At 37.8% G+C, this 268,575-nt stretch overlaps 1 protein-coding gene and 1 long non-coding RNA gene across 12 annotated transcripts; both read right to left on the bottom strand.

The window, feature by feature from the left end:
* Positions 1-38,822: 38,822 nt before the first annotated feature.
* On the bottom strand, positions 38,823-44,494 carry LOC125169747 (uncharacterized). The gene is made up of 3 exons (XR_007153800.1): positions 44,360-44,494; positions 42,445-42,494; positions 38,823-38,921 (listed from the first exon to the last, which is right to left on the bottom strand). It is a non-coding gene; the product is annotated as an uncharacterized LOC125169747 (long non-coding RNA).
* A 46,654-nt stretch (positions 44,495-91,148) lies between these two features.
* MEF2C (myocyte enhancer factor 2C) lies at positions 91,149-242,250 on the bottom strand. 11 transcript variants are annotated; one of them, XM_047864717.1, is made up of 11 exons: positions 241,896-242,250; positions 186,128-186,323; positions 166,753-166,956; positions 132,816-132,959; positions 132,619-132,756; positions 123,408-123,594; positions 121,290-121,337; positions 104,734-104,906; positions 102,140-102,269; positions 101,410-101,545; positions 91,149-95,889 (listed from the first exon to the last, which is right to left on the bottom strand). In XM_047864717.1, exons 2-11 carry the CDS (start codon positions 186,179-186,181, stop codon positions 95,568-95,570), a joined length of 1,536 nt encoding a protein of 511 aa, XP_047720673.1. In that variant the 5' UTR covers positions 186,182-186,323; positions 241,896-242,250; the 3' UTR covers positions 91,149-95,567. The 11 variants fall into 11 exon arrangements, with proteins under 11 accessions (XP_047720673.1, XP_047720626.1, XP_047720672.1 ...); XM_047864670.1 differs by lacking the exon at positions 132,619-132,756 and having other exon boundaries at positions 186,128-186,320; XM_047864716.1 differs by lacking the exon at positions 132,816-132,959 and having other exon boundaries at positions 91,149-95,793.
* Between the last annotated feature and the right edge of the window lie 26,325 nt (positions 242,251-268,575).

Genomic DNA, 268,575 nt, shown 5'->3' on the forward strand with positions numbered 1-268,575 from the left:
AGAAGCTGGAATTTCTGAAAAAAAAAAAAAAGAATGATGACAAAGGGAAAGATTTTTTTCACCCAGTTCCTAGAGGTTAAAACACTGTATTGGAATTATTCCAATTCTAATAGTTCAGGAAAGATTCTGTGTGGTATCTCTTATATTGGGTAGTAGTAACACTACTAAAAATACTTCAGAGAGTAAAGATACTATAGTAGGTGCAAACAGAGTACACAAATGCGAACTATAGGGAGCAAACCTTTAGAATCAAGTTTACTTGCTCGTTGCAGAAATACTTCTATTTCTATAAAAAAAATCTGAATGCAGGAGCAAGCAGACAACAACCTGAGGCATTGACTGATAATAAAGTTAATAAAAGTAAAAGTTTATTAGTTCTGAGTTTGATTAAATGATTTTAGAAATCGAATGCAATTTTTCTAAAAATTGTTGTTTTATATTAAAATCCTATTGTTTTCATTCTTCATTGTATAAGCATACCATGTTCAAGTATGCTCACATACATTCAGTGTTCATTGTAATGGTAATGTAAGCACAACCATTTTGTAGGACAATTTTGCTGAGTCTCTCAAGTTTCCTAATGCACTTTTTGTAACTTTTCATAAATAGTTTGTACACTTGCATGAATGATAAGTGTGCAAAGATGTTATTCATTGGAACATTGTTTATAACACTGAAGATGTAGAAATAACATATATTCCCATCAGTACACATTTTGCTAAATGAATGATGGAGCAGTGAGCTATGGACACAGGTGTTCACTGTTTTTTTATTCTCTATTCTTATCTGGATGTTGACTACTTTGTAATATATACCATCTTAAAAAGCAAAAATTAATAATACATTATGAGATACCTATTCTATAGACTTCTATGCCATTCTAAAAGAGTAGTATAAATCTATGTGTATTAACTTGAAAATATATTGGTAATAGGCTACTAAGTGGGTCACAGAACATGTAGAGTATGATTCACATATACAGAAAACTAAGCAAAGCCTGTGGGTGGAGAAGGAGGGGTAGTTGTAGAAAAAGATCTTGAGGATACACACTGAGCTATTCCTGGTGACCCTCTGTGGTTTGGGATTGGAGGGGAGAAAGGGTAGCTTATCAGGATTTTGACTTTTTATAAATGTCTGTAATATTTTTTTCTTTATAATGGAAATATATTACTTTTGGTATTTTATAATAAAAAGGAGAAAAAATAAGGGGCTCTAGTACTGTATCAACCCACATTTGTTCTAAAACTGGTCAGTTTTAGAAATTCAGATGAAAATTTAGAATGATTACAGTCAGATACAGAAAAAAACATATATACCATTGCAAGGGATAGGATATGTGGAAACAGTATGAAGATGTGGGTTAAAAATTCTACATTACTACCTTATTCTGTTAAGCTTACAGCATAGATGTAGTAATTGTTAATATAAATTGAACACAATCTTTCAGGTGTTGTTAATAAAACTAATAAATGACTAGTTAATAAGCACACATAGTTTATAATTTAGTTTGCTTAAATTTTTTTTTTAATTTTTTTTCAACGTTTATTTATTTTTGGGACAGAGAGAGACAGAGCATGAACAGGGGAGGGGCAGAGAGAGAGGGAGACACAGAATCGGAAACAGGCTCCAGGCTCTGAGCCATCAGCCCAGAGCCCGACGCGGGGCTCGAACTCACGGACCGCGAGATGGTGACCTGGATGAAGTCGGACACTTAACCGACTGCGCCACCCAGGCGCCCCTAAATTTATTTTTTTAATGATTATTTATTTTGAGAAAGAGGAGAGCGAGTGTGTGTGCGAGTGGGGGAGGGGCAGAGAGAGCGGGACAGAGAGAATCCTAAGCAGGCTACGTGCTGTCAGTACAGAGCCCCATGTGGGGCTCCATCTCACAAACCGTGAGATCATGACCTGAGCCAAAATTAAGTCAGATGCTTAACTGACTGAGCCACCCAGGCACCTCTACTTTGCTGAAATTTAAACTTGATTTCAAACACAATGGACACTGGAGAAGAAAGGCTAGTTGTAATTAAGAAGATACTCAAGTGAAGTTTCAGACACAAGGATAACTTTTGAGCTTGGTTGATTTTTCACATATTTGACTGATAGGTAATAGTTTTAACCTGCATTTTACCTCTCAGGAACTTCCTTAATGTCAGGATTATGTCTTATTCATACACCTACTTCTACCTAGCTCAGAGTGTGATACATAGAAGTGCTCAATACTTCATTAAATGGATTTTTCCCTGCAACTTTAAGTTGAATTTTATATCTCCTTCTCACATGAGTTCTTTTAAAGGGATATTTGATCCAAAATCTTATATTTTAAGTGAACACTGATCTTGACCTAAAAGTTTTAAATTCTGAATCCTGAAGTTACATCATTATAGCCAAATTATGAATTCGATTAATCGAGGATAAAAGACTTCACCTCATACTAATGATGCTGCCACCTTGCACCCTATTCGCAGGCACACTCATCTTCCTCCTGTTGCCTGCACACACCAAGCTCATTACCACAGTGGGGCCATTTCACCTGTTTCCCTGGATTCCAGATCTCCACAAGGCTAGGCTCTTCATATCATTCAAGGCTAAACACAAACTTCATTGCCTCAGTAAAGATCAACCAATTAAAAGTAGCTCTCATCAGTCCCAGCCCAACTCTGCCTTTACCAGTTCTTCTTTGTACATCACCCTGTCTCACTATCTTCAAAGCACTACCCATTATCTGAAATTACCTTGTTCATTTACCTGTTTCATTTTGTACTGACTCTCTTGCCTTCTCCCTGATTAGATGTAAATTCTCTAAAAGCAAGAGACTTGCCTGTGTAGTTCTCTCTTGAATCCTCCGTGCCTAGAATAGTGATCTACTCTTAGAAGGCATTCAAAATTCCAAAATTTTGCTATTGGAAATTCAAAATTGAGGATGAATTATAGTAAATATGAAATAGCAAACACATATCTGCACTGAGCCCTTCCTAGTTTCCTTGCATTATTCCTGTTACAGTTGATGTTTGACATTTCCAAAGAATACACCTCAGTCCTCCTGGAATCATTATGAATTTACAATCAGACCAGAGCATACAATTTTATCAGTTTCCTCATCTATAAGACTGGCATATTAATATGCACCGACTTCAGAAGGTTATAATAAAAATTAAATTAGAACCACAAATCCATGCTGATACATGGATTCAGGAGGCTTAGTTTTCTCACTCACTAGCAAACTACATGATTTAAATGTATACCACAAAAAGGCATCAACTATTATTTCAAACTACATACATTTGGGGGTGGCTAGTAGAGTCAAAACTGTGCTAGGCCCTAAGAAGCATAAGGCAAAATAAGTAGTAAGCTTTCTTTAACACCTGATCTCTTGAATACACATCTGGCTTAGTGAGCAGCATAGGCTTTAAGAAAAGCTGGGGACCTCCTCACTCAGGAAAACAGAAGTGGTTCATAAAGGATAAGACTGAAGGTACACCAAAATTACGTCAGTAATTCTACTTGCAACTGTGAAAGCACATTACCTACGTTATAGACTAAGTTTCTACCAACAGAAGAAACAGTGAATACTGAGCCAATTCAAGATGATTTACTACGTTTGAAAAAACTAATTTTCTGGATAATTCAAATAAAAGGATGATAAGACAAGATATTATTTTATTTACATTATGTAGGCAAATCTGTAACTTCATAGCTGAAAACTGTATAAATCAGAAAAACATTTTGATTTTGTCAATGTCAAATGTGCCATCAAACCCAACTGGCCATTGGGAATGGTATTTAGAGGAAAATGGCAGACCAAGTTAAAGAGGTGATTTGGTACCATATGCTCTGGACAAGATGAATGTCAAAATAGTGTATCCTGGTAGTGTCCAACAGAAAAAAATTAATGCCCATGCGCTGAAGACGCCACAGCCAAAATGGAATAGTCCATTTTAATTTTCAGAGGAATTTGGTGAACAAATGACTAGATATCCACCAAACCTTAGTACTAATGAAAAATACAGTGCATTCTGAGAAAATCAATATATAGTTTGCCTGAAGGTATCCCAAAGGAAACATTCAGTTATTGAGGTTTAAACTACGTTAGCCCCAGAATAATAAAATTCTTGAATTGCAGGCGTTTGCAAGAACAGCAAAGGGGTTAAAGACATTTTATATTTTATCAAAGCTCTAAAACTGCTGTGCAGAGTTTTTATGCATTTCATATTTTTTCCTTGCTGCTTCTTCATGCAAAAGCCTTCACCAATTCCTCAGAGCACTGCTTCACTGTTTAGACCTACTTAATTTGCTCTTCAAATAAAATATCCTTGGTCCCACTCCTACCTGGCCTCCACAGGTTCACACAGCCACTGAAGATTGGGTTGGGGGAAATGGGAGCATATCTTGAGGAACAGGTATTGTCACAACGTCTCAGCACTATAGATAGTTACCAAACTGTTGGAGTCGTTTGTTCATTTCTGTTTCATTTTTGGAAAAATAAGCCCTTTTTTAGCCACACCATATGTGGTTTTAATTTTAATTACGAATTTCATTTTGTTAATGACATACACAAAATGGAGAATTCTCTATTTTTAAAAATGCAATTAAAATGTCAAGATACAAATAAAAAGGGCTATGACAGACTCTGCAGGAAAAAACTGAACTATGGGTTGGAAAATCAGCAATTCAATTTGGAATCAATCATGAGGTTAATTCAGATAATAATCAATTTGGACCCTAGAAGTCCACATTTATTAGATAATTCCTCAGTATTTGTTAAATAGTCATGAACTGAAGTCTTTCCTAGCAAAAGAAAAAAAAAGAAAAAAAACCGAGTATTTTGGAAATAAATCTGACAAGAGAGTTCAGTACGTGCAATATTTGCATTCTTTTACCAAGTTGTAAAACTACCCAGGGTCAAAGGGATGATTGAAGACAAGCATTCATGAAAAAACTAATTTTTTAGGAGCAATACTAAATACACCACTGAAATATTTAAAAATAGTATCAGTTTGGGGCGCCTGGGTGGCGCAGTCGGTTAAGCGTCCGACTTCAGCCAGGTCACGATCTCGCGGTCCGTGAGTTCGAGCCCCGCGTCAGGCTCTGGGCTGATGACTCAGAGCCTGGAGCCTGTTTCCGATTCTGTGTCTCCCTCTCTCTCTGCCCCTCCCCCGTTCATGCTCTGTCTCTCTCTGTCCCAAAAATAAATAAACGTTGAAAAAAAAAATTAAAAAAAAAATAGTATCAGTTTAGCAAAATAATTTTTCTTCTAATCAAAAAAAGTATTTGAGCATACTAACATTTTTTTTCTTCTCCTACAAGTACAATTATACTTGCTCTAGTACTAGCCATGAGAAAGACCTTGTAAAAAAGCATCTATAAAGTTAGCTTATAATCACCTTTTAGTAATCATTTACACAGTCTTAGGATCTACTGAGTCACAAACAGAAACAGAATTGTCACATTTGGAACCAATCACTAGGAAACAATTCATCACAATTTTTGTTGTCAGCGTAACTCTAAGCTACTTATTCCAATCTCCTATGTTTGAATTCTTTAAAATGTCCTAGTTAGAATGTATTACAAAAATTTCTTACAATTTCCAAACAAACTTTTAGTTCATATTAAGAAAAAACAAACAAACAAACATATGGCACATTTAGTCATGGACTGTGACCACAGAGATAGAATGTTTTAACTCTAAACAGAAAGAATGCAACTATTCCAAGTATTGCTTGCACCATTTCCAATTAGACAGATGATGAGTTCTGAATGTCATTTCTTTGTGTTGGTCATTTAGCTTTGACCCAAAGTATTGAAAACACATCTAATGATCTGTTCATCAAACTTCACTCAAAATGAAATGCCTCTCCACCTTGGTCCCATCATTAAGACACAGTTAAAGTAAACTAATCTATCCCGCAAGATGTCCATTACTACAAACATCCTCAGAGATTACAAAAACTTTTTTTATATACCACAAATTCTCAGTAGAATGTCCTGCAGCTGAGTAGAAATAGTCAATCGCAGCAAGTGTTCTAAACCCAAGGAGTGGGAAATCATTTTCTATCCCCTGGTGGGTTTGATCAGTACATCACATTTAGATAATATAAAGAGTAAAGTACTAAGACATACATCCCTGATGTGAAACTTGTGCTGCTCTATAGAAACTATGACAGTAAAAAATAACACAAAGTTCCCGGTTTTTTAAATCATTACAATTCCTTTGAAAATCATACTCGATATTGAATCCATCCACTGACTTAGTTTATTAGTGAGTAAAATATAAAATACGCCCAATTCTTTGGCATTTTCAAAAGAACTTTACTAAATGCTAAAGAGAATAAAAAGTTAATTAATAAGAGACTATAATTACCATCATCAAAACATGCAAGTTTTAACAGACTACCCACTTTCTGAATGATTTCTTTATTGCACAAGAACTTGTAATTTTACGTAGTCATTTGGGCTATATTAATCTATTTTATTCCAGAAAAGTATATGACAAATTGAAGCTCATCAATATTATAAAATATCAGCAATTAAAATTATAAAAATGAAAACCAAGGGGCGCCTGGGTGGCGCAGTCGGTTAAGCGACCGACTTCAGCCAGGTCACGATCTCGCGGTCTGTGAGTTCGAGCCCCGCGTCAGGCTCTGGGCTGATGGCTCAGAGCCTGGAGCCTGTTTCCGATTCTGTGTCTCCCTCTCTCTCTGCTCCTCCCCCGTTCATGCTCTGTCTCTCTGTCCCCAAAATAAATAAACGTTGAAAAAAAAATTTAAAAAAAAAAACCCAAAATAAACTTTACGACAGAACTTTGAACTTAAAAATATCTACTGCTACTATATTTAAAAACATGGCATGAAATCTACAGTTTTTATAGAATATCTGAAAGTCAGTACCAAAGATATATAACTTTTCATGAGTATTTAATACATTCCACAGTATTAGATGGATGCCATTTGGTTATAAAGTTGTTGCTTCCCATCAAATTAATGAATGAATATTACCTGGTATATATTTAAAGAGGAACTACTTGTAGCAGAGAGAAAGCAGGCTTTGAGAGTAAATACCTCAGTACTGGATGTCACACTTTCTGGCTGTATAATAACAGGTAAATTGTTTTATTCCTATGAGGTTGTGAGGATTAAACGAGATAATGAGTGCAAAACATGAGGTTCGGAGTTGGTTTTTAGTAATCAATAGTGCCTCTCATTTTTCTAATTCTCTTTCCTTAAGCTGTAATAGGTATTTGTTCCATTTTTTAGATATTCACAACCGACCAACATAGTTGGTGACATTGGTAGCTACCTAGTTTTTAGAAAACTATCCTGAGTTCCTCAATGAACATCACAATCCATACATATACCTGGCCATATCTATCAAAGATAAACATTTTTCTTCAGAGCATGTATGGTTTATTCACCAGACAAATACAAAGATATGAAGACATATTGCTAGTAGTTTTTGGAATGAATGCTTTGACTTCCGTCATCTTAATTTTTTCCAAACTGTTAACTGATTTTTAAAACACTATAAACAAAATTCAAGGAGAAAAACAATAAAATATTGTGATTTTAATAATTTATAGAAAATATCTTCATATAATTTAATATTTTCAGGCTGTTATGAAAAAATAAAATGTATTGTAAAAACTCAGTAGTCTAAATTAAAATCATTTTAGAATTCAATGTTTGACTTCAAATTCAAATATAAATAATACTATTATAGAAATATAGGTAATGTTTTGAGTAAACCAATCTAAAAGAAGGTAACACTCAGATCCAAAAATACAGTGAACTCTAGGTCAGTCTTATTTATTTACTACAAAAGTCCTTGTCTAGAACACTGAATTCAGAATAACTCTGTAGATGAAGTTCTCAGTGCCTGCTTATTTAAAAAAAAAATGATAGATTTCTTCTGATCTTTCAGAGCCCCAATCATTTTTGCCCCAGCTATATTTTTCTAGTCTTCAAAATACTCTGTGGAATATAAAATAAGGTTAAAGGCAGCATTCTGTCTTTGAGGGCTTCCTTGGGCAAAAGAAGAAATATAAAAATGTTAGTTTTATATATTATGGCCTGAAGAAAGCCTAACAGCCAAAACATCACCTTTAACATGGTTGCTTTTTCTGAGTAGTTTATCAACCAACCCCTCCTTTATTCTTTGGTCTAAAAATTGGTATGAGATTCTCTCTCAATATTTTAAATGTATTCTGGCTCTTTGGGCCTCATTAGAAAGTCACTGAATATTACTAACGTTTTTTTCTACTCATTTTATGACAGCAAGCAAATGCTTAGTCAAGTTGAAGAAACAGCACAATTGGCTATTTTATATATGTTTAAAATTTAAGAATTACTTTTAGGGTACGTGTATTTTCAAACCATTAGCTTAGAGAGTAGTCTTTCTCATTAAATAATAGGCTTGGTCATAACTATATAGATACTCATTAATTCACAATATGCCCTAAACCTGGGATTGTTGTAAAAGAGAATGCACAGGCTGCAGGTAGATTCAAAGTACAAACTTTATGCTTTATGATCTCCACATTCTGCTTCCTACCAAGATCTTAAATAAAATCTGGGTCAAGATTCTAATGACAAGGAACTTCACACTCTCATGGGACTCCATGAGGAATTGTTAAGTCTTCACTTTTATCATTATTTTATCTATATAATGGCCTAAAAATAGTTGAAAAGAAAAATAAAATGAGTGATTAGGTCACCATGAAAGTACAAAACATTTCATTTTGGACACGGCTTGCTTCACTGATTCCATTGTTTTGATTTTGGATTTATTTGTTGGTTGGTTGGTTGGTTGGTTGGTTGGTTGGTTGATTTCATCCAACCCAAATTATCCATCCATTCAGTCCAAATATCCAGGGGTATTTGGATATATTGCTGTATTTTTATAAATGTTTATTTTTGAGAGAGAGAGAGAAAGAGAGAGCAAGGGAGGGGCAGAAAGAGAGGGAGACAGAGAATCCAAAGCATTCATAGCACAGAGCCTGATGCAGGGCTCGAACTCACCAATTGTGAGATGATGACTTGAGCCAAAGTTGGATGCTTAATCAACTGAGCCACTGAGGCATCCCTAGCTGTATTTTTTTTTTAAGTGTATTGAGAGAGAGAGAGAGAGTGAGCAAATATGAGCGGGAGGGTTGGGGGGGGGGGTGGGGATGTGGGCAGAGAGAGAGAGAGGAAGAGAGAAATCCCCAGCAGGCTCCATGCTGTCAGCACAGAACCTGAGGTGGGGCTCAATCTCATGAACTGTGAGATCACGACCTGAGCTGAAATCAAGAGATGGACACTTAACCAACTGAACCCTACCCAGAGACATTTCTAAGAAAAACAAAGTGGGAGTCATTTATTTTCAATACTTAAGTACTGTATTAACACTTAACACCCACCCCAATCCAAACTCTTGGATGTACTCAGACTCTAATGTTTAACTGTGGGAGTATTAACTGAGAAAACTAAAATATTTTATTACTAGGTATTGGTAACCAGAACTTTTAACTTATTTACAACAAAATTAATATAATTACCTACATGTCTGTCTTGAGGATTCCATTTGAACACTATTTATGCATCAGGCTGTAACAACCTAGATTAAAATGTTAACTAAAGTTCTTTAGAAATCCAGATGACAAGTGCTCGCTTTGGCAGCACATATACTAGAAATCCAGATGACAATTCAAGAGATAGCCAGGTTGTGTCAGAGTCCAGTCAGGAAACACAAACCACATTAGTTATAGGAAAAGAGAAAATCTCATATGAAGAACTGTTAACTATCAACACGTGGTCCTGATACTATTAGGTATCCATAGGCAAAAAAAAAAAAAACAAAAACAAAAACAAAACAAAACAAAAAACCCCCCTTTGATTCTTGCTTTATACCATATATAAATATTAAAAGAAAAATGGATCATGGACCTAAATATAAAACTAAAAATTCTAGAAATAACACAAGAGAAAATGTTTGTGTCATTGGGTTAGGCAAAGATTTCTCAGATACAAAAACATGATCCATAGAAGAAAAAACTGATAAAGTGGACCTCCTTAAAGTTAGACTTTTACTCTCCAAAAGATACATTAAGATACTTTTACTCTCTAATGCAAATAAAAGCCACAAAGTCGGAGAAATATTTGTAAATTATATATTTGATAAAGGACTTGTATCCAGAGTACACAAGTCAAAAATCAAAACTCATTAACAATAAAAACCAACCATCTAATTAAACAAATGGGCAAAAGATCTAAATAATCACCTTTGCTGAAGAAGACAGATGAATGGCAAACAAGCACATGCTTAGCACATGCTTAGCACATGCTCATTATGTTGATTGTGATGATGGTTTCACCAACAGTTAGGAAAATGCAAATGGAGACCACAATGATAGTACTACATACCTATTACAATGTCTGAAGTTTAAAAAATTGGCCATATGAAGTGTTCTTGAGGATGGGGACCTAGAACTCTCATAAACACGTGGTGGAAATAAATAATGATACAACTTTCTATTTTTTTTAAAGGTTTGCAAGTTTCTTAAGAAGTTAAACACACAACTACCATTGATCCACGTACTCCACTCTTACACGTTTACCGAAGAGAAATTAAAGCATATGTCCATACAAGAATTGATACAAATCTGTTCATAGTGGCTTTATTTTCATTATCAAAAGTGAAAAATAATCCAAATATCCATCAATAAGCGAATGAACAAATTGTGACATATCCATATACTGTAACACTACTTAGGAATAAAAAGGACTGATGTACTGATGCACTCAACATGGGTAAATCCTAGATGATCATGCTGAGTTGAAGAAGTCAACCCCTACCCACAAAAGAGTATATACTGTGTGATCAAGTTTATATAAAATTCAAAATAACCTTTGTTACGTGAGGCTATGTGAGGGTGCAGACAGGAGGGAGAAGAGGGAGAAATTAGAATGGAATATAAGGATACAGATATGTTCATTTTCTTGATTGTAATTACAGTGACACTACCCAACAGGGTTAGGAGACCATGTCTGAATTCAGGGGATTCTCTAAGCACTTCTTAGGACTTTCATGTTCAATAGTAAAAGTTAATTAAAAACTACAACAAAACAAACAAACAAAGAGGACACAAACCCATCACAGATGAAAGTTTGGGGTCACTTTGACAGGTAATGAATGGACTTTTGACTAGCTACGTTCCTGGGTGAGGAAAGGCAAAGGAAAGAGGGATTGGGTATTGGAAGAAAGAATTTATATATATAAAAGACCAGTTATAGAAATTAAGACACTACCAGTTCTACAAATTTCCTTCCTTTCTTTGTGCTTGTGCGCACACGTACCTACCTCCAAGGGATAATTGTACTCATTGGTAATTTCAAATTAATTACTCTGCCCTTTTGGTTCAATGGAATGAGAAACCCAGAATATCCAGGTGAAATTCTAATTCAATGAACCATGTGGATCTCTAGGTGGAAATATTCTTTCCTTGGAGAGCAAGAATGACTGATGCCCTTACAGGAAGAGATTAGGACAAAGATATATACAAAGGAAAGACCATGTGAAGACAGGGAGAAGACAGGTATTTACAAGCCAAAGAAAAAGACTTCAGAAGAAACCAAAGCTGCCCATGCCTTGATCTTGAACTCTAGCCTCCAGAACTGAAAGGAAATACATTTCTGGGATTTAAGCCATCCAATCTGTGGTATGTTAGGACAGTCCTAGTAAACTAGTACAATGTACTCCTACCTGTATCTCAAATCAAGCAAACTGACAAACTGAAAGTCTGCCCACTGGGAGGACTACCCTTGTTGAATATCCCGGTAGATCAAAACATATTAATTGCCACTATGTCTCTGGTACCCATTACAGTAAATGTGCCCAACTTGTTTTTGGAAATTAAGTGCTATTTCGTCTACAAAAAACAGTCACCACAGAGCTATTTAAGAACGCCAATACTCCCCACCCTAATGTATTCTCCAAGGCTTTGTAAAGTGATTATCTTCTGGGCTGTCTCAAGAGATGTAGTTAGGAATGTCTATACTGATATGCATGGTAAATACATTCCAACATTCCTATTTCCATTAGCCTTTGGCTTTTACTATTCCAAGGAATTTCTGGCATCTCTTCTCATTATATATAGGCCACCATTGAGTCTCACTTTCAGTAAACAAAAAGTAAACTGTTAGAGTCACTTCCAGCTACATGAGCTAATGCACTGAATTCAATATCTTTAGTAAGTGCACCCATATCCATAAATGTTACCCAACCCAATATTCTATTCCATCCTTTTTGGTCCAGACCCTCAGAATTTGTTCCCTCATGAACTCCCCAAATTTCTGCATGTACAAATTAGCAAAACGTGGCAATTTTCTTGGTATGTAAGCTATTTCTTCTTGGGTGAGACTTTGTATTTTAGAACACACTAAGATATGACCCTATTAATGAGTCTACAAAGAATGGTTCAGGTAAGTCTTTAGGAGATGGGACATCCTCTTTAAGGTAGTTGCCTTGGGTAAGGTTATTACGGGTAAGCATGGGAAGGCTAGTCTTACCGCAAGGAAGCGGCCTCCATTTGCAATGCATTCCTTCCAGGTTTCAGAGTCCCATATCTTCCAACTGCTCCAACTTTTACAATTTTGTGACACTGTGAATTCAACTTATGTTATAATTTTGTAATCCTTACAATTAATTTTTTTTAATCTTCAGCAATATTGATATTGTTGCTACAAGAGACAAGAAATTATTTGAAGCTCTCCGGCTCTCTGACCATGCCTTAAACTAAGAATTAAAAACCTGTGCTTCTCAATTTTTTCATGTAAATGTTCCAGTTCATTCAGATGAATCCATCGCATACCAACGTTCTTTTAGAATACAGCCATGGTGATAAAATATGGTATGATAACCAGTGAAGTACTTCCCAAGGTACTTCTTTCCAAAGGTATTTTATCACAATCAACTAATAGTTGATAGTTTGCTTAACTGTAATGCCACCACATACCATGGATTACCAGCATTTCATATTCTAGTGGCACAAATCTCAGCATTTCATTTGAGTCCAAGGACATGCCACAAATCCCATCTTTGTAAAGTATCCAAGCAATCATTCTACTTTATTCAAACCTTATTTAGTATGTATCCAAGTTATTTTCTAATCCATAAAATGTAATTGGTACCAATAATTGTGTAGGAAAAGATGACCAATCACAAATTGTAAAAATATTTTGAAATATGAGGGACTCATGTGACTCACTGAAAAAGTATCTTCCTTACAGTGTAGTAAATCTATTATAGTGATTGAAAACATTTAGGTAATAAATCTAATGCTTACTCAGACCAAAAATTGCATGGTGCATCTCAAGGAATTTGTATATGGTGAAGCTACAGACCTACTCAGTTGTGATTTTAGATGTATTAAGGCACATCATAGACACTGAACTAAATTCCCTAGCAAAAAGGGAATGTTTTCATTTCAATTGTGATTTTGCATGAATTCTTTTGAATGCCCTAAATTTATAGGTATTTGTGAGAAAATAAAAGGGCCTATAATCTTTTCCCTAGTTATCACATTATAGCAACTAGTTTTTATTTTTATTTTCCTTCACCATAATTCCTCATGGTAGGTGGGGAGATGAAAATGAATTATCTAGAACTCAATTTTCATTAAATATTAAGTTTTCAAGCATCAACACAGCAAAAACTAGTTCCAGAACTACATCTCTTGAGCACAAAGTGAGGTTTCAAGACAGATGACTGCCTTTCTTTAATTTAAACAATGTTCATAAGGAAGGCTAAACTCTAAACAACGTGTACAGCTTATCGCGTGACCTCTATATCACCTCTATATAGTGGGGAGGTTCAGTTGCCTAAGGGTTATTAATGTCACAGCATCAACAAAATGTTTCACAGAATATGACTTAACCATTTAAATGAGTAATGATAAGTTGAGTAGTGATATTGCTGCACAATATTTTGGTCTGACTCAATTCTACCATTATAGGGTATTGGTAGAGAATTACTGTTTTAGGCCGTCTGTATTGACTTTAGTCAAAATGTTGTTCTATTTCTTCGAAGACTTTTTTGAGAAATTGCCAGTTGAGAAATAAAATGGCAACTGGAATCACTACATAAATTATAAGTTTCAGAGTGGATAAATTTGCTATCAGTCAATTTATCATATAAGATTTGAGAAACTTAAACAATGATGGCAATTAAAATTGAGATTTGATACTTCTCAGTTAAAATCAATCTACTGTTGGGGTGCCTGGGTGGCTCAGTCAGTTAACCATTTGACTTTTGGTTTCAGCTCAGGTCATGACGTCACAGTTCATGGGTTCGAGCCCCACCTCGGCCTCTGCACTGACAATGCTGAGCCTTCTTGGGATTCTCTCACTCCCCCCGCCTCTCTGCACCTCCCCTGCTCATTTGCTCTCTCTCTCTCAAAATAAACGTTTTTAAAAACTAAAAAAATAAAATCAATATACTGTTGTTAGTACTTTTTCCTCTTTGTTGATTTCACTGTTTACATAGTATTTCTAGGTGATTCTTCCATATATTCTCAAGTTAGGCAGAAATTCAATTAAATGAGTATTGTGTGAATTATAATCCTTTAATTCTTTCCCGTATTTAGAAGGGGCTTTTAGAGATTCCTGACAGAGTATTATTATTCAGTAGTTAAAACAACAATGTATTACACATTTAAATATCGTCACACATGAAACAGGGATAAATAACTAAAGTGACAATTTATGATATCCTTAAAACATGTTTATACCTCTGTATAGCACTGTTACAAAAAAAAAAGAATATAATTCATTCTCATCCTTATAAAGAAGGGCTCCTCTAAGAAGTGTGTTTTTAAAAACTGAAAGCAACTATTGTTTATGGATAATTCATTTTAAAATTGGGATTATAAGAAGATACTCCAAAAGCCAAAAAATAAACTTCTTAACATTTTTAAACATTAGATATAAAAGGTCTGTGACATTACATGTAACAAAAAATTAACTTATGTCTCAAATATAACAACAGTAAAATTTCAGTTAGCAAATCTCTATATAACTTTTTAAACTGAAATGTGAACATATCCACCTGAAGTATGAGTCAACAAAACCCCTGTCACGAGGGTCCGACCGAATGCAATCATTGGCCCTGTCATCACTGCCCCACAGAGAACAAGACTGACCATAAGATTTGTGCTTGATCTGCATTGGTTCATGATCACTATCATGGGAGTAACAAATGAGGCTGGCCATACAAAAAGAATTTCATTTCATGAAATGATTTCAAAGATAAAAGCATCAACTGCTTCCCAAGCTTTCTCTTACTGACCACCTGACATTCCAGAATCAAAAACCTACCTAAGAGGCGACTATGAGAATTAAACAAGTTAACGTTTATGAAACACACAGAACAGTGAAAGAATGTTTGTTTAATAAAACAATTTTTATTCCTTTGATCTACACTGTGTTTTAAGAAATAAGACATTAAACCCTATCAGTCATTTTCATCTCAGGAATTCATTTCTTCCAATCTTGTCCCCAGAGTAAAAATTAATAGGATGAAGTTGGAGAAGACATGAAAGAATTGGCCATCTTTCTTTAAGAAAGAATGAGGGTGTGGAAAGAGAAAACAACGTGAAGAGAAAAGGCTCAGAACAAAGACGATCTGTTACTAAAATATAAGGTACAAACGTCCCTTACTTTACAATGTTTTTCGTCCGGTATCAACTTGCCTTCCATGCAGTTTGGCAATATCAAACCGCAGCAATACAGCCTGTTCAATTCTTCTGTAGAGCGTGCAGAACAATTCATCTGTTGTTTAAATTCAGAGGCTTAGAGGGGAAAAATGTTAGTATATATTTGATTCAAGCAATGCTTGAGTGACAAATGTGGGTTATGTTAATTTTGACTTTCTTCTGATCATCAAAGACACCTCTCCTCACACACTTAGATATAAAGCAAAGCAAAATTGTCACTTATTTAACACTACAGTTATTATGTTTATAGTTATAATATCATATATGATAAATATAATCCCAATGCATATTTTCTTTCCATGAAATTAAAGATAAAATCTCACACATACTCAGGCAACAAAAGCAAAACTAAGCAAGAGGGACTACATCAGACTACAAAGCATCTGTATTGGTAATGACCAATAAAATGAAAGGTAATGTACACAATGGGAGAAAATATTTGCAAACCATATATCTGATAAGGGGCTAATATCCAAACTACATAAGGAACTCATACAGCTCAATAGCAAAAAAACTAATAACACAATTTTTAAAAAGACAAAGGTCCTAAACAGACATTTTCCCAAAGAACACATATATACGGCCAACAGGTACATGGAAAGGTACTCAAAATCATTAATCATCAAGGAAATGCAGAGAAAAACTACAAAAGCTATCACTTCACACCTTTTAGGATGGTTATTATTAAAAAGACAAGAGATAAGTTTGGGCACAGATGTGGAGAAAAGGGAATCCTTGCACACTGTTCCTGGGAATGTAAATTGGTACAGTCGCTATGGAAAACAGTATGGAGGATCCTCAAAAAATTAAAAATAGAACTACAAGGCACCTTGGTGGCTCAGTTGAGAGTCATACTTTGGCTCAGGTCATCATCTCATAGTTGAGTTTGAGCCCCGCATGAGGCAATCTGCTCTCAGCACAGAGCCCACTTAGGATCCTCTGTCCTCCCTCTCTGCCCCTCCCCCACTCACGCACGTTTTCTCTCTCTCTCTCTCAAAAATAAATAACATTAAAAAAATAAAAATTGAACTACAATATGATCCCGCAATTCCACTTCTGTATACATCCAAAGGAAATAAAATCAGGATCTTGAAGAGATACATACACTCCCAAGTTCACTGCAGCATTATTTACAAAAACCAAGGTATGAAATAACCTAAGTGTCTGTTGACAGATAAATGGATAAAGAAAATGTAATATACATATTCAATGGAGTATTCTTCAGCATAAAAAAAGAAGAAAAGCCTACCAATTATGCCAATATGGATAAATCTCGAGGGGATTATGCTAAATCAAATAAGCCAGATACAGAAAAGACAAATACTGTATGATTTTGTGGAATCTAAAAAAGTTGAATTCAATTGAGCCAAAGGGTAGAACAGTGATTGCCAGGGACTTGGGGTCTAGAAAACCAGGATGTGTGTCAAAGGATAGAAACTTTCAGGTTAAGATGAAGAAGTTCCTGGAATCTAATGCATGCCATGGTGAGTATAGTTAATAATACTATACTATATATTCGGAAGTTTGCTAAGAGAGTAGATCTTAACTTCTTACCACAAAGATGCAAAAAAAATGCAATCGCTTCAGGGGCACCTGGGTGGCTCAGTCGGTTAAGCGTCTGACTCCGGCTCAGGTCATGATCTCACGGTCCGTGAGTTCGAGCCCTGCGTCGGGCTCTGTGGTGACAGCTCAGAGACTGGAGCCTGTTTCAGATCCTGTGTCTCCCTCTCTCTGCCCCTCCCCTGTTCATGCTCTGTCTCTCTCTGTCTCAAAAATAAATAAACGTTAAAAAAAAGATGTAATCACTTCACAGTGTATATGTATATTAAACCTTCATGTTGTACACATTAGATATACACAATTTTTATTTGTCTATTATATCTCAATAAAGCTGGAAATTTTTTCACACATAAAAATGGATAGTTTTTGTTAATAAATACAAGTGCTAAAATAATCATATAGATTTAATTTCTAAATATGTAAAATTTATATAATTTATAAATTATACCTACATGATACCATAGCAACTGAACACAAAATGAAACATTCAATTCATTTGGTAGATATGAGGTTTTTCCCATCACATGGGCTGTTTCTTTCCCTTAAATTACCTGATAATTTATGAAATCAAAAGGCTAAGTTTTCACTAACATGAGGCTTTTCTTAACTCTTAAGATGGATAAATAAATCATTAAATTCTCTAACAAGTTTTTGTTTGTTTAAATATAAATATACCTTAACCCTCATTCTGCACCTGTTCATTCTTCCTTTTGTCCCTTCCTTTCTTTACCTGCTTTAAGTAACCTCCCAAGCCTCAGTTTCTGGCTCTGAAAAATGAGGCTAATATAAACTACAAAGTTTTCAGGAAGATTAAATAAGACAATGTATGTAAAGTACCCAGCACAGTGTCAAATACAATAAGGTTTCTTTTCTTCCCACCACTCTTTCCTTGTCAGTTCTAGAAGAGTCAGAATAATTGTAATGGATGAGAAAGAAATGTTTGCTTACATCCTTGGTTTGCTCCCCAATTTAGGCACTGGTTAACAATATATTCGATGTTCAAAGTTTTCTTTATAATATGCTATCGAGAAAACCAAAGACATTTATTTATTCACCTAACTACATAATGCTGCATCTCCTTTCAACCAGGGAATGCTTTGTGCTAACACTGCTGTAAAATTTCCCTTTGGCAGCCACAGTGGCTCTAAGACGAATGATCTGAACTGAAGGGCCCGTTTTAGGACTACAGAGACAGAATATCTGAATATAACTTAAACTCTGATTAAGTTATTAAGGGCAAACAGAATTCAGGAGATTTCGGCAGAACAGACACATCAACTACTAATCTGCTAATGAAAGGAGTGACTGACTAGACATCAGGCCGCTGCTGTTACTGTTCTTGTGGTTGCAGGAGGCCATTGGACAGAGGTTAGGGATCAAGCAGCGTATTCTTCTGATTCCAGGAGACCACCCCATCCTGAAATTTTTAACTGATTCATAAGGGTGTCAAAGTTGACAACAAAGTTACTGATGATGGTTTAAGCTAAAGTCTAGAGATTAGCTAATTTGAAGTGAGTAGAGAATCACTAATTATCTTAGCATTTTGAAAGTTGGTCAAGTATATGAGGTTGTGAGGGAAAGAGTTTATAAATTAAACCATAATTGTGAACTCCCTGTGTTCACAACAGTCAGTGTTCACGAGTTCCCTTCAGGCATAAATAAATACCTTTCGGAGGGAGGCTGCCCATAACTTTCCTTTAAGCCTCTGAAATATAAATTTTAAAAAGAGTAAACAATATGAACTCACTGAAGCCTAGCTTTCACCAAAGATAACCTCAACAAATGAGACCCTTAATGATTTATGTTTAAATCCAACCTTTGCATACACTTGACATTATATTTGAGAGAAAGTTGTGAAACAGTAGACATATATCTCCAAAGTCCAATATAACTATAATTTGAGGAACTTTCACATAAGCAAAGTGATGTCATTTTTAATTTTACAACAGTTTCCAAACCTCGAGAAACTGCTCATTATCTCTGGGTAGTGAAACTCAGGGAACTGGGAGCCTAGTTTTTACCATCGATCTCTGTGCAACTTTTAACTTTTTATTTATTTTTTAATATATATTTTTGAAGTATAATTAACACAGTGGTATATTAGTTTCAGGAGTGATTCAACAATTCTCTCCATTACTCAGTGCTTTCTATAAATTTAGTCACCATCTGTCTCCAAACCACATTATTACATTATTGACTATATTCCCTATGCTCTACTTTTCCTCTCTGTGACTTATTTTATATAATTCAAAGTTTGTATCTCTTAATCCCCCTTTTCACCTATTTCCTTACCTTCCTCGCCTCTGGCAACCACCAATTCATTCTCTGCATTTAAGAGTCTGTTTTTTTCTTTGTTTATTCATTTGTCTTGTTTCTTTAGACTCCACATATAAGTGAAATCATGTGGTATTATTTATATTTCTCTGACTTATTTCACTTAGCATAATACCATCTAAATCCATCCTTGTTGTGGCAAATGGCAGGCTCTTGCCATTTTTATGGCTGAGTAATATTCCACTGTACATATACCATATCATCTTTATTCATCCATCTATTGATGGACTTTTGGGTTTTTTTCATATCTTAGCTATTGTAAACAATGCTGCAATAAACAAAGAGGTGTATGTATCGTTTCGAATTAGAGTTTTTATTTTCTTTGGGTAAATACTCAGTAGTGGAATTGCTGGATCATACGATTTTTCTATTTTTAATCTTTTGAGGCAGAGGGCCTGAATAGACATTTTTTCAAAGACACACAGATGGCCAACAGACACATAAAAACATGCTCAACATCACTAATCATCAGGGAAATGCAAATCAAAAATACAATGAGATGTCACCTTACACCTGTGAAAATGGCTAGAACTTTCATCTTTTTAAAAGCATGTATATGTGTGCCTATTTTCAAAAATTGATTAAAATTAATAAACAATAAACTCAAATCTGAACGTGAATTTCCAAAAGTACATTAAGGACACATAATTAGAAAACAATATGTCTCAAAACTATGATGTAGACAATTAAGAATGTCTTGAAAAGAAAAATTATACTTGATAACGTCAACAACTTAAAAACTTCGTAATACATTGAAATAGGAAAAGATCTTAATCTTTTTCTGGATCCCAAAAGAGATTATGTCAAAGTCTCTGTTGCTATTAAACCCAAATAGGTTCATTAATCTCATGTACACAGAGATAAGTATATGCACCTCTTTATAGACTTCAGTGCAGTATTATGCTTTCATGTGCCATTCTGAACATCACTTGTTGCTCAAGCAAGCCTCAGCTGACTACCCAATCTAAAGTAAGCTTCCATTGCTCTGTTTTATTTATCATAGCACTTATGGCTATCTCATATTTTCTTTTATTTACTTGTTTATTGACTATCTCATCTCTTTAAAATGTAAATTCCAGGGGCACCTGGCTGGCTCAATTGGTAGAGCATGCGACCCTTGATCTCAAGAGTTGTGAGCTTAAGTCCCTTGTTGGGCATAGAGGTTACTTTAAAAACTAAACTAAACTAATAAATAAAATGTAACTTCCATAATCAGACATAAAATCAGTAGGAGCAAGAACAATACAAAGCATGTAAGCTCTCAATAAATATTTGCTGAATGAAAGAATAAGCTAACATTTTTCTAAAACAAATGTCTATGAACTTGAACATATACTGGATTACTTGGTAATCTTTAATTAAATATTTATGAAGCATTCCTTAAATTCCAATTACTTCTAAAATTATTTGAACACTTTCCAACTAGTCTCTCCTCCCTTTCTCTACTTCAATGCAACATATTTTTTTTATTTTTTAAATTATTTTAAGTTTATTCATTTATTTTTGAAGAGACAGTGAGAGAACAAGCGGGGGAGAGGCAGAGAGGAAGAGAGAAATTCCCAAGCAGACTGCACCGCCAGCACAGAGCCTGCTGAGGGGCTCAAACTCACGAACCATGAGATGATAACCTGAGCTGAAATCAAGAGTAGGACGCTCATCCAACCGAGCCACCCAGGCACCCTTAAGATAACATATTTTTAAATGTGGCAAATTGCAGGCATCTGGGGGAGGATTCTACTTATTTCAATAATGGCACACACACTAAATAGTAAAACCTAAGTTGCCTTCAAACGGGTATTACTGAGCATGACTGTGTTTCCAGACATAAGCTATCCTATCCACGGGTGATACATGCTTATTTCTTCCACCCACGTCAGAAATCAGTGCCTTGGCTTGCTATTCTCTACTCTATATTCTGTCTTTGGCAAACTTGACATACTTTATGACTTTAATCCAAACACAAATCTCTACTGATGCCTTCCCAAATAGAAGCATACTCCTACATCTGCCTATATAGCCATCTAATATCACAAACTCAATACTTTCCTCCCTGTCTAACTTCCTTTTTCTAGCGACCAAAGCCACTAAAATCACTAAGACTTAAACTTTTTGAGTCAAAAAATTTATATGTTGCTCTATAAGAATGTCCCTAAATACATTCTCCATTCTCAGTTTCAGGTTTCATCACCTTCGCAGATTACTGCAACAGTCTCCAAGTGGCTTCCCTATATCCATACTAGGCCCACTTGGGCCCGCATGAATGTTGATGACAGTGAACCATTTTGTAAAAACCACTTTCTGGGCCCCTGGGTGGCTCAGTTGGTTGAGGTTTCCACTTCCGCTCAGATCATGATCTCGCGGTTTATGAGTTTGAGACCCGCGTCAGGCTCTGTGCTGACAGCTCGGAGCCTGGAGCCTGCTTCGGATTCTGTGTCTCCTCCTCTCTGCCTCTCCCCTGCTCATGCTCTGTCCCACTCTCTCTCAATAATACATTAACATTACAAAAAAAATTTAAAAACCACTTTATTCGTTTTGTTTATCTGGCCAATTTTGCCTCATAAACACCTCTTTAATCTATTTGTCTCCCTCCAGTTTCACTACAACCACCCTAGTCTAAACCATCAACATCTTTTAACTCAACTATTACTTCAGCTTCATAACTAGTTTCCCTCACTTACCCTTGCCTTCCTCTCCAATCCATACTGTAGTCAGAATCATCTTTTAAAAATGTAAATCCAAACATGCCACTCTCTTGCTTAAAATCAATCAGTAGCTTTTCACCACACTTAGTTCAAAACCAAAACCCTACAAGGTCAGCATAATTTGGTCCTCCTACCTCTCTAACCTCATCTTAGACTGTTCTGTCTTATTTTCTGTGTATTTCTGTAGTCTAGTCACGCTGATCTTGAAGTTCTTCAAACATGGCAGTCTTCCTCCTATCGACCTTGTCATGTATTGTCTCTTCTGACTATCAAACTCTGTGTGTATTTCTTCCCCTTTGCTCAGTCATCTCTACTACTTAATTCAATTCAAACAATACTTAAGGCAAGCTTCCCAAAACCACCCCCCGTTTCAGACTAGTGACACTCTCACGATACTCTATTACTCTGTTGTAGAACTAATTATAGCCGTAATTAAATAGTCAACTGTATATTTTGTTATTTAAAGTCTAGCACTCCTGCTAGAATACAATTTCATGATGTTGGGCAAAAATTGGATTTGGTTCACCACTGTTCTCCCAGTGCTTGACCAGTACTTTGCACATAGTAGATGTTCAATAAATATTTGTCGAACATATCAAAGAAGAAACCCAGAATAATTCCACAATTTTCATCATCATGTCTCTCTCTAATGACCAAGTTTCGAGAATATAAATAATTTGGCCTTATCATACCTACCCACAAATATTAATCACCATTACTGAGTATAAAGATCTTCTCCTTTCTCACTCTCAAAAACATGCTTTGTTCATTGATGTGTTCACATCATCATAAATCATTTTGATTTTTTGGGCCAGAATCCTTTCCCTTCTATCTGTCTTAATTCTACAACTCTTTCAAATCTCCAATACAAAGCTGCAAATATTACTTTCTTTACTAATCTTCCCTTAGCTATTCACAATGATTTATCTTTACTGTATATTCCTACAATATTATTAATGGGTATCCCAGAATTCAACAGTCTTACATTATTCACTAATATTTCATATTTATTAATCTAATCTTCAACCAGATGTTAGGTTTCTCAAAATTAGCATCATTTCTTACACTTTTCCTAAGTCCTCTTCCAAAGTTTTCCATCTCTACATCTCCCAACCCTACCCTCCCAAACATATAATTAGCCCTTAGCACTGTATACTCTGATAAAGTACTCAATAAATACTTTCTGGTTAATAGACTTTCTATTGGCCCAGAAATTCTTAATTGATTTCCTCACATTAGGGTCTACCTTTAGTATGGCCACTTACACAGTGGACACTTCTTTTCTAATTAAAAGTCAGAAGCATGAAAATGACCCAGACAAAATATATACTTTGAATTCTCTGCTTTGCTTTCTGATAAAGTCTGTTGACAACATCATTTTGGATGCAGATGTTGCCAGATTCCACAGTCATGATGTTCAAGACAAATGATTTGAGAAGTCTGTTATATCTCCCAAGGGATCATTTGGTTCCTTTTGCACTAACATGACATCTACTTTAGCTTCCAAAAATGCATTCAAAGACTAAAACAATACCTTAATAATGTGAAAAAGTTAATGAAGTTAATCAAAAGCCTAACCCAACTCCCAAACCAAGAACATTTTTTCTTGGCAGTGTGCCCATGGATCTTTCTCTTGCTTCAACAATGTTTGCACAGAACAGCCCCAGGGGTGCCCTTTACTCCAGCCTCCAGTCACCCTCCAACCTCTTTTCCAGCTCCAACTTTGGGATCCATCTTCTCAGCTATCCCCTGCCCCCGGGACCAACCAACACAATTTTTTAAGCTATGCTCCTTATTGCCAATCAACCACAAGCAGCTTCCAGACTTGACCCAATTATTCCAAGGAGGCGGAGGCTGCCGTCAACTGCCTGGTCAACATGCATGTGCAGGCCTCCTATACCTAACTTTCTCTGGGCTTCTATTTCGACCACGACGATGTGGCTCCCGAGGCTTCTCTGGAGTTGTCTGAGGAGTAGCGTGACGGCCCAAGAGTCTCATAAAGACGTAAAGCCAGCGTGCTCGCCTCTGCTGCGGCACCCTCTTCCAGGTCGCACAGAGGCTTTCCCAAGATGAGTGGGGTAAAACCCTGTATACCACGGAGGCCGAGGTGGTTCTGCAGAGGAACCTGAACCAGGTTCCTTGGGATCTTCGTGCCTTTGGTTCTGCCGGCACAGACGTCCTTCCCTGTGACTTCCCAAAGAACCACTTCCTAGGTCAGGAGATGAACCTCGTCAAAAACTCGGCGACCACCTGGCTAGCCCCCCAGACAGGCAAGCCTACAGGCTGGGCCGGGCCAGTAGGTCTTCGAAAGCCTCGCTCTCAAGCTCTCAGCATGACTAGGAGCCTTGGGAGCCCAGCAGCCTTTGAGGAGCCCCTCCGGCAACCCGCTGATACCAGGGCTTCTCTGCCTGAGCCTCTCTCCCTAGGCAGCTTTTTAACCACCCTGGAGCCCTTGCCACTAGGCAGCTTTTTAACCACCCAGGAGTCTTTGCCCAAACTGCGGACCAAATGGAAACAATAAAGCTTTTTGTAGGGAGGGAAGGGGGGTGGGGGGAAGAACATTCTTTCTCAATGGTACATAAATAGAAAAGGGCTGTGCTTTTTCAATGACTCACTTTTCTAACTACCTGGTCTTATGAATATATCTACTTGTTGCTTAACAATTTATTCTTGGTTATTTTCTAAGAATGGTAGAACATTATTGGTGGGAACATTAGAGCCCAATAAACATTTCATTGATTTCATTGCATTTGTTATTGTGAACCCATATTGTGTGAAAACGTGAAAAGACAAATTTTCACTGATTATACCAAATGATATATTTCAATTTCTGCTCAAAATTATAATCAATGATTTAAATTCGCCATGTAACTGTTGGATTGCAGTTTTGACACTCAAGAGAGGTTAATTTTTAAATCCTAGGAGCACTGTTTAGTAACAAACTATATCTTTATTCATAATTCCCTATTCTAAGGAAATGAATGGAGCTTTCAAAAATGGTCCTAACGTAGTCAAGAAGAAGGTCAGGCCCCAGGGAGACATTGAATCACATCTATTTCTTCTATCATTAAAACTATAAGCATTTCAGGCTATTTACAAACAGCATGTTTTTATGAATTAGGTATTTTAATCAAAGTAAAATAAAAATATTAAAATACCCTGTAAAATATTTGTTTGTAATATGTTTTCAGTAATTCTGTGTTCTAGGTTTCAGTTCCCATGTGTCCAGTTAACTTGGTCCTATTCTTTAAAATGCTTGGTATTTCCCATATTAAAGATAAGATCTCAAATATATGTGCAGTTCTCCTACAAATGTACTTTGAAATCTAGCTTGCAAGTTGCTTCCAGTCATCACTTACCCCAAAACCAAACAATGGTCTTACTCTATCCGGGAAGGATAATGTCATCATAGCTGGGCAGCTTCAACAGGGCTTCCACGTTGGGAGAAGCAGTCTATCCAAATCAATTCCTTAGATCCATAGGGCAACAGCTATCTCAGAAAGATCAATGTTGTATTTAAATCTATTCATTCTTTTATCAGCAAACAATCATTGAGCATCTACTATGGGTCCAACACTATTCTAGGTGCTGGATCTTCAGCAATGAACAAGATAAGTAGGTTTTCTGCTTACAAACCTCAAGTTCTGAGTGCCTCAGCAGGAGGGAAGTAGTGTGAGTATAATAAACAAATAGAGAAGAATACTGGTTATGAGGAGGATAAAATAAACTTAAGTAAAAAAAAAATTTAAATTAAAGAAACATGCCATACAAAAGGCACATCAGGAACACACTTTTTGTACACAGTGAACTATGCACATATACTACATTATGTGAATAAACCACACAGGTATAGATTCATATCTACATATTTAATCCACACAATCTTTCTAAGACCAAACATCTCATGGTATTCACTGGTCCACAGTGAACAAAGGAAACAGTATCACATTTTCAAAATAATAGATTACTCATAAAATTAAAATTTTATATGCTTAATAGGCAATTTTTATTATAGATGCTTTATAAGCCAATTACTAAAGATAATTAACAAACAGAATCAGTAAAATGTTCTAAATGAGTTCTTCAAATATTTGTTCAATTTCACTTGGAATATATATATATGCATATATATATATGTATATGTATATATGTATATCTGCCCTGAATTTTATGCCAGTTCCAACTAAATTCCCTGTATAAATACATATAAAGTAAAATACTACAATGAATATAATTACTTATGATAAACAGCAAATTTTACATAACTGACCCATTCCAATTTTCTATATGGTTTGTGCACTTTCCTAAATCTATTTAGAATCACCTGTTTTTTGGCTAATTGTCTACTCACACAAATGTGGTAGGTAATATAAACTTCTAAAAAATAATTTTTACTGTTATATGAAATATCAGTTCACATTCCAAAAAAGAATGTTACATTTCAAAATGCACTACTAAAGTCCACTTTTATTGTTAATTAATCCATACACATTTGTATACATGGCTTCCTAAATACACCAGTGTATTCAAAAAAATACCCTCTCAAAGACATTTAAATTGGCAGAAATGCTTTTTAAGAAGCATACAATTAATTTGTAATCATGACAGATATGTGTAGACTAGAGAATTAATGAAAAGCAAAGCATCTTAAACTAACATGTTTTTAATGTTATCAATTTGATTTTTCAAAAAATACATGTCATTTATTTTCAAAATGAAATGATAGCAATACTTTCTACAACCTATCAATTGTATGTAGAATAAGATACTCATAACTTTCAAACACTGCTTTTACTAGCCATCACTTGTCATTAAATGTAACTGTATATTCGAGAGCTTTCTAATAATAGCCTTTAATTAAACCAAGGACTGTTAGAGGGTTTCCGTTGCCCTTTGAAGTTCTTAATTATTACTTGTATCCAGCCTTTTATGGTACACTTAAGGTTAAATTAAATAATTTAAATATACCTTGAAGAGAAATATGAAGACTTTTGCCTGTTTTAATTAAATCTCTGAATTTCAGGATTTGAAAATAATAACATATGTTTTGATTTTTTTCATGGCCGATGGTAAAATGCTCGCTATATTAAACAACAAAAAAAATGGTAGCTTTTTATGGGACTAATCGCTAAGCAGATGCATGTAAATGAGCTATTTTCTATGCATGGTTTCCAAAAGTGCTAATTAAATAGTTGGTATTCAAGGCTATGCTCGCTCATTGTTTAGTGACACACAAATCCAGCGATGTGTGCCAGCAGACATTTTAAGTTGAATGTTTTCTCCTCTACGGCCTTTGTCATGAAATGGTGGCACCATGATGAGAACACTAGTGTAAGCAAAACATTGAAATATGCTTTAATAATGTTTTAACCATGTAGTGACACTAGTCTAGTTTTCTAATGAATTTTTAATTTCTTTTTTCTTATAAGGGTGGTATGAGTTATCGCTGATGCATATTAAATCATATACATGAGTCATTTTCTCTAAATTTGCATAAAATGGCTAAATGCTAATGCACCAAATGGAGCTTACTATATGTGGTACAGCAAATATTCCCTTGAAGATTTTCTGCAATCAATCTCCTGTATTTCATTAGCAACCAGATAAGGTGTGGTCTGCAGAATAAAAAAGAAAAGTGTGTAGCTCATGAACTTATGAGGCTTCAGATGATTTCTACATGGTGATTAGAGTGGATTCTGCAATTAGAATTTATGTAAGTAAAACACACACGCCCGCGCGCGCGCGCACACACACACACACACACACACACACTCACACACGCTTCTTTAAAGGCACAGTACAAGAGTTCTGAATACAGCCTTGCAATGTTAAACAATGAAAAGGCATCATTTGATCATTGTGATTTTCTGTAGCTATAATTAAATGAAGGAATGCCATACTTTAAATGTAGTGTCATTTGACTGTATAACCCTTACTCAAATTTTGTAACCTAAGATTACAATTTCCCTACTATGATTATAAAAGAACCTTAAAAAATACCCATCGGTGACATATTTTTTTTTTTGGCTAACTTTTCTCTTTTTCCTTGTCAAGTAATGGTAAGGAATTTTCTACACTGATGTTTAACATTTAAATATGATTTCCTCTGTCACCAACTGGCATTAAGATTACATGCCATAAAAATTACATCAGGGTGATAGAATTATTGGCCAAACTAGAGATGTTTCCTTGAGGAATAAACTTGTTTACTCTACTCACCAACCTTTTTCTCATCTGTCCATATTTTCACCATCTGGAATATTTTTTAACCTGATGGAGAAAAAAAATTGGGGAAGGGGATGGCTATTTAAAAATAAATGTATGCTTTACCCTACAGTTATTTTGAATTAGTCTTGATAAATAATTAAGGAATGCATAATATATTATTTAGATGCCATGGTCTTAAGAATTTGAGTGGTATTTCAAGTACAATTATAGTCATTTATTTATCAGTAGAAAATTTACATAATCACACTTCAAAATCCAGTGGACTGGAGAGATATCAGAAAGACACCCATGAATGTGGTAATGACTCTGAGCATTAGATTAAGTTAATAATATATTGATGCACATGATATTCTAATATCTAGCACTGCAGTATTTGATCACTTAAAATGATAAAAGCATAAATATTTTTCTCTTTTTAAACTGCATTTTATATAGGAGCGCTCCTTATAGTATAAAAAGCAACTTGAAAAATAAAAATTAAATTAGACAATCTCTGATAAAATGGAGCTAGTTAAGCTGAACTTAAATAAAGCCAAATTTCTATGTCTTTTGGCCAAGAAAATAATTATGTCTTAATAATAATTATTGGTTAACATAAATTTCTGTTCATTTTATTTTGAATTGACACTATAGACCTTAAGGCTGAAGTCCAGAAAAGTGACAGAAATTCAAGTCCTCTCTCTTGTCAGTGAACACAGCTCGCAAATGGAGGGATTACCTATCGGAAAGGTAACACACTTTCTGTTAGCTCAGTCATGCTATGGATTCTTCCTTAGCAGCTAGTCCATCTGAGACAAATTTGGCAGAAATATATGCAGTATTTGTACTATGCTGTTCGAATCACTAGAGTCCCATGTCATATCTGCAAACTCAGATTTTAGACTATAATTGAGCATGATTCTTGAGTGTGAAAGTCTAAGCTACTCAGCAATTTCTAACTTTATTTGGGGACAACTAAACTTATTACTTGTATTAATCTTGGTACCTACAAATTGTCATAGAGTTACTTTATAAAACAATGCAAATATAAATCCATCAGTTAATCCCCATTTCCTGGATATCTAGATATTTTCACTACCAGAATAACTCAAGAGGCACATACTACAGACCCTAAAGATGAAGACCTATCAAATTAATTTTCTTCCTTTCTTTTCAAAGTCACTTCTCATGAATTTGTCATGGTGATAACTTCATATTTAAAGCTACTAAACAGTTTTCAAACTATTCCAGACTGTTCAACACCCTCAACTTCAGATTCCTGTTAGCCAATGCTAACTTAACTTTGTATATAGATCATATATTTCAAGGTTAATTCAATACATTACAATGCTATCTATTGAGCAGCTACTATGTACAAACTAAACTATGTGCTTTTTAAAAGTAAGGCCTGAAATCCATTATTTGAGCTCCTCTCAGAGACTGTTAAACTCATATGACAATTTCAGGTAACTTCCTAATTCTCACTGATTTAAAAATAAGGACTAAGTACACTTTTATTATTACTATACAAGAGATCTAGTCCTGACAGGACTAAGTGGATAGATCCTGAACTTCAATGATAGTAAATCTTATATTGTCATCACAGAAGCATTACCTCCAAATAAATTATGGTAAGGTTTTTTTTCATTAGACCAGGGTTGATAAATGCATAAATTAATTATAATTGAGATATTTATCAGGGAAAATATTTCTTTATCATACTTGTTAGAAATCCTTCAACTCCAGTAAATTTCACTTATATTTATACATGCATGTGAATGGTTATATAGGTAGATTATATTTTTCCCCTAAAAGCACAAAGACAAAAATTTGAAATATATCCTGGGTAATATTCTGTAAATCATTTTTGTGGACTGATTCAGAAAAAGTGTTGTTGTTGTTGATGATGATGATGATGATGATGATTTTGCACATTACTTTTCCCAAGTGGTTCATTTGCAAGTTTTCACCAATTATTACCGTGATTAGCATCTGTAGTTACTTCCAGTCTCCCACTAGCAGTTATATAAGACATAAACATTTTAACCTTGTCAAATTTGAATTCAAAACTAAAATAAATAAATAAATAATAAAAAATAAATCACCTTTAAGAGCCAGATTGCAGTTAAACAAGCTCCAGATAGCTTCCCAGGCAGGGCCAGTGACTATTAAAAGAAACTCTGAGAACACAAGATATCCCTCCCACAGCTACTTAGTGACAGAACCAAATGAATATTGTTAGGTGAGTGTTTTAATAACGCAGCATTTTCGAAGCATTTTCCCAAGATTATTTCTAATTGGCCCTGTCATAAAGTAGTCGAAAACTGCCTTAAAACAGTAATCAGTTTGAAACCAGTTGAGCAAGGCTATGACAGGAAGTTATTAATAATATGCTTCGAAATTTACCTGTGAAATACTGAGCTTGACTACTTTTGTAAGAGAACTGAAAGTAAACGGCCTTTGTAATGCAAATCGATCAGTAGCAAAACGCCACCGCCTCTGGAATCCCACATTCTCACCTGAGCTTGCTACAGACCTTGGTGCAACCCTTTGGTGAATGGAATCAAACCTGCTTAACATGTAGGTAAGTGTCCTTTAGTGTCACTAAAGCACACCCCGTGGGCTGTGGCACGTACTTGTACACCAGGAAGCCTGTGCTCTCCTCCGGGTGCTCGTGCCCACCTAGCAGCAGGACCGCCCGCCACCTCCCAGTACGAGTGACCATCACCTGAAGCGAGGACAGGAGTGGCTCCTCCCGTTTCGCTCTCCTTGTTTTCTTCTAAGACCCTCCTCTTTCCCTTCCTCACCCGAGGCCACAGAGCTGGACCTGCGCCTGGCGAGGTGGATTTAGCCCGGTTAGAGTTAAGATGGTATCATTAGCTGCGCACAGCGTGACTTCCCACTAATCCTCTCTGCAACTTACAACAAGTTTAAATGTCCATGCATGATGTTATTAACTGGCTTTAGTAAGTGCTTAAGACCCAGATCTCTTTTTAAAGTAATCTCTGAACAAGTTCTACTGTATCCACCCAACAGGGAGATTAATATTTCCTGCAAATCTGATAGGGGGAAGATGCGCGCTGAGTCCCGAAAAGGCAATGGGACAGAAGTGGAAGTTGATCCAGGGAAGGGCCCAGAGCGGAGGAAGCTCACCAACCCTGGTTCCCAATTCAGAAAACTTCCTTCTCCAAGAGCTCTCCGGTATGTGTGGGGGAAGGTGGGTGCTCTTTCCGTTAGCTTTCACCGAGATAAAAAATGAGGGGAGGAGTACATAATATCTTTATCAGTGATATTGATCATATCCAGGAAAGATGCCTGGGCATAACTAGAGAAACCGCCAGCAGTATAGAAAGCCCCTTAATCACAAGTTGTCTGCTAGCTTGAGGAAGGGACCCCGGGGATGGGGTAGCCGCAGCCAGATGCCTGCTTTCAAACGACGTGTTGGAGTGACTAAACCCCGACGCCACCCCCATCCACAAGCCCTAAGAGATTCCTAAGAAACCGCATTCCGGAGCTGGGGCAGAAACAGGTCCGAGGTCGCTGGTGAGGGGCCGGAGGGCGGGCAAATAAAAAAAAAAAAAAAAAATAACAGCCCTAGCGGATGCAACTCAACATGCCAGTCAGAGGAATGCTGCCGGCCCCCCTCTAAGGTTCTCAAATCTTGGAGGGAGGGCGCTGAAACTTGAGCTCGCGTGAACTTGGGAGGCCTCCCAGCCCGCTACCTGGGCCGCAGCGCGCCCCCCGCCGCCCTGCCGCGCGCCAGCCAGGAGCGCGCGCCAGCGCCGGGAGCGCGCGCGCCGGCGCACCAGCTCCAGTAGCTCTGGCCGCTCTGGCAGCCCGTCTCCCGGGAAACACCAATCAGACGCCCGCTTCTGGAAAGGGCCGTAAGCAGCCGCAGCTGCAGGAGGACTCTGGCTGTTGGCGGTCACCGGGAGGCGTCGTGCTGCCCGGCGGCAAGCCGGCCGCCTTCGCTGCTGCCACTGCCTAGCCCAGCCAGTTCCGCAGCCAGTCACAGAGTCGGCTGTCTCCTCTGTGCACCGCCCACGCCAAGCACCTTGCAATGCGGCTGCTAAGCCTGGCTATTTTTAGATCTCAAGAATGCGTTAAGCCCGAGCTCAGCTAAACCCCAGTCAAAAACCACCAAACACAGTGATGTGCTTCTCTTTGAACAAATATGGCTCTGAACTCCATATTTCCCTGAATAAAGTCAATTATCTTCACTTTTTAAAGTCCTACCCCCTGTGGTCTGGCAGTTGGCTGCAAAGCGGAAAGCCACATGCTCCCATCTCAAAGATGGTCATCACCTTTCAAAGGAAGTGTACTAACTCTCGCGGCCCTGATTGAGGGCAAACATTCTTTAGCAGCAAATATAACTATATACTTTTCATTTCCATTCACCATCTTTAGAGTTAATTCCACAATAAAGTCAAACGATTCCCAAAAGGGGTGAAATGGGTTCTCCAAGTAGATGAGTAGATGAGAATGGAGGTTCCTGCTGATTTCTGTACTAGGTTTAACTTGTGCTAAGAAACCGATGAACACATAAACAGGGAAACAAAGCCATCCGTTAAAATCTGGAGACACTGAAGAACTAGCTTACATGCCCCATCACTGTAGGACCTGTATAACTGTCTCGAAGTACTAACGTTAAAACAATCGGCCCAGTATTATAGATGTCTTTTTACTCATTAACTCCTAAAGAACACCTTGTCGCTGTTCCCCATCTCACTACCTCTCCACCAGAGCATCCATCCAAATGCAGCAATATATAGTATATGTTTTACTTACCCTAAATTATTAAGGGAAAGCTAAATCATAGCAAGACAGAGTGGAAAAAGGGTATCAATATTCTTAAGCCACAAGGGTATTTCCAGAGGTACAGATCCATAGAGAAAACTGGGTATACAGGTATACACTGTTTTCATACATATTCTAGCCACATAAGAAAATAAAACCTTTGGCTCTATCTCCTCATTTCTAAAAATTGAAAATTCTTAAAATGCCAAACTGCCTTGAACTATGTATATGTAATCTATAAATAGGAAGAACTTCTATGAACGTGAAATGTACTTATCCTTATCTCTTATTCTAGTGGTTTCTTAATTTTCATCAAAGACTACACAACATCAAATTAGAATTCACATTTTTCCAAATAAGAAAATCATTTTAATTTAAAAATTAAACAGAATACTAGTAGAAATGTATTGTTTAAGAAGACTTAAAGGCCACTTTGAAAACATAATTCATTTTGAATGTAAATGTTTTTATCTCATTACTATGCACATTAATAGCAACTTCACTAGGGGGCTGATACTGGTGGATGTATCCACTCACAGCTTGCAAGGATATTGCAGTTTTCCTTTATATCTTTTTTACCTCCACCCAATTTCCACTTTTGTTGTTGTTTGGATTTTTCTGAATGACTGTGTTTTTATGTTATATCCTTTATAATTCTATTATTAAGTGACCTTTTATTGTTAATTTTCTAGTATAAAGTAGGGCAAGGAAAATCAGTTGGCTATATCCTTATATTTCCTTTTACAGGTGTCATTCTATTGGCCAATTTTTTTAAGTATTTCATGAAAAGATTCTAGATGTCAAAACCTGCAGTTAACGCTCCTGTTTAGAAATACACAAAATAATACCTTTGACGTTGGCAACTCAGATGTATTATTCAGCAAAACAGCAATTACTCATTGTTTTGCACTTACATGTTAAGAACTATGCGACACTTGGTGACACAATAACAAAATTGCAAAGTCAATTATATTTAAAAGAGACAACCTAATAAAACATACGCAACCAACTCCTTTTACTCTTTTTGAACTGTTTTCCTTCTTTTTCTGACTGTTTACAGTTAGATTATGTGAATGTTAAATCTAAGTATAATAACTGATTCACACACATCATGAGAAAAGAAAAGTTAGAAAATGGGGAGGAGGTGTAACACAAAGGGAGGTGTATTCCTGAGGGTACCAGAATCCACCTAGGGAGGTGCCAGAGTGTTGTGTATTTTTGGAAATTTACATCTATGATGTTCTTTTGCAATGTCAATCATAGTGGCAAACTCTGAAAGAGCAGTGTCTGCCAAAACTTAAAGCAAAATTTAGGTTAGATTCACAGTAATAATTCTAAGCAGAGCTAAAGCCAATAAAACCTGAGTAAAGGCTCCTTATATCTAGGAAGGGAGGGTTTCAGGTGGGAGTAGTTGTTTGTTTTATTCTATTTTAATTGCACAAGAAGCATTTTTGTAACTTGAACTTCCCAGTAAGGAATTCCGCTTCTCAACCCAGCCTGCAGCCTGAATTGAAGTTCCCATCAGAAAATTAAAATGTTTGTCTGGATAAAATAACTTCTAAATGAACTCTCTATTTCTTTTCGTTTCTTTTTGTATTTTCTGCAATGTAGCCCCTCGCAATGATATTAGTTCTAGTGTGGGAAAATATTATAATTGAGATCTGGTAAGTTATTTGCAGACTTCAAGTTTTTCTTTACACTGTGCTGACATTTAGTACAGCCCTGGTGAGGAAAACAATACTACCATTCATAGCTCTAGACGTAGATTTCAATCGACTTAAGCGGGCACAATGAAACTTGGTCATTCACTGGTTACCCATATTGTGTTCTCAAATTTTCTCTCAGCAAAAGTATAATGACTCAGTATTGTATGGTTGCATAGACAAGGGCTCGGAACAAGAGACACTAGTTTTGTCTGACGGTGTGAGAAAGTCGTGAAGGGATCTTTTCTTCCAGATGGTGTTAAATTCAGCTGCCTTTTTAACATTGGCCTTGCACAGCAATCTGCTGCTCCCCTTTCACAAAGACTGAGCTTGGTTCCCACTAGTTAACATGCATACTCACGCAACCTGCAACTTCACTCCAACTGTTTTACAATGCAGTGGTATGCTAAATAAACTTGATCCGGTTTCTGCCAATGTTAAAACTAGCTTTCAAAGAACTACTTAACTGATATTTACACTTCCTTTGACTTATATGTACATGCCTTTGGAATATTTCAGATTTCAAAGAAATATCACCTTATTATAAGGTCATTGTAGAGATTACCTTGGACATCCTTCAGACCCATGCTCAGATACAGTACCTCTCTTCAACACACACAAATAAAACAAAATGTCAGAAATTTGATGTGCAATAGAAAAAAGAAAAATTGGGACATGTTGCATCAAGAATAGTGGAACAGCAAAAAATAAAATGAAAATAATAACATTGAAATGTATTTTTATTGATTGATAAGTCATGTAACATTAGTATGGTACAAAGCAAGTTTGATATGACAATGGCAAACACATAATTATAATATTGTTTATTTTCCTTAGATGTTATATTTAACACATTTACATAAAAGACCAAGATGTAAGCAAAAGCTTCAGTAATTTGGCTCCATTGAGTGCTTTCAGTAAACAATAGGTTTCCCTAGCAAACATCTTATTGCCTTAATTGAACCTCCTTGAGAAAGAAAACCACACACTTTGTAATGTAAATGTTAATTGTAGTAGACAATGGTTCTAGGTAAATAGCACCCCTGGACATGAAGTAAATGAAAGGAATACAGGCACTTAACAATGAAAGGTTGTTTGCACAAACAGTGCTTCAAATGTAAATAAACAAGGGTCTTCTCAACGGTCACTACTGTAGTAAAACTTTGGCACGTGTTCAGCAGCCATAATGAGAATTTACGTTAATAAAGTCTCTCAGAGTTTCTAACTGAAACTAGCAGTAGTTTTACACGCTTTTCCAGTCTGAAGTCTTATAAGGTGCTGAAGCTACAAAGAAAAATGTAATGCTTTTCAAGAAAAACTGTATATATTTGGGATTTGGGATTGTCAGTAATCTAGGCCACATGGAAGATAACAGGCCATGTTAGGCATTTTCTTATTGCAATGTTTGTATTTATGTTTAATGCCCATACAAATGTTTGCTTGTTGACACGTGGAACAATGTAAGAACTTTTATGAAAATATTACAGTGGGGACCTCCAAAGTCCCAAAGTTTCTGCTAAGTATAGTCATTTTTAGAGTAAATAAAAATGGCTGTTTAGAATGCATCTCACTGGAACTATATCAAAACAACATTTTATCATATTATTATTGTAATTAACTTTCTATAGGCTGATGATTTTATAGTTTTACTTCCACTGTGTCTACTGGCATAATTAGGCCAAGTTCCTACATAGATCATGTCAAGGGGTAAACAGCCTGATGAAGCAATAATAATGTCTGTTATATAAAGTTGCATTTTTAAATATAATCCACCCCAAACAAGTCAAAAGGCAGTCACAAGGCCAAAAGTACAGACTGAGAATTTGACACGAAGGGCAGACGGAAACTTTTTGGAACTGCTTTCTACTAGCTTTCCTTAAATATTGAAAATCTTAACTAAAGAAGAAACTTGAACTTAATTATGGCCAAATTAAACAGTGGTTACAGAATTAACAGAAACAGACAGCATGTATGCAGCAGCTACAGACCAGTTGGTGCTACCATTTGGGAGGCTGCAGATGGCTGTGGGTGGGAAATGCCTCTACTTTCTTAAGCGATGGAGATGAGTATGGTGTGTGCGCTTGATGTTTTTTTCATACCCCCACCCCCCAACAGGGCTGTCTGTCATAGGCTGCCGGCCCGCTTTACCACTTGCCCCCGAGCGTGGGAATCGGAGCGTCCTGCCGTTCACATCTCCTGCATTCCGTTTATCGGAATCAATTAGGCAAGACAGACCCTCAGATTCCCCACCCCCTTTCCATTTTTGTCAGGTCTATATACGTCCTAATTATTTCAGTTTGGGATGCCAGAGCTGTTTCCTGGATAGACCTGATCATCCTTAAACAAAAAGAGAGGAGGCGCACACGTGGGTTGTGGCGTAAATGTCACTTTCATTTCCAATGCTAGGCGCAGAGTAAGACAGAACATTTTTTTAACACTTTGACAAGAGGGGAGGCGATCTCGTCTCCATCATGTCTTTCTGCTTCAGTAGCTTCCTCAAGGAAACCCTCTTGGAACAGAGAAGCATCTGTCCTTGTATTTTGAATAGAAGAATAAAAAATCAGCCTTTGCTGTGTGTGTGTGTGTGTGTGTGTGTGTGTGTTTTGCATTTTCTCTGCTAGCTGTATGTCCTCAGTAGTTACAAATTATTAACCTTCCATTATAAACTTTTCTGAAAGTCTAATTTAATATAATTTGATATACAACCCCAGTACATGTAGTTTCCAAACACAGTCTTCAAATTTTTCAGGGGAGGGAGACCTCAGAAGTAAATAGCCTAAGTCTATGTATTATGAAATCATTCTTAAACTAGATACCAGACGTCTCTACAACAGCTTTCTAAGGGGGGGGGGGGCTCGTATAAACTTTGGCCTTAAAAACTATACATGCATCTTTACTGATTAGCACTATACAATTCTCCTCGGCAGCTGTAACAACACCTCTCAAAGTAGCTGGCACCTTTCTATTTTGGCATCTGTGTGTCACTTAATTTCTTCTAATCCCACCTCTAACATAAGGAAAAAGAACAAAAACAAAAACAAAAGCAAAGTTAGATTCAATAAGTATTCCTGACCTTTCTGGTTTTTACTGTCTCTTGGTTGTAGTCTTTCATTCTCACTCGCTCCCCGGCGATCTTGAAGGAGTTTTTACTTTCGGTTATCTAGCTTTATGAAGACCAATACACTCATACAGCTAGATAACCAAAGATAACAACTCGCTTCCCTCACACGCCTCTGTCTTCCTCTGGCCAGATTCCAGATCCCGCTCTCTCTGGCAGTACCGAAGAGCAGTCCTCCAGGACACTTGCCGTGCACAAGATTCCTTCTTGTATGTGAATATGACCTGGTTTCTGTTTGTGTGTGCGGCTAAAACATCCAAACGAGATCTGTTGCTTTCAAAGTTTATTCCGAACTTTTTTTTTTCCTTTCAGCAAGTAATCTCCGGCAGCGTTAGCCAACAATTCATCTATTAATATCAGAAAATAAAACCAGCTATTAAGATGCAGCGGGCGGTTAGGAGTGTGCAGCAGCATCCGTCCCTCCACAGGCCTCTATTTGCATTGTAAATTGCTTCATTCTCACGCAAGACTCTTTAGCCTCCCTCTATAGAGATGTATAAAGCCAACGGCAATTTCCAGCGCAGGTTAAGGAGGAAGGAAAAAAAACATCCCATTCTATAGAAGAGGTGACAGCTGATTCAGGGATCTGCTCCTGATCCTTTTGGGTTAGGCACCATGAGCTTTTTACCAAGCGGTGGCAGCTTGATTGCACATATCTTGTGTGTGTGTGTTTTAGGGGGAAGATCCTCGATTTCACAGGGCTTCTAGGCTGGGGAAGAGAAGATGCCGTCTTGCTGGTGTGCTGCTGCCCCCGGTCTGAAAGAAGGAGAAAAGGGCCATCATTGGAGGGGCTTTCACAGCCAAAACGTGGACCAGCCCGGCAAGGTCAAAGGTTCGAGACCGCGGGAGACCAAGGTAATGATGATGTCATGAGAAATCTCAAGTACATGGTTATTGATATGCATCAGTGATCAGCCAACTGCCCCACGCCTCCTGCCCGAGCAGCGGCAGCGGCAGCAGCAGCAGCGGCAGCATCACTACAAGCCCTATTTTCTCAATCAACATCTCTTCCGCTAGCACTACCGACTGCTCCAGGAAAAGCAACCCGCGGCCTTTTACCTCTTCGGTGCTACTGTAGATCGCTCTAATATCCAAAGACTGGAAGAAATCTCTCTCTAAGGACAGATAAAAGCATTTCAGATCTGGGGAACGTCTTTGCCTGCGTTTCTCTTCTGGCAGATTGCATGGGCAGACAGATGGAAGGCACTTTGCTATTGCTTAAAGCAGGGCCTTGCTTTCTGGGGCTGGGAATCAGATCTGTATTACGCAGTGAGTCGATGTGTGATTACATTGACAATTTGCTCTGGTGGTGTGTTTTTAATGGCTTCACAGCTCAGTCATGTTTTGTATCTATGTACCATGGCGATAGGGCAGCACATTTTGCTCTGTAAGTTCAAACGGAATGCTCTAAGCAGGCCGACTTCATCCTGTTTTGTTTGTCTGTTTGTTTGGTTTGTTTGTTTTAATGACTGTATAGGGTGTGTGCCTTAGAATCTGGCACAGGTAAGCACTGCAGCATTAGTTTCTACTGTTGTACACAACTCTGCTGTAATAAAAATGCTGAGCCTTTGTTTATAGTTTCAAACATCAATGTTCGTACAGAAGGACAAAATACACTAGTATTCCTTATGAAATTATGAAAAAAGTATTGTTACCTCATGAAAAAGACAAAACACCTGGGTGGTAAGAGCATAACTCCACCCCTCCTTCCCCTTCCCCACCCCCACCTTTCTTCTATCTAGAGGGGACTATTGTTTTATTAATTAATTAGCCTCCTTCCTCTCTTAGGACTTTTCAAAGTGTAAATATGGTCACTTAAAAAAGCTCTTTTCTTCTCCTCCTTCGTAATGGGTAATCTATGTTTAATGCATCTATAATATGTACAGCTCTAAGAGTCAGATGCCCCACAACAGAATATCTAAGGTGCAGCCCACATAAGGTGCATATCCACCCTGGGTGAACTTTACTGATTGTTTTCCAAAATTAGGAGTCCTGTTTGGTGGTGTTACTGTTCTTTAAAATATATGCTACAAGCGAATGTTATAAACCTTCATATTCATTTCACACATCACTAGTTTATCACAATACTCTCATTTCTTTAGGTTGACTATTTTCCCCAATGACTAAAACACTTTCAGCATTAATATATACTCTTCCATTAATTCAGAAATTTATTTATGTTAAGACATGAGTGTGAATATGCTTACCAAATTACATACAGAGCACACATATATAAATCCAGAGAAAATACTGACAAGTAAAGAAAACCAAAATTGCTAAGCCCCAATCTAGAGTTCAAACAATAATATTACACCAATTAAAGATACAATTTAGAAACATGGATGCCAATTTCCCTTAGATTTTATTTACTTTTTTTTTTTGGTGAGCATTCATGTTCTTATTATCTAGAAAAGTCTAAGTTGGGGAAAGAGTATATGTATCTTTCTTATCAGATCTTGGTACAAGAAGTATGATCAGAAATGGCTGCATTGGGTTACATATAAAATGTACATGCAAACTACAAAGTAATTCAGAGAAACACTCCCATAGAGTTACTGCTCCTTCTTGAACTACGAGGTCACAACATAAACTAATGGATAGAATTGAACACATCACTGAGGCACATGCCACTTTGACATTATGTAAAACCATAATGAGCTTTGCTGCCTTGGAAGATTGAGAGTATTTTGGCTTTGCTTTCCAAGACCTCGAAGCAGAATCATTAGTGATTTGGCATGTACTACATAAAGCAAGCATATGATCAGATGAATTCAATTCTTTAAGTCAAAACCCTAAGGAATGCCAGATATTTTTAGAATATCTTTTTGCTTTACATATGTCTGGGTGAGGGGTGGTGAAAGTAGAGATGTGATACATGTATGTCTCTGTGTGTCAGTCCATATTTGTGTGAATTCACAAATTAGTGTGGCTACATTTCTACATTTAAAAATTAAATGCATTTTTGAACCCAAGTAACTATCATGAAAGCCAAGACACTGACCATTTGAAGTGCTTCTACACTTAGAAGCTACAGAAAATACTGTCTTAAAATAGCATATTCTAAAGCAGTGCCACATAGTCATATCAGCTGACTCCAGGACTGGCCCCCATGCATGCCACATATACTGTAGATTCATTGTGAGAGCTCCAAAAAGTGAAAATGGCTAACATAATGATTATGGGCAGTGTGCTCATTAGCCATATAGCCAATCAAATATTTTACCTCTCTATCCTCTTTCAAGGTATGGAGAAATAAAAGATATATAGCAAGGCTTAGTACTGAACACCTGATTATTTTGAATATTGCCAACGTCCATACCATGGTTTATCATATACAGTTCAAGGACTCTATCATTACTTGGGATTTGAAACAATTGAAACAATTGTGCTGATTCCCAGAAATGCCTGCCATGCATTGTTATGAGCAACTATTAACACCTACATGTTTATATTTCAGATATTTCTGTTTTTCAGAAAGCTATTTATCTGAGCTACAGAATACCCTTTTTGAAATCTGCATATTGAAGGATGTACTGAATTCAAATGGCTTGCTTGCTCATTCTCTAATAAATTCCCATTAATGGCCAGTAGATTAGGACATGATTGTCATGCTTGTTTTCTCATCTTTTTATAGGTCTCCAGATGGCTGAAACATGAATTGAAACATCCTGGTTTTCTTGGGAATAAACAATCTCTGCTTAAGTCATAAGTGAAAAGTTATGATTTTCCACATATTTGGATCAGACTCATGCTATTCCATAAATGCAAATAATCAGGTTTGCTACTAATATTTACAATACCTCTCTGAATCCTATTCAGACTACTGCATGGTATATAAAAAATTGGCCTATTACTCAAATCCCTTTTTAACACTGAGTTTGTAGATTCTTATGTGTGTAAACCACAGTCCACTAATACAGTCAACACTACCATTTTCTACATAAAAGCCATTTAATTTACAGTGATTTGTATAGTTCAGGCAAGGTACTTGTCTGGCTTACTTTCTAAGAACAGTGTCCTATGATGTCTTCTGTATCCCGAATTTCATTTTTTATAGGCAGTTACAGGTTATGTTTGCATTATCCTTGATATATAGTATACAAAGGCTACATACAGGGGAAAAAACTGCACATATGGAAACTTAGATTTTTCTGGAACTGTACCTATTGCATGAACTGGGACATATGCAATACACTACAGACCTACCACCCAGCAAATGATATTCTATTTGGACTTTGTACGTCATTTTTATTTTACCAAATGTAAAAATTTAAATTACCTTTGGCTGGTTGTATTGTCTATTCATTTTATGCTTCTTTGTAGTCTCTTCTGAAAAACAGTCAAGAAAACAAATAATCACAGTTTTAATATATACATATATCTATACAATCATGTTTAGATTTGTCTTCATTTTAAAGTATCACAATTACCATGATCCCTTTAAATGCCAAGAGATTCCAAAAAACCTCAGTACAATGTATGCTGGGCTTCAGCACCCACAGGGTTAAATATGCTAATTTGCATTTAAATGGAGACATGCATGATAATGGGAATGCAAAATATGCAGAATCTGGAGGGGTTTAGGAAATTAATTTTTTTCTTTCTTTTTTTCTTTTATTTTTAGCTTGGAAGAAGAGGGACTCTTAAAAAACATTAGGGATTTGAACACTATAACCTGCCATACAAAAGACGAAGAAGAGTTCTTCCATGTAAGAATTTCAAGACTGGAACAAAGTCATATTTTCTAAATGTTTAAGGAACTAGATTTCCAGGCCTTTCAAACAATGGGAATCCCTAGATAAATATCTAATCCATTAGAAAGATGCAAATAGTTTACTGTAAGGCCACTGCACGGTGAGATGTGCATTCATATCTATGGCTCCTGATTGGCTATTTCCTTCAGTAAATCAATGAATAATGTAAAACCTGATTGCTGTAAAGTGGTGGATTTTTTTATTCCCTTCCCCCATTCCTCCATGACTCAATATATTAAAGAAGTCTTACTCTCTCGAAAATAGGTTGCGTTTCTTTTATGATTTTTTTTAATGCTTATTGTTATTTTGGAGTAGTGGGGTGGGGCTACTGGTTTTGCAAAATGAAAGTACTCCACTGGTTCAATTATGCTGACTATGGGAGCTCCTTTCCCGAGACAGGGCCCTAATTACTTGTGGCAAGGTGGGGAAGAAGGGTGCTGGGAAGAGTTGGGCACCAGAAGAGGGAGAAAACTGGATCCGACCCTGCCATTCTGGGCCCAAGGCAGCCACGGCTCCAAAAGAGCCTCCGGCCATGGCCGTGACTTGACAGGGCCTCCGGTCTAACTTCTGATCAATACCACTGCTGCCCTGACCCCATAAGACAGTCCCCCATTCAAGCAGCGCCGGTACATTTGCAAGAGAAAACGCCGCAGACACCTATGCAAATACAGTTCCCACCTCCCCGTGTTCCCTCAGACAATTCCAGGCCACCGAAGGAAGGTCTTGCCTTCCTCCGCGGGGTCTGGGCTCCAGGCAAACTGCAGGGACCGGGATCCGCTCAGATACCAGAAGCATCTGAAGCTGAAATGCTCCAAGTCCCAATAACTAACCATGGTAGCTGTTATCTTGATGAATCTGAACTTAGGATAACCCTGTAAAGCGGCCTCTCGGCTCCCAGAATTCAAAAGGCAAGAGAAAGAGAAAGTGGAAATCCATTAGGTCTAGTTAGCTAGTGTACATAAAGTTTACACCAGAATCCAGTCAGAGCCTCACTTCGTTGCCAGGTTGATTGCAACTTTGAGGTGGTTAAAAGATTTATTCAACAAAATGCAAATCCTGAATCCAGGAACGCAAAATACGATTGTACTTAGCTCTAGGTTTATAAGAAAAAAGTCCCCCCACCAACAACACAAAATTACATACAAAATTCCTCTTTCCCATGTGAAATTTTCCTGGCATCTCTCTGCAATTGGGGGTCAGACCGCTAGATAATTAACAGTTCTGGCTCAGACAACTCAAGAGATCAACAGGTTTAGCATCCGAGACTCACAATCAATTAGCTGAAGCAAAGCCCCGGACTGGCCCGCGGAGCGACCCGCAGCGGGGCTCTGCGGTCACCGGCTGGAGGACGAGGTGAGGAGCGCGGGCGCCGGGCTGCAGCGGGCTGTTGGCCCTGTGCCGCCGACCGAGTTGCCGCCTGCGGGCCGCGACGGTACTCACTTGCTCTCCTCCCTGCGCGAGGCAGTGTTGCCCCCCAAATCCAGCTGAGCAGGAATCGAGGCGCTGGCCAGAAGACAAGATCCAGAGTCAGTCACACACAGGGCGGCCGCAGTGCAAAAGCATGCTCCTTTCGGCGTCTCAAAAAAAGAAAAAAAATTTTTTTTCAGATCATTCCTCCCCTTAGCACATTTAAAACTGCCGCTCAATTCCACACGGTGATTCTTGCTTGATTGCGTCTAAAATAGTTTAAACGGATCTTCCCTTCTTGGGAGAGAGAGAAGGACGCAAAAGACGAAGGAAGAAAAAAGCCAACTTTTCCCCCCCACTCCAGGCACTTGCTCCCTGAGCCTCGGAGTGGAGAGTGAAGTGGTGTGTGCGAGGCTCGGCAAGTTTTTGGGGGGGCTGTCCAAGGTCTAGTCCAGCCCCCTCTGCCGAGGAGGACGTGCTCTGAAACTCAACCAATTTCCCCACTGCTTTTGTTACTGATGAACTGAAGCCCTATTGTTCATCCATTGCCACGGTCTTTTTCAGTCCCCACACTACGTTCTGCGTTGCCAGAGATAATGAATTTGCACCCAAACCTCTCATAGTCCCCTCCTGACAGACGGAACAAATTAGAAATGTCTCGTCTGAAGGAGGGCAATGGCTACATTTTCCTATTGTAGGATGCAAAGCACACATTTCTTTGGAAACTTCTTTTGCCTTTTCTATCTTTTATTTTCTCCTCTCCCCCCCCCCCCCAGTTTCTATTTTCCTCTTGATTTCTTTAGACTTTCTCTCCCTCTCTCTTTTTAAAGAATAGGCCTGTCTTGTTTTTCCAATGCACCATTTTATGTAACTTGTGGATCTTTTCTACCTTCCTTCTTTCCTCTCCTTCTTTCTTTTTTTTAAGGACTCCCTTTGCAATTTTATTTACAAACTTGGAGAATGACCTTTTGACTTGCGGACTTTAAAAAAAAAAAAAAGGTCTTTTGGTTCAAGTCCCCTTTCCTCACTCCTCCTTCTCTTTTTGTTGTGGTCGTCAAATGTGTTTGGCTGAAGACAAGCAATACATTATAAGGATTTTTATTCTTTAAACTCCAGAGCTATTCAAAAGGTACCAGGGACGCGCCATAGGGGTTATCTATTTGAGGGGGAAGAAAAAGCGTGTGTGTGTGTGTGTGTGTGTGTGTGTGTGTGTTCCAGGAAAAGAGGCAAAGAGATGTGGGAGGGTGTGGGTGGGAGTGTGCAGGGAGAGAAGGGTGGGGGCAAAGTGGGCTTCCTGGAACACGAGCCGGGAGGCTGTCAGGGGTGTAGGCACGAGAGGGAGGGTGCAAGAATCCGTCTCGCCGAGGGCGGCTTGCACCCCTGGGCCTGCTTGCGCTCCCAGCCGGCCGCAGCCTGGGCGCGGGTGTCTGCGCGCGCGGGCACTTGGTCCGAGCCTGCGCGCGTGCGACCGGGGGCGGAACGGGGGCTATAAAAATTCAGGCGAGTGGCCCGTATGTAAATGCGGCCGGGCGGGGGGGGGGGGGGGCAGAAAGGAGGTGGTAATGAGAGCCGCCGGCGCAAAGACCCGCCGGCTGCCCCCAGCTTTCCCGCCAAGTGCAGCCGGAGGACAGACAGCCATGCGTGTCCTTGGCGGGAGGGCCCCCGCCCGCCGCGCGCGCCCGCCCCCCGCGCACACGCATACACTCCCCTCGAAGGCGTGGGGCCCGGTAGCCACGAGCGTGTCAGGAAAACAAAGCTAGGGTTGCGAGGTGAAACGAAGAAACGGCAGCTGTGGCGGCCAAGGGCAGGACTGGGAAGCCGACACCGCGTCCTCCGGCGCCCCTTCCTCGCCAGCCAGCGGCTCTGCCCTCAGCCCGGGGCTCCACACGGCCCCGGCCCAGAGGAGGCCGAGGATCGTTTCTTAGCTGCCAAGGAATGGGGAGCGAGCAGAAGCGGGGGCGGATGTGCACTGGGAGGTGCCAGTGGCTCCCGCCGGGTGCGCAGGCACGCACACGCCGGCGCGCGGTGCTGGGTGAGGGGCGGGGGTGGGGAGTAGTGTGAAGGCCTCCCTGCCCGCTAGCCGAGAGTCGCTACCTCCTCGCCGAGGCTGCTGAGCTCCAAGATAAAAACACACCAGGCTGAATCCAGCGAGGCAGCGCCCCGGGCTGCGACCACGGAACGGCTTACACCTCAAAAGCCCTCCTCCCACACAATGTAATAGGAAAGACCTGGCTGTTCAGAGAGAGAGCCTTCTCTGACCAGCACACCCTGCCTCCCCAAATGGGTGAAACTCGAACTCCAGCCCAGGATCTCTGGCTGAGATGGCCCCGCAGATAAATCCCAGAGGCGGTCTCGGAGAATCACCAATCTCTCTCTCATCTCGCTCGCAGCCCCTGCCTTGGTGCTCACCAACCCAAGCACCCCTTTAAAACACACACACACACGCACGCACACTTCATCACATTACAACGCAGGCTAACAGCATGCCTGTTAATGAAGCTGACGCGCTTAATGAGTGCACAGATAAATAGGTACCAAAAAGAGAAGCTCCCACCAGTCGGCTGGGCGATTTACCTCTCCCTACTGGAAACACGTGTAGCTTATCATGTTTTAGGAATGATTTGCTGTTGTCTGAGGTCGCCCCCTCTTCTTGTTGTGGAGAGAAGCCAAAAAAAAAAAAAAAAACCCACAAAAAGAAACGAAAAAAACAAATTATGTTCCATTGTCAGTCTTCTTTCTAATAAGCTACCTGAGCATTGGTTTTATAACATTTGGGGATCTGATCTGGTTTGTTATCTGTTGATTTTGGTTTGTTGTTTTTGAGTGTGCTGTTTTTCTGAGGGAAGCAAAAGAACGTGTATTTGGTGGGGTTGGAGGCGCAAGACAAGAGCTTGTGTGTGCGGCCGGAAGGCTGGAGAGTCTGGAAGCCAGGCAGTGGCGAAAGAAGACGGAGTCTCGTCCTCCCCGGGGTCGGGACGGGGCCCGTTGGCCTCCTCCGGCCTGGGCTTGGCTACTGCCGCTGCCGCCGCCCGCACTAGCGGGCTCCGCCGGCTGCCGCTCCGTGTTTTCCCCCATCCCGGCTTCACGTTCAAGGTTTAGCTGCGAGGTCACGTCCATTGACGTCAGCTCCCTGTCTCCCTCTACGTCCGGCTACATTTACATACATCAAGGAAATTAGGGCATTAAAAAAATATGCAAATCCTGCGCGGAGAGGAGCCGGTGCATTCCTGGCGCGATCGCCTTTTATTGAAGCTTTTAATTAAAGGGGCCAGTTGGCGAGCCCCTGAAACAACCGCCAAAACCCCCAAAAGAGAAAAATAAACGCTGTAGCCTTCGGGAACGGTTGTTTCGGCTCCTGTTCTGTGGGCGGCTGAGGACCGCCGGCTGCCGGGCTCGGAGAAGAACAGGTTAGAGGAGGCAGCTCCAGCCCATGCATAATCAGGGCTCCGCGGCGCCTCCATTCTTTCCTCCTCCTCCTCCTCCTCCTCTCCTCCTCCTCCTCCACCTCTCCTCCTCCTCCTCCTGCTCCCGCTCCTGTTGGTTCCAGCGTGTATTATTTTTAATACTGATGCATATGTAAAGATATATTTGCATTTTTTAATTCGCGAAAAGTTCAGATTGTATCGTTTTATTGATTCTCCCCTCCGTTCCTTTTTTTGCTAGCTTACTATGTCTGTCTTTCTTGTCCCTTTCTGTATTTTTTGGCGAGTGTCTGCTGCTGTCTTTTGGTAGATAATATGCACAGTTGCCTCTCTGCTTCTGTGTATTTAAGGCTCCAAATATGCACATCTGTCATGTATGTAATGCCAGCTGTATAACCTCCTGCTTTGGTCATAAAAGAAAAGACACATTTTTTTTTTCTTTCCTGACATACCCCCTTGGTCGGCTGTAATGTCCATCGCTGAAGGCTCTAAGTTTGATTATCTAATTAACTTAGTATTAGCAAAAACACAGTTCGGGCCAGTGTGTTTGGGATAATGTATGTAAAAAGGGAAGTGACTCCAAAGATTCTAAAGAATTTTTGTGCTGATTGCCTGAGAGTTGCGGCATTCGCTACCCTATAGCCTTATAGCATTTCTTACTGTAAAAAAAAATTATTTTAAAATGTGTAGACACAGCAACGGACAGCCTTCTGCAAGGAAGACATTTTCAACCATGTTGTATGTTGTACCTTATCTGCTACACTCAAAATTTACTGAGTTTCATTTTTATCTCATATGACTGGAAACAGGCACATTATCTCGATTGAAAAGCATCCTTAATTCCTGATTTTGAAATGAAAACAAATGAACAAAACAACTGACTATATTAAGTCAGTTGATTTACCCTAAAATATACAGGCCTTGAGTTAGATTTCAAGCAATGGTAATCTCGTTCATAGGGTCAGATTTTCCTTCCTGGCAACGTATCTATTCAGCACAATGGCTTTTGGAAATATATATGTATGAAGTCCACTTTTAAGATTCCCCCAAAGCTATCATTTTTAAAAGACTGAATCCATAATTGCATAGCCACCAAGAACAGCAAGTATGCACACATGCAGCTTATTCAATTAAACAAATCCAAGTACATGCACAGGTAATTAGTTTTCTTATGAATAACTTACCTGCACAGATACTCAGGGCAAGACTCGGCCCTCCCCAATGGCTTTCATGTATAAATATTCAGATGTATTTTCTCCCATTTTAAACCTACAGCTGTATGCCATCTTTCATGCTGGACTATCCAGCATCCATTTTTAGCACGCTTAATTCTTATGGCATTTCCAGCCTTACCTCTGGCTGTAGTTTTTCCAACCCTACACCAAAGTGCTCATATGATATGTCACCCAATAAAAAGTGGTCAGATGGCTACACGTAAAACATTAAAAAACGGAAACACACTCATCCTTTAGGTTTGCCCTTACCTTGCCATACATAGCAAGATTGCCTTTCCTAAAGTACGTTTTCAGCACATTTTATGAATAGTTGCAGAATTTCACAACTGGTTGCAGAATTGCCGGTTTCTGGGGGGCACCTGGCTGAGCGAAACAATTCGGCAGGTTAAATGTCTCTTCCAGTTTGGCTGCAGTTCAATCGTGCGTGGCGGTTTGTTCCTGCCTAGACTCTCTAACATACCTGCCTGCCTTTATGCAGGGAACAGGACAAATACACCGCCACGTTTCAGGGCGTAGAGTGGCGGTGCATATATTTAGATGGTACTAGCAAGGAATGTGTGCATGTACGGATGTCTGTGCATGCATGTGTGTACAGACGTGTGTGTGTGTGCGTGCGCGCGCGCGCTGTGTGACAAGGGACACAGAGAGGTACACCTCTTATCTCTGATCTCTCAGTAATCTCCTTTTCTGTTTCTAATCTCCCTTATTGGCTCATGGTAGTAACCTGAAGCATCTGAACCGTCACCGTCACTGCCTTGCGCGCGCTGTGGCTTACCCCGGGGGCCGGTGGCTCGGTGGCTCGCTGGTTCAGTGGGTGTTGTGGCGGAGGGTGGGTAGCGCCGCTGCCGCCGCCGCCGCGGGTCCGGGTGCTCTGTCCCAGCCCGGCAGCCGAGCGCGCGGTGCCGGAGCCCCCTCCCACCCCGCCCTCACCCCCATCCTCCCCTCCTCTACCCTCTGCGCCTCCCCCACTCCGCCCCGCATTACCATATGGAGGCCGAGTCCCTGCGAATCACAGCAGCAGCGGGCGGCATTTGAATAAGCCCCGCAACCTCGGGCAGACCCCAACTCCTCCACAAGCTGCGTGCCCTGCATCTAGGGCCACCACTCCGTCCGGTAACCTGGCAGCGGCCGACACCTCCCCAAAGTGTCCAGGCCTCCCACTTGCTACTTTTATATTAACTTGACTGATAGGATCAGGCGATAAATGGGGGGTGTGTGTGCGGGGGGGGGGGGGCGGAAACCGAGAGAGATACACACAACATAGAAGAAAGGGAGCGGAATGGGGGGGGGGGCGGGTGGAGAAAAGAAGGGAAGGGAGAGGAAAGAGGAAAGGAGCTGTGGTGGTGAGGATTGGGGGGGGGGGTGGGATGACAAGGACAGAAAGGAAGACAGAGGCAAAGGAAAGTGGGAGAAAACAGAAAAGAGAGCCCAAAGGGTTGGGTGAATAAAAGTAAAATGGGGAGGCAGTGGGGAAAAGATGGGAGGGGGGAAGATACCCAAGTATCTGATTTTGGACTTTCCAAGCTAAAAATATCACCTCACTGAACTTCAGAACCTCCAATTAGACACGTGTTTCTCCCCCCTCCCACATAACCAAATGATTAATTTGCCCTCTCAGTATCAGAAATAATTGTTTAGAATTGTATAACAGATATAGATTTAACATAAAGGAGTCAATTTTGTGAAACATAGCAAAAGGCATGACATTTAAAGATGATATTGGCCACCTCTTGTTAAAAAATTAAGGCTTCCCTTGAATACTTAGACACCTGCCCAGCCTTGTCCTCCAAGATAGTGAGACCAAGGCCCAGAGTCAGGAAGAAGACGTGTTCCAAAATATTTTGGACTTTAAGTAAGAATTTTTCTTTCATCCTCTTTGATATTTGATACATTTTTCCTCTTCACCAACTGATTGCGTTTATCAAAAAATATAGATCAAGTGTGGGATTTTAAAATTTTTTACTGCAAAATGTTCCCACATTTTAAAAGAAGATAGGGCTTTTAAACGTTAGTTTAAATACATAGCCAGTTCCATTTTGAATACTAACTCAATAACTCGAAGTTCTGAATTTGGCGTTTTCAGTGCGGTTCCCCCTTACTATCTACAAATCAGAACAGCGATTTTCCTGTATAAAACAATCAGAATCATAAGAAAATCTCCAGTTACCTATAGGATGTACCCAGTGTAAATATCCCTTTCAGTATTCATAAGCCAAACCTTCTCCTTTTGAGACACACACAAAAAGAACGCTTCTGATTAATAATCTCTTACGCGGCACACCGAGGCCGAGGACGAAGGCAGGGAACCGCAGGACGCCAGAGAAGGGCGCAGAATTCTCAATACCTAGAATTTCAATACAGAGCCCAAAGACGTGCTAACTACTAGGTTTCCGAAGGGGAATAATATTTGGCAAGCGATGCTTTGGGAGAAGACAACCACATACAAATACTGACTCCTTCCTGGGCCAGGGGAGGGGGGCGGTCGCGATTACCCGGCATTTCTGCGTGCAGATGTGTGTACAAAATGGTATGTAGATCGCGCATGTGGCCAGGCCCAGGTTTCTTTCTTTTTCTTCTTTTTTGAGGCAAGAAGTTGAAACCAATCCACTCTTTGTGTGGCTAGCTCCCACGAAGCTGGGATTTCAACCTCTTATTTTTAAAGCCACTGTAGAGCCCCGGTTGAATCTCCCGGCTCAGGATTCTACCAAGATGCTCCCTATGCCCGGTCGCTGCCCACAGCACGTGAAGAGAAGAGAAAGGAGGGAGAATTGGTGGCTTCAAGCCGCTTCCGTCGGGGCCCCGCGTTGCTCCCCAACAACCCCCCACTCTCCTCTTTCTCTCCCCCAAGGCGCTCCCTTAGGCCGGCCAGTGTCGCTGCGGTCGTGACCAGGTGAGCGAGAGGAGAGTCCCAGGTGGGTAGCGGCCCTCTCTCGGGAGCTCTGGTAGGTCTGTGAACCTGCCTGGCGCGGCAGGCTGAGTGGCGCGGGGGGCCAGCGCGGGGCTCCTGGCTCGGGCCAGCAGGGGAACAGCGACACCTACTGGCTACGCGGGCACCGCGTCGTGGCCGTCGGGGCGGCCCTGGGCTGGGGGTGCTCGTCTGCGTGGGCTTGGGAGGCCACAGGAATCTGCACCCAGGGCTCGTCCTGCCCCTCTAGGCCTCGCCTGCCCCCAGGAAGACAAAGCCTCAGCTTCTAGAGACTCCTCGGGGGGTTGTAGGATGAGACTGAACAATCACGCGGGCACACACGCTTCCCAGCCCGAGGTTCTTTCTTCTGAGTACCGAAGGGACCCGCAGTGCAGTTGGCCACCGTTTCCTAGTTTTATGAGAGATTCAGACTGAGGTTGGAACCCTGACCTCTTCGGGTTCATGACCCAGGCCTCTTCTCCACCACCTCCATTTCAGTGCTGACTAAAGATGATATCTTTGCAAATGAGGAACCTAGGAGAGTTCATTATCCTCCCCTAAGAGGAGAAATGTGCGAGTCAAGGACATAGGCTCACAGTCAGTGGCTGGCACGCAGACCAGCCTAGCCTTCATGCTCGCCAGCCCCGCGCACCTTAAGCGAGCTGTCACCGTTGCCGGGGATAGAGATTGGGTGGTTTTTCTTTAAGGATTATGATCTTCTTAATTACGCCGGAAGTAAAGGCAAATTTGGGGTGATGGCGATATTTCGAGACCTAAGGGCACATACAGATTCTAAAAATGTAAATGTAAATGCTTCGATTGTTGGCTTTAGTTGGGAAGGTTGGGAGAGGGTGCCACGGGATGGCGAGGCCTGAGGAAAACCTAGGAAGTAGGAGGCCAGAAAGAAACCAATTCACATATTCCAGACTTACTTTCTCTTCTCAGTCTTTTCTGTTCAAGCAGAAAAGCCATTTCCTGTGAAAAGGAGGGGGTCCCAGCAATGGGTGGAGGAAAGAGGGATCTTAGGCTCCTTTTCTCCCTCAGATACCTCCTATTTCCCGTGTTTGGTTCTGAGTCTCACCTGGGCCTAAGAAACCTGATTTCGTGTGATTCGGGTGTTAACTTGCTTGAGTATTAAGAAATATATTTCTTCTCCTGAAAGATTGGAGTATCTGAACTAATATGAATCCTTGAGATTTTTCCATTTAAAATAATACTCATTAAAATCCCAGAATTAAAAAAAAAAAAACTTTTCATAGAAAGTTCGAGTTCATCTTGGAAATTATTTTACTTAGCTTTAGATACTGATTGAAACTAGGGTCTCAAGTGATTTGAGGGGTGCCCTGGATGGTTCAGCAGGTAGAGCATGGGACTCTTGAATCTCAGGGTGGTGAGTTCAAGCCCCATATTGGGAACGGAGACTACTTTAATAAATAAATAAATAAATAAATAAGCAAGCAAGCAAAGTTGAATAAGGTGAAATTAAGAATAAATAAAGTGTTTTGAGGAAAGGGGGGAAAGGACTCTTGTTAGGGCTAAATTTTTGTCTGCATTATCTACAATTGCAACGTTTTGCTAATTCTGTTTTGTTTAAATAAGGTTGGAATCTCTTAGTGCCCCTAGAGTCACGAGTCTTAGAACCAATTCCTTCCTTTTTTTTAATTAAAAAACTCTAAAATGCTCTAGAAGCCTGCCCCTCAACTATTTGCAAGTATTTTCTTCTTCTTTTTAAAAATTATCCTGCAAGTCTCTCTGAATGTATTCTGATAATATGTGAATTCACATCTCAGAGCAGGCCCTTAGCAGTTTGTATGATGTATAATAAAACCTGTATTACTAATAATGAATAAAATAGAGCTATATCTTAATGGCATTTCTCTCAATGAGTCCTGCACCCCACTGCATATCAAAGTCAACTTTCTCATTGTAAATGGAAACCTTCATCAAAAAAAGAAAATGATTACAGGAAAATTAAATTACATGGGCACACGACAAGCACCCATCAACCAAACCCAGTTCAGAGGTCTCTGTGTATTGAAAGCACTTTGGCAAATTCAGGGATTGAAATGTTTTCCTTTCTTGGGAAGCATTAGGTTTCTAGAATGTAGCTTCATTTGTGACTTGAAAATCTTAGCTAGAATAATTTTTCATTGTTGCTTGATATTCTTTGGTTTTATTGACATCTAAAAATTGTTAATTTATTATTAAAGAAAATAAAAGAAATACTTATGTGTCAAAATGGTGGAATTTCTCTGTATACCTAATCACCCCCAAAGCATAATCATGTTAAACCCCAATTAAATTCGGAACAGAAAATTAGGCCAGTGAAATTGTTTCTTATTCCACAAGAAATGTGAATATATGCATACCATTATATTATATGTAATGTAATATACAGATATATACAGATATATATCCATGGGTTTTACAGTGATGTGTATGTGAACTAAAGGTGGAGATGAGGCTTCTCATTCTATTTAGGTCTTCCTTAATATATTTCTCTTTTAATTCCTCTTTCTTAGCAAGAAAATTAAGGAATGAAGACAGGCTAAGCTATCATTAGACTGTATCTGTGTTCCTTTGTCACACCTGCCCTCCTCAGGGCTCGCCTGGGAGGAGGTGTGTGTGTGTGTGTGTGTGTGTGTGTGTACTTCCTTCCCTGCTTGTTAAGGAGCATGAAGGAAGAAAGGGATGCAAGGATGAGAATATTGTTCAGAAAGGCACATCATTGCATGTGAAAAAGAGACAGTTACATTAGAAACCCCACTAAATCCCAGCTATTTGGTTATCTGGGGAGGGGAGGCTTGTGTGTGGTAGCTGGCAGGCTGATTGCAAAAAATTGTTTTGGGGAGAGGAGAGGCTCCCTGCCTTGGGAGTGGCCTCCCTTTTAGCTTCGGTGAAATCCACAGGGGCTCAATGACGTTTGGTTACAGGGAGTATAGCTCCAAGGACACCTGTGTGCATCTGGTTGGAGACGTGTGTGTGTGTGTGTGTGTGTGTGTGTGTGTGTGTAGGGAAGAAGCAGGTGCTTCATCACAAATACCTTTGAAAATATATTGATCCTAAAATTCTGCCATGTCATCAATTGGTGTCAGGCACCAAGGTCACTAACATGTCCCAGGTTCACTCATGGACCGCGACATTATTGCTTTTGATGGTATGAATATGGCTTCTTTCATGTCTTTGGTTCTTTATGGTACTTCCTTAGAGTGGGGCGAGGCTCTAGCTTCCCCCTCCTTCCTTCTTCTTCCCCGCAAACAAAACCATTCTACCACTTGAGCCATCTGCCGCAGGTGTAATGGATGGCAGGGTGCCGACCTAACCACACTTCAGTCTCTTCTAGGTCGTCACCGCTCTGCACCAAACAAATGAGTCCTGTTTCGCCACTAGGGTGCCGAGGTGGATGGTGGATGCCGGCCCCCGCCCCTGGCAGCGTTCAGCGCTTAGAAACCAGAGCCAGCTGACAACACACGAAACACACAGGCACAGAGAAAACGCCGAGCCAACGCGCGCTCCCTCTGTCCCCTCCCTCTGCTCTCTGTACACAGGGAGGACACGTACACACTCTTTACACATTTAAAAGCCCTCGCGACTATGAATTCTTGGTTACTTATGATAGCCTTCCCGACTGCACATAGCCCCTGTTGTGTATATGTATGTGTGTGTGTGTGTGTGCGCGCGCGAGCGAGCGCGAATGTGCGTGTGTGTTTAAAACGCTTATTGGTAGGTAATCAGCAGCTGATCAGACATAGTAATCCAATAATATTTTTGAATACATACAATTTTTCGTTAAGGGTAATTTTTTTAAGGGAAAAAAAGAAAACTATCAATTCCTTGCGCAAATCTATGGTTCCCAATTTAGGTTCCAGGGAACCGCAGAGCTGCGCAGTCAGTCCCCTCCTTGCCAAACTTTCCCTTTCTGAGGTTTGAACGAGGCGCAGATTGTCACTTCATGACAGAGCAGGATCTCATTTGCACGCAAATGTGTAAAAGAAGGAACTGTGGGACCGCGCAGCACAGAGTGGGAAATCGGGTAGCTGGAAACCTCCCGTGGTCGCCTGGAACCCTGGCAGGACGCACGGGGTGCCCCAGGGCAAGAAGCCGGCGTCCAACCTCCCAGGCGCGCACCGCATCCTCTTGGCTCCCGCCCTCGGACTGGAACCCTGCCCGCCGCCCCCACCCTCGCCCGCCTGCCCTCACCCCACCTCCATTTTCATCATTATTTGGGTAGCCCCAGGTAATTGTGCCCGTCTCTCGGGCCTGGGCTACGGGGGAAGGCTGGATCCTGCCTGGAATCGAACTCCGCTGTTCCCAGGGTACTTACCTCCAGCGAGGCCCTGGCAAATGGTGGCCCAGAAGCGTCAAGTTTCCTCTCCCAGCCGTTGTGCCAGATTCCCCTCCTGCCTGCCGCTCCTCTCGGCAGGCTGGTCTCTCTCTCTCTCTCTCTCTCTCTCTCTCTCTCTGTCACACACGAGGATTACTTGTGACTTTTAGAGGCAAAAGCTTGCTTATTCAGAAGAGAAAGGGAGGGGGGAGACGGAAGGGAGGCGGGAGGGAGGAGAGGGGGAGAGAGAAATAGGATGGAGGATGAAGAGGAGGTGGAGAATCAGAGGTAGTGAAGGCGTAGGTAGAGGAGGAGGAGGAGGAAGAGGAGGAGGTGGAGGGATGGGAGGGGTAGGGTGGAGTAACCGAAGATGGGCTGGGATGGGACGCGAGGGATAAATTGCTCCCCACCCAGCTGCAGTGCGACGCCCCCAGCGTCCCGGGGGAGCCGGTGCGTCAGATCGCGGCTGGCCGAGGCGGGGCAGTACAAAAGCGCCGCGGGACCCCCTTCGCAGGCTTCTACCCAAGCCGACTGAGCGCCGGAGGCCGCTCCACGCTTAAGCTCGGACCGCGGAGGGCTCTCCTTCGCCCGGACAGGGGTGGCTGTCTAGGGGCTCCAAGCTCCACGGAACTTTGATTTCATTCTCGGGCGCCTAGCCATCTTCGCCTGCGTCTCAGACAAGAAATGGAAGCCCGCGCAGTCCCCGCGCGTCCTCACCCTGATCTCCGGCGCCCACCTTAGCCATAGCCCCTGGTGCGGGCGACGCTCACACGGGCGGCTTCCCCACCGCCCAGGCTCAGCCTCAGTCCTGCGTCTCTGTTCACAACTGGGGCATCCCCCTCAGCTTATTTTTACGGAGGGGCGTGTGTGTGTGTATGTGTGTGTGTGTGTGTGTGTGTGTGTGTGTGTGTGTGTTTAGCGCGCGCACACTCCAGGCTAGAAAGAAGGTGAAATCCTGGCACGAAAAAGTAGCTTCGGTCTCCTGCAGCTTGGAGACCACGACCAAGTCCGATCATATCCAGTATTTGAGATTCAGCAGCAAGGACCAAGGCGGGAGCTCACCGGATCATTTCAACCGAGTTTCTATGTAGCAAGGAGTGGTTGTTGTTGTTATTATTAAACACGAAAATAGGCTTTAAAAATTAAAAAAAAAAAAGTTGCATAAAAGGAAGGGGGACATTTTAGCAATTATCAGGATCCAAAAGTTGTTGAAATGGTTTTCTTGGATAAGAGCATCTATAATGGATAAAGGTGGAAGGCTCAGACTGGTACAAAACCGTTTTATTACGTGACGGGATTAAAAAATAGGAGCATGCTTTTTCGGCACAGACGACCCATTAGTTCTGTTAAATGCATTAAGCCAGCCCAATGGAATGATTACATGGCAGCCTTTAATGTACAAATATGGGGATAGTACAGAGGTGCGCACAAGCGTTCCTAGAATTCTCTGGGTACACACACACACTTAAAGAGAAAAGTTTAAACACCAGCAGCCCAAACTCATGAAAAAGTATATTTTCTCAAACTATTCCTCAGATAAGGTAATTATCCTCTGCATTTCCTTGCTGACCTGTAGCTGCGACGTTACAGTTATAGAATAGCTACCGGGATCGACATAATTCTGCTTACATTTATCGTGGGTGGCACGTCATAAAATGCCAGAGGGGGAGGGGAAACCTTGAGGGGCGGGGAGAAGAAGGCTTTTATTAACAATTATATTCTGCCATAGCAGTTTAATTTAAATAACAGCAATGATGTCACGGTAACCATCCTCCTTCTCCCACTGCAGTGGATGGTTTGGTGAGCGACGCATTTGTATATTTAGTTAAGGGATTAATATTGCCATAGACTTGTAGACCTATTCTGTGGCATAAAAAAGTCCCTGAATGTTAAACTGCTCAACATTTGGCATGTTTTAGAACCCATTTACCTGCCGGATATCATTCAAGAATAAGAATGGTAAAATATCGCTAGTGTGTGCCCACCCCAGTTTTGAAGGAAAATGGAACAAACGAAGTTGTTCTTTAAAAATTGTTCGTTGTAGGCAAATGAAATTACTTCCCCTCAGCAAAAGGAGCCGGTGTGCAGTCTGTTAATTACGGACCGTATTTTACCAATCCAAAGTGGAGTTGGAAAAATTCTTTTGGAGAGCCGTGATAGGAGAGAAAGTAGGAAGCACGCAGACCCCAGCCCAGCCTGCCCCACTGGGTCGCTACGCTACGAGCGCACACCGCGCGCATCAGCACCCCGGTCCTCGCGCACCCGCGCGGTTTGGAGCTTGTTTTCTGAGGGTGAGAGTGCAGTCTCCGTGGATCAGTAGCACATTTACAAGTGGGTAATTGTATAAGGGCAACGTTCAGGCTAGAGTACAATGGTATGATGGAGAAAGAAGTCGTTTTTTCATTATTTAACAATTGCTTAATAATTAAAGTGCTCTGCTTATTGAATACACTTTTACAGAACGTGCTTCTTTCTTTGAAATTATTAGCTGCTCTTTGCTTCTAATTCTGAGGCCTCAGGATTAGGGTCCCCAGAGGAAGGGGAGGGGGCTCAACAAGGTACAGCTCTGAAATACAGAACAATTAAGGTAAAAGAAACTAATGGATTATCTGATAGGTAGAAGATGACAAAAGAAATTTCGGTTATATTTTAAAAGGCTTAACATTGTGCAAAACTTTTCTCTGTATTTTAAACAGTCAACTTTATGAATTGCATTCCTTTTTTCCCCTACTTAATCGTCTATGATGACCTCAGAGATTTCATCTTCTTTACCAGCAAAATGCCCCAAAATGTCTGAATTCGACACCCAATAGCCACTGATGCCCCAACGATGTACAGCTTGCCCCTTTGGAAGGTTTGGGACCCTTTAGGAGGACTCGAGGAAAACCCCAAACGGAAACTGGTTCACTCGTGACTGCACTCATGAGTGTGCTCTATGTGTATCAGTCTTTTAAGCACCATGTGATTAGACCGGAAAGGTAACTTGAAAACACAACCTGCTTCTGGGCAAAATCATTTTGTCCTTTTGGCATGAAAGTATAGCTCTATCTCCAAGTTCCTCCCAGGAACAGACGGCTGCATGTCAGGGCTGGTCCCTTCCCAGATCACTACAGGATCTTCAGCTGGAAGATGAGACCCAGCAAACAGAATTCGTGAAGAAACTCCTGTGCATTTCAAAACAGGGTGGGGGGTGGGTGTGGGGGTGGGGTGCTGCTTCCTGATTCTTTTTGCTAAGAGCTCCTGTGATAACATCCATGGCTTCCACAGCACCAAGGAAGCAATAATTCACGACTAAACATTTTTGACCAGTGCATATCAATGGAGCTAGTTTAAACTTTGTTTTAATTTTTTTCTGCAGATATTACTCTTCTCCCTGCTTATCTTCACAAGATTAAAAAAAATATTTATTGGTAATCATTGGTGCTACAATTAACATAGGGGTACAGGACACTTCAGGGTCATGAAAATATCAGTGTTAAAGGTTTGCCAGGTTTACCTCTGTATATGAGAGCTACTTTAGAGGGAGAGAGCTTTTTATTTGTGTAGTTTGCAACTCAAGTCTTTGTAAGTGTGAGTTTTCAATTGAACTCACCAGTCCAAATTAAGGAGTTGGGAGACATGTCCAAATCTGTAAATAACCACTTGGACACCCAGCCCCTGGCTATTGTCTTACAGTTACTGTCATAACTCTCCCAGCCTTTGTTTTTTAGCCTTCACTTCACCTTTAATGATATGACATTGGTGACTGAACACGGAGACTTAAATTTAGCCTCTCAGTTGGTCATTTAAACATTATTTCCTATGTTATCATTCCAAATTAAACCCATTATCCGAAATTGAGCATTTGGCTCTTTAAAGCACAAACCCTTCCTTGGGTCTTTAATAGTTCGAACCAGCCCTTGACATTGAAATCCATGAAGACAACTATTTGGTGCCCACAAGTAAACTGAAGGTTTGGAGAGGGAGATGCTCCCCATTCCTAAATTTTCTTTCGTGTCTGTCTTATAAAATGGGGGCTGGCAGTTTATGAAATATACTTCTACAGCACACCAAAATTGGTAAAATATTTTTAAAATTCTAATTGGGCAAGAGTCTCGTAATCTTGGCGTCTTATAAAGAGTCTCGAACTGGCTCTCTCTGGTTGACTTTTAGAGACCTGTGCCTGCCCGAGGTTGCTTTCAGGCGAAACTACCGAGATGAAGGCTGGGCTCCTTGTCACCTGCGAAGGTAGTTTACCTCGAATCTCCTGATTTTGCGTCCTATCTTACACTCAACCAGGCTCGCAGGGGGTTATGTAGGCTAATAAAAGGCAAAGAGTCATACGCTTTGGCCAGAAAACAGAGCGAGCCGGGGGTGGGGGGGGTGCCTCCTTCACGCCCCTCCCGCCTGGACTTCAGGCCACCCTTCGCTGGGGCTGCGGCCGCCGGACAACCTCAGGTGAGCGGCTCCGGGAGGGGAGCTTGGAGGCTGGTCACAGGGCTCCCAGGCCTGTCTCTGGCCCTTCTCCGGGAGTGCTTTGACCTGAGCCGCCATTCCGCTTGGTCTTTTCCTGCAAAAAAACACCTGCTGCCGCGGATCAAGTACACCTGACACCAGATGTAGTCAAAAGAAAAAGGAAAAGAAAAGAGAAAACCCTACCCTCCTTAATTCCGTTTGGTAAGAGCCCGGGCTGCCAAATCCATTACATAATGTCAGCTCAAGCTGACACCTGTGTGGGTGCTGAGCTGGATCGGGTTCTGGCGGCGGATCGGGCCTGGAACGTTGGCTTGGCAGCGCCCGGGCCAAAGGCCAAGGAGAAGAGGAACGAATTTCGGACTGGGGGGCGGCGCCTCGGCCTGGGGAGGGAGGTGGGAACTGTATCCTGGAGGAGAGGTGTCAAGGGTGGCTTCTCAGTACCTCGCAGACACACACACACACACACACACACACACACACACACACAAAATCGAAGCCGCAGTTTCTAGGTTCCAGAGTTCTCTCCAGGGACATCTGTTGTCCCTCGCTGCTCCAGGCTAGAGTGAGCTACCTGAGGCGCCCCCTCAGACCTTTGTAAGGGCGGGATACTCACCTGCTGCGGGGCCTCCGAGAGCCCTCTCTACTGGCCTGCACCCGCCCCCTGGGTGCTATTGATGCTGACCTTGGAGGTAGCTACGGCGTGGCCTAATGGGAGGTCCCTTCCCACTGAAAGCGGACTACTGGCTTTATTAATCGGCCATCATTAAACCAACCCAAGAGAAGCCCTATCCACAATGAGGGCACGGCAGGTATCTTTTGCCTGTAACTGAGCAGTTTGGATAAACCGTGGCTAATGCACTGAATCTCGCTCTCCCAAAGACCTGAATGTCCAGATTTTTGGGGTCTGCACCAATGACTCCGTGCAAAAGGTCGGTCCCCAAACTGCTAGGATATCCACAGTCCTCCTTCCCAAGCCTCCTGTTTCCCCGCTAAAGCGAAAGACCTCCGACCGCGTAAACTCCTATCAAAACCAGTATTAATGTCCCCCAAATTTTTCTCCAAAAGAATTATGAGCTCCTCAGGTGACCCTTCCGCCCACCAGAACACCGTAGCAAAGGCACTTGTCGTGGCGGTTTACAAATATCATAAACTTGGACAGCGCTACTGGAATAAACCTGAGTTTCGTTTCATGCCGTTCTTAGGGATTTAGCTGAGGCCCTGAAGACATGACTCAGTCTCCTCAGTCCATAGTGGGAAATATTCTGGGGGCTTTAGTTGGGAAAGAAAGAAAGAAAGAAAGAAAGAAAGAAAGAAAGAAAGAAAGAAAGAAAGAAAGAAAAAAAGCTAGGTCTAAAGCTCTGTGTGTATCTTTAAAACAAAACAAAACAACAACAACCAAAAAAACCCCACGAACACTCAGCAAGAGACAGGGACCTTCCCTGGACATTTGCAGGCACCCGGTTCCTCGCAGGTTAAAATCACCAGGGTCGCTTTCCTAGTGTCCCTCTCAACGACCCCACCCCACCCCTTCCCCCAGACCGCGTCAATACGCATGAGAAACGGCGTCGTTTCCTTTTCTTTGCTCTACCAATTTCAAAGACATCTGGGCATTTTTATGTACTCCGCGCCCTAAATAAACATTCTTTTATATTCGTGTGCGCCTAGGACGGTGTGGACCTGGACCGCTTTCCCCCCGTGGCTACCGAGTTGGAAAAATCCGCCCGGAGGACCTGTATGCTAAAGGGGCCAGAACGCACGCTGTCCAGCCTCCGAAAGCTGGAGCGCAGAGCCTGCCCCGCCGAACCTGCGCTAGCAGAGAATGTTATCTTTACAGCAATTTAGCAAGCCCCACAGAACAAAAGTTAAAGCGTGATGGCACTATACCTTGCCCCGGGTTACTCAGGCGCCTGTCTCCCATTTTGGACATGCTGGAAGTGTTGGGTTTGGGGAGGTTTGCTTTGGCTGGGTTTGGGTTGCCTATATAAGCCCTGACGGAGTACTGTACCGAAGAACGCGCCTTGATGGACTCGGGTGTTAATTAACGCGCGGCTAATTTGAGCTTAAGGAGCGGGGGGCGGCCGGCAGCGCTGTGAGCTGCGAGGGGCCAGTGACCTCTAGTGGACACGAGGGGATATGCAGCTCCAGCGAGTCTGAAGTCGGGGCTCCTTAGCGGAGAAAACTTCTGCGTGCGCGGACGCCTGGCGTTTCCTCTGAACCCAGCGACAGGGTGGTACACGGGTCTCCAGTTTAAGGAGAAGAGAACCCACAGCAAGGGATGCCGATCCAGGGCTTTCCCCCTTCCGGTGCATCTGAACTCTAAACCTAACGTGTTTTTATTTCTAAACACAAGTCATTGTTCACAGTTCCTTTCAGCAAGGGAGGGAGATCCTGCGGAAGGGGTTTGAGAAGTGAGCTTCAAGAACTTTGGTTTCCGAACCTACAGGAAAGCAGAGCTTTCGAAGCTCCGGGGGCCTTTATCCAGTCGGGGAGAGGAATCAGAATGTGTTTCTGTAACCAAAGTTCCTCAGCACTCCCGTGACCTGTTTTTGCTATTAAATTTTTTTTTAAAAAGATGCTTATTTGGCTAACAAGAGGAAAGCAAAAGAGCAAATGATGTGTTGAACAGTCCAGATGCCTCTGAGTTCACACTCCTCAGGCAAATTAGAAGACAAACGCCACCAAAATACTAGTAACGGTAACACAAAAAAGCCTTTTCACATCTTAGAAATAAAGAGAAAGGCGAGGAGAATGAAATGACCTGGTTTTGTCTCACCTCCACTTATTTAATCAGTTAGCTAAACTAGTGTAGAACTTTCGGAGAAGATCGTTCCAGGACTATACGAGTCAAAGGCAAAGCATGGACCGTAGTAATTTAGACCGAACGCTCATTTGGGGGGAATAAATATATTTCTGCATTTTAGCTTTCCCCATGTGCACACCTCAGTAGAACGCAGGAGCTGGTGAGGCCTTGGTAAAATCCCACGACCCGCCACTTCGGAGCTCAGGGTTCCGCCCCCTGGCAGTGAGTGAGGGAACCTTGCGGACCCAGAGGACTGGCCTGGACCCTGCCTCCCAGGTCCTGTCCTCAGGGCATTTAAGGATTTCGTAGTCTTGCTTCCTCACAGGCACTATTCCCCCGAGGGCCGGCCGAAGCTCGAATGGTGAGCTGCTCGCCACAGGAACGTGGCGGGGACCCCGTCCCCGGGGTTGCTTCCAGCCGGTCGCGGGCCCTCCTCCCTTTGTGCCAGGCTGATCTGCAGGTGCTCGAATCTGTCGTTAAGGGTTGGGGTGGTGGGGGGCTGCTGATATGGGGAAGCCGAGGCATTTTTCTCTCCTCACACCGTGAGCGCAACCGGCTCGGGGCTGGTTTCACACCGCCCGGGACTGGGGATCTGCGCCCGGAGAACAGTAGTCGGGTTGCGCCCGCACGTACCGTTAGAAGCGCGACTGGGGCCTTATAGCTGGGGACAACAACCTCTGGGAGGGACAGAGGGGTCGGGGGAGCAGTCTCCTCTGGTGGCAGAATAAAGTTGGGGCCTCAGGGGAAGGAAGAGCAGGACTGGGAGTTGGGCGGGGGAGGAGGGCAGTGTTATTTCGCCGAATTTCCCCCTCTCCCCTTTGCGCGTTCGGAAATGTCCTGGAAGTAAGGCGCAGAGGCTGGAAGGCTGAGGAAGGAGCAAGGCCTCGCCTCCCCCCCACCCCCACCCCACCTTCCGCCCGGCCCTGGGTGGTGGCCGAGTTTCCGAGTGGACCCTGGGCATGGGGGGTTCAGCACCGCCGAGAGAGGGAGCTCCCATCCCCTCCTTTTCCGGCCAGAGACGTTGAGGGTCCCCTGTGAACTGGCCCCTGTGAATGGGGCCGTCCAGAGCCGGAAGGAAGCCACAGGGTGTGCGGTGGCTACCCTCAGGGCAAGACTGTCAGAATGCAGTGCGGGCGTGGGGTGGGCTGGCGTGGGGTGGACGGTACCCCATCAGGGTGTGGAATACGCGATGAGAATGAACCCATGGAGACCGAAGGTTTCAAAGGGCTGTATTTCATTGCAGACCCAAGAGGCAGGATCGAGAGCTGCTTAAGTGAAGTATGAGCGTTTAAAGTCCCAAATATAAAATATCAGTTGCAACAAAAACGCAATAATAAAATAATAGATTTTAATAGGTAAAAGCGAGTTGTAATAGTTTTTCAAGTGCTCTCATCAGTAAACTGACCAGGAAACAACAATTTTCAATTTTAAAAATTTTCAATTTTAAAGTTCTTTAGAAGAACTTAAAGACGTGACCCGCATAGCAGCAGGGCATCTGGTGGTAGACATTTTCCTCGACCTCCCCTCACCTCACCGCAAGGCTTCCCTCTAACCAAGGGATAGACAACCCCATCAACTTCGGAGTAAAAACCAGAACAGAACAAAACAAAAAAACTTGTAGCGCTCCAAGCATGGATAGACTCGCGTTCCTGCCCTCCTTGCTTAAGCTGCGTGCCCCCAGGAAATGGCACAAATCATTCTTGGCACCACTTGGGGCGACTGCACACCTGGGGCCAGAGGTGGGGGTCTATGCCTAGGTTAGAGTGGTTTCCAAACTGGAGTCTTGCCTCTTTGGGGCCCATGGGAACTTGACTTACCTTTGGCCACGTAGCACCCTTCTTTGCCCTGTCATCAAAGACACAATGAGCGCTCTCCTCCCTGTAAACTGGGACTTACCAAGGGCATACCTGAGCCCATCAGGCCCCCAGGGACCCAGTCTCAGGTCTTGTTGGCGGCGCTCACAGCAGCTTTCCTCAGCCAACTGCCAAGTGGGCAGCGATGAGACTAGCCCCACACTGATCCAGGAGAGTCAAAACAGCGAGCTTCTGGCGCTTGGCAGGCCCTGGAGCCCCAGGCCACTGTCCCAACTCTGGCACGTCTCCACCAGGGTAGCGGCGACAGACCTTGTTTCCCAAGTTAGAATAACCAGCAACCTGGTACTGCTATGAAAGAGGTCGCCCTCTTCTCATATGGTGCACGTTCAGGACCTTTCTTCCCCAGTAAGATTTAGAAAAGACTGGACTGGAAGAGTTGGCCCTTAGAACTTCTGAGAACTTGGCCAGCGAGTGGCCACCGTCTTCCTCCTCACCTCGCCCCCACACCCGACCCCGGCCCCTAGTGGGGGTGTAAAGACTCAAAGGCCGGGCAACCCCTTCCCACCCAATTTTCGGGCGTCCTCCGGCTGCCTCGCTGCGAGTCGGAGCGACGACCTTTCCCAAACAGCGCATTTGGAAAATTTGCAGAAATAAAAATAAATCTGGCGTTCGAGATGATTGGTGACGTGCGGCCCTGGAGTCGGTGTCGCAAGTTCAGGGCGTCCAAGGCCTAGTGAGTTCTGGGACCAGAGCGGGTGGGCGACCGGTGGCCCCCCAGCCCGCAGCCGCGCGGGAGCTCTGCTCAAGGACCGTGCTGGGTCTTTCTCCCGCATCCCGGCTATTACCTTCTTTTTTGGCTATAGGCTTTATGTGTGAAACAATTTAGAAAATAAATCTGAGCTACTGAAGCCATTCTACATATTTTTTAAGAACCTGAAGAGCGTCGCGCTCTTTTTTCTCCTCTATTTTTCCTATTTTTCCTTTTTCTCAAATTGCAAAATGTTAGCGCCTGGGCGAAGAGTAGGGAAGAGGGAGGGAGATCCGCCGGGAGAATGAGGTGTGGGACCCAAGGTCTGCAAGTGAATTTTTCACTACCTATTCTACCCTCAACGTCTCATTCCACCTTAAATGACGACCACCGCGATGATGATAATAGAAGTCCATTTTGCGGGTCCTCCGCGCAGTTTGGGGAAATCGTGGGAATCCAACAGCTTGAACTTGGATTCCCGTCCTGAAACTTTTGAAGGAGGGAGGAAAGCGGTGCCTCTGGCTCTGCCTTCTGGAATGGCACCTTTGGAACCCCTGTGAGCCGCCTCAGAAAGTTCCAGAGAGCATTTCACCCCCGTCCTGGCGCAGCCACCTTCCCTGACCCTCCGACTTCGTCCCGTTCCATTTCCTCTACGTGCGTTTTCCCAAGCCCGTCCCTGGAGCTGTTCAAGCAGGCGAACACCCGGAATGGAACGGTTCAAAGGCGGTTCAAAGACGCGCCCGGGGAGGGTGAGCCTTGGGCTGAGCCTCGGGGCATCTGAGGGCCGTGGAGCCTGGGCGGGGAGCCGAGGACTCTCGCAGACCCCCTCGAGCGTTGAGAGAAGGGTGGGGTGGGTCTCCAGCAGAGGCGACGTCCGAAGGATCGCTCCACCGCCGCCGTGAACGTGGCCGAGGGGTAATCTCCTCCTGGCCTCAGTTTCCCATCTGCTTTAGAAGAACTTAAAGGAGCCTTATTGTTTTTAAAGTGATTCCCCTTACCCTCGCTACGTCTTGGACCCTTGCACCGTCCAAAACATGGGAAACCTCTCCCTTTCTCTCTCTCTCTCTCTCTCTCTCTCTCTCTCTCTCTCTCCAGGGTTAATTTAAAAGACTCACAAAACTATACATAAAACAGAATTTACCTGCTCATGTATTTCTTTGGATGGGGGGAAAACGTGTTTTTTAACTTTATTTTTATTTCTGTTGATTTTTTAAAAAGCATATCTGGAAAGTATGTGGCTGATGAGCTAAGTAATGTACTTACCACTTATTTAATAATTTTAGAGCATTAGGAATTGAGCTAAATGCTTTATAGATTTTTCTCTCAGGAAGTCTCACAACAACCACAGAAGGTAGTTTTGCTTCCCTCTCTTCGTCCCTTCCTTTCCTTCCAGTTTGAAAACTGCAGTGCAGAGACAGTTACATGACTTTCACACAGATGCAGAGCTCACAAGTGGCAGAGGGAGTTTGGACACATCTATGGGACCCTAGACGGAAGGTCTTAGGTGAAGTCAGCAAGGTTTTCAGGGGAGCCACATCCCCCCCTCCCCGCTACTCTCTAATACCCTCCAACCTGTGGTCCTTGGTTGCCCATTTAAAAGGGAAAGCTGTGGTGAAAAAGCAGGACTAGAAGCTGTGGATGGCGAAGCTGGCTTGCCTTCTAGGAAAGAAAGCTTGTAACAGGCTTACATTCCCACTCCATTCAGTCGGTGTTCTTCACAGGGGCAGAGTCAAACCTTGAGGGGTGTTAATTCTGGCACTCTGGATCTCTTCTTGGTCATTCCCACAGACGTCTGCAAGAAACTCAAACATTTTGCCACTTTCCTTGGTGGGTTAGTTTTACAACTTGTGGTGAGAGTTGTAGAAGATGTGTTGGAATGATATAAAGAAGGAAAACAAATACCAGGAATAAAGACTATAAAGGAGCTAGTCCCTCGATGTTTGAGGTGATAATGCCAACACATAGAGAAAATTAAATGATAGTTTAAAAAATTTCATGGTTTTTAAACAAGTTACTTTTAATTTTATTAGTTCTGATATGGAGAATCTTTGTATTCAAAAAAATTTTGGTATTTAATGTATCTGTATTTTTATGTACCTCATTTAAGAAAAATGAGATAAAATTATGAGATTATTCTCTATTCATTATGACATATGATAAAGTAAATTTTAAAAATTTTAAATAAATGTGTCAAAATATGCACGCAAAGTATTCCTCTTGGGGAGATTATGTGCTTATTTGAATAAAGTCACTTCCTACAATATATTTGGATTTGTTTTTTTTCCTCCTCCTTCTCTTTTTTCTTCTCCTCTCTTTTTCGTCCTTTTTTTTCTCTTCCTTCTTCTCTTCCCCTCTACTTCCTAACACCCATTTTGTCCTTGGAATCAACTTCTGAGACACACAAGAAAATGAGCTTCTTTATTTTTCCTTCCAATGGTATTAAAAAAAAAAAAGAAAAGAAAAATTATCCCCTGATATGCCAGTTTAGGAACCATTTCTGACTGTTGCAGACACTCGGAACAACAAGTGCAATTCCAGAGAAGGTCTTCTGTGGTAGCTGTTTTTAAAGATGTTGCTTTACAGCTACAGTGGATATACTATTAGGGTAATGGTAAATTAAAATAGATACCATAATATTAGAAATTAACACTTTCAAGCTACCACTGTCATGTATTTAGAACTGCAACCATTTTAAAAATTAAAGATAAAGCACATCTCGTGAGACACAGTCAGCAGTGGCCACAACTGTAGCACACACACACACACACGTACACACACACACAAAGATGATGCAATTCGTCATAGGTCTAGGGAAAAAAATGTTCATTTGCTTTGTTGTCTCACATATTCTATTGCATCAAGGAAACGTTTATACTCTCACATAAAATAATACTCAAAAACCACTATCTAGGAGCATAAAATAACTTTGTCTTCATGTGTTGAGCCTTTTCTGCCTTTCTCCTTCATCAACCAAATTTAGCTCTTTCTTCTAGTCTTTCAGGGTCCTACCTTTTCCCTTCCAAGGCAATGATTAGATCACATGGTAAAATGAACCCGTGCTCATGTACTGATGATTATAAATGTGTGAATGTCCAAATCTCAGGCCACAGTCCCTTCATGTGCCCTAGTTCACATGTAAATTCTGATGAGTGTATTTGCAGGGGATGCACTCACTCTTCTTTTCTAACTTCAAGTCATGGCTGCATAATCACACCACACAGGCTCAAGTTTTAAATTCTGGCCAGTCTTCATGCTTAAACTCATCAGTGCAATGATGAAGAAAGCCCAGGAAAGAACATACCTCTCTGGAACATAAGACTTTTGAGTAAAAAAAATGGCAAAGACAAAAATAGAATTTAGAAACTGGTTTAGAAGATCAGTTTCTAACTTTTAAGCATTAATTTTTAATGCAAATTTTATTTATTTATTTATTTATTTATTTATTTATTTATTTATTGTCAAGTTAGCTAACATACAGTGTAGTCTTGGCTTTGGGAGTAGATTCCCATGATTCATCACTTACATACAACACCCAGTGCTCATCCTAACAAGTGCCCTCCTCAATGCCCATCACCCACTTTCCTGTGTTTCCTCCCCTCTCCCACCAACCCTCAGTTTTTTCTCTGTATTTAAGAGTCTCTATGGTTTGCCTCCCTCCCTCTCTGTAACTATTTTTTCCCCTTCCCTTCCCTCATGGTCTTCTCTTAAGTTTCTCAAATTCCACATATGAATGAAGTCATGATATGTCTTTCTCTGACTGACTTACTTCACTTAGCATAATACCCTCCAGTTCCATCCATGTTGTTGCAAGTGGCAAGATTTCATTCTTTTTCATTGTGGAGTAATACTCCATTGTGTGTGTGTATATATATATATATATATATATATATATACCACATCTTCTTTATCCATTCATCAATCGATGGACATTTGGGCTCTTTCCATAATTTGGCTATTGTTGAAAGTGCTGCTATAAATATTGGGGATGCATGTGCCCCTGTGAATCAGCACTCCTATATCTTCTGGATAAATTCCCAGTAGTGCTATTGATGATCATAGGGTAGTTCTATTTTTAATATTTTGAGCAACCTTCACACCGTTTTCCAGAGTGGCTGCACCAGTTTGCATTCCCACCAACAGTGCAAGAGGGTTTCCCATTTTGCCACATCCTCACCAGCATCTGTAGTTTCCTGAGTTGTTCATTTTAGCCACTCTGGCTGGTGTAAGGTGTATCTCAGTGTGGTTTTGGTTTCTATTTCCCTGATGATGAGTGATGTTGAGCATCTTTTCATGTGTCTGTTGGCCATCTGGATGTCTTCTGCCCATTTCTTTACTGGATTATTCGTTTTCTGGGTGTTGAGTTTGCTAAGTTCTTTACAGATTTTGGATACTAACCCACGCATTAATTTTTAAAGAGTATTCAATCACAATTTAATTGGACTTGGGTTAAAAAGAAGACTATGTTAAAACCGTACTCACCCTTCTGTCCCTAGAGACTTTGCCTTTGTTATTCTCCACACTGGATACTTCTCCCAGAAATTAACAGGGCTCCAGCTTTCTGAATGCATTCTCAGGTAGCATTTCCAGGCCAACTCTACTACCCTACCAGTCTTTCTCTGCCTTATTCTCTTTTAAAAAAATCTTTTTAATGTTCATTTACTTTTGAGAGACACAGACACAGAATGCAAGTGGGATGGGCAGAGAGAGGGAGACACGGAATCTGAAACAGGTTCCAGGTTCTGAGCTGTCAGCACAGAGCCTGATGCGGGGCTCAAACTCATGATCTGTGAGATCATGACCTGAGCTGGAGTCAGATGCTTAACCAACTGAGCCACCCAGGCACCCCTGCCTTATTCTCTTTTTAAAATAGAACCCATAGTATTCTGAACAAAAACATGTTCTATATTTGTTGACAACTTTTTTGGTCTGGTTCCCTTTACAAGGATATAAACTCCAAGAGGTCAGAGATTTTGCCCCCCTTACTCACCACATGACACATGGTAACTCAGTAAATATTAAGTAAATTATGAAATATCTGTTTGTAATATAGATCATCTTTTGGACATCTCTATCATTATCCATCTTTCGCTATAATATCTACGCAAAAGTACCTGCTCTGCTTTGCTAATTGAAAATATAAGGTATTTCCATATTGGGAACTAAAATGGTGTGGGGGAAGGCAGAACCTGGTTTAGAAATTAATGCAGAGGAGTAGGTGCTTGGAAAAAAATACTTGCTATGTATGCCATGTCTCCAGAAGCAATTTTCCAGAGGCTAGCGATCATGTGTATAGACTATACAAAAATATCAGGAGTATATTAACCATTAAATACTTGCATTCATTTATTCATTAATTCAGTAAACATCCATAGAATGGCTACTCTATGGCTGGTGCTCTGCATGTAAAGACAGTTGACATGGTTCCTTCCTGAGGTTAGAGCAACATGCTGCTGGTCACCATCCTTTTAGGCAAAACTGCCAAGTCAGGGAAAACTAACTGTATTGCATCTAATCCTTTCTTCATTTGCGTTCACTTCCTTCCCCTTCTTAGGACACCCTTTGTAACAGGCTCTCCTTGTTCTTTAATCATTTGTAGAAAAATATCTGAAAAAGTTTCATACTAAACTGTAAAGGATCTACATTGCTGTCTCCTAGAGATATTTACATTGTATCCAATTACAAAGTAAACAAAATAGAACACCTCTTTAATTGTGGACTTTCTAAACCAGAACGGAGGGAAAATTATTTAAATTTTTTAATGTCTATTTATTTTTGAGAGAGAAAGAGAGAGAGAGAGGAGCAGGGGAGGGACACAGAGAGAGGGAGACACAGAATCCAAAGCAGGTTCCAGGCTCTGAACTGTGAGCACAGAGCCCGATGCACGGCTTAAACTCATGAACTGTAAGATCATGACCTGAGCTGAAGTCAGACACCCAACTGACTGAGCCACCCAGGTGCCCCAAGAAAATTATTTTTAAAGTCAGTGTCTTCGAAATCACTCTACCTAGGATACTGCTTACTCTGCTTATTTGTAAACTTTGAGAACTTGACATTGAACAACAAAAGGATTTTTCTGCAAGATCTAACAGGTAAGACTGCATGGGTATTTCTATAACCAAGTAAAAGTTTCCGCAATGCTTTTAACACATGGAGGGAGGATATTTTTAGTGTATTTTCTTCTTTTTCTTCCCTTTTTCTCCTTTTCTTCCTCCCTTCCTCCTTTCTTCTCACCATTCTCTTCCTGATCCTTCTCCTCTTCCTTCTCTTTCTCCTTCTTCATTCTTGATCTCTCTCTTCCCTAGAAATCCAGAAGACACAGGAAGTGTTGTAAAAAAGTTGCTTCTGCAAAAACAACATCACCACAAAAACGTACATATAAAAAGTGAAATGCTTTCTAAATATTTCTATACCTTGAGCAAAGATATTTTATGGAGAATTAATAGCTAATTTTTACTAAATTAATTTGTGTTCGTGTAATTAAAAATTTCATATAGACCCTTCATTGAGGACAATAAGAGGTATGGAAACACCACCCAAATATATTTAAAATTATAACTTTGAGCCTTGTTTTAGCCCCTTCAGGCTGCTATAAGAAAATACCATAGACTATGTGGTTTATAAATAACAGAAATTTACTCCTCACAGTTCTGGAGGATGAGGAGCCCAAGATCAAGGCAGATTCAATGTCTTGTGAGAGCCCATTTTCTGGTTCATAGATTCTGGTCTTTTTGCTAGAAGGCAGAAGAGGCAAGGAATCTCTCTGGGGTCTCTCTCATATGAGCACTAACTTCATTCACGAGAGTTCTGCCTCATGAGCTCTTCACCTCCTGCAGGCCCCCTCCAAATTCCATCATGCTGAGGAATAGGTTTCAACATATGAATTCTGGGAGGATACAAACATTAGGACTGTAGCAGGCCTTCCCCCTTTTTCTTTAAATAATAGCCCTCTTCCTTTGAGGGTCATATCCTGATACCTCTCCTTTGGGAAGATTGTTGATAGTAACTTCTTTGTTCCATTAATGTCTCTTCAATCTTTAAATAGTATCTGTAACAACACTCCTGATACATTTTATATTTTAGAACATGAGTTTGCAGAGAAACTGAATGAAACATCTTTCTGAGCACTGGGGTCAATATTCAGACAATGTCTTCCTCTAATTTGCCAAGCAGATTATCCCTTTGTATGTTTTCTTTCAAAGTCTTACATGCTATATACACAAAGCCTCTTAGGTGTCTGGAAACTTGGAGGTTATAAGCTCTTTGTTTTATTCAGACTTTGAAGATGAACAAGATGAACAAGCAGGCATAGGAGGGGGCTGGAGAGGGAGGGAGAGAAAGATGCTCAGGCCTCAGCCAGCCTGACCAGGCAGTCAGAGGCAATGAAGAAATTGCCTGTGAGGGATAGGTAATTCTGGGGGTCTATTCAGTTGCCGCCCTCTCCCTTTAGCCTGACTAGGAAACTGGTTGGTAACAACAGCAGGGCCTGTCCTAAGCCTAGGAACTTGAATTATTCATTAGTCAAACGTAAATTACCATTTAGAGGCAGGTGACACACATGTTTTCTCGAACAATTATTATCACTAATCATCATTTTCCACAGTAATTTGTGTGCTCTCATTATTAGCCCTTGATTTCTATGTAAATCCCTTTCATAAAACTGACACAAGATGGAAGTTTTTTTTATTGGCTCTCTTTACCTCTTGATATGTTTCTTGGCATTTTTGCACCCCTCATCTGGCACTTGATGGTTGGGTTTTCAGATTAGGCTGACTGTTGACATGCCCAAATAAAACATTCTTTCATTGAGCATATTGCATTTGTAGGGGAGGCCACCTTCTTTCACCTTCTGCCATATTGTACCCATATTTTTTTTATATAAATTGTCCAAACATTGACTCTCACATTTCCCCCTCTTTGATTTTCATTGTGCACCATATTTGACACTTTAACTACTTTTACTAGTTGTCCATGCCTTGTCACAAAGACCGAAACTGACACAGGCTTTGCCTAAACACTTGCCTTGAATCAGTACATTTGCCATACGGACTTCCCCTTCAAATCCTGTAAAACATCTTGGATATTTTCCTGTTTCTCTCTTTTATTACAATTATGTGGGTTCTGGGACTTAATGACTTGAAAAGAATTATCATTCTTTGTAACATTTATTTCAAATCTCCTAGATTCAATTTTTAAATGAACTTCAGAAAGAGTTCTTGAATTAGCTAATTCATGACAACATTGTCCCTTGGCTGACTCATGAAGGAATGATGGAGGTTTATAATTCCACTGGCTGGTAAAGCTCCACCCTGATGTGATATAATAGCTGAAATTCTTACCTTTAGAATGAACCTCATTACACTGATAAGGGGAGGGGCAGGCACCTAGAAAGGGTTGGTGCATTAATTCTCAGCATTTACAGGTTAAGGGTGATACGCTCAGACTGTGTTATTCACGTTCTGGCTTCCCGATTTACCTACTGGGTGACTCTGTGGCAATTTACCGAACTACTCTGTGCCTCAATGTTTCCTACCTGTAGAAAACGCTTAACGATTGTGCCTACCTCACAAGACTGTTGTGAAGATTCACTGGCTTAACACACGTAAAGCACTTAGTTTCTGGCATACAATAAGCACTTGTATAGTGTTAGCTGTTATTATTTTGGTGGCATGAATTTGTTTCTTTGGACGTTAGAGGGAAATGGACATGCATGTGTTGGTTTTTATCCCCAGAAGTTGGGTAAGAATGGCCTGACGCACAGCATTTCCTAAGGCCTAGGTGAGAATCTCCAAAAGAAAGTGCTGCGTGGCCTCAACCTCATGATATCCTCACTGCCAAGTGCTTTGTGCCCTGCCCTTGACAAGTGTTCAGGACAAATGTTCTGACTAAACTGTCCCGTGAAGCACTGCCTATTAAAGACTCTGAAGAGAGGGAGGTTTGGTGAAGGGTTTAGTGACGTTTACTAAAAGACATTTTGTGGCCTTAACGGAGCTATGCTTTTCATTGGAACCAATGCTGTAATTCCACATTATATATGGACATCTCCAGTTGATGTCCTACCCTAAAAAAGTACTGTCTCCCACTTCTGGCTTTTACTTCAAGGCTGGTTACCTCTTGCCTGCCACATTGGTTTTTTTTAATATATTAAGCCTGTATTCCAGCTTACTGTTGAGTCTTGTCCTTTTGGTCTGAAGACGTAATTTCAACGCTACTACACGGTCTTGATGGTGTCTTTACATAAAATACAATTTTATTCCTCAAGAGAGAGAGGTAGCTGCAAGATTAGTGATGCAGAGAAGGTAAAGTGAGGGTTTTGACATCAAGACCTATCCAAACAGTTATCTGTGTCACCACACAATGCGTGTGCGCACACACACAGACTTCAGAAATACCGGCAGAGACAAACACAGCATAACATTCCACATTGTTATGGAGCTTCCAGAAACACTAAGCCTGGGGACTCACTATTACATCATTGTACAATAGTGTCACAATATCCAGCCTGCCCCTCCTCCTTTTGACATTTCTTAAGAGGAAAGGGAGCTCCCGCTGCTCACCCAGGCACTGAAGGAGGGGAACATACATGAGATTTGCCCAGAGAGATTCACAAAGTGGGGTTAAAATAACTTCTCCACTTGGCACACTCATTATTTCTATGTAAAATAAACACAGCAGAAAAACATATCCTTCCAGGACTGCAGTGTTTCCCAGACACCCTAAAATCATCACTGTCACAATTTAAAATTCAATTCTAGCATTCTGAACTGAAAAAAACAAAACATAACACTGGAAACAACTAGTTAGAAGAGATATATAAATACAATTCCAAACATGAGAAATAATAATATAATCATTAATTTACAGCAGGTAAGTTTTCCTCAACTGATGCCTTTATTCTTGAAAAAAATGTTACTTATTTAATTGAAGCAAAAGAAAATAGCTTGTAGTATTTTTCACTAAAAAGCCTGCTTTTTTAAAAAAAATATAATTTATTGTCAAATTGGCTAACATACGGTGTATAAAGTGTGCTCTTGGTTTTTGGAGTAGATTCCTGTGGTTCATTGTTTCCCTACAACACCCACTGCTCATCCCAACAAGTGCCCTTCTCAGTGCATATCACCCATTTTCCCCTCTCCCCACCCTCCCATCCACCCTCAGTTTGTTGTCTGTGTTTAAGAGCCTCTTATGGTTTGCCTCCCTCCTTCTCTGTTTGTAACTATTTTTTTCCCTTCCCTTCCCTTCCTCTATGGTCTTCTGTTAAGTTTCTCAAGATCTACATATGAGTGAAAACATATGATATCTGTCTTTCTCTGACTGACTTATTTCACTTAGCATAATACCTTCCAGTTCCATCCACGTTGTTGCAAATGGCATGATTTCATTCTTTCTCTTTGCCAAGTAGTATTGCATTGTGTATATAAACCACATCATCTTTATCCATTCATCAGTTGATGGACATTTGAGTTCTTTCCATCATTTGGCTATCGTTGAAAGCTCTGCTATAAACATTGGGGTACATGTGCCCCTTTGAATCAGCACTCCTATATCCCTTGGATAAATTCCTAGCAGTGCTATTGGTGGGTCATAGATTAGATCTATTTTTAATTTTTTGAGGAACCTCCACACTGTTTTCCAGAGCTGCTGCACCAGTTTGCATTCCCACCAACAGTGCAAGAGGGTTCCTGTTTCTCCACGTCCTCCCAAGCATCTGTAGTTTCCTGAGTTGTTGATTTTAGCCACTCTGACTGGTGTAAAGTGGTATCTCAGTGTGCTTTTGACTCGTATTTCCTTGATGATAAGTTTTTTGTAGTTATCATGTTGCCTTTCTCATTTAGTTTTGTAGTACTATATATTTTAACTTTATCTAGAGATCCACTTTGATTATACTGCTTATGTTATAATCCACGTGTTACTACTCCTGTCACCAAACCACTTGGTTCAGCTGGCAGAGGATAGGAGTACACAAGCCAAGATATTTGGTTGGATTTCTGTCCATTAGGGACTGGTTGGCTTGGCTCTTTGCCACAGCAACAGATGATATTTTCAACTCTTAAGGACATTCTATTTTCAAATTACTTTGAAAACAGGGCTTATACTTTAGAAAAATTATTTTATTATCCAAAGCACCTAAAATACCACTGGTCTGAACCCAGGATTTAATAACTATTTGCTTAGTGAAGGGAAAAACAAAGAGAATATCACAGCCATCTTTCAGTTGTGTCCCTTGGTCACAAATGACTGAAAAGACTATCCTTCCTTGCTCAGTCACCCTCTTCCTCAATGAAGAAAAACACATTGTCAAAGTCTAAATGAATTTACATGCTTGGTTACTTGAGAACTTTGTACATGTTTTATCAAACTTGTCATTATATTGGTCCTATTTCCTGAATATATGTATTTTATAATGGAAGAATGAGAAATTCATCAGCTCACTATTTAAAATATGATCAACTGATCTTTGACAAAGCAGGAATGAATGTTCGATGGAAAAAGTCTCTTCAGCAAATCGTGTTGGGAAAACTGGACAGCACCATGCAGAAGAATGAAACTGGACAGCTTTCTTACGTCATACACAAACATAAATTCAAAATGGATGAAACACCTAAATGTGAGACAGAAACCATCAAAATCCTAGAGGATAACACAGGCAGCAACCTATTCAACCTCGGTTGTAGCAACTTCTTACTAGATGTGTCACCAGAGGCAAGGAAAATGAAAGCAAACATGAACTATTGAGACTTAATCAAGATAAAAAGCTTCTGCACAGCGAAGGAAACAATCAATAAAACTAAAAGGAAACCTATGGAATGGGGAAGATATTTGCAAACGATATATATGATAATCCAAAATCTATAAAGTACTTTCAAACTCAACACCCAAAAAAACAAGTAACCCAGTTATGAAATGGGCAGAAGACATGAACAGACACTTTTCCAAGGAAGACCTCCAGATGGCTAACAGATTCATGAAAAGATGCTCAATATCACTTATCATCAGGGAAATGCATATTAAAACCACAATGAGATACCACCTCACACCTGTCAGAATGGCTAAAATTAACAACACAAGACACTACAGGTGTTGGCAAGAATGCAGAGAAAGGGGACTCTTGTGCACTGTTTATAGGAATGCACACTGGTGCTGCCACCCTGGAAAACAGTATGGAGGTTCTTCAAAAAACTAAAAATAGAACTACCCTGTGATCCAGAAATTGCACTATTAGGTATTTACCCAAATGGTACAAAGATACAATTTCAAAAGGGTACAAGCACCCCAATGTTTATAGCAGCACTATCAACAATAGCCAAATAATAGAAATAATCCAAATGTCCATTGATTGATGAATGGATAAAGAAGGTGTGGTATATATACACAATGGAATTTTATTCAACCATCAAAAGGAACAAAATCTTGCCATTTGCAATGATGTGGATGGAGCTAGAATGTATTTTGCTAAGTGAAATAAGTCAACCAGAGAAAGACAAATACCATATGATTTCACTCATATGTGTAATTTAAGAAACTGAACAGATGAACATATGGGAAAGGTAGGAAAAAAAAAAGCAAAGAGAGGGAAACAAACCCCAAGAGACTCTTAATAATAGAGAACAAATTGAGGGCTGATGGAGAGAGGTGGGCTGGGAAATGGGCTAGATGGGTGATGGATATTAAGAAGGGCACTTGTTGTGATGAGCACTGGGTGTTGTGTATAAGTGATGAATCACTGAATTCTACTCCTGAAACGAATATTGCACTGCATGTTAACTAACTAAAATTTAAAGAAAGAGAAAAAGAAAAAAAATAAGGTAAAAAAATTCCTTAAAATTCACTATTGCGGGATGTTGATCTGTGGGAAAAAATGCAAAAGAACATGATGACGTATAATTGTTTCTTCCTCTTATTCTTACTTTGTCTTCACATTTCTTTGGCATGATAGTGTACAAAATTATAAGCTGTCTACATAGTACCTGGTTTTTCAATTTAAGATTATTGAAGATTCAAACTTGCTTTGATTAAGTTTCTTTTTAGCCAACTTAAAGAACTCTGACTTCTTTCTGCTTATAGATGTAACTTCTTGCTGGTATAGCAGACTTACATTATTAAATTAGCTAGAATTCTTTCAGATAAGTCAAGTCTCCAGAGGGGTTTAGGTGAAACAAGATACAATATACAGGAGAGTCAGGGGAGCCTGGCTGGCTCAGTTGGTAGAGTGATGCGACTCTTGATCTTGGGGTAGTGAGTTCAAGTCCCACATTGGATGTAACGATTCCTTAAAGATAAAAATCTTTAAAAAAAAAAGCATACTGGATTTGTACATAAAATGCAATCCCTGGTGTCTAAATGATTTAGGTTACAAGTATAGTGGTAGTAAGGAGGAAATTGTTTCTGTGGAATTATGAGTGTGGAAGTATGAGTGGAGAAACTAGATGTCACAAAGACACAAAAATTATATAACCCTTAAATACCTCTGTATAATAAAGTTTATTTGGAAATTCTGCATAAATTAACTAGGAATGGGTCACTCTTAGCCACTCAAATAATGGATATGAGAAATTATACTAACAGTGCATTTATAAGAATACAAGATTATAGTGGCGCCTGGGTGGCTCAGTCAGTTGCGTGACTGACTTCGGCTCAGGTCATTATCTCACAGTTTGTGGGTTCGAGCCCCATGTCGGGCTCTGTGCTGACAGCTAGGAGCCTGGATCCTGCTTCAGATTTTGTGTCTCTCTCTCTCTCTCTCTGCCCCTTCCCCCCTTATGCTCTGTTTCTGTCTCAGAAATAAATAAACATTAAAAAAATTTTTTTAAAGAAAAAAAGAATGCAAGATTATAAATATAATGGGAGAATGTGATGGTATTTCTCCTTAAAAATTAAAAAAAAATAAGTTTTACTTATTTATTTATTTTTGAGAGACAGACACAGAAAACAAGGGAGGGGCAGAAAGAGAAGGACACAGAGAGAATTCCAAGCAGGTTCTGCACTGTCAGTACAGACCCAGATGCGGGTCTAGAACTCACAAACCATGAGATCATGACCTGAGCCAAAACCAACAGCCGGACTATTAACCGACTGATCCACCCTGGCTCCCTTCTCCTTAAAAATTTTAATTTAATTTTACTTCTATGCATATAAAAATAAAACTGTTTTATTAGAAATCATTCATTTTGAGCATTAATTATGTTAGTGTACTCTTTATTTGAACTTAAGTCCTTATGTTTCAAAGAGTTTGCTAGAGGCAGAAAATATTATCATCTTTTTGTTATTTATTTATTTATTTATTTATTTAATTTTTTTTTAAAGGCAGCTATATGCCCAACATGGGGCTTGAACTCACAACCCCAACATCAAGAGTCTCCTGCTCTACCGAATGAGCCAGCCCAGTGCTCCTATCATCTTCTTAAAATTATTTTTTAGTTTTGAATATAAAATATTTCAAACGTACAAAAAAATGCAAACAAAATAACAGATCCTTATAACCACCATCCATATATGAAAGATCTTAATTTTTTGTTTAATTTCTCTTTTTTTAAGAAAAGAAAACAAAATTATAAATTAGCTGTCCCTCCATCTACTAATCCTTTTTCCTTGCCTTTCTTTCCAAAAGTAACCACTATCCAGCAGTTAGTGTATATTTCTTCTGTGCATCGTGAAAATCTTTTACTACATATTTATATTTCCAGAAATATGCTTTTTTCTCCAAAAATTATGTTTTTAAGATTTTTCCATGCTGATCCATGCAAACTATCCATCAGTAGAGGGAATTAAAAATTGCCATTTGTTCTTACAGGAAATGGTATTAGGAGTTAAAATGAATAAACTAGATCTGCATGTACAAACATATAAAGTATTCTTACCTAGTTTAAATAACTAAAAAGTTATGGAATAGTTTGTTACTCATATCACTTGTTCCCTAATTCAATAATTATTTCTCGAGAGGTGATTGTATGTCAAGTACCTGTTTAGCAGTTTAGGATGTCACAGTGAACAAAACAGATAAAGCCCCGATTTGGCTAGGTTGCCATGTGGAGGATGTACCAGTTAGGTCAGCCTGGGGTTGGTATTAGGGGAAAGAAAGTAGTATCGTACCCGGTAATGGTCAGGGTGGAATTCTAAATTGCCCAAATAGGTATCCTATAGCCTCTCAAATTGTTCTGGTCATTATCCAAGAGTCACCCAGAACAAGATGAAAACTTTCTGTGAGCAGCTCGATCACACTGGCTGACTAATGTATAATGAAGTGAATGTGATGGAGTCAGAAATCTATTTGGGTTGGGGCACCTGGGTGGTGCAGTCGGTTAAGCATCCGAGTCTTGATCTTGGCTGAGGCCAGGGTCTCACCGTTTGTGAGTTCAAGCCCCACATCGGGCTCTGCACTGATGTTGCAGTGTCTACTTGGGATTCTGTCTCTGTATCTTTCTGACCCTCCCAAACTTATGCTCTCTTTCTATCTCAAAATAAACTTAAAAAAATAAAGGTTTTTTTTTAGCAATCTTTTTGGGTTGACTTTTGAAAAGCCTTTACAAACCAAATGTTTGTGAATGGTTAGGTGCATGGACTAGCCATTGAATACTTGGACCCTTGGCCCCATTGCTGAGTGACCTTAATTTAAAAACTATGAATAATTAATTTAAGCTTTAATGTTTAGTTAATTACTCTTAGTGGCTGGTTCCAGATAAGGAAAACTTTCATTTACTGTGTCCAGTTGCTTTCTGGAACCTTTCATCTCAGTTGGAGGTATATTTATTTTTCACTAAGATGCTGTGTATATATATATATATTATATAGTTCACTAAACTAATCAAGTAAATACTGAGTGCCTGATTGATGTGTATATATATACTCAAATACACATCCATAACATATATACATACACATATACATTTATATACTCACATACATAATATATACACATATAATTGTGTATAAAAACGATATAAATGTGTATTTGTATTTACCCAGTTATATGTATAAGGATTTTTCAAATAGCATAACACCAACACTGGAGACTTTTTTAATCTATATGACAGTTTATAATAAGATGAAAGTTGGTGGTTTTGTATTTCTGTGGGATCCTTGCTTGCTCACCGTTTTCCACATGTACACTTTTATAGTGCACTTTTTCCACATCCTCTTTTTCAGTATGAAGGAACACTGGGAAGTAATACAAGAATCATTCTTTGATGTTACCCAGGAAAAACAGAGCAGGAAGCCAGTGACCTTATAATTTAGGTCCAGATACCTACTTTGCAGAATGCAGATTTCTTATGCCTCTGCTTGCCCTCCAACAAGGACAGGCTGCCTGGGTGTGTGCAGCTCTGTGGTGGAGACAGACCGAGGAGGGTGAGCAAAGGCCTGGGTGGGGAATATTTGCTCTTATAGAGTTTATATTCTTAGAAAGATATTCATGTAGATCAAATCAAGGCCTGTTTTCTGTTATTTTATTGTATCATTCTGATTCATGTGCGTGAACTATTTCTACATTATTTATGTGTGTATATATGCAGGTGTGTTTCTGTGTGTGTAAATCCTGAATGTTAATCAGTTATACATATGAATTTGGTTAAATGCATAAAAACAAATAGCCCCTAATACTTTATGAAAAATATTTTATGTTTTCATGTTGTAGGATCTTTTTTTTTTTTTTTCCAGATGTTACTTTAAGGAATCTCAACATCCACTGTGGGGCTTGAACTTACAACCGCAAGCTCAAGAGTATAGAATGTTCCACTGACCGAGCCAGTCACACACCCCAAAAATCTTTTTTTTTTTATAATTAGGAGAAGAAGGCAATGTCCTCCCCTCTATAGCTCCAGAGTACTTAAGCAAATAAGTCTTGCACTTAATTTCACTAAGTGCACCTCCAAATGCACCTGGGCCTTTTATTTTCATTTGTGTTGTCCTTTATTTAACCCTCAAGGGCTGGGTAGGTAGGTGGATGATCAATTTTATGGAAAAGTGGTTTAATATTACTAGTTGCGTTGACTATCAGTTTTGGTTTCTACACATACTGCGGCTTCAAATAGTTTCCCTGGGGGAAAAACAAATGAAGTCTCTTTTTGGACAGTCTAGAGACAGAAGGTAAACATCCCAGCTTTCTTACTCTCTTTTCTGAGGTTTAACATTATATCGAGCAACACTTGGTAAGAATGTGGTATAAAGACCCTGGACAGCAAAAGAGTCAAGTCCTTTAATAGTCTGGAATACATAATGCCTTCATCCTTGAAGGAGTCAATTTATTTGATGTGCACTGTTGTATTACATCATCAGTCACAGTGTAATCATATTAATTTACCCTGACTCCTCTAGCATTTGTGATCATTTGGTCTTGACTGAACTGAAGCTTATCTCCCTTTATCTAGGAACATTGTGAATCTTTGTCAACGACTGTCACCGGGACGGGGGTGGGGGGAGGGGTGGGGGGGGCGGGGGGGTGTGTGCTGAAGGTACTTAAGAGAATAAACAATTTTGACCAGCTCATCTTGGTTTGAACTGAGGCTTGATGGAAGTGTGAGGGTTATCTGTAGTGAAGGAGGCCCCACTACACCTCAATAGGAGGCACTGTGGGGTGACTTCTCTTACTACTCTTTCCCACATCGTATTCTGAGTTAGAGATTTCTCTTCACATAGCATTTTTTTTAAATGTTTATTTTTGAGAAAGAGAGCAGGGGAGGGGCGGAGAGAGAGGGACCCACAAGATCCGAAGCGGGCTCTGCACTGACAAGAGAGAGGCTGATGCAGGGCTCACACTCACGAAATGTGGGATCATGACCTGAGCTGACGTTGGACGCTTAACCAACTGAGCCACCCAGGTGTCCCTCACATGAGGAGTTTTTAAAAATTGAGGTAAAATTCATAGAATAGAATGCACAAATTTTTTTTTGCACAGATCTTAAATGTGCAAGGAGATGAATTTTGACAAAGTATTCCAATCAAGATATACAGCATTTCTATCACCCCAGTGATATTGCCTCTTCAGTCAATCTCTACCTCCACAGTCAACTGCTGTTCTGATTTCTCTTACTGTACATGAGTTCTTTCTGTTCTCATGGTGCAGTATAAATAGAATTATACAACATGCTCTCTTTTGTGCTCAATATAATCTTTGCACACATTTTAATGAGTGATGTTTTAATAATTATTACAATTAGCACCAACATTGATTGCATTCTGGTTTATCTAATAACTAGTCATGTAAAAATTTCTTAATGCAGACATTCAGTGCATTTTATCTCATATTTCTTGATTCTGTATTTCACAGTAACTTTCTTTTCTATTCCCAGATTTTACAAAACACATTGTTAAAGGCAGAAGAAAACTGGGCTTTATCAAGGTAGGTGAACTTAAAAGGGCTGTTGTATATGTTCTCATGTGGTTGTCAGTATCTTTAAAGAGAATCCTGGAGAGGCTGCACCGTGTAGATGAAGTAAACCATTCTTCTGAATCCTTTCTTAATAACTGAACTCAAAGGACTCAAAGTTAAGACATCACTCATTGAGACTTCAGGGGGAGAGGTAGTAGAAAGTCTTACCCTTTGTTGTCAGTAGAACTCTGAAGTAGGGGATGTGTTTTTTGACTTGGCCAAATCGTTTATTTAACATGTTTTAATGGTAGAGTTTTATGCACGCAAAGAACATAAACCAAGATAGCAAATGCAGAGAAAAAGAAGGTAGGGAATTGTGAAAAAGTTATATTATTTTGAGCCTTCTAAATCTTACTTGGAAATCGAGCTGATGAATTAGAAAATCACATAATATCCATGCTATTTCAGCTGGTTGTTATGGATGCAGAAGTTGGTTAGGATGACACGTTTTGTGTGTTCTAGTACTCTAGCTGAATTGTTTACATGTGGGGACAGTGTATACTGACAATGAATGAGGCAGCTGTCAGTTCAATGGAAATCCAACCAAAGTCTTCTGATTTTTGCAGTCTTAAAATTAGGTGGCTAGATAGGATATACATATTCTGATTAGGCAGAGTAAGTTAAATATTATGGAACAAATTAAAATAGAGGTAGGTAATGACTTGGAAAATGGCAAAGAAAATGGAAATATTCTAAGAAAAGAATATTTGCGATTTAACCACAGGAGACTGTTTGCTTTAGTAAGGCTTTTTCCTGGCCAGTGTGGTCAACTGGAGAAGTGAAGTCCTAACTCTAAGGTTTCATTCTTGTCATCCAGCAGAAAGTGACAGCTGAAGAATCCTCAAGGCAATCTCACCAGTCCCGAGGTTTGCTCTACGTGCTAGCATTTCCCAAAGGCCTTTTTAGGAGAGATTTCTAAAAGTCTGTTCTATGTGGCATTTCTATTTGTTTGGAGGCCTTTTCTTCTCTGCTAAAACTTTTCTTCTTCTCAATAAGTAAGCAAATCCATATAGTTCAAGAATCAAAACAATATTAATAGGTATATTCTGTTAAGTCTTGCTTCCATCTTATTGGCCCCTCTTCCCAACCCCTTGTTATTTTGGTACCTTTGTTGGTTTCTTTGTGTATGCTTCCAGTGTTTCTTTACACAAGACACAAAAACACTGTTTTTGCTTCCCATATTTTTACCAGAAAGATAGCATACTATATACACTTTTTCATTATTGCTTTTTTATCTCAAAATATATTTGGAAAATTTCCATATCAGGATGTAGAGGGTGTTTTGTTGTGTTCTGTTTTGTTTCTTTTATACTGTTGCATAGTATTTCATTGTGTCTATGCATCACAAGATTTTTATTTAAAAAAAAAATTTTTTTTAAATGTTTATTTAGGGGTGCCTGGGTGGCTCAGTCGGTTGGGCGTCCGACTTCGGCTCAGGTCACGATCTCGCGGTCCTTGGGTTCGAGTCCTGCGTCGGCCTCTGTGCTGACTGCTCAGAGCCTGGAGCCTGTTTCGGATTCTTTGTCTCCCTCTCTCTCTGACCTTCCCCCATTCATGCTCTGTCTCTCTCTGTCTCGAAAATGAATAAACGTTAAAGAAAAATTTAAATGTTTATTTATTTTTGAGACAGAGAGAGACAGAGCATGAATGGGGGAGGAGCAGAGAGAGACAGGGAGACACAGAATCCAAAGCAGGCTCCAGGCCCTGAGCTGTCAGCACAGAGCCCGAGGCGGGGCTCGAACTCACGGACCATGAGATCGTGACCTCAGCCGAAGTCGGATGCTTAACCGACTGAGCCACCCAGGCACCCCAAGATTTTTAAACATTCCTTTATGAATGGGCACCTTCTCAATGTTTTAATCATAAATACTACACATATAAACTTTTGCATACAAATAGGTTTGCCAATCTGAGAAGCACTCTCTTTTATAAAGAGAAGCAACTACATACCATATCAAATATTTATGGAATAAATGCTTGAGGATATGGTCTCTTACTGTAACTACTGCTTCTAGAAAAGTTTCTCTGTGTTGATATACTTAGCACCATTAGTGAGAAGCTTTAGGATGAATACTGCAAAGCACAGCTTTCTTTGTTTTTGTTTTTTGTTTTAAATGTTTATTTACTTTTGAGAGAGACAGAGAGAGAGAGAGAGAGAGAGAGAGAGAGAGCATGAGCAGGGGAGGGGCAGAGAGAGAGGGAGACACAGAATCTGAAGCAGGCTCCAGGCTCTGGGCTGTCAGCACAGAGCCCGATGTGGGGCTCCAACTCAGGAGCAGTGAGATCATGACCTGAGCCAAAGTCAGATGCTTAACCAATTGAGCCACCCAGGTGCTCCAAGCACAGCTTTCTTTGTAAGGAGAAAATGTGCTTTGGGCATCAGCAAAGCGGGAGCACACCACACTGTCTTTTGGGAAAGAATGTGATAATTGCTAAGAAATAAAAAAGCACATTGTAGTCATCATAGGAAAAATCAGAACTTTGTTGCCTTCTTTTACCATTATTTTAGAGAGCAGAGTCATGTTTATTTTGAGTAACTTGTGGGGGAGTAGAGATCTGATATTTTTAGTGGTTAGCAACTATACACATCTTAACTGGGCTTCGGAGCAACCCTGTGAGTTTAGTGATAGGTGACAAAATCGATACTTAGATAACTTGACAAATGTTTCTTTACTTGGGAGGGATAAAGTTGGGCTGATTTGCAACCGGGAGACTGGATGACCTCTGGAAAAACTGCATCCAGTGTCATTGAGCAGGTAGATAATGTAGGTCAAGCCCATTGCAGAAAGGAACTCGATGTATGTTAGCATCTTGCCTTCCCTCACACACCAGCTTCAGCTTCTGTTTTCTCAGGTTCCCTGGGCCATTCCAACCTTCAGGGCATTGGTGCTGTTTTCATGGAGGGGAGGCGGGGCATGAGAACTCATATGGATCCCACATTTCTAATGGTAGAGTGTTGGGTAAAGTACTTTTTAAAGTACTTTCTGCTCAGTGTGGAATTGTCCTCCTGGTAGTTCATGTTTCCTTCCTTTCAGCCCAGCCCTTGCATGAGTTACCAGAGTCAAAGGGTGATTGTCATCTCCATTTGGCCTACAGTAGAAGTTGGCTGCTAGACATGAGAATTTCAGGACTAGAGATTCTTCTCTAATTCTGAGCTGGTCAAGACTGAATGTGATGGAGCTGGCCCTCAAAAACCAGGAAATACCGCTCTAGGGCCAGAAACTGAACATTTCCCATGTGTTTTTCTAACTGTAACCTCTGCCTGGGAGAGGAGAGGTTAAGGGAATAGCTTTATTTTTGCTGATAGAGACATTTTCTCTCAGGAAATAAGAACAGTGGGAATCCAAGGGAGACAACAGTAGGGGAGCAAACTTGGCTTTCCTCTTTCATCTGAATCTTGTTTAGTAGTTGATCGGTAAGGGTAATGTACCGGAAAGATGCCTTAGGAATAGGCAAACAAAATGGAAGAAGGACTTAATTCACAAAATGAAAACTCAGACACTCTGCCTGAATAATTTTCCTTTACTAGATTCAAGAACTCTAATCAGACTCCCAAACATCACTGAAATGAAAGAACCGCATAGGAATGGGGCCGAGGGGCACAAAATGTAATTGTCTGCCCTTTGGTTACGATGGTTCACGTCTGTGTTCTGCTCCCTTAGGTCTTTCCTGACCCATAAACATGCTCAGGGACTACCTGGTCTTTTAACCACCTTTCCCTTTATCCTTGACTCTGCTGGCCCCTCACACCAGCACTCTTCTTTTAATCACAAACATTGTGAAAGGTTTGTTCACACCTGCTGCCTGAAATTTCACAACATCTGCTAGACAACCTCTTTCTGCCACACCCTTTTACTGAAATGATTCTCAGATAACACCCACAGAAAAAGTCCCTTCCTCCAATCTCCTCCTTTGTGACTTCAATAAAACATTTGACACTGTTGAATTTTTTTTTTTTTTTTTTTTTACCTTGGAACCTCTTACCTTGACAGCACACTTTGGATTTCCTTCTGTCTAAAAGCCCCTTGACTTCTTCACGGGTCCTTTCTTCTCTAGGTCTGCCCTCTTCAACACTGTTTTCTAAATCTACTTTTTCACTCACCCATGACCTTCCCCTTGACAAGTTCATTTCACGGTCATGGTGTTCACTATTATTACTTCTCTGTCAGGAACATCCAAAACTTTATCTTCAACATCAAATGGTATCCTGAGTTCAAGCCTACATTTACAACATGCTCATACTCTACTTGGATAGAAGTCAAGCCCAACATGCTGAAAAGTGAATTAATTACCTTCCTCACACAGCAGTGACCTCTCCATTTCCTATCTAGACATTACTATGATCCTAATTATTTAAGCTCAAAACTGTAAATGCTAACAATTTGTATCATCACTCCTACCATTATTAATATAATCTTTTGCTGAATTTTGACAGCTCAAACTCCAGACTTCTTCACTTGCAATTATATAATCAGATCCCAACCAACTCTTCCAGTCTTATCTCTTATTGTTCCTTTGCTGTTGGTTTGAAACCTTGGGACCTTCCTGGGTGCCATCTGAAACTGGTTTCCATACACACAGGTAAGAAGAGACTGAAGAAAGAGGCAGATGACTCCAGACTGGTAGGTGGCAGGTTTATGGAAGGGAATTTAAGTGTGAGTCTGGTCTTTGGTGGCTCCAAGACTAGTACATCTCCACACCAGCCTGCCAGATTCTTAAGAGTCTATATAGAGGACTTAACTGGGTGCAGTCATGTATACCATCCAGTGGGTCTCAACAACACATTGCTTTCTCCAGGCTGTAGGCTGTATCCTTGAAAATGGCTCCTACTGTGGGATTGGTTGAGGGACAGGGAGTGTACTTCTAAGGACAGGGGTGAGGGTGAGGAGGCTCCAAATGCCCGGGTCCAACCTGCAGGTCAACTGGCAGTCATGTCCTCTTGATGACCTCCTCCAACACCTATACATGGCTATACTTTATTTAAACAGGATAGGCCACCATTCCTGTCCATTTTTCTCTTGTTTTCTCATCTCTGTGCCTGTATACCTATTTTCCTCCTTGTAGAATGCCCTCATCCAGAGCCATAATTTGTGGGACTCAGTGTGACAAGAAAATGTCCTTTTTTCAAAAGAGCAGCAAAAAGGTGCCCCTGAAGTCACTAAAATCAAAGCTTTGCACTTTTTTCTGTGTAGCTCCTCTGTACACGCACAATCAAACTTCACTTACAAAACACAGGTTCAAAGATGAAATTATCAAGATGATGGGGGTGCCTGGTTGTGTCCAACCCTTAATTTCAGCTCAGGTCATGATCTCACGGTTCATGAGTTTGAGCCCCACGTTGGGCTCTGCACTGACAGCCTGGAGCCTGCTTGGAATTCCTCTCTCTTCCTCTCCCTCTGCCCCACCCCCCCACCCCCAAGTACATAAACATAAAAAAGAAATTGTCAAGATGGTGACAGTAGAACATGAAACTAAGTGTAGTGTCATGTGTGACTGCAGAGTCACATGTCCACAAGTCAGTCCTGCCCTCATCCATCTGGGCCTTTCTCCCTCCTACCCACCCCCAAAGACAAGTCTAAGCCTGTCTCTGCTCGGCAAATTAAGAAGTGTTCATGCTCTGCTCTGCTCCAAAGATGACTCAAGTGGTTCCTTCCTAGCACTTTGCAGAAGTCTCTGAGAGCGGTTTCTACATGCCACTAATCTTTTAATCTCCCATTAGTTTGTAAGTTTCTTAAGAGCAAGGGCTACATCTTCATTCATCCTAGAACGCACTACGTGAACTGCACATAATAAACGTTTGCCAACAACAAATAAAAAGAATAGACAGAAAAGCACTGCTATCTTCAAGCCACATGTAATGTTTCCCCAAGCTGCATTCTTTTTCCAGCAGAGTGGGAATGACTGTCAGCGCAATAGTCCAAGTTCTCCAGGTGGCTGGCCAGTGCCTTCTTGTTTCCCTTTTCAGTTCTGACATTAGTCTTTACGTTGGTGTCTCTAAAGACATTCCCTTTAGCAATTATTATTGAATTTTGGTAATAGATTTTTTAGTTTCTAAAAATGTATGAATTTACTAGTTTTTTCAAGTATTTAGATAAAAGTCTATGCTTTCCCGTTTTTGTTTTGTTTTGGGTAAAGAAACTATTTCGATGAAAAAAATAAATGAGTCTGAAAATGCTTCCTACACATTTTAGTTTAAAAAATAATTTTTTTTTTAAATTTTTTTTTCAACGTTTATTCATTTTGGGGACAGAGAGAGACAGAGCATGAACGGGGGAGGGGCAGAGAGAGAGGGAGACACAGAATCGGAAACAGGCTCCAGGCTCTGAGCCATCAGCCCAGAGCCTGATGCGGGGCTCGAACTCACGGACTGCGAGATCGTGACCTGGCTGAAGTCGGACGCTTAACCGACTGCGCTACCCAGGCGCCCCTAAAAAATAATTTAACTTGTCGTGGCAGTGCTTCTCAGAATGACTTTTGGAAAATTCTCTGTGTTGAGGCAAGTTATTCAAGATCGTGATAAAGAAGTGGAACCCCTTGGTAAGAACCTTGAACTTCTCACACTGGCTGAGTACAAATATCACTCCAAGAAAGGTGATCCAGTTTACATCCTTTTCCCCCCTTTTTTTAAGTATTTTGAGCCGAAAACTCAGAATGCTCACTTGCACTTGTGGGAGAAGCTGCTTTTTAAGAAACATGATTAAGTGGAATAAATTTAAACAGCAAAACGTTGATTAAAAAAACGCACCACGGACACTGCATCACTAAGAAAGCCAGTAACTTTACTGAATTGTCTGCAAAATACAAATTATACCTTATTTCCAGCAGGAGAAACTTTTGAAAATTCCCCACTTTTATTCACTACAGACAGCTGAATTAAGTCCCTTGAGATACACAGATGTGGTTTAACTTAGTTATAACATCTTGTCATCTAGTGGCGACAAAGTCCAGCTTATGCCGCTGTGAGCCTCTATTTGAATATTTGTTGCAAATGCTTGTATGCCCTCATTTACAAGCTATTTTAATTACTGTCATGTAATGGAAACAAGTCCCCAGGAAAAGAAAAAGAAGAAAAATGATACAGCAAACCATCTGAAGCAATCCAAGTCCTATGCCTACAGTGACCCAGGTCTACTTTGCTCCGCGAGAACACTTGGTACTGCGTTCACACCACAACAGAATCTGTCACTTAGCCGACCTCTCTGAATTCAACTGAGGTATGAATCAATTTGAGGTATGAATAGGGAAGGCAAAATGCAATACCCGATTATGAAAATAACCCAAATGGACAAATTGAATGTAGAAGATCTGTGGCTTGGATTGCTCCACATCTTTGGTTAAAAACATATTAAGAAAAGCCTTTAATTACATCTGTAGTCTGAAGTGTTCTAACAGACACCAGTATTCCATCAATCTTCAAAAGATCTGTAGTGGCAGGAAATTAACGCCATGTAAGTGACATCACAGCAGATGGCACAAATGGGAACAGATGAAGTATGCCATGCTTAGGCAACAGCCTTTATTGAGGGTTCAAGTGGCTGCTTCTTTAAAAAAAAAAAACTTTTTTTTAAAGAAAGAAAATACAAAACATTTACCCTCCGGAAAAACAAACAAAAGCTCATGATAAGGGGCAAAAAAAAATGCTATCTCTAAATTCAAAGATGGGCATGTAAGAAAAACAAACACATCAAAGTGTGAGAGGGCAGACATTCTTTTAAAAAGTGTATTGGAACTTTTTTGTTTTAGTCACCCTGAAAACGATCTGAGGATGACAGGTATCTTCATATTCATCATTATAAAATGCTAAATTCCACCTTTGGGAAAAAATAAGCCATTTTACTAAAAAACACAATTTTAAAAAAGGTTGAAATGAACAGCCTTCCACTCACCAATGCATACAATATACAGGTGGTGCAGCTTGCGTATCTTGCATGTGTTACCAGTACTGAAGCTTAATATTACCAAAAATCTTTGAAAATAGGATTAGCTATAACAATATTTGTAGCTGTGTAAAACGCTGTTTATGGTTCTTTTGCTCGCAATGAAGAATGTTGCCTAAAATGTTACCCTAGGATGGGGTATGTAAAATAACACTCCCTCAGGGCTCTGCCCTAGACTCCTGAATACAAAGGATTTACTGTGATAAAAACCCAAAACCATACTAGCTTTGCAAATACAATAAATGGTAAATTACAGATAAGGTAGAAGGGTAAAGATAGACAGTGATTGTTTACAGAAAGTGACTCATCACAATAAAAATTGTGCTTCTTCTCATTAAGTCGTCTTAAAAAAATTCTCAGATTATCCCTTTGCTATCTTGCTACCACTTTATATGAATTCAGTAGTGGGAACAAGAGATGACTGGCATCCGTTTTCAAGTGATTCTGTTCTTTTCATGTTCTTATAAAACTATTGTCAGATCTGCTATAAATAGCCAAGGCTTCTGCTGGTACTTTAGCTTACTCTCTGTTCAGCATTATAAATTCACTTTTCCTTTGTTGCGGAGGCAAATTGCAGGTAAAAAATTAATATGGCTATTTTTTCGTATTTTCACATAATGACCCTTTCCCACCCACTGGTAAATCTCTGCTGATATTGGTAAAGTGTTTTGAAATGACAACAACATTTGTGACATGTTTGCATATTTTATATACATCAAGTTACAAGGATGGTTGTAAGGATGGGATCAAGTATATGGTGAGGAAAATGACTTTCTTAGTTTTTCCTCCCATGTGTCAATGTGTGTGTTTGCGTGTGTGTGTGTGTTTGTGTGTGTCTGTTTTATGTTCAGGGATGATTTTCTGTTTTTCCTCTGCGTAAATGTTTTTCTTTCATGTTCCATGGATACCTGGAGTAGTGGGATATAGGAAAAGGTTGACAGATTTTTTTGTTTGTTTTCAGTATATAAAACATTAGTACAAGGCAGGCTGGCATCCTATATGGATACCACCGAAGGTGCACTGTGGTCTAATTGTGGATTTCAGATCAAGTTAAGAAAATACAGCCTAGTTAGTAAGGTCTCTTGGCTTTTGCCACCCAGCGGCAGCCTTTTATAGTGAGAAACACACAGCAACTATGCAAGTGAAAGAAAAGAATGGATAAGAAATGTCCTACACGTGCTATAGCAGTGTCGCTCTTCCTGTCTGGATCTTCGTGGCTGTGTATGTCAATGCGCATGATTGGAGATGAATCGACAGATCTTCACATTCCAAGAGAAGGAAAATCATTCCTGGATTGAAATCTCTTTTAAACAATATATATCAACTTTTTTTTGTTTATGGCACTCACTTTTTAAAGGGTCTGAAAATTAATCCCTTATAGACGAATATCAGACAAGAGTCATCATTATTTCTTGTAAAATTTAAAAAAAGGGACATAGAGAGGTTCTTTAATGGGATTTCTCGAAATGGCTATTAAATCTCTTTATTGAAGAAAAAATAGATGACATACATGCTTTATGCAGAAGTGACATTTGGGGGTCCTGACACACCGGGATTGTTCAACAGTCCTATATTGCTGACAAGATTGTTGAGGGTCAGTTAAAATAATTAAAAACGGATGACAAAGCAACTATCCCTTTACCTGCTTCCTTCTTGTCTAGCACCCAGTCTTTCACATTTTTCTTCTGTGGGAATTTATAACTTATGCGTTGAGTAAACGCCATATCACTTGTTTCTAGGGCCATATTTGCAGGACATGTGCCCCAACATAGCTTCTCTATTCTGGGCATATTTCTAAAAAGTGTATCAAATTCTAGGCTGAAAACCAACCAGATAATTTAGGATACGGGCAAGTTAGGGTACGCACTTACTGAATTCCAAGATGCATGGTGAAATGGTGAGATCAGAAAGGGGCCCTGCATTTGATAATAATGCAAAAACAAAACAAAAAATAGCATGAAAGAAACTCATTAGTATATACAATGGATGTCAGTTGACCCAAAAGATTGGTAATGTATTAAAAACAATTTAGGGTGTTGCAACGTGATATGTTCTAATCCCACAGGTTATCCTTTTGACAGCTGACCTTGAACTTATAAAATGTATGCAGAGTAAAAGAAAACAGAAAGAAAATAGTTACTCAAATGTGCAACTGCACAAATATACCCCCCTCCCGCTATTAAGATAACAAAACTTCTGCTATTACCATAATATTATATATATTAGAAAGCTATACACAAGCATGTTAATTTCACAGATTTTTTAAAAGATTCTTAATATTTTATATAATTAGAAATACACATTTCAAAAACAAAACTTCTACAAAGAGAAAACAGTTATCTTGGTTAGCAAAGCATGGAGTTCCTCATGGCTTAGGGTAGTGCTTTCTATACAAAAAGTCCTTTTTGGTTTTTTACAGGACTGTTTAAAATATTAGCGAAGCTATCAAGGGGGAAAAAACACATTTTGGCTTAAGTAAACTACAAAAAGCCACAAATGCTTTGCAAACTCTGTCTTACCTTTTATATGAAAATAAGCAAAATGTAATGTACATATTTTTATATTTTTATTTAATAAGAGATGCAGACCCAGATTTATTTATTTATTTAATTAAATACGTTAGCCCTCAAACTCCACATTTTTTTTTTTTTTTAAATAGGTATGGTCCTCGTTTAATGGTCGTTGATCCTTTTTAATGAGTGCCATACGCCAATGATATGCGTGCAGGTTTGTGAGCGCGTTCTCGGGATGTTAGGTGACCTGGTGTGTTCCTAACATTTACCAATGGCCACCCTTTGCCGGGTCTGTCCAAAACATCTATACATTTTTCTATATGTTGCATAACAGCTGCTCTCTCTTTCAGTAAAGATCTGCCGCTTTTGGCAAATGTTTCCTTTTGTCTATTTACATGTAAATAACGTTGAACCTGCAACATGACACTATCTATTGTAACATACATTTTGCAAAGGAGCACAACAGTGAAAAGAAGTTAGCCTTAAAATCTATTTTGTACAAGTGTTCTGTTGTACAACTCAAGTGCTAAGCTTATCTCAGCATTTCTGTTTATCTTTATACTGTATCACTGAGGCAATTTAAAAGTACTTTTACAAAACAGAGTACCTGACTTTTTTTTTTCCACACACAGCACATATAATGCATATCGACCCCCCTTCCCCATTAAGGTATAGCACACACACACACTGCAAGAAAAAAAAAAAAAACTATTAAGTAATAATCTGATCATGTTGCCCATCCTTCCGAGAGTCGCATGCGCTTGACTGAGGGACTTTCCCTTTCGTCCGGCGAAGGTCTGGTGAGTCCAATGGGGGAGTGGAATTCATTCCGGTGATCCTCTCGGTCGCTCCCGTCGTACGAACTGCTACAGCTGCTCAAGCTGTCAACAGGAGATCTCCCCGCCTCGTGGCGCGTGTGTTGTGGGTATCTCGAAGGGGTGGTGGTACGGTCTCTAGGAGGAGAAACAGGTTCTGACTTGATGTTGAGGCTTTGAGTAGAAGGCAGGGAGAGATTTGAACTCTGAGATAAATGAGTGCTAGTGCAAGCTCTGTAGGAGGAAAGGAAACCCAGTTACAGATGGAGGAGGCCTGGAGCCCCCAGGAACTCACAATTACATAACACATCAGCTTCAAGACTCGCATAGACACCAGAGCATGCCCAGAGGGAGGAGAGCGTGCTCGAAGCACTTAGGGGCATTGCCTTCTCAGAGCCATTTAGGATGCACGGTAGTAATTACAGCATTTCACTGGTCTGGGCCTCATGAATCATACCTCTAGTCTCTGACAGGCTCCCTAAACATACAGGTGACTGGCTCAGAAAGGCTTAACATGACATGCTGGAAAAAGCATTTTCTGTGTCCATGGAATTTCTCCCTAGACTACTTCCAAAATATAAGCTAAGATTTAAGATACAGTGTTTAGCCTTTGAATTAGACGCCTTTGATTTACTAATGTGTGTGTGCTGTAAAAAGCTAGTTATAGATATAAATGTTTCCCTCTGTGTAATAAGCACATGCACGTTAAGTTGTATAGTCTTCAGACAAAGTGAAGAAAGTTCACATTTCAAATGAATAAATGCACAAAATGCTACATTTATAGCTGTAAATGATGTAAATGTAATTATAACTGTATCTGGTGAAAAGATTGGAAGAGGGGAGAGAAGGAGGGGAAGGAGGTTGAAAGTTATCTGCAGAACAGTTTATTGGCTTAAAAACACTGAGACTTCCTACCCTACTAAAACTGATCAACAGTATGACTTTCTCCATTGTTTGTCAGTTACACGGGATGAAACTGCTGTCTATTTTCCACAACTGCTTCAACTTTATTATTGCGAATCTCTCCCTGCTGGGGTGCTTAGTAGGGTATCACTCATATTTATAATTGGCATGAGTTGAGGAATCTGGATTTGTCTAAGGAAAGGTTGTTGTAAAGAAGGATCTCGTGTGATTTTATCGTGTTTATATGCCTTAATCCTCATTTATTCCGGGAGATCTTCCAAAATGTGGAAGAATTTAGATACTTGAAACTCTGGAGGGAAAAGCATTAAGCCCTTAGTGTAGATTAGCAATCACAATGACTTTGATCAGGATAAACCAGAAGAACATTGCCGACATCAATTTTAAGATGCTCATACTGTTCTCACATTCTGATTGCACGGACATTCATGGCTAGAGTCAGCATTACTTGCCCATGTTGTCAAGAGAGTGCAGATACCTTTTTTAGTGAGGAGGAGGAGCTGCAGGAAAGAATAATCTATCCAGATACGCCCATTCTAAACAAAGGAAAGCCAGGCTACCTACTCCTGTATGTGATTACGTTACTTTCAAATGGAGAGAATTAGAGGACATTAAAAAGTCATTATGAGCAGGGAGAAAATGGGTATATGTTTCAGAGGAAAAAGTGGAATAACTTGGGGCAGGCTTTTTGGGAGATGCGATTCAGGCTCAAAATGTATAGAGATATAAAATTAGTCAAAATGAGTTTATCTTTGAGTGATGTTTTATACAAAAGCACCACCTACTGGCAAAGAACTACTTTCCTTCTCTTATTAATAGATGAGCTAATGTCGAGAATAACATAAAGGAGAATTATTTGTTTCCCTAGTAAGCCTTTCTTTCTCTGGCTTTTATGTGTTAGAATTAAAACAGTCTTAGCATTTACATGAAGTTACCAACATTGAGTGTATATGATTTTCAATCATCTGTTTATACTTGTCATTATTTACTTGTAGGTTTTCTTTTACAGTCGATATTAGCATATTAATTTTCTAAGAGTTTTAATTAAATAATCTTCAAATCAAGAAGATATTAAAGTGGGGGGTGACACCTGTATTTCAAAAGGATCTGTAATGGTGGACTATTTTATCTTGATTCAAAGTTACTTAGTGATTCATTTTGATGTCAGAGGAAATCATCTTTTGATTTCTGGAAGAAAGAATTTTCCTGGCTCTGGATAAGAAAGACTATTTCACTAAAATTTAATTAAATGCTTCTACTAAGAGTCACACAACTCTTTAATAATGAATGTCAATTAGGAGTCTGAAAACAAAGGGGCATATCAACAAATGCTTTTGACTGCCCTCTGACATTTAGATAGCTTCTTCACAGGGAGAGAAACATGGACAATTAGAAAAAAAAATTCGGTGAGTTGGACTAGTTAGTATAAGCAGTTAATCTGGAAAAATTAAGCAAAAAATAGTATAATCAAAATGCTGCTTCTTTAACACAGCTTTTGGAAGCTGCATTACCTACTTATTTACTGTATCTCCCATTGTGAACTGGCTCAGATGGGTTCTGCTGCAGGCCTTCCCCGTAAGAGATGTAATACTGATTGTTTATGCCTTCCGTAGACAAATAGGCTAGTCCCTAAGTTTACTTTTTGGTGGCATTTCATTTGACACTGAACGCATATATGAAGCATTTTGAGTAGTTCTGGGGACACTCAACCCACAGTAACGAAATGTACGTGATAACTTCGGTTCAGCTTTAGTATACTGTGGTATAGGATTCCAAATAGCATGAAATGTAATTGGCTAGTGTCTGTTACCAAAGTATTATCTTGAAAAGAAAATGCATTAAAAAATCACTTAGTGGTACGCATGCTAGATTCAGATACAAGCATGTTGGTCTGCTTGTTCTTGAGAACAAAATCTTTATAGGCCCAGATAATTGTGAAATGCTCCATGTGTGTGGGTGAGAAAGAGGTGGGTGGGAGACAGAAGCCTGATGTGCAAGTTGCCCATATCAAATCCTGCTGCAAGTTTACATCTATTACAGATGCCTTCCAACTGGGAAAACACCTACCCTTCCCCACGATTGTTCAGAAGTGAAACAGAACCGGATAGTTTTGTTCAAATTTTGTACTGCCTCCGCCCAGAAATTAAACTATCGAACTATATTTAACCTAACCTTTTAAAAGTCGTCTGTAAACACCCACATCAACAACGATGATGTAAAGAAATGTTTCCAGAAAACACGTTGCTCTTTTTTATAGGTGACATGAGAAAAGTACTTAAAAATTTGAGGGTCATTTTCTCAAATCTCCATATTCAAATGACACTTAACCCTTGAGGGCCAAGTTCCTTCGGCCAATCATCTCTGCTTCCTACATCAAATCAATGTATGCCATTTATCTGCCTTGGTTCGATAAAATCAGATGCTAGACAGTGTTAGAAGTACAGCTTCGGAGTTAAAGGCATTTGCATCAACAAAACAGAAGAGTCCTTTTATACTCTTAATTTTGGGAAAGAATTGTGGTGACCATCTTGGGCTGCTGGGAATAGCCAAGCCATTCTGGAGGCTGTATCTACTTTGAACACTGTTATCTGTCCAAAGGAATGTGAACTCACCACACAAGAGCATGAGGCTACTTTAGCTTAAAAAGATACTTATTTTTTAAATTAATTAACCCTGTAAGGAATTAAGGCACCCCATATAATTTATTAATATAAATATTACAACTTGGGAGTTTTTTTTAAAACAGTTTAACATTTAATTGTGTAAACATGGGCTAGTCCATTTGAAGGGACCCATTTTTAAAAAGCTACCCTGTGTGTGTGTATGTGTTATGACAGAGAGAGACAGAGAGAGAGAGAGAGAGAGAGAGAGAGAGAAAGAGGAAGAAAGGAAGGAAGGAAGGAAGGAAAGAAGGAAGGAAAGAAGGAGGGCCATCCAAGATTAGAAGGGCTGAAGGGGGTATTCTATCTGAGGGATAAGGGAAGTGATTAAATACAATAAAAACTCATAGCCTAATTATGCACCATGATAACTGTTGCTGAAAGAACCGGAACTAAACAAAATGCTTCATCCTTGGCTGTTGCCATTCGGTTCCTCTCTAGGCCAGTCCTCTCCTTTCTCATTTACTGAAGCCTTTATTAAGGGCAGCAGACAATCAGACTCTTCACATGCAAAAAAAGGGACTTTTAAAATTATGGTATAGTTAAAAATACATAAATGTGTTTTATATATAAAATGCAAATTTTCAGGTGTTACTAATAACAAAAGAAAGCCACATTCAAAGCAAATACTGTGGCTCTTAACATTGATAATTTCTAAGGAAATCCAGTCCTCTAATGGATGAATTTTGTGAAAAGTGAGAAGTAAACAACTACCCTGATTTTTGTCAAGAAGCACATACAGTGGACTCACTGCTTAGCCATAGCAGAGCAATGTCACCTGTATGTATTTTAAGATTGCCATGATGGTACGATGTACTTAGGGATAATTACCTTAAAAAGTTATTGCAATAAATGTCTACTTGCATAGTTAACATTTCTGAGAAAACTTAAAAAGTCCTAAAAAGAGAAACCCTTTAGCAATATTTAATTTAAAAGAGAAACCCTATATCAATATTTAATATATCTTCAAAGCTAACAATCTTTTAAGAAAGCACAGCAACAATGTCATGTGAATTTATTTTATGGTTTACATGAAAGTTTAGATTTTCAACAATAGTGATTAGTGGGCAGGATACAGACAGGCAGTGAAAGGGGGAAGACTCCATTACTAGAGCACTAATCTATGTGAAATAGATACCATATGAAAGCTAGGAGGGCAGCGAGGGGTAAGAGATGCGGTTGTGATGTCAATCAGTGATTTTTATTGTAATCAGTGTTTTTAGACTCATTATCTCTTTAGAAACAGAAGTATAGAACTAACTAGACCTTCTAACCAAATGGCTCAGCAGAAAAGTAAAAGTGAGGTAGACACACAGAATGTTTCTAAAATACAAAGATTTATCTTTCAATATTTTATATCTTCCTAGTATTTTTCTTCTGAAGATGAACTGCAGTTTTGGAGTTATTATGTCAACTGAAAGGCAGATCTTTGATTCATGTTTTAAACTTAAGAAAGCTCTTTGTTTGACACAAAGTGTGAATTATGAAGTCAGTGCTTTTTAAAGGTTTGCACATTTCTACAGATAAATGATAGGAGTCATTTCTATGATAAAGACATTTCTCAAAGTTACCACAAGGGGGCAGAAATACACATATTCTGATTTCAGAAAACAACAGAAATTATTTTTATACCCAAATTTAGGTAATTAGTATATATATGTACACATACATATACATTTTTATTTATACAATGTCTACAAATATACAACCATACTATGAATGCATTATTATAACTATATGAAATCTGTATATCAACAGAATAATAGATCCTGTGAGCACTAGGTTAATGTTAGCATGACTATATGGTTTACGTTAAGTGATAAGGATTCCCAAATATCTCAAAAATGTTAAGAACTTTTAAGTGCCTTCTTATGTCCCACATGAGCTACATGAAAAGTTAACTAAATGAAATTTTGTCATTGACCCAAGTATAGCCTAAAACAATAGGGAAATAATTTACCTCATTATCACAGGGCTCCCCTCCTCTTAAAAAATAAGCCAAGTAATATTAAACCTGCTTGAAAGATACCGATCTGATCATTACTTTCCAATTTCGATAAAGTAGGATTGTACCTCCTTTAATGGGACCTTAGAGCGCAGTATTTAGAGATTGCCATTTGTCACTTAAAAATGCCTTCTGAAAGTGTTTTATGAGAGAAATAATATTGCTTACCCCAGCTGACTGAGGGCGGATGGCGGCATGTTATGTAGGTGTTGCTGTTGCCAGCCAGTTACTGACCCAAGATGAAGGGCGCTGGCGGTGTTGAACCCAGACAGAGATGACAGGTCTGCACTACTCAGAGAGTACTCTAGATGAACAAATAAAATAAGGGAAAAGACTTAATTTGGAAATTATAAAATGGTAAATAAACATTTCAAATTAAAAATATTCTATTAGTGCTATTTAATGATCATTATAAATTCTCTCATTTTGGGGGGGAGAAGGAGATAGAGCATCAGGAGCAATTTTTATTTAAAAGAGATACATATCATATACTGAAAGATAAGTATTCCATGAGAGCTTTGAAGGACAACTGCCTGAAATTTTAATTTATTAGAAGTACAATCCGGCATTACAGCATACACATATTTGATGATCTAGAAATGTTGTTTTAAACAATTCTAAGAAAGTGAGCTTTCTATTACATCAAGAAATAATGGCTCGTTTTCCTTGAAATTGGTCTTTTATATTGAATTCAGGTTGGGTTAATAAAAACTTTCACTTAAGAAAGAAAAATATGGATATTTATTTTGTCTGAGCAAGAAATAGGTAACATATAGTCTCTGGACGCCACAGGTACTACCTGAAGCTTCCTAACAGACTGAAAGGTAGTATCTTTTTTCATCTTGTTTTTTAATAAAAAGTATTTAATGTACTATTTGAACATGGCAAAGCTACTCACCGGTACCATATGTTGTTGAAATGGCTGATGGATATCCTCCCATCCCTTGTCCTGGTAAAGTAGGAGTTGCTACGGAAACCACTGGGGTAGCCAATGACTGAGCAGACTGGGAGTTATTTATCCTTTGATTCTTTTAAAGTAAATAAAGAGACATTATTGACAGAATTTTTTAAAAGTTAAAAATGTTAGATTTCAGTATTAGTTTTGCACATAACGAGATAACTTGGTACAAATCTCCTGAAATTAATCATTTAACATGTGTCTCTATGAACTCTGCCAACCCTATCATTTACAATCCTTCAAGAGACCAGTTGTTGCCATAGTAACCCATTACATCAGTATCTCCTAGGCAACTGAACTAGTAACAAGTACCATAAGCTTTATTATGAGTAAAAACAGACTATGTTGAAAACTGATGAAATATGTATACTGTACTTCCATTGTTTCAGTTTTTATTCAAATGCAAATTAAAAAAAAATTAAAATCAACCATGGTGGTTTTTATGTTCAGTTCTATATACAGCAGAGCAGATGGGCACATTTCATGCTATACTCTGACCAGCAGGTGGTGCTCTGACCACTTTTTTCAGATTCTTCTAAACTTCCCTCAGAACTACATGGCAAACCAGCTAACATGTGTATTTAACTACTTACAGCAAGAAGATTAAAGATTCACATACATTTAAAGATCATGAGACTTTAATTCTTGGAAAAATAAGTATCCTCGTGGTTTAAATAACTAAGGAAATTATTTTCGTTTGAATTTTACTATAAATCAGGTCCTAAAATAAACTGAAAACATAGTCTTCACTTACAAAGGTTGAGACAGAAAAATAAATACCCTGATATTCTTTTCACCTGTGTGTGGTACTTGAAATTAATGGCCCCGAAACAGAATTAATGTTGACATATTATGGTAACTTCCGGTATCTTCCCATTTTGCTAGAGCCACTCCACCTAAAAGTCACCTTGGGTTTCTCCTTACATGTATCATTTAAGGGAAGTTCTCTTTCTACTTACCAAAAGCAGGTCGACATCCTCAGACTGAGAGCATGGGGAAGGAGTTTTATTAATTAGTGTCTGTAAATATTTATAACTGGGCAAAACCTTTTCAACAAAAGGCAAAGCATCTTCTGATAGACACAACAGTTTAAACAATTTTAAAACCCAGACTCTAAAGATAACTCCTTACAAAGACATTCTTTGTTTCACTTAATGAGCGGTTTGTCTCAAATGTGAAGACAATCTATCTAGTTTTCCGCACAGGTCAGTGTCTCAAACTTCATTATTTCAGTACCACGTTTTGAAAAAAAAAAAAAAGAAAGCTTGTATTTTGAGACTCCACTCATGGAGCGCTGGAGGCGGGGGTGGGGGGGACCTGCACCTGGCCACCAGTGAGAGGCTGTACTGACCACTCACAGGATTCCTGGGAGAACATCAGTTTTAAGGAACTTGGAATAAACCTGCTGATAGAGACAGCCTGCCCCGTATGGCCCACACTGCTTGGCTATGGCCCTGTGGGAGGTTTTATTTATTAGACTCAGTCCTTTTCGAAGGGAATGTTGCATATTATGTGATTTTTTTGGGGGGGGTTGATATTCAAAATTAATCCGCACTGTGCCATAATAAACTAATCAGCTTGCAGGACTGTTTTACCGTGAAGCCTGCCACAGAGCACAGAAAGGAAAAAAAGAGAAATGTGTTTGCAGAATGGTCTAAATTTGTCTACCGAATCTTGGTTTTAAATGTTCTCACTCTTAAGCAAAGCTAATTTGGAGAACACTGATGTAAGTCTCTTTGTTGTTGAATTTGGCCCCACAATCATTATCTTCATCTTAGCCTGCAGACCCAGGAGAAAGAAAAATGATGGAGTCCGGGGATGTTGCTTGTATTTCTTATTTATTTATTTCTTATTTAATTTTTTCTTACAGTGTCAACTTTTGTTGTTGTTGTAAAATATAACCTTTGTTCTCATAATGCGTAGGATTTTAAAACAATTTGCTTTTGAGAGGTAGCTATTTGCATGAAGCACATATATGGAAATATGAATTGAGGCAGAGCACAGGCACATGATGTATTAAGCATTATCACTGCAATATACCTAAGAAAAGAATGGCCAATTCACAGGGGAATGTTCATGTAGAAATTATGGAAAAGATTTTTGGTTGTCAGTACCTTGAGGACATAACTAGATCAACATTATAAAATGTGTTATGAAACTCCCTATTCTGTGAGTTTGATTCTACCATTGGTCAAATTGTATGCAACATAAGCAGAGTAATAAGCAATGATTTTTTTCTAATTATAAATTGGAGAGCTTAAAAGGAAATGGTTTCTTTGCCTCAGAACACCAGTTTTATAGTGAAGTTTATTGGATGTTGGTTTTTTTTTTGTTTTTTTTTTTTAACATGGAAAAGGGAAATGCGAACCAGTTACCAGAAATAATGGCTAAATACAAACAGGGCTCCAGCAATAGCATTGATATGTTAATTTTCTAGGAGCACTTAAGTAATTCAAAATGTTAGACAAATACAAAAACAGCAAAACATATACAAAACATTATCAACATTTATTTAAAATGTAGTTTCGCATTACCACTGATGGCATCGTATTCTTGCTGCCTGGTGGAATAAGAACTCGGAGATCTGGTTTACGGTTATTCATCCCTAAATTCATGGGGGGAGGAGATTTTGCTTGCATATTCTTGTTCAAGTTACCAGGTGAGACCAGCAGACCTGGTGAGTTTCGGGGATTGCCATATCCGTTCCCTGTTAACACAAAACAATGAAAGCACTCAGGGAGAAATCTAGACTCAAGAATGTTTCTACAGGATACACTATATGAGATGAAAAATAAAAGTTTAACAGGGTATGACTTATAAAATAGTCTGTGGGATGACCAACTTAGCCTCCACGTGAAGGTAACCCAGTTAGGTTTTTTTTTTTTTTTAACATTCTCTAAAGGAAGATTAAAAATGTTTAACGAGAAGACAGCTAATCTATACCAACTTGTTCATAAATCAGCATATACTTTTTTTCCATTAAAAAAATTTGGGAAGAGACCGTCTTCGTTCAGGGTCTAAGAAAAGCACAGAATCTGCCCTGCACTTTAATTGACTAGCTTGGCAAAGGCCTGGGCTGGCGTGACTCACTCTTTCAGTTCAGTGGTTTGGGTTTTATTTTGTGTGTCTGTGTGTCCTTAAGTGAAGAGAGGGCATACCAGTAAGACTATCATTTCGAGGACATGCAGGGACAGTAGGCTCTTCCACAGTTTGCTGTTGACTTCCCCTTTTCTTTGAGTGGTTTCTCCCTCTGGTCCTCTTATGTCGGGTTTGCTCTCCTCACAAGTTCCGTGTATGACCCTGACAGCTTGCTTTCCTGTTCACACAGAATTTCAAAATGCAGGACTCCTACTTAGGAGCTGAAATGAAGGGTTGACGCTTCCAAAAGTACTGCTTCACCAAGGCACAGGGATAGTCATCTGATGTGAACACTGAAGGGGTTTTCTTAGATCTCTGATGCTCAACGCCCTACTAACAGAAACGGATATCTGAAGGATGCCATTTCTCATAACTCAAAATATACTGCTCCGTGACAGGAAGAGCTACAGAAGGAGTTGAGGCAACATTAACTGAGGCAGAATGTCATCTGTTGGCTTCATTCATGGCCTCTGATTGGGGAATAAGAGAAACCCACTACCCGACTCTACAATCCTTGCTGTAAAACTAGATGTTTGTTTTCTGAAGCACTTTAAAGGAGACAATCAAACCTCGCTGTTACGGTTGGTCATCATTATCATTATCCTAAAACACAAGTGTCTATTACTCCAGGATGAATGATACTGTGTGCTACCCCATGAGGAGGCAAGGACGTGGCCCCAGTCCTCAAAGGCCCTGCAATTCCTTTATGGTAATCCAATACGCACATGTGTGAGACGTACAAACCAAGACAAGGCAGCCTAGGGAGAGATGCCCACAGAGTAATCCAGATTAAGTGTTATTGAGTTCCCAGGAGGGAAGAGATTATCCAATAAAGATTCACCTAAGAGGCAGGAACTGATATGGGCCTTGAAAAAAGAGAAGGGACAGTAAGACACACTGGGCTTGTGACTGGGCTGTGGGAAAGGGCTGAGGTGGGAATTTACAGAGCACGAGTCGGGGGGCACTGCGAGCAGTCTGGCTAGAAGGGAACTCCTAAAAAGAGAGGAGTGTCGAAGACCTTGGAGGGACGTGGAGATCTTGGATTCCAGCCCGACACACCTTGGTTGTAAATGGTGGCAATGCAGATCCGTGAAGGTCACAGAGCAGAAGTAGGACAAAGGCCTCTAAGTGGACAGAGAGATCTACTGGCCCTGGCGTATCCTGTAATTAGAAAGGCCTGGGAGTATGGGGCACTGATGGTGTGAGCTAGAGGTGATGAGGGACTGGGAAGGCAAAGCACAGGCGTATTTCAGGAAATATTTAGGGAAACATTTTTTGAATTAGAATACATTTGAGGCATACTGTGTAGAGCACATTTGTTCTTCATATCCCATTCATTTACCTGTCTCATTTTATGCATGAATAAACAGGCTGAATATATAACAAATAACTACAAGATTAAATGTGTCAATCGGATCATCCGTAAAATTCTCCAAGTTACTGGGGGGGGGGGATTAAAAATAAATGAACCCCTCCCCCAAACACGTGTCAAGTACACAGAAGTTGCTTAGGAAATGTTGGTTGAATTGGAATATAAATTACTTCTATAATAAAACTTCATTGAAAGAAGCTAAATCCTCTATAGCCAGCTAAATATGTCAACAGCCAAAATTTTCTTTTCCAGTTAATTTGGATAGTTTTTGGTGGCAAAAGTTATCATATGAAACAACTATATTACCTTATTTCACTAGGAGAGATACAAAGAACATGTTCACTTGCAAAATTTCTTGACAAAATAGTTTATATTTAATGTGTCTTAATTGAATCATTCTTGCAAATATGTTAAGGCTCTAGTTTTAATTAAGATATTCTACTGGATAAAAAGAGACTGAGAGAACGAAGGCAAAATGTGCACTACACTTTCCTGTCAGCTGAAGTTCAGTCTGATACACTCAATACATATGTCACTTATCTGTTAAGCCTGCGTGAGATCTGGTTTAAATAAACAATTAAATGGAAAATTAGGTGGGTAATTTCAAAAGAAGGGGGGAAAAAGTCAGTTAAGCAGTGCAATGAAGCTTGAATAGATCAGAAGAAACTAAAACCCTGGCTTGGTAGATGCCAATACTGGTTTGCATGGAGGAGTTATTTTGCTAAAAGGAAGTAAAACCGCTTTGTGAAATGTGTTGTCCTGTGATATGACAAACACTGGGCCAGTGTGTGAAAATGGAAATGCTTCACAGAGGCTCTGAGAAAAGGTTTCTTTTTTGAAAATTAAAAAAAATTTTTTTTTTCTACAGTAAACTCTGAGAAATTCCAACAAAGCCTACATCTTTCTGCCCACATTTTTAAACAATGACTTAGGGCAGCAGGAAAAAAAAAAAGTAAACATATATTATAGTTTTTCATCCAATAAATGCCTCAAAAATGGATTTGAAAAGCATTCTATTTTTCTCTTGGAATATTTCCTGTTATTTGGAAATTATACCATTTTAGAAGATTAGTCACATATTTTAAGGTGTTTACATTTTGAATATAAAATATTTTGAACCACGATGACACTTCTTAAATCCATATTTTTAGAGCACAAAGTTATTTTTAAGAACAAATAAATTCTGCCTTTTACCGGTGAATTTCTGCTGTTTTTAGCATATTGTGCCAGCTAGCATTTTGGAGCCGTATAATAACCATTTCTGTTTCCAGCCACCAAGTTGTTATTCTTTTGGCATAATATAGATTCAGGAATGCAAGACTGTGGATCCTAAACCAGCGATATAGAAACCTATCATTTGAAAATCAATGATGAATACATGCGTGTGGTTTACTGCTAAGAAGAGCCTGCATTTAAACTGGCTTGGAAACCACGGGCCTCCTCGCTCAGAACGCTGTGGCCTGCATTGAGGCTGTTGTCCTCCCTTAAGATAAATTCACCAAAGAGAATGGTCTCATTCAAAGTCGGGGGTCGGGGAGGTGGCAAATTACTCAAGTTAATTTCTCAGTAATGTTCTAATATTCAGATTCAACCTTTCCTCATGCCATGTTTTAAACTTACCTTCTGCCTGGACAATGGTCAATTCAGATGTGACTGTATGCAGATGTCACATTCTCCTGACCACTTTAAAAGCACAAAAATTATAAAGCGTGAGTGAATGGATTTCCTGATTATAGATTATAAGAAAATGAAGAACAGACCAACTTTAGAGTCCGTTCGTTTTATAGTTTGATTTGATTAAAAATATTGTTTCACATAAAATGAAACAAGTTAAGCATTCACAATATAATTTGTATGAAAGATAACAGAATCTACCTCGATTGGTTACACGTTTCTAAACATGCATATTAAAACTAGTGTAAATATACAAAACTTGAAATGTGGTGTTAGGAGAAAAAAATTTTTTTCTCTCCAGTTAACTTGAAAACACTTGCTGCTTTTTTTTTTATTGACTCCTATTTTAAGAAGTTGTAAATTCAAAGAACATATTCCTGGCTTAAGATGTTGTGAGGAGGACATTTTGCCTTGTCTCACAGAGCTCAATTGAGTATGTAGCTCTCTTTGAGCCCAAAGTTCTAAAACTTTCTCTTACTTGGATGTTTAGACATGAATCTTTTCTTTTTCCTCCCAGGACTTTCAGTTATAAATACAAGCATGAAAAACTAATAAGCACAAAACAGAGACTAGTCTTTATGGACCGAGGCTAATTTTTTTCATTGGCAAAATCTTTTTTTCAGTCTCCCAAATTGTCATGTCTGACTAGCTTCATCTCCCAGCTCCCTACCCAATCAGATACCAAATCTTGTTAAATTTTCTTGAGAAACGCCTCTCTCCATCTCCACTGCCACCATCCTCGGTAAGGCTTTCATCACCATTTGACTAAGTCTTTGATCAGGGTCCCTGGTCTCCAGTTGAAAGGTTCTTCGCCAGGACTTAAGATGAGCTTCACACTGTAAGCTCCTCTAAATCTGTATGCCAACTTTTGTGCATATGTGTGATAATGAATCTGATGTACGGTCTCGAGATTTTCTCTAAAAATGTTTTTAAAGTGCTGCTTCTATCATGTTACTTTTTCCGTCCATACTTAACACTATTGGGCCAGGGCCCTGCTTGACTCTCAGAACTACGCATAGTTTGACCCCTTCTATCTCACCTAATTTCCACTGTCCACAGCCAAGCTCGCAGTCCTCTGGATATGCCTGAGTCTTTGCTCTAGCAGTGTTTGCTCTCCCATTGAATTCAAATTCATCTTAAATGAATTTGAACTCTTTCGTGAGAGTTCAGACAGCCTTTCAGACAACGCAGCCCACCTTGAATGCATTCCCTTCTACACTACTGCAATTAGAGGCAGTGATACACGCAGAAGACTAGTTCTTTAAGTGTTTCAGATGCCTGCAAAACATATACACAGACTATGCTGGAAAAATTAGGAATTATTCAGGAATGGCACTTAAAATTAAGTTACTGAGGGAATGTGACAAGAGATAATTTCAAATATCGAGAGTGTCTCCTCTATGCACTACTTGAGAACATTTCTTATTTGAGGTAATGATTGCACACTGATGACCAAGGACACCATTGAGACAAACTGTTCATCAACCATGTAATATTGAAGTCAAGAAGTCATGCAAGTGCCCAACTACTAAATTTGTTTATAGAGAGTTAATTGAAAGCTGTGTCTTCACTTGTTGCACCTGTTAATCATTTCCCAGGACATTACCTTAGCTAAACGCAAGTGGTAGACTCAAATAAAGTAGAAATTTTCCCTGATGAAAAAGGGAACTCTGAGGCCCTGCATCATTTCTTCTATACTGATGAGTGCTTATGTTTACTGCCATAGGTTGTCTCTATAACTCTGTACAATAATTTACTCATACAGAGCTTTCCTCCAAAAGATGGACTGCATGATATCCTAGGAAAAAACGGTGGAAGGGTCGTAAGTAAGAGTGAATAGAATTTTATTAGATGGTCCAGAGAGAGACTTTCTGGAGAGAGAGAATGCATAACAGATCTCCCAGTCACAACTGTATTGGAGAGAGATGAGCATTCCCATGAGGACACAATATTGGTGGTTTTAGAGTATGTAGCCTTGAGAAGCTGGAAAAGTAGGCTTGACTAACACAAACCTCTCAGATCATGTTAACTTTATACTCTACACTTTAAACTTTATACTCTAGACTTTACACTAAACTTTTACTAAACTTTATACTATGGAGAAGTTAGTTTGTGAGTGGTAAATGACATCCTTAACTGTGTGACAGGGAAATAGTGTCCACGGAAGGGGTAGATTAGAGATTAGACTGCTATAGGGATGCTAGTTAGGATTCATCTGCCACAGAACACATGAGGAGTAAGGCAGCCAGGTTGGAAAGATCTGCAAGGCAGACAGGAGTCAAGGACAAAAGAGGATAAAGTAGATAAACCCAGGTTCTGGATTTAGAATTCCTTCAACCATACTGAGCCTTAGTTTTCTTAGCCCTAGGTAATGATTCCATTAGTGTGAGAGAAGCATAAAAGTAATCTGAATCAGAGACTCTCACACACTTGCCTGAGGCAGCCAGTACCAATATGACCATGCAATAATATTAACAATATTAAATACTTTATAGAGTATTATTTACCAATAGTATCAACAACATCAAGCATATACATTGAGGACCCAGAATAGTACCAGGCACCTAGTAACTGCTATATAATTGTTTGTTATTCTACATGGATATAAAACACCTTTAATCCTTGCAATGACAACCCTCTCAGGTACTAATAGTATCCCTGTGTTACATAATGAGAACACATGACAACAGAGAGGTCCAGCAAGTTGCCCAATGTCAAACAGCTATTAACTGGTGGAGCCATGACTGAACCAGAAGTGTGTCCAGAGTCCATGCTCTGAAGCACAGCAGAGCCCTGTTCCCTGAGAATTGGTCACATTCTGGGATTTTGAAAACCCTTCTGTGTCAAATCTCACCCTATAATTACAGGAATACAAAGGAATAGAGGAAACAAGTCAAGTCTGAGACCTGGGAGGTGAGACCTACAGGGTCTTCCTAAGCCAGAGGTGATGTGAGAACTTCAGGAACATGGTCAACTTGGCCTTCATAAATGGCATTGCTGGTTCAGAAAATGCTGAACTTATACAAAGAGGCACAGAATGGTGATGTTCCGAACCGCATTTCTGGTCTCCTGGATAAATAAATATTTACAAATAGGAAATATTGGGTTTAGCAACACTAAATGCCAGAACAACTGTTTAACTTTCAGTGTGCTATTTCAAGTGGATGATTAAATATGCTCTTAAAGGAAGATTTTGTAATATTTTAGTCAATAATCTCCCTGAAATGGAAGGTAGAGACATTTATGTACCTATTGTCAATTTAAGAGACCAGCTTCCATCAGAACCACTTAACACGATAGTGAAATGCTCAGTATTTTATAGTATCTGTTATTAGTTGTTACCTAGAAAATAATTTCTAATACATAGGTGTATCAAACTGACTTTGTTTAGTAATTTGTTAATGGTATCTTTGATTTTGTTTTTGTTTTTTTGGAATTTTGGGCAAACCGCCATAGAAAAGCATTAAGTTGAACCTCTGATATTTATTTTCTGCTTTTACTTCAGCAAAAGTTTTTGTTTATCAACCTGGGTTTTTGTTTTTTGTTTGTTTGTTTGCATTAGAACAATTTAAAAACATTTACAGCATACAGTCTCGTTAAACTAACGGTGCCACATAGATAATAATGCTCACTACAATCAATTAATTTTATATCTGAGTTTGTAAGGGTTTTAAGATAAGTTAGTTTCCAATATCAGGACATTGTTTTATATCTCAAACATACATCTTTCTACTGTATACAATTACCTTAAATTGTATACAGTAAACTTGCTCATACAACCCACTGCTCTACTGGAAGCTATACACTTAAAATAGTTTAGTAGAAAAATATTATGACCTTCTAGACTTCAGTCTTACACTCATTGTGCCCTGAATGCCTGAAACCCTGTTAAAAGTGCTAGAAACTATGTTATTCAGCTATTGTGAATCACAATCTTTTTTTTTTTTTTTTTGAGGGAAAAGGAGATCTTTTTCATGGGATGGCTCTAAGGCAAAAAGCAACCACAAAACATTTGGAGGTCAGAAATCTGGGAATGATGAAAATTTCAATATGCCTCCTGTGGAATAGGGGCAAAGCAAATTTTCTGATTCTTATCCTGGTAAAGACTCCTGATTACAGATTTTTAAACATAAAATAAAGTCTCCACTCTATCTGAGGGTTTCTTAGGGAAATAATATAATAATGCATAATGTTAGACTATGAAGAAACTCCTGTAAAACCTCAGTGTCTTTTGTGGTGTATTCTTAGAAAAATACTCCAAGAATACACAAAAGCCAAGACTATTCTTGGCTGTACCAGTTAGAGGGCAGTAGACATTCTAAAAAGAGCTTGCCTCTTCTGCTTGACCATGTCACCCTGATGCTGAACCAGACCTTCACGGGTTTCATATCTACCCCACTTGTCCTTGATGTCTTTTGGATGTGTATTGTTTAGTATCTTTTGTGAAATTAACAGTCTATCGGCCAACTAGATACTGAGCACTGAACATTTAGCACATACAATAGGCTCTGGATTGTGAGGCAGAAGTAAAGAAATTTTACTTCTCACTGAGTTGTTTTTCCAAAGATTGAGAGTCTGTTGTCACAAAGCAGGTCTGTTTTGGCGAACCACTCTCTCCTTTGTCCTAACAGTCATGTGGGTCAGACAATATCTTCTCAATTTTTGACAGATAAGGAAACTGAGGTTCAGGGAGCTTCTGTGACTTGTCGGTAAGTGGGACAGTTTTTATTTGAATCCAGAACACAAGCTGATTCTACTACATTATTACAAAATCCAGATGTTTCAGATTTAGAACGCATCCTTGTATTTCTCAGGATAAAAGCTCCATTTGCAAATAAGGAAGAATCTGACAACCTGATGTTTTCAATGCACAAAGGCACTCAAAATATCATTCTACTTTGACTACTGATTTATTGAAGGGATAGTTTTTAATTGCACCATAAAAATGATACTGAACCTTGCTATCTTAAAAAAATTGCACTTAACAATGAATGATAGATTTATGACTCACTTAATTGTTCACTTCTTGAGATTTTGGGGCTGTCTCTTTGCTAAAAATGAGGGGGTGTCTTCATTATTGACACAATCGCTCATTCTTTCAGTCATTTTTATAAACAAAAATATTGAGACAGTACAAATTAGAGAGAATGTGACAGAAGAGAAAGAATAATTACTTGTGGTTTTAACATTTACACAACTGCTACAAACACATCAGAAGATGATAATGTTCAAAGGGAAGTATGTTGCACTGCACTGATTCTGCCTTTGGTTTATTAATATATCTTATTTATTCCCACCCTTGAGGGTAGGGGCCGTGGCAGACATCTCTGCGAAGCCTACTGGTGCACTACTCACTTACTGAACATTTACTATTACTGCGAATACATTAAACTAACCTTTAGTTTTTGCTTAGGAAATCGAGAATATAGATAATTGTAATACTGACCGTGCTAACATTTATTAACAAGCACTTACTCTGGTGCGCAAACTGTGCTAGGTGCTGCCTTGCATCATTACCTCATTTGATTTTCACAACAATCCTATAAAATGGGAGTTCACAGACTTCCCAAGGGCAGTAACGTCATCCTAGGCATATCGTGTATTTTCATTGGTTATTTTATTCCTTGGAATATCTGCCTCAGGAATATTTCCCCCAATTACTGCTTGCACAAGAATTTGCTCCACCATCTTGTAGATTTCTCTGAGTTGCTTAAGGTTAAACTAACCCGGGTCCTTTTTCATGATTGTTATGAAAATTAATGTTATCATCTTTGAATATGGAAATTGACCACAGATTTAGATTTGCCATTATTACTACATTATAATAACCTATAATAGTATCACAGGTTGTTTTCTCCCTACACTACCAATACAGCATAATCAGTTCTTCGTCATAATTGGAGGTTGTAAATGGAGGGCAAGGTCAAGAAATTGTGACAGGAGGGCACAGTGTTTAGTAAACAGTTAACGAGTAAAAAATTCAGTTAAAACAATTAAAATGGAACAATAATAAATAAACACAGTGAATAGTAAAGCATCCTGTGGACACATCCATAGGTAATCAATTGAAATTGTCTGTCCAAGTTTTGGTACAATACAGTTTCCTTTAAAGTAAACTAAAGGAACGTATTTGATTTACTCTTTTAAATGAGACTGTATCATGACTATAACACTCTTTGAATTGAGAGTCTAGTGAACACACTCGAATTTTAAACTTAAAATTTAAGTGACTGGCAAAAGTTTGTCTAAAAACAGCAAATTACACTCTTGGCCAACAGCCTTGAAGCCCCAGAAAGTCCCTGGTAGGTAAAAAACTGATTTCCAAAAGAGGGGCTTTTTTAACCACATCCCTTCTTCAGCATCTCCCCTCCATGGATGCACAATTTCATATCACTAATGATTTTGAAAAGAGCTTTCCTTTCTGTAGTATCCCCAAATAAAATCTTACGATGATGCCAAAAACAAGGAGAAGAAAAACCAACAGTGTGTGAGGAAAAAGAACTGTTAAAAGAAAAAAAGACAAATGCTGAGTAAAGTAGTATTTTAGGGGGAAATATTAAACTGCTTGTATTAATATTACAAATGACCAAAGTTTTATTATTAGTCACACTCTCAGGTTAAATCAGTGGGATATTAGTGAAGAGACAAATTTTTACGTTGCTTTACTGAATATAATAGAAAGATGGGGATAAAAAAATATACAAATTGTGAGGACAGAAATCATGATACCCTAAGGGCTCTAAAATCTGCTAAACACTCATCTAGGGAGCTATAATTTGAAATTTTGTTTTTCTCTGCAGAAATCAAACTCCTTAAGAATTAAGTTAAACTAGGGGTGCCTGGGTGGCTCAGTTGGTTAAGCGTCCAACATCGGCTCAGATCACGATCTCACAATTTGTAGGTGCCAGCCCCACATCGGGCTCTGTGCTGACAGCTTAGACCCTACAGCCTGCCTTGGATTCTGTGTCTCCCTCTCTCTGCCCCCTGCTCTCTCTCTCTCTCTCTCTCTCTCAATAATAGACAAACTTTAAAAATTTTAAAACAAGGAACTAAGTTAAACTAAAGGGGTTGAAAGCAGATTTTATGATATCCTAACCTTGCCTGTAACATTCATTTGTTGTCTCTTTGACTTGCCTCTCCCACTTCAACATTGGCCCCTAAGGAATGGTGTCAAGGTACAGTTTATAATTTTCCAGGTCCTGTATATGGAAAGTGGCTACTGATTTTCTTGGCGATGGCTAAGTATCGCCTGATGTAGATTATCCAACTAGGGGACTAAGTATTTTTTTTTTCCAATAATTCTAGATAACCTTGGTTTGGATTAAAAATATCGTTGTTAGTTAATTTCACAGATAATAATAAAGCAATGCTGTTGGATCTTTATGTTTTGGGTGAACTCCCAAGGTAAAACTGTAAATGAATTTAGAATTTTTATTCAGAATAATTCAAACTAACAGAATAATACTTTCAAAACAAGAATCCAACTATTAATTTGGTTTTTTTTCACATGCTGTTTTACAGTATTTAAAAAAAGTAATATAAAGTTGTATTTTATACTAACAAAAGTAGTTTTGTTTGAAAGCAATTAAATGGCATCCATCTCTCTTTCTTGAATATTACAGTCTGAATCTGTGTATTGTTAGATTACAAAAATGTAAACTTGTTAAAGCCAATTCTTTTAGACTGAATTTTTAACTACTTTACTGATATTTTAAATCACTGAGTAAGAATTGCAGAGAAGTCTTTTTGGCTGATAAGAAAGTCAGCCAAGAAATTTTTGATAAGTATTCTCAAAAAACAAATACTTGCAAAACAATGGTACTGGTACAGGATAATTAAAACATTGTATGATTTTTTTCCTTTTCTGAGTTCTATTTTATAAGACGCTAAATTTTTCTTTTTCAATACTAAATGAATTACAAAGAAAGTCATGTAAGTGAAGTTCTATGATCATATAATCATAAAACATTGGGTGTAAGAAGGCGCTAAAGATATCTGTATCTTATCCCCAATATGTGTACTGAGTTCAAAGGTTCAAAGTCACAGCGTAAGATCGTGCTAGATGGAGTCTTTTCAAAGCCTGGAAGCGGGGCTCCTTATTCACTGCTCAGTGATTCATCCACAGCAAGTACACTGTCACCATCGAGTCCCCATGTATTTAGCTGATATAAATTAAGCATTCCAGAAGTGACAACGCTTGACAACCAAATGCATAAAATAGTAAACAATTAACAATCAAAATAAGGAAACAGCTGTTAGTTTCTTTTTTATAAAATTATATCTAATTTACAATAAATGCCAATTAAAATTATTAACCAATATACATAAATCTCCTTTGCCTTATTGTCAAATAGCTATGTAAATTGTAAGATTCTAAATTTTCAAAGAGATTCCTAAAGGGTTCTCCTTTCTTTCTCTCTCTATCCCTCCCCTTCTCTCTTTCTCTCTTTCTTTTGTCTCAATCATGAATCCTTGAGCATACTGGTACTTCCTACACAATAAAAAGCAACTATGTTATCAAAGTGAAAACAAAGGGTACTAATAGGATAGTGAATAATCCAACACAAGGCATTGTTGTGCGTGTACCACATCAGTCTGTACGTGCACAAGAGGCCCTGAGGCGGAGCCAACACACGATGTAGCTCACAGACTGAGTGGGAAAGATGCCATACTTTATCATCGAGTTGAGCTGAAAAAGAGAATGCTTACCTCTTATTTCTCCCAAATCTAATGATTATAAAACCTCAACCGAGCTCGATTTTAACAATCCTCAATAACCACTAAGATTAGCATGTTAAAGGTTTTAATACACAGAGATATGACAAAATATAATTTGAAAAGCAGCGTCTTCCGATTTTGGTTGTTGAGAGGAAAGGACTAAGTAGTGGATGAATAACTGAACTGAAACCTAGAAATGCCACTACTACTAATGTATTATGTAATGACCTGCTGTATACTTCCCTTATACCAAGAGTGCAAACCTATCCTGTTACTTCTTAATTACCATTTGCCTTTATCTTTGAAATTGCTTCAATTTAAGTGATAAGAGGTTAATTTTTTTAAGAGGTGATTTATGATGGTCTGAGGTACCAACACACATTTCATTTACTGCAGCATATCATTTCTTTAGATTTCTAGCATGATAGAAAAGTGAGTAAAACTTTATTGGTCAATGTTGCCCATCCATTTAATCAAACAATTCACTATTCATTGTATAAGTATCAGAAGAATACATTATTTTTGTAAACTACAGATCAAGGGTCTATCTTTTCATATTTAAAATTAACATTATTTCTTTGAAGTATTCTTCCATTTTTTTGCATCAACATGATTACAATTTATAACCAGTAGATCATTTTTTCCTTTATTCAGCTAACAACCATTAATGGAGCATCTGCCATAGACTATGTCTTATGTGTTGTGTTGGGAATCCAAACTGAGTAAGAAAGACACAGTTTGCCCTTGAAGGCTTAGAATCCGGGGAAAGATGTGTGCCCAGGAGCACCTGGGTGGCTCAGTCTGTTAAGCGTCTGACTTTGGCTCAGGTCATGATCTGGCGGTTTGTGGGTTTGAGCCCCAGGTAAAGCTCTGTGCTGACAGCTCAGAGCTTGGAACCTGCTTCAGACTCTGTGTCTCCCTCTCTCTCTGTCCCTCCCCTACTTATGCTCTGTCTCTTTCTCTCAAAAATAAACATTAAAACAATAAGAAGAAGATGTATGCTCAGACATTGCAACTGCAATGCAATGAAGTAAGTGATGTGGTCACAGGCTGCCATGGAAGAAAAGAGATGCATAATTCCTTCCAGAAGAAAAAATTTCCTGAATGGCTGGACTGAATTCTGAGGGATGACAAGGAATGCTCAGGATCAAGAGGAAGTTGAGGGGAAGGAGCACAAGAATGCATACATGAAGGCAGGTGGCCTCCACGCTATTTGGAAAGCAGCAGCACAATGAAGTGGTTAAGAGTATGGACTGTGGAGACAGACTGCCTGGGTTCCATATTGGGCAATTATTTTGACCTCTCTGTGTCTCAGTGTCCCCATCTATAGAAAGGGTATAATATGCGTATCTGCATTAAAGAGCCATAATGAGAAAAAATGAGTTACTTTTTATAAAGCACATAGTAAGAGCAATTTAAATGTCTGCTATTATTAGAGTGCAGGGTTCTTGCTGGCCATGGCAGAATGAAAAGTTTAAGAATGGAGATGAGGGCTAGGCCAGAGATAAGAGGCCCATGGTTAATTCTGAAAGAGATGGGAAGCCATTGCTGGATTTTAGGCACATGAATGATGAGAAAGGCTAATCAGTCATGGGGAGACTGGAGTGGGGTACAATGTGAAGCAGAGAGACAAATTAGGGGGCTCTGGAAACAGCCCTGGAATGTTGCTATGAACGTGAACCAAGGCATTGGGACAGGAATGGAGAGAAAAGAACAGACTTAGGAAATACCTTGGAGGCTGAGTTTGTAAGACTTGATTCACTGGATGATGGAATGAGAGAGAGGTATAGCTCGGGGATTGGATGGGAAAGATGGTATACTTTATCATCAAGCTGAGCTGAAAAAAGAGAATGCTTATCTTTTTGGTCTCTTGGTATTTATAAGCACACACTAAATGTTAAATTTACTTCTTTTTTGCATGGTATTTTCTCCTCTTTACAGGTTGAGATGATTTGATTTTGAATAAAAATTACAAAGCCTGAAAAGTAATTATGTACACTTGGCTTCAGAGTTTCTAACTTTATCTGAGACCTTGAATTTCAATGACAATATTCAAAATTTGGAAGATACCTTTTGGTCATTTTGCTTTAGTTTTCTTTTCTGAAAATGCAGAGACATTCTGGCTGGCCTTGCTTCCCCTGGTGTTATGTGATTCTCTGACATCAGCACAGATATATTCAGCTTTGACACATGATACTGGCGGGTTTGAGAAAGAAGGGGAAGATGGTTGAGCCTGTAGCAGGACATGACAGCTAAGCTGAAGCCTACTAAATGGCATCTGCAACAGGTGTTTGTGGAACCAGAGCTACAAAGGGCTGCTTCCTCTATTTTTGAAAATTGGGGAAATAACCTTTTCAGAAGTCTATAGTAACTGGGAAAGTTACATGCTCATGGCTATGAGATACACTCATCCAGATATAATGTTTATTATATCAGGATGGAGCAATCCTTCTTGTTTCCTTCTATTTTTGAAGCAGAAGATTCTTCTGTCCATGGCAGAGGTCCTGAAGTAGGAAGATAAATCTGCTAAGCTCGTAAGATTTTTTTAGTTCAATGACGCTATAGCCATACATGTGGCTAACTTTTACACGTACAGGATTGAGTATCTTCTCTCTCCCTGGAGGGCCATTAAACTTAGTGGGCTGTCAGAGAATTGACAATGACAGCATAATTGAACAACCAAACACTTCTTATTTTCAATAGAGAATCCTAAAGCATTTTAGCTATTAAGTAGAAACAAGAGTATATTTCCATTAAGGCGAAGTAACCCATCCCCCCCACATATTTTCTTACTACTTCTAATAACTTTAATCACCGTTATTGGCTGTTCCTATAAAAGCATCGAGATACTAGATAAAATATCATAACATCTAAACCATTTTTTAAATTTATCTTTTTCTTGGTCTTTGTGACAGCCCCAATTCTTAGTCCCCAACATTCTCTGTAACCATAGTTTTGGCAGAGGCTTGAATCCAAGAAACACTGGTCTGGCTTTGATCTGGTTTTGTAATTTCGAGGCTACAAACCTCAAAGTATTTTTCAGGGGAAAAATGAGTACTTCATTTCACTGTTCAGCAAGATAGTATATGGAGTTTATTCATTAATTTGCCTCTACTTAATTTTTAAAAGATAGATAAAATAGGAGGCTAGTGCCATTGATTCTGTTAATTCACTGTGTAGTTCTAGTACTTTTTCTTCATTACTCACTGAATTAATGCAGAGCCAATATCAGAAGCGAGAAACATTACCCCCAAGTGGATATATTTATAAAAATGTTTTTGTATGCTGATTTTCTTTATCTTCTTTCTTAAAATTAGCAGGCTAGTAAATTTGACCCTGGCAAAATATTTTAATTAGGTTGTCCATGGATATTTCAATAAGCTTGGATGTTTTTGACATTTCAAACATAACCTTGTGTCATTCATGCCTGTCTTGTACTATTTTAAATGTACAGCATGTTACAGCTGCAGGAATTACCATGGTTACTTGTTATGCCAATAGTGAGCTGCAGTGAGCATTAAAAACTACTGTGCTGTCTTATCTCTGCACTGAAAATGACATCAATCTCAATAATCACAATAGTATGAATTAATATGGAACTGTGGAGAAGTGTGACTGGCCATAGTGGAAGAAGTTCTTAAGAGTATAATATATTTAAAGAGCTTTTTTTGGGGTACACTGTATTCCTATTCTCTAGGAGCTCATTTTAATGCCAAAATTGGCTTTATTTTATTAACGATATTGTTGAATGGTTATAATCTCACTCTCCCCTTTTAAAAACGTATTCTCCTTTAGAAGTAAACGTACAGGAGTTTGGTATTTCTTTGGGTGGAGAGAGATTCACATTAAACGTGAAATGATTAACACAGAATTCAATTGGCAAGGCTTGCTGAAGGTACTTCTGCATCCAGAGATGGCATTCAGGATTAAATTGGTTTGATCAGAGCTTTCAATTCTGATTATGTTGACTAGCTGAGGTTTGATTAAGAAAAGTTCTGGTTAACAGTATTCTTCTAAGTTACTATCCATCCCCTCCTGCTTCATAAAAATGCTTTAGAAATTCTTGGGGCCATTTTTCCATGCATCTCACAGATCTCTCTACTTTGTTCAAAAGACTTACTTCCTGCAAATCACCCAGTAAAGGAACCCTGAACAATGACACTTGCTGTAATACAGAAGTCTACTCACCTGCACTGGTGCCCGCACCGGATGTGAGGTCTCCACCCATCAGACCACCTATGGATTAAAGGGGAAGATCAAAAGGAGAAAAGGCTAAAGGCCCACAAAACAACACACTTTACTTTTAGCAACCACAGTATTTTGGCTCTCCCAAGAGTCCTAAATTTGTAAAATAAGGTGGAAGGCTGACATTTGTTTTATTATGACATGCTGTGCTCAAACATTAAACCTACATTCAATCACTGACATTTTGCAGAATCTTTCTTTCTAACAAAGGTTACATTTTAAAAATCCAGTGTTTAAATGGTCTCTGAAATTTTATTTTTGGATGTTTTACTGAAAGTAAAAAAAAAAAGAGTAAGGTTTACTATATATTTAAATAACCATATATTTGATGTTTAATTCTTTGTAAATATATTTTCTATAATTAGTTTTGTAAAATGCTAATTGTCCAGAACTTTGGTCATTTCATGAACCTACCCACAGTGAATGACCTCATTTACTGCCTGAATTTTCCTTACTGACACCATAAAATAGGTTTCATTGGCTAAAAAGTTAGAAAGGTATGCTTATTCACTGCTAACTTAAAAAAGTACATTAACATTTGGCAGTGTTAAAATATAAGAGCTGGGAAGTTTCAGTAAGATATTGAAAATAATAATTACTGTTAGTTTTTAAGGAACAAGATTTAGCCAAAAGAACAGAGTATCAACTAGGTTATTTTCTAATGGATTCTAAGAGATACTCCATAATTATTTGTTGGTTCTTTTTTTGGAATTTGAAGAAAATGTTCATTATGTTTTAAGAAATGTTTATTATTTCCAAACAAATAATATTTTGGAAATAAAGTATGAAATTTCAAAAAAAAATGAGCATGAGTTTATCAAATAGGAAATTCAACTGCATTTGAGTATGACGTGAAAGGAATAACATACAGTTATTGAAAATTCTTATGAAAAACTTCAATCATAGTCAAAAGTAGAGAGAATGGCATAATGAAGTCCTTTATACATATCTCTCAGACTCAAGATTTAGCAAGATTTTATTATTTGGCTATTTTGGTTATATTTTCTATATAAGGTTTCTGTACTAAGTAGTAATACATGTTTAGTTTTAATTATAAGGCAGATATGGAAGTTTTCTCAAGGAAAAAGTCTTCTGTGAATAAACTGCTTTTAATAGAGTTATGTGTGCTTGAGACATATTAAACTTCTCCTACAGAGTGCTTTTTAAAAAATAACATGTAATGTATAATGGTTTGCTATGTATGATTTAGAAATACAATTATTTTTGGTGCTTCTTTTGGAAATGTGAAGGAATTGTTTGGTTGTATTTAATATGCATCTAATTAGTTCCAACTGTGAGGCTGGCAAATCAGGAAGACTTTCTTCCCTTCAAGAAGGTTCTTTAAATCCAGTGGGGAAACAGACACATATTCAATATAGCACATCATAGTGTGTTTTGCTTGATCTGAGTATGAAGAATGGTTGAACTTTTTCTGAGCACTGATTTCTTTTCTCTGGAACACTGTGAATTGCACAACAGTAGGGATTTCTTAGAAGCATTGAGACGAATTTGTGGCAGGTGTATATGTTCTTACGATGGGCTCTTAATTTCATTTCTTTTTATTTTTATTTCACACTTCTTAGAAGTTACGCTATTTTATCACATTTCTTTTCCATTTTAAATGCTTTGTGGTATAAGTTTCTGTATAAGTAATAAAAATTGATCAAAATAATAAATAACTAAATGGCACAAATGTTATCAGAGGACAGAGGGGAAGATTTCACAGAATGGGGTGATATCTGGCTAAGAGGAAAAGGGAAAATGGCATTTTAGGTGGGAGAAGAGCAGAAGCAAAAGACGGGAGACAGGATATTCTACTTTCTGTTTGAGAAAGCATGTGGTTAAAATATAGCCACATAAGAGGTTGGTGATAGATAGTCTGAACAGATAAACAGCAGATTATGAAAGATCTCACAAGACAGGCTAACGAGGTTAAAGACCTAAAATAGGGCTATTAAGCAACGAAGGAACATAACAAATGGAAAACTGAAAAAGTCAACATCTTGCCTAGAGTGGCTCCTTCTACTGATTTGCTAACATTGTGTCCTCATGAGGACCTACCTGTGTTACCTGCACTTGGAGGTCGATGTGTTACACCAGGAGACATACTATTTCTCTGCAGAGAAGGGTGGGCCAGTGGCAAAAGGTTGGGGTTTCCCAGTGAGCTGACGGGGTTGCTGTATACCAAACTGTTGTGGCTGGACACTGGGATGGAGACTGGCATCTCAAAGTTGGGAGGTGGAACAGCCTGTAGGAGCAGAAAAAAAAAATATGTGTAAAAGGAAAGAAGAGAAACAGAAGCCCTCAAGGACAGGCAGCCTTTACTTTTCCTAGAAAAATTTTAAATTCCAAGCTGCTTGGTGTCTAGAAGACCATTAAGAAGAGCTCTCAACATGTTCAGATCATAAATTGATTTCTTTAATGGGCTTAGAACTCTTTCTTTGCAACTATTAGAAAACGTTTCACTTTTGTTTAAAACAAAGCCCCATTTCATTAGACTCCATTGTCTTTGAATTCCATTCTATTAAGTAATAATTGTTCATTTGTGATGTCTGAATCTGGTGCCAGAAATGACTGCAAGATCAAAGGTACATGATGTGATGACTTCACAGAGAAAAAGGAGGATTAAAATGCAAACCAGAGTCTTCAGTTTAATTGCTTATTGAAGCATATTTATGCAGAAGTTTAATGATATAAAATCATCTCCAGGCATGTGAATAGCACATATACTTTAATTATTATTTTTAAAAGTCTGTCTTTTGATAGTAACTCTAAAGATAATAGACATTTTAAGATCCAGAATTCAACAGAGCATGTATCATTCAATGATCCATATTTTAAAATGATAGTTCATAATGTATGTTACACTTCACATTTTGGGATATACTGACACTGACAAATGGAAAGACCTCTATCTCAAGTGAGAAAGTGAGCAAATATTTAGGGACCTGAAGTTGTGTGGATACCTAATTAGAGTAATCAGGTCCTAATTATTGATATTTTGGTATTATTTTAGCAATTTAAGCAAAATCTTGCTTATTTTTCTGCTTGTACTAGATAATCATACTTACAACTCCCTACATCCTTTTTTCTAAAAGAAAAATTAACATTATAAATGAAAACACTGTTTGAATATATTGCCAGAGGACTCATGGTGTCAGAGCATACAGCATTCTTACTAAAAAATGGATTTATGTGCGTGTTTATGTGTGTATCTAATATATATATTAGAGACAGGGTTTATATAGAACATTCCCTCAGTATTCTCAAATAAGCCACTGTGTCAGTTTAAAAGCACATGTGCATGTGACTGAAAGGTTTTTATTTTTATTTATTTTTTTACCTTTTTTTTCAGTAATCTTAAAATCAACTTTCTTTTACTGGTTCATTGGCTGGCCTGCATCATATGGCATACTCTGCAGAAGCTGTTTATCCTGATGGTGAATTCACTACTACTTTCTATTTATGCTGATGTTCTCTTATACTTTATTTGTCCTATTTTCTTTTTTTCCATGATCTGGACATGTCGATATTGACAGAAGCAAATGTTTCATAACTCTTTTACATGTCTTTGATTCCTCACTATTTTAGAGGAAAATAAAAATGTTCACATGCTTTATTAAAACAGTCATTCTTTATTAAGACACTATCTTAAAGAGAGTAACAAAAATACTTTTGGATAAACATTGTCATATAATGAAATATAAACATTTGATAACACATCAAAGAATGAATATATCCCCAAATTTCTAGAGCCTTTTAAACAACAAAAAGTATTGGTGTATGCTGTAAAATATATGTCTGACAATGAATGAAATACTGTATTCCTATAGTCAAAGGCCACATAGGAATTACTTAGAATACCTAAGGAAACAAAGATAAGTACTGTGCTAGGTCTTCTCCATTTGCCCCTCCAGAAGCACTCTCCACCCTCTTCACTGCTGTGGGCCCAGGAGGCTGACTCTCCAGCCTGCATCTGCCTGGCTCTTCTCACCCTCTGGCTTCAGCTGGACCAGTGGAGGGACCAGCAGAAGTGCGGAGAATAGGAGAGCAATCATGGTGTTTTTCTACTGTAGCTCCCTCCCTGCTGAGCCATGGGTGGACTAGTGAAGGTCATGCCTCTTTTTGGGTCCCATCTTCATAGACTTAGGTGTTGCTCTGTGTGCTCTGGTTTCTTTTCTCTCCTCTTTCTCCTTCAGGCCTAGATGTGCTAACAGCTTCCAGGTTGTAAGCCCTAATATACTTCACTATTCCTTTGGGTTTCACGGAACGCTACCTATCGACAAATAATCCTTTTACTAAACTCCCTTCAATTACCACCTTTCCCACCAGAGCCATAATAGTGACTCTCTAGATCTAGAATAGTGGTACTCTTCAGGGGTGGACTATCTCCTTAGGGAGCACTTTGGAAATCTTTGAGACAATTTCTGGGTGTCACAATGATTGGGGGGTGTGGCTGGTATTTTCTGGGTAGGTAGGCAGATATGCTGTATACCCTATTATATGTGGGACAGTTCAACAACATCTCTTACCCCATTCAACTTTCCAAAGCCCCTCTGCACATTCATGTGTGAAAAAAACCCATTTCCAATGATGTGAGTCAGAAGTAACTTTTTTCTACGAACACAAGGTATTTCTATACATTGAAACACAGATTTTATTATACTCTGAAATTTCCAGAAATGCAATTACTGTGTGCATTGAGGGAATATTTAACTTTGTTTTGTAAAGAACTTCATTAAGAATTGTTTACCATCTTGAAAACTCATGTCACCAATGGCAGTTCTGCTTTTATAATTTGGGTTGAAATACAGCAGTGTGTTCTCTCAGCTCATTCCATTAAAATGTTTTCCTCTGCCCCTTCACTGAAAATGCTCTTGTCATAGTCATTATTGACTTTCCAATGGTAAGTCCTCAGGCCTCAACTTGGGACACAGCTGGTCACTCCTTCTTGACAAACTTCCTTTCCTTTCAAGACCCTGAACTTTCCCTCCTACTGACCTCGATGGCTCTCCTTCTCCGTTTTTGTTGCTGGTTCTTTCTCTTCTCCCTGCTCTCTGAATTTAAGAGTAGCATGGTCCTTTATCTATCTGCAGTTCAGCTCTCTCTCCTGATTCAGCCTTGCATATCCAACAACAACCTCAATATTTCTACTTGTCTCATGTCTAGTCTAATAGACATCTCAAAACCAACTCCAACCTACCTCCACTCACACCTCTCTTCATCTCCAGCTGATGACAGCTCAATGCTTCCAAAGGCACAGAATAAAATCCTTGGAGTTACCCGTGAATCTTCACTTTCTCCCCATCACCCAGTTCATCTGGAAATCCTATTGGCTTAACTTCCAACATACCCACTTTCCAACCACCTCTCATTCTAAAGTCTCCAGCATCATCCCCTGTTGCCTTGATCACTCCAGTTGCTTCCTTAAGAGTTGCCTGCTTCTATCCTTGCTCTTTTTATTTTTGATCTAGCAATTGAATAGATCCCTTAAAGCACAAATAAGATCATAACACCCCTCTGTTTCAAACCCTGAGAAGCTCCCACCTTACTCGTAGTAAAGCCCAGCTTCTTCCAATGTTCTATAAGGTCCTATAAATTCCAGCTTTCACTAGGCTTCATTATCTGGTTTCCTATTGTCCTCTTCCTCCCTCCTTCATTTTTGCCTCATGTACATGGCTGACTCCATCACCTCTTCAGTTTTCTGCTCAAAATCTGGCCTTCTCAAGGAAGCCCACCCTGACCACCTTATTTAATCATACAGCTTGCCCTACCAACCAACCATCCATCTCTTGATCTCTTTCTCTTGCTTTTCTTTCCCTTGTAACATTACTTATGATGTTGGCCAAATAATGTCCCCTTTCATCAAGCTCTTAAAACTCTTTTGCTGCAAGGTAATGCAGAGCCTAGTCTAATATTTGTTATATGAATTGACTATTTTTCATTAAAGGAGAGTTTTTAGGAAGACACTATACTAATATGAAAATACAAGCTTACAATTTACTGTGTATTATTACCAAGCAGGCACTGGACTATATAAGTCACACACATTATATGATCCAACACTTTCAACATCCCTTCACTGTAAGATATAATCCTTTCCTTTTTAAATCGATGAGATTAAGTGGCCCAAGATCATCTAACTAGTAAGTGACTGAGCCTATTGCTTTTCCAGTTAAATCATTGTGTAACACAGTATAAGTTTTTGGACAGAAATAAAATATTGCAGTCAGAAATGATACTGTGAAGTGAGTATGGGCTTCATGTTAACAGCTTATTTGTGTACCATGAAAATAATGAGCTAAAATGGGGTTCTTATGAAATGTGGGTGAGCATCCCTGTTGGAGTGAACTCTGTGCTTAGGAAAAAATAAACCTTAAAGACTCCTCCTCTTCCATATTTACTCAGGTTTGGTATTTTATTTTAGTTTTATTTTTTAATTTTTATTTTAGAGAAAGAGAGAGAGAGAGTGAGCACGTGAGCAGGGGAGAGGGGCAGAGGGACAGAGAAAGAATCTTAAGCAGGCTCTGCACCCAGCGCAGAGCCTAATGTGGGGCTTGATCCTGAGACCCTGGTATCACGACCTGAGCTGAAATCAAGAGTTAGACGTTCAACTGACTGAGCTACCCAGGCGCCCCACAGGTTTGGTATTTTAAAGCTATTTTTCAGTTACGAATGTTTTAATTTGTATTCACTATTAGTGTTTCTAAGTGTTTATCTATTGCTGGGTACTTAAGGATCTGCTATCAAACTACTCCCCTGAACATTCTACAGAGTGTTGACTGCATCTCTGTAGAGAGCAAAGCCCATTTCCCCTCACTACATGCACATCCAAAATAAAAAGGATTCTTAATAATTATGTAATAAATTCTGAACCACTCTAATAACCAGTTCAGTGAAAATCTCTTTACTCCTCTCTTCCTCTGACCATCATCCCAAAGAATTACTCAGTTTCCAGCATTCTGAACTGTAAACAATTTTGATGATAAGTATAAAATTCTCTTGTGATTGGTTACACAGTGGTCAGTAGAGCTCTGATATCAAAGCATACTTCAAAAAAATCACACTTCATAATAACATGCTAACACCTTTTGCATTAAACCTTTTGCTTTGTTTCTTTTGCTTCTTTATCTGTATTAGGAACTGGTTACACAGTTTTAAAGTAGAATTATAAGCTTAAAAATGACCACACTAAGGAGACAATGCAGAGACTCAGAAAGAACAACTTACTTTCTATCAGAAATCTCAGTTGTAGTCTAGTTGTGTAATTGAACCAGGCAAGTCATTTAATCTCCCTTGACCTGATCTGAGACATGAAGTGTTTACAAACGTAAAGAGATGAACCAGCTCTACATGTTTTAGGGAATGCAAAGGCAGCAATAATGTATATATGTTTACAGGAATTTGTCATTACTTGTTTTCTTCCTGACTTTTCAAAATTAGGGAAATTAGAAGCATCTATTTAAAATATTTTTGTCTAAAAATTGAAAGCCAGAATATAGTTAAGAACTCCAAACTTACAAATATCTCAGGGCCAGGCTCCAAATTTTACAATACTTGAGACAGGAAGGAAGAGGGAATTTGGGGTGATTAAATAAAATGCTGTAGGCAGGACTGCTATGTACTTTGCAGGGCTCAGGGCAAAATGAAAATGACGGGCTCCTGTTAAAAAATTATGAAGAATTTCAAGATGGTGATGGCAAAGCCTCTGAGGGCAGGGCCCTGTGTAACTGCACAGGTCACATGCCCACAATGCCAGCCCTGCATAAGAGACACAGGCATGACAGCAAAAAAAGCTTTTAGTGTCTATCCCTGAGCAAACTGATCATGGTTGCTGAAGTGAGTCATCGTGGTCAGAAAGGTATCTGAACTCTTACCCAAAACCCACTATTTTCCCAAACTTACCACAAGGAAAAGTCCAATAAAAAGTCAAATAAAATATTTTTAATAAAATATTTTTAGTTAACAGGCCCTTTTTTATTTAATGTGAATGGCTAAACTGAATCCCTTTACTGGGCCATGAATGACACTCCCTTACCTTTGGATCAACCATTCCCACGCTGCTGAGAACTGGGGGGAGAAAAACAAATCACACAACTCTGCTGACTAGTGACTACTAATTGCTGATATCCAAATCTCCGCAAGGTTGCCTGACGACTCTGGCCTGTACTTGCTCTTTCCCTTCTCATGCTCGCTTTCTCGCAATGTCTACACCTTCATCGTTCTTGGTCCTCTTCTCAGCACTTAGTGCCCCACCTCACTATCTATAGACGTTAAATTCAGTACAAAACAGAGAAGTCACCAGTGGTGGTACAGTCAGCTTCACTCTGCCCATCTACCCCCTTAACTAGGTCACGGGTCTACCTGTAACTCTGTGCTCTTCCTGTTCCGATCCCATCCTCCCCTTCCTGGAGTGGCTTTGCCATTTTACCTCCATCGCTGATACCTCTGATCTTTTCCTTCCCTGGAGCATTCCTCCTTTGCAGATAATCTCCAGGCCTTTAACTCTTTCCTTGCTCCTACTTACAGCAGTGTTTCCTGGTCTTCACAGTCTCCTATTTGAAGAAAACACATACTCCTTCCACTTCCTCCCTTCTTGTTCTCTCTCAACCAATCTTGCAACCACCCCTCCTTCCTTCAGCCCATTTCCTAATCCCTGGTTCCTCAAATGGAACTGTTCTTTCTTGCTGTGATGCCCAGCATGAACCGTGGCAAGCCCCGCGTGAGGAAATGCTGGTCAACAAGATTCCAAATCATCCATGGATTATTTCATGTAATTGAGGAATATGGGCATAAATTATATCATAACAGGCGCTTGCAATATTAAATTTTCTATTTTAAAAGGGAAACTCTTCAAACCGGGTCTTTGAAATAGAAAAACAGTCTTGTAATGTTTTTAGAGAGGTGGAGACACTCCCTACATACAAAGGGCAGAGTGTCCTTGCCCTGCTGTAAATGTTTTAGCAGCTGTGGAAACTTTCAACAAAATTTACTTCCAGCAACTGAAAGCGATGTGCGAAAACTGCGCTTTTCATCGTGGCGGCTGAAGCACTTACTACAGAGAGGAAGACTCAGCGGCACAGCTAGGAGCTGTGTAGTCCTTCTCACAGCCCGACCTCTAAACTCTCATGTGGTTTTCATCCCCCACCACACACCACTGCACCTCTTAAGAAATCATGTATCCTGATTTTGAACTCTTTACAGGACGGGATGAAATACTGCAAGGGAGCTGAGGTATGCATCACACCTCTTACTCCTAAAGCATGGGAAAAAGGATCCAGTGTGCAAATATGGGCATTCTCCCAGAGCTTTGGGGGTTAAAGCCTCATACTCATTTAAGAACATGGCCAGGGAGACTGATCCAGGGAGAGAGATCCGCTGTAATACACATACTACTGCTCTTTCCTAGCTGTGCAGGGGATTCCTCCTGTCGCAGACACCGACAATCTTATATTCACAAACCTTTGTGCCTGGCAGCTCTAAACAGTGTATTGTATAGCTGGAGAAACTCAGCCTGTAAGAACTAAAAATTGGCCCAACGGAGGGGCACCTGGGTGGCTCAGTCAGTTGAGTGTCCGACTTTGGCTCAGGTCATGATCTCACGGTTCATGGGTTCGAGCCCCATGTCAGGCACGGAGCTGGCCGCTGGGAACCTGGAGCCTGCTTCAGATTCTAGGTCTCTCTCTCTCTCTCTCTCTCTCTCTCTCTCACTCTCACTCTCTGTCCCTCCCTCGCTTGTGCTCTCTCTCAAAAGTAAATAAGTAAACATTAAAAAAATTGGCTCAAGGGAACTGCTTCCTTCCTTCTTCTGGGCAAAATAAAATCTCAATGGGTATTTTATCACGTAAGAATTCTGGGTATAACAGGTATGCATGACTGCATCTGATGGGAAATACGTTATTTTTGAATAAAGTGCCCACTGTGGGTGTGTTGTATACAGTACTCGGTTTTATGAAACCTTTAAGAATTTAAGGCACTTAAGCTTTCTTTCATGATACAATATATTAATAATGATTCAACAAAATCTCTTCCGCTGACATTATTTCACTTAACAAAAGAAGCAGACATACTGATGAAGATAGAAAGTTTAATATTCACACATTTTATAAATAACATTTAAAGTGTTCCTTTTAATTCAATACAGGTTGGTTGTACACCTACTATGTGTAAGGCATTAATTTATCCTGTAAGTGTAGTTGTGGACTTAGCCTAGAGCTCTTGTCCCCAAATATCTGCACTTATAATTGCTGAGGCATATTTTCAACTGCCGAATCTTTCCCAACCCTCAAGTTTAGGGTATCTTGCTAACTTACAAAAAATGTTCTTTTTTTGAGAAAGGAATTAATTACCCACTGAAGAGCTTGTATAAAATGAGGGTTTCAGACACTAACATTGGTTATTCAGAAAGCATGTGAGCCTCTGAGTTTCATCACTTTTATGTCATAAAATTAACATCATTTGATTGATGACAGAATATAATAAAAGGTATGTACGTTTCCCCTCATTCTGTGGGCAAACAAAATAATACATGCAGAGTTATTTCTCTTAAATATCTGGCAAGGCATATGATTGATTGTTAGAAATTTTTTGACTTGGTTAAGACAAAATTTAGCCAAATGTTAAAGCATGGAAAATGTTGGTGTAGGCAAAGCGAATATTCTGATAAAGCTTTAAAATCACCCCAGCACACAAACATGTTGAAATCTTACCATTAGGTTTTCATGCAGTCTGTTTCCCTGCAGCGAGCATTAGCTTTAACCCTTCAGTGCTGTTGCTGAATCTCATGTTTAGGGAGAGGGGCTGAAGAAGCTTTATTTGGAACCAAGCTTTTCTTTGGGGGGCTGATGGCCAGTTTACATGAGAGAACTGTGGCTCCCATCGTGTATCCGGTCTCAGAACAAATATACATATGTTCTATAGTAAATCTTCAAGCTTGTTCAGAAGGACATTCCAGAGTTTTACTACTGCACTGTGATTTGTGTGAGCTGTGTGTTTAAAAGATTGTGTAAATTCAGGGCATGTTGCATAGTTCTTTCTCTTCTTCCTGTAAATATTCTACCTCTGAATGAACTTCTGGATGGCAACTCTTTTAGATTACATAATTTCAGCATCCCTCGGGGTTTGCTTTCTAAATGCACTGCCTTGTGGGGTGAGATGGCTATTTTATTGGTTTGACTTTCCAATGCTTCTTACAGAAAGTCATCACTGAAAGGGTTAAGGTATGTTACTGCAGCGGTTATCAGCAGACCAGCCATCTACCTTTGGTACTTACAGGAATTTTATGACTCTTGATCATATTATCAAATTCTTCATTAATTTTTTTGTATTTTTCTTCAGTGCGTGGGGTGAGTGCATAAGAGGAGTCGGGATCGGGGCTTTCACAGCCTTTGTTCTCTTTCTTGTTCAAGGCCTGCCAGGTTCAGAGAAATATCAAGAGTAAAAAAAATGAAGGGTGTTCCGAGTACTTACACACAATCTTTGCCTGCTGATCATTAGATCAATATCTTCGTTAATTTTCCTGTACTTGTCCTCAGACTCAGGGCTGTGACCTACTGAATCGTCTGCATCGGGATCTGGGCTGTCACAGCCATTAAGGCCCTTCTTTCTCAACGTCTGAAATACATAATTTGGAAAGTTCAAACCTAGACAGAGGCTGTAAGAGACATTCAGGGGTGTTATAGAAGTTCAAGCTGTCCAGTATTTCGGGTTTTTATTACATACACTTTTTTACATTAAAGAAACCATAGAGAGAACCCATGAGTGATTTCAAAAGTGCACTCATTGCTAGTTACAGAAAAATAAAAGGGCAATATTCCGCTTACAACCAAATTCAGTCAATAAACAAAGATGGCATGAGGGCTGAAATTTCATGGTACAGAATTCATACATGCTTCAAACATCCAGTGAGAGACAATTACAGAAGAATACGAGTAAGGTGGCAAATTGCAACACTATCTTCCCACAGGAAAACTAGAAATTAGGGCATTACACAATGATTTCAGAATCTGTGATCACGACAAAAGCAGAAATGTCAGAAACAGAGCTCTAGTTCAGGTTTAGCATAATTGTTGGTACTCATGGTGTCCTGCCACCCCCTTAGGATATGCACTTGACAGCAAAATGCCGTAAGAGAACCCAGCTCATATTCTCACAAAGTACCCAGTGAGAACGTTCAGACGCTGTGATCGTAAGGAGATTTACCTCTGTGTAGTTTGTTTAGAGTTCTATACTTGTGAAAATATGTATTGAGAGTGGTAATGCTGAGAAGTTACCTGCCTAAACATAGGCTGAAAGAAAAGTCACAACACCTGAGCTTAGCTTACCATCAGCTGGATAAGGAAGCCAGGGAATGCTGAAAGTAGGTACCTAAGTCAACAACTATCAAACTAGCAAAAGTTCTTCCTGGTTCCAGCTGAGTAAGGTCACCCTGAGACTGTCTCCTGACACATGAAAGTGAAAAGTCGGTGCCTTATCCTGAACCTCCTGTCTCCTGAATGTAGGTCTGGTCTAGTCTCAGCTGTCACAGAAGGATAAATACGTATGTAACATGGAAAAAGTATGAGTCAGGAGTCCTGAGTTTTACTTTCCCTCTCTCTCTCCCTCTCCCTCTCTCTCTCTCTCTCTTTCCTTTTAACTGATGGTTGTCAAGTTAATTGTACATCATCTGATTTACAAAGAACATGTTATGTTTTTAGAGATCATAAAACTTCTGATTAATCACACAGCATGCCGTGTCGTGTCAATTATTAATAGACTGGCAACATTTCTGAATTTTCCTGGTACTACCAAAATCGTTTTTAAAGAGTTGGGTACGTAAGTGTCTCTCATTAATGGAAAGTTCAGCGGAGCTCATCTTTATTAAAGACAGAATTCACATACAAATAAAGCAAAAGCTGTGACATCAAGCTAAGGAATTCAAAGCTGAGATAACACTCCATCTTTAATTCATGCAATTGGGGAAAATAAATAAAACAACATGAGTTATAAAGGGAGTGTCAGTCTTAACAATTTAAACTCCTTGGCTCTTATCAATGTGTAACAAATGTAACACTTAAAATTAGTTTTTTTCTGAGGCACTAAAGAGTTTCACTTAAAATCAAACTAAGAGAGCTACAATTTCAAATACATCTATGAGACACTGCAGCTCTGTAAATATTTATTAATGTTATTGTGGTATAATATAACAAATAAACATATGGTTACAGCTTATTATGTGGTATAATGTTTGAATATTAAAATGAGTATTTTGACACAAGATGATAATATATATATACATTTATAATCTTTGGGAATTTATAATTGGTGGGGCCACCTGTCCCCCTACCACAGATCTATAGCCATCATTTTTATCCAGAATAAATACCTCTGGAGAGTTCTTAAAATAATATTACAAAGAATGTCACAATACATTACAATAATAGTTTTATTCACTAACTTAATTTCCTGTTTTAGGCTGTTTTGTTAGCATTATCTCAACCACAAGCATATTCTTCTGGGTGATAACTATTTGTTATATTATGATGTTTCTGCTTTGATCTCCATATATCCTTGAGCTTTTAAGAATAATTTTGCAGTGCCTTGCATCATACTCCACATATTTTTCATAAAAATTCACCTTTGTAGGGAAAGATGTCAGGTCAAGAAAATATTATCTGAGAATTTTCAAAATCTGCCTATATTTCTATAAGGCATAATAGGAATATTCTTATATAAACCTTCAGTTTAAAATCTTATCTTATAGAACATTAATTTATAGTCTTATCTAGACAGTAGATTCTTCAATGTGCACCCTAAAAAATTACCCAATAAATCTTATTGTAAAAATTATAGTTGTTTTGATGTGCATATTTTTGACAACAGAACGCAAGGGCTAGGAGAGGCCTATCAACTGTCATTACTATCCATCTGGCACATACATGTGTGCTAAATATTCTTATGAAGCTTTTGAGGGGAGATACTGCCTTCAGTTTATAAAAATTCAAACATCAATTACAGTTCATTGAAAGATCTCCACAAATGTTAACTCATTATCTCTCACAAGTGCTTCATGTAGAGTTTAGGGAAACCTCATGCCGGGTCTCAAACCAGCATGGCCAAGCATGACTGGCCTTTCAGCCTCCTGCCGTGAGCGACGTGGGGCCACCTTCCCCTGCCCAGCCTTTCCCACACTCGTAAAGTGAGGGATGTGGAATAGATGTCTCCCACTCATATGTGACTATAGCAGTAGAGTGAACGCTGAAATAAATTAGGCAGAAAAATTTAAAAATTAGGCTGTGGGAAAACTTTAAGAATGAGAATATTGCTAAAATATTGGTATTTCTTAGATGTCAAATTTTAGAGTGGGAATGCTTATTACTCAATAAAGCACTTATCAGTTTTTTGGATTAAAAAATCAATTAGATCAAGAGCTCATTTTGTACCTAAAGAATTACATAAACTGTTAAGCAAACAAAGCTAGTGCCATGAAGTCACAAAGGAAACAACGGTGAGGGGGAAGGGTAACAGCAGCTCCTTTTCTCTTAATAAATTCTTTTTGCATCTAATTACATTATCTTTCATTGAATATCACCAGTATTTAAGTAATGAAATATCTCTAAGAGCGAAAGGTGTATTGCAGTCTTATTTCAAGTTAAATTGCATTATTTAAAAAGGGGGGCATTCTGAGATATAGAAATACAAAATCCAAGAGCAAATTAATACTGAGTTCCAAGTTCCCATAATCACATAACTAGAACACTGAAAAAATTGTTCAAAAATATTATCCTCAACTGAGAGCTTGTAGACCACATTTCTGCCAAGAACAGATGATTATGGTAGAATTACAAAGCTCTGAAAATGGATGCGATGGCACAAACTTAAATACTATCATGTGAATGTGGAACTATATGGGCAGTCTTATCTTTATTATATTAAAAATCTATAGCTGTTTGGGGATGGCAAAAGAATTACTGTTAGATTCAGCCAAGTCTGTCTTTATCACAGTAATAAACAGTCAGTATAAACTAAAGGGACTGCTAACTGGGTAAATAAGCATTATTCTTCAGGCCTTTTTTTTTTTTTTTTTTTTTTTTTTTTGAAAAATCAAAATCTCTGCCTCTGGTCTTTGAAAGCTTCCCTGATCTTTTACAAATGTTATTGGTCAGGTAATGTAGGCACTTAAATCATCATCACCATCATCATCATTATTATTACAGGGGCTAGAAGTCTTGGCTGTATATATTGTGTCTCTCAGCTGACTACGTTTTGAAAAGATTTATTCTGTATGTCAAGAGAAGGCAAGAGATCTACTGAAACCAGCTTCTCTGGCTACGTATCTAAAGAAAATCTTCCCTCAGAGAACTCTGTAAATCTTGAGTGAGTCTGTATACTGAATTCAACTTTCCATGTGAGAGTGACACTTTTGGGGTAGATCAATTGACTGCAGAGGCTTCTGGGATGTTTTCACAAGGCAGAGATTGTCATGCAGTGAGCTGAGAACAGCCGTTTCTTAGAGAAGTAATTAGATTGACAGAAGGTGACATACTCCAAACAATAAACGGGAAAAGGAGTCCAGACAGGTAATCCAAAAACCACGTGGAATCTCCCCTCCCAGACATGTGGACATATGGACCCTGCATTAGTACATTTGTTCATCAAGACAACTTGAAATACATATAAACTGATGATGATAGGTGACAGGTGCTTCAAAAATTCTAATGAAATAGATGTAGGGAACAGATTCCATTTCGTTACTGAAAGGAATATAAATGAAAAAGAATGCCACATGGAGCTCTCATTTCTCATCTTAGGCATTATGTTATCAAATCCCTTCTGTATACAATGGTTAAAACTGATTTCCCTTTTTATAATTATTTCTTGTTAGTAATAAAGAAATAACTAAGTTATTGGTCTTTTTCAATTAAATGAAGCTATATATTTTCTTTTCTTTTCTTTTTTTTGAAGCTATATATTTTATATTTTTGCTATCTACATAAAATTAAGTTTCTTTTAGAGCCACCATCACAGATTAAAGCTTCCAATCGTTCAACTTCTTTCCATGCCTGCAGTATTAGTCCTCAAGAATACATATCTTCATCATCTTCCTTTCTTTGTACCTACCCGCTCTACAGCAGCAATTTCAAATCCTTTTGCTAAAAGCCCCAAAATACTCATTAATTTTCTTAAAAGCCAAATAATCAACCTTTCTTGTACAGCTAGCATTACCCTTCCTTCAGAGTGTTGATGTGTCAGGAATTATCTCTGCTAGTTGCATGAATGTCATGTTCACACAAAAGCCAAGAAAAAAAAAAGGCATCAACTTAGAAAAGGTAGTTTCCTTTTCTTTCATTCTAAATCATTTTCGCGCGTGTCTTTCATAGCTTTATGAAAATAAGCATTCGCTCTTAGCAAGCAGAATAATCTGTAGAAAGTACTAAATCGATATAGGAAAAGGAGGTGCAGCTGAAGTGGACACTGCCTGTAAGTGAAGTTTCTGAGGGTATTTTGTAAACACCCTCCCACAGCTGTGTGCTGCTCCCAAGTGCCTTGTTAGTCCCAGCAGCCCTGAGCCCCGTGGGGAGTGGCCATCAGGGCGATCTGTGTGCAAGGACTTCCTTCACTTAAAATACCGTCAGCAATATTATTACACACAGATACTGTTTGGTGCACTGATGTTTTAGAGAAGCAGGCAGCACAAATTTAAATTAAAAATCTTTGAACTGTCCTATAATATGTGCTGTGCGTGTGTGTGTGTGTGTGTGTGTGTGTGATTTCTAGCACAGATTACTTAGGGGAAAGATCAGGTAGAAAGAAATTTCTCCATAGGTTTTAATTACCAAAACTGTAAGCATTGTCTGCACTATCTTTCCTGTTCCGTAGTTCTTCTTTGTTCTTAATATAGAAATGAAAAGACACATTAAAATACTGCAAAGTTACTACAATCACTAGGTAGACTTTAATTAGACAAGCAAATCATATCTAGTACAGACTATAAAAAACTAAAATTTATCCCAACTTATTCATTAGTGGTGAAAATATTAATAAAAAATTGAAAATATAAACCTTAACAGTATATTTCCTCTAGGTAATTAATGCTCATTCTAACTAGATATTAACTCCTACTGAGGAAAGGCTGGGAAGCGCTGGAGATTTTCATTGCTTCATTTTATTCCTTTCCTGAAAAGATAATCGTAATATTGGACTTGAAATTTTTTTCACTGAACAATTCTTCATCTTTAAATAATAGAAATAAAAGGGACTAATTAAAGATTTGAAGACTTTTAATGTATACAACATAAACACCCACCCATGCCTTTTAATAACCACAAATTGTTTCATAAAAACAATCAGATGGTGATAGTTCCTAGAACTACTGGTACTCTAATACTGGACTAGATCACCAAGGATCCTCCTCATGTCTTCCAGGGGGAGAATTAATGGTGCCTAATCAATTGGTCTTTCACATCGCGTGTCCTTGCTCAAGCTGGGCTTCTGGAATGAGCCCACCACTATTGTTCCTTGGATTTGGACAGTCCTCCTTCAAGGCAGAGCTAACACATTAGCTCCTCTTTGTAGACTTCTCTGATCACCAGAGCTGAATTGATTTCTCCCTCATTCATGTACTCACTCATTGTATACATTTTCCTATTAGAGCCTTTATCGCATATTATTACTTATGTTTTGTCTCCCTTGCTAGCTCATGAAGCAATTAACAAAGTGCCTTCCTTTCTTCACTTTTGGAGTTTCAATATAGAACAGAGACTGACACATTTGTAGATGCTTAAGAAATGCTTGTTGAATGAACAGAACACACATTTCCACTTTAATGTTAGTGTATGCAGATATTTCAAGACTGGACCAAAGCTGTCTGTCTGGCCGGAGGCAGAAATGGCAGTGGGATCCAGACCTCTTGATATATATTTACTAAGTGCTACTATGTGTCCGGTGTTACGTGAGGTCTTCTGGATACAAAGATGCATTCCTGAAGATATGATTAAGAATTTCTGTTTACATGGTTTTCTTTCCATAAGTGAACTCCCGGAGCTTAGGGATTGTTTACGAGTCATTTTGTATCACCAGGACTTAGCACAGGCCTGGCACATGGGAGAAGCTTAATAAATGTTTGCAGCATTAATGAGAGACTGAATGGATGGACGAACACAACAGGAAAGAATGCTCAGATCCTAGAGGCAGAGGAGTCTCAGTGTGTATTTTTTCAATTGTCATTTCTTTTTCACCATTTTATATTACTATTTCACATTATGTTAAAACTCCATTATTATTTTGCTCTTTTAAAGTAACTATTATAAATCAACTACTTTTTGAAATGTATCACTTTTGTAAATTTTTTTTAATGTTTATTTACTTTTGAGAGAGAGACACAGAGTGTGAGCAGCGGAGGAGCAGGGAGAGGGAGACACAGAATCTGAAGCAGCCTCCAGGCTCTGAACTGTCAGCACAGAGCCGGACCTGGGGCTCAAACCCACAAACCGTGAGATCATGACCTGAGTTGCAGTCGGATGCTTAACCACCCACACACCACCTGAAAAGTATCATTTTTAAGTGAGAAAACAATGCAGTATGAAGCTGATTATAACTCAGGAGATTTATATCATTAAACACTTAAAAATTAGGGTACTGGTCTGAATACAGAGTGTCAGAAAGAACTATGCATTCACGAAAGCTTTAAGGTAAAAAAGCCATAATCATATAATCTCAGCCCTTGAAACGAGTAGCAGAAGAGAGGGCACAGAATTCAGCATGGAAGAAAAAAAGGGAGTGGTATTCTAGGCAGAATGTGTAAGGGTAGAAAAACAAAAACAGAAACCTTACAGTGAAGAGCATGGGGAAACTTTTGTGAATGTGAATCAGATCCTATAAATTTGAAATAAGCATGTTTTAAAATTCTTGGGCAAAGTTCATCTTTTTCCCCCATTTTTGGATGTTGGTCTACTGCTCCACTATTCTCCCGGGCTTTGACATTGGTCTTATTCTGGGCCAACCTTAGCCTGGAGGATTCATGGAAAATCAGGGTGATTTTAGGGCCAATCAGATGATTCAGGCTGCCTCAGGATAGGTCAGTGGGTTGATGTTTTTGTTAGGAATTCTTCCACCACACCTCTTCTGGAACCTGGACAAGGCATGCATCATGAGGCTGGACGGGAAAAGGATTGAGATGGAGAAGTTTGGCACGCTTAGCTATGAAATGCTCCCTGATATTCTGAATCCAAGAGAGATCTGAAGTAAAGTACTAAGCAGGGAACATTTAATATATAATGATTGAAATGCATGCTAAAATATGCAGTTAATCTTAATCGTCTTTCTAAAAGCAAGCTAAAAAAATAAAAGATGGGATAAAAAAAATAAAGGGCTGGCATATGAAGGATTAAATTGGAAGTGGGTTTGAAGAATGAATGATGTTACTGACTTCTTAAATAAGGAAGGAAAAGATAGGACAGAACTAACAAATTAAACAAAGGTTGGGAAAGAGAGGAGAGGAGTAAATTAACAAAGATTGGGAAGGAGGATTTTTGAAAGTCTAAAATATAAACGTAACCTCACCTACTAACCTTTTTCAACTATGGCATTTTACTTGCAAATAGGTTACGGGGACAAAAAAGGAAGAATATTGGGAGCACTGATTCTTTAAAAATAACACGTTGAAGCATCTTTTAAAAACCATTAATGACTTATTTTAACAAAAGAAGATGTATATGTATATACATAAGTTAAATCATTATTTTTGTTTCCAAGTTGGCTCTTATCTAGCTGTAAATGCCTTTTTATTCAAGTTGGGTCAGTGCATGATTAGTCATGATGTGGGAGTAGCCCCCACTACCTATATTTATCATCAGCTCAGGACTGCCATTTTCAGTCACCATACTTCCTCATTTCTACAGGATTCCCACGATCTCTTCTTCTCATTTATTTCACCACTTATGTTGTTGAGTATAACCTATCCCTTCATCCATTCCCCTCCCATCTTTCTTTTCCTGGAAAACCTCACAACCTAGTTATCCAAGCCGGAAATCCAGAAGTCACCCTTGACTCCACCATCTCTTGACTCAACAATTACTATTTTTTCTGTTTGGTCTCCCATCCTCAGTCTGTCCTCTGATCCCACTTTCCAGTCAATCCTTCATCCTACTTTTGGCAGGGTCTCCTGCAATGCAAATGTAATCGTAGCAGTGTTTTCCTTATAAACCATGGCGGCTCCCAATGGCCACAACCACTAGTTTTCACAGCAAGTCCTCCCCTTCTTCTCCAGCCTCATTCCTTCTCTTCTCCCTTAGCACTCTGGGTTTCATCAATGGGGAACTTCCTACCATTTCCCAAGTCAGGTAGGTCTTGTAATAACACTGTTTTGATATGTCATTCATTCCTGTCTAGAATATGTTTACTTCTGCTCTCTGATATACGAACCTTAGTCATCCTAGGCCACCTGTTACCTAATGCCATCACTTGCCCCGTGAAGCTCTGTCTAGGCACTTGGGGACCCCCTTCTCATGTTATCGACTGACATGTCTGCTTCACCACTAGGTAGTGAGTTCTGTAAGAGTTGGGTATCTCTGGTTCCTGCTAGAGGGCTGGAGTAATACATGTGGGCTCAGTAAATGTTCTTGTAACTGTTTACCACATAAATGAACAAGCAAACAAGCCTGACAGTCATACTTTCTAACACTGTCAGACTTGCTGAAATGAGTTGGGTAGTCTCCTAAGATGGCAGGGTTATTTATTTGTTTTAATAACATTAAGTGAAAAATGCACAGAACACAAGTTCTGGTAAGTTAAAGCAAGTTCTAAAATCACTTCATGATTGTGGCAATAGAATATCCTTTTGGCAGTGGAAACAGTGGAGGTGACACAGAGACTATTATATAGGGGGTGCAAATGGTCATGTTTGTGTGTGTGTGTGTTTACGATTGCTCAGAGTTCTGTGTAGGACGGGCTGTTCCTTTCCAGCTCCCGGTACTCTCAGTCACCACCAGGAAGACATAACATATTGAGAAAGTACTGCAAGAGGTGCTTTTGGGGATTGTCTTCTCTATTTCTAGGTTCTCCTTTAGGAGAAAGGGCATTACCTTTGATGTGATTTGAAGAATCTGTTAGTTGGGATCTGCAGTTTACCACTAGATTATGTGAAAAGCAGACTGTGTTCAATAAGGGAACACAGAAGAAGATGCGAGGTTCACAACTGACTGACTTGTGTCATGACAGTTTTGATCACACCTGAGAACTGTACTTGAGATACCCAAATCCTCATTTCTGAGATAGCGAGGAACTTCCAGATGAAGGTTAAATTGCTTCTTTTCCTAACACCAATCTCCTACCCTAGGCCTCTGCCAGGCTGAAGAGAGTAAAGAGTTCCAGTGGGCTTGACCCTGGTCCACTTCTCTCTTGGGCTGGCCCTTGGACTGATGGGGGAAACTCCTGTTTGCCATTCACTCCTGCTGTTGTAGTTTCTAGGTCTTATATGCACCAATAATAGATTTCAGCCTGGGATATGACTGAAAATACTTCCCCAAGTTCTGTTCTATCCCTCTGTTTATTAAATGGCAGAGAGATTTTTAGGGACCAATTCTAGATTGTGAACACAGATTTTATTTATGGAATCTTCAACTCCTTCCCCATAGTACCAGACATTCAAACAATTTTTTTTCTAATTGATTTATCTCTCTCCTGATAAACCAGCCGGCTCACCAATGAGTGGCTATACGCCATTCTATATAGACACTTTCAGATGGAAAAGTTTTGATTTTGGTTATTCTAGAATGATTGGATAGTAATGATGGGAAAGGGCCTCTTAGCCTTTGCCTTCCCAGCTAGCACACCCTGTGAGTATGCCCTGAGAAAACTAGCCTACAAGCTAATTCTGAAGGATGAGCCATCCGAGAGAGTGACACCCACAACTGTGTTAGCACACACTGCTCGATGCCCATACTGCTCTGACGTGTGACCATGAGGGATCAGGGCCCCAGAGCACTGAAGGGATTGTGTGAGAACAATATGTACATCACAGCTATTGTGGCTGCCAGATGAAGGGAGAGCCTCGGTGCTTTAGAATAAATCTCCACAAGAGTAGAAACATTGTCTTTTTCCTTTTTATCTACAGCAACTTGAAAGCTGTGTCCCACCCATGGATGACACCCAACCAAAACTGCTGTTGCTAATGAAAGAGTGAAAGAGGGGCACCTGGGTGGCGCAGTTGGTTAAGTGTATAACTTCGGCTCGGGTCATGATCTCACAGCTTGTGAGTTCAAGCCTTGAGTTGGGCTCTGTGCTGACAGCTCAGAGCCTGGAGCCTGCTTTGGATTCTGTGTCTTCCTCTCCCTCTGCTCCCCGCACTCATGCTGTCTCTTTCTGTCTTGTCTTTCAAATATAAACTAAAGCATAAAAAAAAACAAGGCTGCAGTGACAGAGATTCTTATTTAAGAAGGAATCACAATGGAGGCTGAAAAGCCACAGACAGCAGCTGCTGGACTTGTGCTCAGAGTATAGGCAGTTTTTGCCTCCACCACCCACTCTCTTTAATGCCACTTCTCCCAGCCTCACACATAAAGTTAAATTATAAAAGGAAAGAATCCTGTGGACTACAGAGTTAAGAGAATTAATGTGTCACTCTTTGGTGTTTCTCCAGAGCTTTGTAATTCACATTTCATAATGTTGCTCTCTGCATTCTTGTTTTTTGTCTCATTTTCTAGATTATAAGATCCCTGTAGACAAGAAGTATCTCTTGAGAGCTTTCTATCCTTAGCAACTAGGGCAGTATCTGATGGTAGAATGCTGCAACAATTCGGTTGACTCTTCTGGACAGCCAAGGAGAGCCTGATGACATATAATAAGGAGGCTCAGAAATATTAAGCCAAAGTTAGTGGGGATCCAAGCTTTACCTTTCCTTTAACATTGCACCTTTTCTCTCTTCTTTCAACATCAGTAATGTTTGCTAGGTCTGCCAAAGGCTTGCAGCCTTGGTTTCTAGCCTTATTACTTGTGTCTTTTGATGTAAAATCCCATGGGATTTTCATTTTATTGGTTGTACACTGGAAAACTTTTTTGTTAAAGATTTTTAAATTTTTCAAAATGTTTATTTTTGAGAGAGAGAGGGTGGGGGAGGCGCAGAGAGAGAGGGGGACAGAGGATCCGAAGCAGGCTCTGCACTGACAGCAGACAGCCCAATGCAAGGCTCAAACTCACTAACCATGAGATCTTGACCTGAGCCAAAGTCAGACGCTTAACCGATTGAACCATCTAGGCGCCCCCCACTGGAAAACTTCCTGTTTAATAAAGAGTGTCCAAGATACAATGAATGAGATGGTCACTGGTCAGAGGCCAGTCTGATAGAAAATTGCTCAGCCATAAAAAAGAATGAGACTTTGCCATTTGCCACAACATGAATGGATAAAGAGGGTATAATGTTAAGTGAAATAAGCCAATCAAAGAAAGACAAACACCATATGATTTCACTCATTTGTGGAATTTGAGAAACAAAACAAAGAAAAAAAGAGACACACCAAAAAAACAGACTCTTAACTATACAGAACTGATGGTTTCCAGAGATAAGGTGGGTGGAGGGGTGGGTGGATAGATGAAGGGGATTGAGAATACACTTATGATGAGTACTGAGTAATGTATAGAATTGTTGAGTCAGCATACTATACACTTGAAACTAATATAAGACTGTTAACCATGTTAACTATGCTGGATTTAAAAGGAATAAAAGGTCCTTTCTCATTAGCACAGGCAATACTGAATTGAATATAATCATTGAAAATAAATAGGACACAAACTATCTACAAAGGAGATTCTGAAAACACCTACTATGCAGTCCGTTTTGGCAAATTGAGATCCTGTCTCTTAGATGAAATACTTTCAAATAAAATGTAATTCATTAGAAATGTTTTGGAAAGGCTAGTATTATCAATGTCAAATGCTGATCAAAGCCTACGTAGGCTAAGCTACCTTATTATTTTATGTGTAGGTTTAAATTTTTCTAAATTTGTTTCCAAATCAAATTAAATAATAATTAAAATCAAACTCATTTTAATTTATTTTCCTTATGCTGTGAATGTTATGCATATATGATGAATCCATGGTCCCTGAATCTTGGAGCAACTCCTTCACAAAATCACATTTCCCATGACTTCATACATTACATAGATAAGTAACATTCTTCGGTTTTTGCATTCAGTCACTTTGGATTTCATACGATGCTACAAAACCTAGAGAGCATTGAGAAGTGAAAAACAGAGAGGTATGGAGAGTATATGTTAAAGAAAAGGAAGGACAAGAAGGAAAGAGAGGATAAGACGGTGGTAGGTAGATAGATAGATAGATAGATAGATAGATAGATGGATGGGGAGGGAGGAAGGGAATGAGAATGAGAGAGAAGTTGAGGGTCTTTTGAAGGGGAGAGGGAAAATTATTCAGTGAGCACATCAACTGATCCCCCAGCAGGTAAGCTGGCCTCTCTTTGTGTCTGGATTCAGCACTTTATGATCTTACATAGAGCTTTCTCATGGGGCCATCAGCAATCTTGCTCATCCTGAAATCCAACTCTGGCAGCAGCTGGGCACCCATTGTCTAACTCAATGAGGCCAAGTGGTGGCTGCCAGTCCCACAGACTGCTCTGTCCTCCAGCCCCACACAGCCTTCTCTGGGGAGGCTCTGTGGCCTTGGCTTCCTGGTCACCATGGCGTTAGCTATCGGCTTTGGTAGTCACGAGGGCTTTAATAATTTCAGGCATTATCACTGAAAATGTAGTGCAACCTGACTTCTAAGTTTGGTATTTCAATTTCCATACCTTATGAATTCCCAGTGATTTTGTTAGCTCAGTGGCAAACTTAGATTTTTCATTTGCACAATAATTTCTTCCATATTATTCATTAGGTAATTATAAAAACAACATTTCCTCTTCTATGGCATGAAAAGGAAATTAAACCAGTCTTCCCGCACTATCAAAATATTAATTTTCCCCTTAACTGAATCTGTTCCTCAGCAGTAACACCTCCCATTAATCGAGTATTTCCTATGTGCCAGGAACTGAGTCTGCAGCTTTGCATGGATTTTTTTTTAAAGCCCTCATAACTACTCTTCCCCATGATTGGCATTCTACAGATGAAGAAAAGGGGGTGCAAGGTGGTCGGTCCAAGCACTTGCGGAGGTTTACAAAGTTATAGTAAGTGGTAGAACCAAGTTAATAAACTACATAGGAGCTCCAGGGTTTACCCTGTCACAGCTGTTTCACTATTCTCCCTCTGCAAGTCGTCCAATTATAAAGATTGCCTAAATCCAGCCAATGTTTTCTTTGAGTACTTACTCCCAGCTGAAATTGGTGAAATGTTTGACAAATCTTATTTTTTTCATGAAGGGATATATTTGCAATACAATTCACCTTCTGATGAATAATTTTATTTTTAATGTTTATCTGTTTTTGAGAGACAGAGAGCACAAGCAGGGGAGGGGCAGAGAGAGGCAGAGAGAGAGAGAGAGAGAGAGAGAGAGAGAAAGATTGAGAGAGAATCTGAAGCAGACTCCAGGCTCCGAGCTGTCAGCACGGAGCCCGACGCAGGGCTCTAACTCACGAACTGCGAGGTCATGACCTGAGTTGAAGTTGGACGCTTAACCAACTGAGCCACCCAGGCACCCCTCTGATGAATAATTTTATCTAAAATGTTTTTCCTATTGTGTTATTGTAATATCCACTGAAGAGAGGGGAAGGCCTCTTCAATATTTAGTTGGTAGCTATGGAGTTAAAATGAGGTGTAGGTTGTTGAAAAGAAAGGCTGCTTAAGTTTTTCCATTCCTACGTTTTTAGGACTAGGAAGGAAGTCCTCTGCAATAACATTTTGTGTATCTGGGTAAAATGAAGTGTATGTTTGTCACAATTATTAAAATAATACTAGCAAGAATTTTAACTCTCTATTAATAGAAAACGTTTGCTTTCTATTGTTCAGTGCCTATATTCTTCAGATTCACAAGCTAACTGCTCAGCTCTTCAGTTTGTTTTGGCAGATAAGGGATACCAATGCTGGTAACATTTTGCTGGGGTTGTGGGGGTAGGTGGGGGAAAAAAGAGAAGAAACATACACTTTGATGGAGAAACTATTGTTTCTTTTTGGCCGATACTGTGGGATCATGGAGAAATCATGTATGAACTATAAAATTTCCACTTTTAAAACACGGGTACAGAAGCTCTTCCCTTTCTTTTGTTTTCAAAATGAGATTGATAATACTGTATTACTTTACAGGCCAGAAGGGAGGAGAGGTGAAGGAAATGACTGCAAAAGTTCCCAAGGTTTTCAACAGCTACAAGGAAGACACAAAAGGATGGGAATCTTCTAAAGGGAAAATTTCCCGAGTCCCAAGGAACAGGGGAGAACTGTAGGAGAGCTTCAAGAACCACAAGACTTGGGTTTTTGCATCCTGTCAGAAAATCCGCTCTGTTGGTAAAAACCAAGGGAAGGCCTGGCACAAACGTGACTCAGCAGAGAAATGCCACCCACAGTCACCGACGCGGCTTCCGCAGTGGCTGAGTTGCCCTGTTTTCTCTGGAGGCTTCCCCAGCCTGGCCAATACATGAATCTCTCAGATGGGAAACTGAAGTTTTTGAAAATGGAAATTAAACAAAGTTGTATAACATTTAAAAGAAGTTTACAGTTATGATACTTGGCTTTTTACATGGGTTTAAAGTCAATTTTCTGTTGAATAAATAATATGAACCACACATTAACCACCTAATAGTTTTAAAATGCCCCAAACAGCCATCACCATCATTCTGAATAGAATCCCACTTCTTTTTAAAGACCATGGTTAAAAGATGAGGGGAAACAGTACCATTAAAAGAGGAAGCAAAACATAGTTCAAAGTCTGTTTCCATGAGGTAATGCATACTGTTGACTAATGGCCAGAGGAATCCAATCTATATCGAGATGAAATATGAAGTTAAAGCAGGTGGCTGGGAGAAGTTAGAATCCCTCCACCGGCAACCCCTGCCTCCACCTTCTTGAATTATTTTATTGCTGAAGCCAAAGGGACAGAAAGCAATGAAAGTTTTGTTGATTGGACACAGGAACTTGTTCAGAGTGAGATGGAAGTTATATATCTGAGTTCATCTCTGGAAACTGCCAATCTCACATTAACTACATCTGTATGTGTACATATCTGTGTGTATGTGTGTGTGTGTGTGTGCAGGCACGTGCATAGCATGAAGCTAATTTTGAAAGGATCTTCAGAATTATTTCTGGGTAGATATGTTTCTGCATAGCTATTTTTATCTTTTTTCTCCATAAGGAAGTATTTCAGTTTTGTAATTTAGACCCCAGAAAAGTCAGGTTGTTTTATTGCGGTATGTCTGCAAACTGAATCCTGGCTTCTAAAGGAAAAGAAATTTCTTCCCCTCATCATAATATAACACACAATTTCTATCATATAGTTTATTATGTTTTGTCTAATATGAATAAAATCTCTCATGTTTGCAGGAACTCAGTTGTGGAGAGCACTAAAATGTTTCCCTCCTAATGTTGATCAGCAAGTGCTTTGATCTCCACAGCCAGACATCGGGTGCAGAGTTCAGAACTATAAATTTGTTGCACTTACTATCAGTAAAAGTAGGGCTCTGATGGTCATCTTTTCTCAAACCACAGTTCATCTTTGCTACATCTTCAGAGTGTAAAATAGGTGTGGTTCAGAACAGAGTCAAACAAATATCAGTGGTTCAGAAATGATATCCTTTCCTCAGTAGCAATATACATCGTGGGTATGTGACTGGAATATTTAAAACACCTGTTCACTTGGAACCAAGCCAAATGTATAATGCGTTAGTATGTGCTTGGCTCATTTCCAAGAGCATGTATCCTTACTGCCATCAAAATACTGCAGGGAGCTGGGGCAAAGATACAAGTTAGAAGCAATGTAAGATAGATATATTTTATTGTTAACAATATCATCATACTAGACACTGTTGGCTGGCTAGTATTTTAATAAAATCAATTATTTGTTTTTGATCAGAGAAGAACTGGCAGTGTAGGGACACTCTTATCTTCGCTTTGCTAATTACTTTCACTGCTTTAAAATCTTAATCAACTTCCCCCTCCCCCCTCCCTCTTTCTCCCAAGCCCTCCCTTTCATTGTCTAACTGGGCTCTTCCCTGGATGAGTAGTTCAAAGGGAACACCAGGGAATAAATTATATCCTAACTATATACCAGAGTTCACCAGCAGAACTTGGGCAAGCTCCTCTGACAGGGTTCCACCTATTTTTATCAATTCTGTTTTGACTTTACTTAATAGAGTCCAAATTTTTACCTCTCTCTACCTTTTCTGTAGCTTTAAAATCTGTATAGTCAAAATTTTACCTCTAAAGAATTTCATAACCTCATTACGCAAGATACAGTTACACATATATGTAACAATTTATAAAATGTGACATTTTGTTTGAATGTGATCACAAAACAGGCCAAAGATTTCAATGTCCAAGGTGTGTATGTATGTATGTGTGTGAGAAAGTAAAAAATGAAAATTTTGCCTAAATTTACACCTGTAGGAAGGAGAAGCAGGGAAATAACATGTTTATGAGCACACGTGCCCAACATGTGCTAGTGGATATATACGTACGTGGTGTAAGTTACGTACGTGCTGTAAGTTACGTACGTGGTATAAGTTAATTCTTACAAAAAGACCAAAAGTGAGATTTATTGTCACTATTTTACTGCTTAGAAAGCTGAGATTTTGTGGAGGTTTAGAAACTTGCCCCAAAGCACAGAGTTTATGAAGACTGTAGAAAGCAGGCTTGGCAGAGTCTAAAACTTGTCTGCCCCTTTTCTTATACCAGACTGTCTTACAGTGAAAAGCCCGGACTTTTAGATTATAAACCTGAAAGCGTGAGGGTAGAGATTTTATAATTTGAAGTACTGTATCTAGAATCCTGACCATTTATGTGGTCATTGAAAACACACAGACTTCATTAGGAACTTCTAAATTTATAGATTTGATTTCTTCTTCAATTTAATCTAGAGAATGTTATATAGTTTATTATATATACCTCCCGAGGTCTCCATAATTTCTTCCTTTAACACACTATATATGACAAATAGTCCTTAGCCAGAAAAATGCATGTGCATATTATCAGAGCAAAGTGAAATTGTATGCATATTTCTTTTTTTTTTTTTAACATTTTTAAGTTTATTTAGTGTGTGTGTGTGTGTGTGTGTGTGTGTGTGTGTGAGAGAGAGAGAGAGAGAGAGAGAGAGAGCAGGGGGAGGGGCAGAGACACAGAAGGAGAGAGAGAGAAACCCAAGCAGGCTCCGCCTGTCACTGCAGAGCCCCATGTGGGGCTCCATCTCATGAACTGTGAAATCATGACCTGAGCCGAAGTCAAAAGTGGTGTGCTTAACTGACTGAGCCATCCAGATGCCCCTGTATGCAATATTCCAAAAACAACTTGTTTTTTAATATAATCTTAGATGTTTACAGAATGATATAGTTTAAAAATATAATGAAAGGTTTTAGGCTTTTTAGCATGCACACATATACATGTTACTTATAAAAATTAAATATCCTGGCATTTCCACTTTTTACAACTAAATTGTTTCTATATAGAGAGTTATATTTTCCACTAGAATTTTTCTCAAGAATTGACTGTCATTTGCTATTCTACTGCTTGAGGCCATGAAGTATCTTTCTCATACCTATTGTATTGCATCTAATTCTACACCAAACATTTAAGCACTTGATTTGTCTGTCTCCCTTCTCTCCATTTACCTTGCCATCTTTGTTAAAGCTCCTTCTGTATGTGAATATTCTATTCATATCATGCCCTTGCTCATTTCTTCTTGTCGATCTTTGCATAATTGGTCTTTTGAAAAATTTGCCCACATCCTGTTCATCAACTTATATCCATATTTCTGAACTTCATTTGTATGAAACTAAAAATGACTACTCAACATTCACCTCTCCTGAAAAACAAATATGTATTATTTTTTATATAAAGTTTATTTATTTATTTTTGAGAGAGAGGCAGAAAGACAAGGAGAGAGAGAATCCTAAGCAGGTTCTGCACTGTTAGCATGGAGCCCAATGTGGCACTTGAACTCACTAACTGTGAGATCATGGCCTGAGCCTGAATCAAGAGTTGGACTATGAACCAACTGAGTCATCCAGGCACTGCCCCTTGACTGTTTTTTTTTTTTTTTTTACTATTTTTTAAAGTTTATTTTGAGAAAGAGAGAGACAGAGACAGAGACAGAGAGACAGAGAGACAGCATGCACATGAGCCTGGAAGGGACAGAGAGTGAGAGAGGGAGAGAGAGAATCCCAAGCAGGCTCCATCCTGTCAGCATAGAGCCCACCATTGGGCTCAACCTCACAAACAAACCATAAGGTGATGACCTAAGCTGAAACCAAGAGTCAGGCACTTAACCGACTGAGCCACCCAGATGCCCCACTCCTGACTTTTTAAATTCTACCTCCTAGAGGTTATTATTTGATTACAAGTATCAGGGTATCATCATCATCATCATCATCACCAACAACCTTACTATGCACCAGACCCTGTTCCAAGCATTTTATAAATGTTCAATAATTTAATTCTCATGATAACTAGATACTAGGTACTATTATTAACCCCGTTTACAAATGACAATGTAAGAAACAGACAGCCTAAGTAAATTGTCTGGAAACATACAACCAATAAGCAGGGGAGATGGGATAAAAACTCATGCAGTCTTGCTCCAGAATGATGTTCTAACTATGCTATGCTATCCCTCAAATATCTTACAGTACCTCTTATGTTGTTTTGTCCTTTTGATGCACGTGTATATTTTCTATCTTACCTAGACTGTTAAGTTTTGTGATGTCACTGATGGTATTTTTCAAAATTCGATTTCCTCTAGCATCATTATAAAGTTCTGTACATCCTAGAAATCTAATAATTATTGCCAGAATAAAACTATCCATAGACAAAAGTGGAAGTAAATTTGTAAAATATACATATTGGCAGGTCATTTTTGAATTTGAAGGTAAAAATGGAATTAAAATCTTACATGCTTTAATTAAAAATTCACAAAAAAAATCTAATGTCATTTGTTATTGTTAATGAAATGGCCATATTCATTTCTCTGTTATTGCATTTAATAGTTTTTAGCTGTCATTATAAGCATTTGATATTATTTGAAAAAAAATATACCTTCTCTTATTTAAACCAACCTGCTTGCCTTATTTTAGCTTCTATTATAGATAAATAATACTGTAAACATTTCAAATCCCCAATGATCAGGAGGTAGTCAAATCAATATTAGCTACATAATACATAAAGGATGGATGCAAATTTTATAGAAAAGAAATTAATTATTAATTTATATCTGTTTACTGTAACAAAAATTCGTTGTCAGCTTTTTCTGAAGTTTAACAATGCTTGAGCCAAAATCAATGAATTGTATGAAAATATCCATTTGATGTTAAAAATGCTGTTAAAACAATTATGTAATGTTTATGAATGCTATATAATCTGTTATATGTAGTGATCCATGTACTATTCTTTGTACAAGGTGGTCTAGCATAATAATTATTACATCTCATATCACTATTTTATCTAGCAATATTAAAATTATTTTTTAGCAATGAAAAATAGTAAATATTTTCCATATTACAAAGGTTTTGCTGAAGAATCAGAAATGACTATATCAGAGGTAATTATTTCCAAAACTGAATTTATCCTGCATAGCACAAATGACTCAACAATGAAAATTTTGTTCAAAAAGTGTGCATGTAAAAGGCTTTGTCCCTGGAATGTAGCTCTAAGTGGTTCACTATCTAGGTTGAAAATGTCTATGCAGGATTGTATGTCCTATTTTTCCATGCCTGCAGTAAAGATACAATATGGGAATTCAGCTTGGTAATTACTAATACACCACACAGACACAATTACACCCTGTATGCTGCATGAAGGAATCACTTGTGGTCTGCATCTATTACAAAGAGCAGTAGGGGGCCACCATGCAAGACGACAAAATGCTTTACAAGACGGAAGGAGACCAGAAGAGTCGATGTACACAGATACAAGGACCTTGATTCTTCTAGCAATGATTTAAGGCTCTTTCCATCAATTATAGTCCTTTGTCTCAAGAGTCTTATCACCAGCATCATTACAGGAACTGAACATAACAATGCTCAGTCCCGTATAACCCCGTGAACTGCGCTGACATTTCCACACCCTGTTGCTATGTTTGACCTGATTATTCAGATTACTTAAGCAAAACAAAATTGAAAAAAAAAGGAGTTACTATTGTGAAACTGGTCTTTTTTTTGTGACTTACTCAAAATTCCCTTTCTCTAAACTTCAAGTCATCCTACTCTTGAAATGTTATTTTTCAAAGTAGTTTCTACTCCAATTAAAAAATTAAAACAGAAAATCTGCCTGAGTGAAAATTATAATTGTGGGAAAGAGACTAAATACTAGCACATCAAGGGGATATACACTTAAGAGAATTTTGTATCTAACGGAGTTAAACTAAGTCAGCTGTTCTCTTTAGCTACAGTGAGTCACAGGAATAACTTTCTGCAAAACTTTAAAGTTCTGAGTTTAACTGCAAGCAGTACGCAGTTTTTATTGTAACAGTTTTCTCCTAATTATTACATGATGTACATTATTTTACAATACTTTCATTTAAGATGCTCTTTTAAAATATCTCTTACAATTATGAATTTTTAAGACCTTAGGAAAGTTAGTTAGCTATGGCAGTTTGTCAGGTCCTGTGAAACAAAGCCTTGTCTTTCAGAAAATGTTTACAACCTATGAGAAAAAAATGTATCCTGGGGCTAGAATGTTTATTGGCACCTAGAAGTCTGAAGAGAGAGTCAAGCCTGTGGTTTTTTGAGGGCACTTTATCATCGCCCGCATTCTCAAAGGTTTCTCTGAATGAATAGAACTGGATTACTCAGCCTTCTATTCCACGCCTATTCCTCTCCATTTTCCTTGGCACGACTGAGAGCCAGGCTATTTTTAGTTAGGCAGTGTTCTATTTTTAGACAACTACCAGTTAGAAGACATTTGTTAGGAAAAAATTTAAACACACACACACACACACACACACACACAAAGGGAGGAGGGAAAGAAGCTTCCCTTCACATATTGTAAAGCAGCCTTCAACCTGTAACTCCAGGCATTTCAGCTGCTTTCAATCTTGGAAAAATAAAGAAAAATTCAGAGTTCAGGGTTTTAAAAATAAACCTACCCTCTGGCAAACAGACCAAAATACAACAAGCTGTTACTATGTGAAACAGTGACTACAAAAACAAAGAACATTCTCCAATGATTAAACTGCAGAAAAGTTGTAGAACAATTAGGTTATAAGAATGTAACACAGGCATGTAACAATTTTCCAGCCTCTCAGCCAGTTGTATCATGTTTTAGAATTCAGAGAGATGAGGGGAAACCTCATTGTAAAGTTATACCAGGGAGGTGGGATGTAAACCTGAGGTTTCCATTCTTAGCACCAGAGAACCTTTTATCAAACTTAAAGGCAATTATATTCAGTGCATTTTTCTAACATTTGTATTTTCTAGACTTTCTCTAAAAATTATAACCACATGTTTACAGAGAAACCATATATTAAAAAATCCAATGCCAACCAGAAACCAGAATCAAGGCCGCTACATAATATACATATACACATAAATGTGTGTGTATATGTGTGTGTGTATAATATATATATCTATGCATTTATATGTCTATACACCACTACCTTTATTAGTCTTGCTTTTATTAAAAAAATTTTTTTTTTCAACGTTTATTTATTTTTGGGACAGAGAGAGACAGAGCATGAACGGGGGAGGGGCAGAGAGAGAGGGAGACACAGAATCGGAAACAGGCTCCAGGCTCTGAGCCATCAGCCCAGAGCCTGACTCGGGGCTCGAACTCACAGACTGCGAGATCGTGACCTGGCTGAAGTCGGACGCTTAACCGACTGCGCCACCCAGGCGCCCCTCAGATCTTAATTTATATAAAATACTATCATTATTTATATAAGAATAGTATACTTAATATACTTATTAATATAAAATATTATAGATTTATTTCCAAATTAAGAATTTGCTGCTTCTCTCTCTGTTGATTAAACAACTTTTATTACTTAAACTTTCCCCTTGATGTTGAAAATGAAAAAACATCTTATATGACTTAACAGTTTACAATAGACTCTGACATCTTTTATAGCCTGTAATCATCACAACAGCCTGTGAGGAAGGCTGGGTCAGGGTGGACAATATCTGACTCAGAGCAGGAACCTGAAGACAAGATGGTTAAATAACTTGCCCCAGGTTAGAGAGCTAGTGTGTGATGTTGCTATAACTAGAACTTAATTTCTCTCCAAATCTGTGGGGCTTTTGAAGTTCTATTTCCTAAATGTAAAAATTTAAAGGTAAACTCTCATGATAATGCTTCAACAACATTCTTTGGGAAAATCACTCTGCAGCTTTGCTTCCCGCCCCCTCCCCCCCCCCCAATATTAATTCAGAACCACTAAATTTAAGGAGATCCCAGTCATGAACCCTGGATGAAGACAGAAATCTCACATTTCCAATGAGGAAAAATCAGAAATTGTGTGCACGTGTGCTCTTTCCTTCCTCGTGGGAACGTCCAGAATTGACCTACCTTGTTTCTGCTTCCCTATGACTCTTCTTACCTATCCCTTCCTCCATTTTCTCTTCTTCCTTGGGGCAATTCAAGCCTTAGTGTTCCCTCTATCCTCTCCCTTCACTCCACCAAGTCACATTTATTTTAACAAATACTCTACTCCTGGGAGGAAACACTGAGTGGCTCAGCTTTCCCGCTTTGGTTTCTGTGCCCTGACCCAGACCCTGACACTCTATGAGCATGGCGTAGATGCTTAGGAGCAAAAGATGAAATGGCCTTCTGCATCCCCTCCAGTTGACAAGCCCTTTATTAGGTGTATCCATCAACCGTCCTGCTAGTTACTTCATGAACAAGAGCACTGGATTCACCAGTTTCACTTCCTGTATCAGTGCTGCCCAATAGAACTTTTCCAGGGTGATGGGTATTTCTCTACTGGTCCCACCAATACGGAAGTCACGAGTCACATGTGGCTATCAAGTACTTGCTTGTGGCTAGTGAGACTAAGAGCTCATTTCAATTTTATTTTATTTAACTTAAATTTAAATAGTCACATAGAGCTAGTGGCTACCTTACTGATTAATGCACATCAATATCATTTCATTCTGAAATCTGCTTCTATTATCCAAAGAGAATTTACATGACAGAAGTGATTGAGTTTGTAATTGTTAGGCTATAGGCACTAAATATATCACTTATTTATAAATGTGTACAGTAACTTTGAAAGGAGTTTGGTGTTTGGAACCACTGAGAGTGCAGTTGATTTTTTACTAGTAGCTCATTTTCAGGGTAACTCTGACCTTAGTTTTTCGTCTCTGAAACAGTTTTCTCAAGGTCATAGAGATGGTATTTGTTTATGATTAAGGAGTTATTTGCATGTAATTTTGAAAAGTAAATTATTTAATTCAGAAATTCTAGAATAAGAGATACTACCATTAATTCATGTATTAGTTTATTTTGTAACCATGCTTTCTTAGATGTGAGGAAAAAACCCCAAATACCAGTTGTACAGTTTACTGTTTACAGTGTTTCTTATCTTAAAACAGTAGCTCTAAATAGTTATCGAGTTTATTTACTAAAACATAAAGATAAGAGATTTAATTGATATGAAGAGGCTTTGAGAATCTAATTAACCTCCCAGCTAGTCATTAACTTTATGACCTTTAGAAATAATTGACAGGAAATTTTTTTCCCCTTATTCAGAAACTTCCATTGGGTGGCTAAATTTCAGGGTAACAGAGAATACGCTAAATGCTGTTGAGACATGACTGGATAATATGCAAAGTAGCTATTAGTAAAATGAGATATATTTCCAATAATATAATCTACCCACCCAATCTGTTGTACACATACGCAGCACTTGCCTAATTCCAGTCCTTTTAGTGATCAAGTCTGGAGTCTTCTCCCAGAATGTCCTATGGATTATTTGACCAGGAAGATAAGGAGGAAAGCACAGAGCTTCCACTTCTCTGAGCACCCTGGCACACATGCCTACCCAATCACATCACACGTGCCTGCCGAGTCCGCTTTCAGGCTCAGAATCTTCCTCAACACGTGCTACAGGCAGCCACTGCCAACTGACAGGCACTCACAAGGGCAGAGACCAGGTCAGGAGATGCAGTGTTCACCACAGACAGGGTCACTCACCTTACTGAGTAGTCACAGGCCTTTTACATCATGCTTCTGGAAACCTAACACACTTGCTTTCAAGAGTTAGTTTTACCAAATATTACTTTTAAAAAATCTGTTTTATGGTATGATTCTAGACCTCAGTAAAGCTATAAAGAATAAGTGTTTAAAAATATATTTCTGGGATGCCTGGATGGCTCAGTTGGCTAAGCATCTGACACTTGACTTCAGCTCAGGTCATGATTTCACGGTCATGAGACCAAGCCCTACATCAGGCTCTGCACTGAGCTTGGAGCCTGCTTGGGATTCTCTCTCTCTCTCTCTCTCTCTCTCTCTCTTTCTCTCTCTCTCAATAAACAAATAAATAAATAAACATTTTTTAAAAACGTACTTTCAAACTCCATGCTGGGGAAAACAGATGTTTGGAAAGGGAAGTCTGAGTCTTTGCTACTCAAAGTTAAGTCCACAAACTAGCAGCATCAGCAGCACCTGGGAACTGGTCAGAAACGTAGTCTTGGGCTCTGCCCCGTACCAGTGAGTCCCAATCAGCCTCTCAGCAAGAGCCCCAGTGACTCAGACTGGACTAGAATCTGAAACCTGGTTCAATTGCCCAAAGAGAATTCACAGGACAGAAATGATGAAGTTTGAGACCCACTGATCCCTCTTGTCACATCCTGGCCAAAGTACCAACAGGTTGCTTCTCTCTTCCCTAGGAAATCTACATATATTGGTTTTTCACTTTCCACCATTACTACAGGTAATATTTCTATGTGGTCTGCTGTGCCTATTTGTTTCTTACACAGCAACAACTTTATTCATCTCAGTTTCACTTGAAAGATTCTCACCTTTATTATTATTAGAACATATCTGACTTCAACAAAGAAAACTTGACAAGGTTTAATTTTATTTATACTATAATGATAAGTTCTTTTAATTTATGTATGAACATACACATAAGCATATATGCATAAATACATGTGTGTATGTATATATATATATATATATATATATATATGTAATATTTATTGAATGTCTACAATGTCCCATTCATTGAGATGGCAGTTGGAGTTAGAGCTGTAGATAAAACATCATTATGTCTTTCAGGGAAGGGAAACAGATTTATAATAACTTTTTAAAAATTCAGTGAGGTAAGTGAAATAATAAATATCATTTCATTAAAAGATTTATCATCTTTTATTCTACTCTAGGCAGGACTCTGGAATTGTTCCTAAAACTTCACTTTTGAATATTCCACAGTGCTATTCAGTAACCAGTCCTGAGGACGTAAAGATGTTCTACTCTTTGGTATCTAATTTGATACTTTAAAGCCAGATACTTTAAAGCCAAACAATACTACTTTTACTGAGGTGTTATCAACGGCTAACAAATGGTTCAAATATGCTGTCCAACACCAAGTTCCATATGCCATGAAATCTGTAAATATCATTAAAAAGTGACTATAATGATCCAGGCTAAATATTTTCCTCCTTTCCCTTTCATATACTGGGGAGAAAAAACAAAAAATGAAGACATTGGTTTCTACTAGGTCAAGAACGATCATGCAGAATGATGATGATAAAGTGGTGGTAATTAATAATGACAAAACGGTTACATCAGTGAGAAAAAGGCTGTAGTTTGAAACCTCTTGTCTTTTCTACTATTATTAAATAATTTTCTGTCGACTCTGTGTTAGTACTACTGCCTATAAGCCATTAGAGCTGTGTAGTAACAGGTGAGAGGAAATTCCATTTTATTGCCTTGTGCATATAACTTTAGTGCTCTAACATGCACTTTATTTGCTCAACAATGATCTGTTCAATAAATGAGATGTGAAGCATCTTTTCATGTTTACAAAATACATGTAAATTAAGCAAGAGCATTATTTTTAAAAAAGAAACGAATCTTCAAATTTGATATGTAAAAATCCACTGTGGTAATTATGACAAATATGAATACATTTTTAGGCCCATTTCTTCTTTTAGACTTTGGGGAATAAATATAAGTGTGATTTATAGGGACTAGTTGAAGTCTTTTAAAGATACATAAGCAAAAATGAACATTAAAATTAAGCAGAAATTTACTAAACCTTTTTTTCACAAAATCATTTTTCCTCCTTTTCCTTGGAAGCCTCAACACTGAAAGTTTAAATCTGTCTGGAATATACTAATTCTTTCTTCATTTTTCAGTATTATCTATTGAAAAGCAATTATATACTTGGTTTAACAGAGGACTGGGCAGAGTTACTGAGCTAATCACAGTAAGAACTATTTTAATTATATTTTATAGTAACCTAAGAAGAATTTTTAATGTATTTCAAGAATATTATTTTTCTGAGCTCCTTCATAAAGAAAAACCCTGCTTTTCTGAAGAAATGAAATTACTAATTATAAAGTTAAATACTGGCTCGTGTTGCTTCAAGTAATTTTAAAATAGTAACAAGAAAGATCTACCCCCTTTCCGTTCACAAGCTTTGCACTTAAAAAAAAAAAACAACAAAAAAAACCCAGCACACATTGCCTAGCTCTCTGTCAGTCTGGACAACTTGCAAGTGCTTTCTGACTAGGTAGTAAGTTTACTGATCGACTCTGTGGTTATTGGTTTAGGGGTAAAATATGTTTTTAGTTTTAGGCTGAATGTTTAGTTCTCAATTGGTGTCTCTCATAGTGAACATTTATGCTCTGGATTCTAAAATCCACGGTTCCACGGTTCTTTACTTTTGAAATGCACTCCTCAGATTTTATATTGAAAAACTAATCTTGGTGTGAATTTGAGAACACAGTTAGATTAAATGCCTCCTTTTCACATTTTAACCTAGACCAGCGCTGTTGCATGGAACTTTCCGTGATGGTCACTGCATTTTACATCTTCCGTGTCCCATTCAGCAGTCACTAGTTGCATGTGGCTACTGAGCCCTTGAAATGTGGCTAGTGCCAATGGGGAAGCGAACTGGACATCTCACCTAATTTTAATTCATTTAAATGTGAATAGTCATGGGGGGCAGAGGGGACTCAGTTGGTTAAGTGTCTGACTCCTAATTTCAGCTCAGGTCATGATCTCACGGTTCATGAGATTGAGCCCCATGTCAGGCTCTGTGCTGACAGCATGGAGCCTGCTTGGGATTCTCTCTCTCTTTATTCCTCTGCCCCTTCCCTGCTCATGTGTTCTCTCTCAAAAAAAAAAAAATTAAAAAATGTGAATAGTCATATGTGGCCAGTGGTTACTGTATTAACACAGATTTGGATTATTTTAGTTTCTTGATTGTGCTTTGAGAAAATTAAGCAAATTTTAACGAACTGTTTCATTGGAGCTATAAAAACATTTTTTTATACTTTAAGTGAGTAACATTATGCTGCATGATAATCACTGGTATATATCTTGTTTTAATTGTTTCCCCCTGTTTATTTATTCTACAAATATATTCTGAGGGCCAAATATTCTGTAGGTAAACAACAGAGATAGGATAGTTCTGGTAAACAACATATGCATAGTCCCTTCCCTCCAGGAGTTTAAAATCCAGTGTGCAACAGGTAATTGGATAACATCGTGCTTTGATGGAGAAAATACAATTCTAACTCTAATACAGAAAAAACACAAGGATGGCTTTCCAAAAGTATAAATTGGGACCTGACCTGAATGAAGGATAAATAAAGGCCAAGAAAAGGCCTAGTAAGGAGTGTTAAAGACAAAACAAATCAGGTTTGGAAAAGCTGAGGAATATAAACATGTTTTGGTGGCCCGAATACAGGATGGCAGCAGTGGGGGAGGGAAACAGCAAAGGGGATTGGCTGGAGAGGAACATATAAACAGGGGCCAGATCATGTATAGCCTTGTGAGCAATCTTAAAAACCAATAGTCCTTGAGGGCCTGGTTTATGTTTGTATCTCTGGGCATTCCAAAGCACATACAAAAATTCAACCAATCTTTATTCAGTGAATGCATGAAAAAATAAAAATACAACAAATGACCAAACAAATAAGAGAATGTGCTTTTATTCTTATGAAAAGTACCTATGATGTATATTAAGGAATATACTTGTTATGATGAGCACTGGGTGTTATATGTGAGTCACTAAATTCTACTCCTGAAACTAATATTACACTATACGTTAACTAACTGGAATTTTAATTAACTAATTAAATTCATTTATGTATTTATTTTTTAACTAACTGGAATTTAAATAAAGACTTGAAACAAACAAAAAGAAGCCTATGGAAAGAGCCACATGCTACCTCATTGCAAAAAATTAAAAAAAATAATAAAAAGGAAAAAGTATGCCTGTATAATAGTAGATACCTACAGGTATGCATAAAAATGACTTCATATACCTATATTTTATAATAAAAATTGGAACCTATTTAATTAGACATCATGAAAGCTCAGGTAAAATAAACATATTTTCATATTTTATATCTATTCCCGAATTTGATCATACAGTTTGTAAAAAAGTCCATTTCTACTATTTGCTGCATTTGTTTTTCAACAAAAATTACACTCACGAAGTTCTACCATACTATGTAAAGGTAGTTAGTTTATTGATAACCTCCAGGAGCACTGCGAAACAATAAAGTTTATAACCTATTAACACCTTTCCAGTCCTAATTCAGCCCTTAATTACTACTGCTAAAGGAAACATTTTTGTGGACAACTGTTCTTAGAAGTCTTTAAATCCAAACAAGGTTCAGATAACAGAAAATAAAATTTTATGTAAACATTATCTCTAACTTTACTCTTTCTCTCTCTTACACACGCACACACACACGCACACACACACACACACACACACACACACGCACACACACACACACGCACACTATCTTGCCCATTTGCACATCTAAAAAACAAACCAGTAATGCTCCACTGAGTCAGTTGTGAATCAAATGTTTCTTCTGCGGGAGTTAGGTCCACCTTTTTGATTTCCTAGGGAGCAGCAGAGGACACCATGTTCCATTCCCCTTCCACACTTAGTCACTTGACTATTGTCCCAGACTGGATGAGCAGCTCAAGAGAATCACTGAATCACTGAAGGATGACACATTCCCTCCTGGCCAGGTGCTAAGTGACACTCTCATATGGGTTTTGTGGTTAGAAAACATGTGTTGGATACGGAGGTAACCTGTCTGGGACTTCTGTCACTCCAAAGGCCACCTGAAATGGTCTGGTGATCACTGACCTGTTTGAATGAGTTTTGTTAAACTGTTTAGCTTATGTTTTCCTTTTAGTAGCTTGTATTACGTTAATGAGGTTATTATTCCCCTGCCCTCCAACTGTTCCCACACTGATTTTTCTATATGTTCTACATCCTTAACAAGAATGCCTGTCTTCTGCTGTTTCAGAATCCCTTGTACAGTGCTGACTGTAAGCTGACATGTGCTAAATTATTGCTAACAGAAAGACAGCCTGTAAGCATGTCCTGTGGGACTTGAATTCTTCAGGTCATCTTGAAGTGCTCAACACCACATCTTCTTCCAGGAATAGAGCCCAACATCAACTGGGAGGGGAGGAAAGGAGCTAAGAGAACCAGAAGTGGAGGAGCTAAGACAGTTGGAAGAGATGAAACGGACAGTTCTTTAATATCATCAGTATCCCTGCTGAATTTCAATGACCTCATAAGCTACTATTTTGAGTAAATGTCCAGTATACTTGTCACATAGTTAAATAAAACGCACTTTCTTCAAAGGAAGCACTTTTAATACAGTAACTGGTTTTGTTGTTTTAAACCAATGGATTAAAAATTTAACACATTTACTAAATCTGGCATATTTATATACTGTATCTAAACAGATATTCAAGCTGCATTATAATATAACAATTAAAAAAACCTATCTCAGTCTGTCTATTAAGTCTTTGTAAGTCTTTGTGCCATTGTAACTGTAGGGCTAATTATCAAGCAAAGACATGATAATTACACAGAGCTTTTTTGCTAAAAGAAGGAATCTTTTACAGCACCCACGCACTGCACAATTTCCTATGACCCTGTAACACTACTCTGGTATGGCCTCAAATTTATATTTTGGTCTAAATGCTGGGAATCGTATTATTTCTCTCTCAGTGCCAATCTTTTTTTCTTGTGAGTAAACTGTTTTTGGAGGGTTAAGGGAGAGAGGTAATAGTCCAAATGGGAAATATAAAACTAATGACCCTTCATGAAACATATTATGCTCCTCATTAAACTTACTCAGTTAAATGTATTCCATTAAATTAAAATAAATAGGATTTAAAATTTTACCCAGAAGTAGTAAACTACCTTAACTCCCAACTTTGTGTTAGATTCATTCTTAGAATGGATTCCTCAAGTCCCTGATGTATCCCAGGTTCTTAACTTCCAACACAATTTATGTCTTAGTGCTGCAGAGGTTTTCAAACTTAGTGTGTATAAGAATTACTTGTGAAACTAGTTATAAATGCAGCTCTCCATCCAGATTCCTTCTTCTCCACCAAGTATTTCAAGCATAGTGATTTCAATGAGCTGCACTTTCAAAAATATTCTATCTGGGGGTAATGTAAATTTTATCAAGCTTAGGGATCCCACTTTAATTCTTCTTCCATTATCTGTTATTACTAAACTGGAAAAGCCAAATAGGTGAAGAATGTGTGATTCAGGTAGTTGAGCAGGACTGACTTATATTCTCTTCATTCAAAGAATCAAGCCTTCCCTAGTTTTGGTCTAGGAGCCTCAGAATGCCTTTTCGAGAGATTCAGAGCTTTAATTTACTGATATTAAATGCAAGATAATGGAGCTGCTGCTTCACTCTCTTTTAAAAGTATTGCTTTCTTTTTTAAGTTTATTTATTTTTGAGGTGGAGGGGAGGAGTAGAGGGGGAGGGAGAGTGAGAATCCCAAGCAGGCTCTGTGCCGTCAGCATGGAGCCCAATATGGGGCTAGAGCTCCTGAACTGTGAGATCATGACCTGAGCCAAAATCAAGAGTCGAACGCTTAATGGACTGAGCCACCCATGTGCCCCTAAAAGTATTGCTTTTAAAAGAATTGTGCTACAAAGGACTTTTGAAATTCAATGCCTTCATTTTTAAGATGAGAAAACTTTAGAGAAATAGCTAACTTGTCACATAGCAAGATTGTGCATGACAAGCATTCAAATGCAAGCCCTCTGACTTCCAACCCAGTGCACTTCTCATGGCCTTTAACGATCTCTGGCTCATGGGGCGCCTGGGTGGCTCAGTCAGTTAGGCATCTGACTTCTGCTCAGATCATGATTTTGCAGTTCACGAGTTCAAGTTCTGTGATAGGTTCTGTGCTGATAGCTCAGCCTGGAGCCTGCTTCAGAGTCCATGTCTCCCTCTCTCTCTATTGTCCTAGACTCTCTCCCCTTCTCGTGCTGTGTCTATCTTTCTCAAAAATAAATAAACATTAAAAAAAAAGTCTGGCTCAGATACCCATCTGTCCAAGAAAATGAAAGTCTCGAGAATGTGAAGTTCTCAGTCACCATCAAATCATCCTGACTAATGCTCTCAGAAGATGAATTTTCTAGATTTTTAAACTCCTTTAAGAAAGCAAATTTTAAAAGTCAACAAAATTTTCAACTACTTTACTATATTTCTACTGCATTTCACAGCATGTTAAGGACTGGAGCAGTTTAGATCTAACGACAAATTCCAACTCAACTCTGTGTTACCCTGAAATGTCTGTTGTGATGGTTTTGGTAATGAGATGAGTCTTGAGTATAGAGTTGTTTTGTGTTTGGGACTTATGTTAAGTGTGTGTGAACACACATGCACACACACACACAAAAGCACCTATGAGATTTGACAGTCAACTAGTTCTGTTCATATTAATGTTTGTTTATGTATTTTCACAGTTACATGTACACATGGATAAAATACTATCTGAAATAACAGTAGGTAAGTTTTATAAATAACCTTAAATTTCAGAATCAAGGCAAGCACACAATTAAAATCATGTCAATGAGAAACCAAAGTGACGTTCAGTAAAGCAAATGTGCAAGTATTTTAAACATATACCACATGAAGTCTACTTATTCACTTTTGCTTCTCTGAAGTTATTTGCTTAACCTATTAGGCAAAACACTAAAAAAATTGATGAGCTCAACACTTTTAAAAAACTCCCAATAAAGGCAAAGAAACCAGAATCAGTTTCAGGAATTATAACAGGTAAAGAGAAGATGGAAGTGATAGGTTGATTAATTTGGTCAAGATTAGTGCTAGATTTTTTTATAATACAGAACGGTCCAAGTAATGGCAAGAATAACTTGTCCTCTGGCAAACTGACTCTGAATACATACTTTTGTAACACTTATTAATTTTCTCTTAATTCTGGAAAAGCAATCACAGTCTAAGAAACCATGGGGAGACAGGGGAGGAAAACAGACAGATGGGGACAGTCTTCATTATACGTCCTTTTTGGTTTAGTATTCAGTGCTTATGAAGGGTACTCTAAGGCGATTTAAACACTGTGTTTAAAGCAAGAAGTGTTTAAAACTGTATGGCAATGCTACTTATGCTAATGAATCAAAAACATAAACAACATTTTTGAGTTTTAATGTGATGCTTATTTACTTTTGGCACAATAAAACGTTTTAAATCTGACTTTGATAAAACACCATGCTAACATTTAGAAATTCATTTCATCAGATTTCTGATTCCCTGTACATGAACAATGCTACACTAAATCATATAATTGGGGGAAAACATTTCTAGCATAATAACTGTCTTTACTTTTGCAGTAAGAATGCATTAGGAAGAATGAATTAGAAAGAAGAGACAAAGTTAAAAATTGAAGTGTAAGGCTGGGGTGAGATCACTTTTTTCTTTTGACTGTGTTGTTAAACTAGTCTATATCTGAAAGAAATTATCAAAAGTATTCTAAAGCCCTCTGTTGGCCACAGTTCCCAAGTCTGGGACAGGACAATTTCTTTGTCTCCACACGGCCATGGGCAATGATGACTTATGGAGGATGAGGTCAATACACTGACACTGGTGCCTGATTTCTAGAAGGGACCAGGTTTACATTGTCCCTATCACCTATCATTCTAACTTCCGTTTTGTGGGGATAGAAAGGGTGGGGTAACGTTGGGATGATAACCACGGGGACATCTGTGGAGATACAACCAACTTAGGAAAAGGAAGGGGTGTGCGCGCGAGGTTCAGGACCACGCGGCTCCGCCATTATTATTGGTTCGTCAACCACGCATGCGCTCTCACCTCCACGATGTCGGAGTTTGTCCGGCTCTCGTGCGGCTCGTTGTACTCCGTGTACTTGAGCAGCACCTTGTCCATGTCGGTGCTGGCATACTGGAACAGCTTGTTGGTGCTGTTGAAGATGATCAGCGCGATCTCACAGTCACAGAGCACGCTCAGCTCGTACGCCTTCTTCATCAACCCAAATTTCCTCTTTGTAAATGTCACCTGGAAAATAGAAACCAGGCAGGGATTTTTTTTTTTTTTTTTTTTTGGGAAAAGAAAACACATAGGTTTTTTTTTTTCTTTTTTTTTTTTTAACAGTCTTCTTTTCCTTTGTGAAACAAAGTGTGTCATTGTCAGAGCCCTTGGGCACTAACACATTTGGAAAGAAAACAAATAAATCTAAAACTAATTTCTGCTTAGAATTTGAAAAGTGTGATTTCTAGCTTGTTGCTGAATGTGAAACTGTAAATGCCAGATTTAATGTAGGGGATTTTAATGAAAGTGACCAGAGAACTATTCATGTTTTTTGGAGCAATTTAAGATTTAAGAAAATTAATTTCAGCATGGTTAACATCATTCCCAATTATAAGTCTGGAGCTTATTTTTGACCACTTAAAGACTGAACATAGCATTTTAGATGTGTGTTGAGAAAGTCTTTGTGTGTGTGTGTTCAAAAATTCTTAAAATTGTTTAGTTTCTTGCCATTTAATTGAAAACATTCGAAGGGATAGGACTATGCTTTCAGACAGTATTATATTCTGTTTTCTAGAACTACAGCAGAAAGTTGGGAAGTATGTTAGCCATAATACTGTTAGGGGTCTGTTTTCAATCTTTTGTGTATCTTTCTTCCTCTCTCAGGCCAGAAACTGTATTGTTATCTTTGCCTTTTTCTTCTTTTAATCTAATCTATTACCAAGTCCCACAATTCCTTCCCTTGAAATGTTTCTCAGGTTCACACTTTCTTGTCTATTTCCCAGGCGGCTCTATCATTCCTGTCCTTATCGGTTTCCTGTCCTAGATGATCTCCCTGTCTGAAATCATTCCCTCCTCAATTCATCCCCGGTCTTCAAAACCCCACTCTTTACACTGCCTTTCTCTCCTGATGTGCCCTCTGCAACAGCTCCCTTTCTCTGACTTCGAATTATTTCCTACCTGGCAGGGCTACCAAACGTAAATAAAAATTTCAGTATTCCCAATTTCATTCCTCTCTTGATTACACTCCAGTCTGCCCACCAAAAACCATGGACATTCTTCACTGTAAGACTTTATATGGTCCAGCATTTCCCAGCAAGTCTTCTGTGGAATATCATTTCTACAAAATACCCCATAAGATACCCCATAAGACAAAACGTTTAGCGGCCCAATGCATTTGGGAAATGAAGCACACTGAAAGATTTAAGGCTGAAAATGTCTTTTAAACTATTTAATCTGCTGCCCAAACCTATTGCTGACAGAATGTTTGTTTCTCTGCTTATTTATTTATTTATTTATTTATTTACAGGGGCACTTATTATCATTTTTTAAGGCTAGGTTTTTGAGGCATATGCTCCAGGAAATGCTGACTAAATCAACTTAGCTTATTTTTATTTATTTTTCTTGTATGCATTGATGTATGTATGCATTTATGTATGCTCCATGCTTAGTGTGGAGCCCAACATAGTGCTGGAACTCATGGCCCTGAGATCAAGGCCTGAGCTAAGATAGAGATTCAAACACTGAATTGACTCACCCAGGTGTACCTAATTCAGCTGATTTTTAAAGGGACTATTTAAGTTTTTTTCTTGCTTTCTAATCCAACCCATCTTGCAGAGGCCAGCTCAGTTCTATCTAATACCTATTTGTGCGTAATTCCCAAATTTAGATTCCCAATCCTTGCTTTTTTTTTTCCATCTGCAGACACCCAGTGGATCTCCTCCAGTCCTACATCTATCTGAACGTCATAGTAATCTCTCAAACCTCCAAAGCTTAAGCCCATTATCTTCATCCTCGAATCTGCTCCCCGTTTTGGACTGGCCATCTCACAATAAACTCAATCACCCAAACTAGAGACCTCAGAGTGAACTTTGAATCCTGCTCCATCCCACACACCTAAATAAATGTGTTGACAGGAACTGTGGGTGAGCAGACAGAAAACCTGACCTCCTGGTCCCCTCAGTCCTCCACACTTTGTTAATACTAACTGTTTTACCTATTACCCTTTATATTTTCCTTAATAGCATTTATCACATTTTATAATTTGTTTATTTTTGTGTGTGATCATTTATTTAATGTCTGTCTCCTTCTCTACAGTGCATGTTCCACAAGGCCATATGCCATTTGTATTTGTTCACTGTTGAATGCCCAGTGCTTGGAACAGCAGACACATATGGGCTCATGGTAAAAATCTACAGTATAAAACTCAAACAAGGAAAACTCTATGTGAAGTTTTTAGAAATATCAAATTGATGGACGCTATCTAAAATTATGTGATAGCTTTTCCCATGAAATATTTTTGGCAACTCATAAGCAGAATTAAAAAAAAATCTATACTTAATGATTATATTGTTTTTATCACATTTGCATTAAAGGCAGCATGGTAGAAAGGGAAGAACATGGGGCTTGGATTCAGAGGACCCGGATTTGAATGTGGAACTTGCTATTTACTAGTCATGAGAAATTCTCTTAATTTCTTTCAGTTGAATTTTTCTCTGAGTTTGATTTTTCATCTGCAAAACGGAGAGAATGCCTACTCTTAAGAGTTGCTGTGAGGACTGTATAAAATAAACACATGTACAGTATTAAGCACAGTACTTAACACTGAAGCTCAAAAGAACTACTTCTCATTCCTCACTTGGTTGATTTACACAAGAAGAAGAAGAGCTTACGAAGTATGTCTATGTTGGTGACTAGAAGAGTCTACTGATTAAGGCTATTTGAAGATCTTATTATGCCTAATACAAAGATAAAGCTGAACTATGGAATCCGTACTGATCTTTGGAAAATACAGTATTTATCAGCCCACATCAGCTAGTCAATTATCTACTCAGGTATGTTATTTACATTTCAACTTGGGACAATTTTTCTTTGTAAAAATTGCCAATGTCTCACCTTTTGTTTTATGTTTATTGACTGTCTTTCTAAAGCACTTCTAATAAAATATAGCTAGTGTTTTATTTCATATCTAGTTATACTACTTTAGATACTTTTATTCTAGTACATTCAGATGAGTCATGATTCATATTAATAATGAGGTAAATAAAGACTATTTCTTTGAGGGGCACCTGGGTAGCTCAGTTCATTAAGTGTTGGACTTTTGGTTTTGGCTCAGGTCATGATCTCACAGTTTGTGAGTTCGAGCCCTGCATTGGGCTCTGCACAGACAGTGTGGAGTCTGCTTGGAATTCTCTCTCTCCCTCTCTCTCTGCCCCTCCCTCGCTCTCTGTCAGTCTCTCTCTCTCTCTCTCTCAAAAAAAAAAGGCTATCTTTTTGGAATGGATAAAGAATCATAATAATTAATTACATAGACATACAAATATCTTTTAACATTTATTTTAGATGAAATTCGGTTGTGCAAATGTACTTGCACATGGGTATTTTATTTAGTGAAACAGTGTACAGAGTAGGTTCAATGCAGACGGCACTGGCCCAAAATACTTTCATATATCTAAAACCACTTTTAATCAGACTTTCATAACCACAAACTGTAGGTGGAATGTCTCAATACAGTATGGTTTCTGTTGTACTCAAACCTCAGAATTTAGCACGTTACAACACTCGCCATCAAAGTATGTTTCAGCACAGAAATATCACTAAAGCTACTATTTGTGTTTACTTTGAGTTACTCCTCAACTTTTGTGTAAGCAAGTAGGCTAGTGGATAATGCATACTTATTTAATAATACCTGTCAAAAGAGTCAGTGCATATAGCTTCTTTTCATTAAAACTGCAAGCTGAAATGGTGCTGACTGTATTAAAGCATTTAAGAAAATATCTTCAAAATCTACTCTTAATTGCTCTAAATTTAATTCTGTATTATGTTCATGCTCTTCATAGCATACTCAAAATGTATTTTATAATGCTTTTTCTCATTGTGCATAGTTAGATAAAACTGTTTTTTAAGCATTAAGCTTTCTAAAGAGACCCGGGATATTACTCTTCGTTTAAAATATGCCACTCAATGACAAAGATTGCAATTCAGAGCTTTTATACTTAAATATAATAATGTATTGTAATGATTACATTTTCATAACTTGACAATAATTTGTGATGGGGACAAGTCCATTTCTATTTAAATAACATATTTGTAACCTTAGGTGAGATGGAAAACTGTTTTTATAAGTGGTTAGGCAAAGAGATGCTCTTTTCCAGTGTTCTACATCAATCAAGGTGCACTGACAAGAGAATAAAGCCAGTAGTGTTTAGTGGACATTGTAACTCGGCATTTAGTTTTCAGAATTAAAGAGATTTAATATGTAATATATGCATGGAAAACAAAATTAGTCTGTAAGCAATGACCATTTTATGTTTTTTTCTTTACTTCTGGAAACAGCCTCAAATATAATGGTGATGTTGTAGTAAGAGGTTTCAGTAACCTCGAGTTTTAAATCCTAGCATATGGGCAAGCATCACACATCTTACATTTACAATTACTTTAGAAATTACTAGGTATGAATCAGAAATTGAAATTAGAATTTGAAATTGAGAAAAGTCACATTCATTAAACATACAGATCCATACAACTCAGTTATAAAGAAATTTGGTAAATCTATTCATAGAAACAAAAATAATTCAAGCAATTTTGATGAACATTTTCTATATGCCAGATGTGAAGTAATATTTATTGACTATTCTCCATGTCAGACATTTGTGCTAGATGCTGGGGCTTCTGTTACATATATATCTTCCTGAAGAGTTCACGTCTCTTCCTCACGGCTGGAGAAAAATAGTCATTTACTTCATTAATGCTTAAAAGCGATTTTCTTTATTTGAAAAAAAAATGCACTACTTAGCTAATAGCATTATCTTTTCAGTCATGTCTAATGATTTCACATTTTTATCTAGAGTTGGGTGAATTCAGTTTGTGTTTTCTGACCAACCTTTTCTCTAGACCGAGCAAGAAAAATAACAGTAGATGTTAACCCAATCAGGTGAATATGAAATGAAGCCTACCATATTGGTTATTTCTTATCTTGTTCTTAGTGAAAGATGATTGTGGCATTATGCCCCTCCCCATTTCCATCTGGTTGCTGGCAGGCTCCCATCAAGCTGCAAGGTTTCAATTAGTGTAAATGCCAATTTCTTCTACGAAGCTTTCATTGTTACATTCAGATAGAACTCATTTTTCCCTCATGGTGGTCCTCTAGAACTTTTTACAAACCTTTACCATGAGACTTATTCTAATATTATAGAGTTTGTTGTTTAGGAGTCTGCCTCTCCTATTGGCTTTGAGTTCTCCAAAGATCCTGTCTTGGGCTTCATACAAACTAGGCAGTGGACACTCAAAGAACATTTGCTGAGCTGGTGGATTATGGAATGGAAATAGTCTATTTTAAAGTCTGAATGTTTAGTGTGTGGCCAAATTGGATGAAAAAGATGAGGTTCTAAAGAAATTGTGGCATGAAGTCAAAGACCCTCTCCCTTTTTTGTAGAAATAAGATAACTTTGTTTTATAGCTTTTGAGCTAAAATAGCTTTTGCAAAGATTAAGCTCATTTAGATTTTTTAAAAAGTATTTCAACAGGATCTGCTACAGGGGTTTTATTGTTTTGTTTGCTACCTTTCAAATTAACCACTTGAAGGTTTGAACACTTAAGGTTTTAGAGGAAGAAACCAAGTTTCAATTATGTTCGTTTCTTATAAAGCTTGTTTTTATAAGATTTCAATAAAAATTTGCTCCCGAGAGAAAAATAATAAAGTCTAAACGTGTCAATATAATTTTCTGCTAAAAGTAGATACCTTTTTTTTACTTGACTTTTTGACAATTTAATCTCTCAAAAATAATAGATTTTGGATATATGTATTTGTTTTACTAAAAAGTTCACCTGTTAGTGACAGGAATATTGAGACAAAGACTTACACCACTTTGGAATCTTAGAGAAGCTAGAGAGTGTCTAGAGAGAAATACACGTGTACATATGCTCTAGATTTCAAGAAAAAATATATCAAAAAGTTCAGAGAAAAATGGTCTTTATTCCTTTCCTAGATGATTCATCATGAAGGATGGAAAAGTGTGAAGATAAAAATTTAATTTTATAGTCACAAGATACAGAGATAAAGGGAGAGGATCTGCAAAATGCATTCTTTGAGCAAAAATTCACTGACCTTTCCAATGAGCTAAGATTTTCAAAAAACATGTATTTGGCAAAGAAAGTATTCAACGAAGTCCTCATCACGGTATTATAGAATTGATACTAGCTGGTAGTAATTTTTATCATTGGATTAGATGAAGATGTCGAAGGCATGCTTATAAGGTCTGCATATAAAAATAAATCTGGTAGAGTGTCTATCCATAGCCGCCTCTACAGACTAGAAAGCTGGTCACAAACAATACGATGAAAAAGTTAATTTTAAAGTCTTTGTTCATATTTTTTAAAAAAACAATTCTGGAAGCTCAGGTTGGAGGAAAATTAATGTGGTGGCTGATATGGGGGAAAGGATCTAAAGTTGTAGTGTTCCAGAGTGGGAATTAATTATTCTAATGATCTTTTTGTTAGTACTAATTAATCTTTGGCACTGTATGCAGTTCTGAGAATTACATTTTACCATGACACTGACAAAATCAGTGTCTATAGGATGGCAAATAGGTTGAGGTAGGATGTAAGAATAATTTTGCATTAGAAATCATTAAGGGAATCTGGAATGTTCAATCCAGAGAAATAGAGTTAAAAGTGATTTGCTAAACACTTTCCAAGATCTGAAGATTTCTGGCCATGTAAAGAGGCAGATGAGTTATTCTGTTTTACTCTACATATTAGAAAGCATTGCTGAAAATCTTTTAAAGAGGCTCAAAATAGAACATCTAGGGAGGAGAACTATCAAAGAGTGGATCTAGTCTGACAAAGTAGGAAGCAGTTCATTCCTGAGAATGTTTAAGTAGAGCTGCATACCAAGGAAGGTACAGAAGGTATTCCTGAATTAAGCAGAAGCTGGACCAGAGACCTTTAAAATATTTATTTCAGATTTTAGATGTTCAGATTCTATGCCTAGATAGCACACGCTTCTAGGTCAAGGGGAAAATTTGACTGAATGGTAATATGGTTGAAAACAAGAATCTATTTCTGTAATTTCATTCTATAAAATGCCTGTGTTTTGGTTACCCAATTTCATCAATATATTATCATAATCACCTCTAATTTCCATATTCCAAGAAGTAAAACAGGGTCACTTTCTTTTTATAGTTAGATGAGAAACAAAGACTGTAAAGAATTTGAGTTACAATATTAAATTATGGACAGTGCTGAAAATGCACAGAAAAATAATTGTCCAGATTGATAAAATAGAAAATTCACACTATTAAGATATTTTTAAAGAAGTAGTATATATGCATCATTACTGGGGTAGTGTGGTATAGAAGCAAAAATATAGGAATTGAAAATCAAGTCGGAGCTCTGCCATTTATGAGCTGTGTGCTCTTGGGTAAATTGTTTAACTTATCTGAGTCCTGGTTTCTTCAACCACAAAGTGGAGGTTATAATGGACATCTTGCAGAGTCATGAGAGTTCACCGAGGGCCATAATAAAAGTGTAAGTGACTTGTTGACTGTGAAACACTTTACAAGGCAGGTAGTATTTTTTCTCTGATGCATCAGGCTCAGTTAGTTCTTGTTACATATGGTAAAAGACTGCTGTCCTAGAACCTGCCAACTTGGGTTAACATTATTATGTCTAGGCTAGAGTTTCTCTCTCAACTAGACCTTGAACTTTCCGTGGAAGCTCAGAACTTCTCTTTTCCAATCTTATGTCCTGAAGTCCCAGAACAAAACTTGGCTAAATATTTGTTGAACGAATAAAAGGATAGATGCATGGAGCAATTACACCTTTTTTGCCACCCAAAATGAATGGCTAAAAATGAATTTCAGTGCATGCTCAAACTATGTTAATAGGACATAGGAAATTTGCCACCGAGAGGAAAATTTCACGTAGTTCTTTTTCTTTTTTGCCATGTTAACTTATGGGGAAAATATGCTTTTGGTAAAACTGAAATTCAGGACAGAAATTGGAGTGGGCCAAATTTTGTGTATGGGTTTGTTGGTGAAATTATCATATTTCTTATGATTGTTTTTTTGGTAAGTGTTGACTTCATTTGGTGACTTTTTTTCTAAGAAGTTAAAGACTTTATAATAAGTTATCTCACCACATTTGACAGTATCGCTTTTAAGTTACCATACGGCACAGCTTACCATCCCCATTTCTCAGATGATATTTTTGTAAACGAAGACATAAAGTGTCACAAAACTAGTCCTTGGATGAGCTAGAAATACAACCCTTTTCACACAAAATTCATCCTTCTTTCCTCTAGTTGTTTTTCCCTCTTCTAGCTGGCCATGCATTTCAGGGGCTGATGGGCGGCACAGTATGAATCCCATCAACTGTTCACTGAGCAGTGTACAGGCACATTAAGAATTGTCAGCAATTCTGATGAGTACAAGCAGAATAGTGCATGAACTATTAATTCATGTAAGGATAGCTTTCTAGGTTAAAGTAAAAAAAAATAATACAGAAATTGAGAAGAAGTTGGCTTCTATGTTCTCACAATAAACCAAAGCTCCTTTTGTGTGGGTGCTTCAGCCACTTCTGCCCTCAGGACCTCCAGCCATTCCCACTAAAGCCAGTGAGAACCACATGCATGCACCAGTGGGCACACACTAGTTCTATATTTATGGATGTTTATTTAAATTTCACAAAATGAGAAATATTTTGGTTGGTAGCAAATACAGCTCTGTTTACAGCCAGAATAAAAAAGGTAGGACTCTGATTTACACACAGGCAATGTAAATATCAAGTTCTAAAAACAGAGGACAAGACCTGTATCATTTCCTACAGGGTAGGGATATTAGTGTGATTACTGTGTAATGGAAGGGGCATTTAATAATGAGTCTCCCGGCCACATGTGTGCCTGCTCCGTTCACCCTCCCAATCTGGGCTCTGTTCACGTAAAGTTACCTCAGGAGAACTTTCCTGCCATATAAACTGTGAGAGTCCTCGTATCTTACAGGAGTTCTGAAAAATTGAAAGAAAAGACCTTTGGAAACAGCAGCTACTCACATCTCTGAGAATAACTGAGTCCTGAACTCTAGAACCTTCGATGCATTGCTGAGGAAAGCAACAATAACTTTATCTATGGGTCCCTGATACTTCTTTCCACCACCCAGAACACTGTCAGCTGAATCTTAATTGAACTGCTCAATGAGTGGAAAACTTTTTGTTCAGTTCTTTAATTCATAAAGTGACATTAGTTTCTTTGTTTTACAACGTATTTGGGACTAATATACCCAACTAATTCTACTTTCAAAGTTTTGAAGCTTTATCTTTTTGTTGTTGTTGTTGTTGTCCAAGAGTCACGAGAAATATAACTCGCATCCTATGAAAATATTTTAGATTTAGATCCATTCCGCCTTACTCCCAACATAGTTTCTCAGTTTCCTCCTGGTTAAGGAAATGGAGCGACTAATGAAGGACAAGATGGACAGTTCATAGATACAATGCGCTCTCTAATCCAGAGCCACGAAGTCTTCCTATGTGTTTAATGGGTTAGGGATGGAGTCAAGAGTCTGCAACGACAATCTCTAATTGAAAAAAAGGGAAATGCCCTCTTAAATGCTCTTTTTCTTCCCCTGGCTTGTTCTGACAGTAAGTAATGGTACAACTGTTCTACACTATTCCTCTTCAATTTTATTTTGTTTAATTCAGTCTGTCATTAGAAAGGCTTGCGAGCTTTAGGCTTGATGATTACTCTCGGTGGGAGGAAGTAATGCCACTGCAGACTCATGTTAGACAAGCGCTCCTTTATACAATGACGGGGCCTGCCATCGTAAATGAAAGGCTCTTTAAAGAGCAGTGAGGGACTCTTTTAAGCAGACTGCTACCATGTGCTTGTAACCCTCCAGCACAACTTGCGAGGATGAGACAGCAATGTGTTCTGCTGCAAAGAGGACTATTGTCCTCGTTGGCCTCAAGCGCATTGAGCCGCGTTTCACTGCAGTGTAGCAGGATTTCCAAAGGGTTTGCAAGGAGTAGTTCCTAAAATTCTGAACAGAATAAAAGAATGAAAACAGGGGTTTGAGAGTGTGGAATTTAGAACTCTACCATCTCCTCACCCTAAGCCAACCCCCAAGCCCCAAAATAAAATTTAAAATTTTGTGCACTGCACTCTGTTTTGAGGAAAAATAATAAACAATGGGTTAGATCACAGTTAAATAGTTGAATGTATATGAATAAACTTGAATGTTTATTCACGGACTCACAGGGTCTGGGTTTTAAAACTTGTGATAGCTAATTTCTGATACATCTGTCTCCAGGAGGAAAAGGAAGAAAGATGATCTACAATTATTAAAATTACCAGGATTTAAAAGATTTTGTTGTAGTCCATTTTTAAGCCTAAAAATGTTCTGGATTTTAAAGAGATGACTATAACACAGTATGTTTTTAATTTTTTATATGTGCTATTCAGGTCTCCTTGGTTCATTAAAAGGCTGATTTATGTTCTAAATTCAATCTGTAAATGCAGCCATAAAATAAATACCTCTATCTATTTCTCTATACTCCATATACGTACAAAATATTTGAATATGAGACAAATTAAATAAACCAGATTAATATTTTGGGGGCAAAAACATGTTTACTAGTTTAACAAAGCCAAAATGTACCTAAGGTAAAGGTCAAAGACTACTTCATTCCCTGCTGAGCAAATGCTCAGGAAGCACATTTGTCTACGTTTCCTGTCATAACAGGAAGAGTGTAACTTCTTCCTTTCCACGATGGCTTCAGTTTTACCTCCTAACTCCAATATTTTCTCCCTCAGGGCCTTCCAAATCAATCCTCACAAGACAGAAGGCAGGAGGCTGTCTCCGTTGTAGTTTCCAAACAGTTGCGTTTGTTGAAATGTTATTTAAATGTTAGTGATTTCTTAAGCTAAACTGTTCCAACTTAAAATTAAAAGTCAAATTTCCAAACATTTAGAGTGGATCTCTTATTCCTATTAGTGGTTCAACATATTTCAAAAGAAATGCAAATATATATTCCATATTATGCAATTTCATTTACTTCAAGTTAATTACGTTATTTTTCTTTTTAGACCAAAGTTATTATTCTGGGGGTGGGGAGGGAGAGTTGCCATATTGTCTTCAATAAGAGTATGTGGGGGATGTAAACTTTAAAAATACTTGCATCAAATTTTTGAAAGAGCTTATTTTAAACGAATAAATTATAATGTTAGAGGAAGTCTAGACTGCAAAGGACAGAGCTTTTGAGAAAATTAGCAACACGTTCTTTAATCTACAGTTTGGAAGAAACCTCTGGGTTTATGTGGTCTATTTATAATGTTAATATTTTTAGGGTTGGTTTCTTAGTAATACAATGTCACACACTTTGGTTTGTGCATTTGCAAAACAAAAGGTGACTTATTGCAAACAGAATGGGGTGTGCATGCATTCACAGAGGTGGAAGGTGCCATTCAATGCCAACTCTCTACACAAACTGATGAAGATACAATGAACACAAACGTGGGAATTTCTCTAAATTATAGTTTTAAATGAAAATTGAATGAGATATACAAACTAGAACTGAAACACCAAGACGTCTTGAAGCCCTCCAGTTTGTGCAGATTGTTACTGTATTCCTTGTGAAAATTTTGGCACCTCTTGGATTTCCTATCAAAGGAAACCTAATGAATGAATTTGATGGCAGTTGAGACAATACTTCTCTGGTAGTCAAGGAATGGAGTTAGTGGATATAAATATAAAATAGCTCACATGTATGGGATGTATAGTAAATGTGTGGCGCACTATTTCTGTTTCACCCATATACTGGGGAGACCATTTGTGAACTGTTTTTAAATTGCTAGGAACAGAACAGAAATGAGTGGCCTGATGTCATAGCTGCTCAATGTACATCGGAACACTCTAGCTACCTCTTTGATTTGGAAACTCACAAAATACATTTTTTTTCCTTCTGGTTTCCTTTTTCAGTATCTTCAATCACCAGTAATTCCAGCTCTCTGAACAAAAACTTTTCCCCCTGGTGATTTTAAGATTAATGAAAGAATGATTTAACTTAAATGCTGGGGAACCTTTAAGTAGGAGCCCACAGGATGCATCAATATACCTATAATTCAATTCTGAAATGTTTTATGCCCTAATTCATTACTATGATACACTCTAATTATTTATTGATACCAAGTTTAGGGAGGCAGTTTAGCTGTTAAGAAATGATACTGAGAGTAAAAAAGGCTTAATAATCACCAATATCAGTTATCTGTGAATTTATTTTAGATTTAAATCAACATTTCTGTGATTTTTTAAAACTTTAAAAAAATGCTTTTATTTATTTTTGAGAGAGAGAGAGAGACTGTGCATGTGCTCATGCAAGGAGGGGGAGCGGCAGAGAGAGGGGGACAGATGATCTGAAGCAGGCTCTGCACTGATAACAGCAAGCCCCATGTGGGGCTCGAACTCACCAACTGGGAGATCATGACCTGAACCAAAGTTAGATGCTCAACCGACTGAGCCATCCAGGCATCCCTATTTAAACTTTTGATTCACTTGATTTAAAACAAGCTTCCAGATATTCATGGACTAACATGTATAACTCTTCGATAGCAATTTAAGTATAATTTCCTCTCAGATACTATATACTTGCTTGGTATGCATACAGGCAATGGACAAATCTGTAAGTTCTGTTCGTGCAGATAACAAAAGAAAAAGTATGACTGGAATAATCTGTTCAACTCATGGTTTAGAATTAATTACAAAGTTATCTTCCTGAAGCCATTTATTTGTCTTTCTAAATTATCAAGTTCCTCACATTTAAAGAGTAGGTTAGTAGGTTTTTACCCTCAGGTTTAGAACTGTAATTAGCCTTTTATTTACTGGCATTCTGGATATCACCTTGAAGGAACATTACAGTCCAATTTTCACTGAAATTTTAGCTAAAATTCTAAGAACAGCCTAAAATAGTGGAAAGTAGCAGAACGTAAGGAATAATGCTTGTTTCTTTTGAGAGTCATTTGATGAAATCAATAAATCTCTTTTATTCACTTAATTATTTTTTTAAAATTTTTTAAATCTTTATTTATTTTTGAGAGATAGAGACAGTGAGTGAGCAGGGGAGGAGCAGAGAGAGAGGGAGACGCAGAATCTGAAGCAGGCTCCAGGCTCTGAGCTGTCAGCACCGAGCCCGATGTGGGCCTTGAACTCATGAACCATGAGATCATGACCTGAGCCGAAGCCAGACACTCAACCGACTGAGCCACCCAGGCGCCCCTCTTTTATTCACTTTAAAAAAGATTAGATTTCGTTTAAAAACATCCTTATGTAGAAACTGTTCACAGGTTGCATCTACACTGAACATATTTCTCCGAGTTCTTTTTTTCTGAGCCTATTTAAAATAATTTGTAAGTTATATATAGAAACTGACTGGGTGGCTCAGATGGTTAAGTATCGGACTCTTGATTTCAGCTCAGCTCATGATCTCACAGTTTGTGGGACAGAGACTCTTGTCCGGCTGTGTGCTGACAGCCTGGTGCCTGCTTGGGATTCTCTCTAGCTCTCTCTCTGACCCTCCCCTGCTCACACTCTCTCTCTTTCTCTCAAAATAGGCAAATAAACATTAAAAACATAAAAAAAAAAAAGAAACCGACATAGGGACCTAAGAAAAGAGAAAAAGTTAGAAAATTTAACAACTATGATCTCTGAATTCCTTTTAGTCATGAGGGGATTCTCTTGTTCTATTAAGAGGAGAATGTTGCTAATTGTCTTTAATTTGTGCTCCAGTTATTGCACTGATAATTACATGAAATTTTGTTTGCTGGCAAAAACTATTAGTGTGCCAGACCTGATGGAAGAGAACTTAAGACTTTTAAAAATCTTCTTCCCTTAGCTTACTATATTAGGTCCTGACTGTGTTATTTGGCAAATATTTTTCCCTTACAGTTATTCAAATATTTAAATGTCTTTTTATAACAAGTCACACAAATACATTTGGATTTACCTCTCCTATCATTTCAAAGTGGGGAAACTGAAAATTTAAAATACAAACATACAAGTATAAACAGGTTTAGGTTAAACAAGCTTATTTTTTGTATATCTTTCTTCTTGATACAACAGATATAACAGATTTCTAAGTATATTCTGCTTTTGTAAAAAGAGTGAGACAAGGGTAAAACTCACTTTAAAAATCTGTTGTTTTTTTTTTTTCAGGAGCATATTTACTGGTACCATATGAAGTAGGGTAAGATTATTGCCTGATTACTGAAGGTACTTAGGGGGTAAAAATAAGAAATGCAGAAGGAGACACTGAAATTGTAGTGTTAGAATAAAGTGGATGCTGGAAGTGATAAAAATGGTGACAAGTAGTTCAAAATAACTTGGTCAGTAACATATATTTGAAAATAAGTGCTGCAAGCATAGAACTTAGAAAACTACTCCTTCTCATCCTTGTCACAAGCCCTGCCCTGCAAATGTCTGTGATTTTCCTTCCAGCCCACAAGCCATCCTCTGCTATCAGCCACTCCTGCTCTGAAAGGATTCTCTCACCCCTTGTGAGATTCCAAAGGCTCCTTTTGTGCTCCTGCTCTGCTCTATTCCACTTTTCCTTCCAGCTCCCTTATAGCCTTTAAAAGGTAGAACCTTCTTGAAATGAGGTTCAGGTACCACTCTTTAGTGTTCTACACAGCTCAGGAGTTGTTTTAATGGAGGTCACATTAACTTATAAAAGCTAATGGTTTAAGAAGCATGAGTCTTAATAGGAACAGCTAATACGTACATTCATTGGGCGCTTATTATATGTTAGATGCTTTAAATTTATGCCCTAATTTAATTATCTCAATGACTTGAGGTGGGTACTATTTTTTAAACCTCAGTCTACTGATGAGGAAACTGATAAGGCTCAGAGGGGCTAGTATGTGGCAGAATTGGGATCACAGCTAGGTTCGTGTGTCTAAAACCCATGCTTTTCACCATTATGTTACACTGGATGCAGTATGATGTAATTGGGAAAAGCAAAGACATAAAACCATGCTCTTAGCCATTATATTATACAGGATGTAGCCTGACATGGTTGAGAAAAGCATGCGTTGTTTTGTTTTTTTAATCTGAAAGGTGTGGGCTCCAAATTTTGGCCACCACTTAGTATTAACTCTCTGACTTGAAAGCTTTGATCTGGGCCCTGTCTAGCATCTAATCTTTTCTCTCATTTCTCCAAAGTCATACATACCAGACTCAAGTTCCACAAGCTTTCCCTTGGCTCCTTAGCAAGCTCTTTCCGTTCTTAAGGAGCTTTGCAAATATTGTTCCATCTGGAATGTTGTCACCTGCCTAACTCTGACTCATGTTTTAGTTCTCATCTTTTAGCATTTCCTCAGAGAGGCCTTTCATCCAATCCCCAATCTAAATAAAGCACCTCTTGTTATACTTTGATAGCGCTTTGATAATTTCATTCACACCACATATTTATAACATTTTTATTATATATTTGCAAATCTCATGTCTGCTTCATCCTACTAAGCCAGGGATCCACAAACGCTGGCCCACAGGCCATATACAGCCCATCTCATTTTTGTCAGTAAAGTTTTATTCATAGACACATTCATTCATTTACACATTTGTCCAAGGTTGCTTTCACAACTAGGGCAGAGCTGAGTAGTTGAGATGAAGACTGTATGGCTCACAAGGCCAAAAATATTTGCTATCTGGCCCTTAACAGAAAAACTTTGCTGACCTCTGTGGCAGATGATAAGCTGTATGAGATTCGTCTGGTTTACCACTGAATTCTTAATGTTAAGCATATTGCAATCTAATAATATTTGTTGATTTAGTAAATAAGTGAATTATTCCCCTGTAAGTGGGGTTAATAAGAATTAAATGAAATAACACATACGTAATTCTTGGTACATGTTGCTACTTTTATTAAGTTATCTGGAAATTTCTATAAGACAAATTAACAATTCATGATTTTATTTATTTTTACATACTCGCTTAAGTAATGTATGCAGTTTAAGTAAGAAATTGAGAAATAAGTAGTTTTCATAAACTCAGAAACGCTGGACAAATTTTTAAAAATAAAATGAGCTGTTCATTTTTTTCCTCCTCTAAACTATTTTATGTATACAACTGGAGTTTCTGAGTGTTAGCTGTTCTCCTTACTTCCATCATGAAAGGTAGAGTAAGGGCAAAATTAAATTTAAACAGTTAGCTGCTGTTTTACAGCAGTGTTAGTTCTTAATGATATTCAACTTATACATCAGCTTTGTAATATTTCATTTCACACTTTTAAGTCTCTACTTCTTATTCTGTAAAAACACACCCTGTTCTCTGTATAGCCAAATAAACACCTGCAATGGCAGAGTGGGCTTTTACTACTTTTAAGAAAAGATGACAGTGAGCCATTGTGTGAGGTTCTATTATGGAGCCTGCAGTGGGGTAAGCTTCAAAAAGGGCAAAGCAGTTAACATTTTTCTTTTCCACATGTGAACACAAAGTTTAAAGGAAGCCCAGGCTGGGGGAGCCTCCGCACTTGGGATGATTGGCTCCTGCAGATTCGCTAGTGGTGGTGATTATTAGACGTGACCTACATCTTGTAAGCTTTCATGTCCACTCTCGTAGTAGGTGAGTGGTGCACATAACAAACATTTATAAATAAGATGGATGTCTGAGATTGTCAATAGCCACTAAAATAATCACTGAAATATGCATTAAAACGTGGCAGTTTTCACTTCTACCAATTCAAGAGTATGAGTGAAGGACCTGCTATACCTAAAGGTTGGAGAAGACTACACAGATCTGAAATTCTGTAGAATAAAACCAAGGAATTCATCTTCAGGATTAAAAAAGTCATCTAAATTGAAGTGAATTTAAACAAATTTTTCTTCTCCTACAATTATCATGACTTCTAACATGGATGAGAGTAACAGTAACTATAGACGCATCATATATAAATTAAGATGTTCGATTATTAGCTCAAAAGTATGTGTTAAAATTCTTCCATCCTGTGTGAGTTTTATGTTCCTTTATAAAGCATAATGAAAGCTCATGAATTCAACCTGCAGAAATTTTCTCCTTTCTTTATAGGCAAAAGGAAGATACTATGAATTTCATGAACCTAAAAATTACCTGGTATTATCAATGAAATTAGGTGCTAATTCCTATAATTTTTGACAGCACTCAAAATAGATTCTAGTACAAATAACTGGATCTAAACAGTCAATGGTATATGGTGTTCAATATTTCAGTCTTAATTTCAATTTCAAGCTGTAAGCCAACAAAAAAATACTGTGGTTTATATTGACAGAATTATTACTTTTTGGCTTGACCGATAGCAATAAACAATGTGTAGGAAAACAATGAAGAAATCCATCAAAAATCTTTACTTATCCTTTAACTCAACTTTCAGCCAAAAATAGTTCAAGTCATGTGTATGTACCTTAAATATAATAATTTAAGGGAGTATAAACTTGGAAATCTAAAGTTTCTTTACCTCTTAATGACATACTGGCTTTGATGGCATAAATAACAACTTGTATTCATTATCATTTACACATATAACAACTTAAGTGTCCATCAATGGATGAATGAATAAATAAGTTGTTACACACACATATACACACAATGGAACGTTATTCAGCCATAAAAAAGAGGAAATCCTACTATTTGCAACACCATGGAGGGATCTTGAGGGCATTATGCTAAGTGAAACAAGTCAGAAAGAGAAAGACAAAGACTGTGTGATCTCATTTATATGTAGAATCTAAAACACAAACAAACTCACCCAAAGAGATCAGACTTGTGATTACCAGAGGTGGAGGGTTGGGGGAAGAAGAAATGGAGGAAGGTGGTCAAAAGGTACAAACTTCCAGTTACAAGATAAATAAGTACTAGGGTTGTAACGTACAACACGATGACTACAGCTACCACTGCTGTGTGATACACAGAAAGGTTGCTAAGAGTAAGTCCTTTGTTTCCTTATTCTTTTCCTTTTACTATATCTATATGAGATGATGGATGTTAGCTGAACTGATTGTGGTAATCATTTCACAATACATGTAAATCAAACCAACACACTGGACGCCTTAAAATTATAGAGTGATGTATGTCAATTACGTCTCAATAAAACTGGAAAAAAAAACATAGGAAAAAACTTAAACCAGAAATCAGTTCTAGTCTCACTTGCAGTTCCAAGAAGACAGAAGGGGAGACAGACCAGAGTGTCTTTATTTGAAGGAAATTAGTCTGGTGAGGGCATCTCCAAAGGCTATCCTCTTAACTTTTCCCAGAATAAATGAGCAACAGGCAAAACATTCCTCTCTCCCATGGTCAAGGAATGAATGCCAGTTTTGCAAGTTCCATTATCCATTTGTAATGGTTGGGATCTGGCAGTACTACAATTTGTTAGTTAACATTAGAATGCATACAAACCACCCAACTATCCTTGTATCACCTAACCAAATGCATTCTCCCCAAGTGTGAAGGGAAATAGTCAAATCACAAATATTCATGATATACAAGTCTTTGTCGAATAGAACATTTAGAGATATAAAATCTTTAGAACAAATTGATGGTATCATACAGTATTATCTTTGGACTCGCAGAAAAAAATGGTAACATCATCTGCCTCTTTGTTTATAAAATTCGTGGTTTAAAGAAAATGGTATGAATTAATGAATAGTTTTTGCCTACATGTTTTAAGTTCCTAATATTTCGTGAGGGTGTTTGTTGTTGTTGTCAGCACAATGCTAAATATCTTGGAGACATTTCAAAGTCTCTTTTAGTGTGAATACAAATAAAGCCATTTTTATAAGCCTATATCCTAAAACTTTAAGTGCATGACCACAAAAGTCCTTGTTCCCATGAATATAGGAATATCTTTGTTTGATGATGCGTGCAGTGCAGCAATGTTATGCTTATTAACTCTTAATTATTAAGCTATTCATGTTATACAGGGATAGCTCCCGTTCAAAATTTATTGTGAAATAAAAAGTGAATAATCATGAACATGTAAGCTATTTGTCTAACAGATAAGGTGATTCTTCCCCCTTGACATATGATAGAATATTAGCATTTAAACTGGCCACATTTAATTCACTAAGACTTCTCTTAATGTATGCTCACAAGTTTGGAATGTTTTCAGGGTACCTTTAATATGCCTGGGGGAAATGTAATAAATAGTCCATGTAAATAATGATACAAGAAAAAGTCTACCCACTCACCTGTCTGTTACGTTCATCCATAATCCTCGTAATCTGAATCTTTTTTCTCCCCATAGTCCCCGTTTTTCTTCTCTCTCTCGTCCCTGAAATTATGTATTTTTTCCTTCCTTTTCTTTCTCTTTCCTGTTTCCTCCAAACAAATCTCCTTCTTCAGCACTTGCACTGCTCAGTTCCCAAATTCCTGCATTCGTTCCTGCTGGACAAAAAAGAAAAATTAAATGCCACTTTAACTGAAAGCCAGTTTCATAAGAACTATCGAATTCTAATTTTTTAAAAAAGAAAACTATATGGAAGTAAGCCAATCAAATGAATGAAAATATGTACTCAAAGCACATGGTATATCCCATGCAGGAGCATATCAAATAGGAACAGTTTGTTTTTACAGTTAAAATAATCTCAGAAGTAATATAACAAGTCATTTAAATAACAAAAACTGTACTTTAAAGCCCAACACTTGAAATGTATCTTTTGCAACGAGTTTCTTAATATTTTTTAATGAAATTAGGTGACTATTTTCACCCTTCTATTATGAAAAATTACCTGAATCAGAGAGTTAATGAACCTCTATGTACCTGTGTATGCTAAGTAGGGCAGCTAATTCATTTCTGAAGGGAAAACAATCTCGTGTTTTGACAGCAGAGGTGATAACGTCCCTCGTTATGCAAATAGGATGGACTATTATGAAAGTGCTATTTGATATATGTAAATGTCAACTAATTTAAATCTAAATCCTTTAATCTTATTTTTAAAAAGTCACTGCTATGAGAACACTGTAAAAATAATATGGGATATTTAATCTTACATAATAAGCAGCTATCAGCACTGAGATCTCTTTTTCCTCTTGAAAGCCCTTAAGCTATATATTGAACACAAGAATCAAAAAAGATAATCATTCACAGAAAAGAAATGGTGGGAAAAAATTAGAGTATTACTCCATTTGAAATGATACTTTTTTTTTATAACTACACTTTTTATAATAAGCCATCAGTTCTCAAAATTTAAATATGTTAAAAAGACATATCATATGTCTTTGGGGAGTAAGATACAAAATTACAGAAGCCTGATACTCTATATATACTAGATATCTTTAGGTCATGAATTAAAATTAAAGAAAGGATCATCCATAATATAAAATAAACCCAGAGAACCCGAGTATTAAAAGTATGTATTTTACTTTGTTTTAAATTATATCTGAAAATATTTGAAAGTAATGAAAATAAATTGCCGTGAAATGTGGAAGTTAACCAGAAAGCATTCCACAATGGATTCTTCATTTGCAAGCAACAGCTCCAATTATCCTATCCAGTCTTATGTCAGAGAATGCAACTACTTTACACATGGCTCAGAATTTCCCTGTTTTAGTTGGTGTCTGACAAGGGACCTGAAAAATTCCCACATGTATTATGTAATGCTAAGCCAATGTCCTGGCTATTTAATAGATTATTTGGCTCCAATTCAAAGTTATCGGAACAGGAAAGCTGTTATACACTTGGTCTGATCATCAGCTGTCTTTTGATTTCTTTAATTTAATTTCTAAATTCTTTATCACCTTGAGTAAATTTCTTTAAATTAAAATTTTCTGTGGTTATCTAATTGCAGAAGCTATTATGATATAATTAGTTCTGGTGGATTAAGCGCTGCTTAAATACTAAGACCATCCATTCTCCTTTGCCCAATGCCTTTCTACGAAACTGCAGCTCAGTTGTGCCTCTGAGAATACTATATATGTTGAGTAACATCATGACCACACAGTGCTCATCAAAAACTCCAGTGGTAATTTTAAATGTTGGAAGTAGTTCAAAAGTTTTAAAGAGTTATATAAACAACACACATTTGACAAATACACATGAAAAAATTAGCTATAATAACACATTAAAATCACATTACAATAGAAAACATTCATGAAGCACAATTGCATTATATATTCGCTGTTGCCAAACACTGTCCATCTATCTATTTTTAGAAACAGTCTTAAATATCACTCAACTGGGCAACTTTCCTGTGTTTCCCATAGTCTTACCTTAGAAGCCAGCGGCACGTTAGATTGATATTTCCCTTGCATGTGCAAGACCCCAAAGAGACAAACAGGCTTCCTCTATCACAGAAAAGCCAACCCATGAATCCACAGCAGATGCATATGGGACAATTTCCTTTCTTTTCGTTTAGCTGAGGCCGGTGGCACTATCGGCTTACAGGACTATGCCTGCCTAAGCGCTTATTCACTTTAAGGTGGAAGGTCAGGGTGAACAGATTAGAGTGTGGTGACAAGGCGGGGAAGACGAGAACTTCTACAGATCCTGGTTTCAAAATACAAATAACCAAACAAGCAGAGAAACATCCCAGGAGAAAAGTCTCGTCAGAAAGGCAGAGGGAGCGCTCCTCCAGAGCCAAACTTAGAAGAGTTCCTACATATCACCACCCCATATTTCACAACTTTGAAACGAGAGACACTTTTGAAAAAGAGCAGGGCAGGGATTTTAATCAGTGAAAAAGGATGGGAAATATTTTGCCTGAGAAAATTTATATGCATATATCAAACATGTATATAAAATGGTCAGAACACCACTGGATATGTTTTCCCTTTTGAAATACGCAAGGTAAAGACAAACAAGCTTAAATTTCAGTAAAAATTAAGATATTTTCCTGCTTTCCATAAAAATTAGTATTTCTTGAAGTCTTGCCTGCTGAACATTTTTAAAATACGAAATCTGATATTATTATGTACACATGCAGACTACTACGCAGTGATGATGCGACGTTTTCACGAAGTAAAATATGTCACACGATGTGGCTTAGAACATTTGATTATGGATCACCACGTTTCAGGGCTGCCAGTAAAAATTCAGTTAGGAAGGTCAACAATAGCTCAGGAGTTGTTTTCTTAGCATAACTATTTTTCTAAGCTGATTTTTATGCAAAAATTATTTTGCAAAGTTGGTTTCGAGTATTAATTTGTAGGAGGCCTAGAGAGGCTGAGAAAGAGATTATGTAAGTTTAGTAGCTTTTAAAACTGTTTTGTATGTATACGAAGAAGAGAATCGCTAAACTCCGTGTAGCAGAATTTCAAGTTATGCTGAGAACTTTCATTACATACAATCAACCATAAGCTTAAAATAATTCCAGCAGCCCTGCTGCTAACTTCTCTCCACATGAAAGAAGCATTCTTGGAAAATGACAGAGCCACAGAGAAACAATCAGTAATTAAAAAAAGAAGAAGAAAAAGAAACGCTCTACCACAGTTACACTCTATGGAGTTACAGTCTTCTGCATTTTTTTTTCTTTTCGTCAACCTAAATATAAGAAAAATAAAATCAAGCTGCTTACTAAAAAGGGGAACTTCATTATGGCAGGCTTCTGTTCACTTTGAGTTTGGCATAAGCAGACAGATGAAGGCAGAGTGGTTTTGAGACCCAAGTAGAGAAGAATATCTTGTGGACAGATGCTAAAGATCCTTCTCCCACCCCAGCTCTCTCATTTACAAACAAGTTCCCTTGAGTGACACACACCGCCTCCCCCCTTCCCAGCCTCACTCTTTTTTGCGCTCTTCCTCCCTCTCTCCCTCCCTCCCACAAAATCCCTCCCCTTCACACAGAAGAATCTTGACAGAATGGCAGGAAACACGCACAGACTGGTCGGGGAAGGATATGATGTCAGCAACCACGAACAATAAAAGGTGTAAAGGTGCTTCCTTCCCTAAACTGTTCCAGAAGTGTAAAATGGGAACCAAAACTCTTCACTTCCTTCTCTGAGCAGAACTGTCTGAGTGTGCCGTGCTGCATGCCACACACAGAGAGGCCTTTGAGAGGTTCAGATAAGGGACAATGACAGAAACGCAGACATGGCGACACAATTTTGTATTTCTATTTTTAAAGCACCTAAGAAAAATCCATTTCAGGTCTAGTTTCGTCTTTTGTATGATTGCTTTAAGGAATAAGAACAAGAAAACGAATTCACTTTGGTCAAGGAGGAGATACATCACAATTACCATTTACTATGTCTCGCAGAAGTCATCTGACACAGCTAACGCAGCCGTATCATCTTAATTTACCCTTCGAGGCAAATGAAGAATTCTATACAGACAAAGAGCCAATTGGATAAATTATATTTTTGGTAAAAAATAGAATCACAAAAGCTGTCCAAAAAACAAAAACAAAAAATCAATGTTTGTTAGTAAAACACATTACTTCTTTGCAACCATAGTTTAAAAAAAGATACAGTGAGTGGGGGGAATAGATGACTATGTTATTGCAGTTCTCAAAGTTGTCCAAAAAATTCAGAGTAAGAACCAAAGAAACTAACATAAACTTTCAGTATATAATGAAACTATTTATTTTAATCTCATCGCTATTAGGTTCCTTCTAACATGGAAATGGCAGTCTACCATAAGGTTTCTGTAGGACGAAAACCACATATCAAGTGGATCTGAGTCATCTTCAGATTTCAATCATCTTCCCACAACACTTTGATTTAGAAATTAAACACAACCTTCAGTTATGTGTTTTGATCGTAGAGTGAGACTGCCATGCCACATTAAAAGATGTGGGAAGAAATTAATTCTCTTCTGCTAAACTTATCTTTGCAAAGCATGTATTTTGCTACAATAAGCACAATGCAGTCACTTAAATAAAAACAACCTATGAAAAACGATCAAACATTAAAATATGTGATGGCAATCTGCAAAGAAAGAATTCTGGTTTTCTTTTACTCATATTAGCAAATAACTTCTTCGCTGTCTTACATTTTCACCAATACTAGCATCTTCATACAGAGTTTTATAAAAACTAAAGGCTGAAAACCAAGCACACTATGTCCAACAAAAAATGATACTGTCATATAAACACAAACCGGATGCTTAGTACGAGATGAAAGTGATCTTAAGCCCAGTTGCTGCAAGCCTCGTATTAGTAATTCAAATAAGTAAATGATTCATTATTATTTGAAGTGGAAAACTTTGCTTATTATGGTATATAGAGATACATTTAACTTTCTCCTTTATGACATATTTGAAAGACGTATGAGGCATGTAACTATATTTTGGTTAAAATGAACAAGTAGAACTTTTACTTTTTTTTTCTGCTTAAGAGGTATTTTGAACTTCGAAAGACATAACAATTATTATTATTCTCATTGTTACTCAACTATGTTATATCCTAAGAGTTGGGGAATACTTCCTTGGTCCTGAAAGTCATTCCATGTCTCTTGAAGTAAATTTATGATGTTGTATTACCCTAGCTATGAATGCTAGCTGATTTCATTTTAAAGACACATAGTCAAAACTTACCTTCCTAAGGGTACTTAAAAAACCACTATTATTTACCTCTGGATAGATACCATCATGCCAAATACAAACTTATCTTCTCAATTTATTTCAATTTAGTGGCAATATGATGGAATTTGGAATTGTTACCAAGTCTCAGTAACATAGTGTCACATACAAATAATAATGTCATCTGTCAGTTCCTCATACATGCCACACTCCTTCCTACCACAGGGCCTTTGAATATGCAATCCCCCCTGCCTGGAATGCTCCACCTTCCCCTCTGTGCCCCCTTAACTTCTTCCTCTCCTTTCTGTCTTAGCTCTAATTTCACCTCCTCAGGAAGCACTCCATCCTTTCATGATCACAACAAATCCCCCGTTAGGACTCACAGCACCATGCCTTTCTTTGTAGCACTTGTCACAACTGAAATTGCCTGTCTTCTTCAACATCTGTGGGCCAACTCTGTTTTGTGTCTCTTTCATAATCACATTATCTACCCCACTGCCAGGCACATCAGAGGAGCTGGTAACTCAGTTGATTAACGAATTTAAGATTTTCACCTCTCAGGTATGTATTTTCTTCAGTTGCTAGTTTTAATGACTATTCCTGAGAATATTTTCATATTTCTGCTTATACAGAAGCAAGTTGACAACCTCATTTAATCCTCTGTCATATTTATATAGCATCTCATATATGGAATAAGAGTAACTCACAACCCGAAGTCGAAGTGGAAAGAATTTTGGAGTCAGGAGGCTCAGGTCTGAACTTGAGCTTGTTGTTTGCTCTTGCCTACAACAAGCTGGGAACAAACTTCTTGACGTGCAGGATGGCTACGAGCACTAGGTGTGGTACTGTATGCAAAGTGGGTACACAGCAGCACTGCAGACATGACCTACTACTTGTAAGATTGCTTCAGTTTTGAGGCATAAAACAAAAGTCGTGTTATACAACGAGGCTACCAAGCGAATCATAGTCCTTACGTACACCGTGAAGACTTCACTTTCCAGAGCTAATGATGAGCAAGTTCTAACAGGTAATGCTTCATTTATTCCTTAACAATAATCATTATATGAAGAAAAAAATTTACAGTGTTATAAAAATTAAGAAGTTTCTCTTAAGTATCAGTCATGGAAGAGCTTCAGGCTGCAAAAGCAGAAATAACTAGGGAAATATATCAATTTTCCCAATGACCATGGCTGCTGAAAACTCTACATTAATGCTTCTAGTCCTACTTTAATATCTTTCCCCAAGGACAAAAGGAGATGAAATGTATGTCAGAAATATAATAAGGCTAAAAAGGAACTCGTTTTGAAAACCTCTGCAATTAATTTAATAAGTGGGCCTAACCTGCCGTTATCACTGACATAAATCATTTTATTTACACAGTTCTAGAATTTAGGAGACACGCATAACTTCAAACAACCGTGTTGCATTATAAACAATTTAATAAACACGAGGGAAGCATACCTTCCCCGTCATGGTTTTCCATGGTATATTCTGTCTTGAACATTTTTTTCACACTGCAGCTTAAACAGCCTTCTTCATTCCCCGTTCCAAAATAAACTCCAAATGGTCTAAATATGTCAAGAGCCTCATGATGTTGAACCACATCACAGTTTTTTTTTTTTTTTGCCTTTCCACATCATATTAACTAATTAATTCAGGGTTCTATCATGTCTTTGTTTTCCTAATTTTTCCCAACAGTACAGCCACCACCTTTTCTTTCAAAAGCCACTTAGTGATATGCCAGGGCTTACCACAAAGGTAACCCCTGCGTTGCGTCATCACAAAGCAACAGCTACTATTTGGCATCACAGATTACGTTCTGTTCCCCAACTGTAACCTCTCAGTAAGAACACGCAGCTGGATTTTGTGTCGCTCTTACTGAACAAAGCAAGTAAAGCACCACACAACACCAGTATCGGTGAAACAAAATTGCCAGCCTTCAAAGCAAGCTAGGATTGAAGAGGGAGATGTTGTTACACGTTTTCGTGTTACTATAACAAAATCTGAGTTCCTGGGCATCTCATAATCCTTTTAGAAAAACATTTTATGTTCATTATTTTCTTAATCTTTTATCATATTTCATATGAAATTCATATTCATATGAATTCATTCATATGAATTTAATATAATATTTCATCACTAAAGTGGAAAAACTCTATAAATTTCTTTCTCAAAAGCCTATATGTACCAGACACCATGTTCAGCCTTACTGATACACTGGTGTGTGTGTCTGGGTGTGTGTGGGGAGAACATTTTTGTGCAAACCTGCAGCAAATGGAAAAGCTCCATTTCAGTCTTTCATAATGTGAAGATAAAACAGTAAGAGTAGTTTTTAAGATGCCTGAGTAGTCTTAAATAATCACAATATTACTAAGAAATCACAATATTACTAAGTAATCACACCAAATAATCAAAGAATCACAATATCACCAAATAATCACAATAAATAATCACAATATTACTAAGAAAGTGATATAACTGGTTAAAAGGCAGTCTAAGTAATTATTCTGTATTCAAATATTATGTTAAACAATTGAAAATTATGTCCTAAAAATAATTTGCTTCCGTTTTTATTTTCCTAATTTAGTTAATATTTAAAGATGACCTTGAAATAGAGAGAAATAACTACTGTCCTCCTGCCAATGTTTTTGTTATACATTAAGGAGAATAAGCTTGATAAATCACCCACTATTTACACTGAATGTCATTTACTTTTTGTCTTTGGTCGAACTTCAGGAATTTATAAAGTTTACATAAAAGCCTTTCATCTAATATACATAATAGCCAAAATGCCATAATAATGTCTCTCAAAATATAGATATTTGATATTGCTGTTCTATGTGGCTCAACATGGAAACCAGTGATTCATCAATTTTTCTATTCTCTTCATCTCTTTTACAGCATCCTAATCAACCTAATTAAGGCTTTGTTCATCTGAAACCTCTGATGACAATTTGTTTAACTCTATCCCACTGTGGTCTTCTTATAAGGAGAATTAAATCTGATCTTCTGACAGCAATCATTAAATGATCCCAACTGGCCCCAATTAAGCCACATGGCTCACGGGCTTCCATACAGTCAAGTGCCAAGTTCTCTGCTCCATTCGCACATCATTCTTTACCTTGGTTTATTTTCTTAAAGCCAATTAAGTACATGTCTTATCAAGTGGAACTAAATTTCCTTGTGTACATTAGCTTAAGATACAGTGCATCAATTGACTTTGCAGTCACACTGAAGTATCACACAGGGCTCCTAAAGCCATTCTCTCTAGCTGTAGTGCTATTAATGAAAGTAAAACAAAACAAAACAAAAAAAAACACAACACTTTAAATTTACTTACCCATGCTGAAAGTGATACATGTACCTTCTCAAATAATACACATATTCAAACACTTGTGGCTAACATAAATCAACAACAACTTTCTATCTGGCTTATTTACAATGATGTTTTAATAGAGTAGTATCTGCATTTGGTAGAGCTTAACATCCTTTTTTTTTTTTTAAAGCATTTCAATTGTCTCTTTAAGAGCTGCTAAAAGAGTAGTTCCAAAGTAAGACTTCTGAAGTTAACCTTTCTTACCCTTAATTTCTGCTCTAATTTTTTTCACATATGCTCAATTGTAAGTTCTGTAATGATGTTCGCAGGCCTTCCTATGAATGCAGGTAGCCTCAGGATTTAGAGCTCATTGATTGTGTGCTACTCCAGGGAGATGGCTGATTAAAAACAGCCTCGTGAGGAGGAGTAGCTCCTATTCACATCTGGCTCATCTTGTTCTAAACGCTCATACCTGTATGGAAATTTGACCCCTAGCTCTGGCTTTGGAGCACCGCACTTTTCAGTCCTTTACCTTCGACGTCAGGGCAGAAACACAGTTAGATTAATCTCAGTATGACTGGTGTTTGACACAGTTTCTGAAGGCCTTAATCAATTATCCTGACTACTTTTCTGAGAATAAAAACAAATGTGCTGTATTTTTACATCTATTCTAATTATAGCTATCACTGATCATCTGTTGGTATCTGATGCAGGCTATCTGTCACAGTTCTCAGAGCAGATGGATTAGAACATATCTGTTCATCCTAATCATACATTAAAAACTGACATTAGGATAGAAAACTGAAATGGATGCTATGCATCTTATTGGACATTAACCTTGATGGAGCACGGCAATTCTTTTTATTCCTTGACCAACAGACGTAACTACAAAGAAAAAGGAAAATATAATAGAATCTTTAACATATTGACATTTGGAAACACCTAGAAAAATAGTTATGCGTGTTTTCTTTATGATAGCTAAATAGATAATCGTCTACTCAATAAAAGTTCTCCTCAGAAGAGGAAAATTCAAAATATTTACTACAAAATGCTGATGATTTAGAAAATACTAACAGCCTAACAGCTGATTGACCTTAAAAAATGTATAATAAATATACTAAAATTTTGGCAAAGCAAAACAAGATGCTCGGGTGTTGCATTATGAAATATTTCTCACTGTATTATAGTAATCTCCAATAAGGTTTGATGTTAATTTTAGAGCACGCTTCTGCTAAAAAGGGCAAACCCTGCAACAGATTTAGTACAAAGAAGCTGAAAATATCCTGTGGAAAAAAAAAATCTGTAGTGAAATCAGCCAGCCCAAATCCTGCCATTACTCAGCACTGCAGTGACGTGCGGATGTTTGTAGTGGTTTGAGGAGCCAGCAGGGGTGGAAACTCTACGTACTCGACTTCAACATGATTGCAATTGAACCTCATCAAAGTAAGAGCTCATAATTTGTCACAGAAAACAGCCAATTAACATATGTTAGAAAAAGGCTTCATAAAGATAATATATGATTAAAGACCCAGTGCAGCTGTTGAAAATCAAAACTATGCATTTAAAAAAGAAATCTCAGCCTGAGCTTCCGTACGGTTAAACTGATAATGGCTACTATGATTTTTTTTAAAGGAGAAAAATATAATTACAGTGCTTCTCATAAGTTTGGGGTTATGGCAAGGGAGAACTGGGTACTGTGGTATTATTTACTATGCCTTACTTAGTTCTATAAATAGTTGAAGCCCTTGCCAAAACTCTGTAGTTACTTTGTTATAGTGCTATTTTAAAACACAGACCTTCATTGTGAGCTAAATAGCCTTCAGGATGCACTTTGTAGTTATAGCATTCCTCTCAAAACTATATCCTCCCTTTATCTGTGCAGAACTCCAGGACAAGAGGACTCGACATGACAGTCCTGCTCGCTGTAGAACACACTGGGGCTATGTGACTCAAGGTTTCGACACTTGAGAACTTTTGTCAGGGTTGGTGGTCAGGAAAGACAACGCGTCAATGTGAGAAATGAGACTATGGTGCATGTGTGTAGTACAGATCCTCTAACATGACGTAGTGCAAGCCACCTGCCACAGCTTCGGAGCAGATGAACCACACGTAACTCAATGTACGGGGGGTACTCTCCTCGGAGATTTAAATGAAACTTTAGCGTGGACCAAGAGAGCAAATCAAATCTTGGCTAAATTGATATCATCGGAGACCGTGCACCAAAATCATGATGCTTGATATTACAGATATCAATGAAAAAGTTTGATCTTTAGTTACAGAGACATAAATATGTCAAGCATGATACTAGGTCCTAGGGACACCACTGTGAACAGAACAAACAAGGTCCGGGTGTTGACGAAACTTACACTTTAAAGTTTGAAAGAGAGAGGCAATCAACAGGTACACCAGTATGATGATTTTAGATAGAGAAGTGCTGGAAAGAAAATACCACACTAGGACAGGCGAGGGGGTGACTAAACAGGAAAGAGCAGAGCTGGACAGTGCTCTCAGGGAAGATGATATTTGAGCAGATGACATCTGAGGACAGATCTAAAATACAGATGGAGGCAGGCAGTATTTGGAGGATGCCTACTCCAGCCTGAACACTCCATGAATACTCTGCCTGTCACGATTGCTACAAACTCGGCTAATCCATAGTTTCCCAAACCTCAGTTTCCTCATCTACAGAATAGGAATAATTATATATATATTCTATGATAAGGCTGTGAGGCTCAAATAAAAAACAGCACCACATTCATTTATAAAAATTCAGTTAGATGCAACTCAATTTCATAAATTCATTGTGTCAACTTGTTTCCTTCACTTCAACATTGTATAATTTCATAAAAATTATAAACACTTTGAAGCACTGACAATATAGTATAATGCAAACGGTTTCTAAACTGATATGAACTGAATCCAAAGGTGCTTCTTCCCTTGAAATGTGGGTGTTTCATTAAATCAGTGTCCACTGACTGAACTAGTTCTTGGGCAAAGAAGTTCTTTTCATGGTGTTAAATATGCACAGCACCATGAGCTATCTGACAAATACAATGAAAAACTTCTGCAAGTGTGAAATACAGAATTATATTTTTAAAATCATGCCTCTTTTCTTCTAGAAATAAACAATCTTACAACATTACTGATGTACCTGAGTCACTAGGGTAGGTTGATTTATTTCCTCTCTCACAGGACCCAACTCCCAAGCAATCAGAACAGTTTTGATTAAGATCTCAGTGATATTTGAAAATCCCAGTGTCTCACCGAATGGGAAATGTTCACATATCTTTGGACATACCCATCTAATGAGAGTAAGCTATGTAGCCTCCAGCCAAACAGATTAATTTCCAACTTGGAATGAATAGACAAATTGAATCATCGAGTATTTTTTAATTTAAAGCATTTTAAGAAGAAAAAATAAAAAAATTAAGGATTACAAATTTTAATAAATAAAAATTGGAGTAAAAAGCAATAGACACATTTTAATCTTAAAATTTGTTAAACAGAAATGTCTAATGAAAAACTAGTATTTTAAGTAAGGAGAGGGTCAAAATTTCCTATGCAACAAAACTTTGAGAAATGACAGGTATACACTTTCAATTCTCCCTACCCGGCCACTTTCTCGGGGAGTAGTATAAATTTGATCCTTTATTGTACTAATTTCTTTTTATTTCCTATTTGGTGAACATACTTTACCAATTTTAAAATAGGGTAAGTTGTATAATTTACCATGAAGCCTAAATTTACACTAATCTATTTTCATTTATAATGGATCTAGTGCCCTGAAAAAGAATCGTTAAGTTGGAAAAGGTTTTCTTTTTTTTTCTTCTTGGAATCAAAAGAGTCTTCTTTCCTCTCCTTTGTGAATCATGTTATAGATATTTATTCTAATAAAAATCAGCATAGTGTTTGACTCTTCTCAATGCTAACCAGTATTTCACATTGCAAACTCCTCTCCCTCCCTGCCTATATTGTAAAGTGACCTTCGAAGGACGCTTGCCTCCCCCTCCAAAACCCCGTCATAATTGCATGCAAAGCAGGCATGTAAATCTGAGTCTCTTCTCTCTCTTTGTAGCGCTGCCTGCTCCATTTTTTCATTTCATCACCTTTCTTTATCTCTTCTTCCACATGTTGAGAACTGAGGGGATATGGAAAGTGAAACTGTCAAAGAGCTAGGAATAGAGGTGTTCTCAGATGAAGAGAATGTTTCCTCCATATACCCGGACAGAGCAAGTTTGTTTCAGAGCATACCCGCCATGGGCCTAGGGTAAACTAAGTCGGTTCCTATGCTGAAGGCCTGGCAGGAGGCTCCTTATCTCAGCTTGTCTACACATTCTGTCCCAGGCTATTTTCAAGGATAGCCCAAGTCATCCTTGGCAGATACTAATACATGGAAAGTATTACAGTACTTCCCCTATAAAAAAGACCATGCTATTGCAGATCAGAAATTTACTGAAATGAAGTTTTTTTTTTAATCCCCATTCTCTAAAAGATTTAAAAGAAAGCACCCACTGGTGGAAGCAAGCTCATGACTCTCATCAGAAACCCCAGAGTGGATTCCAAAGATTAGTGGTTCCTAAGGATTATGACAAGCTATTCCTCCAAAAAAAAAAAAAAAAAAAAAAAAAAGTCAGGAAACTAAAAAAAAATTAGGAAAGCAAATTCTTTGCTGCAGGACTTTTCATATTCTTCAGCATGCTAGATGCCAAAATCTGGAGTATTTCCAAATGTATCCAGAATATGTTTTGGGAAATGCTAGCTTTAAAGAAAGGAATAAGCTTTTTCTGACTACTGAATACATTGCACTGCTGAAATGCCCTAAACCAACACTTTGCTTAGTGCCTGGCTCAAGGAAAACATAATAGTATTGTTGAATAATTGATAAAACAAAGGAAAACTATACTTCACCTTTACAAAGAAGTATAAATATGATATCAAGTGCAGAAAATTGCTGTTCTTTTAAAGTAAAAATATTAATAAAATATTTAGCAATTAGTGCAACATAGTTCTAAAGCACCAAGAAGTGCTGGAGTGGAGTGAAAAGAAGGCTGTATTTGTAACCAGACTCTTGGTTGGGCTCTGCTACCCTGAGCTGCCAGTCAACTGCTTTGAGTCTCATTGTCCTTAGATATATACATTGTTTTTTCCCCACACTTCTTGCTTTGAAAAGTTGGTGCACCTCAGCCTCAAGCAATATAAGCAGTTAAGACTAAGGTTACATTATGCACTTTGGACCACTAACCGTATTTAGAAATTTAATAAATAACAGCTATGAATTATAAAATACTATGACACTAAAAGCTTTACATATGTTAACTCCAATCTTCACAACAGCCTATGAGAAAGACTATTTCATCACTTCCAATTTACAGAAAAAAAGCTGCAGGACAGAGAGGTTAAGTTACTTGCCCAAGGTCACAAAGCTAGTGTTAAGAATATATATAGTTATAAAGTATATAAATCTAGTCCCAGACTCTACTCGAACTGCATACTCTGCTAATTCTCCATGCAGCAAGCTACTATTCACGAGAGGGCTTTCAAGTTAAAATTCTATGCAGAACATTACGTTCAGAAGGTTTTAGTGAAATCTAAGAAGTATTTTTTTTTAAGTTTATTTTGAGAAAGAGCATGTGCGAGCATGAGTGGGGGAGGGGCAGAGGGAGGGAGACAGAGACACAGAGAGAGAGAGAGAGAGAGAGAGAGAGAGAGAGAGAGACATTGAGGATGAATCCCAAGCAGGGTCCATGCTGTCAGCAGAGCCTGATGTGGGGCTCGATCCCATGAACCATGAGATCATGACCAGAGCCAAAATCAAGGGTTGGATGCTTAACCAACTGAGCCACCCAGGCACCCTGTAATCTAAGAAGCACTTTTTAAAAGAGTGTTCTTTAATTGATCTAACATTCTCTTATTCTTGATGGCAAAAAAGAACTCACTTCACTGTGCCACGTAGGGGAAGGGAATGAAACCTGAGTTAGATATTTGTTATTAGAGTACCAGGATTTACTGGCTCATCAGCATCCTTGGGTTTCCCCCTTCTTTTCTACAAACGAATTGGTTGCTCACAAGGGAAATCAGGTGAATGTCTATGAATCAGCATACATTCACCATGAACTCCTGGGAAAAATGTGAAAACAGGAGCCTTCCTGAGGATGGGTCAGGAGCATCAACTTCATTGATTATTAAGATGAGAATTACAAAGAGTATTACAGTTTGTTTTGTTTTTGTTTTGTCTCTAGGTTTGAGACAGTCATCTTGCTCTTCTTCAAAGGACCTTGGGTAAGTTTGTAACCCAGATCTAATTAACTCTGGTTTTACCTTGATCATTACTCCCAACCCCCTTTCTGTTCCTCCTCTTGTTCTTCCTTCCCGTTGTGCTTCTCCTTCATCTCCTCAAATTATAGCCTCTCACAATATTCTTCTTTATGCAGTGGAGCTCCCACTTCAGAATTTTATACATTTACCTACTTCTTTAGAACTCTTTGTGTTTGAGACTTCTGGCTATAACTATGCAATTCACACTCTTTAAATACATTATTTTAGAAGTAGTTTTATGTAGATCAGCTTTATAAGTCACACACCTAATAAAATTTACTATTAATTGTATAAAAACAGTTGACATAATTGGCAATATATTTATAATTGTTGAAGAAAAATAATACACTTTGGTGTATTACAGAAGTTCACATCAGTTTTTCCACAATGTATCATATAGCCTGGCTTTGTCACAGCCTACAGAGTATGAGGAAGTAATAGTTTGTATATTTTCAGTGTATCAGACTTTTCTCCTACTTTCATAGGGAGAGCACTGTGGTACAGAGGTACATATATATTCATTTATGTATTCACATGTTATTTTACCGGTTGATGAGCAAACTGGGCCAGTGCCATTCAAAAACTTCACAATCGACAATGACCCATTATTTCAAGCCTGAATGCAATTTAAGATGCTGAGCTGCTGATTAGGCAAAGTGAAAGCTCAACATGGCTGCTTCTATAGCCCATGCACTTAAAGACAGTAAATAGGAAATCTCTGAAATTTCTAATCTGTTAAGAAAGCACCTGTTGGTAAATATTGCCTTTCACAGTGAAGAGATGTCTGGAATAAATTTTATATCAGGGTCACTCATGCTTGTAGGTGGGTCTGGTAATAAAAGAGTTCTGATAAGTGTAGAGGTGACATCACTTTTAGATGCTAGAAAAATGAACATTACGATCAAGTAACTAGTTAACATACCAAATCATTATTTGCCTACTCTTCTGAGAATTCTGAAATTAAAAATTATACAACAATGCTTCTCTTATATATTTTATGAATTGGAAAACAATGAATATAGCAATTTCTATTCATTTCCTTTTAAAAAGGTAGGATAAATACTTAATAAATGTTTCTCTAAACTTATTATGGAGAATTTCAGGATGGGATTAGAAATTTTAATTTCCTTAAACTGGATCTTTAGGAGATCCACTTTAAAATTTATCTAAATTTTGCCATGTTAGAGAAGTTCAAAATAATCAATTTTTTTGGTTGAAATATGTATCTATATTTCCACTCAACCAAGGCAAGAGTAGACAAGCCAGATATTAATGCTGGCAGAGGCCATGCAAGGTCATACCGTTTTCTCCTCCTTCAGATAATACCATCCCCAAATTATTTCACAAAGATTCCACCTCTCCTATTTTTAAGGCCTTCCGGAAAAGGAGCAACATAACCTTCCTCAGTAACCTATTTTGATATTTCACAACTCTCACTCAGGAAATTCTGACTTATAGCTAATCCCTCACAGAATACTTTATGCCCACTCCTCTTGTTCTACCCTCTGGACAGAGAACAACATTTGATGATCATGGCCTCATTTTATACACTTCCAGACTGTATACTGAATTATATCTGTTTTTGTTATCCTTACTCCCCGCCCCCACCATATTCGCAGATCTTCATTTCAAGTCATATCTGTCTTTAACTCTGTAGTCTAAAAATATACATAGTATTCAAAACAGGCTCTTGTATATTCCTATCAAATACATATTTTTAATTATCCACACACTGCATAAAATGTAAAGCCAAAGTTTATCTTTGCATTTATTTCAATTGTGCATTGTTTTCCCTTGCCAGATTTGTTTCTAGCCAACTCTTCCACATTTTGTATGTGAAGAGGTTATTTGTTTCTCCTTAGCTTCATGATTTCTGACCACTTCTTCAGTTTATCAAGGACATGCTGACTTCCGATCCTATCTTCCAAGGGTCAGACTTTACACTGTTTACATAGGACTCGTTAATGTGTAATTTTTTTTTAATGTTTATTTGAGAGAGAGAGAGACAACACACACTTGTGGGGGAGGGGCAGAGACAGAGGGGGAGAGAGAGTCCCAAGCAGGCTCTGCAAAGTCAGAGCAGAGCCTGACAAGGGGCTCCATCTCAAGAACCTTGAGGTCATGACCTGAGCCAAAATCAAGAGTCGGATGCTTAATTGACTGAGGCACTCATGTGCCCTTAATGTTTTTAAATTTAGTGAATAAATTATTTCACTATTCCTTCAGCAACCATTCAAATATGTGTGGTTTAGAGGATATTTTTCCAATTTATGAATGAGAATGTCACACAGAACAAAATCAAAAGCCTTGGAAAGCTGAGATTATACCTAATTCATCTCCTTCACACTCTATACTTCAGGTTAAAAGTCCTCATAGGACCCGTTTTTAATGATGCTGTGTTGGCTCATACTGACACCAGGGTGTTAGAGAATGTATACAAAATGTACAACAAATCTCTGTGATTTTTCCTAATCTATTTTAAGTTTGCAAATAAGAGAGTTACTAACAGTGGCTTCCTTTGCTTTCTTTTAAAAATATCATCCCTGATAGTTACCTTATAGTCTTTATTTAAAACTTCTAAATAAAATAAATAAATAAATAAAAAATTAGAAATTCTTAGGGGGCACCTGGCTGGCTGGGTCGGTTGAGAGTCTGACTCTTGATTTTGGCTCAGGTCATGATCTCATGATTCGTGAGATGGAGCCCCACATCTGGCTCTGCACTGAGAGCATGGAGCCTGCTTGGGATTCTCTCTCTCCCTCTCTTTCCCTGTGTCTCTCCCCTACTTGTGCTTTCTTTCTCTCAGAATAAGAAAAATAATGAAAAATTCTTAGGACTAGTATCTTGTAGCCCTGCAATTGCATTATAAGAATTCCTGCTACTAAAATTATCTTAGCTTTAGGTAGACCTGTCCAGGCATTCCATGATATTTTCTTTGTTCCTTAGTATCACTTGATTCCAGAGGTCATAGGTACGTATGTTACATTTCACGTGTATGTGACCACAAACATGAGCTCATTTTGCTGCAAAGAAACATTTCATTCATTCCTTCATTTAATAGGGTTTTTTTGTTGTTGTTTTGTGTGTGTGTGTGTGTGTGTGTGTGTGTGTGTGTGTGATTTAGTACTTACTGTGTTTTAGGAACAATTTTAAGGGATATACCAAAGAATAAAACAGATAAAAATTCATGCCTTTGTGGAACTTACAATATTCCTGGTATTATCTATATTTACTTTCACCTCCACGTGGAAAAATGGGCTACCCTTGATTTTATCCTTTGCTGTCGTTGTTCTTATTGGTTAAACTGAATGAATTTGTAAATATCATACTTTGTGATTCTCCTTATCAAATTTTAAGCCTTTACTATTTCTTAGAACTTTCACTTCCATACTGTTTTTAATTTCTTCTTTACTCATAATATTTTTATAATTTCCATTCCTCATATGGGCCTTTCTTCAGCCAACCAGATACTTTCTTTCCTCTTTAATGCTTGTGATACAAGATGAAGTGGTATTTGATCACTTGTGCAATCCCTCATTTAAAATTTTCTAAGAATACTTTAAAAGTATTTCCAAGTCCTTTGAAATATGCTCCATTAATAATCACCTTTTTATACTGAAGAATTCTTCAGATCTTTAATTCTTGCTTGTGACTAGATCCTAAGAGATTATGAATTTTTGGCCAATCACTAGGTTTGATACAGCATTAATTAATGAATAACATTGTCTTAGTGTTATTGAAAGACAAAAAATCCTAGTAAATCAAGAAAGCCATGTCACTTTCCTGTTTCTTAACTATATGCCTGGGTAATCTGTGAGTGTAATATTTAGATATTTCTATTATACTAGGATGAAAGCAAGTGATCCATGATTCCCTATTGTATAATAAAAGATAAAAGATTAGAAATAGAGTGAAATTACAAAAATAAACCACACGGAAAATATGAAGATACATGGTGAGGAAAATCCTTTCCTAAGAATTTATGAATATAGCATCAGGCATCAGAATTATAGTAAATAAAGAAGTGGGAGATATGGTGATGATTTATTTGTCACTATTTTAGTTTTCATTAAATATGTTGAAAAAAGTTCTCAGGAGGAGAAAATAGATAAAAAAAGAAAATAGCTCTGATATGCAGCTGGATATATGCCAATATGTCAGCTCCTAGGGAAATTTTACATGTATTTATGAGAACCTGAATAATAATAATATTTTCAAAGGTAATATATCTGATTAGGATGTCACTAGCTTCTGAAGAAAGGCAACTTTTCCTTTTCTAGGAGGCTTGAAATTAGGAATGGGTGTCATTCTACAATGTAATGTTTGAACCGAGAAGGCACAAGACAATGCTCAGCCATCTACCCATAGAGACTTTCACCCCTCTCCTAACCCCGCCATAGAAACTGGAAAGAGGTATGGTGCAGAGAGAGGCACACCATTGCAAGTGGCTAAGAGATACAACAGACAGGGTTATTTTAGAAGATTCTAATATATTGGGCAGTGGTGCCTGGTTTACCTTAATGTTTCCTCTATCTCATTTCTTTTTTGAATTCAGGACTTTGTAAAATGTCTCTTTATTGCTTTTTGTGTGTTTTTGTTAAGGTTTTTTTAAATCATGCCATGAAAAGCATTTCGTATTTGGGTCTGTTTGTTCCATTACCCATTTGCCTTTCCTCAAAACTGTATTTGAAGCTTAAACACTGAAACATAGACATGTTCCATCACTTAAAATATTGTGTGTGTGTGTGTTATTTAAATTCTATTTGAAAAATCAATGGTGAACCACAAATTTTTGGAATTAGAATTAAGTTTTAAAAAAATCAAAGTTTAGAATTCTACTGAGACATTGTACAAAAACGATACCAACTGCTAGGTAGGCAATGTATGCTACATGATCACATTTAAATAATTTTAGTATTTGTGAAATTCAATTTTTGTATTTAATTCAGTTTTTTCTAAGACTCCGTTTCTACCAACTAAACTGTATTAACTAGGTAATATACATATTTCTTCTATGTCTAATAACAGATTTTATGATCTATGATCTATTGAAACTAATATCTGTGATTTTCTTTAATCCAGAAAACTATCATATTGGGAGATTCTATTTCAGGTTGGAAAGTTGGAGAAAAAAAGATTTGTATAATAAAATTTGGAATTTTGGTAAAGGAGTCTTAATTTATGTTTGATATTTTGTTTCTTTTTTTAAAATGTTTATTTATTTTGAAGAGAGAGAGAGAGGAAAAAAAAAAACAAGTGGGGGAGGGGCATCAAGAGAAAGAGAGAGAGAGAGAGAGAGAGAGAGAGAGAGACATAGAATCCGAAGCGGGCTCCAGGCTCTGAGCTGTCAGCACAGAGCCCGACGTGGGACTCAAACCCACAAACTGCGAGATCATGACCTGAGCCTAAGTCGGACACTTACCAACTGAGCCACCTAGGTGCCCCTGCTATTTTATTTCTGTGAAACAATTTTTAATCATCCTAGCGAGGATGTTAACATTGAATGAACATGTCCCAGGAATATTATTTCTATTATTTCAATTGGATGTTATTCTTGGATAAGTTTGTAATCATGTGTCATATTACATTTCAGTTCAGGTAAAAAACCAAGGTAGAGAAAATATATGAAACTTGCCCAACTTTTTACTGCACATAAGTACTAAAACTAGGTTTTGAGACAAGGAAGCCTGACTCCAGATTCCAGGTTCTCATTCCTCTGTTATACTGACACACGTGTTAGGAAGCCTTATGAAATTTAAGGAACTATTTTCACCATCTAATTTTTAAATTTTATGTTAAAGTCATAAATCACCTGAGAATAAATATATATAATTCAATGCATTAATGATCTGAGCTTTTACTAAAAACAAACCTCAAAATTTGATTCTTACTAGATTAGAGAAGAGTGTTTCATTTTGTTTCTTTTGGCTTTTCCACTTTGTTCTTAAAAATCGGGCTTAAGGGGGGCCTGGGTGGCTCAGTCGGTTAAGCGTCCGACTTCGGCTCAGATCACGATCTCACTGTCCGTGAGTTCGAGCCCTGCATCGGGCTCTGTGCTGACTGCTCAGAGCCTGGAGCCTGTTTCAGATTCTGTGTCTCCCTCTCTCTCTGACCCTCCCCCGTTCATGCTCTGTCTCTCTCTGTCTCAAAAATAAATAAACGTTAAAAAAAATTTAAAAAAAATCGGGCTTAAGATATATTGTTATTTGTAGTTTGAACATAATACACCCCAAATACTAAGTTTTTCTCTGATTTAAATTATATTCCTTAATATGCTTCTATTTAAAGTTATTTCAAGGATAACTCAAATAGTGTTATAGGTTACTAGCAATAATTTATACTTATAATTTATAGCCAGAGATAAGATACCTCTAATTTTCTGTTTGGTGTAATTCATTTACTAGTGTAATCTATTTAATAACATAAACACAATAAGTGATTTTGATTATATAGATCAACTTGACAATAAATTGGACATAGGCACTGGTAAAGATTAAATTTATAGGTGAACTGATGAGAAATGCAGTATGCTGTAATTTACTGAACATGCCTTACCTCATAAATTTCTGTGTCCTTCTTATCAAATGATTCTTGAGGTTCTACGTATGAAAATAATTCACCTTCTACACCTAAAATGACTTATTAATTGGAAGCAGTTTTCTAATACTCTATATACTTGTGATACTCAAAATGTTAATAACCAGTGAATTTGCTTTAATTCCAGAAATTAACTAATTTGGACTGCTTGTAAAAGTTTAAACTAGAATGAACATCATAAATAATGAACACTGAATCGAAACTGCCATGTCCTCCAGTGTCAATGGCTCCTATAAATGCTGCCATCAACATCTGGTTTAAAGTGCAAAAACCACCCCAGAAACAATTCAGGAAGGAACAGTTTTTAAAAATGGGTCCCCATTATGGAAAAAAAATGCTCTTCCTTTATAGTCATTGTCCATTTCCTGTATTGAAATATGACGTAGAAGCAAGTGTAAGAAATTAAGACCTTCTTAGAGGCTTTTTAGTAAGCCCAACCTCCATTATGTGAAACTTCTTTATTATAGGCATTTCAGTACAAATTACGACTAAATATGAGATTACAATAGCAGTAGAATGTTTTAATAAGATAACAACTTAACTATTTGTCATGATCTTCTCCATTCATTTACCTGAATCTTCGATGCACCACAATTCCCCTCTTATATGAAAAACTCATCTGAAGTAGGGAATAAGCAATTATGCTCTTGAATCTTCTACTACAAAATCTAATAAGTTATGGTAAAAACATATGTTTTATTTATATACTCTAAATAAATGCTAAATGGTAATAATAATAATTGTGGTGCTGAGAGTTTTTATGAAATATATAATAAAGAATTTTCTTCAACATTGAGTTTTCAACCTATTATCTTCTCTACATATACTTTCTGCTTTTTAGAACTTGGGTTATGAGCGGTATAATAAAATTTGACTACAGATTTATACCTATAATAAAAAATAAAACAGACTTCAACTCTTTATGAAAGTGCTACCAAATATATAGCAGTCCCCATGATGACAGAAAAGTGACAGCAACAATGCCTTGGAGTAAACTGTCATTTGAGAGTGCAAAGGTAAAAAGAAAATCATTAAGGGACCAATTAAAAAATATTTTTGTTAGGATATAAGAAAATTAAGTGGTAAAGTTCCAAAGAGAACTCTCTTTGTGCTTAACATAGTAGAAATATCATTCAAATAGTTTATCCCTGCTAAGAGATTACCTGTAAATGCTGCCAAGGTCACTGCCAAGTTGTATTAATGGCCATGTTCAGTATATGTCAGTCACATGAGTTAGAGCTGCCTTCTTCTTCTTTTTCTACTGCATAATGACCTACCTCTTAATGCACACTGACAAATTGAGGTGAGTGAATATGTTTTTCCAAAATATAGATGGAAGAGTTCCATTCCACCACTCTCCCATTTTAATTGTACCAAACATGTGGAATGTAAAGTCTGGCAGGAAAGAGGTTTTAAATATTCTACTCTGAAAATTGAACCATTTTTGAAAATGGCACTTTGAGTCTCTCAGGGAATTATTTGTGGCTGCATTGTGAATTTTCTTTCAAATGCACATTTGCTTACTTTGCTGTAAAAGCACAAAATATTTTTTAAATGTAGGAATGACATTTTTTTAATCTAGAAAATGTCATTGGAACACAGAGTTAGTAACAGAATGATTTAGTATTCAATAGTTAAGCTCTATTGCAGATTTGTAATTTTCATTTATCAATATTATTCATCATTTACAGAAGAAATGTGAGAGTGTAGGCATATTGGCTTCTGAATACATCTACTGACTAGAGTGTAGCAGACATATTTATGTACTTAGAGTAAAAATAGATTAACACATCTCCTTTACAGGGCTTATATTTAAATAGAATAAATCACATCCTCCAAAGAATAAATGATATTCTAGTATGTTATAATAAGACTTGCTCGTAAGAGACATCTCTATTAAAAATTTACCACTTTAGTCCTGGAATACCAATTTAGTCCTGGTCTTGAGATTAGCAATATATTAAAAATATCTGGGGAATTAGCAATTTCAATTCCCAATTTGATATTAGAACTTGGCGCTGATTTCCTTGTTTCACTTATATATTTTAATTCATCAAAACATTATTGAAATAATTGGGAAAGAAAGAAGACATGAAGAAGCACTTCACTGCTTACATCAGCTGACTTGAACAATATTTTATAACTATATTTAGAAAAAGATAAAAAGAGCTGAATACAGCTACAATTCTCCATGCCAACTTCCTCTATTACCACTTTTCTTTTTTTCATTTAGCAACTCATCTATAAAGCAATGACATTAAAAAAAGAGAGAGAGAATAATTCCAGGACCTCTAGATAGAATTTTAATAGGCTGGTTAGATGCATAATTAGTTAGGAGACCAGATCGGACACCAATCTAGCTTTCACTAAAGATCATTATTTCTATTTTGTTTGTGTCATTTTTATTTTTGGTAGTGACTTGGATCATAAACGCATTACGAGGGAGTTTCTCAAATCTGAAGCTGAATACAAATATTATCTAAATTAGAAAAATTAGATTCAAATATATTGCATTTATAAGGTACATGAGTAAAAACGGCAATACACAAAATGCAAATAAATTCCATTCTGCAAACTTAACAATTATAACCAGTAATTTGGCACAGGGTGATGTAACTAAAATTCATATATAATACTTGAGCTGAGATTTATAATTGTATTATTAAAACTTTTATAAAGATGATGTAGAATAATTCGCTATTTAAAAAAAATTCCCCAAAGGCAAATAGCAGAAGGAGGTAGTGAAGAGAATCTGCATGATTTAAAAACCTAATAATGACTTGTATTTGCAAATCCAAAGCTATTGTGGCCAAAAACAGTTGAGTAGAAAATAACAAACCTACTTCCAGAAGTGTGACTGAAGGGATACAACTTTCCAATGATGTAATATCTTTTACTTTGCAGAATACTGGGTAGCCTTATGTGGACGAAAACCATCTCCTTAAGATAAAAATTTACACACGTTTACCTCTTTCTACATAGTAATAATAATAGGCAATACTAAGCGCTTTACATTTGTTATTTAATTCTTGTAATTATTTTATTCACAATAGGGTAGATAAACTGAGACATATTTTAAAAACAAGCAGTGTAACTTACTCCATGCTGTTTAGTTATTTGCCACTTGGGTAAACCCATTAAAAAAAAAAGCTATGAGTTCATCCCCCACGCTGATGGTTGGGGCAGATGAGAAAAAACAAAGTTCACATTTTGGTCAAAAACTGACATACTTGGGGATAAAAATTCTGTTTACTAATGTCACTGTTCTCTGTGCAAGAGCTGGGTAAGACCAGTCCTATGTCAATGGACTGGTTATTTAGAATTCTAGGTGGACCACATGAGTGTATTTTGTTTTCTCAGATAGATAAAAAAATTCTTCAGTGTAGTAAAGTACAGTATTTCTTTAAAAAGAATGATGGTTCCAAGCACTTTAAATATATTTAGTTTACTTGTTTCTTTTATTCTGAAAATAAAAGGCATTCATAAATTCACATGCTCCACCTGCCCAAACCTTAAGATGCACATATCTAACAGCCAGCCCCACATGATTTTTGGTTATTCTACTGAATTCTATGGAAAACCTCTCATTTATTCTACAAGGATTGTGAGACTTGTTTGTTAAAAAAAAAGGTTATACACATATGATAAAATACACTAAAAACAAGTGTGATATTTGGCTAGTACAAAGCTGCCTAGGGCTTAATTTAAAAATGTACAATAGGAATTTGATCACATTTATCCATTTGATTTGTATCTAAATGTTTAGCTTTATATCAATAAGATTAGTGGTTGACCACTATTAAGATTCCGTTTTCTCTGATGTTTCAGGGAGATGAATCTGCAAATTCCTTCAGGAAATTATCTATTGTTAATCAATATTTCAAAAGTCAGAGAATTCCAGAATTTGGTAAATCTGGTATTCCCTAGTTCTATTTTTAATTTACTATGAACAAGTATTAAAATTCCACCATAAGAATTTTTTTTAATGCCAAGATACAATCACATAGTGAAGTCACCTTTAATGACTTTAGTTTGAGGGGAACATAGGTGATTACAAAATTTATTTCCTAGACTTTCTCCACCAAAGGCAAAAACCAAAACCCCTTCTTTTTAAAATTATTTTTAATTTTAATGTTACTTATTTATTTATTTTTGATACAGCACAATAAGGGGAGGGGCAGAGAGAGAGAGGGGGACAAAGGATCTGAAGCGGGCTCTGAGCTGACAGCCTGATGTGGGGCTTGCACTCTCGAACCTCAAGATCTGACCTGAGTCGAAAATGGACGCTCAAGCCACCGAGCCACCAACGTACCCCAACCAAAAACCTTTCAATGCAAAATTTCTTGATTGTGAAAGTTGAAAAAGGCTAATGATTGTTAATCCTCATTCTGTGTCAGCACTGTTCTATTTACTTGAAATATACTAACTCATTTGATTCTCATAAAAACCTTATTGCAGCATTATTACATACATTTTACATATGGGAAATGTAGGCAAAGTGGACTTCTCTTACCCATGGTAAATGATGGCTTTACGATTGAAACCTACACAATCTGATTCCAATGTCTATTCTTCACGTCATAGTAAAGAATAACAGCATTTTAATAAAAAATGATTTATTATTTTAAGAACACAACTACTGAATGGTAACTGCCAAGGTAGGTGAGAAAAAGGAGGAATACAGAGTTGACACAGACCTTAGAAGGCCACTGAACTTTAGGAGAACCATGATGTCCAGGATGCCCTTCATCTTAACATGGAGCAGCAAATAAAACTTCTAGACCTCAAGTACTCACCCTGACTTTGTTGATCTCTTTAACATACACTGATACACACACACACACACACACACACACACACACACACACACACATATGTGTATATATGTGTATGTATGTAACCAAATATCATTAAGAACTTACACATAATGAATTTTAAAATAATACATATATTTTTAAATGAAAAACTTCACTTTATTTCATTATTAGAATAATGCCAAGACTTTGTGCTCTGTCTTCCAGTAACATTCACACATTTTGATATCATTACCTGTCTTAACAAGTATTGGATATAGATTTAGTGAATACCGATCTGCTAAGGTTTGGCTAACTTTTACTTCTACATGCTAACATTCTATAAACTAGCTATGCTAATTATTTCACATTCTGACTGGCCAGCTAGTTAACTTAAGTTGTAAAAATTCAATATTTAGTGGGATGCCTGGGTGGCTCAGTCGAGTAAGCATCTGACTTTGGCTCAGGTCATAATCTCACGGTTTGTAGGTCTGAGCCCCATTTCAGGCTCTGTGCCTGGAGCCTGCATGAGACTCTGTGTCTTCCTCTCTCTCTGCCCCTCCCCTGCTCACACTCTGTCTCTGTCTCTCAAAATAAATAAATGGTAAAAAAAACTTAAAAAATTCAATATTTAGTAATGTATACTTCTCTCTATATATTAAAATAATTAATATATTTATAGTGATATAAATAGGCTATAATATTTATCCTAAGTTATTGAAATTATAAAATCAATTTTCAGCATCTCAAAAAGATTGAAGCATTCTAATTATACTAAAAATGTACTGGGAATGATAATTACTTGAAGCTTTATAATGTAACTGATACAATCAGACTCAATCCATAAGTATTTCAGATACATAAAATACAAGCAAACTATCAAGCTGTATATTTTAGGTTGAAACATCTCCATAATGACGAATAGAAATTTAAATGACTACAAGTGTATATGGAAGTGATTTATGCAGAATTGTCTACATTCTTTAGCACTACAGTGGCAAACAAAAGGTTTACTGGTAACTTCTTAGGTATGATAACACAATTAAAACAATTTTAGAACTATATACTAAAGTGTGTGTTCAATATTCTCTAGCAAAAGTCAAAATTTGTATTTAAAAAAAGTGCACCTCAGTGAAGGAAATAATCAGCAATACGAAAAGGCAACCGAAGGAATGGGAGAAGATATTTGCAAACGACGTATCTGATAAAGGGTTAGTATCCACAAACTATAAAGAACTTATCAAACTCAATACCCCAAAAAATAAATAATCCAGTGAAGAAATGGGCAAAAAACATGAATAGACACTTCTCCAAAGAAGACATCCAGATGGCCAACCGACACATGAAAAAATGCTCAACATCACTCATCATCAGGGAAATACAAATCAAAGCCACAATGAGATACAACCTCACACCTGTCAGAATGGCTCACATTAACAACTCAGGCAACAACAGATGTTGGTGAGGATGCGAAGAAAGAGGATCTCTTTGGCGCTGCTGGTGGGAATGCAAACTGGTGCAGCCACTCTGGAAAACAGTATGGAGGGTCCTCAAAAAATTAAAAATAGAACTACCCTATGACCCCACAATTGTGCTACTAGGTATTTACCCAAGGGATACAGGTATGCTGTTTCAAATACCCCAATGTTTATAGCGGCACTATCAACAATAGCCAAAGTATGGAAAGAGCCCAGATGTCCATCAATGGATTAATGGATAAAGAAGATGTGGTATATATACACAATGGAGTATTACTTGGCAATCAAAAAGAATGAAATCTTGCCATTCGCAACTATGTGGATGGAACTAGAGGGTATTATGCTAGGTGAAATTAGTCAGAGAAAGACAAATATCATGACTTCAATCATATGAGGACTTTAAAACACAGAAGAGATGAACATAAGGGAAGGGAAGCAAAAATAATACAACAACAGGGAGGGACACAAAAACATAAGAGACTCTTAAGTATGGAGAACAAACAGAAGGTTGCTGGAGGGATTGTGGGAGGGGGGATGGTTTAAATGGGTTAAGAGGCATTAAGGAATCTAATCCAAAAATCATAGTTGCACTATATGATAACTTAGATGTAAATTAAAAAAATAAATTAAATAAAAATTAAAAATAAAATAAATAATAAATAAAATAAATAAAAATGTGCACCTTTTTACTATGTATTCTACTTTATTTATGTTTTCATAATTTATTGTCAAGTTAGCTAACATATAGTGTATACAGTGTGTTCTTGGCTTCAAGGGTAGATTCCCATGATTCATCGTTTACCTACATTACTATGTATTCTAAACATGTATAATTGAAGAGTTAATTTTAAGGCTATTTTTATTTCTATTAATAAATATAGAAGCCTATATATCTAAAAATACCAATGGTAGAGATTAAATTTGAGTTGAAGAAGCACATGAAATATGAGAGAAGGTAGTCAGGATATATTCTGAAGTGAATTCAAATAGAAGAACATTCAAGGCAACATTTAATTTATTTAAGCACTGGCTTCTGGTTGTATTAACCATCCTTTGAAATAAGTGTGTTGTACAACAAGAAAACAATTTTAACAAGGATTTTTGTCATTAATTATTATATTTTCCAAGTGATAATTAAAATGTTACAGATGTGGCTCCTAAGAATGTAGTATTAAAAATGTAGCTCTAGCTGAGGTAGGTACCTAAGGGATAAGGAGGGTGAGGCTGGACCGGTGTACCCTTGAAAAAGAGTCAATTATCAAACAGCTGGGTACACTTGGTAGCCAGTATCTTCCACTAGGACCACTAACAAGAAATGTTCTGTTAGCTACATAATGCCTAGACATTCAATAAGTTAAAAAGAGTAATAAATCACTATACTTAAAAGAAGTTGGGTAATCAGAAACTGATGAAATGAAATTTGTGCAAAATAAAAAGGACTATCATTTTATTATTTTTTTTTAATTTTTTTTCAACGTTTTTTATTTATTTTTGGGACAGAGAGAGACAGAGCATGAACGGGGGAGGGGCAGAGAGAGAGGGGGAGACACAGAATCGGAAACAGGCTCCAGGCTCTGAGCCATCAGCCCAGAGCCCGACGCGGGGCTCGAACTCACGGACCGCGAGATCGTGACCTGGCTGAAGTCGGACGCTTAACCGACTGTGCCACCCAGGCGCCCCTATCATTTTAGATAATATTGAAACAAATATACTATTGAGATTGGCTAGTGAATAGTAAAACATGATGATTAGACTATCATACTGTTTTTCTTATTTATTAAAATTCTTATTTTCTTATTCATATACTGATACTAACTAGAGGAATAGATAAAAGATTTGAGTTAGCTTTTGTTAGATGTCTGCACAATGGATTTATAAAAGATATAAACCCTTTTAAATGTACTTTGTTCTTCATATATTTAAAGGAATAAGAGATCAACCTAGTCAGATGCTTAACACAAAACAAAAAAATTCAAGTTTCATGAATGGATTAAATAAAACTTAAACTCCAAACAGGGCCAATAAGATACACTATGTCTTTTAATGAATCCTAAATGTGTCTTTCAACATTGTTTTATCAGTTACAACAGTATTATCTCATGACTTTCACTCATGACATAAAAAAGAACCACAAAATTCATAATTTTACATGGGGGGGGAATGAGAGAGAACCATAATATTATAAATTAAGAATGATACAAAATCATTCTTCACCTATTACTGGCAAATGAAATGAAATTAAATAAAGGCCACTGATAGCAGCTTTTTGTGGCTATTAGAACCATATTTTCTAATCAGGGACAAAAGTTTTAATCTATGTGACTTCTAAACTTGAGTTTTCCCACCTATAAAATGTGTGTAGTATACAATAAATAGATATTATTACTATGGGATCACAGAATAGTGGGCAATAGCATCTTACAACAGGAACTGAATGTCTCCCCAAAGGAAAGATCTCAAATAAAGATCAACTTGCTTAGTCAGTCAGGTGGTATAGCAAATCTGGTGCAAAAAGTAATTTGTTAATTGAGAGATTATAAAATCCATTAGGCAGTATTATCCTGAATACAAAAGTCAATAAAACCTAAACTCTGCCTTCCAAAGAACTTAAATTTTACCAAACTGGGAAAGATACTTTAAATATTAGCTTTAGCACAAGAGAGAAATTAATAAATACCATAACATAGGTATACATAAAGTCCTCCCCAAGTCAGATTTGGCAAGGTAACTCCCAACATGAAAAGCCTCATGGTGGAAGCACTTAAGGAAGGGTTTTTACTTCTCAAAGTTAAGTCTTTTTCATTTGACAATTATTACACTTAATTCACTTGTTCCAATTTAATTTGACAAATATTTATAGGATATATATTATGTGTAACAGATTCATTTACGCAAAATAGAAGACAATGATATTTGAAAGTGGTGCAATCCCCAAGCTCAAAAAGTTTATAATCCATTGTGGGTTAAGGTTAAGTTACAGTTGTACAGTATTTCCATTTTATGATGCCACTTCATAAACCTGTGAGAACCACGGTTACTGAAGACAAAAAGGTTGACATTCTTTCTATTTTGATAAGAAAAAAGGACCACAATGAACCATAATTGTCTTCAGCAGAGTCTTTAGGGTTTCACTTTTCTGTTTCTGGGAACACATTCTAATTTTAGTATTTATGTAAATGGAATGACCCATTCTAGAACAGTTTATGTGTGGTTTACTTTCTAAAATGGCTCTATGAATAGAAAGGGAGATGGGCAAGCAGGGGGAGCACCCTAGAAGGTGAAGAAACCTGAAGAATAGACAAAAATTTATAAAGGAGTTTATATTTATAAAGGACTTACATATTATTGTAATTTTTTAAATATTCATTTATTTTTTAGACAGAGAGAGACACAGCATGAGTGGGGGCGGGGGGTGGTGGGGAGAGAGAGGGAGACACAGAATCCAAAGGAGCCTCCAAGCTCTGAACTATCAGCACAAAGCCTGAGGCAGGGCTCAAACTCACAAACCGTGAGATCATAACCTGAGCCAAAGTTGGATGCTTAACTGACTGAGCCACCCAGGCGCCCCTATTTTTAATTGCCATTATTAATATTTTGGGATTTGAAAGAGTCTTACTAAATGCTATATAGAATACTTGGAGAAAAATTTAAAATTTCAAGTTTATTTTGTTAAATAATCTGACCATATTTTTGTCCTGAAAACAAATTACTTCATTTTTTAGAAGAGCATTATTAAAATTTTAAGGACAGTACTACATATAGAAATGAGATGACACGTCTCTCTTTAATAATGTTGGATTTTTTTCCTTAGCTCTTCACAGACTCTTTTTTTTTTATGTTTATTTATGAGAGAGAGAGAGCACACATGTGTGCGTGCATGTGCGCAAGTTGGGGAGGGGCAGACAGAGAGGGAGACACAGAATCTGCAGGAGGCTCTGGGCTCTGAGCTGTCAGCACAGAGCTCGATGTGGGGCTTGAACTCATGAACCGTGAAGTGATAACCTGAGCTGAAGTCAGACGCTTACCTAACTGAGCCACCCAGGCACCCCTCAGACTCTTTTTCTAATATAAAATATAACACTTAGTTGAGTTGATAAATAACATAAAAAGGCAGTGAATAAAATAATGCACTTCATGTTGTATGAATTTTCATTTCATTCCCTTCCTTCATATTTCCTGTAAAGTAGTTGAATGTGTATACAAATTATGGTCCAAGTCTAGATAGTGCACAAAAAATATCCAAAGGAAGATTTTAAAAACAACGAAGTTAATTATTACCACCAAAACTCTTTCCATTAAATACTTGGGAGTATTGTTTTTAGACTCATAAAACGATTTAGCAAAGTACTCTCTATAAACTCAATTTCCACAAACTTATGAATTTCCTAATCATGAACCATCTTGTGAATGTCTAATTCAAATAAACGTAATGCATACATTTCCACTTGCCTAGATACGCAAATCACCTCATGACCAAGGCTTAAAAGAGATTCTAAATTCAAGTTCCACCATTTTTTCCCCTCAATTCAAGTCAATTCATGTGTAGTGTCCACCTACAATATGTTGGAGGCACTCTCCTAGTCATACCAGGGGACCCTAAAACGAACAAGACTCCACAGAGATTATAATTCAGAAGGAAATGAGTAGCAGAATCCATTTGCTCATTCATTTAACAAATGTCTATTAACCATATGCCCGGCAGAGTCTAGATTTTGGACATACGGGCACTAAAACTCAGCATCAGCCTGAGGCATTCCTGGAAGAGGCAGTCCAGTAAGGGTTTATCAGAGAACATTGCAGGCAGCATAGCACAGCAGATAAGGTATGGAGTCTGGAGCCCAACTGAGTGCCTGCGTCCCAAGGCTTGTTTAGTCAAATCCTCCTCAGTCACTCTCATGTACGTGCACATCCTTGTTAATCCCCTTGTGTCCTCTTCTTTAGTTTCTTCAAAATTACCCTTGGGGATTTCTCTTTCTTATATGTTCCACATGTTTACTAACCATAACTAATAAATATTTAGAATGATGTTTACTATATACCTGCACTAAGGAACAGAAAAAGTTATTTTAAAAAGAAATTATTAACTAAGAATACTTCCAGTCTTAATGCAGTAATCTTGAAACGGCAATGAATATTCTAACCATTTAAGTACCATGTTGAAAGGTCTCTCCAGGAAGGTGGTGGTGGTAAATCTGCATTTTGAAGGAACACTGCATAGGATTCTGAGGTCTGTACATAGCCAACGACATTTTCTAGCCAACCTAGAAATTGTTTTCATTATTTCCACATAAATTCCTGCTTGTTAAAGAGTGCTTTGGCTAAGCATTACTGGTTAAGGACAACGTGAACAATATAATTTAGTTATTTGTACTACCTGTATGGATTCTTACTATTTTTAAAAATTTTATTTTAACTGTACAGGGGTTTTTGTGGGCTCATGTGAGAAGCTAATAACCATTAAAAAACATTTCCATGAAAAATAAATTCTGGGTTTCCCAATATTAAAGCAGAGTTTTGGGAAGCAAATTCTTCATAAGTTGGGGATGTGACTGTATTATTGGGTGCATAGTATGCTACAGTCTATACTCAAAAGGCACGGCATTAGCGACAAGACATGACATATTCAAGGTCTTACTTAAAGATCCAGCTCAAGTGTTTTCTCCTCTGTGAATTATTTCCAGAATCCTTATGCAGTAACAATTGAGTCTTTTATTTCCTGTGTTACCAGAAAATGTAAAACCAGCATACAAGAAAAACCAAGGACAACGTTGTTTAATGCATGAAAGTCCCTATATGAATGCAATATTCTATAGAAGAAAATGTTTGTTTTTTCACTCTCCTGAATAATATCCCAGTTAAGTTCAGAGAAGATAGAATATTACATATCCACTGCTTCTTCATCCTAAAAGATACCAGTAATTTGGAAACTAGGCTGATACAATTGCAAAGCTAGGCTGGAAGAGGAAAACTTTTTGCAGATAGATAATGACATAGATGTAAAGCTCATGGCTACAAAGGCCTCGGCTGGAAATGGTATTTAGGAACAAGTCCAAAAATTTGAGGATTATTTTGGGTGGGAATAAATTTAGTCGGGTTCAACAAAAGATTATACTTCAGTTTTTTTGAGAACAGAACAAATGTGTGGGACACTATAACAGACATTAATACTCCCCTTACACAACTTGATCAAGTTTTCGAGTACATTCCACAATAAAGTTTTTTTAACCTTACAGGTCTTATCATTTCATTAAATACTTTCTCCAAGAAGGAAAAAGTATAAATTTCCTTTATGTAATGGAAATAAGTTACATTTTATGGCCAATTCAACACTCAAATAATGAATAGAAACACCAATGTAATACTAGGCTGTGAAAGTAGGAAAAAAGCAGCAGTTTCTTCTACATAATGGAAATATATTGCATTTTACAGTATATTCAACATTCTAATAATGATAAGTACCAATGAAATGAATGAAGTGCCTTCTGGTTTTCTTCCACATCCCTCAAGGCTGGAAAAAGAACAATCCTGACACTTCTAATGTGAACAGGTGAATAAATGAATGAAACTATTACTTTGTAGGGTTTTTTTTTCCCTTTCTTCTTTTAATGGTAAGGTAGTTCTTTGGCAACCTTCTCCTAATTACTGGGAAGTCATACCTGCTGGCCACTAGGCTGGATTGGTCCATTCCTTGTTTCCTTGAACATTCCCTCCAACCCCAGAATCATAAAGCAAAATAAATTGTCATTCGTTGTTTTTTAGGAAGTGCAAACTTTTTAATCTTAAAAAAAAATGCCCTATTCCAGAGCACACCTTTCAGACACAACTTTAGGTCACGTGTGTATGCCAATGGCAGCCTGAATGGGGTGGTCAGACTCAAGTCAGCAGAGTTGGCTTGCTTAGCAGAGCCCTGCAGCCATGATCTGGAAGCATCAGCCCCACCACGTGCATGACATTAAGATGATCCACAGCAATCCTGAAAGACTACATGTTAAGTAGAGCTTCCAATTTGCTGTGGTTGGCATGACCTAATTTTGGCTTGAAAGGTACATTTTTTCCCCCTCTGGGTTTTACTGACTACACACTGGAGGAAAAAAAAAATATGTTCTTAAAGGTATTCTTGCTCTTTCCTTTCTTAAGGAAATTTAGGGAATTCAACAACTGCTGGCCTCTGGCTGATACACACACTAAAGTCTTTTTCCAGCTTCGCCTACATCTTGACCCCTCCTGCCAAATAGTTTAGACAGTCTATTTATAAAGTTGATCACTTCCCCTGTTACTTCATCTTCAGAAATGCCAATAATTTAAAAACTGGAATGATACAGCTGGTCTCAGAAACTGGGAAAGGGAAGATTCTATGGAAGAGATCATTTTCCTGCCGTAACTTAAGAAATCAATTTATTCTCTTCTCAATTTTATAGTTGAGGGAAATAATGCTAATGTTCCATATTTACTTTACCTTAGCATTTAATGATGATTTAAAGTTCTAAAGATTTTGAATGTTAACAGTAGTCCTTAATCCTGACTGCACATTCGAATCATTTTAAGTATTTTTTAAATACTGGTACCTGGGATCCCCATCCCAGACCAATGAAATCGTAATCATTGTAGCAGGTTACCCAGTATTTTTTTAAAAGTTGCTCTAAGAAGTCAAATGTGAAGCCAGATCTGAAATCCACAGTGTAAAATTCTTTTAGAATTTACAGATATGTTGTGCATTACAGATATGTTGTGGTATTCTCTAATTGGAATGTACTATGTTCTTGAAGTTTACTAGTTTATCCATTTATGAGCTTCTCAGCTATATCACGGTATGAGAGAAAAACTCATCTGGATAACGTCACTGATTCTCAGCAGGTTTGTAACCTGCAATCATAGAACACTCTGCCCTTCTGAGATAAGAGCTCTCCTGCAAAACCAACGTTGGCGACTTTCAAAGGCTTAAAATCACTCCTTTTCACCTAGATGCTGCTGAGTCTTTCCAGGGTTTCCAATTGCATTTAAAAAAATTAATCTTACCTTATGATATTTACTGCCTTGTAAATCTCTAATAATACGCAAATTGAACTCAATGTTGTATGCTTAATTTACGCAAGGTGATAATTTTCTAACTGTATGTGTGATGTTAATGTATTATTTATTTGAGATCAAATTCAGTACATTTTATGACTTTCAAAAAGTCAAGTCCTTAGATCAAAGTTCTCATTTTGCATAACTAATTTAATTCTCTACTCCAGTCAATGGGAAATAATATAATCAAGCAGTGCAGCCCTGTCCCCCCTCGTTCCTCCCAATATGAAATTGGGCTTGTTTCATGAAGAATCTGGTTTGCGGAGGTAATGTGGTCTTAATAGCTGGAATGAGAAGTTTGTTTATAGATTTGGAATTTTATTCCATTATATAACCAAGACCACCATCCAACCTTCCTTACATAAAACTGCATGTGTCTCACTTTAAAGCTTCTTATGAAAATAATGCAACATTTTTCTATGTAACTTATGAAACCAGAATATTTATTTTCTCACCCTGTCTTCCCTTAGTTCTGTCTTCTGACATACACAGAGAAACTGGTGTGTGTGTATGTGTGCATGCATGTGTGTATGTGTGTGTGTGTATGCGTGTGTGTGTGCGTGTGTTATGTCTCTTTGGCAATATAGAAAAACCAAGTCCAATTTCTTGGATTCTGTATTTCCTCCAAGGCCATGGTTTGCTATGATTTACATACTTATTTCCCTTCTATTAGGATACTTTTAATAGAAGTGCTTTTAAAGTACATAAGATTTTTTTCTAAGGGTATGATATCCCTGAAGTACTTTTATTTACCTACTTTTGCTTTTTCAGAATAAGGGGAAATAAAGATAAATACCACCTGAAGTTTCTTTTTTTAAATTACTTTTTGTAAAATAGTTGATACAAGTTGAGTCTCCACTATATGAAGTATCCTTGTGGTGGTACCTCACCGTTGGTGCTCTTCTCCCTCATTTGTAACTTGTTTTAACATCCCTTGTCAAAACAGTGAATTGCAGGGGAGGACATGGATCAGGCCATCCTTCCTTTCAGCTGTGTCTAGGAAATAGGGCATGAGTGGGAGTGGAGGAGGAGCAGGTCCTCCAAGTTACCTCGAGATCCGTAACAGCGAGGTTTTTCTGTCATGCCAGAGAATGGAAAGGGGATTAACGAGGTTCTTCCTACGTCTGGTACCATCCTTGTAGCTTCATCATCTGCTCCCAATATCAACAGAACCTAAATTCCTGGACATCACCTGGGCAGCTTCTTCAAATGGAGAGGAAAAATTGAGAATCTTTCAGGCCATATAGAAGACCCATAAAGGTCTGTTACACTTTGAGAGGTGAGATGAATCAAGAAAATTCCCTTTTCCAGGATATTGCCGGGATTTGACTCATCATTTAAGTCTCACCTTAGGTGTCCTCTCTTCTACTCAAGACTGGCCTGACCAGAGATCTCCCAATATTCCATTGAATATTCCATTACTTAAGCATCCACTTTACTTTCAACATACCGGCAGTGTAGTGTTTATCACATTACATTCATAATTGCAGCTTGGCATGTTCATCTCCCTCATCAGACTGAATTTCTCAGGGTCAGGGACTCCATCTTTCGCTTTTGTATGCCTAATACCTAGCAAGCCACCTCCCATTAAACACTTGCTGAATGCACCGGTGGAATAATAAATTTGTAGTTTATGTGCAACGGGAAATGTTGAGAAATAGCAGTAGACATTTTATAGACAGAGTTATATGCTTATTTGTTTCTTAAACTTTCAGAATGCATGGAGTTTTATGACTAAGCTCAAGATTCACATTTGACTTCTTCTAAATAGTGGTTCTTACCCAGGCCTCACTTAAAATCACCCAGGGGCTTCTGGGTGGCGCAGACAGTTAAGTGTCCAACTCTCGGTTTCAGCTCAGGTCATGATCTTATGGTTCGTTGGTTCGAGCCCGGAGTTGGGCTCTGAGCTGGCAGTGCAGTCAGATTCTCTCTCTCTCTCTCTTCTTCTCTGCCTGCCTCTCCCTCACTCACTCATTCTCTTTCTCTCTCAAAATAAATAAACTTAAAAAATAAAAAAATAATAAAAAATAAAATCACCCTGGCAGTTCTGAAAAACAGCAATGACCAAACAGCATCCCAACATAATCCAAACCTGGAGGTGGGACCCAGGCATCAGTATTTACAAAAACATCTTCTCGGAGCGCCTGGGTGGCTCAGTCGGTTAGGTGCCCAACTTCGGCTCGGGTCATGATCTCACGGTTTGTGGGTTTGAGCCCCATGTTGGGCTCTGTGCTGACAGCCTAGACCATGGAGCCTGCTTCGGTTTCTGTGTCTTCCTCTCTCTCTGACCCTCCCCCACTCATGCTCTGTCTCTTTCTCTCTCTCTCTCAAAAATAAACATTAAAACCATTAAAAAAAAATCTTCTCAAAAGCTCAGAGGATTGAGAACTACTGTTCTAAATTACCTGTACAAGGGACAACCAATGTTTTACACCATGACTCTGCCACTTTACTATACCCAAACTCTTCCAGTTTTTGAATGGATTCTGTTTGTAAGAAATTATTAGTTGATATTAGTCCTTGGTTGATCAAAAAAAAATTAAAGGCTTTTGAAATGCAATATTAGTTATATCACAATCTTCTTCCGGAAATATTGCTAACAACCTTATGTAATTATCTTTTATAGAATTAGCCAACAGCTATGACTTCCTCCTCAGTGTTTGGGTAATGCAGGCCTTTATAGCGACTACTTGTTTCCTGTATATTTAGAACTCAAATGGATACTAAATATAAATCTGGTGTTTCATGAAGTCTTAAGAGTGTGCTTTACAGTTAGAAGGTTCCAAAGAGGGAATTCAAACAACTGTAGTCAAAATAACATTAGGAAGTAGGCATAACTAGCCTCGGTGGTTTCATTAGTAAGGCAGGAATGAACACTGAGCGTTACCAGTGGCACTTAATATTGCATAAAGCACGCAAACCTCCCCTTATCAGCGGGCACCATAAAATGACATGAAGGCTATGTATCACTGTAACCAATTAATTCCAAATTACACACCTAATTCCCAAATCTTCAAGTCACATTGCTAATGAAAGCATTTTAAATACAGAAAACACAGGTTATTTTGGTGTTTGTACTGGTTTATACTGTACTCCAAATAAGCATTTGATTCTCTTTAACAGTGAAATAAAGCAGTACCAAATGTAGTTACTAAAATGCACTTGAAATTTGGCAAGGAATCTATGCCTGTAAAACTATGGTAGCTATTCATTTTGAAGTCTAAAGCATATACGTTTGGTAATTCAGAAATGTGAATCTAGTTTGACCTCTGAACAGCCTCTGTGTCCTCACATCTAGTCAAGAGCATGGTAATGCTTTTATGAAAAAAAAAAATAAGAAAACAGTTTAAAAAAAGTTAGTACTATTCTTCATAGTAAAAATTGTAAAAGTGATCCCTTTTCCTTTTTCAAAATGCCTTTTACTGAACACAAAAATATTGTCAAAACCTCAAAGCCGTGCATTACATAAATAAGCTTGGTATAACATTTCTTAGTTTTTGAATATAATGCAAGTTGTTCTAGCTTGTCAGTATTTATTTTACATCTATCTCTGATTTTGTTTTTTGTTCTCTTTTTTAACTACAAAGAAGAAATTAAAAGATGTGCTTTAATTCACGTTCTCCAAAATACCTATCTGCACTAATTAGCTGGATAACTCCTAAAATCCATTTAAAATCCATTTATAGACTCTGTCCTACACCTCACATTCTTAAATTAAAACTATACAAATTACTATGGTTCCTGAAAGTAAAGATTAAAAATTAAAACAGCTTAAAAAGTGAGAAGCAAACTGGAGGTTGATAACGTGAAATTAGATATCCACATTACAATTCAAAACTATTATTGTAACTGGAAAAATAGATTTTCACAAACAGGAATAAGACAATGTTTGTCAAAAGAAGATCTATCAAATGGTTGATAAAGTACATTTTTTTCTCTTCCAGGTTAACAATACAAAACTATACCACAGACCGATAATTAATCCACTTCTTTTTAAAAACAGTACTAACATGTCATATAACCATAGTTTATGAACATTTCATTCTAGGATTACTGAAACCTTTCCCCCAAGATGCCATGCAAAATTAGCTTTCCATAGTTGAGTCATTTTCTTTTTCTTATCTAACTGCTGAGATCATGTATGTGACATTTTGGCTTAGTAGGTAAAAGAGTGGACTCTGGAGGCTGACTATATGGGGGAGGTTCTAGCTCTGCCATTAACAAAGTGGTAACTTGAGGCAAGCTGCTTAGTTTTTCGTTTTGTTTTTGTTTTTTGCCTTAGTTTCTTCATCTATAAAACGAGGATAGTAACAGCGCCTATCTCATAAATGAGTTAATGTATCTAAAGCCTCAAGCCCTTAGCACAGTGCCCAAATATACAATAAACTCTGAAAACATGTTAGCCGTGATCGTTACTCCCTACAAATAGTTGTCATTAATATTACTTTCAAATTAATAATACAGCTTTTTACACATATCATAAAAGTTATTAGAATTATTAGTGATACCTTTAGTAGTGATGTGGCTAAAAGTGGAATTCCTAAGTCATAGTTGAAAGTATCAATTATATTTATAGAAGATCAGTCTTACTTCCAACCACCAAGCCAGCAGGAATTGAAAACCAACTGGTCAACATATGTTGATGCAGATGGAAAAAGGATACAACTGTCTTTAAATTCCCTAAAGAAAGCAGAGTGGAGAGCCTTCTGGTCACTGCAGTCCAACCTATCATTACCCGTGCAGTGAAACTCTTTGATGGGTTTCTTAGTCTATGAATAATACATATTTTGGGGACAACTTCACAAAAATAATCTGTCTTTGCTCCAAAAAGACCTATGACTAAGCAAATGCAAAGAAAGCATTACCTCCCAACCACAAAGGAGGGTCGCACCCATGTCAGAAATTGAGGCAACTGGTAAAATTAAGAAAAAAAAAATTTGTTGAGATAAATTGGCCCCATAGTTCATGTCCTAGAGAACTAGGGAAATTTTAAGTTTCAAAACCATTTTTTCTCTTGATTTTTAAAAATAAAATTAGGGAAAAAATCAGGTTCTTTTGTTTTTTTTTGTTTTTCTTTTTTAAGATTTTATTTTTAAGTAATCTCTACACCCAAGTTGGGGCTAGAACCCACAACCCTGAGAACAAGAGTCACATGCTCTATTGACTGAGCAGCCAGGCGCCCCCAGATTTCTTTATAAGTCATCATTAAGTAAAAGAGCCTACCTTTTTAGAAGATCTGGTATTTTAAAGTATTTCACAAGGCAAACAATATTTCCAAATAGTCTTTAAGTTCTGTGACTCTCACTAAGAGGAGCAAATTTTTTTCATTCCTAATGAAATTCAGGATTATATTTACACTTTGAGCAATAAACAGAGGATTTTAAAGATTAGTCATTCAGGATGAGTAGAATTAAGTTTGCCCATGGAGTTTTGTTTCAAAAAAATCTTACATACAATCAAATTGTAGCAAAAGAAAAGATTCTGGTCGTTTTCTAATCACTGTGACTTTTTTCCTAATACCACTAGATAGTTATCAGCAAGGCCAAGTCTACCATTTTGTAATACGCAACAGCAATTCTTCCCCAGCCCCACTGCTGATGGCTCTGGGAAGAGAAGAGGCTCTGACATCCCATGGGAATTGACCAAACATTCTTTTAGTTCACCACCTGTGATTCTTGGGGTCAAGTAGCATTTTTATCCCAAGGGCAAATATTCAGAATTACCAAAACAAAACCATTCAAGTACCTAGACTAGGTAAAAAGTAAAGTTATCTGACACATAAAGTCATGGATAAATTAAAATGTTGGCAGGAACTGCAGAACTGTCCTTTATCACTCATCTTAAATATGTGTGCCCTGTTCACATTTCAAAAACATTACAAAATCAACTTATGATACGTATGTATACATCGCTATATTTGAAATATAATGAACAAAGATTCTTCTTTCTTTACGTTTATGAAAATTTTCTATAACAATCATTTAATACAACTCTAGAAAGACTATTTATTTAGCAATTAATCAAGAGGATGTGACAAGACAGCCAATGAGTTCCAAGTAAATTATTTTCTTGCTAAATGTGTAAAGTGTTTGCAAAAAAGTCTCTTAATTTATATTGCTTGAGTTGTCCATGTGACAATGTATCAGTTTCATACTCAGAAGATTTTCTGACAGAAAGTATGTCTTAAAATGTATTTCATAAATTTTCTTTACGCATGCAGAAATCTAAGAACTAGTTTTCCTATATAAATACATATGATTAATGCTTAATTTGTATAAGTGATCATTCATTAATACAGCTTCTGTATTTTGATCTGTAGCTCAAGTGAATTATAACTTTGATTAAAAAATGTTTAATTCCCCTGAACTTTGAGTTGCTTTTCATATCAAAAATTATTTAAAAAAACTAAAACTATCATTTAAGTTCATTTTTAAAATATTATTCTGGGAGATATTTAAATACCATGATCTGTATACAAAAAGTAAATGTGTCCATTATGTACCTGCATGTACATATATATGCAATATGTACTTACTACACATATATACCTAAAATTTCAAATTCTGCTAACTTACTAAGCTCTTTATATCAGGAATGAATGCAGGTTTCCATTGCTCAGAATTTTTTTTATTTGCATAAAAGCAGAGAGATGGCTTTCTATGAAGACAATAAAAAATGAATTTTTATTTAGAATCATTAATAGGAATAGAGACGCCTTAATAAATAAAAATTAAGTTTGGAAATATTTACCTACCATGCTTTTAGAATGATGTGAACATCTACGAAACAAAAATGTCACATTATGTTGAGATACTACAGTTTAATGTGTCTCTGTACAGAATAAGAATTATTTGATAGTTTAACTCCTTTGGTATAATTTAATGATTTCAAAGACTTATGAAAACCAGGATTATCTATCGAGTCAAATAATTGGTATTTATGACCATACCCTAAATAATGTATCACAACATTTTTAAAATAAAGCTTGATTAGAGTAGGGAAGTAGGTTTGCTTTTAGTATAAGGTACGTATGTAATAATTTATGAAATAAATTTGGTAATTGGAAATTTGATTTTTTGTAAAAATATTTGTTTTATTTTACACATTCCAAAAAAATCTACTCTTTAATTTAAATACAATACATTCAGTTCATCATTAAAGATGTTTCTGAACTTCAGAAATTTTATTTTTAAGAAAAAGTAAATATGTGATCAAAATATGTTTGGAAGAAAGCTTTTAAGGTCTATGAGTATTATAAAAGTTTCTTAGAAATCTCTTAAAGGCTGAGTACAATAAAACTAGGGCAATGCATATATTCTCAGTTACTCTTAAAAAAAACCTGTAAAAGTGACTATAGTGGCATGTTCTGACACATTCTTTTCATAAACCGAACCCTGTTAGTGACAGCAGAACAGATTGTGTGCATCTGCTGGGAATGAGCCAGATGACAGTGGAAAAACGCACATGGATACCTTGGCACAGCAAATAAAAAACGGAGAAAAAAAGACCTGGAAGAGAAAGTGCTCAACTTTAATTGAAACATTCTTTCCAACATGATGAACTTCATCCAACCACCTCTTGTAGCTTGTCAATTTTACATAGAAGAATGTGTTTTGAAAGGGTCTTTTGTATGTTAGAGCTGTTTTGTCCTTTTTTAGCACTAAATATTGACTCAGGTTTTAGATTATTTCTTCAAATTATGGCAAATGTAATAAGCATTAGGGTAGAAAAAGAGGCCAAACCACTCTACCACAGTCTGGTACAAGAATGTTAAACTTCTAAAAACACTTTCAGGTTGAAGTCAAATTTTAAATATCTAGGTTAAGTTTTGAATTATGTGGGAATTACACTGCCAAGTGCTAGAGATGCCACAATTCAAATTTCTGCAAATGTGACTACTGTAAATGCTGCTGATACTCACTAGTGCTATAATATTTTATTTTATGCTGACCAACCACGGTATTGTTTAAACAGTCGGTTCAATGGCACTAGAGGTCCATCCATAAAAACAAATGTGCTTCTATAAATCATATCAGGAAGTTCTCTTGGATGCTCTGATTACAATGAAAATTTATTCTATACAGTATACAATGCACATTTTAAACTGGAGACGAAGTTAATAGATTAGTAGTCTGACTGAAGCAGCTGCAGTCAAAAAAAAAAAATCTGGTGATTAACAGCCATTTTCCAGTAATCATAACCCTGGAAAGGGCTACTAAGCAGGGGGAGGGGGTTGCAGATGGGAATAATTCTCTAAGCCCATGTGCCTTAGAGGGCTCCATCATCTTCATGCAGACTTATTATTATTATTATTATTTTTAAATTAAAGCTTTTAGAGGCATCCTTGATTGCAGTGTTGGGAGCTGTCCATGCTGTTTTACCATAGGGAAGTCCACTCTGTAAGTATTCCTTGCACTGAGCCCTCTTTAGCCCTACATTATACCAGGGCTAGAAAAGAAAGCTGAAATGCAAGGTGCACACTAGAGGGGCATTATTCAAGAGCGTGAAAATAATTCCAAGTGGTTGCAACTCCACAGGCTCCCTAAGTGGGCAGGCCTCATCGACATTACCTGTCATCCAAAATATGAATTTCTTTGAGAAATTAAGTGAATACAAAAGCTCAACAAAAAGGTGGTAGACAGACTCTGAGACCAGAAACATTTCCATTTTCATCCACATCCAACCGAAATCTGTTTACTTGTGTTATCAAAAGGTATAATCCTCAGGTAAAATTCTGCATTTCTCTACTACTTTATATTTCTTCTCACATGTAGAAAATTACCCAAATTACGAAAAGTTCATTTGTTCATCATCTCAAAGTTGACAAACTGTAATTAAAATAAATGATCCCTTAAATCTGGAACAAAAAACCATGGTAGGAATATCATTTACTTAAAATTTTTTAACTATTCAGATAAAGAATGCATTTTGTTTTTACAAATAAAGACAATTCATTAATTTATTCAACAAATGTCTACAGAACACCTATCATAGGCAAGAGTCACTGTGAAGGAATAGAAAGATGAGTAAAATGACCCTCATAAATTAATTCTATCTCCACATGCAATCAAAAATGGTTAATAAAAAAGTAAAGAATACTAATGTATCCTCCAAAAGTGGATAATACTAATAATGCTAAGAAAAAAAAAGTTTAAAATTCTTGGTAAGAGCATCTTTTCAATTAAAACCACCTAACAAACACTTCCTCCAAACTGAACTTCTATCAAAACTAAGCCATGATCTATCTGGAATTCAGAACTTTCAATAAGTGACTTAAAACTCACAGATGAATTATTTTGTTTCTTTGGTCCCATTTCTGGTTCTAAAAATAATATGGTATTTATTGAACATAAATATCTGTGATCTGTGAAGGGTTCTGAATTTCTTGGAGAAAAAGTATATTGTTCTTAGCAGTCATTATTAGCATTGACCTAACAAAGCAATGGAATGTGCTTTGCCCTGAAAGTGACCCAATTATAGTGGTATGAAAGTATTCTTGAAAAAAAAAAAGTTCAAAATAATGATCCCATTAAGCATTTCTAAGTGCTCATCATTGGGAGGAAAATAAAATGATTAAAATACAGTGTAGCGCTATGATAATTCACTAATTACTGATCGCTAACATTGTGCTTTTATATGTAACATCCTGTTTAATTCTTACAACTCTAAGAAGTGGGTGGTATTATTATCCCCATTTTACAGACGCTGCAAATGAGGATTTTTGGTGGTTAAATAACCTGCCTAAAGCCACTAACAAGTAAATGGGAGGCTGGATTTTTAACTCAATTTGGTTTTTTCTCTTAACCATTACTCTCTATTGCTTAAGGACCCGTTTACCTAAGTGCTCAGATGTGTAAAATTAAACAAATGATATGAATATGGTACTGGGTCTTCAAACTTTTTAGGCTTGCAAATCAAGAGAATCGATATTCTCTTTCTCCTGCGTTCATCCTCACTCTCCCATGCTTTTTGTCTCTCACTCTCTCTGCTCTCCTCCATCTACCCCTCCCTTTACACACACACACTCACATCTTAGGGTTTTGGCCCAACACATCACAAATATGAGGAAAGCCATAATTTGGTTCAACTAGTTCGATAACCGTACCACATCCTGAGACTTCACAATGCTGTGCGTTTTTGCTGTGGATACACCATCCATTGGCTCTAAGTCTGTCGGTGGCTCCTTACAAAGATACCATTCTGTGGCCTTCACTGTTTCAAGATCAGTGTCTAGAGCTCTTTCATGACACGGCATTGGGCTTGATGAACCACATCAATCTCTCAAGTGTAAGAAGACATTCTACGATCTCACATGTATAGTCAAATTCAGTTGAAAGTCTACTTTATTACAATACCAAATGTTTTGAAGTAAGAAGGGAACTCAGGAGAGGATTCAAAAAAAAAATTGAAGGAAAAAAGGGTGAAGTCAAGAATTCTTTAAGTTTTTCAGCTATGAAATGAGAGAAGGAAAAAAAGAATCACATAGAGCTCACACTAACTCAAGAAAGATTGAACAGTCCTAAAGGGGACACTGACCATTCATTTCAACCAAAGGGCTGTAGGAAAATAAACAATGGGACTGAGTACCTTGCCCAGCCCTTTGCAAATATATTAATGTCATAGATTTCTTTTTGGTTTATGTAAGGGGAGAAAAACTCAAATGTGAAAGAAAAGAAAAAGATAGTCAAAATTTTTTTTCCTTTACCTATAACCTATACAAGACCCTGAGTAGTCTTTTGATAAATACTAGAAATGATTAAATGGACACACTTAAAAAAAAATAGCCAGGTTGTTAGTCTTCACTTAGACTATCCTGATGGAATTAGGACTGGATTTATAACTTTTTAACATTTTAGCTGTTACAGAAGAAGGGTGAAAAGACCTACTTTCTGAACCATCGAACCTTTACTTAAAGGCCACCCAAAACTTAATGAGGCTCTTCAAATGTGAATAGAAATCAGATATCTTAACAAAGTACTTGGTAATTTATTGGTTGGCAGTTTAAAATTTTAAAAATTTTTGATCAGAAAATTACCTCCAAGAGATTCACCTTTTAATCAGGCATAGTTTTATTATTTAAAGAGCCAAATAATTCATTTTCTATTTAAAAAATTTTATTCAGTACACATATTAAACAACTGAAACTTTACAATGTGTCTAACAATATTTATCAAGTGGTGATGATTCAAATTATCCTATGGTCCGGGATAATTCTAAGGAGATAAAGAAGTCTCATACCATGTCCTAAATTGGACTGAAAGTGGATTTTTAAATAGAATGCCTAATTCTGTAAGAGATAAATGTCAGAAAATTACTGACTCCTATGTATATTACTATATGCAAAAAAAAGTTTAACATCTTTTCCCCTTGCCAAGGGGCCTTGAAAGTGTGCCAGGTACAGGACCTTTGCTCATAACACCTTTGGCAAGAATAGGTCATTGGCATCATGCTCTTATGAGCTACTTTTTACATTTTAAGATAATTTCTTGCTACTTTTTAAGGAAACACTTGCAGCCACAGAAAGATAGTTTCTAGGTATTTAAAGATAATTAAAATGATCTCTTACCGATTTTACTTTAAAGAGAAATAAAATTAAACTACATTTAACTGTTGGTCTGACTTGGTAAATGTTATATAGTCAATTAATAATTCGTTAAGTGGCTTAATGACCAAACTAACATTTATGCACTATTTGTATACTGTTAAATTAATAATTTAGTTTAAAAATAAAGTTGGAAAAATTTTTTCTTACATGGTTACATTTTCTACTGAAGACTCCCACTTAATACATTTCTACAAGAGGAGGCTAGTTTTAGGGATGTGTTCTGGCAATAATTTGTGTACTTTACACAAATGAGAATTAGGCTACTAACTGAAAGGAGCCATGGCTGTTAGAAATGATTTTTTAATAAGATTTTTAAAAATCACATTGGTATTTGTTGAAAATGTAGCCAGGATTAAAGACTGGTTTTAACGACTGTTTATTTTTACAAGGAGAAGTATGAGTTTTCAGACTGAAGTTTCAAATGCAGAGAATATTCATGCAGATATTTGGGGGTTGATTTATGTTGTATGGTAATAAGCACATTACTTACACTGTACTTTTCAAACGAAGGACATAAACCAAATCTGAAAACTAAAGCCCGTATTTTCTATCTTTGTACTTTGTATTTTGACCTAGTAATCATTAAAAGCGTGAATGTTTATCAATAAAAATTACTGTAGTGCCATGTATTGTGGCAGAACATTGCTATTTCCCGAGATAAGTACAAAAAAACCACTCAACATTAATTTGCATCACAAAATGACCTAACATATCTGAATATAATGCACAGGCCTTACTGAAAAGAAACCATTATATTTTTCTCTGCAGAACAAAAAAATACTGATATCTGACTGGGCCTGCATGTGCTCCAAGAGGGGATTGGGGAAGAGGTCTCATTTTCTATCTTACACCTATTGTTTTGTGCATTCTAAACTGTTATATGGGAAGAAAAAGGAAACATACTGAATCCACTTTGCAGTTAATGTCTTAGTGATTTAAGAGGCAGAATTTTCAAGTTAAAGAGGGGAAACATTATGCTTTTCCTTTCCCAAAGCGATTGCCCAGGAAGAAGGCCCTCTGCTCCTTAGCCTACGCAAGGGGAAAAAAGGACATTACTTCGGGCTGAAATCACTCCGAGACAGAAGAGGGGAAGTTTATGATGTGGCACTGTGCACTGTATCTGGTCTGTAGCCAGGAAGTTTTCATTTTGTATCTCTGCTGCCAGTACCTGCCTGCATATTCAGAAATAAAAATACACCAGGGCTCTGCCTCAGAAACTGGGGATGTTACAAAGAATTAAAAGAGTTTATTTTTCTTTCCTTATCCTGAGTGTAATTACTGTTTTTAAAAAGAAAGAGCTGAAACTATAGTAACTGGAGGTTTTTTTTTTTTCCTTTTTAAACTCCTCAAACTACCTTCCCACAAAGCCATTTAAGTTAAATGGTACATTTACAGACTCACCTACATGAAGGATATAACCTAAAACATCTGCTTAGACATACATTCTGTTCAGATATAAAGAATGTGGCAAAATAATTGAAAAATATAGGGCCATTATTTTCTTAAAATTTGTGTTCTTCTCCCCGTGTGTGTGTGTGTGTGTGTGTGTGTGTGTGTGTGTGTTCATTCATTAAAGAGATTTTTTACTGCAATTAGGTAGTCGGTCCTATAAAGGCTTCCTTGTGTGACCATGATTTCTAAAAATAAAATGCTCTGGTGAATATTTCTGCTAAATAATCACATCTTCAAAATTACTTTAAAGAAATCCCAATGCTTCATGTTACATTAAGCAATAATACCAGCCTTCCATAATAAACCTTGGTTGCACACCTTATGCATGGTCAACAATTAATTAGGAGGCTAAAAAGTCATGTTTACTCCATTAAACAGTAGACTAATTTTCCTGTTTGTCCCTACTTATTTACATTAGTAAGTCGACTTTCTAATTTTGCAGACAAATAAGCATATCTAAGCCCAAGCTGCCTATCTTTGGGGTTCAGAGAAAGATGCATTCTCTTGCTATCATTGTTAACTTGCTAAAAGAATCACAGATGTGTGGGAAAAAAAAAGAGAGGTAGTTGTTAGCTGTTTTAAAAAACACTTCTTAGTGATAGAATGAGACCATATCCATCGCTTTTTAAATCCGGTATGCTAGAGATCCATAGTATCTGAGAACAATTTTTATGAATTCTTCATGTACATCTTATCTATGACAACAAGATACAAGAGGAAAACCAGACTACGCTCAGGATGTTTTTTGGAAAAAGCAGGTTCTCACCAGGGACTGCCTCCGAGATCAGTTTCTACAGCTTCTCTAAAAACAAGTTTAAGGTACTTCATTTAAATCATTACGAGAAGATTTGCACTGTCATTCTACATGAATCGCAACCACTTGCAGGATGAACAACATTGCTCCATTCATTTAAAATTTACCGCATTAAGAATTAATAAAGTTTCTATAACATCTGCATTATTAAAGAGTAATGATTCCTGCAAAAATCTGCCTGTAATAGGTTTACTGTTTTTATTGCTTGCAATATCACCAATTTTCTTTATAATGTCCTCAAAAGATTCTCTTCATGTGTACTTTGAATTTTGTTTACATTGGCTATATTGTAAAAATAAATACAGAGATTTAACTTCAGTAAGATAATGACAATGTGACATCGTACAAAAAATGCATTATGGTATGACAAATGAATGTTATTGATATTATCATCTGAAACCAAAACACGAATTTATATAAAGGGTATATAATTTCCATGCTTAATAGTAACATGACTTCCCTTTTTGCAGTTAATGTTAAAATAATATCAAAGAAATAAGAGATAAGAGATATTATCTCTTATTTTTACAACAGTATTCTTTGTTGTAGAATTTTAATTATTTTTCTTACACAGACAAAAACAACTAACATAAGAACTCTGATGTTAACTACTTGTTCGTGAGAGGGGTAGGTACTTCTAGCTCCCGTTATTTCTTTATGCCTCAATATATCTGTGCAATAGGTACTAGTGAATTCTTGTTTTGAGCAAAATTGATTCTAGTGCACTTTACAGAAGTTATTTAGTGTTAAAATTACAAAACTTTCATAGCCTTTTTTCAGCATTCAGTGTGAGAAAGGTTTATCAATAAGAACTGCTTTAAAAAAATCTGACAGTTTCTTTGCTCAGTAACTATAGCAAACCATTAGAAATTATTTTCTTTCTCATGCTGTTATTCACTTACACACTGCATATTTGCTTCAATTCTCCAAGGGAAGAAGTCTGGCTCTTGTGGGAAAAGTCCACCCCTTTCTACATGTTTGCTTCCTTAAACGAAAGGAACACACCCCCTTACATTCTTTGAAATGTGTCCAACATGCACAGAATTGTAATAGCACTGTATTATTGACCAAATTAGAAAATCTTAAATGAGAGTCAAATATTGTTAAAATGCTATGTGTTTTGAATCATGAGAACTAATGACACATACATAGGTAACAGAAATGAACTATGTTCACTCTAGTATCTACATCTGGATGCTCAAAACACTTGTAAGTGTCAGGGGAAGAAATCTGCCAATGTTTTTGTGCACATGTATGTTGTATGACAACTCAGGAAGAGGCCCATAAATGTTACAGGTTTTTGAGTGTATCCTTTGAATTTTAGACCCATTTGGGGAATGCCCCCTCCCTTTCATAAATATTTTAAAGAAAAAATATTCAGAAACTAATGTATTCATCTTAGTGAGTACAATCAGAAAGCTGTTTGAAATCTCAGGAGTGTAAGAGTATCAAAAGTCTATACTCATCATAATGACAGAAAACTCACACCAAAGTTGGTATCCACTAGCTTCGACCTCATTAAGACAATCTGCTGATCATGAGAAGTTATGTTCTAACAAGTCTTCCTTCTATTATGTAGAATACTACACTCCCCAGGCACGTTTTTTGGTTATTTTCTAATAAAGTGATATACTCCGTATTTGTGGAAAATCTGTGCATTTATCTTTACTTTTATTTTTTCTAAACGCTCTTTTTCTTTATTCCATTGCACATAGAAATTTGCAAGTATAAAGACACAAGTAGGCAAAATTTTATATCTTTTCAAGTATTTCATGTTTAAATAAAATGGTCAGTCCCTTTGCAATCTGTTCACCAGGCATTCCCCGATAAACTCAGCTATCCAGTTTCCAGGCCTAGAAAATGGAAGCTTTGCTATTCTGCCTATGTTTTTCACTTGGAATAAGAGTGAATATAAACAGTGAATATATAAACTGGAACTGAAGATAATAAACTTATTAAAACTTAGTAAGATATTGTTATGGTCAAAGAAAAGCTGCAAGTGTGTGCCACAAATCCACTCAGATGAAACATCTCATTCAATAGAACTTCCTATCTTATAATAATGCACAGAAAATTAAACACATAAATATTAATTTTATGTATCACAGAAAATGTAGGCAATGAAAATGCAATGTTTACATTTATGGGTGACTCATTAGTGTTTTATTGTGTGAAACACTAGGAGGCATCAGTTGGGTAAAAAAGGACTTCAATTTTTAAAGAAGCAAGAAATTACTGTAGAGTGGATGTGTAAGAAGTTGGGGTTTTCAAAATGTTATTATGTAAACCAAAACTTTATTCTCTGAAATAAACTCTCAAAACATCATATTTTGTTGTAAAGAATAATCTCTATATAACATTCATGAAATACATGTAATTTGACCAATAAACACCTATCAAGATATATTTCAAATGTATTGATTCATAACTATGTAATTACACATTTTTATGAGGAATATATTTGGTAACAGAATAACATAGTGGCTATTGACTACTATGCATTTTCTGCTCAGTTATTCAATACCATGAGTGTATGTTTTATTTCTGGCAAATTCTGTGTTGTGCTCTCTACAACGCCTCTGAAAATGTCTACTGCAATTAAGTCTTATGATAACTGCTTCACATAAGCAGCCACAACTTGATGTCTGTTCATAAAGAAGTGACGGAACTTAAAATTTAAGCAATGAAGGTATATAAGTGAAGGATGTTTTCTCTTATTTCACCACTGGAAGCCTGTCATTTGAAAACTGAGTTTTCTATTGTTTGAATCGTTGTTCATAATGGTGAAGCAACAGGGTTGTGGTATACTTATCTAGCAATCATTGGAAATTGGAGTGTCTTGCTATTCCTCAACAATCAGCTTTTATCTTTGACCTATCAAAATAACAGTGAACTGCGTAATCCGCCTTTTGTAAGGTGCACAGATTCTGTTGTTGCTCCTGGTTTTGTGAATCGCCTCTGTAATCTGGTTTGATTTCCTAAAGATGACAGATCTCGGTGAACAGTCAGGCTTTACTGAGTGCAGGGCAGTCCACGCGCCCATGAGATTAAGGTACAGTGCTGAGGTCGGGGATCTTAATCACCTATCCTTCCACAGGCAGCACACAGAGTGAACATCAGTGATTAAATATTTTCATTGTGCCCAGGCAATCACTATAGTCATAAAATGAATATGTGCATTTTTATAAATTTTAGATATTAATCTGCCTGGTGTGTTCTCTGAGGATGTGCTTTTGAAACAAGTAGAACTTTAGCAATAATCTCTTTAAAGTCCACTCTGTAACCCCTAATTACACATGAAATTCTCCCATGTTGTCCCTGAAGCCAGGGTTCTCTGTTTAATAACTATTTTTTTGTTATTATGTAGCACAAGTGTTTCTGCAGAGATATTTCCCTATTTTTGTCACTTTCTGAGATTTCATAGACTCAAAATATACCGCACGTAGTGTTGGGAAATAAAACCACGAAACATACTACAATAAACAGAAGAAAGTTTTGAAATATAATGTTAACATGTGCCAAGGAGTTATTTAGCTCAGCTTTTTATAATATAAATTGAATACAATAGGTCATTTATTACAAAGATATGGTTGTAGTGTTATTCAATTTATTGATTCGGTGTAAGAGTGAGGGCCAGGGAAGAAATACACAGAAATCTGAAAAATATAAAACATGATGCTTTTTCAGGATTCAACTTTGAATCATTAGACAGTCTTTTTCACTATTGGAATAAACCATTTCCACCAAATTTAAAAAACTGAGTTATATATATATATATATATATATATATATATAGAGAGAGAGAGAGAGAGAGAGAGAGAGAGAGAGAAGAAAAGAGGCAAGGTTCAGTAGAGTCCTTGTTATTTAAATTTCATGTATTTAATGTTATGTGTTCCTGGTCTGAAAAGTTAACATTATATGTGATTGCATACTTTTAAAGTATGAACAGCTCCCAAAAGGTGGAAAATTGACTTTTTATTATAAGGTATTTATTTCTTATTTAACCCAAAGAAACAAATGAATATTTATTAAAAGTTAGGTCTTTAATATTGTCTTTGATGTGACACACAGCAATCAGAATGTAAATAGCATAATTAATGAGTGAAGGAAAATACTGTCTTTAGTAAGAAGTCTGGAAAATATGTCACATATATGCCAAAGCTTTGTGAACTACAGGAGCAAATAACAATAGATTTTTATAAAGTTTAGTAAAACTTAAAGATAACTGCCAACTATTGTCTCCTTAACGTGACTGGGGAACCATATTTTAAATATTGAGTTTAAAGTGTGCTTTGATGAAAACTTTCCGAATTGAGTTTGTAGTCTGCTATACAGCCAAATGTACTTTCCTACAAATAGATTGAGATTTTTGATTTAAAGATATTTTTCCTCTGGAGATAGTATATTAGGCATATCTCATTTTACCTGTCAATTTCTGAATCCCCTTGCTTTATAACTACTTCTTTTAACTTAACAATTTTATGCATACACTGGGAGACAATAATATGGTTTATTAATTGCATTATATTTAATTGAAACTGATGGAAAAACAAAAATACTGCTTGTGTCTTATTGGTATATGCTGAACATTTTCAAAGACTAGCCCAAACTGGTATTATTTTAAAAATTAAATACGATGTTTTACTTTCAAATTGGAGAAATGGAGATTGTTAATCTATTTAAAGCTAAACTTAGTATGCAATACAGAGGTTAAGCGGGGTTCACAGGTGGTCACATTTCCATGTCCTTCCAAGTCTCTAGGGATTGGAGTTATTATACCCTACATAAACATCTTTACTCTGCAACCACAATTCCACTGCAAGGTGCCAGTGAAAAAGAGGCTGGTCACTTTTTTTTGACTGGTATAATGAGGTGGCTGGAGTTCCCTTTACAGCACTTAGAAAATATATGCAGTCACTAACCATTTCACAAGACAGTGACTATTAGAGTTAGTATCAGATTCACAATAGTAAAATGCACTTTATGTCAAAGCAATTCTCTACTGAGGACCAGTTAAAGAACTGGCAGAGAGCCTGATTCTACCTATTATACTGTCAGCATTTACATATAAAGGTATTTTATACAAAAGACACACATTCCTACAATGTGAAGAAAAGAGCTTTTTCCAAAACATGGTACCCACTGGACCTAGAATAGTCAGAAATGTTTCAGATGTAAATTTTCCTTTAAGAATTAATAGCCGTATTCTGGTAAGAAGATAACATTAGTATTAAATTTAAATCCTTGCATAGTATTTAATAATACAATAAACAATGTGTTATGCCTACATATATACTGCCTTTGTGCCAAACTTTATCACTGAGTTTGGTAACTTTCATCCAAAGTCCAGACAGAAGGCAATTAAAGTGACTTAACCTTGTTTCTTTTTTAAATAGCTATGCATTTGGCTTGACCTGAACAGCAATGCATATACTTGAAACCCCAATACAAATTATGAAATATATAGACTACCATGGCCAGGGTATTACTTTTTGTCCACACCAACTGAGAAGCCCTCTATTAAGCCAGCACTTTGGCAAGAGAAGGAGATGCACAAAGGTATACTCTGACAGACAGCCATGCTTTAGCTGAAACTAATCCCAAGAATTAGTGGCTCAGAAGCATAACCCAAAGCAAATCAGAGTCTTTGGGGGGACTCACAGGAGCATCTTTCCACAGTAAACTAGCGGCTAAATCTTAAGGTATGTACTTCAAGGTCACAGAACATTCTGTGAAATATTAAAATCCACCAGGCTCCACACGCTCCACCATATCAAACATGCTAATGACGTGAACTAACTTCATGAAACTTTAAACACACTGGTGTGACAAGAACGAGTCAGGAGTGATTTCAATAACTGATGGCAAACGGATAAGACTATCTAAAAAGTTACTTTTAGCAACAGACAAGGAAATCACATAATCTAAAAAAGAGAATGCACAACAAGCCTCAACTTCAGCCTTCAAAGAGGAACAGACTCAGTGCCGTGGAATATACTGATGCAGATTTGAGAGACAATACCCAGGCTATTTCTATTTCCTCGAGAAATGTCAGGGGTACTTACATGAAGGAAGCCCCGATCAGATTAGTCCTTGGGATATTTTCCTTTCTTAAGAGAGAGAGAGAGAAAAAAAAAAAAAAATAACAATCTTTACTTCGTCCAGCCTTGAAGTGTTTCTCCACCTGATTCAAACATGCAGCCACGGCGACCCACACAGAACCTTCAAAGTCAATCCAATAGCAGCCTGAAGATGTCTGGGTGTACGCGTGTGCTCAAGTGTCTGTGACTGCGAGCAGAGCGAGCAGAGAGCTGGAGACGAAGTGTGTGCGCGCGCGGGGGGAGCGCGCGCGGGGGAGGCGCGCGCGGGGTCGCGCATTCGCGCGTTCCGAGGCCGCTCGCAAGAGGAGGAGGAGGAGAAGGAGGTGGAGGAAGAGGAGGAGGAAAAGAAGGAGGAAGAGGAGGAGGAGGAAGAGGAGGAGGAGGAGGAGAAAGTAGCTCTCAGCAGCCGGCCGGATTAAAAGTAACCAGACTCGTCCAGAAAACTGCGTCCAGGAAGGAAGTGACAGAAGACGAATGGGAAAAGGAGAGCCGCTCGCAGCCTTTGAAACATCGCGTAAAAAAGGCGGGGGGGGGGGGGGCGCAGAGGGGAGTGGTGGAAGGATATTGGGAGGGGAGACGGGGGTGGCAGGGAAAACGGAGCAGACGGGCTTGGGGTTCTAAGCAGCACGTCCTAAGAAGTGCTTCTTGCTTCTTTTTTCCCCTTTATTTTGTCCTTGCCCTTGCCTTTGCCTCGCGCTGCCTTTTCCTCTCCGTCTCTCTCTCCCTCACAATCCCAAACCGTTGACTCTTTCCTCGCGAGCTAGAGAAATCATCAGTTTCACTCTCTCAAAAGGGGGGCGGGACTAGACCTCCGAGCATTTTAATAAAACAAACATACAGCAGTTCCCTCCTCACCCCTCCAGTCTCAACTAGATTGATAAATTACTCCACTACACTACTTTAATTATGTATATGGTATGCAGAATAAATCACTGAACATCAGTACCTCAATCAAGCACTTTTAAATGATAATTGCATCTTGGTGAATCAATCTTTCCATTCCTGACATTTTGCTAATTTTAGTTTTACGGTGGGGTAATGGCACATGCCATACGCAAACCTAATGACAATTCTTTATTGCACGAAATGAAGACAACATCGCGAGCGGCGGCTCCCCGCTCTCCCCACGCTGCCGCTGAGAACGCTCGGAGAACCATCTCCGGCTGCCGCGCGCTCGCTCCCCGGGGACTCTGCGAGCCAGCCAGCAGGAAAGTCCTTCTAAAGTCGGAATCTTTCCTCTGACCAATAGGAGCGCGACCCTAATAGTTGCTCTCGTGACTTTTCCCCGGTTTGGAGACGTGTTAACCACTTCTTTCTTCCACCGGTCCGAGCGCTCCTCTGTTACTCACGCGTAGAAGCCACCGTCCAGGATGTCTGCAGCACTCGATTCCAGCGCGCTTTTCCTGCACGCCCAGAATAGGCGGTTTTCGGCCCTGAAAGGCTGGAGGGCTAAAAAGCGTGCCGAAATACTTCTCATGTGTTAGTAATGTACAAAATAATAAAATAATTACCAGTATTTGAAATCTCGACTTCATCGCGGGGCCATGAACTTTCTAATCAGTTTGGAAATATTTACCGAGGCGGCAGCTTCCTCGGAGATTTCCCCCCTCCCAACGCCTACTTCTATCTCTTCCACACCTTACTGGATTTTATCCAGAGCATTAGCATGTAAACCAAACCAACTTCCCAAATGCATTAGGCTTCCCTATCCCGATAGCTGATGACTTCACTTATCCTGAAGAGTTTCAGCTGCACAGGAAGCAGAAATAGAGACTGATAAGGAAGATACTTATGTTAAGGTTGAAGCACAGTAAACACTTGACCTTACCAAAAAAAAAAAAAAAAAAAAAAAAAAAAAAAAAGACAAAAAGGAAAAAAAAAGGTTAATATTCAAGATTTAGGAAAGGCTACTAGGGGTTGGGCACTTCCCTTCTAGCCAATTACACCACACCCCAAAAAATCAAAATACACCAACTGGTACACAAACCATGAAAATACAAGATTGCATGCCAGTAGAACTATATAGATCATATAAAATGTTTAAACCAAATTAAAATTTTTTAATGTGAAAGGAAGAAAAGAAATTGGGGAAATAACACAACATACAGAGGTAGACAATAGGAGTATACTGTAACTAATTAAAGATAATTCCTCACTTTAAAAAATTCCTTTTAGCACTATGTGTTTAAGCCAATGACTAGTTGCATTTCCTGTTAAGTTCTGCACTATGCCTCTAGACTATTTTAATGCATGAGGACAGTGTGATTCAAAAAGCCTCCTGCTTCATTGTAGGGGCTATTTGATGTGAGTAGCTTTTCTCAGAAGAGCAGGCTCAACATTCAGGTGTCTGCCCCAAGGCTTCACTTGAAAGGAGAAGGCTGATTTTACAGGCAAGTACAACCAGATCTGAACAATCTTCAGGCTTCTGGCTCATCAGCATTGTGACTATCAGCACAGCTAAGATGAGTCTCTTGCTTTTATTATAGGAAAGCATGGCATACTGTTACAAAGCAAAAGCCATCTGAAATAGTATTATTTCTTGCAGATTAGTATCTACAGTATATTTATTTGCCTGTTTGTTTTTCATACTACTATCATGAATTCATTTTAATAATATGGCAGAGATAATCTATATCAGGTTTTTATTTAAGGTATAATTTCTAAAAAAAGAATCCCAAAATTTAAAGGGCATAGTCATTTTGAATAATAAGATATGTCTATATATGGTGGTAAAAATGAAATTAATTTAATTTTTTCCAGATTCACAAATGCGTTGACAAAGCAAAACATTTGTAGGAACATCTAAGTGTATTTTCATAAGGCCTGAAATTAATGCAATGAATTGCAACAGCCTATTTTACATGAGCAAATGGACATAGGTGATACATGACTTTCAACCATACTATTTTTGATGGATTATAGATTATTTGTATTTACCACAGTGCCCTTCAGATTTTGATGGTTTTCCTTCAAAAAGAAACTATTTTACCTTTTAACATTCTAGGAAATTATTTAATAATAAACATTATAATAAATCCATCATTATCAATGGTAGTACAAGCATTGAAAAATACGTATAACCCCTCACTGTGGATAATTTGGAAATAATTTGGATCTGGAATGTGTCACAGTTGGCCTTTTAAAATATAAGATATTCCCCTCAGCAGATTTAGCTTCTTAATTATGTGTGACCTAAGTTAATATTAGCATTAGTTTCCTTCCCATGAGCCTTTATAGTTGAAGCAGAACAAAAGAGGTTGTGCAGAAATATACAATGGAAAGTCACAGAGATTTAAAATTATTCATTGGTAATCCATAAAGTGGTTAATCCAAAATGTGCTTTGTATTCTTCTTTAATACTCTGCCGGTTTTTTGTTTGTTTTTTGTTTGTTTTTTACTAAAATCACCCTGATCTTTGCCACCTAATGGTACTTGGCTAGTATCATAGTGTTTTTTTTTTTTTTTTGGTGTAGGGAGGAGCTTGTGCTAGGTGTTAGGAGGCCCATACTCTCTGGTTCAAGATTTGTGCCTAACTAATGAGTGTGTCCTTTCTGGGCTTCAGTTTGCTTATTCATTAAGTGAGTTAAGTGAATTCTTCGATCTATTCCAGTTCTATGATTGGTAAGTAAAAAATTCTTACACCTTGTAAGTCAATTGGATGCTAGTGGCCTATCATGTTAAATAAAAGGTGACAAATAATTTAAGACAAAATGATGTCTGAGATTGATGTACTATTTAAATAAGGTTTTTTCCCCTAATCATCGGATATTTCCTTCATGAAATCACTATTGTGTTTTATTATATATGTAAATATATAGTAACTCGTTCCCCCCAAAAAAGAATTGTTTAGCAATCTATTTCATTAAGTGCCACAGAAGTTCCAGAGAGCATAATCCTGAGGTCTTGAATCTGAGGAAAGCTAATTCCTAATTTCTGTTCAAGGTTGTGTACCATCTTACTCCACCCTCCTCTCTTTACTACTTCCCTACATTAAATCAGCAGTCTACCAAAACCCTGTTCACTGGGTATGCCTGCTTTTAAGCTTGGCCCACGCTGGGTGTAGCTCTTGAAGTGAGCTTTAAAAAATTATTTTAAAGTAAGCTGGGGCGGTTGCCACAGCAACCCACCCTAAGATGAAGAGAGGCTATAGATTAATCTACCCCTCAAGATTATTCAACTGTGTAGTATTTGTTCTTCAGCCAGAATGCTTTCAACACAAACATAATTGAACATAGAAGTTCAGAAAAATATAAAAAGTAGTAAGATACAAATTCCAATAGCATTAAAAATGTTATATCTTTTTATAGCTACAGTACAGATGACACACATAACTTCCCCTGAAATGGATTAATTGTAAAAAAGACTTGCAAAGGTAGGCCCTGAAAGGTGACATGTGAGCTTTAAACAAAATGACATGCTATTGCTTATAATGTAAAGCATACAATGGTCACATGACTCTATCACTTTTATAGGTGCCTACATTACAAATACCTAATGGCCAAGAGTCTGGCAATTTTACCTTTACGAATTAACTTGGTGGTAAATGATATAACAAATGTTAAGCACTCACCACATACACATACAGTCATTTGCCTTCCATTCTTTACTTCATCTCTTCATAGAAGTTACTTCACAGTTTGCAACTCTTCTTTGGCACCTTAAAATGTGTAAGTACAACAAGGTACATAATTAAAAAAAAATCTTTTTTTAAGAGTGTTGATATTAAAGTACATCCAAATAACTGTATTTCTAAAACTTCTAATCTGAAGTAACATTAGTGTTAATTCTGATTTTAAACCACATGAATGTATATTAAACACAAAATTATTAAAATTACCATTAATTGTGAAAATACTTATAGCCTTTAACATAAATAGTGCCAAATATCTAAATTTCAGAAATTCTTTAGGTACAGCTTTAGCCTATGCACAGTATACACCATATGGACTGCTTGTGATTGAGAATCTGCAATATGCAAAGGATTTGTTATTCCAAGCCAAGGTTTAATCATATCCTTTATCTCATATCTAAAGAGCCTATATTTATCTTTATTTTTGTACCTTTAATTTTGTATCTGATTAAGAATTACAAAGGAGAAACTCAAATCCATCATATCCCAAGCTAACCAAATTTGTCAAGTTGGGATAATGAAGTTGCAGCTGAAGTTGCTGAAAGGGCTTATTGTATATGTCGCCTAAAGGCCAATTTTAAATACTTTGGGAATAGTGGTGTGGATTCAGTCGCCTTTATGAATTCTATTACCAATAATACCTTTTCCTTCCCAGCAGTTTGACTATACTGAGCGCAGACAAATACTCCTGTGTTCTAGTCTCTGCTTGAAACTAGCTTTCTATGACTTAGAGTGCACAAATGAACTTCTCCTTGGCTTCAGAGTGGGTCTACTCCTCCCAACCTTGAGACGTATCAGACCACGATGGTCGATATTCATTTACCCATTTATATTAGTAAGAAGACTTTTCATAGTGAAAACTCATTAAGATTTATAAAGCCTCTATATTTGGGTTGACATCCCTAAGATTTATTTTTATTTTTAAATTGCTTCAGTGAAGGAAAAATGAATTTTGGCTACTTTTATTTTAGGGGTGTTAGCCGAGTTTAGTCTTTTAAGACTCAGGCCCACAGTGAGTTAATTTAAATTTAGTGACTGGTAGTGAGTATCTGGTGACCTGCCGAATACCCTTTCTCCCAGCTCTGCTTGGTTTTACAGTCTGCTAAGTGGGAATCATAATACACATCTCCCAGGGCCTTTTCGTCTTACAGAAATGCAATCTTCATGGAATAATGTCCGAAAGATATGCTAAGGCTTTTAACAATGCCACTACAAATTATGATACATTTCTTCCTTTTCCTAGAACAGTATGCCCAAATAAGGCTAGATCAGTCATTTCCTTGCAAATGTGTATTAGATTAAAAAGTATCCATATGCATGGTTAAATTTAATGGACTTTACCTTCACTTACAAAATCGTTAAATGTTCATCGGAACATTGATTCTATCCCATCTCTCGAAATATCACAGAAACCTTAAAAGAATGGATTGTCACACTTCCCCCTTTAACTATTTTCTCTAGATACTTCGGTGTGTGTGTGTGTGTGTGTGTGTGTGCCCTTTAATTTTTAAAGATTTTTATCCAGGATCGGGGTGGGGGTGGGGGTTAAAAATCTCGTCTTGCGTTTTGGTGCCCCCTTCTTTGTCTGGGAAGCAGAGGGCTGGAATTCAGTTCGGACGGCCCCTTAAAGACCCAGACAGAGGACGCCTCTGGTTTCAGCAGCTCACTCCGCTGAGTTATTGATTGCAGGCAGCAACAATCCCTCCGGGTGATTTGTGTGGAAAGTGAATCCGCGCTGGCTGGGCGTTCACAGGGGCGCAACAGCCGCAACGCCATCCAATTATTGCCGGTCGTCCCCTCCAACACCGCTCTCCACCTATATACTCCTTTCTCTGCCCATCGCCGCTTCCCCCCACCCACTTTTCTCTGGAGCGGACCGACCTACCTACTCCAGCTCAGCCCGTCTCCGCTTCCCCCCACCCACTTTCCTCCGAGCGGACGGAGCCGAGGGGGCGGGGGCTCCCTCCCGGGAGTGTTTCTAGAGCTCCGAGGCAGCTAGTAGGGGGTGAGTGCGCCACGTGCGTGCGCCACGGGCGAGGAGGAGGCGGGCTCCGGGCCCTCCGGGGGCCTGTGGGCCTGGGTGCGCGGAGCGGGGCGGGCTGTCTCGGCGGGGAGCGTGCCGGCTTGTGTCTTGAGGGGGATGTCACGGCTCGGGGGAAGGCGGCTGCTGGTTTGGCGGCGAGGCCGCGTGGTGGGCTGTGGAGAATGGGAGGAGGGCGCCACGGTGGTGGGTGGGCCCTAGAAACGCTCGGTGGCGGTGTTGGGGAGTTGCCGCGCTCATCTGGTTTGGGGATCGTGGGGCTCTTTCCCCCGGGTTGGAGAAAGACGACCCCGGAGAGCTGGGGCTGAGTCCCGAGCCTGGCGCCCAGGAAACCCACCTACGCCCGGTGCACAAAGCGGTGGCACGCGGTCGGCGTCCGGCGGCCCTGGCCGCCCCGCGTGCTCTGAGTGGTGTGCGCGCCTGGGGGAGAGGGAGCGCGGCAGGCGCGGGTGCGGCCGCCGCCCCTGGCCCGCCAGTCAGCCCGGTTTTTCACCTGACGGACCAATAGGAAAGGACGCGGTCTCAGAGCTGGATTTTATAGCCCAATCTCTCAGAGTCTACACGATTATTTAAAAAAGAAAAAACTAACAGCCAACTGCTGGCTCTGGTAGTTCAGCTGCCTCGTTGGTCTGTGCGCGTCTTGGCTAGGGAAAGGCCGCAAGCTACACGACAAATGGGAGTCTAGGGAGAAAAGACACGAAACCCCCTAAACTTCCTTTCCGTTGCCGTCCCCTTTATTTGTTAGCACGTGAGAGCAGTGCCGGGGACTCTTGCAGAAATGCCATCACGAAATGCAAATGTCTCGGCTGTCCTTTGATCTGCCTGTGGAGCTGTATCAAGGGCAGCAAGAGTGGTGGGAAGATCAGTGCTCCAAAGGCATTGTCAAGTACTCGGCTGAATAAATCAAAGGTGTGAAGTGTTTATATTGTCGTGCTCTTGAAGCTGTAAGCTGCTACCAATATGGTAGCCGCTAGCCGCCTATGGCTCTTTAAGCTTATTAGAATTACATAAAATTTAAAATTCAGTCCCTCAGTTATACTGGCCACATTTTAAGTGCTCGGTAGCCACAGGCAGCTAGCGGCTACCTTATTTGACTGCGAGATGTTGAACATTGCCATCATTGCATAAAGTTCTATTGGAATGTGCTGCTCTAGAGTTTTAAATGAATGCTGGTTAAAAAAAAAAAAAGAAAGAAAGAATCTGCTTTATGATACCAGCCAAATTTTAGGACACTCTTGGCATTTGCATTTCCTGGCACCAGTGTGGAAAGTTTTAAAGTCAGAATTTCCGTATCTTCTCGCTGAAAGAGGTCTAGGGAACATTTAACACAAGCACCTAATTTTTCACAGGGAAAACAAGTGGGGCCCGGAGAAGTTAAGAGATGCACCCCCAAACGATGCCATAAATTTAGAAAAAAGATAAGGTCACCAGAGCGGATCTATCTAGTACACTTTGCGCCAGACGAGGGCACCTTGCCTGGGGTTGGCTAAGGCAAATGAACCCTACAGAAAAGGGGCCTGATGGAAGATTTTCCACAGCAGTACCCTTTTAGAAGAGAAAATACTTCTAAGCACGCCTCTAGGAAGAAATTCTAGTAAGAATAAAGTGTGTGAGGGAATAGCACTGTCACCCAAACTAAAAATATATTCTTGGTAACGTCATAGTTTCATATGACGTCTTCTAAAAGAGACTAGTTGGATTAACGTTCTTATTTATACTTAAAAAATTCTGAGGAAATGGAATTATCCTTTTAAAGTATGAGCTAAAAAGCACTCTTAAGGTCGGGGGGGGGGGGGGGCGGGGAGAAGTGTCAGGTGAGGGTTGTTACCAAAGCATAGCTTCCTCAAATTCGATGAAGATACTATCAGGTACAAGTTATGGAACCTCCCTTTGCTTCAGTTTCCCCATCTATAAAATGTTGAACATATTCTTAAACTTCGTTATGAGGATTCAATGAGCCACCCAACATACAGCACAAGACTGGAAATTGGCAAACTGTACTAAAAGCCATTCTTACTCTCCTGTGAAGAATTTCAACTTCTACACCATCAAGTTCAGGATGAGAACTTCGTCAGTTTTATTTTTAAGAGGTAGAGATCTCTTCAGTCCTAAAATTCCCTGACCAAAGGGGTATACGTTCTTATTTCCCTTTCATAGGCATGGTGTCTCTAGTATACTTCCAGACTTTCATTGTCTTATTTTATTATTATTATTTTTTTGTCTTAAGGGATGCTTCTTTCTACTTGTTAGCTGCTTGGTTGTTGAAAAGGCACTAGAAACTCCAAGTCCATCCTCTTTCACCCTGGTTGACCTTTGGAATGCTGTTGTCAGCCAAGAAGACACTGATATCTTCAGTCTCCTGCTAGCTTGAATTCTTTAGGGCAGAGTCTGCTCAGATTATCTCCTGATGTCATTCCAAATGTCTGATGGCCATCTATGGCAATGGGGCTGGGCCGAGGCCTTCCGGGAAGGGGGGGCCCATGGAATGCCTAATGGAGCATTCTGTTCAAGAGAGACCTAGAGGTTGTTCTCTCTTGGATGCATGGTCAACATTACAGCTATGTCTAGAGGCCTGTTTGCTGCTTCTGGCAAAACGGACGCCATAGACATTTTGCATTTTGGTTTTAAATAAAATCCCACTTGGGATGTGTATGATTTCTATTGATTTCAATTGGTGTAAATATGTATTAAAGAAGAAAAAAGGACTCAGAAAGTGTTAACAGTTAACAATTTATATCTGGTATTTCCTATTCCTGCTAACTCTCCTTATTAAGAACACCAAAATAAGACAAAGAAATCTCGAAAGGAGAGAATAAAGCCACCTCACTGCAAAATGTACCTTGTTTTATTTATCTCTCTAGGTAATTTTCTGAAAGATGGTATTTTACTTAGTTGAGAGCTTTTAAAGTTACTTCTTAAATATTTTTTTTACCTAAAATTTTAATCTAAGGAAAATAATACAATTTTTTTCAAGAAGACAAGATCATGCATAGATTAAATGCTTCCCAATCATACTAGCTTTGAAAATAAGGAGATACGTAATTATATCCATATTCTAATTTACTAGGAAAAAAGAGAATTAGTTATCGTTAGAAATGAAGTCTCTCTAAATTATTTTGGACTATGATGAAAATTAAAAGTAAAATGCAATAGAACTTTTAAATTTAAGTCAGGGCTTAACACTAGTTTGTTTTACCAGTATATTCTACTTCACTGTGACAAAGACCCAAACCAAAGAGGTCTGATTTCCTATAGATACTTTTTTTTTTTTTACTAAATCTATAGTTAAGTATTTCAATGTGAATAATATTCATATTTGTAATACAATGGTATTTGTAGTATATGTGCAAAAATAATACTATCTTATTAGAATGACAGTTGAAAGAAATCAATTTAAAGTGCCTAAGATTTAATGGCCATTCGCTATTTGTTCGTCTTGTATTAACTGCTTTAATTGATTTAATTGTATTAATGGTTTTATAAACTTTTTTCTTTTTATCCAAACAACAACCTCTCAGATAGACACTACAGTTTTCTCCATTTTACATATTTTAACAACTTTAGTTTAAGGAGGTGACATTACTTGCCCAGGGTCTAATAGGTCATAAATGCCAGACAAAAGACATGAACCTAGGTTGGTTTGTTTCCACTAGATGCCCTTAGCTATGATGCCGTACTGCTTCCTTAGACTTACAACCTTTGCTCATTTATGGGGATGATGATATCAGGGGGTGATATAATTGATTTTTTTTTCCCACCAGAAAGTATTTCACAAATACATGTCATAACGTGTGTCATTCTCTTTAAGGTAGACAGCTTAGGAGGTTGTTTGCTTATTTCAGTAATGATGTCTTTAGCATCAGTCGCTATAGAAATCTCTCTAGGGGTTTGCTATGCAGCCTTAACAGTTTGCTTGTTGGCAAATCATTATCATTAATGATGAATTTGTTGGTGAAATTAAATCCAAACCAAAAGTGGTGAACAAGGTGGCTTCATGGAAACTATGATGTGATTATAAAGCAGATTATTTGTTATCTGGCACAGAAATTGACACTAATTGTAGATACAAAAGGGGATTTACAATGGTATTTCTGATGTGAACGTGTAGCCTGTAAGGAGACATTTTGGCAAGTAGCACTATTAAATCAGATACATTTTTAAAAAGTTAGTTACACTAATTCGAAGTTACACGTTATGTATGAACATCCTGGGAAACACCTTTTCAAGGAATGTTCAACAGGCAGAGGAGGGTAAATTGAGACCCTGGATTAGAATCCAGGCTCAGGCACTTAATAACCATTTGACTCGATTTTCTAAGTGCCCTTGTTATTAAATAGGGAAAGTGGCAGGATCTACACAGGATGATAATTTTGCAGAGAGGAGGTGTAGTCCTACCTAGTGCCTGGCATGTAGAAAGTGCTCAATAAATGTTAGCTAATGTTATATTATTTCACTTTCAAGGACTGCTCCGTGTTCCTGAAAAACATTTCAATGTCTCATTTATCTAATGATATTTTAGAAGATGTTTCCTTTTCTGTCAGCTTTCATGCTTAAAGCATTTTTTATTTCAGTATACATCTTTTTATATTTGAAATAAATATACAACATTTAGGATAGTATGTTGATTAAACCAATATATTTTATACCAAGAAGCCTTACATTTTGGGGTTGCCAATTTATATTAGCCTTGTTTGATATTCTTTTCAGAGAAACATATGTGTGTGTACATGTTTGATTTTATCAGACTTTGCTCAGAATAAGGCTCCAAGGTTTTATTTTTTAGTTATGTCAGACATCTTCTAGACTGCTTATTGATGACATATTCTTTTTAAAAAAAAATTTTTTTTTAACGTTTATTTATTTTTGAGACAGAGAGAGACAGAGCATGAACGGGGGAGGGGCAGAGAGAGAGGGAGACACAGAATCGGAAACAGGCTCCAGGCTCTGAGCCATCAGCCCAGAGCCCGACGCGGGGCTGAAACTCACGGACCACGAGATCGTGACCTGAGCTGAAGTTGGAAGCTTAACCAACTGAGCCACCCAGGTGCCCCTATTGATGACATATTCTTACACTTAAATTTAAAGAGTCTTCCCATAAATACACAGAAGTAGTAGCTTCTTATTAAATCTGAGTTTTTAAGTGTTTTTAGATCAATATTATGTGTGTGGTATAGGCAAAATTTTAAGGTTGCTGAAGTTTGTCTTTGTGTCACCAGCCTCCCTATACTCACCTTCAACTTGTCCTCTTTCACTCTGGCATACACCATTCACCCAGCAGCAATTTTTAAAATCAATAATAGCTCTTTATTGAGTGTCTCTGTCTCCTCACAGCTTTTCGCTGATGTGACCCACAAGATCCTTTGATTCCTCAGCAGCCTCTTTATGCTCCAGTCTTCTCCTGGACTATGTTCTACCCAAGAAGCCAGCCACTCCAACAGTTTACCTCATGACACACTCTCAGTGTGTTACTCCTTTCCGTGAACTTCTCTTCAAAAGTTTTCTGGAAGGAGTTCATTATCCAAAGGAGTATCCATGATTACACAAATTCCATACATTCCCTGCCCAGCTGGTCAGGAGATGCTCTAGAGAGGAGACTTTCCGAGTGTCTCAAGTCCCTCCCACTTTGCTGACATGTAAGTGAGCCCTGGGGGTAAGTGGGAAGCCTGGCTCTTACTTGAAGAAAAATTTTATTTTTTTGAAGAGATTGTGATCGGAGGATGAATTCTCTATGAGCAAAGTATCATGATGCTCCTTGAAAATTTGTCTACTTATTTTTTTTAAGAAATATAATAACACTTTAGTACCTGTTGTTCCAGTCTCTTTTCCTATTCTCTCTTTGCACAGGAGGCACACAGTTGCTGCATGTCCCTTGTGCCATAGCTACCATGTTGTCACTTGGTCTCACCCTTTGTGCACTCCCTTCTGCCCCCAAAAGTCATCAGAGGTGTAGTTAGTGACTATTTCTCCAAAAATGTCTTGAAAGGGATATACGAACCCTGTGATGAGAATGTGTTTTGGTCCCTGGATGAAGGTTAGAATCTGGAAGGGGTGGAGAGAGGTTCAGGGTTGGAGGACAAAATACATTCTACTCTTTATCACTTCTATGAAATCACAGATAAAGCATCTTCCTATAGGCAGAGATGAATCATGTAAATTAAATATTTCCCAACTTTGTATGGCATTAAACCTGTAAATATGGAACATCCATATCAAATGTACTTTATATTGTATTCTGAAGAAATTCATAAATGAAGAAATTTGATTCTAAGTGAAAGATTTTGAGCTCTATTTAAAGAAGGGTAAGTAGGAAACATTCTACAATCTTCTTTTTTTATTCCCTTTGACCCCTTTAGCAATAGTGAAATAGCTAATCAATAGATTTAATTCTGTCTTTTCCATGTCGTTCCCTTTTGTCCTTCATCTTTTCGGCTCCATCTTTTCATTTTCAGTTGTAAATTTTTTATTTTCAGTTATAAAGTCAGTATAGCCATAAACATACACACACACGCACACACACACACTCACATAAACACACACCACTGGTTATTAACAATCAAAAAAATTTTTTTTCATGCTTTGGAAAGTTACATTTTCTATTTCAGAATCATGGAATATTATTAATACTTTCCTATTTATTTGAATAACTTCAAAATAAAAAAAAACTTTTAACAAGGGAACTTATTTCTAAATAATTGGTGATGTGTGCTACAGATAATATGGTCATAGAAGAGTTTTTATGATTTTTTTGTTATTAATCACTATAATTACTCTGATTACAATAATGATTGACTCACAGTGAATAAAGTATGTGCTTGTGCTCTTTATCTATTTTTGAAGGATTTATGTTCATCCATCTACACATTCCACACATTCTCACCTCATCCTTGCGTACCTGTGAGATTCTAGTTTGGGTAGTGTATGGCCACGAAACAGTTTGCACACTGGAGAATAAAGCCTGTGGGTTCCCTTACATTATTGCTGGGCCTTAGCCTTCTAAACTCCCTGGGTCAGGGATGATCATCTGAGTTTTCTAAAACTTGAATGTATTTGCTTATATACTTCTCATAAAAAGCACTGTCTGTGCTATTTTTAAATGACTTTTCTGAAGAGTCAATTCAAGCCATTTTTCATATTTCAAGTCGTTTTATTTAGTGCCTGAATCCCAAGTAGAACTTGAGAATGATTTTTGGCTTATCTCTGGTGTTGGGTGAAATTTATCGTTTGCCAATCTACATAAAAATAATTAAACTATTTAAGTGCAAATGTAACTGACAGTAAATAAAAATGGACATAAAACTTCTGTGGCTGTATCCATATGCTTCCTTTGATCTCTCGGGACCTGAGATCACTAGGTGCTGGTTTTCTTGCTACCGAAGAGCAAGAGAACCAACCCTCTTGAAGAAGGCTCTAATGAGGACTGAACAATCTACCACAATTTTCTTGTTCTAGAGAACAACTTTTCAGAGGGCCTCAGATTTGCTCAGATTCCTAGGCTTCACCTCAGATCCCCTGAGCAAGAACCTCAGGAATCTGCATAGTAACTAGCTCCTCAGGTGTTTCTTACGTTTATTTTGTTTGCAGCCACTGCCTAAGGGTGAGGGTGATGATAAGATCTGCAAAGTCTTCTAATTCCATAACCTTCTCCAATATTTGTTCCCACACTCTCAACTAATCTTAAGTTTTATGGAACCTTTAAATTAGTGAACACCTTTCAAAATAGTAACAATGAGAGGTCAAAATTATAGGAATCTTTCTTTCTTTTGCCTCCCTTTGCTCATATTGTAAACAATCAAAAAAGACATGCCATGTATATTCTGCCCATTGTGATTAGAAAACCCATTAAGCAATATGGGGACCTGATACTTTCAAATTTCTGTGCTTTTCTTCATCTTTACATATCTGAGGGGTAGTGTTTATCTTTTCTGGATGAACTGTGCTCTTAGATCCTGGTATCTTAGCAAAACCTGTAAAATGGGTTCCAGATCCAGTGACCTCTACTGTTAGTGACACCTGAGCTGCGAGCCCATTCCTATTTCAATAAGCCTAGATTCCCTGCAACCACAATCACAATCCCTGTTCACAATCACGTGAGAAATGTGGCTTTTCACTAAAAAGATTTTCAACTAAAACAAATATTCCTTATGATCTTGATAAGTACCTTTGCCTGCCATGCAATCTTGTAGGGCCTTCACACCATTGCCATCCCAGGCAACATGGGGATCCCTATTCCCAGCCTTTTAACTTCTCTGCATAGCCAGCTGCTGCCATTAACCTCTCTTGGATCCAGATATTTTTAACACTCCAGGTTAGGGGTTCTCTGATGAGCCTGTTTCTTGTTCCAGCATTTTTCTGAGACGAACAAACATGTTCTCAAGCTGGCTTACAGCACCAAGTGTGGTGAATATGTATATATATATATATATATATATATATATATATATATATATATATAATTTTTCATTTTTAAAAATGTCCCATTTTATAAAACTAAAAACATTAAATGGCGATTAAGTTTGTTTGTGTCAACTCAGCCTTATAGATTGTACTGAAAACTTCAAAGCTATGTGTGATAATATAATTTTGAGGGTGAGGCCTTTCATATTTTGCTACCGGGGTACCTAAGTGGGAAAAAATATGGCTAGCTGATCAGTCATGTATTATAAAGTGATTTTGTCTTCGCTACTCATCTCAGAAGCTAAAAACTGGTGCTAGTTTTAATTATTTGGAATGTGGCCATGTGGTGGGCTTCTTCAGCAGTAGGGAGGGGGCAGGGCATGCCAGTGGAGACAAAAACCCACGAATATTGTGCAGAATCCTTTTGGGACTTCACATGAAGCAGCGGTAACACCTTTTTACTGGATAACTAGAACTGTTTTTGCGATGATTTACACATAGCCCAGCAAAGAGTCACATCCATTTGGTATCCTCCCCGAGATTACATGACTTGTTTCCAGTCACAAAATTACTGAGCAGTGAAATAGAGATTACAGCTCACAGCTGCCTACTTCTGCTCTGGTGTTCTTTGGACAGTACTCTTCAGCTCTAACAAGAAAACACTTAAGATCTTTCAAAGGCAAATGAGAAACAAGTCGTTCACGTTCACTAACACCCCTTTGAGATGTAGGGAGATGACTGGATTTATTTAAAAGTCTTATGATTTTGCATATTTTGCTTTGACACCCCTGCCTTTCACAATTGTTAGAAATGGACATCATTTACTGATTATTTTGCTTTGCATACTGTTGTTGCATATTGTTTTTTTTTTAAATTTTTTTTTCAACGTTTATTTATTTTTGGGACAGAGAGAGACAGAGCATGAACGGGGGAGGGGCAGAGAGAGAGGGAGACACAGAATCGGAAACAGGCTCCAGGCTCCGAGCCATCAGCCCAGAGCATGACGCGGGGCTCGAACTCACGGACCGCAAGATTGTGACCTGGCTGAAGTTGGACGCTTAACCGACTGCGCCACCCAGGCGCCCCTTTTTTTTTTTTTAAATTTTTTTTTTGTTGTTGCATATTGTTAAATGATTTGCTGATTAATAACTAACGTTGATTTGGACTAAATGTAATGGAATAAGCAAATACATTTGTAAAATTAGATATATTGTATAATTTAGTTGCTAATTGGTATCATAGAGCTGTTGGAGGTTATTTTAGACCAATCCCTTGCAGGGAAATCCTGTCCACGATTTCCTCCCATATCCTGTAGCAATGTTTTAAGACCCCCTCCCCCGTTTAAAAAAATTCATTTGCTTGTCCGGGCTTTAAAGCAAACACTTCTCACAGGCAGATACAGCTCCAAAGCTCTGGGTTAAAATAAATCCTTTTAAATTCAGAACATGGTAGTTATCTCCTAAATGATTTCTTTTCTAGAGGGTCAGAAAAGAATAAAGTATTTAGTGTGAATATATTTTCATGACCTTGATCGAATCCGTATGATGGGCAGCATTGTCAACACAATATATTATAGCAATATAAGATATTAATATAATAATTATTTGAATAAATATCAGATACTTATATTAATACAGGATTATTGAGTCATAGAATTTCTGAGCTGTTTGGAAACACTTGCTGATGAGCCCTCTGGGGTCTAGAAGGTTTTGTAATTAACACACATACACCACACACACACACACACACACACACACACACACACACACACACGTGTGATAGTTCATTGTTGAGTCACTTATATGAACTGTTTAATATGTTCTGTACTTAGGTAATGTGCGTATGCTTATGCTTTGGTACATTTTGTATTTTTAATTATTTTCTAATATTTCAAAAAATTTTCAGCCTGAACTTCTGATTTCTGTGTTCATTTTCTAAACATATACATTGTCATTGATTATTTTTTATTTCTGCTGTTTTATATACACCATAAATATTTTCAGTTTGGAAATCAGTTTAAATAGCAAAGAGAATCTAAAAAAGAATTTGTACTATAGATATTTTAATGTGTTTATGTTCTTTTTTTAAAAGCAACATTTTAATATGCTCTGATAAAACTGTATTTCTCTAATAAGGTATTAAGTCTGGTGGCTGAAAATAGTTCCCCAAAGGAATGTCACTCACATTAATTTTCCATGTGCTCTCTTTTACTTATAGTTTCATTGTCCACATGTTTAAAGTCTAATAGAAAAAAAAATCTCTGGATATGAAGTTGGGAGATAGATCCAAGTCTACATCTACGTCCTCATGTTGGTGACCTTGGGTAAATTTTATTTTTGTGCTTCCATTTCATTTTTTTAAAAACGAGTAGTTGAAAGCATCAAAGACTCTTTCCTACAATTCAAACACTCCATGAGCTCAAAAGATTTGATTGAAAGAAATGTGTGGGCATCATTACCTGACTGCCCAGTATTTTCATGGTCACACACTTGTTCCGTATATCTGAAGTCCCTTTAAGGAAGTTAACTCTTTGTAGGTGTGAGATAGGGTCATCGAGAGAAGTGGGGTAAATAGAAAAGGAAGGGGAAATAAATTAATGACAAAGACAGAATGATAGGTGGTGGAAATGATTCCCTTTTTACTTCTTTATATCTATGGTCTAGTTATTCCTGTTTGAAAACCTTACTGGCACCAGGTATTATCAACAGGGATGAGTAATATGTAATTTTTATCTCTACTGGGTTACATTTGGCCCACAGACAGTTGACAGCTGTCAGTCAGGTGGCTGGTCAATGAGGAGATACATGTAAAGCTGCCAAAGTATTTTTGTTTCTTTAAATACTTATAAGTAAACCATTTTAGTTGGAAGCTTCATTGTCCTGAAATTAAATAGATTGATATTCACAATATAATTTGTTGAAGTTAGTTGCTGGGAAAATCAAAATTTTCCCTGCGAATATATGGGTAAACAAAATGTTTTTCAAATGTCTTTCTGAAACAGGAGAATAATTAATTTTTCTCTACTATAAATAGAAAAGGCCATCCTTAAGATTTGAAGATATATTGCAAATAAGGCTTAAAATTAAAAAAAATTTTTTTTAAATTAAACTTTTAGTACACATATGAGTCAATGCAACTTTCAGTCATAATTTCTGACTAAGACTTATTAAAAGAAACCATTTCCTTACATTGAGGGGGTTGGTATAGGTATTTTTGTGACACAAGAGTTGAGGGTTTACCAGAAAGGACGAACGTGTACCTGCATGTTGATCTAGGAATTAAAGCTTCTTTTCATAATTACAGGAAAAAAAACCATGGAAGTTTAGATTACGCTCACAGTTCAGGGCATGGTTAAAATGACAAGTTTTGGTTATTTAGAAATATTTGGGCTATACCTAATATTGTTTCTAATAGGTTCAGTCACACTTAAATAATTCACAAGAGTCATAAAAAAGAGATTGGAAGAAGATTTTGTATTGCTTATATTTAGTGTTCATGACAAACAATATATTAATTATAGTCAATATAGTAATGCGCATGAACACTTAACGAATGTAATTCTAAAGTTGACTTAAGAGTGTATATTCAGTGTTGCAGTAGTTGTCTCTAAAAGCAAATGCTCTGATTCTTTAGGAATATAGAGTTTAACAGACTAGATAAATAACAGAAATATCAAGTGCACGCAGTACATACTCATTTTTTAAGAGACTAATGAAGTTATCTAAAAAGTGCAGTTACTTAGGTGCCAGAATCAATATAATGAAGGTGATAGAATATCACACAAAAATAGCAGTTTGACACCACACTATATTCCTTTCTAAAAAATAAAATATACTTTACTTTTATGAACCATATTCTGCATGTAATAATTTACAATGAAAATCAGACTTGGGTTTTACTTTTTAAATTACGTTTTAAAAATATTAGATTTTTTGGGTGGGAGGATCATTTCTGGTAATTTTTTAAACCGCAAATAGTTAATAATTTTAAAACGGCAACGAAGTCAGTCTAAAAGAGTATGATACTTATAAATTTGTGGCTAATCCATATCATCATTGATTTGAAAATTGTTTTAGATGAAGTGGTCATTAAAAAAAGTCAGATCTTATTATTTTCCTACTATAGAACTATGTATTAAGCATGTAGATTGAAAATTATTCTGAGATCATCAGAATAAAACAATTGCCTCATAATATTAGTAATTTATACTGGTAGGAGCCTTTCTCTTCTTAAGCACCAATTCTACCCCCCACAGCCCAGAAAATTGATTTTATGGCTGATAATTTATAGCATTCTTGATCAGTGTATGCTGTGTGTCGTTTACATTCATTAGCCCATGTTGCTTGTGAATATGGAATTTGGTTGTTAAAATGGTTTCATATGTTTACTATGTATAGTCTTTAGCTTTGAGCTCCTTACTTGCTTAAATAAATGTTTTCAATTTGTATAATACAACAATTTGTAGAGAAATGCTGTGAATCATAGTTAAAAGAATGAGTCCTTGAAATAGAATCATTTTTTAAAAATATATCCTGACATGTGGTCTTATTTTTCCATGTTTTGTATTAATTAAAATCCTATTCTGAAAAAAATATTTTTGCCTAAACTTTTGAATTCACAAAATAAAAATACCAAATATATAAATGTACTAATTTTGGAAATCAGTGACGTAAAAACATGCTTTAGTAATGTCTTCGATGTTTATTCCAAAGATTTTTCTCCAAAGAAATTCTTTGTAAAGTAATGAGAAAATGTTGCCACTTTTAATTATTAAATATTCTATTCAATACATGTTTTTAAATTGTATTATAAATAAAATTCATTTCATATTCTCTTTAATCATATTCCTGTCACATGCACCCATAAAAAATAGTAGCGCATGAAACGTTTGAAAAGAGCATGTACCATTTCACATTTTTATTTGATTTATTGAAAAATAACATTTTATTCGGAATAGATTATGACAGAATTAGATAAAAAAGAGATGAAATGTTATTTATGTGTTTGTTTTAATAGTCCAATAGCATACGTGTAATTACTTCTGCATCTTTCAAATATTGGAGATAGTAATGAAAGAGACCGACATTCAAAATATAAAGTATTTCCTATAAAACTTTTTTTGAATGTAAAAAATTGTCAAATGGTAACAGCTCTGCTTTCTACACCAGGCAAGCCCACTGTTGAGTTAGTTGGCTCTGATTCCAGTGGGTCTCATCAGCTTTCTGAATGCAGGTTCCTCAGCAGTGCCTCTTCCAAGATAACAAAATCAACTTTTAAAGATTAAAAAATATATTTTGGCAATTGAAACTCACCAGTGCCTTTCTGCTTCTCCAGGAAGTTGTACCCTTCAGCACCTGCTGAGGGCTTTGTTGTCCAAACTCTGACAGGTAAAAAAATTCCTGTAGAATAAAGCCAGACCAGCTGGCTTTGAAGAGAAACCCCCCAGTTTGGGCTGCGCTTGTCTCTTCTCCTTTTCTATGAAGACCCAGGCTTTCCCCCCTTGATCGTCAAGCCGTAAGATGCGTGATCCCTGTGCACAAGTGTCTGGCAGGCCGAGGTGCACCTGTTCCTGTCACTCTGGGGTAAATTTAGCTGTAAAGGTATCACTGACAACCAGACCTTTGTCAGTGTTGGCAAAAGAACACAGAATTGCTTCGCTCCCCTCCCCCTTCCAAGCCCCAATGCTGCTAGTTCAAATGGAAAATATCAAATTGGAAGTCTATCCAAAAATCATTCCTAAAAAATGAGATTGCTTTCATATGGTAAAAAAGTAAGTTTCCTCATTTCACGCAGACTTTAAAATTACATTTCCAAGAATAATCTTGGAACAAGACAAGTTTTTGTTCAATTAATTGTGGCTGGAAACTTTTTAATGGAAACATAGCACACACTTACTTCATTTCAGATTATTAAATTGTGTTAAGCCTTAAAGTTAGTTGCCATTCTTTGCTGTAGCTCATTTGTTCTTTTCAATCCAGAGAAATATTAGAACGTTAAAACTTATCACATAGGAGGGTTTAATCATCCTACCAAAATTAGACAGCATGTAGCTCTGAAAGACTGAATGTCAAATTGTGTGCTCGTAGCCCTTAAACTACTGAGAATCTAGGACCCCACTACTACATTTAAAATGACTGTTCGTGTTTGTGGAAAACCGTGAACGTTTAGGAACTGGTAAAGCTAGAGGTCTCTTACTCTTTGATTAAGGTAAGGACATTTATCGTTTATGTAAATTTTTTAGATTAATTGCTGTACTGACAGTTTGAGAACAATTCCTTAAGAAGGAAAATGGAGAGGCAGGCAGTGTTCATTGCTATGTCCGGCATAAATACAGTAGTTAACATATATAAAGTAGCCCAAAGAGTATTGTGTTTAGCCAAAGCATTCTGAGCTTCTCTTTAATAATTATGATTTCTTAAGTGGTGTTAAAAAGAATTGTGCAAAGTACCTGTTCTACCATATTATTGCTGTTTACAAGGGCTGGGTGTGATGAGAAAAAGAAATCTGGGTCAAAATAAAAAATGCTTTGTAAAATAAACAAAGTTCCTATTTACTTACCATGTATAAACAGCCACTCACCAAGCCTCATTTCTCCGCAGGGCACCACTTTCAGATAAAAACATAGACCTGAATGGCATCATCCAGTATCCAAGGAAACCATGTAAGTACCTCTCTCACTGTGTACTTCTCTTATTCAGAGTTTAAAAGCTAGCTGAGTACTGAATAAGTGAGTGTTTTTATTTAATAATTATACGGGAGGTACTTTTTAGGAGCTTGCTAAAAAGAAACAGGTTCTTGATTGTTATGTGCGTCATAACAAAACCCTTATGTTTTTCATCATGTTTCATAAAATTATGTGTTTAGTCGCAATCTCTCCATCAATTCTCATTCTTAGGTACAAAACAGCTACTCAAAGTCATAATGAATTGAGAGTTTCAAACTTTTCCAAGACCCATTAGTGTCTGAGAAACAATGTTTCAGAGGCCTTGTGCCAGGAGTAGTGACCTAATTGTAATAAACACTTTTTAAATTTTACAAATTAAGAAAAAACTGATTGGAAAATAGTAGTTTATTGGTAAACATTTGTAACAGTTGATTCGGTTTTAGACTTCCTTAGGGAGCGAGCAACTGAGCAAAAAGGTGAAGTTACAGATTTAAACAATGTAAGGAATCCTGACAACAAGTGTAATTTTTAAGATGTGAAAAATCTGTTTGCAGAAAGGGTTGGAAAGTTGGCATATTGTGTTCTTTATTTTTGTTTCCCCTAACTCATTAGTTTGTAGCTAATTTCTGTAGCTAATTTTAGCGTTCTAATTAATTTTCAGAACCATGGAATCTACTGAATCTACTGTAGAAATTGTTTCCAAACAACACACTATTCTGGACAAAGATCCACTTTACAAATATTTGGAATATTCTACTAAGTATTTCTTTACTTGGACTTTATTATTTTTTTTTCTTATTTGCACTCTGTACTTTTAAAGTCAAATTATTTTCAATACTAAATAATTATTCATTTTCATTTACTTTTTTGAAAATACTTAAAACTCTATACTTATGTAATTATCGACTGCTTTTTTTTTTTACCATCTGGATTAGCTCTGTGGTTTATCTAGTCTTTTTTTTTTTCTTTTCCATCTAGTCTTTTTTTTTGTTTTTAATTTTTTTTTCAACGTTTATTTATTTTTGGGACAGAGAGAGACACAGCATGAATGGGGGAGGGGCAGAGAGAGAGGGAGACACAGAATCGGAAACAGGCTCCAGGCTCTGAGCCATCAGCCCAGAGCCTGACGCGGGGCTCGAACTCGCGGACCGCGAGATCGTGACCTGGCTGAAGTCGGCCGCTTAACCGACTGCGCCACCCAGGCGCCCCTCCATCTAGTCTTTTAAGTATAGACATACTACTTTTCATCAAGGTTTTCAGGAGTTGCATTTAAATGTTTCAAGTTTAGCTCTGTTGTTTGGAAGTTTTTCATACTATTTTCATGTATTTTTGTTCCTCTTGTATTTCTGTCTTTCCTTTGCAGCATGGTTCTTTACTAAGCGTAAATGGTAGAGATGATCTCACTCAGTTTCTCTGCTGAATTAGACAGACCCTTCCTATTCAATATCTACCTGCAGGAGCATTGCACTTTCCCACATGACAGTGTGGTATTAGTTAGCCTTTCTATGTTCCTGTCTGCTTACATATGTTACGAAATGCATCTTTCTGAACTGACAGATGAGAAGTTGTGTTAGACTAAGGAATTTGCTGGTACTTTGGAAGGGTATAAGAGCCTCTTCTCCTTGTAGGAGGACCTGGCTAGGAAATGAGTTTTCTTACGCTAGATAACAAACTCTACAAGTGTGTAGTTTGAGGCATTAGGTATTGCCCTCTAAACAGGAATTCCTTGCCACAAAATAAAGGCTCGGCTATCGCTGGGTAAACTTGGAAGCAGAGCAGGGTTAGAATAGATCTTTATAAAGAAAGAAAATGTGAATCAGAAGGGAAGAACACTGGCTAATGCCATAATTCCCTATCTTGAGCAAGTGGAATCTTTTGAAATTCCATTCTCCTTATATAGCAAGAGTAGAAAATAAATCTATTTGCACTGCTTGTGGAACAATTTTAAGTATTTGCATGAGAATATAGATTTTCGGAAAAACTGTTTAAATGTTACAGGTTTAATTCAGCCTCCTATACCAAAGGAGAAATGACTGGGTAGAAATAAATTGATACATGCACATCCTTTCCTCAGTAATGTTTTCTCCAACAAACTCTAACAATGAGTGAGTTCTCATTACTCATTAAGAACTTTTTGAGATGACGGACATTGCTCTATATCTGCACTGTCCAGTATGGTAACCAGTAGCAGTGTTTGAAATGTGGCTAGAACAATGGAAAAACTGAATTTTAAACATAATTTAAATTTAATTGATTGAAATTTACTTAGTGACTAGTGGTGACATAATGACTAGTGGCTGGTTACTATACTGGTATTTTGCTTTTATCAGAAATTAAAATAGAGTCCTGTGAAGAATTTCTAATCTTTTGGTATCCTATCATACAATATATCACTTTTTATATTTACTTTAATATTTGAATTATCATTGCAGTGGAATTTCTTTATAACACTTTCTGAGAGATGAATGTTTTTAATACTGTTGATGGGAAGACATTATAACTTTGTTTTATAAGCCTGGGTAGCAACTTTTTTTTTTAATCTTTTTTTTCAACGTTTATTTATTTTTGGGACAGAGAGAGACAGAGCATGAACGGGGGAGGGGCAGAGAGAGAGGGAGACAAAGAATCGGAAACAGGCTCCAGGCTCTGAGCCATCAGCCCAGAGCCTGACGCGGGGCTCAAACTCACAGACCGCGAGATCGTGACCTGGCTGAAGTCGGACGCTTAACCGACTGCACCACCCAGGCGCCCCTAGCAACTTTTAAAATGGACATTATAAGCAAGACTGTGTCTAAAAAGAAGAACACTCTAATGAACATTCTAACAATGGTGGTAAGTATTTCCAAAAGTTCAGTTACAATTTCTGTAATACATCTTGCAGTACAAAATGTAACCAGTCTACAAAAATGCTCACTAGCCTTGTGTCCCCAAAGCTGATTGTGCTTTCAAAGCACACATCAGATTTTAAATCATATTTTAAAGCCATGCTCCCATGGCTTTTTCAGCATTTAGTAAAAGTGAACATTAGGGTGCATCATGATATTTTAATAATATTACTAGTACAGTAACATTATAGACAGAATTATTAGCTAAAAATATACCAAGAATTTAAAGTTTACAGCGATTTAAAATAAAACATTTATTTTGTGTGTGAGAGAGAGAGTGTGTGCGCAAGTGAGGAAGGGGCAAAGAGACAGGGGGGACAGAGGGTCTGAAGAGGGCTCTGCGCTGATGGCAGAGAGCCCGATGTGGGGCTCAAACTCACGAACCACAAGATCATGGCTTGAGCCAGAGTCAGACCTTCAACCAACTGAGCCACCAAGGTGCCCCAATGTTGATTTTTTAAAAAAGTCCGCACATCAATTCATTTCAAGAAATGTAGGATATAGGTTATTTGTGGGATATTGAACTAGAGACCATGAGGAATTTTTTTTAAATGGAAGATGTAGCATTCATCTTTTTAGGAACTCCATTTATTGGATTTGGGTATCTCCTTTTGGATGGTTAGGATTCAGATAAGAGGAGAGAGGAGACTTTTTTTGTCACAACCTTGCACAAGCTACTTACTGTGTCCCTCCCACTGCAAAACAACCAGATTCTAGAAAAATATACTTTCTAATGAATTATTTGAATGAGAAAAAATTTTTGGACAGTTCCCTGATCTCAAAACCAAAAACCTAAACTGTGTGAATGAAAGGTGGAATTGCGACAATGAGCAAATGGGAAATGTGGGCATGGCAAGGCTGGACTGGATGAGCTGTGTTGTTAGGGGTGCTTCTGGGAGGATACCAGTCATATGCTCTGTTAGACTTCTCATAAGCCAGCCTTATTAAAACAACAGGAAGATGTAGCAACCACATCTATAGACCCAGTTTTTTGGTCTCCTTTGATGTCCTTGAGTGTCCTCAGTTAGGTAGTCAGCCACTTGCATACTGTCAGGTCTATTTTCAGAAAGAAGGTCTATCCTTGCTTAAAAGCCAGTGTTCTATGTGGAGAAAATATGGTCTTCAATTACGGGAACGCTGCAAATCACAGTCTTCAGTGTCCTCATAAAATATCTTCTCTGATAACTTCATGCCTGAGAAATTGTTTTTATCATGACCTGTGACCTCTGATCCTGAATCACTGCTTTAGCTTATTATGTATTTATTGATGTATTTCTAATTTACTTATCTAAATTTTTATTATCAAAATTCCAAACATATGAAAAAGTAGAATATATAATAAACTTTCACACAACTACACCTGCCTTCAACAACTATTATCTCACGGACAGCTTTGTTTCAACATATTCCCATTTCCATCTCCTACCCCCACCCCAGATTATTTTGAAACCAATTCTAGACATGACATCATTTCATTCTTTAATATTTCAGCAGATAGCTTTATAAGATTAAGACTTGTTTTTTAACTGAAAAAAAAAAAGAATCACATCTATAAAACAAGCTACACCCAGAAGTCAATATTTCCTCAATCTTATCAAATACACACAATCAATATTCAGATTTTCCCAACTGTGTCATAAATTTTTATAATGACTTTTTACTGTTTGAAATGGAATACAGATAAGATCCACACATTGTAAATGGTTATTTATCTTCTGTTTTAATCTAGAGGTTTCCCCCCTGTCTATTTTTCCTCATTTGTTGAAGAAACTGGAGTATTTGTGTGGTAGACCTTCCCATAGTTTGTATCTGCTGATGCATTACTGTGGAGTTGTTTAATAAGCTCCTCTGTTCCTTATCTTTTCTGCTATTTGGTACTTAAGACTAAGAACTTGACCAAATACATTTGGAGGAGGCTGGGCAAGAGCCCTGGTTCTCTCTCTTTTTGTGATGTGTGATCTCTTTTTGCCTTGAGTTAAGGAATACCTAGCCTTGGGAAGTTTCCGCTCACATTTGCCCAAATCAGTACT

The sequence above is a fragment of the Prionailurus viverrinus genome, chromosome A1 (genome assembly GCF_022837055.1).
Source record: "Prionailurus viverrinus isolate Anna chromosome A1, UM_Priviv_1.0, whole genome shotgun sequence".
Taxonomy (NCBI): Eukaryota; Metazoa; Chordata; class Mammalia; order Carnivora; family Felidae; genus Prionailurus; species Prionailurus viverrinus.

Coding starts and splice junctions, on each gene's coding strand:
- MEF2C (XM_047864717.1), bottom strand. CDS start 186,181: ATGGGGAGAAAAAAGATTCAGATTACGAGGATTATGGATGAACGTAAC. Junction 121,338..123,407: donor TCCAAGTGCAGGTAACACAG/GTAGGTCCTCAT, acceptor TTTAATCCATAG/GTGGTCTGATGGGTGGAGAC. Junction 95,890..101,409: donor TCCGCCCTCAGTCAGCTGGG/GTAAGCAATATT, acceptor TTCCTCCTACAG/AGCTTGCACTAGCACTCATT.